Source organism: Sminthopsis crassicaudata, chromosome 5 (assembly GCF_048593235.1).
Source record: "Sminthopsis crassicaudata isolate SCR6 chromosome 5, ASM4859323v1, whole genome shotgun sequence".
Classification (NCBI taxonomy): domain Eukaryota; kingdom Metazoa; phylum Chordata; class Mammalia; order Dasyuromorphia; family Dasyuridae; genus Sminthopsis; species Sminthopsis crassicaudata.
The window spans coordinates 280,733,208-280,947,558 of record NC_133621.1 but is presented as its reverse complement, the minus strand read 5'-3'; the positions used below and the strand labels follow the sequence as shown (position 1 = coordinate 280,947,558).

General features: G+C 35.0%; 1 protein-coding gene across 12 annotated transcripts; it reads right to left on the bottom strand.

The window, feature by feature from the left end:
* Positions 1 to 42,655: 42,655 nt before the first annotated feature.
* LOC141544742 (uncharacterized) lies at positions 42,656 to 189,177 on the bottom strand. Of its 12 annotated transcripts, none has more exons than XM_074271243.1 (17): positions 121,503 to 123,047; positions 119,408 to 119,522; positions 119,050 to 119,223; positions 117,741 to 117,847; positions 95,053 to 95,190; positions 93,926 to 94,053; positions 79,016 to 79,049; positions 75,051 to 75,120; positions 66,250 to 66,346; positions 63,373 to 63,449; positions 57,433 to 58,341; positions 52,697 to 54,895; positions 51,228 to 51,371; positions 49,350 to 49,449; positions 47,912 to 48,122; positions 47,704 to 47,741; positions 42,656 to 45,969 (listed from the first exon to the last, which is right to left on the bottom strand). In XM_074271243.1, the coding sequence occupies exons 1-11, from the start codon at positions 121,727 to 121,729 to the stop codon at positions 57,619 to 57,621; spliced, it is 1,890 nt and encodes a 629-aa protein (XP_074127344.1). In that variant the 5' UTR covers positions 121,730 to 123,047; the 3' UTR covers positions 42,656 to 45,969; positions 47,704 to 47,741; positions 47,912 to 48,122; positions 49,350 to 49,449; positions 51,228 to 51,371; positions 52,697 to 54,895; positions 57,433 to 57,618. The 12 variants fall into 12 exon arrangements, with proteins under 12 accessions (XP_074127344.1, XP_074127346.1, XP_074127347.1 ...); XM_074271245.1 differs by having other exon boundaries at positions 42,656 to 44,465; XM_074271246.1 differs by having other exon boundaries at positions 48,031 to 48,122.
* Between the last annotated feature and the right edge of the window lie 25,174 nt (positions 189,178 to 214,351).

Below are 214,351 nucleotides of genomic sequence, written 5' to 3'. Positions count from 1 at the left end.
GCACTAAAACTATGGCTGTAGTTCTTTACCGAAGTGGTCAATTGTGGTGGTGGTAGTAGCAGTCTAAACAAGATGAAGAGTTGGCATTTGAGAAAGAGGAGCCATTGGAAATATCTGCCTTGTAAACACACACACACACACACACACACACACACACACACACACACACACACAGTGTTTGAATGAAACTTGGTCATGAAAAATGTAAAATCATGAATTTGAACACTGTCAAACTGAATCATTGTTTTAGCCTCTTGGAAGATAATTACAAATTACAACTTGGCTACAAGTTGCATTTACAAGTCCTATTTAAGTTTTTTTTTTTTTTTTTTTTTTTTTTTTTTTTTTTTTAATGCACACTCTAATTCTTTTTATGCTAATCATTGTTTTATTTGGGGGAAGAACGTAAACTGTCCTTTCATCTAAGATATGTGATAATATTTTGAATTTCTCTCCTTTGGGAAAAACCTAGATTCCCCAAAACAACACTAGCATAAATAGGCATTTTTCCTTGGAAGAAGGGTGGGAGTGAGTAGAAAGGAAGGGAAGGAGGTAATGGAAGTTCTAATTTCATTGCAATTTCATTGATTTCTTCTGCTATTTGAATGTCAGACTTCTCCCAAATGTGAACCTTGGGAAAAGGGTGAAGGTAGAGGAAGGGAAAAAGGTAGTGAAGGTTAAGATTCTTTTTGGCTTGTGCCAAGGGGTTAACCATTGCCCCTGTTGTGGGGACTGGTGTAATTTTGGATCCCTTTACTTTGGAGGGCAACTAGGGGGCTCAGTGCATTTAGAATAAGACATCGAGTGAGAAAGACTTTTATTCAAGCCCAGGCTCAGATGTTTCCTATGTATATGATCCTGGACAAGATGTTTACCTTCTAAATGCTTCACTTTTCTCAGCTATGAGATGGAGAGAATAATAGCACCCACATTCCAGAACTGTTATGAGGATCAAGTGAGATAACATTCACAAAGGGCTTAGCACAGGTCTTGCATGTAGTAAGCACTATATAAATGTTACCCATGATGATGATAATTATTAGAGAGATTCTCTACAGAGGACTCCTGTAAAGTGAGTGGGTGTCTTCCCATATAAAATCTAACATAAGCACAACTAGCTAGATTTCATCAAGGTCCACAAAATTTCCTTTGATTTTCTTGTATATTTCTTTCCTCTAGCTCTGACTTTGAGGATATTGTATGGTGCTAGAGATAATGGAGGTTGCCCTTCATTTTCAAAGAGGACTAAAATGACATTACTATGTTAGTATCAAGTCATAATATCTGATTGTGACTGATCAGATCAATAAGACCTTGGAATCCTGTGCCACAGGTCAGACACAAATTGTCCTAATGCATATTTGAGATGGTTTCTCTAACTTTGTTTATGTCTTGCTTCCTCTAAGTGAATTCAATTCTGCTTTGCTTATAGAGCACAGCACACACTCTGATGATGGCGTGCTGTACTTGCTGTTCTATGCCAGTGTCTTCCATATAGCCATATAGAAAACTTGAAAGTTCTTAAGAGAAACATTAAGAGTGTCTCTGTATTGCTTTTTTTGGACCATCTTGTGAGTACTTGCTCTGCGTGAGTTCCCCATAAAAGAATCTTTTTGGCAAATATATGTAAGGCATTCAGAACAGTGTGTTCAATGCAATAGATTTATATGCTCTACATTAAAGTTTGAATGCTTGGCAGTTTAGTTCAAGAAAGGACCTCAGTGTCTTGTATTTTATCCCACCAGGTAAGAGTTTCAGAATCTTCCTAAGACAATGCAAATGGCAGTGATTCAGTTTCCTGAATTCTTGGAATGCTGGCCAAGTTACACAGACATAACAACAATGAGGCCACTGCAATACCTCTGTAGTCCTTCAGTTTGTCAGTCGGTCAAATAGTTCTCAAATCCCAAGCTTTCCCACAGAGCCTCTCAAGCATTGAGCTAGCTCTCATAAAGACTATGTCAACCTCATAATCAATGTGTACATCCCTGGAGAATGTAGTGCCAAGATAAGTGAATTTATCCACACTATTAAAAACTTCTCTTTTTATTGTCAGTGTTTCCACATATAGATGGTCTGGTGCTGCCTAATGAAGAAACTGTGATTTCTTGCTATTAATTGTTAGGCCAAAATTTAGTAGAAGGAACAGAGAATTGATCCATACTTTGTTGCATCTTGGCTTCAAACTCTACATTGAGTGCACAATCATCTGCAAATAAAATGAAAGCAAATGCTTGTGCCAGTGTGATTGTAATTATAGCAGCAGTTGTGAGCTAGTGCCAAAGGAATAGTTTTTATGGGAAGAGGAGGAGAGATGGAAACTCTATGGGACAGCAACCTTTACTCAAATTAAAATCAGAGACTCTCAAAGCAAAAGCCAAAAAAGGATTTATTGCTATCTCACAAGAAAAGGCAAGGGCCAACAGATGAGGTATCAGTAGAAGAATTCAAAGCACAAACATCAAACAAAGGATTATATAGACTCTAATGCAAAAGTTCCCACTCCCTTCTAACCTTTTCTCCCATTGACTAGGGGCAGTCCAGACTTATACCCTAATGCAAAAATCTACACAGAGATTAAAAATCTATCCCAGGAACAAAGAATACTAGCAGATGACATACTCTTCCTGTTTATGAAAACGTTAGGATATGGGTAGACTGGAGGGGAATGTAAGTTTATCTAAGAAAATCAAACAGCTGCAGCTTTTTGCTATAGTTCAACTTGTTATTGCATACTGAAGACAGAAGTAGGGCATACATTGAAGCCACATTCTTATGCGAGGTCTTCACTCATTTTATCACACTCAATCCCTTTTTTTTTTTTTTAATTTTATATAGTATTCGCAGTATACATGCATGAGTAATTTTTTATAACATTATCCCTTGTATTCATTTTTCCAGATTTTCCCCTCTACTCCCTCCCCTAGATGACAGGCAATCTCATATATTTTACATATGTTACAGTATAACCTAGATATAATATATGTGTGTAAATCCAATTTTCTTCTTGCACATTAAGTATTGGATTCTGAGGTATAAGTAACCTGGGTAGATAGACCGTAGTGCTAATATTTACATTCAATTCCCAGTGTTCCTTCTCTGCGTGTAGTTCTTTCTGTGCATCATTGATCAGCTGGAAGTGAGTTGGATCTTCTTTATGTTGAAGATATCCACTTCCATCAGAATACATCTTCATACAGTATGGTTGTTGAAGTGTATAGTGATCTTCTGGTTCTGCTCATTTCACTCAGAATCAGTTCATGCTAGTCTCTCCAAGCCTTTCTGAATTCATCCTGCTGGTCATTTCTTACAGAACAATAATATTCCATAGCCTTCCTATACCATAATTTACCCAACCATTCTCCAATTAATGGACATCCATTCATCTTCCAGTTTCTAGCCACTATGAAAAGAGCTGCTACAAACATTTTGGCACATACAGGTCCCTTTCCCCTCTTTATTATTTCTTTGGGATATAAGCCCAGTAGGAGCACTGCTGGATTAAAGGGTATGCACATTTTGATAACTTTTGGGGCATAGTTCCAGATTGCTCTCCAAAATGGTCGGATCTTTCACAACTCCACCAACAATGTATTAGTGTCCCAGTTTTCCCACATCACCTCCAACATTCATCATTATTTGTTGCTGTCATCTTAGCCAATCTGAGAGGTGTGCAGTGATATCTCAGAGTTGTCTTAATTTGCATTTCTCTGATCAGTAGTGATTTGGAACACTCTTTCATATGACTGGATATACTTTCAATTTCATTATCTGAGAATTGTCTGTTCATATGCTTTGACCATGTATCAATTGGAGAATGGTTTGATTCCTTATACATTAGGATCAATTCTCTATATATTTTGGAAATGAGACCTTTATCAGAACCTTTAACTATAAAAATATTTTCCCTATTTGTTACTTCCCTTCTAATCTTATTTGAATTAGTATTGTTTGTACAAAAAAATTTTTACTTTGATGTAATCAAAATCTTCTATTTTGTGATCAAGAATGATCTCTAGTTCTTCTCTAGTCATAAATTCCTTCCTTCTCTACAGGTCTGAGAGGTAGACTATCCTCTGTTCCTCTAATCTATTTATGATCTCATTCTTTATGCCTAAATCATGGACCCATTTTGATCTTATCTTGGAATATGGTGTTAATTGTGGATCCATATCTATTTACTGGTATACTAATTTCTGGTTTTCCCAACATGCATTTTTATCCCTAATGTTGGTATCTTTGGGTTTATCAAACACTAGATTGCTATAGTTGTACCCTTTTTGGTACTTTGTACCTAATCTGTTCCACTGATCAAGCGGTCTATTTCTTAGCCAATGCCAAATGGTTTTTGTGACTGCTGGTATATAATATAGTTTTACAACAGGTATACCTAGACTACCTTCATCTGACTTTTTTTTTCATTAATTCCCTTGAAATTCTCGACCATTTATTTTTCCATATGTACTTTGTTATTTTTTTCTAGGTCATTAAAATAGTGTCTTGGGAATCTGATTGGTATAGCACTAAATAAATACATTTGTTTGGGGAATATTGTTATCATTATTATATTTGTTCGGCCTATCCATGAGCACTGGATGTCTTTCCAATCATTTAAATCTGACTTTATTTTTGTGCCAAGTGTTTTGTAATTTTGCTCATATAATTCCTGACTGTTCTTTGGTAAATGGATTCCCAAATATTTTATACCTTCGACTATTGTTTTGAATGAAATTTCTCATTGTATCTCTTGCTGCTGCATTTCGTTGGTGATGTACAAAAATGCTGAGGATTTATGTGGATTTATTTGGTATCCAGCAACTTTGCTAAAGTTCTGAATTATTTCTTACAACTTTTTCTTAGAATCTCTAGCATCTGCAAAGAGTGACAGTTTGATTTCTTCATTACCTACTCTTGTTCATTTATTCTCTTTCTCCACTCTTATTGCCGAGACTAGCATTTCTAATACAATAATGAATAGTAATGATGATAGTGGGTAACCTTGTTTTCACTCCTGATCTTACTGGGAAAGATTCCAGTTTATCTCCCATTACATATTATGCTTACTGACAGTCTTAAATATATGCTCCTGACTATTTTAAGGAATAGTCCATTTATTCCTATACTCTCAAGAGTTTTTAGTAGGAATGGATGTTGTATTTTACCAAATGCTTTTTCTGCATCTATTGAGATGTTCATATGGTTTTTAATAAATTGATGATTAATATGGTCAATTATTACTAATAGTTTTCCTAATATTAAACCAGCCCTGAATTCCTGGTATAAATAACAGCAGCTGATGTGAAAAGCCCCTGCACTCAAACTGGAAGTGTCTGCCCAGAAACCACAGTCCCTACTTCAAAGGTTCCACTTCTCTGGGAATTCCGAGGCTGCTTGCCTGGCCCTATGTGGATTAGATGTTTCCTCGGGCTGTGTCCCCGCTGTTCAGGCTCTAAGTACCCCATGGTGAAGCCCCGGACAGCAGAAGGGGGCTTCACAGCCGTGCTGAGATCTGTTAGATCACTTCTGGATTGGGGTGGTTCTAGATCTAGCTTTATATTTTAAAGTGGCTTGATTTCTCTTGTGAACTGCTGTTTTATAAGCAGAGAAGAGCTACCAACCTGTGCCAGATTCCTCTATCTCAGTGGCTTCTCTGATCCCAGTGTTCTCCCCAGCCCGATCGGCACAGTACGCTAACACCTAACCCTCTGTGCTGGCCTTTTTTCTTCCTCCCCTTGGAACTGACCTTTTCTGTAGAGACTCCAGATTCTCTTCAGCTGGTATGTTGTGCTTCTAATCCTTGTGGTTTCTATCAGTGCAGCATTATTTTTGAGGCTGATTTAACTATTTGGTAATGAGGGAAGAAGGGAGCTTACAGATTTGTGTCTATCTTCCCCTGCCATCTTGGCTCCACCCCTGGCTGTAGCTTCTTCTGTTCATTATTGAACAAATGGAATTTATTTGATTCATCTCATTCTTGAAGAGAGCCATGTTCATCCGAATTGATCATCTTATACTATTGTTGTTGAAGTATATAATGATCTTCTGGTTTTGCTCTTTTCACTCAGCATCAGTTCATCTAAGTTTCTCCAGGGCTTTCTAAAATCATCATGTTGGTCATTTCTTATAGAACAAAATTTTTCCGTAAATTCATATACCACAATTTATTGAGCCATTCTTCAATTGATGGGCATCCACTCAGTTTCCAGTTTCTAGCCATTACAAAGATGGCTGCCACAAACATTTTTGCACATAAAGGTCCCTTTCCCTTCTTTACCATTTCCTTGGTATATAAGCCCAATAGTAACATGCTGGATCAAAGGATATGCAGAGTTTGATAACTTTTTGAGCATAGTTCCAAATCACTCTCCAGAATGGCTGGATGTATTCAGAATTACAGCAACAAAGTATCATTGTCCCAGTTTTCCCACATCCCCTCCAACATTCACCATTATCTGTTTCTGTCATCCTAGCCAATCTGAGAGGTGTTCTACCAAACATTTAAAGGACAATTAGTTTCAATTCTGTGCAAAATATTTGAAAAAATACGGAAAGAAGGAACCCTACCAAGTTTCTTTTACACCAGATATAGTGCTGATATGTAAATAAGGTAGGGTCAAAACAGAGAAAGAAAATTTTACATCCATTTCCCTAATGAATATTGATGCAAACTTCTTAAATAAAACATTAGCAAAGAGATTATAGAAAATTATCACCAGGATAATACACTACGACCAAGTAGGATTTATACTAAGAATGCAAGGCTGGTTCAATATTAGGGAAATATTAGTATAATTTACTATATCAATAACTAAGCTAACAGAAATCATATAATTCTCTTATATAACAGATGCAGAAAAAGTATTTGACAATATCCAGCACCCATTCCTTTTAAAAACACTAGACCACAAAGGAATACATGGAGGTTTCCTTAGCATGATCAGTAGCATCTGTCTAAAACCAACACAAACATCATATGTAATGGGGATAAACTGGAAGTATTCCCAATAAGATTGAGGTGAAGCAAGGTTGTACACACTATTACCATTGCCATTCAATATTGTATTAGAATTGGTAGCTTTAGCAATAAGAGAAGAAAAAGAAATTAAAGGAATTAGACTAAGTAATGAGAAAATAAAATTATCCCTTTTAGCAAATGATGATTCTATCCTTAAAAGAATCCTAGAGAATTCATTTTCAAAGTACTAGAAACAATTAACTTCAGCAATGTTTCAGGATATATGATAAATCTATATACATCATCCACATTTCCACATGTTACCAACAAAGTCCATCAGCAAGCGATACAAAGAGAAATTGCATTTAAAATAACTTAGATAATATAAAATATTTGGGACTCTTCCTGCCAAGGCAAAGCCAGGAACTCTATGAGCACAACTCTATGAACAGTTTCCACACAAATAAATTTAGATCTTAAAAACTGGAAGAACATCAAGTGTTCATGGATAGCCCAAACTAATATAATAAAAATGACAATATTACCTAAATTAATCTATTTATTCAGTGCCATATCAATCATACTGCCAAGAAACTACTTTACAGAGCTAGAAACAACAATAACAAAATTCATCTGAAACAACCAAAGATAAAGCATTTCAAGGAAACTAATGAAAAAAAAATGCAGATGAATGTGATCCAAAACTATATTATAAACCAGAAGTCATCAAAATCATTTGGTACTGGCTAAGAAATAGACTAATTGATCAGTGGAATAAGTTAAGCTAACAAGACACAATAGTCAATAAATATCTAGTCTTTGATAAACCCAAAGACTCTAGCTTCTGGGGTAAGAACTATTTGACAAAAATTGCTGGGAAAATTGGAAAATAGTATGGCATAAACTAAACAATGACCAATACCTAGCACCCTACATATCACAACAAGATCAAAATGAGTTCATGATTTGGACAAAAAGAGTGATACTCTAATGAATTTAGGAGAACAAGGAATAGTCTACCTTGCAGATCTGTGGAGAAAAGGAATTTGTGGCCAAAGAAGAACTAGAGGAGATTATGAAATGCAAAATGGATAATTTTCATTACATTAAATAAAAAGTTTTTGTACAAACAAAATCAATGCCGACATGATTAGAAGGGAAGCAGAAAACTGGAGATAAATTTTACATCTAAGTCTTCTTATAATGAACTCCTTTCTTAGAGAATTGACTCAAATTTATAAGAATGCAAGGCATTCTCCAACTGATAAATGGTCAAAAGATATGAACAAATAATTTTTAGATAAAGAAATTAAAACTACTTCTAGTCATATGAAAAGCTGCTCTAAATCACTATTGATCAAAGGAATACAAATTAAGACAACTCTGAGATACCACTACATGTCTCTCAGATTGGCAGAAAAAGATAACAGGAAAAGATGAGAAAAGTTGGAAAAGTGATAGGAAAAGTGGGATACTAATATTGTTTATGGAGTTATGATCTGATCCAACCATTCTGGAGAGCAACTTGGAACTATGCCCAAAGGTCTATCTAATTGTACATACCCTTTGATCCACAGTGTCTTTACTTCATCTGTATCCCAAGGACATCTTGAAAAAAAGAAAAGAACCCACATGTGCAAAAATGTGTGTAGCAAGGAACTGGAAATTGAGTACAGGACCATCCGTTGTGGAATGGTTGAATAAGCTTGGTATATGAATGTAATGGAATATTATTGTTATGTAAGAAAAGATCAGCAGGATGATTTCAGAGAGGCCTGGACAGATTACATGAAATGATGCTAAGTGAAGTAAGAGAGAACACTATATACAGTAACAACAGGATTATACAATGATCAATTTTGATGTACATGGCTTTTTTTCAATAATAAGGTGATTCAGGCCAGTTCCAATGGACTTAAGATGAAGAGAGCCTTCTGCATCATTGTCTAAGCTAACTTTTAGCAGGATATAGTTTCCTTCCTTATCTCTTTTAATTAGATCAATTTCTGCTTTTGCTTGATTTGAGATAAGGATGGCTTCCCCTAATTTTTTTGGCTTCACCTGAATCATAATATATTCTACTTCAACTGTTTACCTTTACTCTGTATGTATTTGCCTGCTTTAAGTGTGTTTCTTGTAAAAAAAACATATTGTAAAGTTCTTTTGATCCAGTCTGCTATCCGCCTCCATTTAATGGGAGAGTTCATCCCATTCACATTTATAGTTAAAATTACTAATTCTGTATTTCCTGCAATCAGATCCCCTAATTATGCTTTTTTCCCCCTTCTCCCCCCTGAACCCCTTCCTCAGTATTGAATTTATGGACCCCACATTTTAGTATCCCTCCCCCTCCTTTTAAATCACTTCCCCTTTCTTGTATCCTTCCCTTATTCCCCTTTTCCTTTTCCCTATTCCTCTCCCCCCTTATGAGGTGAGAGAGAATTCTCTGAAAAAAAAATTTGTCAATTATTTACTCTTTGAACCTACTCTGATGAGAGTAAGATTCACACAATGTTTCTTCCCCACTCTAAATTCCCTCAGATGTAGAAGATTTTTTTTAATGTCTCTTCCTGGGATGTAGTTTCCCTCTTTTTATCTCTCCTTTCCCTGTTTCTGATACTATCTCCTTCCCTTTACTACTTCCCTTTTTATTGTTATATCAGTAAAATCAAATTATCCATGTAGACTTTCTGTATATCCACAACAGAGATACAGTTCTCAATAGTTCTTTTTACCTTTTTCTGCTTCTCTTGAGTCTTGTGGATGTAGATCAAACTTTTCTGTTTAAGTCTTTTTTTTTTTTTTCTTAGAAAGAAAAGGAATTCCTTTATTTCATTAAATGACCATCTTCTTCCATGAAAGAAAATGCTAAATTTAGCTGGGTAGTTTATTCTTGGTTGCAATTCTTGTTCTTTTGCCTTTCGGAATATCTGGTTCCAGGCCCTTTGATCCTTTAATGTAGAGGCAGCCAGACCTTGAGTGATCCTTATTGTGTCACCTTGATATTTGAATTGTTTTTTCCTACCTGTTTGCAATATATTTTCCTTAGTTTGGTAGTTCTTCAATTTAGCCACTATCTTCTGTGGAGTTCTTTTTTAGGGTCTTTTTCAGAAGGTGTTCAATGAATTCTTTCAATGACTATTTTCCCTTCTGTTTCTATTATCATTGGACAGTTCTCTTTGATGATTTCTTAGAATCTAAGCTTTTTTTCAATCATAATTTTCGGGAAGTCTAATGATCCTGAGATGATCTCTCCTAGATCTATTTTCCAGTTCTATAGATTTTCCCAGTAAATATTTGACGTTATTCTCCAGCTTTTCATTTTTGCTTTTGTTTTTGTTTTGTTTGACTGATTCTTGGTTTCTCAATGAATCATTCATTTGTATTCAGTCCTGATTTTTAATGAGTTATTTTCTTCATTCACATTTTTTAGTTCTTTTTTTATATGTCCAATTGAGTTTTTAAATGAATTATTTTGGTCTGTTAATTTTTTTTTTTCCATTTCACTATTTTTGTTTAAATTGAGTTATTTTATTTTTCCAAATCACAAATCCTACTTTCTTGGGAATTTTTTCATGTTTTCCAATTCAGAAATCCTACTTTCCTGTGATATTTTAACCTTTTCCAATTCACAAATTTTGTCTCCCTGAACGTCCTGTGAATTCTTTATTTTTTCCAAATCAAATTTCAGGACAATTTTATCCTCTATCATAGGTTCTCTTTCCTTTCCCAATTTTTTTAATAGTCTCTTCTAGGAGAGATTTATGTGATGGGGGGCAGGTATCATTACCCTTTAAGATGTTATCTGGAGATTCTCTGCTGTTAGCCGCCTCAGGGTTGGATACCCGCTCTTTCTCTGTATAGAAGGTGTCAATAGTTCTCTTCAGCTTCTCACTAATTGTTAACACTCTGTGGGAAGTCTGCCTTTGGATAAGAAATGTATCACCTTCCTCCCAGCAAAGATGGATGCATCAATCCTGTGACTGGCCTAAGAGAGTGCTCTGGGAGAGAGTTCCCCTCGTCCCTCCCCAGAAATGCCTCAGAGGTGGTTAGCATAGCTGCGCTGTGAGGAGTGCCTAGTGAAGGACCCCTGCTGTGTGGCCTAGCAACTGTCTTGAGGTTTAAGGCTGAACAGTGAAAGCATCACAAACCCAGGCCAAGGCGTCCTATGAGGCCGTGGATATTAGCAGCTGACTTGAAAAGCCCCTGTGCTGAAACCGGAAGTGTCTGACGGGAAACCACGGTCCCTTCTGCAGAGATTCCATTTCTTTGGGAGTTCTGCTGTTGTTGGAGTTTCAATACTGCTAGAATTCCACTGCCTCAGACTGAGCCTTGTACTATGTGGATTAGAGCTGCCCCAAGCTGTGTCCCATGCTGTTCAGGTTCTTAACTGCCCCAAGGAGAAGCCCTGGACAGCAGAAGGCGGCTATGCTGAGATTGGTATTAGATCACTTCCGGATTGAGGTGGTTCTAGGATCTGGCTTTATATTTTAAAATGGCTTTGATTTCTCTTCTGATCTGCTGTTTTATAAGCAGAGTAGAGCTCTCAGTTTATGCTAGATTCCTCTATTTCACATCTTCTCTGATGCTAGAGTTTTCCCCAACCTGTTTGGCACAGTGTGCTAGCACCTAACCCTTCCTGTGCTGATCTTTCTTTCCTCCCATCAGAACCGACCTTTTCTATTGAAATTTCAGATTTTCTTCAGGTGGTAAGTTGTACTTCTAATCCTTTTGGTTTTTATCAGTCCACGAGGCTGATTTAACTAGTTGGTATTGAGGGAAGAAGGGAGCTTACACATTTGCATGTATCTTCTCTGCCTTCTTAGCTCTGCCCCCAATCCTATACTTTCAAGCCCAGAATTAATACTGAAACTAGACTTCAAATTTCTTTGTCCCTTCATTCATCCTTAACTTACTGGCTATTCCTTCTGGGAAGTTTTTTAGTTGCAGATATTGGACACCAACTCCCTTGAATATGATAACTAGGAAGGCAATTTCTTAACCTCTGGAAACCTGTCCACATGGACATCTTTCCTATATCTAACACTCTGATCTTCAGGGATTTGTTTTGAAAAATTCTCCAATATTTCCACTTCTTAACTAGGCTCCCAAGACTAGTCAACTAGAGTTGATTTTTTTTTCCTATAAGGAAACATTCAACAATTTTTATGCCTACTCCCCTTTAAAACTTCTTGAAAATTTAACTCTAGTTGTTGGTAACAAACAGTCCAAAGTAAATAAAAATGAGAATAACTTTCTGCTTTCCTTCTCTTTGGAAGAGTTTTCTTCTTTCAAAAGAGGGTGTGATTGTTCCCAGGATGGTCATATGTCTGAACAGCAGGTGGTGAGGAATCTCTCTCCCTAAGCCTGGTGGTTCTATAACAAATTATACCTTTTTGAAGGTGTTGGAACAGAACAATGGAGTGGAGAATCTCACTTCTCATCCATACCCATCAAGGGATTCATCCTAGGATGAACCTTAACATAATATGAGCAGGTGAAAGTTCCTTCTCAAGCATTTTAAGAAATTTCTCTACTGATGAGAAGAATGATGACTTCTTGTTGAATGAATTTAAAGGCAAAAAAAAAAAATAGATTTTAACCCTACCAACAGGAAGTTGTAAAATTACATAGGTGGCTAGCTGGCTGAAATTAAGGAATTAGCAATTCTACAGCTGAATCTCTTCCCAGACTTCAGAAAACAAAAATAAGAAAAGTAGAGAAAAATAACCCATAGTATACCCTTAAAATTTTAAAAGGAGGGCCATATAATACATATAAATATAGATTTTGATTGGTACAAAACTTAAAAATTGAGATAAATTAGGGCCCTTCTGAAAAGAAAAAGAATTTAGTGTTAATGAAGGCAAACTTTAATTCTGAAGAGGCTTACCTAAACTCAAGAGAATTTGTGTGCAGATAGGGAGGCACTTATATTTATGGGCGATCCCTCCATGAAATTGCCACTTTGTGAGCACTTTCTTTTTGGGTCTTGGCAGGGACTGGTCAAAAGAGCATCAGTATTCCACCAAAGAAGCTATCATTTTGGAAATTAAAATTATCCCGCCTAAATGAGAAGAGCCTGAGGCTGAACTCAAAGCCTATGTCACTGTTTTAAAGGGTCCACAGTTCTCTGAAATGAAGTGAACCTCAGCTCTTCCTCACAATCTGGGATACTTCCTCATTCTAGGTCCCAATTTTTATAGGGTTAAATGTCTGGACATTCAAGAACAGCTATAAGAGATTAATTATTAATTATTATTATTAATTAAGCAAACTCATGTCAGCAGGGTGGCAAGGTGAGTGAGGTAAGGAATATCCCACAGATGGACGGGATTCTCCTTAGTTTGGGTATGAGAAAATGGTACAAATCATCTTGAATTGAGTGATCTAAGTAATCTTAAGATGGTCACCTGGTCCTATTAGACCAGTGATTGATTCAGAAGTACAAGAATATTTGGAGGGACTTTGCATATAATTATTATGACTGCCACAATGGACTTGGTCTCCATGAGAAGGGGAATACAAGGATGGAGTTAACTTTCTATATGATTAAGCAACTGAACTTAGGATTCTGTAGATCCTAGCTCTCAGGTCTTACATACAGAACTTTGATAGTATTCCATCAAATTGATAAATACTGATTAGAATGAAGTAAGGATTCAAATGAATTATTTCTCAAATTTCAACTCACAAATGTATATTATTTCTTCCTTTATTTAAAACATGTAAATTTTCTTGACACATCCTAAGTATTCCTGAGTTGGGCTGGAAACTGGATCCCAATTCAAATTTGGCTTTCTAGGGCATCCCATTGGAGAAGGCCAGTAAGATGTAGATGGAAGCTCAGCTATAGCTAGGGGAAAAAAGAAAGAAGAAAAAATAATTGATACATTTAAGTATATGCTTCTGTGTGTGTGTGTGTGTGTGTGTGTGTGTGTGTGTGTGTGTGGGTGCGTGTGTGTGTGTTTTTCTCCTGGCACTAAGGATTCATTATATCAAGGAATCATGGAAATGGTCACTGGTAAAACTGAGTCTTAAAGAGTTTTCTGAACATTTTGAAGGTAAGTGACTTGCCTATGTTTTCATGTTCTATATATTTCATAGGAAGGACTTCAATTCAAGTTTTCCTAGAAATCATCTAGTTGTTTTGAAATTCAAATCAGATAAAATATGAAATGCATATGTATATTTCAGATCTATGTTGATTTTGGAGCAACTCATCAAATTGTTTACATAATAGTATTCTTTTACCTTTGTAGTAAAAGTCAATATATGAGTTGCAATTATAGTTATATTCATGGTAGTCTATTTACTTAAGCTCCTGCTGAGTTGTATTTCTTATTTAATTATGTATATTGTTGCCTCTGGACTCACAATGAAACCAACCATGCCAATTATTTTATTTGACTATTTGAAGAAATGTAAATCATTCTTTGATTTAGCTATGACTTCTTTTTTTGTTGTTGTTATATCTATAACAGGAGTTGTATTCACCTGATAGCGTGAGAGTTGGACCTTTGTTCTGAATTTGGAGCTATGCCCCTAAAGAGTGTGTAAAAATGCTCACTGATATTGTCATTAATCTTGGATTATCGCTCACATCTGGAAAGTAAGGAATGCTTTCATAAAAGAATCAATGGTCACTTTACATTGGTGAAGAGGAGGGAGGTGGCACTGGACAAGCATCATAATGGAATTTTTTAAAGTATATTTACAAATCAGGCATAGCATAAAATTATGATAGTTTATTTATGAATCATTTGGACATACCATCATCAATTGTAGTTACAGGGTTTTCCAACTCCTGCTGCATCTGAAATAACATTAAAATTATATTTCAGAAAAATGAAGAAAATGAGGAATAAGATAATACAAAGGACTCAAGAAATCTTTTTTAAAAATTGCAGACATCCAAAGAAATTCTCCATCAGCTTTTGCAAAGTGATATAAAGTAGAGTATATTATGTGTCTAAAGTATTAGCAATGTTCTCAGCAATACAATGATTCAAGATTATTGTGAAGGACTTATGTTGAAAAATACTATCCACATCTGGATAGAGAAGGAACTGATTGTGTCAGAATACAGATTGAAGCAAATATATTTTTTACTTAATGTTTCTTCAGATAGGTGGGAGAAAATCTGTTTTTTTTGGTAGCAACATGACTTAGATGGAAGTGTTTTTGCATATCTTTACATGTAGCTTTTCAGTGGGAGGATAAAGTGTAGTTATGGTGGGGAGAGAGGAAGGAAGAGAATCTGGAACTCCAAGTTCTAAAAATAAATATAAAAATGATTGTCATGTAATTGGTTAAAGGAAAATATTAAATTTAAAATGGGAAAAATAAAATAAGAATTCCATTTAGAAAAACCCTAAAATTGTGGATGAAAATATTTCACCCAGCAAAGTTAAGTACACTATTGAATAAAAACAAAAGGACATTCAATAAAATGTCACATTTTCAGGATTTTCTCTCAAACAAACCTGGATTTAATAGAGAATTTTACATATAAGGGCCAATATAAAAAAAGAATTTCTCTCTTTCTCTTACACATGCGTTCATTTCAGTATGTTATCCCTTCTTGGCATAGACACACCAAGAAGGGTATAGTAATGCAACAAAAATCTTTAAAGAATTAAGAGGGGAAGGAAGAGGATAAGGTGGGGTACAGAAATGTATTTAACTGAATAGCATTGGGATAAGAGGTGTAGATTAATATGTATAGGATTAAGAGGAAGGTATAAGGCTAGAGGAGAAGATAAAAATGATATCCATGGTGTTTGGGCAGGGGTCAGGGGCAGCTTGGAGATAAAGTAATAACAAGGCCAGTCAACAGATAGAAGTCAAGTAGAACAGTTAGAAAGGATGGTGAAAAGAAGATACAAACACCAATATAATACCAATGATCAGGAGCAAAATTTATTTTTAAAAATATATAAAAAGTAATCATTGAACTCTGACAAAATCAAAGTTGAAAAAAGATTATAGTAAGAATGAAATCTACATTATGTCAACCATATTAATATTTTAGAAAAATATATGTGTAGGTACATATAAGTATATGTGAGTATATATTATATATATTTGGCTTAACTGAAGCTTTCTTTGGAAAGGTCGAGAAAAGAAGGAAAGGTACATAAAAATAAAAAAAATACACAGTAGAGAGCAAAAGAAAACCTAGAAGGAAGCAAAACTAGAAGAAAACTGGACATTTATGAATATAATGCCTTTTATATTATATACATGTAGGGGAGTGAAACTGTGTTTCCTTTAACATTATCACTGTGAAACTGTTCCCTTTGATCTATACAAAAAGAGAGTTGGGAGTCTCAGGCATTCCTGGGAACACAAGTTAAGCATCATTATTCTATCAGAAATCTTGGTCAAAAAGCACTCCATTAATCTTTTGGGGATGCCAGAACCTTTCTGGAAATTCCAATGGGAGATCTGGGTCAGATACTGATAAGCATTTAGACCTGGGGACTTTGGCTTCTTTTTTCAACCTGAAACTTGAGCATCAAGATTCCTATTTAAAGGGCAAATTCTGAACTCATTCATTGCAGAATGTCCAAAGGATTCTGCCTGCTGAGAAGGCATTCTCATCTCAGTGCCAGCCTCAATTTCCCTATTAGGACTTTGCCACTAAAGAAGTCAGTGTCTTAGAAAACTAGCTTCCAATCCAACAATAAACTTCCATGTTTGCCAATTAATAGTTCAGGTTCTTGAATTCTATCACAAAGAACTTGCACCTCTGAACAAAAGGGGATTTCCACAACTCTCTGACTGCTACTAACCTCATCATATGTTTCCTTGAATTAAAATTTGTTGCTAAATATTTTGAATGCTTCCCAGTGTTCTATCCAGCACATGACAAGGTTGTTGTTTTTTTTTTATCTGTTTTTTTTTCTTATTTTATGTTTAAGTTTTAAGTCAATAAATACATACAAAAGAAAGGAAATGATTTTAACATGCTAAATTATTGAACCCCATTTAATAAGAAAAAATATATTAAATTGGTTTTCTCAAATCCCATCTTCCTAATCCTTTAAAATATAGTGTAAACTACAGGATTTTTCTTCCCATCAGGTTTGTATCATTGGAGTAAACAATGATTACAAAAAAAAAAAAAAAAAAAAAAAAAAAGAATAAAAAAAAGCATTAATATGGAGGATATTTTTTTAATAGTTTTAGACCAATGTGCTTCAAGTCACAAAGAGAGATTCAAAAAGAACATTAATGAATGTAGACTACATACCTTTTCATGATTAAATCATCATTAGATTAAAGGACTGACAGTTGTGGATTTTTAAAAAAATATTTAAAATATAACCTTTAAACTTAAAAAAAAAAAAACCCTAAAAACTTTAAAACATTATCAAGAATTTTAAATTATTATTATGTAAATGTGTGTGGAATAGAGAGCAATAAGGTGAAGATTTTTACAGGATTATATGTATTATTTTTCTATATTTTGTTTTCATTTTTTCTGTGTTTCTTCTATTGATGGTGGTTGAGATCCCTTTAAGATTCCTTTCTGATTCCCCAACCCCCATGGCTGACCTTTGATTCACAAATGCTAGCCAAAAAGCATCCTTTTAAATTCCAATGATAATCGGGCCCAACCCCCACTGGATCTGAATTAACTTGAGTTTTTCCCAACCCCCACAGTTTAAACCCATTGAATTCTACTCAACACTGACCCTGGCTGAAAGCTTGCCAGGAGCTTGGGACTCCACCAACAAGCCCCCTTTAAGTATAAAAAGAGCCAAACTGGAGCTATCTATTTGCAGGAGCCCTTCCCCACAAAACATGCTATTCTTCTGGCCATGTAAGGGTTCCTGCCCACCCAGCAACTACCTTTGGCCCTGGCATCTTTCTACATTTAACTTTATTTCCAAATTTCTACAATAAACCGTTTTATCAATCTAGTTTTCATGACTGTCAATTCATTTCCAGGGGACACTGCACTGTATTGGGACTATCTTTGCACAGACCACAACAGGGTTCCCCCTTTCCTATCTCTCATCACTATGACCTCTATATTATGTGTAGGCTCATATTTACTTGAACATTGGCCAGCTATAACCATATTTACTTAACCTGAGCTGATGACATTTATCAGTATTTGACATTTATGGATATTTAATCTATTAGCTGGACCACTATCTGCTTCATTAAGCCTGAAGGGCTGATTTTCTGTTTCCTAGAAATCAGGAGATTATGGGGAAACAGAAACCTTCCATTGCAATCTCTCCAAATAGCAACAACCCATTAGATGCCTTTCCTCCCCTTCTCAATGCCATCTTACTTGTGATGTAATCTCTTGTGTAAAAGTTATGTATTTTTACTACTTCTTTAGCCCTCCAACTGGGAGCTTTCTTTCTCTTTCTTATCTGGAGATGGGAGGGCTCATCTTTGGAAGGTTTTCAATAAACAAATTTTCTGCCTTCTACTGAATGGTCTCTGAGTAGTCATTTTGGGTAAGGGTCTTCTATATCCCTCACAAAGTGATCATTTTTTTTATCACAAAAATACATAGGCATGGAAATCAACTAAACAGAATATTTTATATTAAATCTTTAGCATCAAAGAGGAGAAAATAAGATCTAAATGACTACCTTTGCAAAGCAGGCTTCCCTGCCATTTATTGAAGTCTGTGTTTCTCCAAAAAAATATTTTGAATTTCTTCCAGAAAGGTCCAGATAATTATCAAGAACATGGTCCTGAAGTGGCTCCACAAAGGAACTTGTAGTAAATCTGTTGATTAAAGTTATACTCTTTAGTATTTCATTCTAAAATGTCTGCATTTTAGTATGCAATAACTAGTCTCTCATTAGTTCTGTGAACATTTCAAAGCATATAAAGGGCTAACATTTTTTTTTAATGGTTGTAGTTTTTCGTTAATACTATCACAATTGTGACTTGTCCCTGAATAGTTTCTTCACTCTGAAAACAATTACAGTATATAAAGTTATAAAAGTTTTTTACTCAATTGAATTATTTCCATTAAGATCCTATAATGGTACAAAGAAAATTAGTGAAGAAAAAGTTGTTGTTGTTTTCCAGAATGGTCCAGGGAAAGACACACACACACACACACACACGACACACACACACACACAAATAACAAAAAAAATACTTGCAAATCCTGGATTCCTTATTAATCTGATTTTAAAGAAGCCACTAAAAGCACTTTATTACATAAATTCATATGGAAATTACTAAAGTAGTTTTAAGGGACCAGTTAGCAACCAAATCAAGGTTAAAACAAAGACTATGCTGAAGCTAAAAAAAAAAAAAAATTGTTTTGAGGCTCTCAAATGGATGCAGACCACAAAATCGCCATTGTCATTGTGCAAAGGAGACTCACCTATTCTGCTTTTTTAAAAAATAAATATTACCTTGGTTATACAATACTTTAATTTAAATTCCAATGGGGGCTAAGTCCTACAGTCCTGGTTGTCACTATTAGGACAAGAGTAGTTACAATGTCTAATATATTTCTATGACTGATACTGTTAATACATATCCCAAAACACTTTAAAACTTTTAGTCTTGTAATTTCGTGAAATCATAATAATGTTATTCTAATTTTCAACTTTCTCATTCCATCCTCGAAGGGCTAATCTGTTTCACATAGTGAAAAGAAATAATAGGGCATATAAATGTGACATGATTAAAAATTAGTAACTTTTATTGGATCCTTATCATTGCATTAAGCACTAACCAGGCTTCCTAAAAGTTCCTTAATCAAACATCCTGATTTTAAAGATGAAGCAAGGTAAAGTGATTTGTCTTAGTGAAGAAGATACCCTGAAATGCTAAAAATCCTTGAAGGAGAAAATCTCCTTCAATTCTGCCTCAGTTTGGAATCCTGCCCCTGGGAAACAAGACAAGCAATGTCATTCTATTATCTAGGTGGGGCTGATTTAGGCCTGAGCAAAAGAATTCCAACCCTATTCAATTATTTCCTATTCAATTCAAATTTCAGCTGAAGCTGAAACCCAGCTTGTAGATGAGCCAACTTGGAACTCCACCCTCTAGCCCCCATCAGCTTGTAGCCAAAGTTCCTATTATAAAAGAGCCAATCTAAAACCCTCTCTTTGCAGAAGTTCTAAACATGACAAGCTATGCCATGCTAGACTACACCATGCTATGCCAAGGAAGCCTCTGCCCACTGGAATAATATTCTTTTCCAGTGTTACCCTCTCTTTACCCTCACTTATTTCCCTAAAGAGACTTTATGCCTTTCTGTCAGGATTTCTAACCTTAATTCCCAATCCCTATAAAAAACCTCTTTTGTCAATCTAAGTTTTTGGGTTTTTAAATTCCTTTACATAGAATCTCTGCATTGCCAGAAGAAGGTTCCCCAAAACTCCCTACCCTTGTGCTGAATCCCAAGAGGGTGCAGGGGAGCCAAACCTCTCCATTCGGTTTCCTGAACCACAAACCTACCACTAGACCTTTTCATTTAAGTCCCTGATCACCAGAAAATCTCATTTTGGTTCCCTAAATCTAGAACTTGTCATTTGATTCTCTACTAAATGGAACCCCAAAACCTAAACTTCATCATATTTTTGGTTCCCATATTGGGAGCCCCAAAATTAGACCTCACCTCATCACCAGGGCATACAGGTACAAGCACCAGAGGAAGATTTGAAGCAAAGTCCTCTGACTCTGTAGCCAGGGTACCATCTTCCCACTGCATTCCTTTGTACCTAGTTAACATTTTAAAATATATTTTACTAATATTTATACAAGTATAATCTCTACAGTTAACCCCCCCCCAATTCCTGTTGAGGTCACAGATATGGTCATTAATGATTTGTTACATTCCAAATGGAAAAATTACTAATATTTTTTCAGGTCCCAATTATATATTCATTTTTATTTTATACTTTTTATTTTGTTTTATTTTTTTAACATTGACCCTTGAAAAAACCCTTGTGTTCCAATTTCTGGCTCCTTTCTCACCCCATTCCCCAGATATCAAGAAATCCAATATAAATTAAACATGATAAAAATATAAATTAAATATGATATAGGCATACATATTAAATACAATTATCTTGTTGCACACACACAGATAAGATCTAAAAGTTAAAAAAGAGAGAGAAAGAGAAAGAGAGAGAGAGAGAGAGAGAGAGAGAGAGAGAGAGAGAGAGAGAGAGAGAGAGAGAGAGAGAAAAGAAAATTCAATCAAAACACAGCAAAAAGAGTGAAAATGCTGTTATACACCATCAGTTTCCACAGTCCTCTCTCTGGGTGTAGATGGCTCCCATCATCCCAAGATCATCAATAGACCTGAATCATCTCACTGGAGAAAAGGGTCACATTCATGAAAATTGATTATCGTATAACTTTGCCATATATAATAATTGCCTGGTTCTGCTCATTTCACTTAGCATCAGTTTATGTATGTCTCCCCTGGTCTCTCTGAAATCATTGTGTTGATTTTTTCTTACAGAACAATAATATTCCATGACATTCATATACCATAACTTATTCAGCCATATTCCAACTGATGGACATCCACAAAGGTTCCAGTTTCTTGCCACTACAAAAGGAGCTGCCACATTTTTGCATATGTGGGTCCCTTTCCCTCCTTTAAGATATTTTCAGGACATAACACCATAGAAACATTGCTGGATCAAAGGGTATGCAGTTTGATAATTTTTTGAGTAGACCTCTGTCCAGAATGGGTGGTTCCATTCACAGTTCCATCAAAAATGTATCAATGTCCCAGTTTTCCCACATCCCCTCCAACATTGTTCATTATTGTTTCCTGTCATCTTAGCCAATCTGACAGGTATGCAGTGGTATCTCAGAATCGTCTTAATTTGCATTTCTCTGATCAATAGTGATTTGGAACTCCTTTTCACATGACTAGAAATGGTTTCAGCTTGGGTCCTTTGACCCAAATGGAAAAATTTAAAAGCAATTAAAAGTTTAAGTATTTTTTCTTCCTTTCTGTGTTTAGGTGTACCTGTATTCTTGAAAATAATCCTTTTTGCATCTCTCTAGTTTTGCTTTAGTCTCTTGATGTGATATTTGCATTTTTAAGAATTCAGCTTCCAGTTCTTGAATCTAAACAAAATGTAAAACAAGAAGAAACTTAACAAAAATGCCTAATTCTATCTTAAAAATTATAAATTTTTTGTTACCATATTCTGCTAGTTTTCCTTCTATTTTCAGTCAGTGATTCAGAGAGCAATTCTGAATTCCTAAAAATAGATTCTAACTTTGAAGGAACTCATGATCAAGGTCAACTAAATTACATTTGAATATTTTAAGAAAAGATTATTTCTATTGGATGATAGTTCACTAGTTCTTTTCCTAGAGCTAATATGTTAGATCATTATAAAATCAATGGTTATTTTGAAAAAAAATATCTCCAGAATTTTTCAAAATGTTTTCTTCCAATTTAAATATTAACCAAACAAAAATAAAAAAAAAACTCATGCTTAATTTTTTTTATATTATGTCAATTATTTTTTTTTAAACTTAATAGTATATATGGTTATTTTTACTTAAGATTTCAAAGGTATAAAAAAGAACCTGGATGGATAAATAAAAATAGATTTGGAGGGGAAAGAATTATACACTAAATTATGTGAAAACTTCAAAATAAAGATTTGGTTCATGACATGGAACCATGACTAGATATCCATCAGAGTTTCCAAAAGTATGCTATTTATTATATGAATTAACAACGGGAAAGATTACGTCCCTATGGGGACTTACAATTTAGCAAGAAGAAAGAGAGAAGATGTTGTGAGCTAGAAAGTACCAAGAAAGGATTCAGCAAAAATCTTCAATATAAGAACATCTTTTATATGGAAAATATAATATTAGGGGGTTCACATCATCTCAGGGGAGGAGGGAAAATAAAGACAGGAACAAGGATATATATTGAGGTGTAGAGATTGCCTTGAACACAGTAATAAAGACAGTCTGGGAAAGCTTATGTTTCTGTCATAGGCATCTTAAAGATGCTAATTCAAGGTAATCTGAGCTCATAATGATTGCCTTAACTATGGTTATAAGACTATCTGGGAAACAAAGTATCCAGGATATGTAACTTCATATTTCTTGACAAGGGAAGAGAATCATCTTTTTTCAGAATTTACAACAGAAGGCAATAGTTTCTTTATCTTTTTTATATTGATATCAATAGAATAAAATAAATACGTATGTTTTAATAATAAAGGGTAAAAGGCAGAGGGAAATTTTTTTAAAAGATTCTGGATTTAGACTATGGGAAAAATCATAAATCTGTATTTACATGGAAATAGTTTAAAAAGATAAAAATGATAAATAAAATAACCTGTAAGAATAGATTGCCTCTATTTGTTTTTCAGACTCCGGCTTCACTTGTACTTTAATCTTTGGTCTATATTGTTCCACTTGATTGTATTTTAATTTAGGTCCTTGTAAATGATGATCAAGATCCAGCCTGTCACATTTCATACTTTCTTCTTTAAGCTTTGTATTCATATGTTCCAAGTATCTATTTTGTGAAATTATTTCTTCCAATTGTTTCTTAAGGTATTCAACCTGTTTCCACAAAGTATCAGTTTAAGAAATTACAGAATTAAAAGAAATTTCTTTCAACTTAAATACTAATATTGAAAACGATGAAGATTCAATTATTTGTAATTCAGTTGTAAGGAAATATGTTATTATCCTTATCTAACAGCTATAAAATGTTTTTCCTAAAATGATTATTAAAACAAATTAATATATCCAAGATAGAAGATAGAAAGAAGAAATCATTACTACGTGACTAGCTTTTATATAAAGTGAAGAATACGCATTTAGTACTTCCTTCCATATTGTCTTCTGGATTCTCTCATTTTTTTCATGTGTCTTTTCTCTCCAGCTCTTAGTACAATGAGCAAATAACCAAGGAAATTCGGATGAATTGTTGATGAATATCAACAAATCCTTCTTAAGTTGTGTTAAGCCTAAAGAAATAATAGATCTTAAAAGGAATTTGCAAAGAAATAATTCCTTTTTATCATTCTAACAAGAACAATTATTCTAAGAGCAATAGACTTTACTAAAAAGAAAATAAATTTAGGCTAATTAGAAGGTCACTAAGGTGTAAAGTGCAATTGTAGTACCAGAGAAAATAATATGTCTCTCATCTACAAAACTCTGGTAATAGTATCCAGGGATTATGCTACATTTAACAGAGGTTTTATTGTGTAGGTGCTCTCTTCATGCTTCCCAAATGGCCCAACAACTGTAAGACACCAAATTTAATGACAGAAGAATAAATTTGTTTCTAGCCACTTGTCATTGGTAAAAAAAAAAAAAAAAAAAAAAAAAAAAAAAAAAAAAAACAGATGGGGTGAGAGTAGTAATTACTAATCTGAAATACAAAATCCTAGGTCCATGTGAATAATTCTTAAGGACATTCTCTTTTCCAAAAGGTACCTTTATTTATCAGTAAAATTTATAGACAAAATGATGAGGTAAAACAGGTACCCAGGAGGGGTAGATAGAAATAGATTTGGGAAATCTCAAATCTATTTTGGGAGACCAATAGAATTAGTAAAGAAAGGAATTTCGAAGAAACCATTAAAGAAATATGCTGCAAGATACCATTGAATGGGGGGGAGGGGACACTTATACATTGTTGGTGGAATTGTGAATACATCCAGCCATTCTAGAGAATGATTTGCAACTATGCTTAAAAAGTTATCAAACTGTGCATACCCTTTGACCCAGCAGTATTGCTACTGGGTTTGTATCCCAAAGAGATGTTAAAGAAGGGAAAGGGACCTGTATGTGCAAAAATGTTTGTGGCAGCCCTCTTTGTGGTGGCCAGAAATTGGAAACTACGTGGATGCCCCTCAAGTGGAGAATGGCTGAGTAAATGGTGGTATATGAATATTATGGAATATTATTGTTATGTCAGAAGTGACCAACAGGATGATTTCAGAAAGACCTGGAGAGAATTACATGAACTTAGGCTGAGTGAAATGAGCAGGACCAGAAAATCAACAACTATACTATATGATGATCAATTCTGATGGATGTGGCCGTCTTCAACAATGAGATGAGCCAAATCAGTTCCAATAGAGCAGTAATGAACTGAACCAGCTACACCCAGTGAAAGAACTCTGGGAAATGACTATGAACCACTACATAGAACTCTCAATCCCTCTATTTTTGTCTGGCTGCATTTTTAATTTCCTTCACAGGCTAATTGTACACTATTTCAAAGCCTGAGTCTTTTTGTACAGCAAAATAACTGTTTGGATATTTAACTTATACTTTAACATATTTAACATATATTGGTCAACCTGCCATCTGGGGGAAGAGGTGGGGGGAAGGAGGGGAAAAGTTGGAACAAAAGGTTTTGCAATTGTCAATGCTGAAAAATTCCCTATGCATATATCTTGTAATAAAAAGCTATAATAAAAATATTGTACTATAAATGCTAGCTTTAGCAATAAGAGAAGAAAAATAAATTGAAGGAATTGGAGTAGGTTACAAGAAAACAAAACTGTCAATCTTTGCACATAATATCATGGTATATTTAGAGAATCCTAGAAAATCAACTCCAAAAAAAAAAAAAAAAAAAAACCTAATAGCAACAATTATCAATTTAAGCAAATTTGCAACATATAAAATAATACCTCATAAATCATCATTTCTATACGTCACCAATAAAGCCCTGCTAGTAGCAAGAGATGGACAGTCAAATTCCACATAAAATTACAATAGCCAATATAAAATATTCAGGAGTCCATCTGCCAAAACTAAGCCAGGAACTATATGGACATAATTACAAAACACATTAGACACAAATAAATTTAGATTTAAACCATTGAAGAATATTAAGTGCTCATGTATACTCCAAGCAAATACAATAAAAATGACAATTCTACATAAATTAATCTTCTTATTCAGTGTCATGCCAATCAAAATGCCTAGAAATCATAGTGCTAGAAAAATAATAAAATGTATCTGGTAGAACAAAACATGAAGAATTTCAAAGAATTTAATGAAAAAAAATGCAAAGAAAGTTGGCCTTGCTGGATCAGATCTAAAACTATATTTGAAGCAGTGACCTTCTTAACCAACCAATATTGGATAAGAAATAGAGTAGTAGATCAGTGCAATAGGTTAGGTTCACAAAACAAAATAGTGACTAAGAATGCACTATTTGACAAAAATTGCTAGGGAAACTGGAAAATAGTATGGAAGAAACTAGCTATTGACCAATATCAAACACCCTAAAGCAAGAAAACAAATATATTCATGATTTAGACAAAAAGGGTGATATTATAAGCAAATGAGGAAAAAAAGGACTGTCAGATCGGTGAAGAAAGATAAAATTTATGGCCAAAGAAGAAATAGAGAACATAATGTGAAATGCAAAATTGATCATTTTGATTATACTAAATTAAAATTTTCTTGATTTCTAGGGGAGAGGATCAGGGAAGGGAGGGAGAAAAATTTGGAATGCAAGGTTTTTCAAGGGTGAATGTTGAAAACCATCTTTGAATGTATTTTATTTATTTATTTATTTATTTAGTATTTTCCCCAGTTACATTTAATAGTTTTTTTTTTTTTAAATTAACATTTCTTTTTAAAATTTTTGGATTCTAGGTTCTCTCCATTATTCCAAGCCGCAATTAAGAAACCACTTGTGAAGATATGCAAATAAGATAAGGCTTCATCTACTTTAGAATTGGAATAGGCCTGAAGGTCCTTGAGTACTGACTCAAGGACTAACCAAAGTTCCCTTTCTGCTTTCTTCCCATGATAACATTTTCTCCCTACTTCAATCAAATATGGCAACTATGTACTTATTGGACAAGTTCAATTTCCTGGGTAGTTCTTTTGTTAAGAATGTAAGACTTTCATCCAATGAGTATGATGGTCAGTGGTAGGAGGGGTGTTTGCATTAGAGACTGTTTTATACTTGAAATAGTATATTCCAAAAGTGACTCCTCCTTTCGATTGCTTATTTGTTGAGAGGGATGCCCAATTCTCAAGAGAACATACAGTGAACTTTTGATTTGCACCTAGAGATCTTTCCAGCTATTTATTAAATGGTGACCATCACCATTCTGAGCCACACAATTTTGGGGGCTCATCTGGGATCACATGACTTGGTGAGTAGGCAAACACTTGGGTGCTAGCAGGGCAGCACCCTGCCCTGATTTTGGCAGCCCGCCAACATCTGGCTTCTCCTTGCTCTCCAAAGTAATGTATGCCTGAAATGGGAGAGACTCAAGGCAAAGCAAAATTGAGAAACTTCACAATAAAATTCCAACCAGCTAAATGTAAGGATTGATCAGTCAAGCAATTTGCTGCCCAGCAACCCAGAGGGAAGACCCTTTTGCACCCCTTTATTCAAGTTACAGACTCTGGAGGGCTGCTCTGGACAAGATAGGATAGGCCTTCTTGGGTGACTGGAGTGAATTGGGGACAATGGGCATATTTGGGCATTTTGGAATTAAGATTCCATCCAAATTCAATGGATGTGGCCCAGTCACAGCCACCCCTTGTGGAGAAAAATTTAGAAAAATGATCAGAAAATACAGGGAAAAATAATCCTTTGGGAGATAAGCATTTGGAACAAACTGCCAAATTATAAAAGAAAGAGCAAGAAAAAGATGATAAGGTATGGTTTTGACTGGGATAACTATAATATTGGCCTATGTATGGTTCCCTTCAATACTAGGTGTGTCAAAAACTAAATTTGTTTGTTAATAGTAAAAAAATCTACTAATCCAGAAGAGGAAGTATATGCTCCCTGGGGCCAGATAATGTTGAGTAAGAATCAAAGGGAAAGAATGTATTGGAGAAGACTTTAAAAACACAGCAATGAGAACCATTATTATCTCTCCATCCTCCATACTTAGCCCCACCTCAGGAAGCCATGGCCTCCAGAATTAAACTGGAAAGAGACAACTTAATTCAATCAGTTCCTCCTGGGGACAGTGGGACAGGGGGGAGGAGGTGAAGAGAACCTGAGGCTACAGGAGGATTTCATTCAATTAACCCCACTCAGCCCCTCAAGGGGCCATTTGCTTCATTCACCCTTACATTAGGGAAGTAAGAGGGTTCTTAGAGAACTGATAATTATGAGAAATTGAAATGCCGTGCCAAAGGAACAGAACATGAAAAGGCCTTTGGAGTGATTTAAGGGACCCTTTTCCAGAGCCCAAAACACCAAGTCCTAAATTGTCTCCCTTAAGAGAAGTTCCCTTCCCTTGGTTTAGGGAGGTATAGGATATGTGAATGCTCCCCTGAGTACCACAGAAGTCAGGTCCATTAAGAAAGAAATGAGGCCCTTAATAGAAGATCCCATCTGGCTAGCAGAATAATTTTACCAAATTCTGAGTCCTAATATTTTTAATTGGGGAGAACTTATTTTGAATAAGACTCCCACCCAGAATCCTTGATATGGTGGGATCCCACCAGGAGACACTTGTTCTTAGGAGGCATTGGGGGCCATAGAGATCTTTAATGACCTGTTTGCCTGAGGAGGTTAAATTATCTAAGGAGACCCTGGTGATTTACTTGCATTCATATGGGAAAAAGGGAAACATTGTGCCGATTTGTGATCATTTCAGAAGTAGGAGTGGACTTGCTGAGGAATGAATTTATTCCCCATGGACTCAGCATATACCCCAGTAGGGACTGTTTTATACTTGAAATAGTATATTGTAGAATGGTACTAATGAATGAAGAAGACCAGACTAGGATACAGTCTGAGGTTTGAGCAGGACCTGATATACAAGGAGAGCAGAGCTTCCCACCCTGTGGTTCTGAACCAATATGCCATTCTGGGCTGTGTTCCTAGTTCTGCTAAGTGATTCGGTTTATTGGATCTAAAGGATGCATTCTGCGGCTGCCCTTTAGAGGAGAGTAGTAGAAACGTCTTTGCTTTCCAAAGGGAATATCCAGAGACTGAAAGGAAGCAGCCTCTTGCCCCAAAGTTATATTGAGTCCCTGCATTTATTTGGTGGAATCCTTGAAAATTGCATGGGAGACTTCCAACCAGTAATGGGAACTTGGGTGCTACAGTATGTCAATGATCTACTAGTAGTGGGGGATGCAAGGGAACATACCAGTAGTTGTACCATTAATCTATTAAATTTCCTGGGAGGATTGCAGTTTAGAGTATCAAAAGAGAAATTGCAGTTTGTGGAGAGGGAGGTGGAATATTTAGGGCATTTGATGAGTGATGGTAGCAAGAGATTGGACCCTTCCAGAATTGAGGGAATATTACACATACACAAATGTAAGACAAAAATAAGATCTACACAAATTTCTGGGGTTGTTTGGATATTGTCAGGTATGGATAGATTCTTATTTGGCTATCACTAAACCCTTGCATAAGGTCCTGCTGGAGGAGAGTCCAAATTCTATCATGTGGGATCAAGAGAGTGATCAGAAGTTTGAGTACTTAAAGTATTTGTTAATGTCACCGCCTGAATTGGCTCTCCTCAGCTTGGAAAAACCTTTCCACTTGTTTGTCAATGTTAAGGGAAGGGTGGCTCTGGGAGTTCCTTCTCAAATAAGAGGGGGGGCAGAGAAGACCAGTGGCTTTCCTTTCTAAAGTATTAGATCCTATGGATGGCTGACCTGTGTACAAGCAATAGCTGCTACCCCTCTATTAGTGGAAGAGAGTAGGAAGCTCACCTTCAGATGCACTCTTATAGTAAGTGTCCCACAGCAAGTAAGGACAATACTAAATCAGAGGACTGGGATATGGCTCACAGATTCCACAGTTTTGAAATATGAGGCAATACTATTATGAAAAAATGATCTAGTAATTACCCAAGATCATAATCTTAATCCTGCCTCCTTTATGTTCCCTGGAACAGAACCATCCCCTGGAGAGGAACATTGTTGCTTAAAGTTAATTGATTTTCAAACAAAAGTAAGAGAGGATTTTCAAGAATCGCCAATCCCTGGGTGAGTGAATTGGTTTGTAGATGGCTTTTCTAGGATGGTAGATGGAATAAGAAACAATGGATTTGCTATTGTGGATGGAGAGAAAGATTTTGAGATAATAAAGGATTTGGACTTTAATTCCTGACTGCATTTGGGGTGATTATTACACTGAACTGAAATGACGGCTGCCTCTAGAAGCCCCCCAAGAAATCTGCTGTCAGAGAAGATTACATTTTTTAGAGAAGAATATTATACTCTGGCTGGACAACTGGTGCAGCGCAACCTCTTTTGTTGAAAGACTAGCAAGACTGCTCAACACCAGATCCTGAAAGGGGGATGACCTCTGGCTTTCAGACCATTTCAGATCATTCCAAAACATACAGGTGGATGTCACTTGGGCTGCCACCAGTGGAGCTTCCTCGAATATTTGCTGGTCATAGTGGACCATCTGACGTCACGGGTGGAGGCATTCCTTCAGCCCGAACAACTGTCTCAACTGTAAATAAGGTCTTACTCGAACAAATTATTCTCCGATATATAATAGTGGAGACGATAGACTTAGATCAGGGAACACATTTTTTGGGCCAAGTATTGCAGAATCTGATTAGGGACTTAGAAATTACTTAGGATGTCCACACCCCTTGGCCTCCTCCCTCTTCTGGGAAAGTAGAAAGGATGAATCAAGAAATAAAACAGCAACTGACTAAATTATCTTTAGAGACCTTGGACTAAATTGCCTTCTCCTCACTCTGGTCACAATTATAACCAAGCCAGGTAGAGATATTGAGCTTTCACCTTATGAATTATTGTACGGTCATCCTTGCCAGGCTTATCATATGGGAGACTGGGACCCTCTTTTAGAGATAAAGGATTTGTTTCTTAAGAGAGATGCTAAATCATTGGTATAACATTTACAAGAACTACAATGAAAAAGTTAATAGCTCAGATTCCTCCTCTAGGTTTCCCTGTTCATGGAACTCAGGTGTGAGGTTGGGTGAAGGATGAAAAGTTGACTCCATGCTGGGACGGACCCTACCAGGTGATACTGACCTCAGACACTGCAATTCTGACCCAGGAACGAGGCTAGACACACCACACCAGAACAAAAGGACTTGTGGCACCACCTTTATTGGAGTGGACAGTTGAAGATAAGGGAGGCCTGAGATTACATTTGAGGAAGGGCCCTCTACTGAATGGGAACACAGTCTCTGAACCCAGTGCATTGTAATTGTCTATATATCACTCTTCTTATTACTTTTAAAATTTGCTTTGGGCCTTTTTGCCTGTTTGTTTGCAGATATATTTTCCCCTAGGAATTTCCCCTTAGCCTCACAGTAAACTCACCTACCTCTTAATTGGGCAGGGATCTGTTATATTGGATTAATAAGGTCATTTTTTTTTCTTTCTTCCTGAACAAGCAGACAAATATTTAGAAATTCAGTTGTATGATGGTTTGAGAAGAGAGAAATGGAGTTTAGATACCTCCATTATCCAGACTGGTGATGCAAATGGTTGGGATGACACCTAACCCCCAGAAAGAATAGTTAGAATATGGGCCAGCCACCTGGGTTCAAGATGAAAATTGGAGATATAGAAGCCCAAAATATATGTAGAACAGGATAATTAGACTTCAAGCAGTTGCAGAGATTATGTTTTGGCTGACCCAGCTATTCACCCAAAGAGGCCATTTTACAGCATAGACTTGTAGGCTGAAGAAAGGGGGGTTTGTGAGAAACTAAATTTATCAACATGTTGTATAAGGAACATTGGAAAACTTGCTCCTATTTCTGTATAGACCTGGACCTCACCTTTCAATACTTCCTGGTGGTCCTGGGTTGGGGGGAAGCTGGTGGGTGGAAGTAGCTTCTTTGGTTTGGCCTTATGGCACTTAATGGTGCTATATTATTCCCTACCTGCATACCTTGTTTGATCTGATTGGTAACTGGAATAGTCCAAAACTCATTACCCAGAATGATCAGATTGGAAGGGAAAGTTGAAGGGTCTGTTAGATTGATGGAGTTCAAAGAACAAGGGTTCCCACCCTTGGGCCAGTGGCCCAAGACCACCAACAGGAGCCAGAAGGGGATTAGATAGGGAATGTGAAATTATGTTACAAAATTTGAAGAGATTTCAGTGTACAAATAAGAGGGGGAACTGAACAAGATGAGGTGAAATCTCTTAAGACAGTTGTGAAAATAGAGTAAAGAAGCTGCATGTGCTTCAGAGTTGGAATGGGCCTGAAGGTCCTTGAGCATTAACTCAAGGGCACACCTAAATTCCCTTTCTGCTATCCTCCCATGACATCATTTTCTCTCTACTTTGACCAAATATGGGCAACTATGTACTTATTGGCCAAGTTCAATTTCTCGGGTAGTTTCCTCAATTAGAATGTAAGATCCTCAGCCAATGAGAATGGTGGTCAATGTTTGTGTTAGGAACGATTTAAAGTATAAAACCTTTCCCAAAAGGTGTCTCTTCTTTTTGATTGCTTGCTTGTCAAGAAGGACACCTACTTCTCGTGAGAAGGTAAAATAAACTTTTCCTTTGCTCCTAGAGATCTCTCCAGCTTTTTAATCAATGGTGACCACTCACCATCCTGAGCCACACATAAATATCATCCTATCTTGTAGTAATGTAAACAGGTTAAATCCTTAATTAAGTCCCTTGGGCTATGACTTTCTTGATTACTTCCTTATGCTTCTCCACAGTCCTCTAAATTTTCTATTCACCTCATCCTGTTTCATTGGATGACCATCTTTTCCTCTGAAGAATTATATACAAGTTTTGTTGACAACGTGATTCTTGGTTGCATTATACTTGAATTGCTTCTGGATTCTTGAAATATTTTCTCCTTGATCTGGGAATTTCAGAATTTGACTAAGACATTCTTTGGAGTTTTATTTTAGGATCTCTTTCAGGAGGTGGTCAGTGGATCCTTTCATTTTCTATTTTAACCTCTGCTTCTAGAATACCAAAAAAGATTTCCTTCATTAATTTCTTGAAAATTGAAGTATAGGCATTTTTTTTCCTGACTATTTCTTTCAGGGAGTCCAATAACTTTTAAATCATCTCTCCTGAATCTATTTTCCAGGTCAGTTGTTTTTACAGTGAGATATTTCACATTTTTATTCTATTTTAAATTTTTTTTTTGCTTTTTTATAATTTTCCTCAATGAATTTTTGTTAATCCTTTCCTTAATGGCTAATTAGGCATTCTTCTCCTCATTAGTTTTTTTGGTATTTCCTTTTGCATCTCTAATCAATTCTTTTCCTAATTTTTCCTTTATTTTCTTAGTTGATTTTCAAAGTCCCTTTTAAGTTCTTTCATGGCCTGAGCCCAATTCCTATTTTTCTTAGTGGCTTTGGATGTAGGAGCTTCGACTTTGTTACCGTCTTTGTGTGTTCTGATAAACCTAGTCACATAATTATATTCAAAAGTCAGAATTTTTTTTCTGCTTTTTTTTTTTTTTAAATATTACTTCCATGCAGACTGTTCTTCAAAGTAACTGCTGATGCTGGAAGCCCGTCCCCCTGACCTTTACTCAGCTGCTGTGGCTTTCAGGTATCTAGGTGATGAGCTTTTGCTACATGACGGTATTTAGACATGTGGCCCAACAGTTTCTCATTTGAAGATTACAGTAAATGATTCTATTTGTAATTTCTAACCAAAAAAAACTGTACATTACAAACATATTAACATATAAATAATGAGAGGCTTCCTGCTTGAAGCCTCCACAGTAGTCTGTGCTTGAGAATACCACTGGAAGGGAAGCTTTGTCCCCCTTATAGAAAGCCCTGAAGTGGCTTGGTCTATACAGTGGCTGTTGTATGCAAGCATCATTGGATTCTTCAGTGCTTCCGGCTTCAATAACCAGTCTGTTGTTACTGTGCAAAAACAAGAGTCCACAGATGCCCATGGGAACAGGAATCTGACTGCTGAGATGTCACTGATCAGTCATTGCTCTGGCTCAAGCTCTTGCCGGAAGGTTCGTTTCTTCTCCCAACAGTGGTTCTTGTCAGCAGGCCGGTCCTTTTGCTGGCACTGGGAACCACAGTAGCTGGCTACCTGACACCGGCCACAGATGTTGAATTCATGTAACTGCTTTTCAATCAGAGTGCATGGGGGATAATGACATTCATAGTATGTGCAGGAATTCTCTTCTTCTTCTACCACATCTCCAACGAGTAACATTCAAGACAGGGAATTGTTCTTCAATAGGATCAGTGGGAAGCTGCTGAATTGCCAGCCAGTACAAGCTCTGCTCCCTTTGTTTACTAGAGATTTCTTCTGCTTTAGGTCTTCCCGGCCACTTGGCCGAGCCCCACGATGCCCAGCTTGAAGTCGGTAGTGGCCAGGCCTCCCCCTTGTAGCAGCCACCACCCGCGATGCCTCCCTCCCTCCTTCCCTCAGGCCGGGGCCGAGTCCGAGGCTAAGGCCCTGGCGGCCTCCACCACCACCGCTGCCGCCGCCGCCGCCACCGCCGCCGCCACCATCACAGCCTCTTCCCACCTGCCTGCCGGGCCTGCCACACACCGCCCTTGTCTGCTCATTTTCTTAGCCTATTGCTGGACTTTTTAAAAGTAGGACTCTGTTGCCAGTGTGGAAGGTGCATTGTCCCAAGCTTCAGGGCTTCATGCAGCTGCTTTCAGAAATCCTTCTAGAAGTCTGAATTTTGTTCATCACTCTTTTCTGCCCTCAAACTATTAGATGTATCCCTGCCACACAGTAGTTGTAAAATCTAGTGTGCTTTCTAGAGTGGGGACTCAGCTTGATCAGGACTTCCCTGGGACTTTACTCCAGACCCCCACCCCGTAATCACCGACTATCTCCATTGACCAGGAATCCTCCCTGGTGTACCTGCCGGAGAGCTTCAGAAGCCTGCAGTGCTGCTGCTGATTCAGAGGTCCCACCTTGCTGATGCTGGGATTTGGACTGGAACTGGGACCTGACCTGCACTGGGATTGCACGCTGAGTTCTGGTTCCACAGATCATTTTTGCTGACTTTCTAAGTCCTCCTTGGGCTGTCTGGGCTGAGACGTCTGGAAACAGCTAATACTGCCACTGGTTTAGAGATCAGGCCATCTGGGCTGGAGCTTGATCCAGAGCTGCACGTGTGTCCTGACCTGGTGTGTTCTGTGCCAGGACTCCGACCCTGGTATTACAGACCTTTGCTATTGAGGTTCTAAGCAGTCTTCAGCAGAAAAATGTTCTACTCCCTTTTGGGGGGGGGGGTGTTCTCATCCTCTAAAATTTGTCTAGAGTCATTGTTTAAAGGAATTTGGAGCAGTCTGGGGGAGAGGTTGGTAAATCCCTGCCTTTGTTCCACTATCTTGGCTCTGTCTTTTGTATATATTTTGTAAATAAAAAGCTATCATTAAAAAAAGAAAAAAAAGTAAAAATGTTTTTGTACAAACACAGCCAATGCAGCCAAGACTAGGAAGCAGCAGAAAGCTGGGAAGCAATATTTCCATCCAGTGTTTCTGAGAAAGGCTTCATTTCTAAAATATATAGAAATTAACTCAAATTTATAAGAACACAGACCATCACCCAATAGACAAATGATCAAAGGATTATGAACAATTTTCAGATGAATAAATAAAAGCCATTCCTAAGCATATTAAAAATTACTATACATCACTATTGATCAGAGAAATGCGAACTAAGACAATGCTGATGTATTACTTTACACTTCTGAGATTGATTAAGATGACAGGAAAAGTTGATACACAATGAAGAGGATGTGGGAAAACTGGGATAATAACGCATTACTCATGATGTTGCAAAATGATCAGACCATTCTTTAGAGCGATTTGGAACTATGCACAAAGAATTATCAAATTCTGAATTCCCTTTTATCCAGCAGTATCTCTGCTGGGATCTATAGCCCAAAAAGGGCATAAAAGAAGAAAAAGCTCACCCTTGTGCAAAATATTTGGTAGAAGCCCTTTTTTGTAGTGGGAAGAAAGTATAAATTGAGGAGATGCCCATCAGTTAGGGAATGGAACTGGTTGATTTTAGAACCAAATTTGCATGAACAGATGCTGACTAAAGCAAGCGGAACTAAGACAAAATAGTACACAGTAACAAGATTTTGTAATGATCAATTGTGATGACCTTGGCTCTTTTCATCAGTGAGGTGATTCAAGACAATTCCAATAGACTTGTGATGGAAAGTGACCTATACATCCAGAAAGAAAACTGTGGACACCGAATGTGGATCAAAGCATATTATTTTCACCTTTTTTTGGTTGTTGTTTTTTGTTGTGGTTGTTGTTTCTCATTATTTTCCTATTTTCATTCAACTTTTCTTGTTTAACGTGAAGAATATAGAAATATGTTTGGAAGAATTGCACGTGTTTAACTTACATTGCATTACTTGATATATTGGAGGAGGGGAGGGAGAACAATTTGTCATACAAGGATTTGTAAAGGTGAAAATGATGAAATCTATATTTACATGTATTTAGAAAACTAAAATGCTATTTAAAAAAAATATGGAACTGGACTTCTCTCGACTTAGAACTGTAGACTTTGGGAGTAAAAAGGGAACCTATTGTTAGGTTTTATATGTGAGGAAATTGAGTACTGAAGACAAAAAGGCATTTGTCAAAAGTCATATTGACTGCAAGGGACTTAGCCAAGACTCAAATTCTTAATACTGTGGTAATAGTATCATAGAATTTTAGAATTAAATTTAAGCCCTTTATGAGTTCAATGTATGAAAAAAAGAACACCAAATATAATTTTCTTCATGACTATGGAAAATAATTTGCCACTTCATAATTAGAAAGGGCTTTTATGTAAGGAAAAGAAGCCTAATAATAGTAGCTTGTGAATTATCAAGAAATGGTTACACTTTCTAGGTCTTCTATGAAAGCTTAAATAGAAAAGATGGGAGAAGAGAAACTAATCCCAAAAAGTAAAACCCACCTCTTGCAAATTAATGTTAGGTCACAGACATATCTATATCTATATCTATATCTCTATATCTATATCTATATCTATATCTATATCTATATCTATCTATCTATATATATTCTAATTTACCCTTACATGTGGCTCTAAAGAGTTGCCATTTTTGAGCACTTAGAATATTTTAATTTGATATATTTTAATTAGTTTAAATATATGCTCAATTAAAAAACAAACCTCATTTATTAATAATTTAGATTTCATTTAGTAAAAAATTCAAATTATTACAACTTCATGTCAAAACTTCAGCCAAAGGCTTTAGGGTAATAAGAATTGAACTATAACCATGATTAACAGTAGATATTTCCTTTTTTAATTCTTTCCATAACATGCACACTTTTTTGTAACTTCATTATGACTTTTTAATCTGATGTGATATTATTAATTTTATATAGAAAATAGTTCACCTCTTCCTTAACATAATGATTAACACTACCGGCACCCGAAATGAATATGAATTACATTAATAATTGGATTTTTTACAATTAAAATTCTTATCATGTTCTACCATTTAAAGAAAAGTTGTTTTGTTTTTTAATGAAGAAAACTAAATCCTAGAGCTGACTTACTAAAGGAGAACACAAAGTATTTTCCTGAATTTTTTCACTTTAGCCCGTTTGCTGTTTTACAGATTCTTCAAATGTGGCCCGTTTCATTTTAAGCCTGTAAAAATAAATATATTGTCAACACTTCAAAGCTTCTTAGAACTTTTTATAGTTAATTTAATTTAACAATTTCTTATAAGATTCAGCACCTCAATTGCAAACCTGAAAGATAGGTTTAAAGGAGAAAAGTTTTAAAAATGCCTCTAAATCCAGAGATTTCATTTGATTCGAATGAAAACAACATGCACAGCTGGAAATGAATGCAGGATATTGAGAGTCAATATAATGTAATTGAAGAAAGGGAGGAACACAGAAAGTCTTATGTAAAAGGCAATGCTTTTTTTGGGTAAGCTTTGATAGGAGTTAGAGATTACAAGAGGTGGAGGTAAATTCCATATTATAGAATATGCAAAGGCACAGACATCAAAGACATCAAAGAATTTGAAATTGAAGAAACTCATATTTGCATATAAATGTTCCTGTCTTTATATACATTGACATTTTTAGACAAATATATCTATCTATTATAAGACACTCTGATACATAGATGACCATGATCTAAAATCACTGTGATTAGGAGTTGTGATTTCCTTGGTGTAGGAAGATACTGTCCACCTATTGAAACCTGCAAGCTCATGTCTTCCAATGTTTCCTGCCAGCATTGAAAAGGTTCAGACTGTGACTGAGGGTCACAGTCAGTATATGTCATCATTAAGATTTGAATTCTCCCCATTAAACTCAGTTCTCTTATCATTGTTTCTGGACATCAAAAAGCCAGTCAATTTTCTTTTTCTTTAATAAAACCTGTGTTTTGATAATTTTTCAAAAATACTTTTTAAAATGTATAATTATAAGCTACACTAACACTTGGATAATAAAAAAAACATTCTATAATGCTTGGGGGAAAATTTTGAAAAGGTACAGTTAATCAAGATGTTTTTTGAAGGGACAGTTTTTTGGAGAGTAAGTATAATAAGACATGAACTTTTTATTGGAATAGGGAATTCTTCATGAGGAAACTCCTAGCAGCATGTATCTGTGGCAGCTCTTCAATATACATTTTTAGAAAACTTTATGTGGAACAAAATGACTGGTTCAGAATAAACATCAAGTAACAAGTCAGATGTACAAACTGAACACAAATTTCCATGATTTGGAGACAGGCTGTCTATACGATGGATTACACTGCTTCTAGCGTAGTTCTAGAGGGGGTAAAATAATTTTCTAGCAGTACTTTATATGGCTTATCCTTTGAAACTCTGCTGATGAAACTGACAATATGAAAACCAATAATTTTTGGAACATGCCATTCAATCTACTTCCCTATAGCTCCATTTCTCATCCCTGAAACTTTGAGGACCAAAGTATCCCTCCTTTTGTGGGAGATAAATTCTACTTAAAGTCCACTTTTGACATTGACATTCCCAATATTGAATACAATTCATTGATTCATCTAAAAATAAATTATATGTAAACAGATTATTCCTCTTACCCATTGGAAAAAAGTAGTTAAAAAAAACTGCATTGTTATGTCATGAATTCATTTTGATTTACACTAAATCTAATCACAGCATTAAATAAAAAAATGCTTTTAACTCTTACATTTGTGCATAATCTTCAAATTCCTTAAAATACTGCCGTTTCTTCTGATTCCCTTCTTGAGATTCTTGCAGCTATAAAAATTCCAAACAATATATTTCCAATTTTTAACTTTAAAAATCAAATCAGAATGTGATCCTTAACTAATTGATGGATTAATTAGTGATGCCTGTACATTAGACATTTTTAATTTGACATTTTTACTTGTCCATCAAGTAGTATTCCATTGCATTGACAAAAACTATGCATTGTAATCTTTCAAATGGCACTATATTCAATTCACTTTCATTTTACATGGGCTCACACCCCATATTACATATGTAAAATCATGTATGATTTCAGTACAGGACACTTCATCAGTGTTTATCACAACCATCCAGAACTAGAAACTCTAAAAGAGTTACCACAAGTAAATAGTCTTAAGAAAATTTCATAGGGTCTTCTGGCTAGTAAATCGCAGAGAATTCATTGAACTTGATTTTCCTAATTCCAAACCAACACACTACATCAAAGATGTCTTGTGTAAAATAATCAAGATTAAGCTTGTTCATTATAAAGCTACATCATGAAATTCATACTCTAATGGACAAATACATGTTTTCAAGAAAAAGCAGTCTTTGGAAAAGTAACGTTCTGATGTAGGTTACTGACAAATTATATTCATGCAATTATCTAAAATACATGTTATAAAGTTTAGATATTTGGCAATTGCTCTTCTAACAGAGCTGCTAACTCAGAAATTTTGAAGTGGGTATGTTTTCATGTTGAGAAGAAGAGAACTAGATTACGAATCATCTAATCTTTTCTCCAACCATAGTGATCTTTCTCTCTCTCTCCCTCCTTTTCTCCCTCCCCTCCTCTCTTGCTCTGTCTCCTTGGCTCTCTCTTGCTCTCTTAAACAAATGCTTATATTGCTCATGTGGTGCTGGCTTCTACTATAATTTGTATTATAAATGCACTTTCCCTATTATGCATTGGCTTCCCAGTGAGGGTGCAAATTCTCAAGAGACAAGAGAGACAAGAGAGTATGGCTTTCCTATATTCTTGATAACCTAGTCGGAACTTGTCATAGTATAAGTCACAGAACTGACATTCATTACTTAATGGACTAATTGTTGAACAAAGAAGAAACAGAACTTTCACCCAATTCTCATGTAGCTTAGTTACTCTCCTAATTAGGGAAAGAAGAAAGGGAAGAAATGGTGCCAGTTTGCCTTGAATGCCACTTAACTGAGCTAATTCATATGGACAAAGATTGATTGCTTCTTTGCTATTCCTTACAAAGTTCATTCCACACCACACTTCAATCTACAAAAGCTTTTTTGAAAGGCAGTATTTTAATCAGTGTGGGTTAAAAGGCATGGGAGGAAAATGAGAATGAGTGATAAAGGAAACGAAATGATTTGGGAAATAAAATTTATTCCATTTCCAATATTGATTTCTGAAAACTAGAAATGTTTCCTAAGCTTAGCAATATGGAAGAATAAGTTTTGAAAAGACTAAAACTAGTAATAATATATTACTTCATAAAAGTCATTATTAAAAGTTAAACAGGTAACAGAACAGTTGTTGTTGTTGTTGTTTTTTTTTTTTTTTTTCCCACATTAGGAGGTGATTGTCCAAGTATGACAAACAATGATTACTTTTAGAGATAACTAAAACTATTGACTTTTGTGTTTCTGGAGCAGAGAAACAAGCATTCCTTAAGTGCTAAGAACTGTGTTAAGAGCTTTACAAATTAGTTTTTCATTTGTTTCTTAAAGTAGCTCTGGGAGGTAGGTGCTATTATTATCTTTATTTTATAATTGAAGGAGCTGAGTAAAATTACTTGACTTCCCCTGGATAACCCCAATAGTGTCTGAGGCCACATTCGAACCAAGAACTTTCTAACTCCAGATATAAAATTCTATTCATATTTCCACCAAGCAGCTTATGCTGAATATATATTTGGTTACACAAAGTATGATATACCTGATTTATTCATTATTATTACTTACCAAAAAAAAAAATCCAATCCTTTTGTAAGGATTGATAAACAATATTATGAGTGAAAATATTTATCCCAATAGACAAATGTTATAAATAGCTACAAATTGTAGATGTTCCAGTACTTGTCCATATAAAGGGCAGGCACAGTTATCAGAAAATACATCATAATATTGGTTTAAAAAAGTGTTATGATGAAAACACTTTGCATTAATCAATGACAAATTACTGAATTTTTAAACACGTACCTTCCTTTTGCTTTCATCTAATTTCTTCTATAGTTGCTTCTGTCTTAAAATCTCTTCATAAATCATGGATTTTGAAGTCATGAATAGTTCTTTTTGGAAATCCACAAGGTTTTGTTGAAGTTTTCTTATTGCATCCTGATTAAAAATATGAATGTATAATTTCTACCGCTGATTTCAGTATTAGATTACATGAAATAAATATAACTTTATTGATATTATTTTAATTTTTGTTAATTGATTTGATATGTTGATTGATATTAATTGATATGAATATTTTTACATTATGTTAATTGCATGAACATATTCAGGGTTATCATAGATTTAGAACTAGTAAAATTCTTAAAGACTATTTAATGCAAGCACCTCATTTTGCAGTTGAGGAAAATGAGATCCAAAGAGATTAAATCAGTTAAATCATAAAAGTAGTCACTGAGAAAAGGATCAGACTTAGTTCTTAAGACTACAAAGTTCTTTTGATTGTACCACATACCTACTATTCAGCATGGAGAAAATGCTTGTTTCTCTTTCCTTCATCATGAAACATTGTTTTAAATCAGATTTTCCACAGGCCATCTTCTAGAGAATTATAACACCTCCAAAGCCACATAAGGAATAAAGCTTTTTTATGTGCAATTTTACATGGAAGGTAGCGGGTGGGGGAGGATAGAATAGATACATTTTTAGAACTGATAGAAACATTTGCGGTTTTTATCTTCTTATTTTTCAGAAAAAGTCTGTATAAAAATGACGCTTTTCTTTCCTCTCATAGCTTACCCCTGGAGAATGATCATTATGCACTTATGCTTGTGCAAGCCTTATAAAATTACTTGAAGGGATTGATACTGATTTGAAGAAAGCAAAAAAGGGGGTGGGGAGCAGACTGGAGGGGTTGCCAGCTACTATTCATATCTTCAACTGTCCTTGCCAGATTTTTAAAGCAGTTCCTTTTTATGCAAGCAGATGAATTATACTCCTGGTTGTAGTCAAAGGGCAGAAAGTGGAGGAAACTATAGAAAATGTGGTAGCTCTTCCATATATCTATATCTATATCTATATCTATATCTATATCTATATGTCTCTATATATACATATATATATGTATACATAGTATGTATGCATGTATGTATATATATATATATATATATATGTATATATATATATATATATATATGTATATATATATATATATATATATATATATATATATGTATATATATATATATATATATACTTATACAATATGGTGAAAGGTCATTGGTAAAAGGAAATAATTTCATTTCATTCTCTAACCCAGCAGAAAGACCAAAGACACCCATACATACATAAATGTACATATACAAACAAACTACAAACGTATGTGTATTAATATACATACTTTATTAAAAATCCTGTGCATTATCAATATAAAGAAAATTATTGCATATGTGACTAATAGTAAATGAGGCTAAAAATAAAAGAAATTAAAAAATTATATATCATTGTATAAGATTAATTATTTTGTAAAAGAAAAAATTCAACCAATATCTAGCAACCTTTTGAAAGGAAACAGGCTAAAAGAAACCAATGTAAAATTATGTAAAGAAAATTGGCAAAATTGAATTATTATCCAAAATGCCACAATATACCATTGTGAAATGAATAGACTCAAACATATGATTATGAATACTAAAAATAAAATCTAATTTTTTTTACTGAAATTGTTAACAGTCTTTCCACTCAGTGTATAAAAGCATCATAGATAACAAAAACTGGTAGTAGATTGTAAAAAGCTATGTATTTTCAATAAATGAAGGGTGGTAATCTCCAAAACTACAATTCTGGACATTATGCAAGAAGTATTAGTGAAAATATACTGACATAAATGAAAAAAAAGATGTAGTAGGGAAGCAAAAGCACATGTTGAAAGAGGGATTTTATTATCACATACCAAAAGTTATTCTTAATGCATAATCACAATATCTTTGAACAAAATTATTTTAAACAAAAATGGTTAATCTTTATAATTTCATTAAAATATGATCAACTGTTTAATATTTCTAAAATCAATTCACAGTAGTCTGAATTAAAACTAGTCAGAATGAGCAACATGTTTTAATGGTTATGAAAAGGGTATCTATCTAATGCCCTACAGTATGGATGACTACTTGGAATTGTTACATTACTACTAGCATATTTTTTAAGCATTAACTTGTTCCAGTATTTCTAACAATTTATTCCATTGCAACATTAAATGGAATACTGGGCAAATTATTAGAACTACAAATGTATCAGTATTTACTTACTCCATTTATATTCATTAATCAATACTATGCATTTAAAATTTCATGGGCTAGCTAGACAATATTTTTAATCAAAAAATCAAAATCAAAAATCTAAAAAATGGATATTGGGTTGATTTTGATCATGAATGGTTCCTCATTCTTTTTGCATGTCTGAGTTTTTACACAAAAAATGACTAATATTAGAAACCTGCTGAAAATACAAATAACTAATTTATCTTGATCAAAATAACATTGAACTTCATTTTAAAATGTTAAATGCTTGTGAAACCATATTATTTAAAGTCCCACCACTCTTTTTGTCTTCTCCTTTTCAAGTTTTTGTAGTTTATTTCTTAAATGGATATTTTCATCAACTAGTCTTCATTTTGTTCTTCTATCACATCTAGTTTTCCAGTGTCAGTATTGAGGGTCATAAAGCTATTCTTCTGGAGCATCAGGACACAATTTGATGCTCCTACTTTGAAGACCCCTTTGTTTTGGGCATCTTTAAATCGTTTTGGAAGGAACTTATTTTCCCTCTGCATGTGGGTTGATCCTTCTGTTATGGACTCTTCTCTGAGAAATGATCTGTTCAATTTTTCATTTTCTGTATGAATTTGGTCTTCATATTTCTTTATTTTTATCTTTCACCTGGTTTAATTTTCTCTGTGTAATTTCTAACATTAATGTCTTTTCTCTGAGGGAATGACATAGTTGGTATCTCTCATTTTCATCTTTAGATATATGAATTAACAGCTAGTCCTTTAAAGGAAGGAACTCATCTTGTAGTTGCTGAAGATTTAGTTTTGGTGTTGGATGTTCCTGATCACGTATAGCAGAACTTACACAGGAAGGATGATCCATTTTTGTCTGTAGTCTTTCTCTATTTGGTTTTTCACCTTCCAATCTAGAGTTCAATATTGCATATTGAAAAAAATTATAAGTAATTGTCTTATGTGTCTTGAAAGATTATTAAAAATGGATGAAACTTTAAAATAGTTGAAAGGAAATGTTACAGTGAAGTTTGTGAGGGAAATTTGAATTCTAATTTTCAGGATTCTTTTTTAAAATTTAATATTTTTCCTATTGTATTTTAAATAAGTTTTTATTTTCAAAATACATGCAAAGATAGTCTACTTACCCTTACTTACCCTTGCAAAACCTTGTTTCTGAAAATTTTTCTCCCTTCATTCTCCCCACCCTTTCCCCTAGACAGCAAGTTAACCAATATATATTAAACATGTGCAGTTATTCTGTACATATTTCCATTTATATCATGCTCCATAAGAAAAATCAGATCAAAAAGGGAAAAAAATGGGAAGGAAAAAAATCAAGCAAACAACAACAGAAAAGGTAATACTATGTTGACAACTACATTCAGTCCCCACAGTTCTCCTTTTTGCTACAGATGGCTCTCTCCATCACAAGTCTACTAGAATTGATCTGAATCACTTCATATTGTTGAAAAGATCCAAATATATTAAGATCCTTTTGAATCTTTTAAGATATCCATCAGTATTTTAAGTCTTATACTAGTCAAAGGGTCTGCTTACAGTCTGTTTTTACCACTATTTTAATGTTTGAAGATGCAGACTGCATGTTAAATGAAGGCATCTAAACCCCCGAGTCAAGAATTCTGCCTATGCTATTCTTACTGAAGAAAAGAATTTTCTGGAATGGGAAACAGAATTGGAAATGATTTTCAGGAAAAATTAAGGAGATCAACTTGGATTAGAGACATGTTATGTTGTTCCTATTTTTCTTATAATTTTCAGTATTTCCCAACCCTTCATGATTGAGGTATTGAAGACAATGTCTTCATAAAGTTTAACGATAAATGAGAAAATAATTATAATGAACAAACAAGGAATATAACTTGTTGGATTAGAATCATATAGAATGATTGTCTTACTGAAAATATAAAGGACAGGGTCTATTGTGAGGGAGAAATCAATCTCAAATACTCCCATAGGAAAGTCAAAAGAGATTCTGCATGCTGACTTATGCTATTATTGTATATAATAGAACTCCCAGTAAGTCAACCATTATTAGAAAACTAGCATTCATTTAATGTTTCCTATGTACCAAGTACTGTGAGAAGCACTGGGGATATAAACAGAGTCAAAAATACCAATCCCTGCCCTCCAGGTGCTTATGTTCTATATGAGTAAAACAACAATTAAATAAAGGATATGAAAGCAAGTTACATATCAAATATCTTGGAGATAATATCAGAAAAGAAGGCACTTAATTACTAAAGGGACTGAAAATTGACAGTCAAATTTCAGAAAAACCAGGATAGAGTTACATGAAGTGATACATACTTAAGTGAGCAGAATGAGCACATTGTACTTCAATATTGGCTGATGATCCTCTATCAATAACTTAGCTCTTTTCAGCAACACAATGATCTAAAATAATATCAAAAGACCCAGGAGAAGAAATGTTATCTACATCCAGAGAAACAACTGATGGGAGCCTGAATGCAGGTCAAAGTATACTATTTTCATGTTTTTTTGTTTATTGTTTTTTTTTTTTTGTTTTGTTTTTGTTTTGTTTTGTTTTGTTTTGTTTTGTTTTTTGGTTTTGGTTTTGTTTTTTTTCCCATTTAGGTTGTTTCTTTTATGATGCCATGATTAATATAGAAATATGATTTACATGATAACATCTATATAATCTATATTAAATTGTTTATAGTTTTAGGAAGGAGGAAAGAGAAGAAGGAAGAGAGAAAATTTAGAAATCAAAATGTTTTAAAAATCAATGTTAAAACAAGTCTTTACATACCATCGGGGAAAAAAGAAAAAAGAACGAAAAAAGAAAGAAAAAACAAAAGCAGGTAGGCCAGTTTAGTTGGATCTCTGAGTTAGGGAGAGCAGTAAAGTGTGAGAAAACTTAAAAAATAGGAAGGGATCAAGGTATAAAAGCTTTTAAGTGCCAAAAAAAAGAAGTTTATATTTACTCCTGGAGGTGATAAGCAACCAATACTACTAAAGGAGGAGGAGAAAAGACATGGCAAGATTTATGCTTGAAGAAAATCACTTTGGTAGCTTTGAAGAATCGATTAGTGTGTGGAAGGCTTCATTCAGAGAAAGAAAGAGGAAGTATATAATAAAATAAGCAAGAAGCAATGAATGCCTGCATTATACTGATGATTGTAATTCAATAGAAACGGACCATTATGAGAGATGCTAGAAAGGCAGAAAATTTGTCATTATAAAAAGAAGGAGTTAAGGATGTTCTTAAGGTTGCAATCCTGGGTGAATCAGAAGAAGGTGCTCTCACTGATAATAGATATATTTAGAAGAGGGAGGGCTTAGGAAGAAAGATATTTCTATTAAGGGCAACATCCCATTTGAGATTTCCAAAAAGAAAAAAAAATTGCGAAGTATAGAAGGAGCTCAAGAGAGAAACTAGGGCTGAGTGTATATAATTGTGGAAATCATCCCTCCATAAGGGTGCTAAGGGAACTCATGAGGAGCCGATGAGACCATCAAGAGAAACACTACCATTTCCGAGGTTGTAAGCTCCATTACAGCTCAGGCCATGTTATATTCTTCTCTTATCTGCTCTAAAGTTTCACAAATTGTTTTGTATATAACAGGGGACTAGGACATTTACTGAGGAATTTGAATAAGCAGATATTTATGGCATATCAGAAATAGAAACTACCTTTCTAACCTTATTATACATTACTGCCCTCTTTGCAGTCTACAACCCAGTCAGTGTCCTTCTTGTGGTTCTATACAGGACAACACAGAACTCCATTTCCCAAAGCCACACCCTTGTGCAGGGTGTCTTCTCAGCCTGGAGTACACTGCTGCTTTCCTAACCTCCCTCTCCATTAGAATTTCTTTTAAAACTCTTGTTTAGTTACCTTCTTTACTTGAAGTTGCTGCTATTACTTTCCCCTGAAAATCATGCCCTCCTTCCTGCTCCAAATTTTGTGACTTTGTGTTTACATTTATATTTATATGCCATATTCTTGGATTGAATGTGAACTTCCTGATGGCACTTCAGTTTTGCTTTTCACCCTCAGTGCCCACAACAGAGCTTGGTACACACAAGGCACCTGATAAATATATGTTGATTAAAGAAATCTGTGCTTCAGAAAATAAGATGATGAAATAAAAATGGGCACCTACCGGAAATTGTTCCAAACAGGAAGATGGACCACATGCCACTGAATAAAAAAGATTAATTATAGGGTTCATTATACTATTATGTTAAAGATTTTTCATTTTTCATTTCCTAACCTCAATTTTTCTTGATTTTACATTAAATTTTGTAATACAATGCTTCATTGTAAGAGAAATGCTTTCAAGTCTTTACTTAAACTTATGAGTACCATACCTGCCTGCATAGAGTTCTCTATCACATTCTACTTTGTAATGCCTTAATTGGGATTTAGTTTTACTTCTTTCTGAGAATTTTTCCTGGATTGCACTAATGATCTTTTCTATACGCTTAACTTTTTTTTGTTGTGTCCATTGCGATTTTTAAAGTGTTACTGACGATTCGTACATAAAAACTTCTTCCTGATATTCACCAAGGTAAACTGAATCTGCATAAAGAAAAATACAAGTAAATAAACATAGTAGGATTTTAAATTCTGCAGGACAACAGCAATATATTTAGAATTCAGATCCTTTGCTACTGATAAAATAGTCTCCACATATGAATCTTAAGATTATACCAAAATATTATTTTGTCAGTAGATTTAAAGTGAATTTAAAATAACTTATTATGCATTATTGTTGATTGCTAAAGAGAATCTCGAAGTTGCACATTTATTAAGAACATTTTGGAGATTATTAATATTTTGGTCACTTAGAGAAAGATTCTACAATTTTACTTATCATGTCAATTGCTTCTATGCTTTTCTATTATCAACCAAGGAAAATTCATAGATCTTATGCTGGCATTCAAAATGTATAATGCACATATAATATAGCACATATAGAATTGAAATACAACTTCCCCAAACTTATTCTACAAACTTTTATTGATTGAGAAAATGAATCTCCAAAATTAAGTGATTTGTCTATACGCACAAAGCTACTCCTTGTACACTTTTAATAATTTACCTTTTCATATTTATTTCTTTTTGTTATATATTGTCCAGTAAAATTGGACTTTTCACTGTCATTTTTCTGCCTCTTTGCTCACAATTTCCATGTAAGAAATCTTTACTCCAATCCCCTAGACTCCTATGACTTACGGAATTCCTACATATCTTTTAAAATTTTACAAAACAAATGATACTTCCAATTTTTAATTTTTTTATACTTGATAGCTGATGTTCTTTCCCACTTTATACCTCACATAGCAATATGACTATACTCTTTATTTACTTGTTATTTTATCATTTAACTGTTAATTATTTGGGTATTTTAAAATTAGGTTTATCTGTATAAGCTCTATCCCCCTCATAGACTATACATTCACTAAGGACAAAGACTTTGTCTTATCTAAAATTTGCGTATTTGGCACACAGTATGCTTTTTGCACTGGAACACATAGTGAGCCCTCTTTGACTACTTCTATAGCTGAAAAATCATCACCCGGAAGTTGAAATAATAATCATTTTTAGCTTGGCAAAGTCTGCCAGAGATTAGATGCCAATACTAGAGCCTCCAAGAACACAAAGTCATCTCTATTCTACTATGGGTCAATGCAATAGAACCTGTGTTTTCTTCTTGGATATAAACTTTGGTTTTGTTGGTTATTTGGTTACTGTTGGTTACTGTTAAACACTGCTATCCACTGGAAAATTTAAAATGATTCTTACCCTTAATATGATTTGAGGGAGAAAAATTACAATCCACTGTATCTGTCTCAAGTGACTGAGTGAGGTCATCAAGTGTTTTTGCAGCCATCTCTCCTTTATCCTATAAAATACATAAAGGCAAAGTAATAAGTCGATGTAAAATTATTGTAAAATAAACAGAAATGATAACAATGACTAATATTTAGGTAGCAAGTTAAGCTTTTCACAGCAGTTATTTATTATGCATTATCTCACAGCATCCAAACAAAAATTTCATGACAAAATCACTACTCATAATTATTTTACAAAGGAGTAAACAGGCTATAAGAGATGTTAGGTTACTTGTCCAAAATCATACAATCAGCCAAGAGCCCAAGAACAGCTTCAAATTCAGGTCTTCTTGACTATTCACTAGGCCCCATACCTACCCAGAACCTGATTTAGCAACCTTATATAAATTAACGTAAATAGTTACAACATCTCTTATACTTAGCCAATAGTCTTTATCTTACTTATGAAGGAAATGAAGGAAACTCCAGCAATATAATTAATCTTCTGGCATTAACAAAGGACACATTTCATATGAAGACTATTTCTAATGCTATCTTTTTTCAGAATAAATATTCCTGTTTCATAATGCAGAAAAAGATTCTTTTCTGTTGACTGAAAATTGCATTATTTTCTAAATTAATTTATATTTTAGCAGGATTTATAATACCTTATTATTTTTTATTTAATGTATTCTTTACAAGCCTAAAAGACAAATAATTTATTTCCACATAAATATAAACGGGAAATGTATTGTTGTTGTAAATATTTGATTTTAATATAGATTACTTCAAAATCATGTTTTCATGTTTCTAGTCAATCACATAAACCACAGACTATGACATTATTTTATCTCAGAGCCATAATTTATAATAAATACTGATCTTTTCCTCTTTTAAAAGTATTTTTCAATGTGATTTGGAAATTTTGTTTTTAAAAATGTTTGTTTTTAAGTTTCCCAAATCTTTTTTTTAACCTTCTACAATTGGGCATTAAGAAATCCATTATAATTATGTATAGTAAAATAACAAATTTCTGCCTTCCCTATGTCCAAAAAAAAAAAAGTCCAGAAAGATGATCTCTTTTAGTGAAAACTATTGTAATAAAAGCAATAAAGCAGAACACTCTGCTGCATGCACAAGGAACTTAATATAGTTATTGGATGAATAACGACAGTTCATGTTCCCATAGCACAAGAACTTTGCTTACAACAATCCTGCTGATAACCCAGGTATTATCATCCCTATTTTACAAATGTGTGTGTGATATGTCCTAGATTCTACTGCTAACATTGGCCTTGTGGTGCAGTGGCAAGTGAAGTGAATCTGGAGTTCAAACCCCAGCTCTTCTTCTTTTTCACTGGTATCACTGAAAATAAACCACTTAGGAGCCCGGACTACATGATCCCGGCACTGCCTTCCAGTTCTCAACCCACTCTAGAACAGTGGGAGACAGGAGACTTGAGTCTTAAATCTTCTCACTCCGAGACTGGGATTATTACTAATGCTTGGGTATGTATGGTGAAAACTACTTTTTACAGACAAATGTCAATCCTGCTGTGTTCTGTTACCCCAAAGAGTAAATTGGAGTGTATATCACTGGGGCAGGTTCCCCATATCTGAGAAAAGGAGAATTTCAACCATCAAACAGTGGGAAGTAATGTGGCATGTATAAAAAAGGGGAGTTTGGGCCCACTAGCTTTCCTGGAATGCATAAGTCTCACGCACCAGAATACTCAGAAAGAACACAAACAGAAAAAAAAAAAAAAAAAATCAGGAAAACAGTTTTCTAGAAAGAGAAAAAGCACACATTGCTAATATTTTTCTATGAACTAGTCCAATAGTAGTTTACCTTAATTCATCAGAATCTGTCTCACTTAAGGTGCTGTCATCATGACTACAGAGTAGGATATCAGATGAGGAATTCATGTTTTCACAAGTCATACTAGAATCTTTGGAAATCCACTTCTCCTTTTCAGGCTTTTTTACATTTTTCCTATGCATGTCAGAGTCATTGCAGGAAAAAAAAAATCCATCAGGGTATCTTTAAATTATTCTTTATAGAAAAATTTTCATAAAACAGTGAGGGAAATTTATTTTTGCTCTTTTAACACATACAACATTTTACTTCTAGAATAAACTTCCTTAACTAAGGTACTGATCATATCATTCCCCAGATCATAAACTTTTAATAGTCCCTCTCTGTTTGTAGTGCATTAAACTGCACTGTCTGCCTGTGAAGCTTCTTCATCTAAATCCAACAAAGATTCCCACATTCCTTCCCAGAAAACAAGGTTGTTTCCAATCACAGCTGTCTTCTCTAGTCTAGGAATAGATTCTGCTTATTTCTCATCCAACTTATTTTTTAACAGACAATGTTTTCCATTTGTTGCCTGTACTTGGACTAAAAAAGATCAGTCATGTAAATGCAGGTTGTTGTGATTAAACAATTTGTGTGCAAAATATCAGGAATTTATCAAGACAGGCTTTCCTATAGAGACAAGGCCAGGAGAAAGTCTTAATTGATGATTGTAGGTTGAATTCTAAGAATTCATAGAATCCAGGAGGAGGGAAGTGACACTTTCCTTATACTATGCCCTGATCACAACTTGTTTGAAGAATATGTTCATTCCTGGGAGATATATTTTAGAAAAGACAATTAGCACTTAGAATAATTCCAGAGAAGAGAAATCAGGATGGTGAAGGAAAAAGACCTTGTTAAATAAAGGGCAACTGATGATGTTTACCATAAAGAAGAGAAGAGAAAGAACTGGGATGAAAGGAAGTAGTATATGTGCTCAAATATAAAATAAAACAATGTTTAATTGACCCTCCAAAGGCTTTCAATACTAGGCACAGGAAACACATTTGGGATCAATGTATGAAAAACAAAGAACACAAAAGCAACCCACTTCCAAACAACTAAAACTTATTTAAAAAGGAATGGACTGCCTATGGAATTAACACATTCCTTTCTCTCTCTCTCTCTCTCTCTCTCTCTCTCTCTCTCTCTCTCTCTCTCTCTCTCTCTCTCTCTCCTCTCTCTCTCTCCCTCCCTCCCTCCCTCCCTCTCTCTCCCTCCCTCCCTCCCTCCCTCCCTCCCTCCCTCCCTCTCTCTCTCTCTCTCTCTCTCTCTCTCTCTCTCTCTCTCTCTCTCTCTCTCTCTGTGTGTATGTGTGTGTAGGTGTGTGTGACAGAGACAGAGAGACAGGGACAGAGAGACAAAGAGAGGGACAGAGAGATTGTACATGCTAGTTATAACTTTGAGCAAAGGTAGTAAGATTGTTCTTTATTTACCTCAAATGGACTTCACAAACCTACCTGTTGCTCTGTTCATGTAGCTTTTAGATAACTTCATCTTCCTACTCTGATAAAGTTTCAAAGAAGAAATTTAGTGGGAAAAAGCACATTTTGTAATCATTCTTGATATCCATTTTATTCCATCATGTAATTTTATTCTCAGATTTAACAACATTTAAAAAGAATGCTTGCTAGCAACTTACCCTCTTTTGATGCCCTTTTTGTCAAACTTTCCCAAAGAATAGTAATTTCTCTGGTGCTTTAGCAGCATTTCCTCTCTCCAACTGCTAAACACACACCCCAATGAGTTATTTTTACCCAATGGCAAGAAAAATTTTAAAAACAAAAATATTCACAGCAACCACTTTTTGTAGCAGCAAATAACTGGGAATGGCTAAGCAAATTGTGTTTTGTTGATGGATGCATGGTCATTGTGTATGGTTAGAAATCATACTTATATAAAAGCATAAGAATATTTATATGAATTAATGCAAAATGAAATAAGGACAACAGGACAACAATATAAATTTTGACTATAATAATGTTATTATTGAGGACAATAAAATAACTGCAATTTAATACTGTGAAATTATAATGTCAAAGCTTAGTCCAGATGAAAGGGTATCACCTCCTATTTATGCAGGGTGGAAGACTTTCAATATGGAACACTGCATGTAATAGTGATGTATTAATTAGGGATGTTTCACTAGAAGGCTAAGGAAAGAGATCTTGAAAAATGAAGCTGATATAAAAGTAATACAAGATGATTTTTAAGAAAGGAAACTTTCTCTCAATTGTCCATTGCTTTCCTGTGTCTTACTAATAAGTCTAATATGGTTTCACTAATCAAAGGAATAAAGTAGATAACTTTCTGTCTGCATGCAACTATGGTCACAATGTATGAATACTGGCATTGAAGCAGGGAAAGATGCCCTTTTTCAGTGTCTCCCAAATAAGTTATATATTGTTGTTTTCCTAATGTATCTAATTTGTTTTTATCTTAAACTTAATTGTTCAAGGAAAAGTTTTTTAAGGCTATTAAATTACTTTTCAATTTTATTTTCAATAAAAGTAAATCCAGGCTTAATTTTTCAAACACTCTCTACTTTCTAAATGTTAGTCCAGATCACTTCCACATTTCAGCTCTCCTAAGTTGGAATTTTAGATGTCTTCAAGTATGTACAGTCCCAAAATGAATTGTGAACCCTCTTTACTGTATTCCTGTGTCTCATCTTGTGGTGCTAAGACTTTTTTAGATGGGGCAGCAGGTAGTTGTTATTTGTTTTTTTCCTCTTCCTCAACCTGTCCAGTAGCCACATGAGCACTAGAAGGCCTTAAATGCTAGGTGAGCACTGCTCTCTACAACTCTGTCAATTCCCCCTTTTGATTCTTCCATCCTGAAAGGATATTAGCCTTTTTTCTCCTCAGGCCTGTCTTACAGAGTGATGTGTTGGTAAATAGATCTTTTTAATGAGTTGCATGTCTGCAATTAAAAGTGTGAGGTTCTTGAGATTCTAGGTTTTCTGAGTTTTTTGGTGGTATCCGCAGTGCTTGGCTCATGATAAGCACTTAAACGGGTTCATTCTTAGACATTTCTCTATTGATGGGAAACTTTTTAACATCTAAAAGAACCCAACTAATTTTTGGAGTAGCTGTAAGCCTATTCTCATATCTCATTAGCACTTATTATTTATACATTTGCAAACATTTGAAAATTCCCTTGCTTTGCTCCTTGCTATCCATATCTTTTTTTTCATCCTATTCTTTTGGAACCCCTCAAAGGTTATCTAACTCTTTTAATATACACTGATATAACAATTCCAAAATAAAAGAACATACTTACAGTAAGGAACAATATACATTCATGGGACCTTCATTCCTTTCTCAGCAAAAAACAAGTGGATGCAGAGTGAATCAGAATCTAGATTTTTAGAGCAAACTAAACATACCATGAATGTTAATATTTGATAATAAACATATTTTGAATATTTTGACAAACTTACCCCTTAAAAATTGGTGCCCAAGTGCTAAATTTTCCCTGGAGGAAATGCCCATTATTGGAATTTCTTCCCCAGGAAGTGTGTTTTCTTCATCTTTACCAAGCTGATGATTCTCCATTGAAAATATCTCATTAACGTTGCCATCTCTTCTGTTTTTAGTTAATTGATCATCTTTTCTCTCGAATGACTCCATTTCGTTGTGTTGATGCTTTTGCTCCACCTAAAAGGAAAGCTTAGTATCATTGCCACTTTATTCCTTATCTGCCTCTGTGAGAGAGATGTGTGTGTGTGTGTGTGTGTATGTACATATATATGTACATATACACATATCTATTCTTTAATACATAATATTTCATATACGTATTTATATGCTAACTTAGGTACAAATACTAGATTTGTGATTTCTCTAGTACAAGGCTCTACTTGAAGAGAAAATTCCCTCTACCAATTCCACCAATAACTAGAACATGGAGATGTTTATTGACTTGCCTATCTATGTCAGAAGTTGGACTTGAAAAAGGTCTTCTTGGCTCACTATCAAATATGCTATGCTAACTTTAATTTTTCTATTTTATTTTGAAATACACATTATCCTCAATAGATATTACCTTCATTTTTATATCATAGTCAAAAATGATGATAGTTTTATAAGTTTTGTTAGAAAGCAGAAAAATTGGTTCATTTTTCAAAATGATAGCTTAATTATCACCTCATTTTGTTTTCTCATCCTATTTTCACATGCTTCTCTCATTTCTCTCCTTTAACAAGCAGACAGGGATAAAGAGATAAAATAGCTGACTTATTTTTGGCCTTTTTTACCATGTCCCTATGACGAACAAATAGACCCAGTTCATTTTTAACTATAGGATGATTGTTTCCAATCCCATTTCTCATTTCTTTTTCCTTATTGTCAAGTTCAAAAAAGTACTACAAAAAACAAAAACAAAAAATACCCTAAAATTAGTCATTGAAATATTGGGTTAAAAACACAGGAAATTGAGGAGAGTGAGATTTAGGCAATGTGACTGCTACATTATGGAATATCAGTGCTATTCCCTGTGCAGGTGCACTGAATCACAATCTTTTTAGGAAAGAAAAAAAAATTAGGAAAAAACAAAACAAAACAAAAAAACAACCTTAGTCTATTGCTCTCATTTTGTTGATGAGGAATCTGAAGCACAGATACATTAAGTAATTTGGTCAAAGTCATGATAATAAACTAATAGCAGAATCTAGTATTTCTGGGTATAGGCCCCACATTTGATTCAGAATGAATTTGCATTATTTCGTACTTTGTAGAGAGATAGACAGTTGTAGATTGATAGATTTCAGAGTTAGCATTGAGTTTCTCATCAGAAGTTTTAAGCTTAAATACCAAATTGAGATTCTATTTCCTTGTTTGTAAAGATGTCCCAGCACTTTATAGGAATAGAAATGAAGATCAAATGGGAATACTTTGTAATGAGAGTTATACTCTCATGATGTTTGGACAGGACCTTTAAGATCATCAATGGGAGTGACTCCAAGTGAGGAAACTCCCTCCATAAAGTCAGGTCAGCCTCTGCTTCTAGTAGCAGTTGCCTGGTAAAATCAATAGACTTGCCCAAGATAACATAACACATTAGAAGCAGCACTTGAATCTAAGTCTAACTGAATGAGTTTGGCTCTCTCTCCACTATCCTCTCTTTTATCTTCAGTTATTATTGTGAAAGGATAATGATAATTATAAGATAGACACATAACAGTACATATGAACCAAGAGACTCTGGCCATGTAGTCTAACTTCTCTAAGCCTAACTCTTCCTCAGTGATAAGATAAGGGGATTTGACTCCATGACTGTCAATGTTCCAAAAAATAAAACTCAATGAATGAACTATACTAATTTAATAGTATCTAAAGCCAGTCTCTTGCACAACCATATCACAAGTCAGTGTTTTGCTATTGTTTTGCTATCTTTTCTTCTAGTTTACATTATTTCTAAGTGCTAAAATGACAGGTACCTATAGCAAATTAAAATATATTTTGAAAAAGCAAGTCAATGCAAGAAGAGGAGCACTAAACTTGAAGAGAGAAAATCTAGGTTTAAGTTTCAATTCTGTAATTTATTAGTGGTGGAATAGAGAAATAGTAAATTGATGACTGATATTAAATGATTAATTAGCAAAATTGTGTTTCATTTTGTTTTGAAACACAAAAAGTCATGATTTTAGTTATATGAGTAAAGGTAAATAAGCAGATTGTCATAAATGTATTAATTTAGTCAGATGAATTTTTTAGAAATTTCCAAAGTTTGGCTTATGTTTTCAGTATTTTAAGTCACAACACATTACATTTGGTTAAGAAAATAAAAATGACCATAGAAAGCAAAATTCTTTCAAATGTCATATATTACAAGGATTTGCATAAAAGAAAATCTGAGTTCTTTATATGTCTTTTAGTTTGTGTTCTAATTATCTTTAGGCTTATCCTAGTTCTTTTGGTTACCTAGTCTAATATTTCAATTTGTATGTCTGATTTAGAAAATTCATTGGTTACATGCCAAATATTTTGGAAATTGATGGAGTAATTTAGATGACCAAAATAAAAACTGTAAAAAAGATTTTCTGGATAATTTTCTTAATGCAACTTTCAATGTAAATTGTACAAATAGCAAGCATGTGAACATAGCATTTTCATCATATGAAAAATCAATTGCACGGGAGGATTGATGAAGATGAAAAATAAATAGAATATAGAGTGTCAAAAGGTGAATCTACCTCTTTTTCTGATGGTATTTTTTCTTTATCCAATGTCAGGGACTCTGCTTGCAACATTCCTAAATCATTTGTTAATCTTTGTGAATCTTGCTTTAATTTTTTATCCAGGTGCATTTTTGAGATTTTGTCCCCATCTGGAAGGGAGTATCTCCAATGCCTTAGCTCACTGGTAGAGTTACTGGCATTTTAATCACTATCCTCAAATGATATTTCTATATGTTTGGTTTTCTTCTTACATTTTCTTGCAATATAAAGTTCAGGCTTTTTTTCTTGGCTGATTGCATCTTCCTTCATTTCATTTGAGCCCGCTCTTTTTATATTTTCTTCATTATAAGCAAAATCTTCTTCATATATATTAGAAGTACATTCAACTTCTGTGTGAATATCATTCTTAGGCTTTGGGGTGCCAAGAATGTTTTCTTGCAAAGTGCTCTGTAAATTCTGGAAAACAACATTTTCCAAATCATGCTCTCTTCCTTCAGGAAATGACGGATGAAGTCCTGCAGGGAGAGGGCCTTGATATGTCTCCTTTTCCTCAGAGTCACTTAAGGTATTTGCCAAAGTAGATGTAGCTACCTCTCCAAACTCATCTTTTTGGAGTTTCTCTTGAGTGTCATCAGCAATTTGGAACTTTTTCTCAATTTCACCATGCACCTGTGTTAACTTAGTTTTCTTGATTCTAAATTTATTTTTAAATTTCATTTTTTTCTCTTTGTCCCTCATTTTTTCAGGATTTTCTGTGCAATTTGTATCTGCATCTAAATGTATGTCCTTAACATTAGATTTCTTATTGAATTTTGCTTGTGGAGATCTTCTTTTCCAATTCAAAAATGGGAAACAAAGACACTGAAATCGTTTCCTAGATGCTGTTTGTTCTGGTATGCTGGTTGTTTCCAAAGTAACTTTATCCTGGGGTAATGAAATAAGGACAAAGAACAATTAGAACTCAAACAAATAATAGTTAAACTTAATCTTTTAATCTTAGTGTTTTACATAATCCCAAATCATCTATGTTTCAAAAGAATGTTAGAAAAAATTAAATTTTCTCTAAATGAAAGAAAAAAAATGAAATTTTAAAGTAAGTTTTAGCTAGGATATTTTGTATTAGGTTAATATTATACTTGTATTGCATACTATGCATACTATATTCCCAAAAAAACAAATAGAAAAATTTCTCATTTCTTATTTTAATAGTTTTTCCTGCTCTAAAAGGACAATTTTTTAATCAAAAATAGATTGTAAAGAGATTTTGTTTTTAACTGATAAATTTAAATGATAAATTTTGAAATAATAATACAGATCTGCTTAGCCAAAAAAAAAAGTAAAATATAAGGTTGAAATGGGATAAAAAATTAGAGAGATATTTTTAACTAGTAAATTTTTTCACCACATTTATGTGTTTCTCTATTATTCATTTTGTAATTTCTTTGAATTAAAGTTCAAATAAAAGTGTAAAAATAGCAAATGTAAATTATGACGTAAGTGTGAGGAAAACTAGAATGTGATTTAAAGGAAACTTATTTTCAAAAATATATACCTATATAGATTGTCCCCTTCTGAGTTCAGTTCGAGTCCATATAATCTCTCTTTTTTAAAAATTAGAGGATAAGACTGGGCAAGAGAAAACAAATGCTTTTTGCATATAATTAAAGAATAAGAGATAAGAAATGATTACAAAATGATAACTTAGGGACATTAATAGAATTATTCAGCCATGGAGTATTAAGTAACTCTTTCAAAATAGTCAAAATGTGATTCCCTGACCCAGTATAATCATTCAAATGTTCAAATGAGTTGGGATTATAATTCTATAATTAAATGGGACAAACCACAATATCGATGCCTACCTACAGATATTTTGGAATAAATTGTTTTTAGAATCACATCATTTACAAATAACAGTCAAATTTTTTTTTTTCTTGTTCAGTCATGTCTGACTTTTTTCAAGACCTACAAACAGCTTCTTCCGTATCTAAAGACCCACTGAATTCTATTAATTGCTAACCCTGGCCAAAACAATCCAGGAGCCTGGGACTCCACACACCTTCAAGATCATAAAAAGGAAATCCTGGAGTCCACTCTTGGCAGGAGCCCTAAAACATGGTGTCCTTACACTGGCCATGTAAGAGTTCCTGTCTACCCAGGGACCAGCTCTGGCCCTGGCATCTTTCTACCTTTACCCTTACTTCCAAACCCCTACAATACACCTTTTTTTTTTTTTTTTTTTTTTTTTTTATCAATCTAGGTTTTCGGGTCTGTAAATTCCTTTACAGGGACTCTGCGCCATCACTAGACTGCTTTGAACTATGTATCCTTGCACCAAACCCAAAGGGGTTCCCCTTCCCTAACTCTCATCAAATCTTCCTGACTCCAGATCTGAATCTCTATCTCCTATGCCACTTAGTTGTTGACAAATATGTAGAATATATTTATACTTTAAATTGCATTGAATGTCATTTCTCCAAAATTAGACATTTATTAACTCCTACTTGAATTGAGATGGCAAAATCTTATTGGGCTGATTTTCATTATATCCCAAACAAACAGATTCAGCAAGAAAACAAAAGCACTACAACTGCATAAGAATATCATCCACAATATCCCTAAAAAGTTGACAGTGAGCTTCCAGCTAGAGACATTAATTGTTGGGGTCCATATTGCCTTCTAAAGCAGTTATGTTTTTTGTTGCTCTATCCATGATGGAGAATCTGTTATTTCCTTTAATGAACACAGATCAAGCAATAGAATCTTTTCATGTAAAACTAAGGGCTGAAGTATAGACCTCAATGATAACTATTTTCTGTTCTATATCATGGCTATTCCTGTAGCTGAAACCTATGGATTTTAAGAAGATATTCAATTCACTGATTTGTTGATGAGTGTGCTAGTATTTGGGCAATACTCAGATTAAAATTCAATAATTAATTCACGAGGATGTTATCCGATCTGAATTGTTGATTTTTAAGAAATCACATTGGAACAGTCATTTCAATTCTTGTTTCTAGGCAGAGAAATAATGATTCAAAAATATGATTGAAATGTATTGTCTAGAAAAGATTGTGAAAAGGTTGTGAACTGGAATCTCGTTGTAGAAAGATGGTGTTGGGAAGGTAAAGCTGTGTGACCTGCTTTGTTTTTCAAGCCTCTCTTGTCTCTTGATTGTGCAGGTTGTTCTAACAAAATGAACATGATAAAAAGACTATTGAGAGCAGATTCTATCTTGCAAAAAGCATCTGAAACCTGGACTTTAGAACTCTTCTGATTTCAGTTAAAGAAGATATTACTAGTTAGTGAGACTAAAGCATGACACATCCTGAGTCTATTCCCCACTGAGCTCAAGTAATGTGGTTAGGGTTAGCACCAAAAAAAACCCTTCAGCTAATTTGCACATTGAACTGAAAAATCTTTGCCTAAAATCTTTGAGTAATTACAGTTTACCAGGGAGTTGTCATGGTATTAGGAAAGGTTAACGTTGTTATGAATTCCTTGGAAGTTCCATCATGAGTAATAAATAGTTCCTGCATATTTCCCATAAGAAAATCCAAAGATGAATCATTAAGAATTCATATGTGTTCAATAGAACAAAATATACTAGATATCTCAGAAGTTTCACTTTAAAAAAAATTCTCATCATTCTAAAGATAGAAGACTAGATCCAAGGAATGTCAAAACCCAGTGTGCCTGGATTTCAACAAGTATTTCAAAAAGTTTCTCACAAGATCTTTGTGGCCTAGGAGAAAAATGTGGACTGTATTAAAGAAAAATTTGGTAGATTAGGAGTAGTTTCACTGGGTGGATTTTAACAACACCAATTTTCCTGGAGGGCAAAGGGTAGCTTTACCTCCAGGGCTTTCTCTATCCAACACTTTACACTGATAATCAGGATGAAGTAATAGATCTAATGCTTATTAGCAGAATTGTCAATGGAATGGGATTGATAGAGGATACAGAAGAAATAAATCAAAGAACTGAGATTCCAATGGATCTTTATAGATTAGAACAAGGAGGTAGTGCTAACAAGGAATATCTCAAAGGGGACAAATTAAAATACTGGAATTATATTTTTAAAAAGCAGCTGCATATGTATACAATGGGGCAAAACAGTTTTTCATAAAAATTCTCCAAGACCAAGAAATGTTTGTTAGTGGGACATAAGTTTAATATGATGAGGGTATCAAAAGGGATTATATGATCTTTGCAGCAAAAGTGACGGGCCTTATTCTATCTTCATAATTCCACATGATTATGTTTAGGTAGGACACTGGAAAAGTGCAGTCCAGAGGAACTAAAAGAGTCATTAGAAATCAACCACGATTTATATCATAGGACAGTCCGGTAATTAAGTAGAGGTGTCTAGTTTTCAAAAAAGACAATTTAAAAGATGCCAGGAATCGAGAAAGAGCTATCAATTTGTCAATCCTTTCCGTGTCCTGGGCCAGGTGAGGTTTCCCGTGATGTCGTCAAAAAACTAGGGAATTTCTTCAACTTCATTCTTTAACTCAGAACCATTAGCCCTGGCTGCACATTATAGAAAGCTATAATTTAGCTCACTATAAGAAAACATCCCAAACTATCAGAGCTGTTCAATATACAGTGGGCTGATTTACTTGGGGAGTAACTTTTCAATCACATCAAATTTTCTACTTTTTTGGGGGGATTCTGCAGACAGGATTTGTTAATTCTGACAAAGATAAACTAGATTCACTTTGATCATCAATGCTAAGATATTATTATGATGGCATCTTCAATGCCATACATTGACATTTTTATATATTGATGGAATTTAGTATATTTTTTCGAACGTGACATACATTTCCAGATATTGATATTCCAGGTTATCCTGCCATCAGTGACAAAAATGTTAGCTTGCCTAACAAAAAAATCAGAACATATTTTTAAAAATGTGCTCTTTCACATGCTTCCAGATCTATGGTATTTCTGTTATCATAATTATTTTGCTGAATAAAGGGAAAACAATGAAATAATCAAGTAGTTTAACTAACTTCTTTATCATTTAAGAAATGTTCAAAATTGCAGTATCCTTGGATTACTCTTTTTCTTCTATTATTACCTAGCTAGGGTTGGAGTTTTGCTGTTGGTCCCTATACCCACAAAGAACATTTCAACTCCTAAAAAAAGACAAAAATACATTTTAAAGTACACTAAGTTCTGAAAATCACTTCCAGTAAAATTTGTATGAAAGACACTTTTAAATCTGAATAGAAGTAAGTGCAAGGGATAATGTTGTAAAAAATTACCCATGCATATGTACTGTCAAAAAATGTTATAATTATAAAATAAAATAAAAAATTAAAAAAAAAATGAAAGACACTTTTACTAAAATAAAATATCAGAAATTACAGTATCTATTGTTGTATAACAAATGGTCAGTAGAATGATTTTACAGAGGCCTGAGGAGAATTACATGATGATGCTCAGAGAAATAAACAGAATTAGGAAATCATCATGCATGGCAACAAGAAGAATATACGATGATCAATTCTGATAGATGTGCCTATTTCCAACCATGAGATGATTCAGATCCATTCCAATAATCTTGTGATGAAGAGAGCCATCTACACCCAGAAAGAGGACTGTGTAAACTGAGAATGGACCACAACATATCATTTTCACTCTTTCTGTTGTTTGCTTGTATTTTGTTTCCTTTGTCAATTATGTTTTTCCTTTTTCAATTGATTTTTCTTGTGCAGCAAGATATTTATATAAATATGTATACATATATTGGAATTAACACATATTTTAACATATTTAACATGTATTGGATTACCATGGAAAATGATGAAGAGAAGAAAGGGAAAATTTGGAACACAAGATTTTGCAAGGATCAATGTTGAAAAATTACTCATGCATATGGTCTATAAATAAGAAGCTTTAATAAAAATCTGTAAAAAAGGAAAATTTAACATCACTTTTCCATACCTGTTCCTGGTCACTTTTATCAAAAATGTCCTGGCTTCCATCTGGTGGTCCTTTACATTTCAATTCTTGTTTCAAGTCTAAGTAATATTTAAGTGAAAATTTATTTTATTTAGAATTATTTTTCTTATATGAATGAAATCCTCTCCTTATTAACAGTAATGGCAGTTGTGACAGATAATGATTTTATCTATTGTAATCTATGTTCAGATAAGTCATAAAATATCAGAAATTTCTACCTTATTAATTAATTAATTTGATTATTTTGCTATTTCAATCTACTGCTAGATTTTAAGCTTTTTGTGAGATGCTCATTTTAAAACCTTTCAGTTTTGTAAGTAATTTTTAAAAAAGCATCACTGGTCTAATTCTGCAATTATTAATTCAATGTTATTACCATGTAAAATTCCCCTCAACTTATATAAATTAACATTCATGAAAAACCAAGCTATTTACAGAGATATTGATAATACATCTCAGAAAATAAAATTTAAAACTTTGAATATCATTTATTTTATGATAAAAATTAGTTTATCATACATCAGTCCAAAACATCTTAACAAATTTTGTACTACCATAAACTATATAAAGTTAGGCTTAGTATATATCGGTCTACTCGGCACTAAGAAACTGAAGGAGGGTTAGAACGTTGACAATGGAAACAAATGCTTCCATAACAGCATGAAACAGATTTAATTAGTAATATAACCATTTTAACTAACTTGCTTATTAATATTTTTGCTCATAAAACTAGGCTAAAAAAGTCATTAATTTTCCTCTTTCTAAATACATAATAGACAAATTGCCTGATACATTTCTACCCTTATTGTTTTGTTTTGTTTCCTTCATTCATGGATGCACCATTTTCTGATTGGGGAAGACAGTGTTTCAGTGACTATGGACAGGTGGACAGGAGAGACTGATAGCATATGTGCTGCTAGAAGTGACCCATATTTCTTCCTATGTGTATACTCTGTGTGGGCGCCATTGCAAGTCTGACAGTTCAGTGATGATGTTATTTTTTTTTTACCTCAGAAATTAATGAAGTAGACAATATATAACTCATACTCATTGGATAGGAGAAGTCACCTTCTGTCCATCAGTTTCTAGAATATCTGGAACAATGAACTCATTTGATCCATAGTTCCCTTTATGAAAAGTTCGGAAAAACAAAAGGGTATTGTATCTAATTTGAATAAGCCTTACAATGGATGACAGTGTCATGTACATAATAGTAGGTACTTTGTAACTTTAGTCTATTGTGTTTTTGTTTTTGTTTTTTGCTGAGGCAATGGAGGTGACTTGCCCAGGGTTGCACAGCTAGGAAGTTGAAGTGTCTGAGACAGATTTGAACTCAGGTCCTCCTGGCTTCAGAGCTAGTGCTCTATCCACTATACCAACAAGCTGCCCCAGTTGATCATGTGTATAATGAATATGCCTTTAAAAGAAACCAACAAATTGAGATATTGGGAAATAATTATCAAGAAGACTAGTAAACTCCAGAAAAACTTTATGGAGTTTGCACATGACAAAGTTTCTGAAAAGGGAGATTTCACCAGATGGCCTGAAAGGACACAGGGCAGGACAATATGTAGGAAAATGATGAAAATAGTTTGGATGAAAAAGAGGGAACACAAACAGGACGAAGTAGGGCTGAAAAGGTGAGAGTCTTCCTGTCCAGGGCTTTAGGGGCCCCCATTTCTGCATCTGCTAAATTATTAGTGGCAAATGATTTCCCTCTCCCCTTCCCCAGTTATGTGAAAACTTTTCTTTTTCAGTTTGTATTTTCCGTTCACCTCATTTTAACATTCTTAAACTATTGTTACTAGACTCTAAGGTTCAGCAAAGTAGGCCAACAAAGAACTCTCAAGGACATCTGGAGCTCCTCCTATTCAGTGTGAAAGGAAAGGAGTCTTTGGTTGCTCTCTCCCCACCCTGGTTCCAAAACAGCATCTTCCCCTATCTATTTCTCACTTCCTATTGCCTGCTCTTTTTTTCACCCTTTCTCACTTACTAACATTTATTGACATTATGCTAGAGTACAAAAGTCTGAACAGAAACAGAATAATCTAGCAACTTCTGAAGGTTTTTAAAAATGAATTTTTATGACAAGTATCTTCAGGTTACACTTTACAGGAAGTAAATAAATTAAAGACTTCAGCATCTGGGGGTGAGAGACATCAATGAAGTTAGAGAGGCAGGCCTGCAATGAGGAAGGTTTCAGCCCAAGTTCCACCTCTGAAACACACTGGTTGTGTGACTATGAACAAACTTTCAGTGCTCTAGGCAATTCTCTGAGGCTTTGTTTCAATGAAGTTTAAGGTCTAGTCTCTATCACCAAAAAACAAATAAAGAAAGAAATAAATGATGTGACATGACCTCATATCATAGAAGTTGTCATCTGTATAACTAACCAATTCAGCTGAAAAGTAACTCATTCAGTTTGCTAAAACTAAGCACATTGCAAAGGCTGGAGGAATATTAGCAGAGACACTTCCTAGAGCCAATTAGTCACTCCACATCATGTATAGCTTATTTCTTTGTCCATTAACCTCTTGCCTTCAACAATATTGATTATAGTACTGTGAGTAGCAGTGGGACAACATGCAATTTCTTATCTTCTATCTATTTGATGATACTTTACTCCAGCCCCAACATTCTATCCCCTATTTTTCCAGCTCTCACATACATTATATTTTTGGTTGCTGAGGCAATTGGGGTTAAGTGATACTCAACTAGGAAGTGTTAAGTGCATGAAAATAGATTTGAACTCAGGTCATCCTGAATTCAGGGCTGGTGCTCTATCCACTGCCTAACCTATCTGCCCCTTCTTTTTCCTTTTTTAATTGAAACCCCACTTTCTACACAATATAAACTTACCTTCATGTTGTCCCAAAGAAATAACGTCTTGTATATTTTGACTTGTAGATGCAAATATATGTTCTGAAGATCTTTCCAAGACACTTTCAAAGGAACACTGATAAAATAAAAACATCAACAAAATTGTTAACAAGTCCACTGATTAAAGTACTCCTAAATGTTTTCTACAATTAAATTGTGAAGAATTTCCACCTAGAGAGAAGGATCTATAGAAAACACAATATTTTTACAACATTTTCTTCAAAAGAACCGTTTCATGCTTACACTTTTCATGATTATTTTCTATCTTTTTTTTTTCTTTAGAGGAGATAACTCTGAGTTTTCATACAGAAATGGTTGAACTTGTAAGGAAGGATAAAATTCTAACTCAGGATATCATTATGATTGTCATTACATAATACATAAAATAATATTTTTCACATGCTAAATATATGTGAGAAGAAAATGTTTTTGTACATAATCCCTCTTAAATAGTGGCCTATTTAATAGAGGCCTAAGCTTGGAATCAGGAAGATTGCTCTTTATGAATTAAATTCTGGCCTCAGACACTAGCTGTATGCCCCTGGACAATTCATTGAATCTCATTTGTCTCAATTCCTTACTAAGAAGGAAATGACAAACTATTTCTATTCCTTTGACAAGAAAATACTAAATGTGCTCTTGAAGAGCCAGACACAAATAAAATGATTAAATGACAACAAAGCCTTGGCCAGTCCAATTTGATCTATGTTTGACCTATCTATCCATCTATCCATTCATTTATCGATCTATCTATCTATATATGTATGTATGTCTGAAATGTGTATATGTATCTAAAACATATACACACTGATATATATTATACACTTATTCCAATATATATACATGTCTACTATAAATATATATATATATATATATATATAGAATTATATATATATACATTAATACAAAAATACATACAAAGAAAAACAAACAAAAGACAAAATGTTTTAAAAAGTATATAAAAAAGATGAGAATATGTCTTATATAAATTTGCCAGTGGCATTTCTCTAATCATCACAGAAACAGAAAATTTAACTTAACCACAATGCAGATCTATTATACTATATAATTCATTGTTACTAGTTGGGTATTCAATATCCAACTCTACCCCTCTCTCATACTTAGATTAGGAGTTTTTCTCTTGGTTTAATTTCTTGTTCTCATGCTTGATGTTTTTTTTTTTTTTCCTTGTTTTTGCTGATGCAATTGGGGTTAAGTGACTTGCCCAGGGTCACACAGCTAAAATGTGTTAAATGTCTGAGATCACATTTGACTTCAGGGCTGGTGCTCTATCCACTGTTCCACCTAGCTGCCCCTCTGCTTGCTTGCTTTAATTCACTTAAGGACCCTCCAAATCATGAGGTTGTTTTTTATTTTTTTTTAATTTCTCAAGTGGTATCTGATACAAAAAACTGTCTCCTTTCTTCATTTTACATACATTCGTAAGCACAGGCATATTTGTTTTCTTGTTTTCATATTTTATGCTTCTATCTTTGGTTATTTCCAACATAAAGCTGAGAGCTAATCCATTTAACTGTTCTTGTTGCAAAAGAGACTGTGCTGTAATTCAGATTTCTGACACTCATTTGCCAGAAGAAATGGAAACCATCTGACTTTTCTCAAATTCCTAAAATTTAAGCAATCTATGAGATAATTCCATTGAAATGTTTCCCGACAACACATTAAAAAGTTGTCAGCTTGTAATCATATAAGCCCCCCAAAACTTTGCAACTTCTTCATTTCTATTTATGATACTTATATTTTACAGGTACTTAGCCTTTAAAAAACTCAGTTATGGCCTTTTCTCTCTGCAACCCAATAATGGGTACATACTGCTGAATCTTTCTCTAAAATGAACAAGTTATTGTTTAACATTTCATATTTCCACAACCACTCCATTTTGTTTTATTTTATCATCTTGCATCCTACTGAAATGACTTTTTGGCCTATAATGTATATCTGTTCCAGGTAATCTTTCAGTCTGATTTCAATGTTTTTTAAAAATATGTTTCAATATGTTATTATACTCTATATGAAAAGACAGTGACTCCCAAGACTCTCTCTTTTATAGAAAATAATTTATGTTCCCATTACAGGTCCTCTATTATAGCTAAATGTCAAGACTTACATTACTTGGAAACATCCCTATCTTTTGCCTATCCTCTCTCCTAGAAGTTTTCCTCCTTCTTTTAAGCCAATCAAGTTTTGACCTTATTATTAAGGCCTAAGTATTACCTCTTGTCTTTCCTGATTAAGCACAATTAATTATGTCATTTCTTTTGTATTGGACTCAGCAGTAGTATGTACAATTTGAAAAGAAAAAATATAGCTATATATAATATGTACACACTGGGGCAAAATTGTTTTTCTTAGAATGTCTTGTGACAAAGACCTACATGTATTAGTTATTGTGCTATAAGTTTAAAACGATGTGACTTTCAAAAAGGCAAAAGTAGGACAGCATTCTTACTGAGACAAGATAGGCTTATACCCTGTCTTGGTAAAATCACATATTTATTACGGTACTTAGGACAATGGAAATTTGCAAGTTAGAGGACCCTTAAAGACTTTAGAAGTCATCCATGACTTCTACTCGATAGAAAAAATACATATTTAAAACAGAAGTCTTGTACTATGTGTGTGTGTGTGTGTGTGTGTGTGTGTGTGTGTGTGAGGTGTGTGTGTTATAGGTCTCTTTTAGTTTTGTAAACTTATGGAACACTATTCAAAGAAATATTTTTAGGTTTATAAAATAAAAAACACAAGTTTATATAGGAAATGGATTAAAAATTAGAAAATCATTCATCCATTCCAATTGCTACCACCACAAATTTATGATATATAACTGGACCCTTAAGGGAACCCTATGATACCTTCCTTATCAAGTGACTATCCCAATCCCCACAGCAGCTCTTCCACAACTTTTCATCCTCTCTCAAATTTTCCATGGTTTCTTTCTTGCCCACACTTTGAAATGAGAAATTTGCTTCAAATTTTACTAAAAAAAATGAGGCTGTTTGAAATGAGCTCCCTCACCTCTTCTCTTCCACATCTCCTATCTCTCAGATGCCTTCTGCCAATATCTCCTTCATTCCTACCTTGCATGATGAAGTAGGCTTACTCCTTACCAAGCTTGAGCTTTAAAACTTATTCAGGTGACCCTGTGCCATCCCATCTCCTCCAACAGATTTCCCCCCTCACTCATGCCAACTCTATTATTTATTTTTAATTTCTGTAATCTATTCCATATCCCTTACAAACATGTCCATTTTGCCAACATGCTGAAAATCCTCTCTAGACATTTTAATCCCTGTTATCATCCTTTCTTTTTTTTTTTTTTTTTGTAGTGCCCTAAGCCACAACCGTATTGTACTGCCTTTTTACTGCAAGCAGCCAGAAATGTAAGCAAGTAACAGACAGAATGGAAGTAGACTTTTCAAAATGTCTTAAAACAAGGGACCATGAAATTGGAACCCAATGTTTACAAAATAAAGAAATATGGGTCACAAACCCCAAAATACCTACCAAAAATATGGACATGTGAACAAAAATCGTGGTTAGAGCACTGAAGCTGCATTCACAAAGATCTGAGTTCAATTTCAATTTCTCTCTCAAACATTTACTAGCTGTGTGACCCTGCAGTAATCCTAATTAACAGCTATTTGTTTCAGTTTCCTCATTTGTCAAATGGTAATGATAATAGTATTTACATCTGAGGATTGTTGTGTGAATCAAATGTAATGTGCTGAGTATAATATCTACCATGGGAAAAGTACTATATAAATATTTATTATTTATCAATGATATATAACCCATTACTAATCCAACAAATTTACTAAGGAAAAAAAAAACATCATTAAGTCATATTTTTATATGTAAGTTACTCTACTAGATTCAATGGGAGAGTCTAAAAAAAACCCAGATTTTTTTTGCCCAAGGAAAAATGTGGTATCAATAGACCTCAAAAGAGGGGGAGAGCTTGCTTCCATAGAGGAAGAGATAAAATAGTATAAAGGAAGATAAAACTACAGTTTACAAAGGCAACAGGTAAATGGTGGAGAAATACATTTTGAGAAGAAACTCTAAAGTCTTGAAGATTAGAAAATACAAGGCATAGGCAGAGAACAAAATTTCTATAGTACTTAGAATTTCTTTAGGCAAGTAGTGAAAGGTAAGGTCAATAAGTACACTACAATAAACTCTACTAATAATAATGACTTATTTTTTGGTGAGGCAATTGGGTTTAAGTGACTTGCCCAAGGTTACACAGCTATTACATGATAAGTGTCTGATATTACATTTGAATCAGGTCCTCCTTGTTGCAAAACCACTGCCCTTACCACTTATCCAACTAGTTGATCCTATTAACTTAAATATTTAAAATTAAAACCTATAATAAAACAATAAGATTTTTGATCCACCATGCAGGATCCATGTTATCAAACATAATAAGTACTGCAGACAAAAATCAATAAGTCTGATTATATAGAGATCTGTGTAACAAACAAACAAATAAACAAACAAACAAAAACGTGCTTTTGAAACTAAAAGAATAGAAAAAGGTTGGAAAATATTTCAAATCTCTATATAAACTAAGTTAGATAATAACAATATGTAAGATATACATTCAACTCTCAATATGCATATATTTTAACTTTTGCAAATTCAAGTATTTGTGAGATTAAGTCAGTAACCTCATGTTCACTTTCATGATAACAACCTGCATGCAAAGTAGAGATGAAAAATGAAAGCCACAATGCTGCAAATTTGTGGAGCAGCTGATATGTATTATTCCCTTCATTAGTCTTATTCATCTTATTTTTATAGATTAAAGAAGTCTGTGCATTCCATTGCCTATGAAAATTTACATGTCTGGACTTAAAACTCAAAGATCTATTATAATTATGCTCCCAAAATCTAATGCAACACTCAAGGGGTCCTCTAAATAAGAACATTACAGAAATATATCTCATTACAACAAAGAATATTGAAGAAAGTAGATTAGGACACATTGAAATGAGATTTCTTTTTTTTTTTTAAGACAAATTCTAAACACAGACTGTATAAACAATACCTTAATAAAACTGTAATCAATCTTAGTGTCACAAGATTACATAACTTAGAAAAAAATCCTTTTTAAGCAGTTATTATATAAATATATGCCTATACATGTGTATGTATATATATATATATATATATATGTGTGTGTGCGTGTGTTTGTGTGTGTGTCAGACACAGTGTACAATGGTGTGAATATGAATACAAGTAAAAGGAAAGGCAGCCTTCCCCTCAAGGAGCTTAAATTCTAATGAGTAAAAGGAAGCTGGAAAAAGGTCAAAGACAAAGGATTCATCTGGGAACATGTCAGAAAATTACTTCAACAGTATTTCTAGGTTAGAAATAATATGGTCAATCATTCCTAGGTAAAGATGAACTTTGGTTTGGTGGTCATTGGAATTGAATGCCCTCTTTCCCATTTCCCATATATTCTATGTATAGTTTGACTTTAAAATCATTTTCTAACAATGTGACTTCCATGACAGCTGAAGATTGACTGTATCTGACACATATCTTTTAATCTCTAAATCTAGCAAAATAGCTCAAAATGAAGAAATGACAATAAAAATATCATTAACTTCATGAAAAAATGTTCCAGTTTCCCACCACTGAAAGAAACTTAAAAATCAACATGTTTATTTGATCACCTTAAGAAGGTGAAAAATTAAAAAGAATAGAGAATTCTGGGAAGATGGAGGAGCAAGTTGGTAAATTTGAAGCTCTCCAGATTTTCCCCACAAATAGAACAAATTTGTGCCTCAGGGCCAACACTGGTGATAGATCAAGATAACTTGGGGCAGGACAGGGCTTCTGATACAATCCAAAAAGCCCCAAGATTGAGGAGTAACTTGTCTGATGTGCAAACACCTCCAGGCAAACTACACAGAAACATCAAGTGGGGAGCCTCTCAGCTAGCTGGATATGGCTGGAGTCTCGGCAGAAACTTTCACTCCACCCCACTCTTTGTCAAATTCGGGTTTGAGTCTAGGAAGACAGAGTGAATCCTGGATGACTGGGAATTCCAGGCTCCACTGTGCTGCAGAGAGAAGGCCCTGGGTAGGAAGAAATCAGCACTTGGTGAAGGTGGAGCTCTTGATTTGGAATTCCTGATCAGAGTGGAGATCTCAAGGGAAGCTTGAGGCACCATCCTCCAATCCTATGATTAGAGATGTTTATACTTCTTATTAAAAAAAAATGAGCCAGCAAAGTAGACTCCCACCATTAAATCATATTATGGGAATAGAGAAAACCAGAATTCATCTTCAGAGGAGGACATTTTAGTAACAAAAAGCTTCTTCTACCTCAAAGAGTAATGTGAAATGGCCCCCTGCCCAGAGAGAATTTATGGAGGAATTAAAAAAAGAATTCAAACATCAAATGAGAGACATAGAGGAAAAAACTTTAAAAAATAAAAATAAAAAGCCAAACAATGAAAAAAAGACGATTATGAAAAAAAAGTTAGCCAACTAGCAAAGGAGGGACAGAGTCTCAAAGATGAAATCTGAAAATGAGAATTGGATAAAGGGAAGCCAGTGAAGCTATGAGAAACCAAGAAATAACAAAATAGACTATAAAGAATGAGAAAATAGAAGAAGGTAAAACATCCTATATGAAAACTGAAAGATGTGAAGAGCAGATCAAGAAAAGAAAATATAGGAATAAGCTCACTGTTATAACTTTTTGACAAAAAAATGGACCTTGACACAATAATGCACGAATACAGTCCTGGAGTGATAGGACATGAAGGGAAAAATAGAAATAGAAAAAATCCCCTGATCACCACCACAAAAGATTCTTTTTGGAAAATAAACAGGAATATTCTAGTCAAATAGTGAAATCCCCAGATCAAAAAGAAAATTTTGCAAAAAGCAAAAAAAAAAAATCAAAACATTGGAGCTGTTACAATTAGAATTGTGCAAGACTTATCAGCACCTACAATAGAAGACTACAGGTCTACAGGTCCTGGAATCAATCTATCCACAACAGGAAAAAAATAAAAAGCTATTCCTATGGCCAAAAATATCACATCCAACAAAATTATCTATAATTTTGAATGATAAAAAATGAATATTAAATGAACTTGCAAATTTTCAGGACTTTCTTTCAACCAAACCTGAACTTAACAGAAAATTTAACATATAAGGGACAATATTAAAGAGCAATTTTGAAGAATTCCGCATAGAGAAACTGTTTAAACATCAAAATATTGTTTGGTTTTCCCTGGAAATGTATACTATGCTTTTAAGATTTACATCAACAGTAAGGTAGCTCAAAGGAAAGACTGGTAGAGTTAAGATAAAAATAGTAATTATGTAATAGAAAGAAAGCATAGAAGAAGAATACAAGCAAGCATTAGAGAGAGGGAAGACACAGTTCTGAAAACCTACTCACATCAGGAATGGGTTCAACACTACATATATAATATGAAAAGTATAGCACTCTCCAAAAATCTATAAAGAAGTAAGGGTAGTGGGGTGGGCAGATGGGGAAGCAAAGGGTAAGGAAAGAAGACAAGGGAGGGATCCTGGAGTGGGGAGAGGTTAAGTAATAACAAGACAAGTTATAAAACAGAATTTAATTAGAATCAGTAGGGATAGGAAAGTCGTGTGTGTGTGTGTGTGTGTGTGTGTGTGTGTGTGTGTGTGTGTGTGTGTCTATATATGTCTACATAAATATATATTTTCTTAATGGTAGCTTTCTTGAGGGTGAGAGGGTAGATGAAAGGAAAGAGTATAGTAAATAAGTTATACGGCAGAGAAAACAATTTACAAAGAAGTAAAGAAAAAATGGATATTCATGAAATTAATTTCTTCTAATAAATATATAATTTCTTTATCTGGTAATTTGTTGATGTATATTTTTAATTCTCCTTGAATTTTTGAAGGGCACATGACAATGTTATCTTTTGCTTTGTTTTATTTTGTTTTGTATTCCTTTTCTGTTTTTATTTTTTTTACTGTTTTTTTCAAATAAAATAAATTTTACAAATAAACAAAATGTCATAGAAAAACAAAAAAAAAAATTTACAAATCGTGGGAAATTCTAATATACCACTAGGAGAACTATAATTGGTCCAGGTGTTTTAGAAAACAATATGTAAGAATCAAAATACTATTTTTTTATTCCATTGCTAAGAATTCATCCTAAAAAGAGCAAGGACAGGAAAAATAAGAACTATGTGTACAGAAATATTCATAGGTGCTCTATTTGTAATAAAAAATCAGGAGCAACCGGTGCAACCAACTTTTAGAGAAAATTAGTATTATTATGGAATGAATCACAGATATGGAGCAAGAAGAGACCTCTAGGAACATCATAATATTATTTATTTTAGAGTGTAAGTCATGGGATTTGAAGCCTGGTTCTCCACTCCAAATCTAAGACTCTTTTCAGTGCATAGTTAAATACAAAGGTAACAAGAAAATATGGAGACTGATAGAGAAATATTAGCAGAATGTAAATTGCATAAAAGTTGGTTTCAGTTAGTTATTCAGAAGAAAAAAAAAACACAACAAAACTTAGAGGTGGGGAAACTTGAAAGTCTGATGCAGAAAAAAAGCTTCTTTGCTTTAAAATAATTTGGGTCCTTTTAACTCCATTTGGATCTTTGGTATTAAATAACTAAAGAGATTGTATAGTATGTTTACAATATCTTTTAACAAAACAAAGCACTGTCTAAACTGAAATATGAGTAGAAAAAAAAATCAATAAAGAAACTTTACCTCCATATCAAAACTGAATTCGTTATCTGTGATTAGCTGGAGAATTTTCCATTCTGGTATGTCAGAGTATCTTTCAAAAAGAAACCAAAAATTAGTTCTTTTATTTCCAGAAGTCAATCATGAACAAGAAAACTTTTTAGTTGTTGCAAGGTTCTTTGTTACCCAATGATATGTTACAAAGGATGATTGAATAGAAGATATAATCAACTATTCCTATTCCAAGATTCATTTTGGTAGAGAAGAAAATATTAGTTTAGAAGCTATCAGGGGCTCTTTCCTCCAGAATAATCTCACTTAATTTTTACACTTTTCTAAAGTTGATAAACAAACACAATGGGACATTATAAATTCCCAAATTATTAAAACCTTGGAAATCTATTTGTAATAGCATGTCACTGTTCTCTGTACCTTCCCTTCTAAATTGTGACAATTACCCTCAACAGGTTTCAGCTCTAGATATGAGTTGTATTTGTTGTTCAATCATTTCAGTAGTGTCTTATTCTTTGATCCCATTTGGCATTTGATTGGCATAGGTACTAAAGTGGTTTGCCATTTCTTTCCTCAATTCTTTCACAGATGGGGAAACTCAGGAAAACAGGATTAAGTGAGACTTGCCTGGAATCATAACCAAATAAGTATCTGATCTAGATTAGAACTCAGATGACCCTTCTTGATTCCAAACCCAGGACACAGTGCCCACTGCTTTGCCTAGTTGTCCTTTAGATATGTGAATATATCATGCGTTCCAGTCTCAGTAAGTCTTTATTGTAAAAGTAAATGTTTATCTTCCTTGCTAGAAAAAGTTTTTACGATCCCTGTGGTAATCTACTTTCAAGGAGTTTCAACTCCAGATTTTTCAATTCACTTGCGCTGGAGGGAGAGAGTGGTTGAGTTCAGAATTCAAGTTGGGGTACATTATTTGTCTTTGATTAATGTAGGGAAATTTCAGAGAGAAAATAATGCAGATGAGCAACTGTTATGGGAAAAATTTCTGGGGCACACTTGCTCAATATAACAAAGGGGGGACTTGAATCCAATTTATCTTTATTCCCTGTTCACTAGCACAAAACCATTCTCTTCTCAGCTCCTTAGGATGTGTTAGCACATCTTTCTTTCTCTTTCCTTCTTCCTTTCCTTCTTCCTTTCCTTTCCTTTCCTTTCCTTTTTCCTTTCCTTTTTCCTTTCCTTTCCTTTTTCCTTTCCTTTCCTTTTTCCTTTCCTTTCCTTTCCTTTCCTTTCCTTTCCTTTCCTTTCCTTTCCTTTCCTTTCCTTTCCTTTCCCTTCCCTTTCCCTTTCCCTTTCCCTTTCCCTTTCCCTTTCCCTTTCCCTTTCCCTTTCCCTTTCCCTTTCCCTTTCCCTTTCCCTTTCCCTTTCCCTTTCCCTTTCCCTTTCCCTTTCCCTTTCCCTTTCCCTTTCCCTTTCCCTTTCCCTTTCCCTTTCCCTTTCCCTTTCCCTTTCCCTTTCCCTTTCCCTTTCCCTTTCCCTTTCCCTTTCCCTTTCCCTTTCCCTTTCCCTTTCCCTTTCCCTTTCCCTTTCCCTTTCCTTTCCTTTCCTTTCCTTTCCTTTCCTTTCCTTTCCTTTCCTTTCCTTTCCTTTCCTTTCCTTTCCTTTCCTTTCCTTTCCTTTCCTTTCCTTTCCTTTCCTTTCCTTCCTTCCTTCCTTCCTTCCTTCCTTCCTTCCTTCCTTCCTTCCTTCCTTCATTCCTTTTGCTCTGATACTTTGATACACATGAGCAATCTCCCTTCCTTTCTTCTTAAACTTGAGAACTGACTGCTTATTTGGTCCTGTTTTTTAACATTCTTCTTCCCTTTCTCATTTTTCAGTTGTATTTCATCTCCTTTTCCTCCTCTTTATAGCCTTCACCTTGTCTTCTTTCTTATGTCTTTTCCATCTCCTCAAATCCTCTTTGGGCTCACTTTCTTTTCTTCCTTTAGTTGGAATCTATCTTCTTCAACTCAGCTTCTCAATTTTCACTTCAACTAACTCTACTTTTTACTTAAACTTCTCAAGGCCTCCTGAATTTTTTTATTAACTTCCAAATTTTTATTTTTCTTTCCAGATTCTTAGGGCTTCAAAATCATGTTCCTATTTGCTTCCCCTTAAATTCACATCTAAAAGAGGAATAATATAATACCATTAACAGGAATAATGTAAATGCTGCAACATGTCCATCAACCATAATCCCATAGAAAAAGAGATCAATTTCCTGGGACTATCTTGTTAGCATATCTAAAAGACTGACTCAATTATCTCTTTAGGTATCCTGCAACAACTTCCATAGATACAATGTACATGAGAGTTTGTTCTTACCTAGGCTCCCCCCCCTTGTTCCCTTCCTAACTCTGTTCTAATGGGCTCTTTTCTCTACATCAAGGACTTACTTCCCTCTGACTTTAAAAAGCCATGTCACTTGAAACATCTTGCTTAATCATATTTGATTTAGCCCCTAAGCTATTTCACATTAATCAATGCCATCCTATGGGGCTGTGAAAATATGTCAGTTGAATTTGTCATATTAGGAACTGCTCTGGGTGCTTTATAGTTCTAATACTTCATTTTTTAAATAAATATAGGAAGAAAGGTTCCAAATGTTCAGCTTCTTGGGATCAGGGGACTCTTCCCACCAATCTCCCGAGACAATCACTCCCAACTTTGCCTCTTTTCTCTTCACCTTCCTCCTTATTTAAGAGAAAAAAATTATCATTTCTTGGAATACTTCATTCTACTTGATCATCTAGAAAGTGGAAAGGCGTTTTTCCAGAATTTTCACCTTCTTTTATATTAAGAGTAACTCTTAACACTGACAGCAACAAAGAGCACAGAATCTGTAGGACACTGCAAAATAACATTCTGTGCTGTGGGAAAATGAGCTCACTAAAAGTGAGATACTTAGCAATCTCTGTTTTAGTCATTCCTGTTAATGACCTTTACAACTAATCCTTTGCCATATCTGTTTGCCTTTGTAGGAGCTCCAGAGAAGTGCGTTTTCAAAAGGTTTACTACTTCTCAAGATACAATGCCAACTTGCCCACATCTCTCTAATTGGAAAGAAGAATATTCCTGCCAAAGTCTCAAAGTAAAAATTAGCTCTCTACCATAGTTGTCTACAAGAGTTCCAAGCAGAAACTACTCACCAGACGCTTCCCTCTTCTCTACCATTGCTTCTCTCCTTGCTGAGAAATCTCCAATACCATCTCTTGTCTTAATTTAGGATCCTGGTCCCAGTGACTAACCCCCAGCCCCTGTTGATAACTCCTTGATCTGAGCACTTAGGTAAAACTTCTGCAAGTAGAAGATGATACATATTTGCATTGCAGATGTGATTTAAAAGCCCCCTTCCAGGTGGCTAACATGTGGTGTGGCCATATGGAACATAGCTGGTTCATTCTTCATTCATCAAATACTATTTATTAATAGTTCTATTAGGGTTTTGTGGATAGGAAGTAGGAAGGGGGTAAAAATACAGTGGATTCAACTTCTTCCTTTGTCACATAATGATTTCATGAACCCAAACTAGTCACTTAATCCTTCAGCTTCCTCAGTCAACTATCTATACACAAAACAGTTAATAATCTGATAAATAAGCTTGAATAAACACATGCACACACATACACATAGTGTACATATATGTGTGTGTATATATACACACACATATGCAATATATGCATAAACATATATACACACATAATAATGTACATATATATATATATATATATATATATATATATATATATATATGTGCAAATGCACATGTACCTAGTAGGTGTCCAGTAAACCTAATTTGTTGAAAGTTAATTAAGCAAAAACATGAATTAATATGATAGTATAAAAATTCTATAGCATAGTATAGCATAGTATACTATAGTAGTATAAAAATTTTGGATTCATGACAGTCTGCTTTGTCTGAATTGAAAAACCTATTGAAGACTGGACCAAGAAGATTAATCAAAAGCTACAAAGCCTACCTGCTTGTAGAATCTTCTGAAGAACTTTCTTCTGCTATTGTAGAAAAAAGTAAAATACAATTAAAACTTAATATATAAAAATTAATATAAAAGGCATAATTTTAAAGCTATTCTACAATGTATTTTTGAGCAACGCCAATATGATTCAAAGGGAATTGTGATATAGATAAATGTCTTTAAGTTGAATGAGGTGGGTAGAAAGAGGTGGTCTTAAAATATGAGTTATCTGTGAGTGATCTGGTTACATTAATTGCTTCGCACTTTCAGAGCACCATATCTCTAAGCAAATACCATAAATAAAAAGAACAATCTGCTCTAACATGATTAATTTGGGCTTTTTTATGTAAGTAGATTGCAAAGACGATATTGGGAAAGATCGACTTTCTTACCACAGTCCTCACAGATAAAATGTTTGGAAATATAGTACTGCCACATTCAGCATGACATGGCAGAATATTCCCTTTTATAAATCAGAGAAATCCACAGACATTCAGTTTAGCATAACATAACATATTTCTATCTCTTCTCCATGGGCAAGAGATCCAAAACAATGTAACCTGTCTAAAGCTCTATAATCCCTGGAAGAAAGGGATTAATAAGTAGAAAACCAATGTATTTTTTCTATTCAAGTCTTCTTGGGAAGGGAAACTAAAAATAAAAACAAAAGTAATGATTTACAATGCACATCTATTATTTCTTCTGATCTTTGACTGCAAAATATAGTTTAAAAATATTGTACTGGGCAATAAAATAAGAAATTCTTTTTTTTTACTACGAACCATGACATGAGTCTAAGGGAAAGAACTAAGAGATAACTATTTCTCCATTTCACTAGGTATATTATTTTGTTATTTAATTCATAAATCATTCTCCAAAATTGAGTTTCTCCAAAACATTGAAAATGATGCTGCCAGATTGCTTTTGAACTAATTATGTCCAAAGGAATATGAGATTTCATTTGTATGGAAATCACAGTGATAAAAATTACCTTCACTGATAAACAGGGAATTTCTCTGCAAATGATATTCTTTTAATTTAATAGTTTTTATTTACCAGATATATGCATGGGGAATTTCACAACATTGACAATTGCGAAACCGTTTTTTCTAATTTTTCCCCTCGTTCCCCCCCACCCCAAAGATGGCAGGTTGGTCAATACATGTTCGATATCTTAAAGTAGAAATTTATACATACACACACACACACACACACACACACACACACACACACACGACCAAAAGGTTGTTTTGCAGTCCAAAAAGAATCGGACTTTGAAACAGTGTACAATTAGCCTGTGAAGGAAATATAAAATGCAGGCGGACAAAATTAGAGGGATTGGGAATTCTATGTAGTGGTTCTTATGCTGGGTGTAGCTGGTTCAGTTCATTATTGCTCTATTGGAAGTGATTTGGTTCATCTTATTGTTGAAAATGACCATATCCATCAGAATTGATCATCATATAGTATTGTTGTGCAAGTATACAACGATCTTCTGGTCCTACTCATTTCACTCAGCATCAGGTCATGTAAATCTATCCAGGCTTTTCTGAAATCATCCTGCTAGTCATTTCTTACACAGCAATCATATTCCATAATATTCATATACCACAATTTATTCAGCCCTTCTCTAATCAATGGGCATCCGCATCCCTTTCCCTTCTTTAAGATCTCTTTGGGATATAAGACCAGAAGTAAAACTGCTGGGTGAAAGGGGATGCACAGTTTGATAACTTTTTGAGCAAAGTTGAAAATTGCTCTCCAGAATGGCTGGATGCATTCACAATTCCAGCAACAATGTGTCAGTGTCCCTGTTTTCCCACATCCCCTTCAACATTCTGCATTATCTTTCCCTGTCATTCTAGCCAATTAGAGATGTGTAGTGGTATCTCAGAGTTGTTTTAATTTGCATTTCTCTGATTAATAATGACATGGAGCATCTTTTCATATAGCTAGAAATAGTTTCAATTTCTTCTTCTGAGAATTGTCTGTTCATATCCTTTGACCATTTATCAATAGGAGAATGGCTTGATTTCTTATAAATTAGAGTCAATTCTCTTTATATTTTGGAAATGAAGCCTTTATTGCAAATGATATTCTTAGTGAATTATTAAGTTGAGGCGCTGTGAGGTTAAGCAACTTGTGTAGAGTCAACCAGCTAGGATGTATCAGAAGTGAGTTTTAAACCTATGTCTTCTGACAGTAAAGGACAGCTCTTTAGCCAGTTTACCCAACTGGTTAGGACCTGCAAAAATGTTCACTGTGTCTCCTCAGACTGAGAATTTAGAGTTCCCGCTACTCTCTGATATATTTTAAGTGAAATTTCATTATATAACATAATACATATTGAGTTATCTAATAATGATTTATTTCCATTTAAACATAAGTAAGCTAAAAATGTCATTCTATACTGTGCAGCCAAAAATGGTATTTCTAGATACTTTCCTGAAGAGTGGAGGGCCTGAAGATATCAACTATGTTCATAAATATCAAAGTAGCTAATGCTTCTCCCTAGGCAGATATTTTAGTATGGTAGTTTTTTAAAACATAAAATCAAGGAGACAAAAAATGCACAAATCTTTGAGCTCTTCCTTCCTTTTGTCACATAAAGCCTCTGAATTGGTTTTCGAGTGACAGAATCCACATATATTTTCAGCAGAAGATACTTTGGAAGAACCTCAGGAAAAGTCGGTCTGAAGAACAGGGGTAGGGTGGAGGTGGCCCAGCAAAGGTACAATACAGGGACTGAGGTCAGAGTGGATTCTGTCCCCTGGAGAAATTTACTGGGAATCTTTTAACTATAATACAAGCTATTCTGTCTTGGTTCAGAAACCACTGGATCAGCAAACAGACTTTTCCTGAAGTTCTTCCAAAATATCTTCTGCTGAAAGACTTTCAACTCAACTTCAGAAGACAAATAATGAGACCCCAAACCCCAGGAAAACAAATGGGTTTAGCCATGCTTACACAGCACTAGATGGAAGACAGCAACCCTGGCCCCAGGGAAGCATGAAACTACTGTTGCCTGTAGAGGAAATTTGAGATAGAGGAAATTTGGGACAATTTCCCTATTGTCCTAAGAGCAGACCAGAACATTTAAAAATGAAAAGCAAAAGAACTCTGACCATAGATAGATTCTATGGAGATAGGGAAGTGCAGACCTCAAACCCTGATGACACTTGAGGCAAAAAGCCATCAGGTCAAGCCTCAAAATGTAAGATAACTTGGTCTGCAACTCTGAAGATTCTCTTAGTAAGAATTATAAATAGATCTTAAAAGAGTTAAAAGGAAAGTGGAGAAAGGAAATGAAAGCTTTAGAAAAAGAACCAGAGATCTTGTTTTAAAAAAAATACTACTTCCCGGGGGGGTGGGGGCGGGGCAGAGCCAAGATGGTGGAGAGGATAGATGCTTCATTCTGAACTCCCTTCTACCCTCACTTACTATATACCTAATTCAGCCTCAGAAATCATGCTTGACTGGTAGGATTCCCAAATATTGGGAGTACAACACTTTGCCAGCCAAAGATTACTTGGAACTTCGCCAGATAAAGTCTGTCTTGATCGGGTAGGAGGAGTCCAGAGCAGCCAGGGAGTCAGAACACGGAGGCTTGCCCATGCTGAGTGGACCCGGAGCACAGTGTGATCCCTGTGGGTGGAGAATTTGCAGGGAGGACTCTACCACACGTTGTCTGCTCTGCTTTAATTGAAAAGCAGTAGATCAACAGAGAAGTTACACAAACACCAAAGGTAGCATATACACCAAAACACCAGAGTTTAACAGGACCTGACCATACCCACCCAGCACCAGGAGTGACCCAGCACAACCCCAGTACAGCTGTTCAGCCATAGTCTACCAGAACAGAGACACTTCTGCTGCTCAACCGCTTGTCCCAAGGCAGCCACTAGTGGGGCTCTGCCCAGGGCACACTTCCTGCCCAGTGGGGTACTTCCAAAGAAAATCACACTACTGCATAGCAGGGTTCTGCCCAAGACACTCATAATTTCTGCACAGTGGGGGCTCTGCCCAGGGCAGTAAGACTTTGCAGCAGAATGTCCACTCTTCAAGCCTGTTTTTGCAGGACAGTTACTGTCTATCTGTCCCTGTTTTGCAGAGGAAGCTGAGAACCTCCTTCCCCTGAAGCCAGACACTAAGGGCTTTAAAAAAAATGAATAAAAAAGCCAAGCTAGCTTTAACTATAGATAGCTTCTATACAGAAATAGAGCAGATTTCTAACCCTAAGGAGACTAATAGAAGAAAATTTCCAGAAAAAAAAAAAACAAAAACAAAAACAAAGGGGGATATAACCTGATCCCCATCAGACAAGTTCAACTGGAAGAAATCAGAAAATATCCTAAAACAGAGCTAGAAGAAAAATGGATAAAAAAAAAAGAGAAGCTCTGCAAAAGAGCATGAGAAATGCATATAACTCATTAAAAGAAAGATTTGATAAAGTGGAAAAAGAAAACAACTTCCTGAAATGTGAAATGGAAAAGGTAAGGGACTCCCAGGTAAACAGAATTTGTGAATTGGAAAAGGTAAAGAAGTCCCAGGAAAGTAAGATTTGTTCATTGGAAAAATGAAAATAACTCATTAAAAACAAAACAAAACAAAACAAAACAAAACAAAACAAAACAAAACAAACAAACAAAAAAAAAAAATGAGTGAAATGGAAAAAATTCCATAGAGCAAAACAAGTCATTTAAAAACTCAATTGGACATATAGAAAAAGAAGGGAAAAAAGTTAATGAAGCTAATAACTTATTAAAAATAAGAACTGATTTGATTAAAAATCAGAACTGATCAGAATTGAATGTAAACTGCTTGCATTATTATCTTTCTACCCAGGTTACTTATACCTTTGGAATCCAATTATTACCATGCGACAAGAAAATTGGATTTACACACATATATTATATCTAGGTTATGCTGTAGTACATTTAATATTCATGGAATTGCCTGTCATCTAGGGGAGGGAGTAGAGGCAGGGAGGGAGGGAGGGGAAAATTTGGAAAAATGAATACAGGGATAATGTAAAAAAATATATATATTCATGCATATGTACTATGAAAAAATTATATTTATAAAATTAATTTAAAAACTCAGAATTGAAAAAACAGAAATGAATGATTATTTGAGACATCAAGAATCAGTCAAGAAAAAACAAAAAAATGAAAAAAATAGAAAAAAATGTTAAATATCTACGTGGAAAAATAAGAGACCTGGAAAATAGATCTAGGACACATAATCTAAGGATAATTGGAATCTCTGAAAAGCATGATGAGCAAAAAGAGCCTAGACACTATTTTTCAGAAAATCCTCCAAGAGAACTGCCTCACATGTAAGAGAATCAGAAGGTAAAATAGGCATTGAACCCCCAAATAAAACGTCAAGTAATAACGTGGCTAAATTTCAGAACTGTCAGACTTAGGAAAAAATGTTACAAGCAGCCAGAAAAAAAAAAAAAAAAAAAAAAAAACAATACCAAGGAGCGACAATATAGGATAACTCAGAATCTAGCAGCTTCCACATTAAAGGATCAAAGGGCCTGGAATCTCAGCTTCTGAAAGTCAAAAAGACTTGGAATGCAGCCAAGAATAAACTACCCAGCTAAGCTGCACATTTTCTTCCAGGGAAGAAGATAGACATTCAATGAAACAAGTGAATTCCATTTATTCCTAATGAAAAAATAAATAAATAAATAGAGCTAAACAAAAAATTTAACCTCCCAATAGGAGAACCATAAAAGATAAAAAGAACTCTTGTTTTTTGTTATAGGCATAAATAAAGAGCATTTGTATAATTTGGTTTTACTGTTATAATATTTAAAAAATTGGAAAATAAAAGTGGAAAGGGGATTTTATCAGAAAAGGGAAAAGGGGAGATAAAAGAGGGAAATTACATCACACAAAGAGGCAAAGGAAACCTATTATATCTGAGGGAATTAAGGGAGAGGGAGGTACATCGTACTCTCATCAGATTTGGCTCAAAGAGAAAATATTAGACATATTTGGTTTACAGAGAAACTTCTCTCACCTCATTGAAAAGTGGGAGATGAAAAGGGAGAAGGAAAGGAGTAAACTAAATAGAAGGGAATACAGAAAAAAAAAATAAGACAAAGTTAAAGGAAAGGAGGAGGGACTGAAAGGGGATGGGAGGGATTCTAAAAAGGGAGAGCGGCATGAGGCAAGTGGTGCCCTAAGTTTAATACTGGGGACATGGGTAAAGAGGGAAAGGAAAAGGAAAGTATAATCTGGGGATAATAAGATGGCAGAAAATACAGAATTAGTACTTTTAACTGTAAATGTGAATGTGATGAATTCTCCCATAAAGTGGAGTCTGATGCACACTGCATCAAAAGCCAGAATCCTTCAATATATGGTTTGCAGGAAACACATTTAAAGCAGGGTAATACATACAGAGTCAAGGTAAAAGGCTGTAGGAGGATCTATTCATTATGCTTCAGGTGAATTCAGAATAGCAGGGCTAGCCATTTTCAGATCAAGAAAAGCAAAATATTATCTAATTAAAAGAAATAAGGAAGGAAAGTACATCTTGCAAAAGAGTAGCATAGACAATGAAGCAGTATCAATACTAAACATATATGCACCAAGTAGTGAATATATATTGTGCATATATGGTGCGCCAAGATCTCCTAAAGGAGAAGTTGAAAGAGTTGGAAGAAAAAATACACAGCAAACTATAATAGTTGGAGAACTCAACCTTGCACTTTCAGAATTAGATAAATCAAACCACAAAACAAATAAGAAAGAAGTTAAAGAGGTAAATATTGGTAATATTGGAAAAGTTAGATATGACAGATCTTTTGAGAAAACTGAATAGAGACAGGAAGGAGTATACTTTCTTCTCAGCAGTTCATGGAACTTCTACAAAAATTGACCATATATTGGGACATAAAGACCTCAAAATTAAATGCAGAAAGTTAGAAATAGTAAATTCATTCTTTTTAGATCACAATGAAAAAACTACATTCAACAAAAAGCTAGGGCTAAACAAAAAAGTAATTGGAAACTAAATAATCTCATCCTAAGGAATGAATGGGTCAAATCATAGACACAATAATTTCACTCAAGAGAATGACGACAATGAGACAACATACCAAAATTTGTGGGATGCAGCCACAGTGGTAATAAGGGAAAATTTTATATCTCTAGAGGCTTACTTGAATAAAATAGAGAAAGAAGATCAATGAATTGGGTTTACTACTTAAAAAGTTAGAAAAAGAGCAAATTAACCCTCCCATCAAATATTAACTTGGAATACTAAAATGAAAATGAAAATAAAATTGAATATAAAAAAACTTTTAAATTAATAAATAAAACTTGAGAGTTTGTTTTATGAAAAAAAAACGATAAAATTGATAAACCTTTGGTAAATTTGATTAGAAAAAGGAAAGAAAGTGGGGCAGAGCCAAGATGGCACAGAAGATACACATGCATTTCTAAGCTCCCTTTTACCATCAATACCAACTAGTGAAATCAGCTTCAAAAATAATGCTGGACTGATAAAAACCACAAGGATTAGAAGCACAACTTACCAGAAAAAGAGAATCTGGAATTTTAACAGAAAAGGTCGGTTCTAAGAGGAGGAAAAAAAGCACCGGCACAGACAGGGTTGGACTAAGGGCTAGCACATTGAGTCAAATGGGCTGGGGAGAACTCTGGGATCAGAGAAGCCACTGAGATAGAGGAATCTGGCATAGGCTGATAGCTCCACTCTGCTTGTAAAATGGCACATAAGAAGAGAAATCAAAGCCACTTTAAAGTAAAAATCCAGAAAATATAATCACCCCAAACCAGAAGTTACCTAACACTAATCTCATTATGGTGTGCAGCCCCCTTCTGCTGTCCGGGGCTTTTCCTTAGGGCAGTTAAGAATGTGAACAGCAGGGGACACAGCCTGGGGCAGGCTGTGATCCTCATAGTGTGGGGCTCAGCCTGAGGTAGTGGAATTCTCACAGTAGTGAAACTTCAGCAGCAGTGGAACTCCCACAGCAGCAGAACCCCTGCAACAGCAAGTGTGCTTTCTGAGCAGAGATGTCCAGTTTAAGAGCAGGGGCTTTTTGTGTCAGCTGGTAATATTTACGGCCCTATGGGAGGCTTTGCCTGGGGTTTGTGACGCTTTTACTGTTCAGCCTCTAGTCTCAGGGCAGTTGCTAGGTGACATAGTGTGGGTCCTTCAATGGGCACTCCTTGCTGCAGCCCTGCTAACCACCTCTGAGTCATTTCTGTTGGGAGGAAGAGAACTCTCTCCCAGAGTTCTCTCTTAGCCCAGTCAAAGGATTGCTGCATCCTATCAACTGTCTGGGAGAAAGCTGGTAAATTTCATACAAAAGAGCAGACCCCCACAGAGTTTTAAGAATGAGTAAGAAACTGAAGAGAATGATTGACACATTCTATACTGAGAAAGAGCTGGTATCCAACCCCAAGGAAGCTAACAGCAAACACTCTCCAGATAACAGCCTAAAAGGGAATGATACATGCCCGTCAACACATAATCCTCTCCTAGAAGAGACTGTTCAAAAGTTAAGAGATTTTGAAGAAAAATGGGGAAAGGAAAGAGAAGCTATGATAGAGAATAACAACGTCCTGAAATTTGAGTTGGAAAAAAATACAGAATTCACAGGAGGTGCAGGGAAACAAAATTTTGTGAATTAGAAAAGATTAACAAAAAACAGGAAAGTAAGATTTCTAAATTGGAGAAGATAAAAAAAATCCTTAAAAAGTAGTGTTTGTGATGTGGAAAAAGAAAATAACTCACTAAAAAAATAGTGAAATGGAAAAAAATTCAACTGAGCAAAATAATTCATTTAAAAGCTCAATTGGACCCATACAAAAAGAACTAAAAATTTGAAGAAAATGACTCATTAAAAATCAGAACTGAACAAATAGAAATGAATGATTCATTGAGAAATCAAGAATCAGTCAAACAAAACAAAACAAAACAAAAAAATAAATAAATGAAAAGCTGGAGAATAACATCAAATATTTACTGGGAAAATCTATAGACTTGGAAAATAGATCTAGGAGAGATAATCTGAGGATCATTGGACTTACTGAAAATTATGATGAAAAAAAGAGCCCAGATTCTATTTTACAGGAAATCATCAACGAGAATTGTCCAGAGATAATAGGAACAGAAGGGAAAATAGGCGATGAAAGGATTCCTCGAACATCTTCTGAAAAAGACCCTAAAAAAAGAACATTGTGGCTAAGCTGCCAAACTACCAAACTAAGGAAAAAATATTGCAAGTAGCAAGGAAAAAAAAATTCATATCAAGATTCCACAATAAGGATCACTCAAGACCTGGGTGCCTCCACATTAAAGGATCGTAGGGCCTAGAACCTGATATTCTGAAAGTCAAAAGAACTAGTATTGCAACCAATAATAAACTATCCAACTAAGTTTAGCATTTTCTTCCATGGAAGAAGATGGACATTTAATGAAACAGAGGAATTCCATTTGTTTCTAAGGAAAAAAAAAAAAAAAAAAAAAAAAAAAAAAAACAGATTTAAACAAAAAATTTGATCTACATCCACAAGTCTCAAGAGAAGCAAAAAAAAAAGGTAAAAAGCACTCTTGAGAACTGTATCTCTGTTGTGGATACAAAGTCCACATGGATAATTTAATTTTACTGATATAACATGAAAAAGAAGTAGTAAAGGGAAGGAGATAGTATCATAAAATGGGAAAGGAAAGATAAAAAGAAGGAATCTAAATCCCAGGAGGAGGCATAGAAAATTTACCACATCTGAGGGAACTTAGAGAGGGGGAGAAATATTGTATAAATCTTACTCTCATCAGAGTAGGCTCAAAGAGTAAATAATTGACATATTTGTTTTTCACAAAATTCTCTCTCACCTCATTAAAAGTGCGGAGAGGAAAAAGGAAAAGAAAAAGAGGAATAAGGGAAGGGTACAAGAAAGGAGAAGGGACTTAAAAAGAGGGGGGAGGGATACTTAAAAGGGAGGGCTATGCATCACAAGTGGGGTCCATAAATTCAATACTGGGTAAAGGTTTCAGGGGGACAAGGGGGAAAAAAAAGCATAATCAGGGAATAATATGATGGCAGGAAATACAGAATTAGTAATTTTAACTCTAAATGTGAATGGCATGAACTCTCCCATTAAACTGAGGCAGATAGCAGACTGGATCAAATGTCAGAACCCTACAATATGTTGTTTACAGGAAACACATTTAAAGGAGGGAGATACATACAGAGTAAAGGTAAAAGGTTGGAAAAGAATCTATTATGTTTCAGGTGAAGCCAAAAAAGCAGGGCTAGCCATCCTTATCTCAGATCAAGCAAAAGCAGAAATTGATCCAATTAAAAGAGATAAGGAAGGAAACCATATCCTGCTAAAAGGTAGCATAGATAATGAAACCATATCAATACTAAACATATATGCACCAAATGGTATGCCATCTGACTTCCTAAAGGAGAAGTTAAGAGAGTTGCAAAAAAAATTAAACAGCAAATCTATAATAGTGAGAGACCTTAACCTTGCACTCTCAGAATTAGATAAATCAAACCATAAAAAAAATAAGAAAGGAATTAAAGAGGTAAATGGAACATTAGAAAAACTAGGTATGATAGATCTTTGGAGAAAACTGAATGGTGATAGAAAGGAGTATACTTTTTTCTCAGCAGTTCATGGAACCAATACAAATATTGACCATATATTGGGACGTAAAAATCTCAAAATTTAATGCAGGAAGGTAGAAATAGTAAATGCCTTCATCTCAGATCACAATGCAATAAAAACTACATTCAACAAGAAGTTAGGGGCAAATAGACCAAAAAGTAATTTGAAACTAAATAATCTCATCTTAAAAATGACTAGGTAAAACAGCAAATTATAGAAAAAAATAATAATTTCACACAAGATAATGACAATGATGAGACATCATACCAAAATTTGTGGGATGCAGCAAAAGAGGTGATAAGGGGAAATGCCATGTCTTTAGAGGCTTACTTGAATAAAAGAGAGAAAGAGAAGATCAATAAATTGGGCCTGCAACTTGAAAAGCTAGAAAAGGACCAAAATAAACCCCCCAACCAAACACTAAACTTGAAATTCTAAAATTAAAAGGAGAAATCAATAATATTGAAAGTAGTGGGCAGGTAGGTGGCCCAGTGGATAGAGCACCAGCCTTGAATTCAGGAGGACCTGAGTTTAAATCTGGCCTCAGACATTTAACATTTCCTAGCTGTGTGACCCTGGGCCAGTCACTTAACCCCAGCCTCAGGAAAAAAAATAAGAAAAAAAACAAAAAAATGAAAAAAAAATCTATTGAATTAATAAATAAAACTAAGAGTTGGTTTTATGAAAAAGCTAATAAAATAGATAGACCTTTGGTAAATCTGATTAGAAAAAGGAAAGGGAAAACTTAAATTGTTAGTCTTACAAATGAAAAGAGGGATCTTTCCACCAATGAAGAGGAAATTAGAGAAATAATAAGGAGTTACTTTCCCCAACTTTAAATGGATGACTACCTCCAAAAATATAGGCTTCCTAGATTAAGAGAAGGAGGAGGTAAACTGCTTAAATAGTCCCAACCAAAAACTAAACTTGAAATTCTAAAATTAAAAGGAGAAATCAATAATATTGAAAATAGTGGGCAGCTAGGTGGCCCAGTGGATAGAGCACCAGCCTTGAGTTCAAATCTGGCCTCAGACATTTGACACTTCCTAGCTGTGTGACCCTGGATAAGTCACTGAACCCCAGCCTCAGTAAAAAAATAAAGAAAGAAAAAAAAAAAAGAAAGAAAAAAACCCCTTTTAATTGATAAATAAAACTAAGAGTTGGTTTTATGAAAAAGCTAATAAAATAGATAAAACTTTGTTAAATCTGATTAGAAAAAGGAAAGGGAAAACAAATTGTTCGTCTTAAAAATGAAAAGGGGGATTTTTCCACCAACGAAGAGGAAATTAGAGAAATAATAAGGAGTTACTTTGCCCAATTTTAAATGGATGACTACCTCCAATAATATAGGCTTCCTAGATTAACAGAGGAGGAGGTAAACTGCTTAAATAGTCCCATTTAAGAAAAAAAGAAATAGAACAAGCTATTACTCAACTCCCCAAGAAAAAATCCCCAGGACCACATGGGTTTACATGTGAATTCTACCAAACATTTAAAAAACAAGTAGCCCCAATGTTATATAAATTATTTGAAAAAATAGAGGATGAAGGAGTCCTACCAAACTCTTTATATGACACAGACATGTCACTGATGATACTAAACGAGGTAGGTTGAAAACTGAGAAAGAAAACTATAGACCAATCTCCTTAATGAATATTGATGCTAAAATCTTAAATAAGATATTAGCAAAAAGACTTCAGAAAATCATCCCCAGAATAATACACTATGATCAAGTAGGATTTATACAAGGAATGGAATGCAGGGCTGGTTTAATATTAGGAAAACTATTAGGAAAACTATTAGTATAATTGACCATATTAATAATCAAATTTTAAAAAAGCTTATGATCATCTCAATAGATGCAAAAAAAAGCATTTGATAAAATATAACATCCATTCCTACTACAAACACTTGAGAGAATAGGAATAAATGGACTATTCCTTAAAATAGCCATGAGCCTATACTTAAGACCATCAGTAAGCATACTAGGTAATGGAGATAAACTGGAACCTTTCCTAGTAAGATCAGGAGTGAAAAAGGTTGCCCACTATCACCATTACTATTCAATATTGTATTAGAAATGCTAGCCACGGCAATAAGATTCAAGAAAGAGATTAAAGGAATAAGAGTAGGTAATGAAGAAATCAAACTATCACTCTTTGCAGATGGTTTGATGGTATAGTTAGAGAACCCAAGAGATTCTAATAAAAAGTTATTGGAATTCACAACTTTAGCAAATTTGCTGAATACAAAATAAATCCACATAATTTTCCAGCATTTTTATACACCACCAACAAAATGCAACAGCAAGAGATACAAAGAGAAATTCCATTCCAAACAACTGTCAAGACTATAAAATATTTGGGAATCCATCTACCAAAGAAAAGTCAGGAATTATATGAGCAAAATTACGAAACACTTGCCACAAAAATAAAGTCAGATTTAAATAATTGGAAAGACATTAAGTGCTCTTGGATAGACCGAGCGAATGTAATAAAGATGACAATGCTCCCCAAACTAATCTATTTATTTAGTGCTATACCAATCAGACTCCCAAGAAACTATTTTAATGACCTAGAAAAAATAACAACAGAAATTATATGGAACAATAAGAGGTCGAGAATTTCAAGGGAAGTAATGAAAAAAAAATTAAATGAAGTTGGTCTAGCTGTACCTGATCTAGAACTATATTATAAAACAACAGTCATTAAAACCATTTGGTATTGGCTAAGAAATAGACTAGTCGATCAGGGGAAAAGATTGGGTACACAGGACAAAATAGGGTACAACTATAGAAATCTAGATTTTGACAAACCCAAAGACACCAACATTTGGGATAAGAATTCATTATTTGAAAAAAAAAAAAAAAAACTGTTGGGAATACTGGAAATTAGTATGGCAAAAATTAGATATGGACCCACACTTAACACCATATACCAAGATAAGACCAAAATGGGTCCATGATTTAGGCATAAAGAATGAGATCATAAACAGATTAGAGGAACTGGGGATAGTCTACCTTTCAGACCTGTGGAGGACAAAGAAATTTATGACCAAAGGAGAACTAGAGATCATTATTGATCACAAAATAGAAGATTTTGATTACATCAAATTAAAAAGCATTTGTACAAACAAAACTAATGCAAACAAGATTAGAAGGGAAGTAACAAATTGGGAAAATATATGGAGGGCTGTGAAAAGCAAGTGGTGTTCACAAGTTTAATACTGGGTAGGGGGGTAAGAGGGAAGGAAAGGTTAAAAACATAAGCAGAGGTTAACAGGATGGCAAGCAATATAGAATTAGTCATTCTAACCATAAATGTGAATGGGGTAAACTCCCTTGTAAAGAGGAATCAGTGAGTAGACTAGATTAAAAGTCAGAATCCTACTATAAGTTGTTTACAGGAAATACACCTGAAACAGGGTAATGCATTCAAACTAAAAGTAAAGGAATCTACTATACTTCAGGTAAAGCCAAAAAAGCAGGGGTAGCCATCATCATCTCAGATCAAGTAAAAACAAAAATTGATCGAATTAAAAGAGATAAGGAAGGGCATTATATCCTGCTAAAGGGCAGCATCAATAATGAAGCAGTATCAATATTAAACATATACTCACCCAGTGGTGCAGCATCTAAATTCTTAAAAGAGAAAATAAGGGAGCTGAAAGAAGAAATAGACAGCAAAACTATAATAGTGGGAGATCTCAACCTTGCACTCTCAGAATTAGATAAACCAAACCATAAAATAAATAAGAAAGAAGCCAAACAGGTAAATAGAATACTAGAAAAGTTTGATATGATAGATCTTTGGCGAATTTCATTCAATTTATATTAAATCATAAGAAATGGTATCATTTATTTACCCCACATTTAAGCGTAAAAACATTATATTATCAAATGTAATATTTAATGTTTTAAGTGTTAAAGAGTTTTCACTTTTGGTTAAGTTATTTGGTTATTTTGGTTTAACATATGTAGAATAATTTGGTTAAACATTTATAAAATAATTTGGAAGTCAGAAAATTGATAGTGTAGCCTAACATTTATTGGGGAGATAAAGCAGATAAAAGTGACACAAACATTGCTTTGTAGTTTCAGGGTAGTAGACCTACAATTTGGTAATTAATTCATTAACCAAAGATAAAAAAGTTTCTATTATTTTAAAATAGAAAAATAGAGAATGTATGAAGTTTAAGATAGCGCTTATTTTTTAATTAACTATTTATTTGGGTTTATCAGTAGTTCTACCTTTTTTGTACAGGAATGGTACACTGAAAGCAAATCCAAAACCAGAAGGTTGCTCTGAACAGCTGATTTGGGATGTAGAGGGCTTATTACAGTCTTTCTGATTTTCAATTTGTTGATAATAAGTAAGTCTAAAAAAAAAGTAAACAAAATAAGTCTGCATCACCCAAATAAAATAATATATGCAACAAATCTTTATGTATCTCAAATATTAGACACTTTTAATATTTTTATTGTTTTAATAAAGTCTTTAATAAAGCAATACTAATCATTCAACTGAGATGTAATACATTTGTCTTCAGAGTCACAGTACTATAGAATTGTAGGCTTAAAACTGAAAAGGCTTATTAAGGGCATTAAGGGTAATCTTTTTATCAGTTAAATAACTAAATCCCAGAAAGGATACAGTTGTCCAGACAAGTTGTCCACACACAGTGAGAGGGATGATCTTTCCCCAGGACTTCTGACACCAAATTGAGCATATTTACCCCTACAAACTGCCTGTGAATTCTTAATGTTGGCCATTAACATATAGGATTCTTTTTCATTAGCACTCACATGAAGATATCCAAGATATAATGTGATTTTCCCTAAACCTTAACTTTAGGTCTCTTACAAGTGAGAGATGTCTGCAAGACATTAAAAAAGAAATAAACAACAACAAAACCCACTGCCTCTATCAATGTACACAATTATTATTATATTATATAATTTGTGAAGATCAAATACGAAAATGTATGTAAAACATTGGAAAATCTTAAAAACACTATTAAAATGGCAGTTATTATCATTATTACTTCTGAAAATTCTGATATCAGACTTGTGTGGTTCTAGCTCATATCTTTTTTGCCCGTGTTGTACTCAACTTCGATAATTTGAGTTGGTCATTTGCTCAATTTCTTCTTAGGATCCTTAAGTATGAAACAGAGGTCTATCCTCAAGAGGTTGCCTGTTTGCCCAGGGCTATTCTGAACATGTGGCAGTTGGAAGAGCTGGAATTTTCCAGGGACTTTGCCAGACAGTTGTTACATTATGCAAGTATAAAAACCATATTCACTTTCGATTTTATGGAGGAAAAATTCTTTTAGATGCAGTTACATAAAGACATTTAGAATTATGTTAGCACTTACAGAGGATAATCATATTGCTGAGCATACTGCTCAGCTGTCCATCCATACACATCTTGGATAGTGGGATCAGCATTATGGTGGAGAAGCAGAGTGACCAAATCTGATGATTCCTGAGTGACAGCAATCATAAGGGCCGTTCTAGAATAACAAAGAAACAATTCATTTTTAAAACTTTAAACTAATCACATTTAATCATGTTTCTAGATATACTTCAATAAGAAGATATCTCATATCATTTAGTCTTAATACACATATGCAACATGAACATATAGTGATGGAGAGGAGTATTTTGATTACTCAAGTGCAGCATTAGAAATGACAATGAAAACCAGACAGAAAGATGGAAAAGAGAACTTTTTTGTCCCCTTCCAATTTTAGTAGGGATTGTGAAATTAATCATAATTTAAAAAAATAGAGATTGTGTCAATGTTCCTTGGGTGACAAAATTAAGGCAATTCAGTTTGTTTACTGGCCTGAAAAGTAAAGTGGAAGCTCTTTGAAAGGGGTAGCTAGATGGCACAATGGATAGAAACCCAGCCCTGAAGTTAGGAGGACCTGAGTTCAAATTTGGGCTCAGACACTTAACATTTCCTAGCTGTGACACCCTGGGCAAGTCAGTAGCCCCAGTTGCCTCAGACAAAAAAACAAATAAACAAACAAACAAACAAAAACAATTAGAAACAATCTTATCAATTCCATTAAATTCTTACTCCAGTGCCCTATCATAATGTAGAAGTGACAATTGGTTGTCTAAAGCAAAATCAGATGAAGCTCTTTTATGTCTTAACTTTCTGAAAGTCTTTGAACATGAATACAGCAATGAACTTTCTTGTTTAGGGGAACACTTATGTAAATTTAGAAGAATTAATTGCCAGAAAGAGAGCACCAATTGATTTGGAGAAAGATCATTAACTCACAAAGTCAACTTATTAAAATTCTTAAGGAGCTGAACAAGTGGAAAGAATATCTATGTTGATGAAAACACAAATGTTTTCTGAAATACTTCTGAAGTACTGAGCTAATTGTATGCTGGATGATATATGGGTTTTTGATAAGCTAGTACTGATGAAAGATAGTACTATCCCTTGACTACTTAGTCATAAATGACAAAACAGCTTGATTCTGTTAAAGGTTCAGTTAGTGCAAGAAAAATCCTCACTGATGAAATCATAGATTTAAAAAGAAAAACTATTTATTTTGAAATATTAATAAGCTCTTTCTAGCAGATAGAAATATTAATTCTCTTTTTTCTCTGATCCTAACTCTCTAATATCAGATCTAAGAAAGGAGGAAAAAGTATGTTTGGATGGGAATTAAAAGATAATGAGAGATATTGAAACTGATGGAATCATAAACTTTAGTATTAGTAGTTAATATTATCATATGTCTAAAAAGGTGTGTTTTGTTTTGTTTTTTATTTTTATTAACATTGTGTTCAGCAGTCAAGATCGGGAAGTAAATAATAAATCATTTTGAGTCTTCCACATTAATCTCCAAACAACATAAAATTGCTCCCCAATGAAACTTCTATAATAGCAGAACCATCAAAAGGATGGAGTGAAACTATCTGTGAGTTTAAGAATCTTGGAAGATTGGCAGGAAAGATCTCCCTAGAATAAATGGGAAATGCAGTCCAGAACAAGAAGCATCTCAGGAAACTTACATCAGGTTCCACCTCAGCAAACCAGCAGTAGATTCTGAGTGTCAGCTCAGAGAATTAGGCAAAAGCTAACACCAGCACCTCCCATGTACCTCCATGTTGGCATGGCCAGGGGAACAGGCAAACTTCAGCTCCGAGTTTTTAGGATAGCTCCCTGGTAAACAAGAAACCCCCAGGGGCCAGAACTCATGTGTTTCAGTGTAGCCCTAGGAAAAGAGGTCAATTTCAAACCTAGAGGTACTTAAGCACACAGGCAGCCACAAGTGGTTAAACTGCTACTTGCTTCAGTGTATCTCTGGAAAAGTGCAGAAAAAGCCTTAGAAGAAGGCAGGCACAAACACTCGGACATTGGCTCAGTATAAGCCTCCAGCAGTGTCAGCTACTCTACCCCACCCCATCCCTAAAGAAAAAGAGAAAGTGGTTTCAGGCCCAGAAAGGACTTTTAGGAGAGCTCAAAAAATAGCTTAAAAATCATATAATTCAAGGGCAAAAAAATAAGAACTTTTCATTGGCATTTTGCCCATAGATATTTTCACATAGTTGCCCTCATCTATTCTGTCACCATAATAACTTTCTATGGTCAGATCTCTTTTTCTCATCCTTTAGCACTGCTGGAGGCCCTCAGGGTCTTACAGCCTGCTTGGTACTAAATTGAGCTGTTAGTGATAGTGTTTGGCATGTATTGAGGCCCTTGAGGAGCTTCTGCATTCACCCCCAATACGACAAAGGACAGGGTAATCCAATCACTGGCAGGTACCTGTTTGCTTAGGTGCCTGAAGGTTAGAGTTTACTTCTTTATCTGGGGCTACACTGAAAGGAGGTCTGGCCTCTGGAGCTTGCCTGTTTTCAAGGACCTAGACTGAAGCATGTGACCCTTGTCAGAGGTAGTCTCCCTGTTCCCCTGACTATACTGGGATATTTTGGGGATCCAATGTTGGCATTTGCTTACTCCACCATACTGGTTCTCAGTTTCTACATATGGTTCCTGAGGTGGGGCTTCCTACTGGCTTGCTTCCTGACTTGCATTGTGCTCCCCTTTTGCCTCACACATTTCCTGCTAATTTTTCAAGATTTTTGGGCTCACAATTTATTTCTCCCAGTATTTTTGATGATTCTTCTCTGCCCCGATTTGGTGTGGAAACTATTTTATGTTTGTTTTTTGGTGAATATGAGAGTGCTACACTGATTTCCTGCTTAGTTTTCTAGCTTTACTCCCAGAAGTCATTCAAAAATATTAAATGCATTCTTTTCAGATCTTAATGCAATAAGATAAAATTCATCAAAGGGCAGTGGGAAAAACAGTTAAATCATTAATAAAAAACTAAATAATCTAATCCTAAATTTAAAAACAAATTTTCAGAATCAATGCTAAATCAAGCCTCTTAATAGAATCTGGAGTGACAGAATCCACAAACTTTCATAGTATAATCATTTTCCAACTTAAGATACTTTGCAAGGATTTCAGGAAAGGTCTGGCTCAATTGGATGGGGAGATGTATATGTATACATATACATGTATATATGTATATATGTATATATAGATAGATAGATAGATAGATAGATAGATAGATAGATATAGATATAGATAGATAGACAGATAGATAGATAAATAGATAGATAGATAGATAGATATATAGATAGATAGATAGATAGATAGATATGTATACACACACATACATGCAAATTAATAGCAATGATCTGCAATGACCAGCTGTAAATGCCTTTCTTATTCTGAGTAGTACAATGATCCATATCTACTCTGAAGGACTTAGGATAAGAAATTGACCTCTCTTTTTCTCTCTCTCTCTTTCCCTCCAATCCTGCTTTTCTTTCTCTCCCTTTAAGTTTTATTTTTCTTTGAAGAAAAAACAAAAAGGATTTCATTATGATCTTATGCAAAAAGGCATGTTCATCAGTAGGAGTACTAACTTTACTTTTCTTAAAGATTGTTCTTGTTATTGTTGCTGTTGTTTGGGTGTTTTTGTTTGTTTTTACAATAAGAGAGTTCTATGTTTTCTTTCTCATCTATGGAAATGTTTTGCATAACTTCACATATAGTTTCTTAATAGGAACTGTGTGTAGGGACAAAGGAGAGAATGTGGAACTCACATTTTTGTTTTGTTTTACTTTTTATTTAATTTTATTTATTTTTAATTTTTTTAAATACATGTATATTTTCAATATTCAACATGCAAAATATTGTGTTCCAAATTTTTTCTCCTTCCATTTCCCTCACCCATCCCCAGTTAGCAAGTAATTCAATGTATTAAACATGTGCAATTCTTCAATACACATTTTCACAATTATTATGCTGCATAAGAAAACCAGGTCAAAAGGGGGGAAAAAAGAAAGAAAGAAAACAAAAAGGAAGCAAAGAGAAACAACATCAAAAGTGAAATACTATGTTGTGATTCCCACTGAGATCCCATAGTCCTCTCTCTGGGGTGCAAATGGCTCTCTTCATCATGAGACCACTGGAACTGGCCTGAATCACCTTGCTGTTGAAAAGAGCCATTTCTGTCAGAAATGATCATTGTATAATCTTATTGTTGCTGCATACAATGTTCTTAGTTTTCCTCACTTCACTTAGCATCAGTTTATGTAAGTCTCTCAAGACCACTCTGAAATCATCCTGCTGATTATTCCTGATAGAATAATATTATTCCAAAAATGTAATATGCCATAACTTGTTCAGCCACTCTCCAACTGATGGACATCCACTCAGTATCCACTTCATTGCCACTACAAAAAGGGCTGCTACAAATATTTTTGCCAACATAAGTCCTTTTTCCTTTTTTATGATATCTTGGGGATACAGGCCCAATAGGGACATTGCTTGTTTAAAGGGACATTGTTTCAACATTGTTTCATATTGCTCTTCAGAATGGTTGGATCAGTTTACTTCACCAACATACCCTCCAATATTTATCATTATCTTTTCCTGTCATCCTAGTCAATCTGGGAGGTATGTAGTTGTATCTCAGAGTTGTTTTAATTTGCATTCCTCTGACCAATAATGAATTAAAGTATCTTTTAAAGTGACTAGAAATAGTTTGGATTTCTTCATCTGAAATTGTTCATATCCTTTAACCATTTGTCAATTGGATAATGGTTTGTATTCTTATTAATTTTTATTTGAATTAATTCTCTCTATATATTTAGAAATTAGGCCTTTATCAGAGCCCTTGGAAGTAATTTTTCTCAGGTTACTGCTTTCCTTCTTATCTTTATTGGTTTTGCTTGTACAGATTTTTTTTGTGTGTGCAGAAAATTTTTAAATCACATTAATTTAAAATTAAATTATCCATTTTGTATTCCAGAATGTACTCTAGTTCTTCTTTGGCAACAAATTCTTTCCTTCCTCACTGAACTGAGATTATTCTTCTAATTTGCTTATAGTAACACTCTTTATGTCTAAATCATTATTCCATTCAACTTTTTCTTGGTATAAGGTATTAGGTTAGGATCAATCATTTTTCATTTTTTTTACGATTTCTTTGGAATGCAGGTAAGTAGAGACACTGCTGGTTCAAAGGGTATGCACAGTTTGATAACCCTTTGGGCATAGTTCCATATTGCTCTCCAGAATGGTTGGGTCAGTTCACAACTCCATCAGTAATATAATATTGTCTCAGTTTTCCCACATTCCATCTAACATTCATCATTATCTTTTCTTGTCATTTTAACCAATCTGAGAATTCTGTAATGGTACCTCAGAGTTGTCCTAATTTGCATTTCTCAGACCAATAATGATTTAGAACATTTTTTCACATGACTAGAAATGATTTTAATTTCATCATCTGAAAATTGTCTGTTTATATGCTTTAGCTACTAATCATTTGGCGAATGGCATGTCTTTTCTATAAATTTGGAACTCAAAACTTGTAAAAAGAAATGAAAAGGTTTAAATGTAACTGACAATAAGAATAAATAAATTTTCAAAAAGCGATTATAGGAACTTATTACCAGAATTATACAAAATGGTTACATAGCATTTATACCAGGAATAGAGAGCTGTCTGAATATCAGAAAAAACTAACAGCATAATTGACTATATCAATAACAAAACTAACAGAAATCATATAATTATCTCAATATATTCAGACAAAAGCATTCAACAAAATATAATATTAATTCATATTAAACAACAACAACAAGAGGATGTAGTAATAAATCAAATTTTCCTAAAAATGATAAATACCATCTATCTAAAACCATATTCAAGCATTATATGCAATGGGAATAATATGGTAGAAACATTTCCAGTAAACTCAGGAGTGAAATGAGGTTGTCTCTTATCCCCACTACTATTTAATATTGTATTAGAAATGTTAGCTTTAACAATAAGAGGGGGAAAAAGAAATGACAGGAATAGAGTTGGTAATGAGAAAACAAAACTATCATTATTTGCAGATGATATGGCATGTTTAGTTAATCAACTAAAAATACTAAAAAAGAATTAACTTTAGTAAAGCTGGATACAAAATAAATGCCCGTAAAAGAGAATGATATAAATGGGATGACATACCAAAATTTATGAAATGTAACCAAAACAGCATTAAATAAAGGTAAAATTTACTTCTCTAAATTCTTATATCAGTGAAATAGAAATAGAACAGATCAATGAATTGGGCCAGAAACTAAAAAAAAAAAAAAAAAAAAAAAAAAAAAACCTAGTAAGAGAGCAAATTTAAAAATCACTAATTCAGTGCCAAATGGAAATCCTCAAAATCAAATCTGAGATTCAAGAGATTTAACTTATTAAAAAAATGTAGTGGAAGTATTAAGCTAATAAATCCAATAGCTGCTTTTATGAAAAATCATTGAGATACATCATTAATTAATTAGATTTTTTTAAAGAGTGTTGAAAACCAAATTCCAGTATCAAAAAATATGAAATTATCACTAATGAAGAAATTAAAGCAATTATTGGCAAATATTTTGCCCAATTATGTGCTAATAAATATGAGGAAATCAATGAATATTTAGGAAATCATAAATTACCCAAGTTAAGTGAACCGGAAATAGAATGCCTAATTAAATAACTGCATCTTAGAAAAAGAAATTGAGCAAGCCATTATTGAACTCCTTAAGGAAAAAAAATCCCCAGTGCCCGATGGGTTCACTTGGGAATTCTAATAAACATTCAAAGAAAACTTCATTCTATGAGCATATACATTGCTAGGGAAAATAGGTGAAGGAGTCCTGCTAAATTCCTTTTATGCAACAAATATGGTGCTATACCTAAATAAGGAAGTGCTAGATAGAGAAATAAAATTATACTCTAATAAAATAAAATGATAAAAGTTGAAGAAAAGATAGGAAAATTGGGACATTTATGCATTGTTGGTGGAGTTGTGAACTGATCCAACCTTTCTGAAGAACAATTTGGAATTATAGCCAAAGGAGGAGAAAACTGTGAATACCAGCAATGCTATGTTTGTACCCCTATGAGATGATAAGAAAGGGGGAAACCCCGGAAAGCCAGCGTCTCTCAGAACCCGGCCACCCCCAACCCCCACCTGGACTGATTCAGCGCGTTCTCAGAGCCTCAGAGTGCAGACTCAGTACAGTCATCGTTGTTCTGTTAGTGGCTCTCTGCTGCCCTACCCCCAGTCTGTAGAGGAAGCCCATTAATACCATCCATCCCCATCCCCCGCAAAACAGATCAATTGTTTCTCTTGTCAATTTTTTTTTCTTCGATTCCTACTCTGACAAAATGAACAAAAATTTCAAAAGGGTTCTAACCATTGACAGCTTTTGTATAGAGAGAGAGCAGACTTCAAACACTGAGGAGACTAAAAACAGACTGTCCCTAGAGGAATCCCCTAAGGGGGATATGAGCTGCTCCTCAATACAAAAGAATCTCATAGAGGAAATCAAAAAGGCTCTCACTCTCACAAGAGAGCTGGAAGACAAATGGGAAAAGGAAAGGGAAGCTTGGCAAGAGAGCCTGGAGAAGTCATCCCATGCATTTAAAGACAGGGTGGATAAAGAAATCAAATCATTGAGAAACAAGATTAGTGAGCTGGAAAAGGTAAACAGCTCCAAGGAAAACAGGATTAGTGAGCTGGCAAAAGAAAACAGCTCTCTAAAGAATAAAATGGATAAAATGGAAAAAAAATTCCATAGAAGAAAAAAACTCAATTGGACAATTACAAAGAGATATAAAAAAAGTGAGTGAAGAAAATACATCATTGAAAATTAGACTCGAATAAGTAGAAATGAATGACTCAAGGAGAAACCAAGGGGTAGTCAAGCAAAACCAGAGAAATGAAACAATTGAAAAGAATGTCAAGTACCTTATTAGAAAGACAACAGACCTGGAAAACAGATCCAAGAGAGACGATTTGAGAATAATCGGTCTCCCTGAAAAATGGGAGGAAAAAAAGAGATTGGACACCATTTTCGATGAAATTATCAAAGAGAACTGCCCAGATGTTCTGGAAACAGAGGGTAAAATAGACATTGAAAACATTCATCGATCACCTACTGAAAGGGAACCTAAAAGCAAAACGCCAAGAAATATAGTGGCCAAGTTCAAGAACCATCAGACAAAGCAAAAGATATTGGAAGCTGCTAGAACAAAGCAATTCAGATATGGAGGATCTACAATAAGAATAACCCAGGATCTAGCAGCGTCCGCATTAAAAGAACAAAGGGCCTGGAACATGATATTCCAAAAGGCTAAGGGACTTGGTATGCAGCCAAGAATAACTTACCCAGCAAGAATGAGCATCGTTTTCCAGGGAAGAAGATGGACATTTAACGAAATAAATGAATTCCATCTATTTTTGATGAAAAAAACAGATTTACATCAAAGGTTTGATCTTCAAATACAGAACTCAAGAGATTTCTAAAAAGGTAAAAAGAAATCTTGAGAACTATACTTCTGCCAAAAAAATATGTAAAGAACATATATACAATTTGTCTTAGAAACTAGAGGTGGAAAGGAAATTATATCATAAAAAAGGGTAAAGTGGTGGGACTACATCTCATGAAGAGGCAAAGGTAACCTATTATATCTGAGAGAAAGAAAGGAGGGAGATGAACATAGTGTGTCTCAATCGACATATTCAATTAATGGTGAAACTTCTTCCACTTCATTGAAAAGTGAAAGGGAAGGAGTAAGCTAAGGGGAAGGGAATACAGAAATTTTGAGGAAAAGGGGTAAAATAAGGGGAGGAACTTTAAGGTGGGGGAGGGATCCTAAAAATGGAGGGCTGTGAAAAGCAAGTGGTGTTCACCACTTTAATACTGGGTAGGGGGGGATGGCGGAGAAGAAACACACGTCTCTGTGAACGTCCTCACTCCCTCACAACCAATTAGATAAATTAAGTCTCAGAATTAGCTCAGGACTGATAGATACCATAAGGACTGGAAGCACGACTTACCAGCTGAAGAGAATCTGGAGTTTCAACAGGAAAGGTCAGTTCCCGGGGGAGGAATAAGAGAGACCAGCACAGACGGTGGGGTAGTGGCACACTGCGCCCATTGCGCTGGGAAGGGCTCTGGGATCAGATAAGCCACTGAGGTAAAGGAATCTGGCACAGGCTGTTAGCTCTTCTCTGCTAATTATTTAGCAGTTCAGAAGAGAAAGCCAAAATATTTTAAAACTCAGATTAGATTTTCCCTGGACCCTGAAGGTGACTCAGCAGATCTCGGCACCAGGGGGTGTGGCGTCAGCTACCTCCTGAGAATAGTTAAGAGATTGACAAGTGGGTGGATACGGCCCAAGGCAACACACACTGCCTAGCTTAGCTGGAGGGAGTGGAACTCAGCTCCAGGAAGTCCCAGAGAAGCGAAACCTTTGAACTAGGGACCAAGGTTTCTGGCAGACACTTCCAGTTTGAGCACAGGGGCTTTTCACATGACCTGCTGCAGACATCCACTCCCCACCCGGACACATAGGCTGGGCTTTGTGCTGTCTTTACTATTCTACGCCCTCGAAGCACAGTAGCGCTAATCACCTCTGAGGCACTTCCAGGGAGGGGGTGGGGAACTCTCTCCCAGAGCTCCATCTTAGCTCAGGCGCAGGAGCCTCTGCATCCATCTGGTCTGGGAGGAAGCTGGTAAAGAAGTAAATAAATAATTTCCTACCCCAGGGACAGACCCCAAAAGATTTTTTTAAATATGAGCAAAAAAGCTAGAAAAACCATAGATTCCTTCTATACAGAGAAAGAGCGGGTATCCAACCCCGAGGAAGGTAACAGCAGAGAGTCAGCAGATAACAACCTAAAGGGGAACGATTCCTGCCCCGCATTACATAACTCTCTCCTAGAAGAAACTCGTAAAAAATTGAGGGAGATTGAAGAAAAATGGGGAAAGGAAAGGGAAGCTATGATAGAGAATAACAACGTCCTGCAATTGGAGTTGGAAAAAATAAAGAATTCACAGGAGATGCAGGGAAACGAAATTTACGAATTAGAAAAGGTTAAAAAAACACAGGAAAGTAGGATTTCTGAATTGGAAAAGATAAAAAAGTCTCAAGAAAATAGAATTTCTGAATTGGAAAAAGAAAATAATTCTCAAAAAAAAAAATTAGGGAAATGGAAAAAAATTCAATAGAGCAAAATAATTCATTTAAAAACGAAATTGGGCATTTACAAAAAGAACTAAAAACTGTGAAAGAAGAAAATAACTCCTTAAAAGTCAGGATGGAACAAATAGAAATGAATGATTCACAGAGAACCCAAGAATCAGTCAAACAAAACAAAAAAAATGAGAAGCTGGAGAACAACGTCAAATACTTACTGGGAAAATCTATAGACCTGGAAAATAGATCTAGGAGAGATAATCTGCGGATTATTGGACTTCCCGAAAACTATGATCAAAAAAAGAGCCTAGATTCTATTTTACAGGAAATTATCAAAGAGAACTGTCCAGAGATAATAGAAACAGAAGGGAAAGTAGATGTGGAAAGAATTCATCGAACTCCTTCTGAAATAGACCCTAAAAAAAGAACACCACGGAATATAGTGGCTAAGCTGCAGAATTACCACACAAAGGAGAAAATCCTGCAAGCAGCTAGAAAAAAAACAATTTAAATACCAAGGTGCCACAATAAGGGTCACCCAAGATCTGGCTGCCTCCACATTAAAAGATAGAAGGGCCTGGAACCTGATATTCCGTAAGGCAAAAGATCAAGGACTGCAACCAAGAATGAACTACCCAGCTAAGTTTAGCATCTTTTTCCATGGAAGAAGATGGTCATTCAATGAAACAGAGGAATTCTATATGTTTCTAAGAAAAAAACCAGACTTAAACAAAAAATTTGATCTACATACACAAGACTGAAGAGAAACAGAAAAAGGTACACAGAACCCTTGAGAACTGTAACTCTGTGGTGGGTATATAAAAAATACTCAAGGATAATTTGATTTTACTGATATAAAAGAAAAAAAGGGGGGTGTAATAAAGGGAAGGAGGTCGGTTCAGAAAAAGGGGAAGGAGTGATAAAAAGAGGGAAACTACATCCCAGGAAGAGGCATAGAAAATACACCATATCTGAGGGAAATTAGTGAGGGGGAGAATCATTGTGTGAATCTTACTCTCATCAGGAGAGGCTCAAAAAGTAAATAATTAACATATTTGTTTTTCAGAGAATTTTTCTCTCACCTCATTAAAAGGGGGGAGAGGAAAAGGGAAAAGGGAAAGGAGAATAAGTGAAGGGACTTGGAGGGAGGGGGGAGGGATCCTAAAAAAAAAAAAAAAAGAGGGAGGGTTGCGCGTCACAAGGGGGGTCTGTAAATTAAATATCGGGGAGGGGGATCAGGGTGGTCAAGGGAAAAAAGCATAATCTGGGGATAATACGATGGCAGGAAATACAGAATTAGTAATTTTAACTGTAAATGTAAATGGGATGAACGATCCCATCAAACGGAGACGGATAGCAGATTGGATCAAAAAGCAGAACCCTACAATATGTTGCCTACAGGAAACACACTTAAAGCAGGGAGATACATACAGAATAAAGGTAAAAGGTTGGAACAGAGCCTATTATGCTTCAGGTAAAGCCAAAAAAGCAGGGGTAGCTATCCTTATCTCAGATCAAGCAAAAGCAGAAGTAGATCTCGTTAAAAAAGATAAGGAAGGAAACTATATCCTGCTGAAAGGTAGCATAAATAATGAAGCCATATCAATACTAAACATATATGCACCAAGTGGTATAGCATCTAACTTTCTAAAGGAAAAGTTAAGAGAACTACAAGAAGAAATAGACAGTAAAACTATAATAGTGGGAGATCTCAACCTTGCACTCTCAGATTTAGACAAATCAAACCACAAAACAAATAAGAAAGAAATTAAAAAAGTAAATAGAATATTAGAAAAACTAGGTATGATAGACCTTTGGAGAAAACTGAATGGCAATAGGAAGGAATATACTTTCTTCTCAGCAGTTCATGGATCCTATACAAAAATTGACCATATATTAGGACATAAAGATCTCAAAATTAAATGTAGGAAGGCAGAAATAATAAATGCCTTCTTCTCAGATCACAATGCAATAAAAGCTACATTCAGTAAAAAGTTAGGGGTAAATAGACCAAAAAGTAATTGGAAACTGAATAATCTCATCTCAAAGAATGACTGGGTGAAAGAGCAAATTATAGAAACAATTAACAATTTCACCCAAGATAATGACAATGATGAGACATCATATCAAAATCTTTGGGATGCAGCTAAAGCAGTAATAAGGGGAAATTTTATATCTTTAGAGGCTTATTTGAAGAAAATTGAGAAAGAGAAGATTAACGAATTGGGCTTACCACTTAAAAGGCTAGAAAAAGACCAAATTATAAACCCCCAACTAAAAATTAAACTTGAAATACAAAAATTAAAAGGAGAAATCAATAAAATTGAAAGTAAAAAAACTATTGAATTAATAAATAAAACCAAGAGTTGGTTTTATGAAAAAGCCAATAAAATAGATAAACCTTTGGTAAATTTGATCAAAAAAAAGAAAGAGGAAAATCAAATTGATAGTCTTACAAATGAAAAGGGGGATCTTTCCACCAATGAAGAGGAAATTAGAGAAATAATAAGGAGTTACTTTGCCCAACTTTATGCCAATAAATTTGATAATTTAAGTGAAATGGATGACTTCCTCCAAAAATATAGGCTCCCTAGATTAACAGAGGAGGAGATAAATTGCTTAAATAGTCCCATTTCAGAAAAAGAAATAGAACAAGCTATTAATAAACTCCCCAGGAAAAAATCCCCAGGGCCAGATGGATTCACATGTGAATTCTACCAAACATTTAAAGAACAATTAGCCCCAATGTTATATAAATTATTTGAAAAAATAGGGGATGAAGGAGTCCTACCAAACTCCTTTTATGACACAGACATGGTACTGATACCTAAACCAGGTAGATCGAAAACTGAGAAAGAAAATTATAGACCAATCTCCTTAATGAATATTGATGCTAAAATCTTAAATAAGATATTAGCAAAAAGACTTCAGAAAATCATCTCCAAGATAATACACTATGATCAAGTAGGATTTATTCCAGGAATGCAGGGCTGGTTTAATATTAGGAAAACTATTAATATAATTGACCATATTAATAATCAAATTAATAAGAACCATATGATCATCTCAATAGATGCAGAAAAAGCATTTGACAAAATCCAACATCCATTCCTACTAAAAACTCTTGAGAGTATAGGAATAAATGGACTATTCCTTGAAATAATAAGGAGCATATATTTAAGACCTTCAGTAAGCATAATATGCAATAGAAATAAACTGCAACCTTTCCCAGTAAGATCAGGAGTGAAACAAGGTTGCCCACTATCACCATTACTATTCAATATAGTACTAGAAACGCTAGCCTCGGCAATAAGAGCCGAGAAAGAGATTCAAGGAATTAGAGTAGGAAATGAGGAAATTAAACTATCACTTTTTGCAGATGACATGATGGTATACTTCGAGAACCCCAAAGACTCTGCTAAAAAGCTACTAGAAATAATTCAAAATTTCAGCAAAGTGGCAGGATACAAAATAAATCCACATAAATCCTCGGCATTTTTATATATCACTAACAAAATGCAACAGCAAGAGATACAAAGAGAAATTCCATTCTAAACAAATGTTGAGAGTATAAAATATTTGGGAATCCATCTACCAAAGAAAAGTCAGGAATTATATGAGAAAAATTACAAAACACTTGCCACAAAAATAAAATCAGATTTAAATAATTGGAAAGACATTCAGTGCTCTTGGATAGGCCGAGCGAATATAATAAAGATGACAATACTCCCCAAACTAATCTATTTATTTAGTGCTATACCAATCAGACTCCCAAGAAACTATTTCAATGACCTAGAAAAAATAACAACAAAATTCATATGGAAGAATAAAAGGTCGAGAATTGCAAGGGAACTAATGAAAAAAAAACTCAGAGGAAGGTGGTCTAAGTGTACCTGATCTAAAGCTATATTATATAGCAGCAGTCACCAAAACCATTTGGTATTGGCTAAGAAATAGACCGGTAGATCAGTGGAACAGATTAGATACAAAGGACAAAAAAGGGTACATCTATAGCAATCTAATCTTTGACAAACCCAAAGATTCCAACATTAGGGATAAAAATTCATTATTCGGAAAAAACTGTTGGGAAAACTGGAAATTAGTATGGCAGAAATTAGATATGGATCCACACTTAACACCATATACCAAGATAAGATCAAAATGGGTCCATGATTTAGGCATAAAGAGGGAGATAATAAATAGATTAGAGGAACAGAGGATAATCTACCTCTCAGACTTGTGGAGGAGGAAGGAATTTATGACCAGAGGAGAACTAGAGATCATTATTGATCACAAAATAGAAGATTTTGATTACATCAAACTAAAAAGTTTCTGTACAAATAATACTAATGCAAACAACATTAGAAGGGAAGTAACAAATTGGGAAAATATTTTTAAAAACAAAGGTTCTGACAAAGGTCTCATTTCCAAAATATATAGAGAACTAACCATAATTTATAAGAAACCGAACCATTCTCCAATTGATAAATGGTCAAAGGATATGAACAGACAATTCACAGAGGAAGAAATTGAAACTATATCCACTCACATGAAAGAGTGTTCCAAATCACTACTGATCAGAGAAATGCAAATTAAGACCACTCTGAGATACTACTACACACCTGTCATATTGGCTAAGATGACAGGAACAAATAATGATAAATGTTGGAGGGGATGTGGGGAAATTGGGACACTAATACATTGCTGGTGGAGTTGCGAAAGAATCCAGCCATAGTGGAGAGCAATCTGGAATTATGCCCAAAAAGTTATCAAACTGTGCATACCCTTTGACCCAGCAGAGCTACTACTGGAATTATATCCCAAAGAAATACTAAAGAGCGGAAAGAGACATATATGTGCCAAAATGTTTGTGGCAGCTCTTTTTGTTGTAGCTAGAAACTGGAAGATGAATGGATGCCCATCAGTTGGAGAATGGTTGGGTAAATTGTGGTATATGAAGGTTATGGAATATTATTGCTCTGTAAGAAATGACCAGCAGGAGGAATACAGAGAGGCCTGGAGAGACTTAAATCAACTGATGCTGAGTGAAATGAGCAGAACCAGAAGATCACTGTACACTTCAACAACAATACTGTATGAGGATGTATTCTGATGGAGGTGGAAATCTTCAACATAAAGAAGATCCAACTCACTTCCAGTTGATCAATGATGGACAGAGGTAGCTACACCCAGAGAAGAAACACTGGGAAGTGAATGTAAATTGTTAGCACTAATATCTGTCTGCCCAGGTTGCATGTACCTTCGGATTCTAATGTTTATTGTGCAACAAGAAAATGATATTCACACACATGTATTGTACCTAGACTATATTGTAACACATGTAAATTGTATGGGATTGCCTGTCATTGGGGGGAGGGAATAGAGGGAGGGGGGGTAATTTGGAAAAATGAATACAAGGGATAATATTATAAAAAAAGTATATATATATAATTTAAAAAATTAAAAAAAAAAAAGAATTTGGCCCCATATCATTTGGTGCATATATGTTTAGTATTGATATTATTTCAGTGTCTATGACAAAGCTTCTTAAATTGAGTCACGAAAAATTTAGCATCAATAAAACTATAAAATATCCCACTAAGATTTAATTCATTATATAAAAATAAACAAGTGTATCCATGTAATTAGTATGGAAATTTGCTTTTGTCTTTAATGAATGGTAATATACATAATATACATACACATACATATACACCAAAAACTGTTTTAAAATAAATTTGTTCATGATTAGAAATTAAAAAAAAAAAAATACTGGGTAGGGGTGTAAGAGGCAAGGAAAGGGGAAAAGCATAAGCAGGGGTTAATAGGATGCTAAGCAATATAGAATTAGTCCTTCTAACCATAAATGTGAACAGGGCAAACTGCCTCATTAAGAGGAAGCTGTTAGCAGACTGGATTAAAAGTCAGAATCCTACTATATGTTGTTTACAGGAAACACACCTGAAACAGGGTGATGCATTCAAACTAAAAGTAAAAGGGTGGAGCAGAATCTATTATGCTTCAGGCAAAACCAAAAAAGCAGGGGTAGCCATCCACATGTCAGATCAAGCAAAAACAAAAATTGATCAAATTAAAAGAGATAAGGAATGGCATTATATCCTGCTAAAGGGCAGCATCAATAATGAAGCAGTATCAATATTAAACGTATATGCACCAAGTGGTGCAGCATCTAAATTCTTAAAAGAGAAATTAAGAGAGCTGCAAGAGGAAATAGATAGCAAAATTAAAATAGTGGGACATCTCAACTTTGCACTCTCAGAATTAGATAAATCAAACCACAAAATAAATAAGAAAGAAGTCAAACAGGTAAATAGAATACTAGAAAAGTTTGATATGTTAGGTCTCTGGCGAAAGCTAAATGGAGACAGAAAGGAGTATACTTCCTTCTCAGCAGTTCATGGAACCTATACAAAAATTGATCATATACTAGGGCATAAAAACCTCAAAAGCAAATGCAGTAAGGCAGAAATAGTAAATGCATCCTTTTCAGACCACAATGCAATCAAAATTACATTTAATAAAATGCCAGGGGAAAATAGACCAAAAAATAATTGGAAACTAAATAATCTTAAAGAATGACTGGGTAAAACAGCAAATCATAGACATAATTAATAACTTCACCCAAGAAAATGACAATAATGAGACATCATACCAAAATGTGTAGGATACAGCCAAAGCAGTAATAAGGGGAAGTTTTATATCTCTAGAGGCCTACTTGCATAAAATAGAGAAAGAGAGGGTCAACGAATTGGGCTTACAACTAAAATTGCTAGAAAAGGAACAAATTAAAACCCCCCAGAAAAACACAAAACTTGAAATTCAAAAAATAAAAGGTGAGATTAATAAAATTGAAAGTAAAAAAAACTATTGAATTAATTAATAAAACTAAGAGTTGGTTCTATGAAAAAAGCAACAAAATAGACAAACCCTTAGTAAACCTGATTAAAAAAAGGAAAGAGAAAAAGCAAACTGTTAGTCTTGAAAGTGAAAAGGGTGAACTCACCACTAATGAAGAGTTAATTAGAACAATAGTTAGGAGCTACTTTGCTCAACTTTATGCCAATAAATTCGATAACTTCAATGAAATGGAAGAATACCTTCAAAAATACAGCTTGCCCAGATTAACAGAGGAAGAAGTAAGTAGTCTAAATAGTCCCATCTCAGAAAAATAAATAGACCAAGCTATTAACCAACTTCCTAAGAAAAGTCCCCAGGACCAGATGGATTTACATCTGAATTCTACCAAACACTTAAAGAACAACTAACTCCAATGCTATGTAAACTATTTGAAGAAATAGGGATTGAAGGAGTCCTACCAAATTCCTTCTATGACACAGACATGGTACTGATACCTAAACCAGGTAGATTGAAAACTGAGAAAGAAAACTATACACCAATTTCCTTAGTGAATATTGATGCTAAAATCTTAAATAAGATATTAGCAAATAGACTTCAGAAAATCATCCCCAGGATAATACACTATGACCAAGTGGGATTTATACCAGGAATGCAGGGCTGGTATAATATTAGGAAAACTATTAGTATAATTGACCATATTAATAATCACATTAATAACAACCATATGATCATCTCAATAGATGCAGAAAAAGCATTTGATAAAATCCAACATCCATTCCTATTAAAAACGCTTGAGAGTATAGGAATAAATGGACTATTCCTTGAAATAATAAGGAGCATATATTTAAAACCTTCAGTAAACATCATATGTAATGGCGATAAACTAGAACCTTTCCCTATAAGATCAGGAGTGAAACAAGGTTGCCCAGTATCACCATTATTTTTCAATATAGTACTAGAAACTCTAGCCTCGGCAATAAGAGCCGAGAAAGAGATTCAAGGAATTAGAGTAGGAAATGTGGAAATCAAATTATCACTTTTCGCAGATGACGTGATGGTATACTTAGAGAACCCCAAAGACTCTGCTAAAAAGCTATTAGAAATAAGTCAGAATTTTAGCAAAGTGGCAGAATACAAAATAAATCCACATAAATCCTCGGCATTTTTATATATCACTGACAAAATGCAACAGCAAGAGATACAAAGAGAAATTCCATTCAAAATAACGGTCGATAGTATGAAATATTTGGGAATATATCTACCAAAGGAGAGTCAGGAATTATATGAGCAAAATTACAAAACACTTGCCACAAAAATAAAGTCAGATTTAAATAATTGGAAAGACATTCGGTGCTCTTGGATAGGCCGAGCGAATATAATTAAAATGACAATACTCCCTAAACTAATCTATTTATTTAGTGCTATACCAATCAGACTTCCAAGAAACTATTTCAATAACCTAGAAAAAATAACAACAGAATTTATATGGAACAACAAAAGGTCGAGAATTTCAAGGGAAGTAATGAAAAAAAAATTAAGTGAAGGTGGTCTAGCTGTACCTGATCTAGAACTGTATTATATAGCAACAGTCACCAAAACCATTTGGTATTGGCTAAGAAATAGACTAGTTGATCAGTGGCATAGGTTAGGTTCACAGGGCAAGATAGTGAATAAAAATAGCAATCTAGTGTTTGACAAACACTAGGATCCCAAATTTTGGTATAAGAATTCATTATTTGACAAAAACTGCAGGGAAAACTGGAAATTAGTATGGCAGAAACTAGGCATGGACCCACATTTAACACCACATACTACGATTAGATCAAAATGGGTCCAAGATTTAGGCATAACGAACAAAATCATAAATAAATTGGAGGATCATAGGATGGTTTACCTCTCAGACTTGTGGAGGAGGAAGGAGTTTGTGTCCAAGGGAGAACTAGAGACCATTATTGATCACAAAATAGAAAATTTTGATTACACCAAATTAAAAAGTTTCTGCACAAACAAAACTAATGCAAACAAGATTAGAAGGGAAGTAACAAATTGGGAAAACATTTTTATAGTTAAAGGTTCTGATAAAGGCCTCATCTCCAAAATATACAGAGAATTGACTTTAATTTATAAGAAATCAAGCCATTCTCCAATTGAAAAATGGTCAAAGGATATGAACAGGCAAATTTCAGATGATGAGATTGAAACTATTTCTACTTATATGAAAGAGTGTTCCAAATCACTATTGATCAGAGAAATGCAAATTAAGACAACTATGAGATATCATTACACACCTGTCAGATTGGCTCAGATGACAGCAACAAATAATGATGAATGTTGGAGGGGCTGTGGGAAAACTGGGACACTGATGCATTGTTGGTGGAGTTGTGAAAGAAGCCAACCATTCTGGAGAGCAATCTGCAATTATGCCCAAAAAGTTATCAAAATGTACATACCCTTTGACCCAGCCATACTACTACTGGGCTTATATCCCAAGGAAATACTAACGAAGGGAAAGGGACCTGTATGTGCCAAAATGTTTGTGGCAGCCCTTTTCAGAGTGGCTAGAAGCTGGAAAATGAATGGATGTCCATCAATTGGAGAATGGTTGGGTAAATTTTGGTATATGAATGTTATGGAATATTATTGTTCTGTAAGAAATGACCAAGAGGAGAAATACAGAGAGGCTTGGAGAGACTTACATCAACTGATGCTAAGTGAAACACGCAGAACCAGGAGATCATTATACACTTCAACAACAATACTGTATGAGGATGTATTCTGATGGAAGTGGATATCTTCAACATAGAGAAGAGCTAATCCAATTCCAATTGATCAATGATGGACAGATTCAGCTACATCCAGAAAAGGAACACTTTGAAATGAGTGTAAACTGTTATTTCTACCTTCTGAATCCATTTCTTCCTGTGTAACAAGAAATTTGGTTCTACACACATATATTGTATCTAGAATATATTGTAATATATTTAACATGTATAAGACTGCCTGCCATCTGGGGGAGGAGGATGGGAAGAAATCTGAACAGTAGTAAGTGCAAGGGATAATGTTGTAAAAAATTACCTAAAAAAAACCTAAAACCTAAAAAAAAAAAACTAATGTGATTAATGTGAAAATGAGTTTTCCAAGATAAAAGCACTTCTCTCCCCTACATCAAATTGAAAGGATGGAAGAGATTTAGAAACTCAAAATCTCAGAAAAGTGAATGCTCAAATTATCTTGACATGTAATTGGTAAAACATCAAATGTTATTAAAAATAAAATTAATACATTCAGAGTAAAAGTTCAGAAAGAAATTATCAACATTTTTTTCAATTTCAGCTCAATGAAAATCCAATCTATTACTATTCAATATTTGTAATATTTCTTTCACTGGGAAGTGATCTTTTTTACTCTTTTAGAATTTTTCTTTCTTTCAAATGCTTTAAAAATTATTCTGAAATATCTCTTGCACTTTTGGGAGGGGGCTTTTTCTCTCATGGACTTTTTTTTTATAGGCATCTAGTTCAGGTCTTGCCACTCTTCCTGCAGAATTTTGAATTTATCTTGCCTCACAGAGAATTTTAGATACTGAACTGAATGGGTTCAAATGTCCCACTATTGGTCATAATGAAAATAGAAATATTGATGATTCTGTTCAATTTCATATTTATTCATTGTCATTCTTCCAGGTTTGTAGACAAATTCTTTCAGAATGATCTGGCTAGTCTTCATGCAAAACAGCCTACAGGCTTATTCTCTCCTTAATGGCTTTTCATTTTTTTGCAAAGCAATACCTGTCTTCATCTTCTAACTTCAATTTTTTTTTTTAATAAATTGTGTTGTTCTAAGCTTGAGCTAATTTTAGTGCTAACATCTCTCTTTATTGCAGAGATGATATATCCCAACTGATGCAGGTTCTGGGCTATTTTGGCTTCCTCTTTGAGATAATGGTTTAGTATTGACTGAAGTTCCCATTTTGGAGGGTTTGATAGCTTGTTTAAAAACAGCAGGTTATAGCTATTATATCCCTTTCATATTTAGGCTTTCTCCTCATTTGCATTAATTTTTATCTTAACACTGGCCAGTCTATGATCTGAATGTCCATAACCATCTAATTCTGAAATTATTCCAACAATGGTAACCAATCATTTTTGTTTGTTAGGATGATATCAGTTTTGTGTTTGGGAGTGGGTGGTTGTAGTTGGGTTTTGCTTTGTTTTTGGTGATATCAAAAATTTTTCTTTCATGCATATGCTAAGATCAAACAAGATCCCATGACACATTCCACCAAAGAGATACTTTTTTCCAATAAGCTAGATGTAAATAATGAAGTATATGCTCACCTAAGGTGTTTGCCAGTGCTGTTTAGGATGCTCTGGACAGAGTCCAAATAGAATAGGTTGTATATGATGGAAATGATTTCCAAATACTCCTAGTTGGAGATGACATTTTGCTGACTGCATCAAGTCTTGGAACATGAAAAAGTCCCACATTCAGTAAAAAGAGATTGGTTAAAGTAGATAAAAGTAAGTATTTCCAGATTCTGTGTAGTTTAATGGGCAGCCCCATCTAGTTGGTTTGTCTATAGGTTTGTAGATGTGTTTCTATGTACAGATATACATGCACACATCAAAGCCTGCATGGGCACTGAACAACAACAATGCACTGGTCTCAAAATTGTTGGGGAAGGGAGAGACAATTGGATGTCATTTGAGAAACTTCACAGCACTTCTAATAATCACATTGCCACATTTCATAAGCACTACTATTCTTTCAGGAATTATATTTGGCTATAGTAAAGTTTTTAAAATCCCAGACCCAAACACATGATCTCAAAAGAATGAAAATTATAGATAATTCCAAGGATCCATGGACATATATGTGGTGAATATAAATAGATGTAGGCAATAATGACTTTGATGTAGTAAGTGATGTCAAAGACATGAATGAACAGAAAGAGAGGTGGACTAATCTTGCATTGAAAATAAAAATTTGCACTGGTCCTCAAGTATTAAAAAAACCAAGAGAATAATTCACTATGTTTCCTGGATTCTTTATGAAGAACAATAAAAGTTCTGTAGGAGCAGATCGGATAGAAGGATTAAAAGAAGAAAGTGTCATAAGAATTCACATTCTTGATTAAAGATCAAGGGTCCATTCAAAGGATTTCATAGAATTATCATGCTTTTATTTATTTGCATTTGTCAATGTGCATATTCCTAAGGGAAAGTGAAACAAGTAATAACATGAAATATATGTTATGATCCTCATGAGTGACATTAAGATTATTTCATAAAGAAAATCAATTGAATGAGAGTACAAAACTTTTGTGGGACAATCTTAAATAATTACAAATCAATAAAGAAAACTGCAAATAGTAATCACCAATAAACAAATGCTTAGTATGCCTATAGGAAGTGTTTTCTCTCTTGCAGAATCATAAATAAGAGTTTTTTTCTTTTCATAGGCAGTGTTTGTTGACATTTTTCACCTCTTTGCAATGATATTCAATTTCAATCACTATTGTTTACTAAGCATTCCATGATGTAAATTCCATGACTTAATCTTATTCTTTTAGAGATGTTAATTTTTTTCAATTTTAAGTTTTAGTTACTGTACCTTTTAGCATTATCTAAGGCATTTGCATTTGCTCCATTCTCTAAGAGCAAGTCTGCCATGTTGATGTTATTTCTTGAAATTGCCAGCAAAAGTGGTGTGAGGCCTTCCTGCAAAGTCAAAATAAAGATATCTTTATATTAAGCAAGAATTCTATATTTAATTCAATTCAGCTTATAACATTTTGTAAACATCTTGTGAATTTGCTAATGACACGTTAATGGAACACCAGCGTCAGAAGACCAGAGCACAAATCCTTTATTAATTAATTCCTATGTGACCATAAAGCAAATGATTTCACCTCTCTGGGTCCTAAGTTTCTTTACCTGTAAAATGAAACTAGAGATCACTGGGATTCCTTCTAGTTTATAATATGTAACAATATTTTAAAAGACAGAAATTCAGAATTTGTTGAGACCATTTCATATTATGCCATGAGTGTCTCCCATTCTTGTCACTTTCATTTCTTTTTTTTAAATTAATTTTGTAATTATTATATTTTTGACAGTACATATGCATAGGTAATTTTTTTTACAACATTATCCCTTGTATTCCCTTCTGTTCTGAATTTTGCCTATCTTCCCTCCACCCCTCCCCTAGATTGCAGGCATTCCCATACATATTAAATATGTTACAGTATAACTGAGATACAATATATATGTGCAGAACTGAATTTTTGTTGTTGTTGTTGTTGTTGCAAAGGAAGAATTGGATTCTGAAGGTAAAAATAACCTGGGAAAAACAAAACATGCAAACAGTTTCCCCTCATTTCCCAGTGTTCTTCTCTGGGTGTAGCTGATTCTGTCCATCATTGATCAATTGGAATTGGATTAGATCTTCTCTATGTCACTTTCATTTCATAATCAATTATTGTCCAAATGAAGCCAAACTTATTTCCACAGACCTCTACTAAAAGAAAGCTATATCCTGGTTGGGTTTAAAGTTGACTAGTTATCTTTACCATTCCTCCTGAATTTATAAATTCAAAACAATCACAACCACAACAACAACAAACAAAACAAATGTTTTAAAATTTTGCCTTAAGAGGGTTAAATCTGGAAGAAAGCCATTTGCCTAGTATTTTCCCTCTCTTACCAACTTTCCTGGAAAGAAAATGACTTTAAATGTGTAGTCCTTAGGATCAAAAGAACAAAACAAAACAAAACAAAAAAACAAAACACAACAAAACAAACAAACAAAACAACATGTACTTAAGAATTTGTTCCTGTGAAAATTTTGTCTCTGTGTAGTGATACCTAGTAGGAACAAATCGTTTAAAATCTGCTTTGTTATACAAGAGGTTAGCTTCTACCTTATTTTTTGCTTCAATATCAGTCGGGTATTGAAGTAGTTTTTTTGCTATGAATTCATTATGACCTAGGACAACATAGTGAAGTGCAGTGTTGTTGTTGCCATCCCCAAGATTAGGGTCTGCACCATGTTCAAGCAAGATTGTTGCACACTCCTTCTGCTGACATTCTATTGCCTGTAGATATAATATACACAAAGAAATAACAAAGCAATATAAAATTTAGTATATTCAAGCATCATTAGGGATATTTAAAGAAGTTAGCAAAAGCTACTAACTTATTTACTAACTTTTAATTTTCTTAATCACAGAAAGAAATCAACATGCATTTCATTGACCATCACGGTTAACTAATACATACCTTTATTAACGGTGTTCGACTGTCATTGTCCAACAAATTTAGTTTGCAATTTTTCTCTACTAGGAGAGATACAACATCTGGATGTCCATTGGCACAAGCCAGGTGAAGAGGTGTTCTACAAAAATGAGGGAGTAATATGATTGTTTGATAATGTACTACAACAATCAAAATTTTACCATTTTTAGGATAGTTTTAATGTAATATGTATTATTATTCTTATGCCTAAATTATAATTTCCAAAAATAAATGGGTACTACTGTCCCCTAAAGAAATACAAAATATGCATTAACTCTCATTGCTGGTATGGTAGACAAAATTGCCAGGGATGGATGGGGTGGGGTGGAATATATTCAGGAGGTAGATTTACATTTCATTACAGATTGCATTAGAAATTTGCTCCGTTTCTGACCTGTGCTAAATCACCTTTCCTCAGGCAATTTGCTGACCCCTTGCACCTTGGCACTTACCATATTGGTTACCAAAACCAATGGTAACCAATTGGTTACCATAACCAAAAAATAAGAAAACAGATTTTTAAAAATAAGAAAATAGAACAGATTGTGAAACAACTCATAAAAAAGCAATAGATCTATAGAGAAAATAAAGAAGAGAAAATATAAGAACTGGACTGCCAGAAAATTATGACAAAAAAGCAGCTCTTCCAAATCTTTTCATCCCTTTTCAAACCTCCCATAGTATACTCTGTTCACCTTTTCAGCTAATTAAAAAAAAAAAACCTACTCATATTTTACTGGGGAAAAAAATTGAGACCATTTCCTGAGATCTCCCTCTTTCACCCTCTTTCTCACCTAACTCATCTAAATATCTTCTACCATTATTTTTCATTTACCTATCTCATATGAAGAGGTAGTCTTTTTCCTTGCCAATAAAAATGCCTCTTTGTATACAAGCGATACCATTCTATAATACTTACCATTCCTCTTGTCACTTATCTTCAATCTTTCATTGCATCCTGGATATTTCCCTGCTTGCCTACAAAAATCCCCTTGTCTTCTCCCCCCTTCCCCAAAGTAACTACACTTGATCAACTGATGCCTACTATCATCCCCCATTTCTCCTGTCTTTTGTAATTGAATGTCAGAAAATTAAGGGTTTTTTTCTAAATTCTTCACTGAATCTAATGAATCTATCTCTTAATTAACAAATCTTTTTCTTTATTCTCATTTTAGTAACCTCTGGTGTCTTTGAAAGTGCATTCATTTTCTCCTTAATATTCCCTTCTAAATTGTGTAACACTGCTTTCTCCTGGTTCTCTTCCCAAGTATCAGATTCTTAGGCTTCTTTGCTTAAGTCCCTTTCTTGATTAACCTCTTAGCATAAGGTCAATCCCTACTGCACTATTCCTTTGTATCTATATCTATATATATATCTATATCTATCTATCTATCTATCTATCTATCTATATATTTATATCTATATCTATAGATCTATATCTATAGATCTATAGATCTATATAAAACACAGGTCTTAATAAAAGCACAATTAATTTTCTGCCTTGAATCTTTCATTCTTCATAGATCGTGTCCATATTTCACCAGCCCAGGGCAGCTAAGTGGCACAATGAACAAGAGTTCTGGACTTGGTGTCAGGAAAACTCTTCTTGAGGTCAAATGTGATGTTAGATAAGTAAAGTTTTGTGACCCTGAGGTTATTTGACCTTGTTTGCCTCAATTTCCTATCCCTCAAAAGGGGGTTGAAGGAAATGGCAAAACATTCCATTAAGTTTCCCAAGAAAATCCCCCAATATTCTTAAGTATAGCCTGACAAAATCGTTTTAGACCTGTAAACAATTCAGCAGATGGGAATAGTATTTGCTTCCACGTTGCTACTGATCAAGAATATGTTGGCCTGACGAAATGACAAATGGAGTTTCCAATTCATTAAAAGTGGCTAGGTAGGAAGGGGAAGTGAAGCCCGCTTTTGGGACTTGCTATCCTGACCCTGTCCTAGGTGCTGAAGTGGTTTGATTTCCCGATGGTTAATTGGGATGCACTTCATCTACTCCTGTGCAGGGATGTCTTACCTAGGGTTTGGGCTTTCCCTTCTCTCCTTCTAACCCAACCTTTGCTCTTACCGCTTCACTTTATCCAGATCATTCACATCGTTTTTTCCCAGCAGCAGTAGCTGCTGCACCTTCGCCACATCTCCACGCAAGGCAGCTTTGTGGATCTTCCTGAGGTCCTTGCTCCGGATCAGGTATCCTTCGGTGGGGTAGGGTGTTTGGACCCCAAAGGAACTCGAAAGCTTGAAGGGGCGAGATGGAAATTGCCCCTTCTTCTTGCAGAAATTGAAAATCTTCATTGCGGAGACAGGCTTTAGGCTGAGGAGTCCTCGTTCGAGCCCCTCAGCCTACTCAGAAGGGGAATTAAAAGGGGGTATTAAAGGGGGAATTCAATGGGGGTATTTAAGGGAAAATTAAAATGGAAACAAAGGGGAATTAAAAGGGGAAATAAAGGGAAAATGAAAGTGGAAACAAAGGGAGAATTAAAAGGGGAAATGTCAATAACTCGAGACTCGAGATTTGGGGATCTGTGAACTCGCAACAGTTAATAACCGATTCAGCACTAGAGCTGATAGCAATCCTGGCAATGGCCGGAGGGAAAGTGATGCCTTTATCAGGTCCGAGGTTCACGAGGATGCAATAAAGGGTCAAGGCACGCACTGGTGAGCGCACGGATGCCAAATCCGTTAGCTCTCAGCTCGAGGAGTCCAAAGCTCGAGGGCACGAGGATGGGTGAGACCTGGAGCTCTTGCGTTCAAATCTCGAGACCTGTTTTATTTACTTTTGTAATGAGCAAAGCACTTCCTCTAGGAGCCTGGTTTCTTCTGTAAAATGATCTTCTACTCGATAATCTCCCAAGGTTCTTGCAGTCCTTTTAACAATTCTGTGAAACTGAAGGAAGCGACCCTCGGGGCCCAGATGGACAAATACAGTCCAGTGCCTCTTCTGATTCTTCCTACCCCGTAAGTGTGTCTGGGAAGCATTTGTACCGGACAGACAGCCACACATCTGGTGTCAACCATGTAGCCCTCGGTTCAAGACCATCCCTACAGAATTTAATTTTCCTTATTGGTGCTCTTATTAAAGGAGGGAGAAGGGAAGGATTTCAACACTTTCTATGCAATGGAAAGAGATACCCCTTCTAGTTTAAATATAAACATAAAGATTTAAACATACCCTAAGGCTATATAGACGATAAAAGCCCCATTCAGGTGTGGGCTAATGAGATTGCCTCCGAGTATTGTGTTTTTATGGAAGTTTAAGTCACTTGGAGGGATTTTGATGAGGTCTGCTATAATGTGGGTAGAAGGTCCCAGTATTTTGTTTTACTGACTTGGGTTCAACGTCCCAAACGTAAGAAAATTTCTTCAAAAGGAAACAATGCAGGTCATGCTCTTGCTAGTCTTGTTTTTTTGCCCTCTCCTGCTTTTCCCTGTGCCTATGTTCCATTAATGATGTGAAATGTATCCTGTGCACATCGGCTCATACTGATTTCTTTCAGCTCCAGATTAACTGAACCTAAAAATACAGAAATGATACATGCTGCTCCTGCTGCTGCTGCTGATAGTTCTCCTTGTCATCTTGTCTTCTCTTCCTCCCTCTTCATCTCCATTCCCTTGTCTCCCCTTTCCCCCCTCCCTTCTTCGTTTTTCTCTTTCCCTTTTCTTCTTCCCCTTCCCTTCCCCCTCCTCCTTTCTTCTCTTTTCCTTCTCCTAGTCCCTCTTTCCCTCCCTCTAGTCCTGCATTCCCTCCCCTCCCCTCCCTTGCTTTTCCTTCTAGTCGTTCTTTCCAACAAACCAAAATATCAATTCTGCCTGTAGGTCTTTTGGTCTCCGTAGGGATTACTTGTGATCCAGTTTGTAAATCCTGTGGTCAACATCTAGGTTATACTTGTGAGATGGCTCCAACAATATCTATTTAAGGCATAGTCTCCATTGTTTGTGCCTTACCTGATATCCTGTAGAACTTCAATACTGTCTCTAAATTGCATGTGATGGATAAAATGCCTAACATTTAGCACTACGATATACTTTCAACAGATTTGGACAATGGTTTGGCTTGTTTAAAGGCCCCTGAACAAGTAACAGACTCCATTATCATATACATATTATACTATCTATACATTGTGGACAGAAAAGTGGTCATGAATTATATAATTATTTGAAAATACAGATACTACTTATTGGGGAGAAGATCAATGTATATGATCTGATAAACAGGTAAATCTAGTATATGGATATTCAAATATAGAGGCAAATCATTAATTAAAATGTCATGACTTACAGGTCATGTTCTTTGTGGCACAGTTCTTTTTTGATGTCCTGACCCAGTTTCCCTACTTGTCTTATTTAGTTACTCTGCTCAGGTTATAAGCATTTCAACTTAATGTTTGATGGGATGAATGTACCCATCCAGGGACCTCCCCCATTATGTCACAGGTCTTGTAACCCTATAAAACCATCTTATATCCCACATTCAGGGACACATTCTTTGAGAAGAGAGTCTCAGTCAGCCCTGGGACCAACCATGATCCATTTGGTCCCAGGAAATCTCTCTATTAAATAAATTGTTAAATTGTTCTGTAATCTCTATCTTGCTCAGTTTTTCAAGCATTACAATGACATACTAGGCTGAAACCTAGTATGAAATTTGTGGAATTTGAAAAACATTTTCATAAACTTTTAATGAATGCAGATGTAAATGGACAAATAATTTCTCTTGGTGACACTAATAGCTCTCACATACTTCATACCTTAAGGTTTACACAGTACTTTATATGCTTTATCAGCTGAGTACAAACCATCATTTTATCACTAGGAAACCATTACTTGTTGCAGGATTAAATCAATGTTAAATTAGATTTGACCATTGTCTCCTTAATTCCACTTAGTACCTTGTTTCAAGTTCTGGCCCATAACATCTCCCATTTTCTTTTGTTTTTAGAACATAGGTGGTCATGAGCTCCCTGACTTCTCAAGGTGGTGTTCAAGGAGAACCAAAAAAGGAGGTGATCACACCTTCCCTGACTGCTTTTAGTTCTTCTCCGTTGTTTTGAGATTTTTTTCCCCTTTTTCTGTCTCTGTCTGATGGACAAGGAGGATATGGCTCATTGGCACCCATCTGATTCTTTCTCCATCTGTAGAAATACAAGCAAACTTTCTTCCCCAAGCAGTTAACCTATCTAGTCCCTTCTATTTACCACTTGCTAAATTTCTCCTCAACACCTGGCAATGACATTGGAGCTGATCGCACTGGACACTGCCCTTCTTTTGGGTTAAAAAAAAGCCTGTATTCTCTCCAATTATAATCCCTTTCTCCCATCTGATTTTTTTTCTGATTCATCACATCAGAATCCTGAACTTCTAAAGGTGTAACCTTGGCTGCCATCATGTCCCATCTGTTTTTTATTTGATGTCTTGGAGCTGGGCCCTGCCTCTCATTTCCCTGTGTCAATCTACATTCTGAGTCCCAGTGGAAACCTCATTTGCATTTTGGACATAGTATTTTAGGTTTTGTGTCACTCTATCTTCTCACTCTATCTCTATACCTACATTGAGCTCTCAGATGTCCAACTTTCCCACATTGAAAACATCAGAGAGTATCTCTGGAAGTCCCTTGTCAAGAGGGATCCCGTCTTCCCATGTTCATCATAGTCTGAGTACAATAAGCATTTTGTGCCTACTGTGGCACAGTGTCTTATGATATCCTCTAAAGGAGCATCTTTGTGTAGTTCCCATATAAACCTTCTGCAATCCTCATTAGCATTTTACTTAGCCAGCTGTCTTCTCATCATTCCTGTAGCTGCATTTTCTCCAATGGTTCTTGTGACAGCTGTTTGCAAACGTCCCACAAAATCAGCAAAAAAATCATTGGAACCTTGCTCTATTTTTATGAAGGCTTCCCCTCGATCTTTTCTTGGGAGGGTGCCCCAAGCTTTTATTACAGCAGTAGCAATTTGTTCATAAGCTGCTATGAGATAGTTAGTCTGTGTTGAATTGTCTGCATAATGACCTTCACCTGCTAGTTGGTCAAAGGTGATCTGTACATTAACTTCAGTTTTCTGTTTGTGGTGGGTTTGTGTCCTGCATAATTCATTATATTCAGAAAGCCACAAGTTTTGTCCAGCTTCTAAAGATGTCCTTGTTATGGATTTCCAATCACTAGGGGTTAAGATTTCATAAGCCAGATTGTCTAGTAACATCTTAATATAAGATGATATAGCCCCATGAAGTGTGCAATCCTTTTTCAAATCTTTTTTTTTTCCCAGGTCAAAAGCAGTGTATCTTCGCCACTGTTGACCTAAGAGTCAAGCACTTCAATCACAGGTATCCATTTATTAAATCAGATAGATATATCCTGTCCTTTGTTTGCCTTAACCAGTCCCTTTTGTAATCTTGTCATAGGCTGCTTCATAGGTGATGCTGAATGTGTTACTGCCCCTTTCCCTTCTTCTTCTCCCTCTACCCATAAAATGTTGAGGGAAGTAGGTCAGGGGTTGGGAAATACCCTAATTTCTCTTGTTGTGAACTACCACACTAAGAATTGAACTTAACTCCATTCTTATCTAATTCTTCATGCTTTTCACCTAGTTTTTCTTGATCCTCCCTCCCTTGCTCTTTACTCTTTTTTCTTACCCTAATACTTATTTCTTAAAGCCAATTGTATTAAATGCTATGTATCAATTGTTTCTTTGGATATTGAGTCAATTCCATTATCATTGTAGTATTCAGATAATTGCTCTCCTGCTAATTTCAACTCATTTGGATTCAATTTTTTTTTCCTTCGAGAACCAAGGATATGTGTACTGTACTGTTTCTAAAACTTCATTGATCTGCTCCCAAGTTACTCTCAAACATTGGCTTTTCATAAATCTGACAATGCTCACTACACATTTTACCTTTATTGCAAAAGAAGGCTGTTTTCTAAGCATCTGTCCCATTTCAGCTGAAGTACTAGTTTAGCCCTTAATAAAGTTTCCTTCTTGTACTCACTCTAATTTCGGGTTCAAAGATGAACGTCCTTGGTCCCACGTTTAGGTGCCAAAATGTAATATGGTCTCTAAAATATAATGTTTTCTGTTGAGGTTTCCTTGGGGTCTCTGGGAGCAGCCTTGGTTTCAGTTCAGTAATCACCACATGAGTAGCAGGGCTTAAAATCCAAATCCTTTATTGTCTCTTTCAAAATTTTGTCTCCTTCACTTGGGGCTCAGCTAGATTTCTGGAGGCCTAGCTCTCTCTTTGGTTCCTAGAACTTGAGCTCCCGCTTGCCTTCTCTGGCTTCTGAATCTCCCCAAATCCAAAGATTTGTGCTTTAGCCATGATAAAGGTGGACAATGAATGAATCTGTCTCAGCCTCCTACCTCTTCTAGTGTGCTTGTCTCTTCTGGCCCTGAGAGCTTCTGCATATACATTCCACACTGAGTAAAAACCAATCATGATATCACTAGGAGAACATTATTTGTTGTAGGATTAAATCAATGCTAAACTAGATTGAACCATTGTCTTCTCCATTCTACCTTGTAATTCCACTTAGTACCTTGTTTCAAGCTCTGGCCCATAACAGGGGACTGAGTCAAAACCACAAGATGAATGAGCCCAGGTGATCTTGTAAATTTCAAAAGATAATGAGGCTATAAAAGGCCACTGAAATTGTGACTATAGGGTTTACTGAAGTGGTCAGTTGTAGTGGTAGCAGCAGGTTGCAGCAAAAGAAAGAGTTGGCATATGAGAAAGAGAAGCCACTGGAAAAGATCTGCCTTGGAAACCTCCCCCCCACACACACAAACACCGTTTGATTGAACCTTCTTCATGAAAATGTGAAATTGTTAATTTAAACAATTGTCAAACAGAATTATGTGTGCAGACTTACTTTAAGCTTCCTACAGCTTGGCTTCCAGTTGAATTTTCAAGTCCTATTTAAATTGTTCATTTAATGTACACTCTAATTCACCTCTGCTCATCATTGTTTTCTATGGGAAAGGAAAAAAAAAGTCCTATTATCTGAATTATGGGATGATATTTTACATTTCTTTCCATTGGAGAAAACCTAGCTACTCAAAAGCAACACTCAGGTAGACTCTAGCCATTTTCCCTTTGAAGTAGGGTTGAAGTAAGGAAAAGGGAGAGGAGGAGCCAATGGATGCTCTAACAGATTCCAATTTAATTGCTTTTTTTCTGCTATTTGAATGTCAGACTTCTCTCAAAATTGAATATTGGGGAAAGGGGAAAGGCAGGTGAAGGGCAAAAATTAGTGGAGGTTGCGGTTCTTTGTGGCTTTTCCCAAGGAACATGTAGCTAGTCATTGCATTTGATATGGGGATGTTAGCATAATTTTGGAGCCCTTTCCATTTGTAGAGCTCAGTGGATTGAATGCAATACAGGGAGTGACAAAGACCTTAACTCAAGTCCAGCCTCACATGCTTTCTATTTAGGTGATCCTGGACAAGACACTTACCTTCTGTTTGCCTCAGTTTCCTCATCTGTAAAATGGGGAGAATAATAGAACCCAATTCTCAGCACTGTAATAAGGATCAAGTGAGATAACATTCACAAAATGCTTAGCACAGGACTTGCATGTAGTAAGCACTATATAAATGTTACTCATGATGACAATGATGATGTTAATTATTGGAGAGATTCTCCACAGAGAACTCTTGTAAAGTGAGTGGGTGCCTTCCCATATAGAATCTAGCATAAGCACATTTAGCTAGATTTCTCCAAGGCCCACAAGCTTTCCTTTGATTTTCTTTCCCCTAGCCCTGACTTTGCAAATATTCTATGGTGCTAGAGGTAATGGTTGTTTTCCTCCATTTTCAAAGAGGACCAAAATGACATTACTATGTTAGTGTCAAATTAATGCATCTGACTGGCGGATCAGATCAATGTGACCTTGGAATCTTGTCCCACAGGTCAGACACTGTTAGGATTCTTACAAGGTGCTAAGACATGGAATGGATAAAGATAACAATTATCTAATTTAGCATGGTTCAGTATGACTGATCTGATCCTACAAGGAGATGTTATGGGCCAGAACTTGAAACAAGGTACTGAGTAGAATTGAGGAGACGATGATTAAATGTAATTTAGCATTGATTTAATCATACAATAAATAATGGTTTCCTAGTGATGAAATGATTGGTGTGTGCTCAATGTGCAGCATATAAGAAAGAAGCTCTCAGGGCCAAGGAGGACTTTGGGAGATTCAGAGTCAGGATTTGGTCAAGGAGATTCACAAGACGGGCAGAACGAAGGAAGACAGAGAAGTGGTGGTAGGCTGTCCTCGGGAGAACACTGAAACCAAGATCTGGAAGGCCTTCAGACAACTAGCCAAGCCCCAAATGAAGGAGATAAGATTTGGAAAGAGACAGTAAAGGCTTTGGACTCCTGGCTGCATTTGGGATTATTGAAATGAACTAAAACTAAGGCTGCCTCCAAAAGCTCCCCAAGAAACATACTCCAAGAATGATTACAATTTAGAGAAAAAAAAAAAAAAACATTACAAGACACAAATAGTTCTTATGAATATTTGAGGTGATTTCTCTAACCTTGTGCATCTCCCACTTCTTTTGCACTAATTCAGTCCTATTTTGCTCATACAGCACATTTGTCTAAGGAGAGCATGCCATGAAGAGCAGTTCTAAGTCTCTCAAGTCATGTAATCAGTTCTCAAGTTGAAACCTTGAGAGTGTCTCTGTACTGCTTTTTCTGAGCACCTTGTGAGTTCTTGTCTGTGTGATTTCTCCATAAAGGGCTTTTTGGCAAGTGTCCATAAGGCACTTAGAACAGTGTGATCAGCCCACAGATTTGCACTCTGTGCAGTTTGGACACTTGACAGATTAGTTTAAGAAAGGACTTGGGAACTTTACAGAAAAATTGGGGAGAATCAGAGTGCTGCAACTGCCTCTGCCCATGCTGGACAAACAAAGTGCCCCCAACTCCTAATCTTCTCTTTCTCCCACTTGATCCCCCAACATCCCCACCAGTTCCTAGAGGTCCTCTTTTAACCCACCCCAGACGTAGACATTTTGAACCTGGCATACTGTGAGTGTTACTCCCTGGCTCTCAAAAAACAAACAAACAAACAAACAAACAAACAAACAAAAAAAAAAAAAAAAAAAAAAAAAAAAAAAAAAAACTAGCCTTGAAACCTCACCCAGGTAAGAATCCAAATGAAGGAGAAAAGTTCAAACAGATTTCTCAAGTTTATGACGTGATTTCTGATGCAAAGAAAAGAGACTTTATGACAAAAGTACAAAACAAGCTATCAAAGAGGATGGTTCTGGTGTTGGCTTTGGTTCTCTAGTGGATATCTTTGACATGATTTTGGAGGAGGTGGAAGAATACAAAGGGAACAGAAAGGTAAAAATGTTGTTAATCAGTTGTTTGAGAAACTGAAAGATTTATATAATGGTGCAACAAGAAAACTGGCTTTGCAAAAGAATGTAATTTTTTGTTTGTTTATTTATTTATTTATTTATTTATTTGTTTGTTTGTTTATTTATTTTGCTCAAGGAAAGGAACTATTTTCCTTTTTATTATTTCAAATTACATTTAGTTTACAAGTTAGAGACATAGCAAATAAATAGGTGACTTCACTTTACATCCTGCTCCTAATATATATAGCTAGGTGACCCTGGTTTCCCTAGTCAAGTCACTTAACCTTTTTTTTTATTATTAATTTTATAATTATAACATTTTTGACAGCAAATATGCATATGTATTTCTTTTTTACAACATTATCCCTTGTAGTCCCTTCTGTTCTGAGTTTTTTTTTTCTTTCCTTCCCTCCATCCCTTCCCCTAGATGGCAGGTATTCACATACATATTAAATATCTTATTGTATATCTTAGGTAGAATATATATGTGCAGTACCGAATTTTGCTGTTGTTGTTGTTGCAAATGAAGAATTGTATTCAGAAGGTAAAAATAATCTGGGAAGAAAAACAAACAACAACAACAACAACAACAAAAATGCTCACAGTTTACACTCATATCCCAGTGTTCCTTTTCTAGATGTAGCTGATTCTGTCCATCATTGATCAATTGGAATTGGATTAGCTCTTCTCTATGTTGAAGATATCCACTTCCATCAGAATACATCCTCATACAATATCACTGTTGAAGTATATAATGATCTCCTATTTCTGCTCGTTTCACTCAACATCTCTCCAAGCCTCTCTGTATTCCTCCTGTTGGTCATTTCTTACAGAACAATAATATTCCATAACATTCATGTACCATAATTTATCCAACCATCCTCCAATTGATGGACATCCATTCATTTTCCAGTTTCTAGCCAATACAAAAAGGGCTGGCACAAACATTTTGGCACATACAAGTCCCTTTCCCTTCTTTAGTATTTGCTTGGGATAGAAGCCCAGTAGTAGCACTCCTGGGTCAAAGGGTATGCACATTTTGATAACTTTTGGGGCATAATTGCAGATTGCTTTCTAGAATGGTTGGATTCTTTCACAACTCCACAAACAATGCATCAGTGTCCCAGTTTTTCCGCATCCCCTCCAACATTCATCATTATTTATTCCTGTCATCTTAACAAATCTGACAGGTGTGTAGTGATAACTCAGAGTTGCCTTAATTTGCATTTCTCTGATCAATAGTGATTTGGAACACTTTCATATAAATGGAAATAGTTTAAATTTCATCATCTGAAAATTGTCTGTTCATATCTTTTGAGCATTTATCAATTGGAGAATGGCTTGATTTCGTATAAATTAAAGTCAATTCTCTGTATATTTTGGAGATGAGGCCTTTATCAGAATCTTAACTATTACTTCCCTTCTAATCTTGTTTGCATTAGTTTTGTTTGTGCAAAAACTTTTTATTTTGATGTAATCAAAATTTTCTGTTTTGTGATCAATATGGTCTCTAGTTCTCCTTTGGACACCAATTCCTCCCTCCTCCACAAGTCTGAGAGGTAAACTATCCTATATTCCTCTAATTTATTTAGATCTCGTTCTTTATGCCTAAATCTTGGAAGCATTTTGATTTTATCTTTGTATGTGGTGTTAAATGTGGGTCCATAACTAGTTTCTGCCATACTAATTTCCAGTTTTCTCAGTAGTTTTTGTCAAATAATGAATTCTTATCCCAAAAGTTGCAATCTTTCGGTTTGTCAAACACTAGATGCCTATTTTTATTCACTATCTTGCCCTGTGAATCTAACCTATTCTACTGATCAATTAGTCGATTTCTTAGCCAATACCAAATGGTTTTGGTGACTGTTGCTTTATAATACAGTTCTAGATCAGGTACAGCTAGACCACCTTCACTTAATTTTTTTTTTTCATTACTTCCCTTGAAATTCTCGACCTTTTCTTGTTCATATAAATTCTGTTGTTAGTTTTTCTAGGTTATTGAAATAGTTTTATGGAAGTCTGATTGGTATAGCACTAAATAAATAGATTAGTTTAGGGAGTATTGTCATTTTAATTATATTCGCTCGGCCTATCCAAGAGCACCGAATGTCTTTCCAATTATTTAAATCTGACTTTATTTTTGTGTCAAGTGTTTTGTAATTTTGCTCATATAATTCCTGACTCTCCTTTGGTAGATATATTCCCAAATATTTTATACTATCAACAGTTATTTTGAAGGGAATTTCTCTTTGTATCTCATGTTGTTGGATTGTCTTGGTAATGTATAAAAATGCTGAGGATTTATGTGGATTTATTTTGTATTCTGCCACTTTGCTAAAGTTCTGACTTATTTCTAATAGCTTTTTAGCAGAGTCTCTGGGGTTCTCTTAAGTATACCATCGTGTCATTTGCAAAGAGTGATAGTTTTTTTTCCTCATTTCCTACTCTAATTCCTTGAATCTCTTTCTTGGCTCTTATTGTTAAGGCTAGCTTTTCTAGTACTATATCAAATAGTAATGGTGATGGTGGGCAACCTTGTTTCACTCCTGATCTTATGGGGAAAGATTCCAGTTTATCGCCATTACATATGATGTTTACTGACAGTTTTTAATATATGCTCAAGTGTTTTTAGTAGGAATGGATGTTAGATATCATCAAATTATTTTTCTGCATCTATTGAGATGATCATATGTTTTTTTTATTAATTTGATTATTAATATGGTCAATTATACTAATAGTTTTCCTAATATTAAACCAGCCCTGCATTCCTGGTATAAATCCGACTTGATCATAGTGTATTATCCAGGGGATGATTTTCTGAAGTCGTTTTGCTAATATCTTATTTAAGATTTTAGCATCAATATTAATTAAGGAGATTGGTCTATAGTTTTCTTTCTCAGTTTTCAATCTACCTGGTTTAGGTATCAGTACCATGGCTGTGTCATAAAAAAAAAAAAAAAAAAAATTGGTAGAACTCCTTCAATCCCTATTTTTTCAAATAGTTTATATAGCATTGGAGTTAGTGGTTCTTTAAATGTTTGGTAGAATTCACATGTAAATCCATCAGGTCCTGGGGATATTTTCTCAGGGAGTTGGTTAATAGCTTGTTCTATTTCTTTTTCTGAGATGGGACTATTTAGACTACTTCCTTCTTCCTCTGTTAATCTGGGCAAACTATATTCCATTTCATTAAAGTTATCGAATTTATTGTCATAAAGTTGAGCAAAGTACCTCCTTGCTATTGTTCTAATTTCCTCTTCAATAGTGGTGAGTTCTCCCTTTTCATTTTCAAGACTAACAGTTTGCTTTTTCTCTTTCCTTTTTTTAATCAGGTTTACTAAGGGTTTGTCTATTTTGTTGCTTTTTTCATAGGACCCACTCAGTTTTATTAATTAATTCAATAGGTTTTTAATTTCAATTTTATTAATATCACCTTTTAGTTTTAGAATTTCAAATTTCGTGTTTGTCTGGGGGTTTTAATTTGTTTCTTTTCTAGCAATTTTGGTTGTAAGCCCAATTCGTTGACCCTCTTTCTCTATTTTATGCTAGTAGGCCTCTAGAGATATAAAACTTCCCCTTATTACTGCTTTGGCTGTATCCCACACATTTTGGTATAATATCTCATTATTGTCATTTTCTTGGGTGAAGTTATTAATGATGTCTATGATTTGCTGTTTTACGCAATCATTCTTTAGTTTATGATTATTAAGTTTCCAATTATTTTTTGGTCTATTTTACCCTGGCTTTTTATTAAATGTAATTTTAATTGCACTGTGGTCTGAAAAGGATGCATTCATTATTTCTGCCTTACTGCACTTGATTTTGAGGTTTTTATGTTCTAGCATATGATCAATTTTTGTATAGGTTCCATGAACTGCTGAGAAGGAAGTATACTCCTTTCTGTCTCCATTTAGCTTTCACCAAAGATCTATCATATCACACTTTTCTAGTATTCTATTTACCTTTTTGACTTCTTTCTTATTTATTTTGTGGTTTGATTTATCTAATTCTGAGAGTGCAAAGTTGAGATCTCCCACTATTATAGTTTTGCTGTATATTTCTTTTTGCAGCTCTCTTAATTTCTCTTTTAAGAATTTAGAGGCTCTACCACTTGGTGCATATATGTTTAATATTGATACTGCTTCATTATTTATGCTACCCTTTAGCAGGATATAATGCCATTCCTTATCTCTTTTAATTAGATCAATTTTTTTGTTTTATTTGAGATGAGGCTGGCTACTCCTGCTTTTTTGGCTTCACCTGAAGCATAGTAGATTGTGCTTCACCCTTTTACTTTTAGTTTGAATGTATCACCCTGTTTCAGGTGTTTTTCCTATAAACAACATATAGTAGGATTCTGACTTTTAATCCAGTCTGCTAACTGCTTCCTCTTTATGAGAGAGTTTACCCCATTCACCTTTATGGTTAGAATGACTAATTCCATATTGCTTGCCATCCTGTTAACCCCTCCTTATGCTTTTCTCCTTTCCTTCCATATTACCCCTCTACCCAGTATTAAATTGGTGAACACCACTTGCTTTTCACAGCCCTCCCCTTTTTAGTATCTCTCCCCCACTTTAAAGTTCCTTTTCCTATTTTACCCCTTTTTTCTTACAATATCTGTATTGCCTTCCCCTTAGTTTACTGCTTCCCTCTCACTTTTCCATGCAGTGGAAGAAGTTTCACCATAAATTGAATAGGTCTATTGACACACACTATCATCTCCCTCCTTTCTTTCTCTCAGATAGAATAGGTTACCTTTGCCTCTTCATGAGTTATAGTACCACCACTCTACCCTTTTTTATGATATTATTCCCTTTCCACCTCTAGTTTCTAGGACAAATTATACATGTGTTCTTTACATATCTTTATGGCAGAAATATAGTTCTCAAGATTTCTTTTTATGTTTTTAGAAATCTCTTGAGTTCTGTAACATTTGGTGTAGGTCTGGTTTTTTCATCAAGAATAGATGGAATTCATTTATTTCGTTAAATATCCATCTTCTTCCCTGGAAAACGATGCTCATTTTTGCTGGGTAAATTATTCTTGGCTTCATAGCACTTTCTGAATATCATGTTCAAGGCCCTTTGTCTTTTAATGTGGACGCTGCTAGATCCTGCGTTATCCTTATTGTGGCTCCTCCATATCTGAATTGCTTGTTTCTAGCAGCTTCCAATAGTTTTTTTCCTTCATTTGATGGTTCTTAAACTTGGCCAATATATTTCTTGGTGTTTTGATTTCAGAGTCCCTTCTGTAGGTGAAGGATGAATTTTTTCAATGTCTATTTTACCCTCTGTTTCCAAAATGTCTGGGCAGTTCTCTTTGATAATTTCCTGAAAATAGTGTACAGGCTCTTTTTTTCCTCACATATTTCAGGGAGTCTGATTATTCTCAAATTGTCTGTCCTGGATCTGTTTTCCAGGACTGTTGTCTTTCCAATAAGGTACTTGACATTCTTTTCAATTGTTTCATTTTTCTTGTTTTGCTTGAATACTTCTCGGTTTCTTTCTGAGTCATTCATTTCTACTAGCTCAAGTCTAATTTTCAATGATGTATTTTCTTCACTCACTTTTTTATATCTTTTTGTAATTGTCCAAATGAGTTTTTAAGTGAGCTTTTTTCTTCTATGGATTTTTTTTTTCCATTTCATCCATTTTAGTTTTAGAGAGAGCTGTAATCTTTTCCCAGCTCACTAATCCCGTTTTCCTTGGAGTTGTTCCACTCTGGATAACTTCTCCAGACATTCTTTCCAAGCTTCCCTTTCCTTTTCCCATTTCTCTTCTAGGTCTCTTGTGAGAGCCTTTTTGATTTCCTCTATGAGATTCTTTTGTATTGAGGAGCAGCTCATATCCCCCTTAGGGGATTCCTCTGGAGACAATCGGCTTTTAGTGTCCTCAGAAAGAAAAAAAAGAAAGAAAGAAAGAAAGAAAGAAAGAAAGAAAGAAAGAAAGAAAGAAAGAAAGAAAGAAAGAAAGAAAGAGAGAGAGAAAGGACCTCACTGTCTAATATTTTATCCTACTTGATGGAAGCTTCAGAATCTTCCTAAGACAATTCAAATGGAAGTGATTCCATTTCCTGGCATGGTGTTGGTATACTGTCCAAGTTTCACAGACATACAATAATGAAGCATGCACAACAGCTCTATAGCCCTTCAGTTTGGTAATTAGTCTAATAAGTCTCATCTCCCAAGCTTGTCCTCAGAGCCTCCCCAACACTGAGCTACCTCTGGCAAAGGGTGTATTAACCTCAGAATTAATGGCAAGATACGAGAATTTATCCACAGCATTCAAAGCTTCTCCATGTGCTGGAATGGTGTTTCCATATATGAGTGGTGTGCTGCTGACTGATGGACAAACTATGTTTTCTTCTTGGTGAAAGGCCAAAAATTATCAGAAGCAGCAGAGAATCGAGCCATAGTTAGTTGCATGTCAGCTTCACAAGCTACATTGAGTGCACAATCATATGCAAACAAAATAAAAACAAATATTTATGCTGGGGCAAGCAGGTGGCCCAGTAGATAGAGCATCAGCCCTGAAACCAGGAGGACCTGAGTTCAAATTTGATCTCAGAAACTTAATGCTTCTTAGCTGTGTCGTCCTAGACAAGTCACTTTACCCCAATTGCCTCAGAAAAAAAGAAAACAAAAAAACAAAAAACAAAAAGAACCCAATACTTATGCCAATATAATTGTAATTGCAGCAACAGCTACAAGTGAGCACAAAGGAAATCATTTTCATAGGAAGAGGAGGAGAGATGGAAACTGTGGAAGAGCACTGACACTTTCCCAAATGAAAATCAGAGACTCTCAAGGTTAAAAGCAAAATGGATTTATTATGATCTCACAAGAAAGGGCAACTCCCAATAGAGAAGGTATCGTCAGTAAAGTAGTGCAAAGCACAAGCTGAAAATACAATATTGTATAGAGCCTAATGTAGAAGCTTCCACAACTTTTTTTTCCCTTTTCTCCCATTGGCTGCTGGAGTCCAGGCTTACATCCTAATGAGATAATCTATTCAGAGCCTAAAAATCTATCCCAGAAACAAAGAATACTAGCTGATGACACATTCTTAATGATAATGAAAAGGAGGAGGAAAGACAGGAAGGAAATATAATCACTAATCAAACCCCTGCAACTTTTGCCTCAATCTGTTACTGAAAAGTCTCAAGTCACAATTAGGGCATAAGTCAATGCCCAATTCTTGTGAGAGGTCTTCACTCAGTTCATCCCCTTCAGAAACTCAAAAAGAAAAATAGGCAGAGAAAAAAAGACAGACATTAAAAAATCACAAAGAAAATTCTGCTGAATGATGAATTTTGTCTTGGACTGGTGAAGACCAGCACAGCAAAAACTGAATATTACTTTCCTAAAATATCTAATAGCGATTCCTTACTGGATTCCAGCCTAATCCTTCTATAATTCTTTATGGTTTAACACTTTCTTTCTGCTTGGTGACAAAGCTCCTTGGTCCATCTTTGAGTTGTTTTTATAAGATATTTTTCTTCTTTGCCTAGGAAACCAAAGGCTACAGTAAAATATAGACTAGTCCCTGGAATTGGAGAGAGAGGGCTATTATATAGATTAACCAAGAACCTCTTTTGAAAGATAATCTTCCAAACACAGGGTGGATACTTGTACAAATAACTATAGCAAGTGAAAGCTTGTCATTGGCTCAAGTTCTTATGCCTCAGTAGTTGCTAGGATAATATCTATCTTGAGTGGATGGAAAGAATGACTGACTGGGCATCAGCTGATCCAGGAGAAGTTAAAAAAGTTCATTTTCTCCTAGGCAAAATTGTACCAAACTTGGGGAAATCAGCTTTTAAATTCAACATCACTCTCAGAGAAGATCTTGCTGAGAATATTCTTCTAATAATTAGCATTTACATAGGTTCAAAAGTACTTTTTATATGTAAACCCCATTTAATCCTCACAACATTCTGGTGGTGAGGGAGCTACTATTATTATTCCCATTTTACAGATCAAATAACTGATACTAAAAAGGATTGATGATTTGTCTTGGGTCACACATTTGGAGAATATTTGAGGTTGGATTTAAACTCAGATCTTTTTTATTGTCCAATCCTATATACCTTGTGCCACTTCTACAATTATCAACAACAACTACTAAGTATTCCTTAAAATGATGATTATTGCTGCTTATATCATATTAGTTAAAATCATAATAATGAGTGTACAGTCCTTTTGTTAACAAACTTAATTGCAGGTGCATTATTAGGAAAGAGTATTATGCTTCCCACATTATACAAAGTCCAATTTACATAACTGAATGATGAATGCCTAGGCAGAAGACCTATAAACACAACCAGGTTTAGAATATTTTCATAAATTCTGCTTTGTAGATTTTCAATTTTGGTTTTAAGTATGTCCATAAAAATCTGTCACTGACTTCATTGGCTTTTAATGGGACAAGAAACAAACAAATTAATTTCATTTGTTAAAACCTAAAATTTAATGATTTCTGCAAGCAATAGCTGATGTGAGCTGAGTTCTTTAGTTTGCATTTTTAGTTATCACTCTGAACCCTCATCTACAAACCTTGTCCCAACTCTTGTGACTGTATGGTAGCATCTAGGATAGTAACCTGAAACACAGTAGGTACCTGAGAAATGCTTGTCAATTGACTCAATTGTTATAATTTTCGACCAACACCTTCATTCTGTTTCAAGTAAGCTATGCCTCACTAGCTGTTGTGCTAAATATTATCCTGAATAGATAGAATTACTGATTGGGCTTCTGTGGAGCCGGGAGAAATGGGGAAAGTTCATTTTCTCCTAGGCAAAATATTACCAAATTTGGGGATATTTCTCATGGACTTGAATTCTTGCTCCTGTTTCCTTCTCTCCACACAGTGCGAGGTTTGTCTTCTGGGGATATTTAACATAATAAGGCTCTTGCCTTTTTAAAGCTATTATCCATGCTTTTTCTATTAGGAACAAAAAGTACACTGAATGAATGGGCTTCAAGACAAGTTATATTCTGCTGAGTTTTGCCTTTTACAAGTTAATTTTCAGGGAGAAGAAAGTCTTAGAAATAAAATCTGTTATAAAAATTTTAAACAGCAGGGGCTGAACCAAGATGGCAGAAAAGATACATATCTTTTTTTCTGACTTCTCCCCGTGTCACTCAAATTAACAACAAATTCACCCTCTGAACTAATTTTGGAGTGACAGAACTCACAAATATTTGGAGTGTAACAAATTTCCAGCAGAAGATAATTTGGAATATCTCCAGAAAAGATCTGTTTCAATCAAGCAAAGAGGGAGCGAGGCCAAGTGCGAGCTGGTGCAATGAGGACAGGCCAAGTAAAAAGGCAGTGCAAGACCCAGGGTGGTGGCACCTCCACAGCACCACACAATCAACTAGAGGAATCTATAGCAGTGCTGGCAACTCTGACCTGATGGTAAGCCAATAGATCAGCAGATTAGCTGTAAGCCATCTAATGCAAACACAAAAGACAAATAGTGAGTCCCTATACCTTAGAATAGTCACGGGACATGGCCAGGCCCACTCAGCACCGGAAGTTAGTCACTACTGATCCAGTGAGGCCATTGTTGCCTATAGATGAAGCTTGGATAATCTCCCCTTTACCCTAAAGGCAGATCTCAAACTTTTTTTTAAAACATGAGCAAAAAGGTAAAAAAGAATTCTGACCATAGATACTTTTTTATGGAGAAAGAGAAGAGTCAAAGCCTGAAGAAACTAAAAGCACATCATCTTGAGATGAAGCCCCAAAAAGTGATATGAATTGGTTCACATTTTACAGGGTTCTCTTGGAAGAATTCAAAATGTTAAAAGAGAGAAGAAAAATGGGGAAATGAAATGAGAACATTGCAAGAAGGTTTGGAAAACAAACAAAAAAACAAACAACAACAACAACAACAACAACAAAACCATAACATTTTCTAAAGAAAAAACCCTTATAAAACAGATTTGAAAACATGGATAAAGGACTCCTTGAATAACAAAATGTGTAAAATGGAAAAAGAATACAACTCCTTAAAAAACAGAATTAGTGAAATGAAAATGAAATCATAGAAGAAAGCAACTCATTTAAAATTTCAATTGTCCAAATACAAAAGAAAATTTAAAAAGTAACTGAAGAAAATAATTCACTAAACATTTCCATTTGGAAATCACTCAATGAGACATCAAAAATCAGTCAAGCAAAAACAAAAATAAGTGAAAAAACATATGAGAATATCATTGGAAAAAAAACTGACTTGGAAAACAGATCTAGAAGAGACAATCTAAGAAAATGAAAACCATGATTAAAAAAGAGCCTCGACATTATCTTTCAGGAAATCATCAAGGAAAACTGCTGTGATGTCCTTGAACTAGAGAATAAAATAGCCACTGAAACAATTCATCCACCACCTCCTGAAAGAGTACCCAAATTGAAAACTCCAAGGGATAAAAGAGCTAAATTTCAGAACTATCAGACCAAGGAAAAAATATTGCGAGCAGCCTCAAATACCAAGAAGCCACAAGTAGGATTACCCCTGACCTTGCAGCTTTTAGCTTAAAAGCTCAAAGGACCCAGAATCTGATACTCTCAAAGACAAAGGAAATTGGAATGCAACCAAGAATCAATTATCAGGCAAAATTGATCATCATCTCTCCGGGGTGAGCTTTCAGTGAAACAGGTAAAGTTCAGTTATTTATGAGGAAAAGACCAGAGTTTACCCCCAAATTTGAACTGCAAATACAGAACTCAAAAGAAGCATAAAAAGGTAAAAATAAATGCACTCTTGAGAACTATATCTCCATTATGGGTATACTTAAGAGAATGCACGTATAATTTGGTTTTACTGTGAAAATATAAAAAATAAACTACAGATAGGAAGGGGGTTATACCGGAAAAAAGGAAAATGGAAGTTAAATGAGGGGAACATCTCATGAAGAGGCAAAGATGACCTATTATAATTGAGGGAGAAGAGGCAAAGATGACCTATTATAATTGAGGGAAAGAAAGGAAGGGGATGAACATTGTATGAATATTATTCTCATTGGATGTGGCTCAAAGAGAGAATATCAGACTATTTGGTTTCACAGAGAAACTTCCCTCACCTTGTAGAGAAGTGAGAAGTGAGAAGGGAAACATGACATGAAAAGGGAAAACATAAGTAGTGGGGGGAAAGTATAAGAAAGGGAAAGGGACTATAAAAGGGGAGGTCCATTTAAGGGAAGTGGTGGTCAGAAGCAAAATTCTAGGGAAGAGGGAATGAGGGAAAGGAAAGAGAAAAATACAATTTGGGGTAATAAGATGGCAGGAAATATAGAATTAGGCATTTTAACTGTGAATGGGAATGGGATGAACTCTTCCATAAAATGGAATCGAATAGCAAACTGTTTTAAAATCCAGAATCCTACAATATGTTGTTTACAAGATTTAAAGTACATTTAAAGCAGTGTGACACATTTCCGGTAAAGGCAAAAGGCTAGAGAAAGAATCTATTATGCTTAAAAAAGATAGCTATCCTGACCTCAGATCAAGGAAAAACAAAAAGTGATCTAATTAAAAGAGATAAGAAAATTATATCTTGTTAAAAAAAGATACCATTGATACCATTGATAATGAAGTAATATCAATACTAAACATGTATAAACCAACAGTTGTAGCATCTAAATTCCTAAAGGAGAAGTTAAGAGAGCTGCAAAAAGAAATCGATAGCAAAAGTATAATATTGAGGGATCTCAAACCACATAAATCAAACCACAAAATAAATAAGAAAGAAGTTAAGGAGATAAATAGAATTTTAGAAAAGTGAAGTATGACAGACTTTTGAAGAAAATTGAATGGATATTTTTTTTTCTTGGCAGTTTATGGAAACTATATAAAACTTGACCATGTATTAGGGCATAAAAACCACAAAATCAAATGAATAAAGGCAGAAACAGTAAATGGATTTTTTTTTTGAATCATGATGTAATAAAAATCACATGCAATAAAATGCCAGAGGAAAATAGAACAAAAATTAATTGGAAACTAAATAATCTAATCATGAAAATGAATGGGTGAAACAACAAATTACAGAAAGGAAAGAAAGAGAAAGAATGAAAGAAAGAAAGAAAGAAAGAAAGAAAGAAAGAAAGAAAGAAAGAAAGAAAGAAAGAAAGAAAGAAAGAAAGAAAGAAAGAAAGAAAGAAAGAAAGAAAGAAAGAAAGAAAGAAAGAAAGAAAGAAAGGAAAGAAAGAAAGAAAGAAAGGAAAGAAAGAAAGAAAGAAAGGAAAGAAAGGAAAGAAAGAAAGAAAGAAAATGAAATAGAACAGGGTACTAATTAACTCCCCAAGAAAACATCTCTAGGGCCACATGGATTTACATATGAATTCTACCAAACATTTAAAGAACAGTTAATCCCAATACTATGCAAACTACTTGAAAAATAGGGAAAGAAGGACTCCTATCAAACTCCTTTTGTGACACAGATATGGTATTGATATCTAAACCAGGTAGTGTGAAAATGTTGTTATTGTGTAAAATGTTTTCTTGATCCTGTTTTCTTCACTCTACATAAATTGGTATCACTCTTCTCAAGTTTCTCTGAAATTATCTTTTATCACTTCTTAGAGCAGATTAGTATTATGCTTTATTTTTATACCATTGTTTGTTCAGCTGTTTTCCAAATAATAAAAATGTCAATTTCTTTGACACCTTATCCCCCAAAAAGTTTTTCTGGGGTTTTTTATATTCATAGGTCCTCTAACTCATTATTTGATCTCTTTCACCTATAGGCTTTAAAAAAGTATTTTGTTAGATTTGTTTTTTATTCTAGATTTTGGTCAGTTACAACTGAATTGACTAGCTTCAAGGAACTAAATCAATCATTGCACACTTCAATGAATTCCAGCTTATCACCCCCCTTCATAAAAATATGGGACTTTGTCGATGATTTAGCTCTATGTCCATTCTCAGCAGAAAGTAGTTTTAGAAGATAGGATCATCACTCCTACTTCCAGGGGACTTTGGGCTCCATTGGTTTGTGGAGGAACTGGAATTGATTGATGAATGGACCCCAAATTATCCAGTATCTGGATGAGTCTCCTGTTACAATGTATTTAAGATGACCCAAATTTTTACATCTCAGATATGGGATTCCATGATATGTTCAGGCTGCCCAGTAATATACTCTACAGCATGGTTAAAAAATACAAAGATGTTTCTAACTACATATGCTGTTTTAAGGAATGGCATTGGAATCTAAATCATGAATGTGCTAGGAAGATATATTATATTGTAAAATGCTACAATTGTGTTTTATCCCAGTTAGCTATTAGAAATGTCTTCTAATTTATTACCTATGGTTGTTATTATTGAACACACATCCTGTGTGATGGTGCCTACTAAGGTTAATCACCACTGCTACAGGTCATGGAGATAACATCAAAGGAAAATTAGGAAACAAAAGCAGGAAAAGGAGAATTGTTGGATTACTCATTGCTGGAGTTCTGGCAACTATAGCAGTTATTACAACACTTACTATTTCAGCTTCAGCTCCTAACAATCTATTCAGATTGTCCAATTTGCAAATCAATTAGCAAAAAAAGTATCATTAGCTCTTAATAAAAAGAACAAATTAATATAGATACTGAATTAAAAGAAGGACCAAAGTTAATGGAACAATCATTAATATAGTTAGGGGATCATGTAAACAATTTGGAAACTCAATCCCAACTAACTTGTGATTATAAATTCACTCATATATATTTAATTCTTCAGATGGGATAATGATACCACCAAAGTGACATGGTTTCAAATAAGGAAGAAAATAAAGGGAGCTATATTTAATTCCAACCACACTTGAGATATATCTGAATTAACTGTCTTGGCAGAAAACATAGCAAAAAGCAGTGTCCCTGGAATTGATGCCGATAGCATAGCAAACTATGGCTAAAAAGTTTTGTGTTATTCTTATATTCATTGGCTTAGCGCCTTGTGCTTTCCCATATGTCTTAAAAAGGGGGGAGATGTAGAAGTCCATGAACAGAAGGAGTCTATTCCAGGTGTTGCTTAAGACCTACTCTCTGTTAGGGCGAGCCCATGTAGGCTCATCATCTCTTCAATCTTTGAACAATCTTTGAAAGAAATTCTTGGGGTAAATTTAGGAGAATGTATACAACAGCAACAAGGCATTTCAACTACACTATTTATCCCTTAACAATGATTTAAGGAAATACTTGAGGTAGATACATTAGTCTGATCATTTCTACTACTTACTACACTGTTTTGAAAAGTACTTTGGTACTGATAAAGCATCACAACTATTTACAATTCTGTTGATGTTTATGAACATGACAACTAGGTTATTTACAATTCTGTGTTGATAATCATCTTGGTATTGATAGGTAAGATACATACTGAAATCTCAAAGTATTCATTGAGCATTAACTCTGGAATGTATAAGATGTCACCTGAAGATGTATTGTAACTCTAGCCAAAAGGGTATATTAAGCCTGGCACTCATGATTAATAAACGAAGACTGCAAAGCATATCTTCCACCTGACTTCAGAGATTCATTCACACTCTCAGTTATTCACTGAAGTTGGACGCCAACAATCTGTCTTTCAAAAACACTATTAACACAGCAAGAAGCAAGATTATCTTCCCAGGATTGGAGGCTCAGACTCCAGGAATGTGGAACACCCCAGGGTTGAGGATTGGGGTTCAGAGAAATGATTTATTTTCCCTATCCAACCTCTTACTACAAAGATGCTCATGTTTGGAATAAACACTAGAGGGTCTAGATAATAGATAATAGATAATAATAAATAGATAATAGAGAGTATTTCGATAAAGATTTTTGGCTCTTCTTTGGAAGTAACAGGACTGGAAGAAACAAAACTTGAGCTGAATCCATTCATTGGTAGTGATGGTGGTGCTTATTCTGCTGTACAGAAATATTCCTTATAGCCTCCAAAGGGGCCTAGCCATCTTCTCTCCTTCCCCTCAAGCACCACACCTCATCAACTACTGGTCCTTTATTTTTATAATGGTGGCTTTTTGTTTTTCAGGATCTGTGCAGGGATCGATTTTGGCAGAATTCATATGTTTCTCCCTCCTTACCTTCCTTCTCATTACCTTGGATGACATCAGGTGGTCCAATGTAGACTGAACATAGGCAGTTCTTCTGGACATATTTCTGCATTTGTCATGCTGCACAGGAGAGGTTGGATCAAAAGAAGAAGAAAATCAGAGGGCAGAAAACAGGCAAGCAGGCAACAACAGTGAAAGGTGAGAACACCGTGTCCACATTCAGCACCCTTAGTCCTTTCTCTTAAGTTAGACTCCTCTATCACAGGTTCGTTGGGGTTGCTCTGAATCACCTCAATCAATAAGAAGAAAAATTGTCCTGACCAGAAACATGGATAAACAAAGATAACCTGCATTGGTCCTTTCTGTCCTATGAAAAGAGCACTAGATTTGGAGTTAGGCAAAGAGCACTGGATTTGGAGTGGGGGAAGGGAAACTTAAGACACATGAGTTTCACTTTCTTTTCCTAGTAAAATGGGAATAATGATATTTGCATCTCCTTCACAAGGTTTTTAGAATTAAATGAAATAATGTAAATAACATACTCTGTAAACTCAAGTTTAATATTAAATAAAGGTGACTTGTAATTTTTTTAAAAAGTTAATTGTGTCAACAATAACTTGAAGATGCCACAAAGGTGTTTTTTTAAAGTGATTGTATCAAATGGTACCCTAGTACATTCCCAAGTAAGTTTTGCTATTCTTGATCCTGAACAAAGTCAGACATTCAAAATGACATCTTGCACATACCTTTCAGCAAGAACAAGGTGAAGAACAAGGTAAGTGGGCAAACCAGAATATAAGATTGGCATCCTTTCTGAAAAGCTTTTTAAAGCTGAAAATAAGTTATGTTTACCTGAGGGAAAAGACACTAATTTTAAAAGACACATAGAATTAAATCAGATTTGTTATAAAGGAACTTGAATGCACATATCAAATGGAAAAGGAAAAACGTAAGAGATCTATTCTCAAAAAGAGTCCATGTGATGAGATTTAGGTTTTGGGGTTCCCTTTAGTAGGCCTAGATTTGGGAATGATAAGGTCTAGATTTAGGGAACCAAAATAAGCTTAGGGTTTCTGGTGGTCAGAGAGTTAAATGATAAGGTCCAGTGGCAGGTTTGGGATTCAGGGAACTAAATGGAGAGGTTTGGATCCCCTCTTGGGATTTGGTGCAAAGATAGGGAATTTGGGGGAACTCCCTTCTGGCAACACAGGGATTCTCTATAAAGGAATTTACAGGCCTGAAAACTGAGATTTGTAAAAGATTTATTATAGGGATTGGGAAGTAATGTTAGAAATCCTGACAGAGAGGCCTAAGGTCTCATTAGGGAGATAGGTGAGGATAAAGAGAGGATAATACTGGAAGAGAATAGTATTCCAATAGGCAGAGGTTTCCTAGATATGGCATGGCATGGCATGGCATAGCATGGCATGTTTAGAACCTCTGCAAAGAGAGGATTCTAGTTTAGCTCTTTTATAATAGGAGCTTTGGCTACAAGCTGAAGGGGGCTAGTGGGTGGAATCTCAAGTTAGCTCATCTCCTAGCTGGGTTTCAGCTTGAGCTGGAATTTGAATAGAATGAGTTTCTTTAATTCAATAGGATCGGAATTCTTTTGCTATATAACATATTAAAACTGCCTGTTTCCCTTGGGCAGGGTCCCTCACTGAGGCAGAGTTAAAGATTTTCTCTTTCAAGGAGTTTTAGAGTTTCTGGGTTCCTTCTTCACATGCCAGAGATTTTAACCCAAAGGCAGAGTGAAATTAGTTTACTCTGACAACAGCTTGAAGATGCCCAAAGCAGAGGTGTCTTTAAATTAATGGTATCAAATGGTGTCCTGGTATAGTTTAGGGATCTCTCAATGAATCTTTATGCTAAAACTGAAAAACAAGGTTTTGTGGTAGAAGAACAAGATTGACTTTTTAATTCTCTCTTCTATCACAAAATCTTGCTTTTCAAATCAATGAACATACCATTTTAAGAGAGCAAATACATAATTAAGAAAGTGAGAAGATAGAAAGAGCTTTAGATTTTTAAATGATGTCATCTCAAAACATTTTACATTTTGAAATGAAATGTTAAATTTATTTTCAACAAAATAAATTAGGAATTTGAATTTTCAGCAGCCTGAAGATAAAACTTTTCAATGTAAAATTGTGACATGCAAGAAAGGGGAATGATAAAAATCAAACTGATATTCATTTTTAGATAAGATCCTTTATTTTGATTAAAACTGTTGTGCAACTTATGACATTTTAAAGGCAGAGTACTATTTAACCACTTGTAAGTAAACTTGATAAATTTATATTTCTAATAATTTGTCTCATATTCCATTTAAATGATTCAATGGAATATATTATGAGAAATGCTAAAACAAAATTCTGAAAAAAATATTCTAGGTGTAGGTAATATAACAAATAAAATTAGACATCTGAATTGAGATTGGAACATTATAGTCCGACAATTGATATGAGACATTATAGTTACCCTTTCAATAATCTTTGAAATAGGTTTATCAATATTACTAGATTTAATTCAAACTATTTTGAACTACTTTTAGAAATATGAATCATATTTTTTTTAGTGACATGACTAAGATAAGACATTACTTTAACCAGAAGAAAGGGAATAAACTATTGACTGCCAGGCTACATCCATAGAGGAGAAGACCAACACAAATAGAGGTTGGCAAGGAAAGAGGATAACACAATTGATTGGCAGTGTGGGTTCCTGCAATTGCTCTCAATAAAAGAAGCAAAATGCTCCAAGAGAATCAAGGTTCCCAGATGGGAGTATAAGTTTCTCAGGTCATTTCCCTGGAGGATACAGCTCTTCTCTGAAGTAAGAGAACTTCTTATAATGCAAATTAACAGTGGCATTTATATTAGTTAGGTTATCTCAATGTATGTGCAGATTTATTACATATTACATACATACATTACCTAACTACTTTTTCAGGCGTGTGCTCTAAATGCTGTGTGTATTGGCAATTCACCACTTTTGTGTGATATTAATAAAAAGGTGCCAACAGCCTAAGGTGGGAAGGAAGAAGGCAATGAGAAGAAGGCAGAATTGAAAGTCAGTAGAGATGTCACAAGACAAAAAAGACAAATAGAATACAAGTTAAGGACAGAGAATTGTCATTGAATACAATCAGTGTCTCACAGTACAGGCAGTGAGATATAGGACAATAAATCAGATAGCTCCTATATAGAAGCACTTAGCTGAAAGCTGAGATTAGTAAGCAGCAGCTAAGGCACAAGACTTGGGATTCCAGTTATTTTTAAGGAAGTTTAGTTAGGAGACCTGTCTTCTGGGACCTTAGTGCTATTTGGTGATGAAAAGACTAAACTTGTCTCTTTGTAAATTCTTAGGTTGATGTGAAACGAAACTATTCTTAGGTTGATATGACATGAACCTGAGGGAGGAAAAGATAATATTTCCTAGGACACACACAGACCTAAAAAGGTCTAACCTGTAAACTTAACCTAACCTGAAAGGAATATAGCATCTTAAGAAAGTGAGCTATTGCAAGGGAAAGGAGGGAGTGAGAAGCCAGCATGAGGCTGAGCATGGTGAGCTAATAAGTAACTTAAGGGAACATCTACACTTTGAGGACATTGTTTATAAGGGAAGAAAGGGGGCATGGTATTACAATTTGGATTTCTGATTGGATACAGGGTTTTCAAAGACCTCCATCAAGGGTGGGACTGGAAGACTGACATTCCCTGGTTGCCTCAGGGAGTATTACAATTTTATCTCCAGGCTTTCACTGTTACCTCACCTACCTACCCAGGACCTCATCACTAGAGGATTTTATCTTGGGTTTCAGTGATTTTTCGTCTCTTCCCATTGTAGAGTTTATATCAACTAGAATGTATATACTTATACATTGTATTAATAGAAAGCATTGTCAAATGGGAGAAATATTAGACTTGTTTTATTCATGAATGGAAGGTATAAATCTGCAAATTGAGTTTTGATGTAGAGAAAAAAACTTTCTAACAGTAAGAAGGATCCCAAAGGGAAATAGGCTATTTTAAGAAAGACTGTTTTGAAGGTGAAACCAGTCTTTTAAGGGGAATATTTGTAGGGCCTCTTAGGAAATAATACCTTTTTAAAAAGATTTTAAAGCACAAATAAAGCACCAATTTGATTGCACAAATTTGATAGCAAGGTGATCCCTATGAATATTAAGAAACCTCACACTTAAAAGTTAAGGACTTAAAAACAAGTTAAATTGATTTAAGACAGTGAAGGACTCACACTTAGAATTTCTATTTTCATTTCAGCAATTTTCTGTTTCTCTAAATTGTAATCATTCTTTAGGAGCAGGTTTCTTGGGGAGCTTGTAGAGGCAGCCTTCCTTTCAGTTCAGTTCAATAAAAACAAAATGCAGCCAGGAGTTGAAGTTCAGATCCTTTATTGTGTCCTTCAAAATCCTGAATCTTTTCCTGGGCCCAGTTAGCTTTCTTAGAGGCCTATCCCTCTCTTTGTTTCCCGCAAGCTCATGTGCAAATGGCTCCAGCCAGCACGAAGGTTGAAGTGGGATTGAGTCTGACTCTGAATACCCCAAGAAGTTTTCCCAAAGTCCTCCTTGGCCCTGAGAGCCTCTTGCTTATATGCTGCCCACTGAGCACACACCAATCATTTCATCACCAGGAAACCATTATTTGCTGTAGGATTAATTCAATGCTAAATTAGATTTAATCATTGTCTCCTCAATTCCACTCAGTACTTCAAGTTCTGGCCCATAACATCTCCTTGTAGGGTTAGATCAATCATACTGAATTAGGTAATTATATCCATTCCAGTGACTTAGCACCTTATAAGAATCCTAACACATTTCTATTGTCACTACCTTCCACCAATTAGTGATGAAAGCCATCTCATTCCACTATGCTTTATACAATGCTTTTTTTTTTATTTTAGAGAAGCAAAGATTTTCCCCTCCTGCAGCAAGAATAATAAATGATTACTCCACCTAAACTACATTTTAATTTAATACTCTAGTATTTGATATTAAGACATTTCTTCAACTCTGAAACTATATACCACTAAAAGGGAAAAATCCTAAAGATGTTTTTAAAAAGTAGTAAAGTAATAAAACTAAAAATTATTTTGGAGACAAGTAAAAAAGTACCACTTGAGAAATCATAAAAGTTTTAACTATTTGTGATGACTAGAGAGAACCTAAAAGCAGTTACTAAAATGAAAAACCAAATAAAATACCATTTCAAAATAAACTTCAAATAAAATTCAAAGTCAAAATGAAAAGATAAGTAGATTTCCTGGGAAGAAGAAAGAAATGACAGATGATTGACTAAATCTAAGAGGCAAAAAAAAAAAACAAAAAAAAAAAACCAAAAAAAAATAATCTGCTTACAAGACTTATCTGAGGCATATAGCAGCTTAGAAATTTTCGTCCCAAGTGAGGATGATTATGATTTGACATAGTCATAATCCAATAATCTTGCCTAGGACTGCAAAGATTGGGGCTAAACCTAGAGTCAAGTTCTCTTTCTAGAATCTCATTAGATAAAAACAATACATAAGGCCTAGAAATACTGATAATAATCCTGTACTAGGGATTGGGAGTAAATAGGGAAGTAAAATACATCTGAAATTGACCTACCAGAAGTGTAAAATGGTAGGTGAATTTCAAGTGCATTGTACTTCCATGTTTGGCTGCAAAGCTGCAAGAGGATGCCTCTTTAAAAAACAATACTCAAAAAGGATGGAGATCATACACACTTGATCCACCTGTGGGCACTAAAAGGTGAAGGGAAAACCCCTTTTTCTTTCCTTTTACCTTGTGGCTCAGAGAAATGGGCTGTGGTATTTGTTTCTCTTCTGTTTTTATTTGGCCTTATCGGTTTCTAGGCAGAAGTGATAGAATCCCCATCAGAGCTAGGAGTTTAAGCCATGACAATATAGGATTCAGCAGCCAGCCAATTCAGTAGAAAAGCGTAAAGAATTCACATGCCTGGCTGTAACGTTCAGCCTACCTTTCTGGAGATCCTCTGGAAGGGCCATATATGAAAAGACTCAACTTGTCTCTTTGTAAATTCTTATATATGCTTCTTTAAAAGAATGCAATTTGGAAATTAACTTCCCTGTGTATAATTTCTATGATTCATTGTATCTATCTGTATTGGACAACTAAGTGAGGTATTCTGAGAGAGCAACGAAGCTGATACTATAAAGTATACATGCAAAACCAGTTGCCTTCAGTTATAATCATTAATTACAAGCCTGCTTTTTGCCTGTCTTTATATGAAAATCATATTGTAAATCTTTATTTTAAATTGAAAATATGGATAAATAAAGTTTTCCAAGCACTTAGGATTTGCTTGGGACAGGAAAGTTCTTATTGAAATCATCTAAAGAAAAAAAATAGCATATATGTACATAAGGCTGTAGATATGCAACTGAACAAAATGTATATTGAGTTGCATTTTCTATGATTACTAGAAGCTTCTTTTGCTCTATATTGTGTACAATAGGTTGACCTGTTGTTTCTAGTAGTTTGGTTGGAGGCATGAAGCATGGAGTAGACACTATTTGCCCATCCTGGTACAAGGTAGTATCCCTATCTTCTGACATTTTCATTTGATTTCTCTCAACTCATTGAGTTCTCTCATCTCTCCTCTCATCTCTCTCTTGCCTTGCCTTGCTTACTCAAATCCCAGCTAAAATCTTCCTTTCTACAAGACGATTTCCCCAATCCTCCTTAATACTGATGTCTTCCTCTGGTGATTTTCTAGTTTGTCTTGTATGTAATATCATGTTTGTACTTAGCTATTTTCACATTGTTGCTTCCGTAGGAATATGAGTATGCTGACAGTGAGGACTTTCTTGTATCATTCTTTGTATACTCAGCTTTTAGTGCAATGTAAGTTACATAGTAGACAATAGATTTATTGAATGACTGTTACTCACACATAGCGCTCCATCACCTGTCATAAAGTATCTTCACTGGCTGTTCCCATACCTGGAATGCTCCTCACTTCCATCTCCTGGCTTCCTTCAAGTCTCAGCTAAAGTCTTGCCTTCTATACATGCTTTATCACCCTTAAAACTAGAGCGTTCCATCTGAGACTACTCCCACTTCAGTTTATAAGTATCTGATTTACACTTAGTTGTTTTGACCCATGTAATCTGACAATCTCTCTCTCTCCTTTCCAATGCATCATACTTCTTCAACATACATTTTGTGCTCCCAGAAATACCCTCATTTTCTATTTCCTCAACTTTCTCATTTCATACAGTATACTTCATCATACCTTGACCTGATACAAAGATAATTAGACCTCTGATCACCAACTAATACAGCACTGCTGCCCTTATAAATTCTCAATTTCTTATTTGATCACACTCTATTCTCATCCCACCTCTTGGCAAATTTAAACCCTGTTCTTCATCCAGACCTGACCTCTAATCCCAGTTTAGACCATCCCTTCTGGACTAGCTTTTCTTCTTTCCCCATTTTGATTCCCTGGCGAAGCATTCAATTTGTCTGTTCAACTCTACATACCCACTTATCAAATTGCCAACTGTATCTTTCTCAGACTCAGTCTTGAATCATTCCTGCCCTTGAATCACTCCTGCCCTGCACTGCCTTTGCCCTTATATACATGCTACAGAAAAGAATGCAACTGTGGGCTACTACTACATAACCTCAGCCGGGTTCTGAAAGACTATTTATCTCATTTAATCAATCAAATACTTTCAGCCACTGTCTTCTCCTTCACCTCTCTCACATGAAGAGGTGGCGCTTCTCCTTGCCAATGAAAATGCCTCTACACATACAAGCAATACCATTCTATCTCACCTATCATTTCTCTTTAAACATTCCTCTTCTCACTTAACTTCAATCATTCCCTGCATCCTGGCTATTCCCCTGCTTGCCTACAAACATCCCCAAAGAACCTTTACGTATTCAATCCATACCCTCTATCATCCCAAATCCCTACTGTCTTTTGTAGCTAAATGCCTTAAGAAGCCCGTTGACAACTGGTATCTCCACTTCCTCTCCTGTCATTTTCTTCTAATACTCTGTGTTCTATCTTCCAAATTCTTCAAAATTATTAGTGATCTCTTAATTGCCAAATCCAATGGTCTTTTTTCAGTTCTCATCTCTACCTCTCTGCAGTCTCCCTTGGTGATGAACTCCTCTGACTGACCTCATCCAATGCAGGGGTAATCCCTGCTCCTTCATTTCTCTGTACCTATTGCTGACACAAATAGTAATGGTTTAATAGAAGCAACAACTTTTGGCCTTGGCACCTTTATTCTTCACATATTTCACCAGATGGGGTAGTTAGGTGGCATAATGAATAAGAGATCTGGGTCTAGAGTCAGGAAGAGTCATCTTGAGGGGCACCTAGATGGCAAAAAGGAAAAAGCACTTGCGCTGGAATTAGGAGGATTTGAATTCAAATCTGTCTTTAGACACTTAACACTTCCTTGTTGTGTGACTAGGCAGACGAGTCACTTAACAAGGTTTGCTTCATTTGTCAAAATGAACTTAAGGAAACAGCAAACCATTCCAGCAACTTTGCCAAGAAAATTCCCTTCATTTTAGACATGACAGAATTTCAGCATAAGAGAATAGTATTTCCTCCCACATCATCACTAATGAAGAATAAGTTAGTTTTTGTTTTAAAATAAAAAGCAATTTTTCATTCATTAAAAATGAACAGGCACTTTCCAACAATGAGATGATTGATGCCAGTTCCAATGATCTTGTGGTGAAGAAAGCCATCTGCATCCAAAGAGAGAACTGTGGGAACTGAATATGGATCACAACTTAAACATTCTCACTCTTTTATTTTTTATTCACTTGCATTTTGTTTTCTTGCTCATTTACTTTCCTTTTTTTAATCTGATTTTTCTTGTGCAGCAAGAAAAGTATCTGTTTATACATATTAGATTTAACATATATTTTAACATGTTTAACTATACTAGATTGCTTGCCATCTAGGGGAAAGAGTGGGGGCAAGGAGGAGCAATCTGAAACATAAGGCTATGCAAGGGTCAGTGTCAGATTATCGATGCATATGTTTTGAAAATAAAAAGTTTTATTAAAATAGTTTTAAAAAATTAATAGGCAGCAAAACCATTTTGCTGACAAATAGAGTAGCTGATCACTGGAATAGGTTAATTTCATGGTCAAAACAGTCAATAACTATAGCAATCTGTAACCCTGGCCCTCAGTTTCCCTTCTCATCCATGGGGTAAATATAGTACAACAAACTATTATTCACCCTTGTTATACAACTGTGGGATAGCCCTGGGAACAAATATCGCTGTTGGATAGCCCTGGGAACAAATATCGCTTTCAGAACATCATCCTGGGTGGATTTTGGCCAAATCCAACAGAGCAGAGTTATCTATATACTAGGGCAAGTTACTCCAGTAACAATTTTCTCACCCTTGACAAGCTCCAGAAGGTCTGGCTCCCCTTCTATATTTGCTGGAGAAAGTGAAGTTAGCGTCGTTGGCATGTAACCTTCTTTGCTCCTTGGGTTATTTAAGTCACATTTATGCTTATGCATAAATTGTCATCTCACACCAATCTGATCAATTGAATCAAATGATCTTGGGCGACATCTAGTGGTTCTGTCCAAGATTGCCCTTAAATTCTCAGTTAAAGCTCTTCACCCCTATTCTCTCACTCCAGCAGCCAAAGCTGCTCTGGCACAAGTTATAGACTCTCTTCACTCAGGGTCTCATCATTATGACCCAGAACTTCCAGTTACCTTGTCTCTTTCTCCTGCTCCCGAATACCTTACAGCCTTACTCCACCAAGGTGATTCTATTTTAGAATGTTTTTTCCCTTCTATTCAGCCTTACCATGTGATTTTACCTTATGCTGCTTTGGCAGGACACCTCCTGCAAAGAGCAATTAAAAGAACTCTAAAGCTTCCTTGTTTCTCTGTTTGTCTCAATCCTTTGGTCTACCACATCCTTTATGTCTATCCAAGCTAATGAACACTTTGCAGTTTTTCAGGTGGCAATCTTCCACAGAGGGTCTAATTTGTTTCAATTATTTACAGATCTTCAAGCCTTAGTATACTCTCAGTCCTCTCTGTCTTATATTGGCCACCTTCATTTGCACACTCACACATCTCTCAGCTAAATCACTCTGCTATTGGGTTTCCTCTTACAGGAGAGCAATCTCCACAGATCTTAAAAAGCTGTCCTGTCTTCTCTTCTCCCCATCCCCTTTCCCTCCCTCTTTTAACCCCTGAGGTCGTTTTCACTAAGGATCCCTGGCAGAGTGACTCAATGTTCAGTGTTTGGCCACCTCCATTATTTTCACATCTCTGGAGACACTTTATTCCTCTTTCATTTTTGCCTCAGCACACAGTTCTGAACTGCAGCAGTCAAAGCTCATTTTCTCCTCGATTTTGTGATCTTGGGTGCCCAGGCCTCTCTTAAAACAGGCCTTATCTAAAACAGATAAGGGTCTCACAAATGCTCCTTCAACCTTTTACACCTTTTATGCCTCCTTCCACATTCATCATCTCACAGGTATCCCTCACAACTCCCAGGGTCAGGTTATTGTGGATTACTCCCACCTGGAGTTAATGGCTGTGTGCAATCAGTGTGTAATCACTCTCCCCTACAGCACAATTAGCACAGGTGATATTCACTTTGAATTTCTTGACTCTTTGACTCAGCTTCCCTGATCAAGAAGTGTTTTTTTTTCTCCACCCACTCCAACAGTACCCAAGCTCTCCACTGGCTGGCACGACTGGCCCCTTCCATTGACTTCACAAGTTTTGTGGAAAGATCCGGCTACAGGGCAGTGGGGCTCCAGCCATAGTGAGAAAACGGAAGGAAGCATCTTTTTTCTGGGGACAAGATAACCAGGCTCTGGAGAGCAGTATGGACCATTGACAGTAAAGCAATGGCTGAGAAACCATTAAGAACATTTAACTGTGCCTGCTTGTTCTTTTATCACCCTTCCATGTATCCATGGAACTCCACTGAGCCTTGTGGGATGTTCCACCATGTTTTTTGCTGGTGACCTGGGAAGATCCACCTAGTCCCCTCAGAGGGATGGTGGTCCCTAAGACCACTCATGATATGGACATACTAATACCCTCCAATGTAAAACAGCTGCTTCATGAGAATGTCATGCTATCACCTATACCCCTTTTGCTTTTCTCCCTGTTGTTGCCCCACAATGGTATGATTCCCCAACCCAAGAAACGCCAAAGATAATACAGAGTATTTCATGTGTCATTGCAAATGTTATGCTTCTAGCAGCTCTTATTGCTTCCACAACATCCATTGCTGTTGCTATGTTGGTGAAAATGAGCAAACAGCTCAATTTGTAACTGCTCAACAGCATATAATTCTTGCTTTGCAAAAAAAAAAAAAAAAGAAGCTATTAACCAACATTTATTACAACTTATAATTGAAGTAAGAGATATTTTGTTAGCTTTAGGAGATCATGTAGATTACTCAGAACCAGTTTATGTTGAAATGTGATTATAGGGGGAGCTAGGTGGGGCTGTGAATAGGGCACCAGCCCTGAACTTCAGAGGACCTGAGAGCAAATCTGATCTCAAAAACCTAATACTTTCTAGCTGTGACCCTGGGCAAGGCACTTAACCCCAATTGTCTAAGGAAAAAAAAAAGGAATGTGATTTTAGATTTCACCCTCTTTGTATTACTGTTGTAACAGTTAATGCCCACTTATTTGGTGTGTTCCATTCAATGGTGTTAATATAGCAATCTTTGAAAAAATCATTCAGGATATGAACTGGCCTTCTTTAAATCAATCTGACCCCAAAGGCATTGATGAATTCAGGAATTTGTTCCAGCAAGCCTTGATTTCTTGGCACTTTGCCTTCTCCTGCCATGGTTTTATTATCACTGCTCCCTTGTTGATATTTACATTCTGTTGCCTGATCTCTTGGCTTTGTCACGTTGCAGGGGGTGTGTACAAAACAGATGGTGGTTATTGATCACCTGGTACTTCTTCAACAAATTGCCTGCTTCCCAGTCAATCAGACCTGCTTAGTCTGTGATTAGTTTGCAGAATTCCAGGTCTTTCTGATCTGGCACTGAAACCCTCCTACAAGCCAGACAGCAGACTGGCAAAGGATGAAAAGGACTGGGAACAGATATGCTGGAATGGAATGGTAAATAGGCTGGATAGAAGGTGATACTTTATCTGAAAACATTAAAGTTTCTCTTTGAACCCTAAATTGACAGTCGCTTCATACTCCGATTAATTTATCTACCTTTTTTTTTTTTTTCCTTAGCAACTTTGTGATTTTGGAGCTTAAGAGAAGGATCAAAAACTACAAAACACTTTCCACACAAATAAAGTCAGATCTAACCAAATAGAAAAATATTAAATGCTCTTGGATAGGTAGAACAAATTTAATAAAGATGAGAATATTACCTAAAATAATTTATTAGTTAAAAAGTTAAAATTATTTTTAAAATAAGTTATTTAGTAGTGAAAACTATTTTAACGACCTAGAAAAAAATAACAACAAAATGCATCTGGTAAAACAAAAGGTCAAGGTCAAGATTTTCAAGGGAAGTAATGAAAAAAAAAAATCAAATGAAGGTGGCCTAGCTGTACCAGATCTAAACTGTATTATAAAGCAGGGGTCACCAAAACCATTTGGTATTGGCTAAAAAACAGACTAGTTGATCAGTGGAATAGGTTAGGTTCATAGGACAAAATAGTCAGTAATTTTAATATCTAGTGTTTGATATACCCAAAGACTCCAGCTTCTGGGATAAGAATTCACAGTTTGACAAAAACTGCTGGGAAAATTGGAAACTAGTATGGCAGAAAGTAGGCATTGACCCACACATAACACAGTACACCAAGAAAAGATCAAAATGGGTTCATGTCCTAGGCATAAAGAATGAAATTATTAATAAATTAGAAGAACATAGGATAAGAACTTCTCAGATCTGTGGAGGAGGACCAAAATGTGTGACTAAAGAAGGACTAGAATCTGTATTGATCACAAAGTAGAAAATTTTGATATCAAATTAAAAAGCTTTTGTACAAACAAAACTAATGCAGACAAGATTAGAAGGGAAACAAACTGGGAAAATAGTTTTACAATCAAAGGTTCTGATAAATGCCTCATTTCCAAAATATATAGAGAATAGACTCTAATTTATAAGAAATCAAGCCAATCTCCAATTGATAAATGGTCAAAGGATATGAACAGACAACTCTCAGATGAAGAAATTGAAACTATTTCTAGTCATATGAAAAGATGCTCCCAGTCATTATTAATCAGAGAAATGCAAATTAAGACAACTCTGAGATACCACTACACACTTGTCAGATTGGATAGAATGACAGGGAAAGGTAATGCTGAATTGTTGGAGGGGATGTGGGAAAACAGGGACACTGGTACATTGTTGGTGGAATTGTGAATACATCCAGCCATTCTGGAGAGCAATTGGGAACTATACTCAAAAAGTTATCAAACTGTGCATACCCTTTGACCCAGCAGTGTTGCTACTGGCCTTGTATCTCAAAGAGATCTTAAAGAAGGGAAAGGGGCCTGTATATGCAAGAATGTTTGTGGCAGCTCTCTTTGTGGTGGCCAGAAATTGGAAAGTACATGGATGCCCCTCAATTGGAGAATGGTTGAATAAATTGTGGGATATGATATTATAGAATATTATTGTTCTGTCAGAAGTGACCAACAGTCTGATTTCAGAAAGACCTAGAGAAACTTACATGAACTGATGCTGAGTGAAATGAGCAGGACCAGGAGATACTTGTATACTTCAACAACAATACTACATGAAGATCAATTCTGATGGATGTGGCCATTTTCAGAATGAGATGAACCAAATCAATTCCAATAGAGCAGTAATGAACTGAACCAGCTACATCCAGCAAAAGAACTCTAGGAGATGATTATGAACCACTACATAGAATTCCCAGTCCCTCTAATTTTGTCCGCCTATATTTTGGATTTCCCTCACAGGCTAAATGTACAGTATTTCAAAATCCGTACAAATCTTTTTGAACAGCAAAACAACTGTTTGTCCATGTATACATATATTTTATTTAATTTATACTCTAACATAGTTAACATGTATTGCCATCTAGGGGGGGGAGAGAGGAGGGGAAAAATTAGAACAAAAGGTTTGGCAATTGTCAATGTTGTAAAATTGCCCATGCCTGTATCTGGTAAGTAAAAACTATTAAAATATTAAAAAAAAATTTGACTGCTGGTATGAGGAGACAGAAAATAAACTGGGCCTGAAAATTCAGCATCTAGAGACTGAGTTCTAAGCTTCCAGAATCCTTACAATGTAAATCCTGGGGAAATTGACAGAATTGGAGACTGCATAAGTGAAGGGATATCCCTTACTGGAGTAAGCTCTCCACCAGAAATTCACTCTAAGGTCTCTGACTTCCTGATTTTAGTTCCTACTGATAGTGAAGCCATAAAGGGAGAAAGAAAGAGACATAGGCAGAAACAGAGACAGAGGGAGAGAAAGGAAGGAGATAGAAAGAAACGACATGGATAAAAATTTGGAAACTACCACTAGTCATAGGAAAACTCCAGATTTGTTTTATCACTGCTCTCAGGGAACAAGGGACTCCCTGTGAACTGATCCAACCATTTTGGAGAGCAATTTGGAACTATGCCCAAAGGGCTATCCAGCGGTGTTTCTACTGGGTCTATAGCCCAAAAAGATCATAAAATGGGAAAAGGATCTACATGTGCAAAAATATTTGTAGCAGTCTTTTTTGTCGTGGTGAGCAATTAGAAATTGAGTGAATGTTCATTAATTGAGGAATGACTGAATAAGTTATGCTATATGAATGTTATAGAATATTATTTTTCTATAAGAAATGATCAGCAGGATGATTTTAGAAAGACCTGGAGAGACTTACACTAACTAATGCTGAGTGAAGTAAGCCGAACTAAGAGAACATTGTACACAGCAAGATGGTAATTCAGACCAATTCTCATAAATTTGTGATGGAGAAAGACATCTATATCTAAAAAGAGGAATGGGGAGACAATGCGAATCACAATCTGGTATTTTCACCATTTTTGTTCTTTGCTTTTTGTTTTCTTCTTTTCCTCCACTTGTTGATGTGATTTTTCTTGTGCCTCAAGATAAATGTAGAAATATGCATAGAAGAAAAAAAAAAAGAGAGAAACCTCAGCAAAAAATAAAATGTCTTGACCATAAACACCGGTGTTTCTCCTTTTCTTGCTTTCATGGTCTCTATGAGAGCTAGCAGGTCTGTCATTGGCATTTCACAATAAAGAGTGATATTAGAAGCAAACTAGAAGAACATAGGATAGTTTATCATTCAGATCTGTTGAGAAGGAAGAAATTTGTGACCAAAGAAGAACTGGAACTCATAACTGAACAGCAAATACATAATTCTGATTATATTAAGTTTAAAAGTTTTTGTACAAACAAAACTAATGCAGACAAGATTAGAAGGGAAGCAATAAATTGGGAAAACATTTTTACATTTAAGAATTCTGATAAAGGGCTCATTTCTAAAATATAGAGAATATTGCCTCAAATTTATAAGAATTCAAGACATTCTCCAATTGATCAATGGTCAAAGGATATGAACAATTTTCAGATGAAGCAATTAAAACCATTTCTAGTCATAAGAAAAGGTACTCTAAATCACTATTGATCAGAGAAATGCAAATTAAGACAACTATGAGATACCACTACATACCTCTCAGATTGACCAAGATGATAGGAAAAGATAATGATAAATGTTGGAGTGGATGTGGGAAAATTGGGACACACACACACAATGTTAGTGGCATTGTGAACCGAATCAGCCATTCTGGAGAGCAATTTGGAACTGTGCTCAAAAACTTATCAAACTGTGCATACCCTTTGATCCAACATTGTTTTTGCTGGGCTTGTATCCCAAAGATCTTAAAAGAGAGAAAGGGACCTACAGGTGCAAAAATGTTTGTGGCAGCCTTTTTCAAGAAACTGGAATCTGAGTGGATATCCCTCAGTTGGAGAATGGCTGAATAAGTTCTGGTATATGAATGTTAGGGGATATTATTGTTTCATAAGAAACAATTAGCAGGATGGCATTAGAGAGATCTGGAGAGACTTACATGAACTGATGCTAAGTAAAATGAACAGAACCAGGAGATCACTGTACACAGCAACATGCTGATCAGTTCTGGACATGACACTTTCCAACAATGGGAATGCAGAGGCCAGTTCCAATGATCTTGTGATGAAACGGACCATCTACATCAAGAAGGTATTGTGGGAATTGAGTATGGATCATAACATAACAATCTCTTTTTGTTGTTGTTTGCTTGCATTTTGTTTCCTTACTCATTTTCTTTATCTGATTTTTTTGTGCTGCAAGATAACCGTATAAATATGTTTACATAGATTGGATTTAACATATATTTTAACATAAATAACATATATTGGATCGATTGCCATCTAAGGGAGGGAGTGGGGGAAAGAATGAGAAAATTTGGAACACAAGGCAATGCAAGGGTCAATGTTGAAAAATTATCATATGTTTTGAAAATAAAAAGTTTTAATTTAAAAAACAAACAAAAACACCTTTAGACCTCTCCCAATCCTATTTTATATAAGGAGAAAATCACATCCAGAGAGGCTGAAAGTCTTCCCAGGTCATGCAAGCAATAAGTGGCTTTGATTTCATGTTCTGTTCCTTTCACTATTCTCTTAGTATTGGTATATTATACCCATACTCTGGCTATAGTAAATGTCCAAATAAAGCAGTACTGTCACTACCAAAAAAATTAATAAAAAAAAATAAGCAGGAAAGACAGGTGGCTCCAATTTTCAGTACTTGTTATCTAATCCCTAGGAGGAAAGTCTGACCTTGATCCTGTCCAGGTACTGAGAGGGATTTCTTTTCGGAGGGTTAATGGTGGTGGGGGGCAAGGACTCACATGGAAGGATGGGGAGTGTCTTTGGCTACTCTGTTGTGGGTCTTCCCTTCTCCACCCCTCTCCAAACATTTGCTCTTACCCCTTCACCTTATTCAGATCATTCACGTTGTGCTTTCTGAGCAGGGTACTGCTGCACCTTCGCCACATCCCCGAGCAATGCAGCTTTGTGGATGTTCCCGAGGTCCTTGCTCCAGACCAGGTATCCTTCTGTGATACATACCTAGTATCTTGTGGTTCGTTCATACAGCACTTTTCATACTTTATCTTTATTTTTTATTGCACTTTTAGTTTGGACCCCAAGTAACAAGGCAGTTTGATGAAGGGGCGAAACTGCTTCTTCTTGCTGAGGTGGAAAATCTTCTTCATCCTGGACACAAGTTGAATGAAGCCAGGGAGAGGGCTGGTTGAGAGAACTGGCAGGTAAGTCCCCTCTTGGATCCCTCAGCCTGCTCGGAAGGAGAATTAAAGGGGGAATAAACAGGTAAATCACAAGTAACTGGAGGCCTGAGGTTTAGAGACTTATGAGCCCACAGCAGTTTTAACCGATTTAGCCCTAGAGAGCCGCCTGCAATCCTAGCAATGGCAGGAGGGAAACTGAACTGCGGCTGTGTTTGTCAGGTCCGTGGTTCATATGGATGCGAAAAGGGGGAAAATCACTGACAGGTGGGTGCGTCCGTTAGCTCTCAGCTCGAGGAGTCCAAAGTTCTAGGTCTTGCGTTCGAATCTTGGGAACTGCTCTGTTGCTTACTTTGATGGATTCACCATTTCCTTTGAGCGTCTCGGTTTCTTCTGCTGTAAAATGAAAACATTCTACTAGATAATTTCTCAAATATCTTGCAACCCCTAACAGTTCTGTGAAGTTGAAGAAGGCGCCCAGATTGAAAAGGAGTCCTGGAATAGACAAATGTAGTGTAGATTCCTTTTTTGATCCTTCCTTCCTTGTTATTGACTTCATGAGTGTCGGGGAAAGATTTGTACGGGACAGAGAGCCTGTCCCATGGAGAGGAGAGCTGTTCTCAATCAGGCAGTCCTGGGTTCAAGCCCATCCTATACAGGACTGAGTCAAAACTTCAAGAAAGATGAGCCCAGAAGACTTTGCAAATTTCAGAAAGTCATGAGGCTTTGGAAAGGCACTAAAACTATGGCTGTAGTTCTTTACCGAAGTGGTCAATTGTGGTGGTGGTAGTAGCAGTCTAAACAAGATGAAGAGTTGGCATTTGAGAAAGAGGAGCCATTGGAAATATCTGCCTTGTAAACACACACACACACACACACACACACACACACACACACACACAGTGTTTGAATGAAACTTGATCATGAAAAATGTGAAATCATGAATTTGAACAATGTCAAACTGAATTATTGTGAAGACTTACTTTCAGCCTCTTGGAAGATAATTACAAATTACAATTTGGCTACAAGTTGAATTTACAAGTCCTATTTAAGTTTTTCTTTTAATGCACACTCTCTAATTCCTTTATGCTAATCATTGTTTTCTTTGGGGGAAGAAAATAAACTGCCCTAATATCCAAGGCATGTGATAGCATTTTTAGTTTATTTCCTTTGGGAAAAACCTAGATTCCCCAAAACAAAACTGGCATAAATAGCCTTTTTTTCTTTTGAAGAAGGGTGGGCATATGTAGAAAGGAGGGGAAGGAGCCAATGGATGTTCTAATTTCATTGCAATTTCATTCTGCTATTTGAATGTAAGACTTCTCCCAAAATTTAACCTTGGGAAAAGGGTGAAGGTAGGTGAAGGGCAAAAAGTAGTGAAGGTTAAGGTTCTTTGTGGCTTCTTCGAAGGGGATATATAGCTAGCCACTGCACCTGATGTGGGGACTTTGATGTAATTTTGGAACCTTTTGCTTTTGTAGGGCAATTAGGGGGTTCAGAGGATTTAGTGTAACACATCGAATGAGAAAGACTTTAATTTAAGCCCAGCTTGATGTTTACTATGTATATGATCCTGGACAAGATATTTTCCTTCTATTTGCTTTACTTTCCTCATCTGTGAGATGGGGAGAATAATAGCCCCCACTTCCCAGCACTATTATGAGGATCAAGTGAGATAACATCCACAAAGTGCTTAATAAAGGACTTGCATGTAGTAAGCACTATATAAATGTCATGATGACAATAATGATGATAATTATTGAAGAGATTCTCCACAGAAGACTCTGTAAAGTGAGTGGGTGCCTTCCCATATTAAATCTAACATAAGCAGAACTAGCTAGATTTCCTCAAGGTCCACAAAATTTCCTTTGATTTTCTTGTGTATTTCTTTCCTCTAGCCCTGACTTTGAGAATATTGTATGGTGCTAGAGGTAATGGTGGTTGTCCTTCAAATCCGATCTCAGGTACTTAACACTTCCTAACTGGGTGACCCTGGGCAAATCATTTAACCCCAATTGCCTCAGCAAAAAAATAAAATAAAATAAAAAGTAGTATACTACTTTGATCTGCATCCAGGCTCCATCAGTTTTTTTTTGTTTTGTTTTGTTTTGTTTTTTTGTTTTTTGTTTTTTTTTTTTCTAGATGCAGATAGCATTTTTCATTGAGTCCTTTGAGATTATCTTAGATCAATGTTTCTGAAAAGAGCTAAGCTATTGATACAAGATCATCACACAGTATGGAGGTACAATGTGCTCATTCTGCTCACTTAACTTTCTATCACTTCATGTAAGCCTATCCTGTTTTTCTGAAATTTGACTGCTTGTCAATTTTCAGTCCCCTTAGTTTAACTGCCTTCTTTTTTGATATTACCTCTCAGATATTCAATATGTAACTTGTTCTCATGTATTTTATTTACATGTTGTTTTACCCATTTAGAACCTAAACACCTTGAGGTCAGGGATTGTTGTTTTACCCTTTTTATATATTCCCAATGCTTAGTACAGTACTTGGTACATAGGAAGCACTTAATGAATGCTTGTTTACTAATATTGGCTCCATTTCCCAAAGCCATACCCTTGTGCTGGGTGTCTTCTCAGCCTGGATTGCACTGCTGCTTTCTTAACCTCCCCATCCATTAGAATTTGTTTCTTTTTAAATTCTGCTTAGGTATCTTCTTCTACATGAAGTTGCTACTTTCCCCTGCTCCCTGCTCCCTGCTCCAAATTTCCATGACTTTATTGTGTTTACATTTGTATTTATGTCTTATATTCTTGGATTGAATGTGAATTTCTCCATGGTACTTCATTTTTGTTTTTGAGCCTCAGTGCCCACAACAGTGCTTGGTACACACAAGGTACTTGACAAATATATGTTGATTAAAGATAATCTGTGCTTCAAAAAATAACATAATAAAGTAATAGTTGGCACTCATTGGAAATTATTGCAAACAGGAAGATGGATTATACCTCATAGAGTAAAAGGGATTATACTATTATTTTAAAGATTTTTCATTTTTCATTTCTTAACCTCAAATTTTCTGTTACATTGTAAGAGAAATGTCTTCAAGTCTTTATTTAAACATGAATTCCATACCTGCCTCAATAGAGCTCTCTATCACATTCTATTTTTTGATGCTTTAACTGGGATTTAGTTTTCCTTCTTTCTGAGAATTTTTCTTGTAGTCCACTAATTATCTTTTTTTTAATTTTTCTTGTGAGTTGTGTCCATTGTGATTTTTAAAATTTACTGATAGTTTATATGTGAAGTGATTCCTGATTTTCCCAAAGCTAAATTGAATCTGTACAGAGAAATACACAAATAAATAAAAATATTAGGATTTTAAAATCTGTGGGACAGTAACAGTATATTTAGAATTCAGATTCTTTACAGTGGTCCTCAAACTTTTTAAATAGGGGGCCAGTTCACTGTCCCTCAGACTGTTGGAGGCCCAAATATAGTAAAAACAAAAACTCACACTTTGTCTCCACCCCTCAGCCCATTTGCTATAACCCAGCTGGCCGAATCTGGCTGTAGTTTGAGAACTGCTTAGCACAATATAAATCTTAAGATTATACCAAAATATTATTTTGTCAAAAGATTTAAATTGAATTTAAAATATTCTGCTTTGGGTTATTGTAGGCTAAACAGATTCTCTAAGTTACACATTACATTATTAAAAAAAAACTATTTGAAACCTCAGAATTCCTCACAATATAAGAAAAATATATGTGAAAAGTAAGCATACTGATGTATATATACTGTGAGTGGGATCAATAAGATTAATAAAATAGATTATATATTTAATTTGTAATTCATGTCCATAAATTACAAATATGCTAAATTATTTTAAAAGTATCATAAATGTGTTTTACCCCAAATAATTATATGTAAACACTGCTTGTTCTTTAGAGATTTATACTATAAATCATTCATACAAAGCAACATCCTTCCTCATTTATTCATTAGCCAGACTTCTAGTAATTAACCAAAATATAACAGATACCAGAATAAAGTTTAAAAAAGAATCTCAGCATTAGAGAAAATGACTGCCACAAAACCTAGACATTTTATTCTATAGAAAGATCCATAGCTAAATTTAGACCTAACCTAGAATTAGAAAAGTACATTATAACATGTGACAGTTTTAACAAACGTGGTTATCTGGTTTTCCTTGGCAACTTTCAGTGTTCAGCAGAATTGAAGAATCAAGAATATGGGAGAGAACAGGGATGTTATAGTACTGCTTGTAATGGATAGTAAAGCTGATAGTAAGGGAAATCTAAGATTCAAGATTCAAAGCAAAAAAAGAAATAGGCACAGAGAAATTAGAGGACTTTGTAAGATTCATAGTTAATAGTAGATGAGGCAGAATTTATCACTAAGTATTCGTGACATCACGCCCAGTACAGTATCCTATATGCCATGCTTACAGAAGAATTATAAAAAAATAGGCAGAAAATTTGTGAGCTTGTTAATATTTTTGATCACTTAAAGAAAAATGCTATGATTTTACCCTTTCTTTCCATGAAAGAGATCACACTAATTTTCTAATCATGTCAATTTCTTCAATGCTTTTCTATTTCTATCAACCAAGTAAAATTCATGCATCTTATGTGGCATTCAGTACAGATAATGAACATTAAATAATATATCACAGATAGGTTTGAAATGTAACTTCTCCAAAATTATCCTGTGAAGGTATTTTATAGATTAAGAAGATGAAGCTCCAAGATTAAAAGATTTGTTTATACATACAAAGCTAGTCCTCCTACAATTTTAATAGCCTACCTTTACATATTTGCTTCTTTTTGCTATATATTGTCCAAGAAAACTGGATTGTTCACTGTCATTTTCCTGCCTCTTTGCTCCCAATTCCCATGTTTGAAATGTTTCTTTCAGTCCTCCTGAACTCCCATGACCTACTGAATTCATACTTATCCTTTAAAACAACACATAGCTTTTTTTAATTATTCTTGATAGCTGATGTTCTTTCTCACTTTATACCTCACATAGCAATATGACTGTACTCTTTACCTATTATTATATTATTTAACTGTTAAGTATTTGTGTATTTTTTCCTATTAGAATTATCTGTATAGGCTCTATCCTCCTTGTAGATTGCACACTCACTGAGGACAAAGACAGTGCCTTTATCTAAAATTTGTGTATTTGGCACACAATAGGTACTTAATTCTTTTTGCACTGAAACACATAGTAAGCAATCTTTGAGTATTTCTGTAGCTGAAAAATCATCACCCTGAAATCAAAATAATCCTTTTTAGCTTGGCAAAGTCTGCCAAAGATCCCAGAACACAAAGTCACCAGTGTTCTAGTATGGGTCAATGGAATATAGAATTTTATTAAGTTTAAAACAAGTAAATTATGGTAAAATATAAGTGAAGAAAATGGATTATCTTGTTTCCCTATTATGTTATGTTAACAACAATGTTAAGTTAAATAAGAGTATATACTATTACCCAGCCATATCCCTCATTTTAGTCTCTGTATCTACTGTTAAGTGGTTTCAGACATCCAAAAGGATGATCTTTCAGTGAAGACAATTGTAATAAAAGCGATCATTGGCAAAATATTCTGTTGCATGCAAGAGAAATATATTTATTGGATGAATGACAGCTCATGTTTCTATAGCACTTTACAAAGAACTTTCCTTACAACAATCCTGCTGATAATCCAGGTGTTATCATCCCCATCTACAAATGTATGTGATATGTCCTTGATTCCACTGATAACAAGGCCAATGCCTTGTGGTGCAGTGGAAAGTGACCTGAATCTGGAGTTCAAAACCTGACTCTTCTTTTTCATTGGTATGACAGAGTAATTTATTTTAATAAGCTTATTTCCTCATCTTTAAAATAAAGAGGCTGGACTACATGTCCCCTGCAGTGCCTTCCAATTCTCAATCTATAGGAAACTGGAAACTTGAGCTTAATCTTCTGACTCCAAGACTGGGATTATTACTAATGCTTAGGTATGTATGGTGAGAATTACTTTTCATAGACCAATGTCAATCCTGCTGTATCTTGTCAGGAGTGTAAATGGAGTGTATTATCACTGGGGCTGGTTCCCTATACCTGAGAAAAGGAGAATTTCAACCATGTGGCAGGTAATGTGGTATGCATAAAAAGGGGAGTCTGGCCCCCCTAGCTTTACCAGTAATAACTAGCTTTCCTGGCATTTCTGCAATTCACATGTTTCACACATGTGAGAATACTCAGATCAAGAAAATCACAACAGTTTTCTACAATGAGGAAAAATCACATATTGTTAGTGTTTTTCTATGAGCCAATCCAGTAGTAATTTTCTTTATTTCATAAGGATCTGTCTCACTTAAGGTGCTGTCATCACAACTATGAAGTAAGATATCACATGAATTCACCTTTTCACAAGTCATACTAGCATCCTTGTAAATCCATTTCTTATTTTCAGGGGTTTTTTTTTACATTTTTCCTATGCATGGCAAAATCATTGCCCAAAAAATCCATGAGGGGACCTTTAAATAATTCTTTATTGAAAACTTTTCAGAAAACAGTGGGTGCATTTTTCTTTCTCACATGCAACATTTTACTTGCAGACTAAGCTTCCTTAAACCAAGATGCTGATCATATCATTCCCCAGATAATAAACTTTTAATGGTCCTCCTCTTTAGTAGTTCATCAAATAGGCACTGCCTGGCTGTGAAGCTCCTTCGTATTCAGACCTACAGTCTTCAACAAAGGTTCTCACACTACTCAGAATTTTTGAGTTGTTGGTGGAGGGGAATATGGTAAGTCTGGATGCATAGATAATTCATATATAGAAGAATAGGTTTAGCAGGACTGAAAGAGCTATTATGGTAGCTATTGTGATGTTACCATTGCTAATAAGAATACAAGGTCCAGTCCAGTCAGATCTGTGTCTTTTCTAATCTAGACTATTGTTCACCCAATCTTTTATTCACCTACAGTGTTTCCTATTTCCTGCCTATATCTGGGCAAAAAATATACCAGCCATATAAAACCGAATTGTTGTGATTAAAGCAGGCTTGATATATAGCAGCAATGCCAGAAGAAAATCTTAATATGATTGTAGGTTGAATTCTAAATTTAATAGAATCCAGGAGGAGGGAGATGATAGTTTCCTTATATTATACCCTGATCAGAACATGTTTGAAGAATGCATTCATTCCTGGGAGATATATTTTAGGAAAGACATTTAGCATTTAAGAGGGGAAAAAATCAGGATAATGAAGAAGAGAGAGGGATGGAGGGAGGAAAGGAAGGAGGGAAGGAGAAGGAAGGAATGAGGCTAACAAAAACAGTGAGCAATTAACAATCACAAAAGTAGGAAGATTTTTTTCTTTCATTTAGCTCCAATGGACTAAATGGATATTTTGTAATCATTCTTGATATCAATTTATTCCAGCACCTAATTTTATTCACAGAATTTAAATACAATGTTCTCTTGCAGTAACTTACCCTCTTTTGATTCCCTTTTTGTCAAACTTTCCCAAAGAATAATAATTTCTCTGGTGCTTTAGCATTATTCTCTCTCCAACTGCTAAACATATATCCCAATGAGTTATTTTTACCCAATGGCAAGAAAAAAAATTTAACAAAAGCAATGACTTTTTGTAGTAGCATATAACTGGGAATAGAATAGGTGTTCATTGACTGAGGAAAAACTAAACAAATAGTGGTTTTTTGATATAATGGAACATCATGTATGGTTAGAAATGATTATATAGGAGGATGAGAATATTTATATGAATTAATGCAAAATTGTAACTTCAATAGTATAATTATTAAAGAAAACAAAATAACTGCAACTGAACACTCTGAAGTTATAATGTCCAAGTTTGGTTCAAATGACAGGGTACTACCTCCTATTTATGCAGGGTGGAGGACTATCAATATGGAACACTGCATATGATATTGCTCTAGTGATTAGGAATGTTTCATTAGAAGATTGAGAAGAGAGATCTTGGGAGGTGAGGCTGATAGAAAAGTAAAAGATGACAATCTTTAAAAAAGGAAATTTTCTCTCAATTATCCATGGTTTTACTGTCTCTCACAGATAAGTCTAATATTGTTACTTCCCACCAATCAAAGGAACAATAGATTACTTTCTGTCTGCATGCAGCTGAGGTCACAATGTATGACTACTGACATTGAGCTAGGGAAAGATGCCCTTTTTAGTATCTCTCAAAGAGGTTATGTTGTCTTCCTGAAGTTATCTAATTTATGATCTTAAAATTAATTATTCTATGAAAGGTTTTTTTAAGGCTGTTAAATTAGTTTTCATGTTAATAAAAGTAAATCTGGGCTTGTTTTTTAAACATTCTCTACTTTCTAGATGTCAATCCAGAACACTTTCACATTCCAGCTCTCATGAGTTGAAATTTTAGAAGTCTTCTAGTAAGTACAGTCCCAACATGAACTGTGAATCCTCCTCGCCCTATTCCTGCCTGGCTATCATCTATCACCTTATGATTCTAAGATTTTTTAAAGTGAGGCAGCAGGTAGTTGTTATCTGCTTTTTGCTCTTTTACAGCCTGTCCAGAAGCCATATGAGCACTAGAAGACCTTATAGAATGAGTGCTACATGAGCACTTCTCTCTATATTTCTGCCAATTCCCCTTTTTTATTCTGCCACCCTGAAAGGACATTATCTTTTCTCTCCTCAGGTCCATCTTACATGGTGGTAGGTTTGTGACTGGATCTTTTGAATGATCTGCATGTCTACAAGTGTGAGTTTCTTGAGAATCTAGTTTGACCGATTTTTGTGGGGGAGTATATTCTCAATAATACATGATAAGCCCATGATAAGCATGTAAATTGATTCATTCTTGAACATTTCTACTGATGGGAAACTTTTTAATGACTAAGAGAACCCATCAAATTTTTGGAGTAGCTATAAGCCTATTTTCATATCTCATTAGCACTTATTATTTATACATTTGTAAAATTTTATAAACTATCTTGCTTTGCTCCTTCCTATATCTCATATTATATGCTGTTATTTTGGATCTCACCAAAAAATACCTACCTTCTTTCAATAGATACTGATTAACAATTCCAAAATAAAAGATCATACTTACAGCAATAGCATGATATATATTATTTGGATCTTTATTTCTTTCTTAGTAAAAAACAAGTGAATGAAGAATAAATCTGAATCTAGATTTTTAGAGCAAATTGAACATACCATGAATGATAATATTTGATAATAATATTCCACTTAAATATTTTGACAAATTTACCCCTTTAAAACATGGTGCACAGATGCTAAATTTTCCTTGGAGGCAATGCTCATTATTAGAATTTCTTTCCCAGGAATTTTATTTTCCTCATCTTTATCATGTTGATAGCTCTCCACAGAAAATAGTTCATTAACATTGCCAGCTATTCTGTTTTCAGTTCATTTATCCTTCCAATTTTTCCATTTCACTGTGTTGATGCTTTTGCTTTTCCTTTCCCACCTAAAAGAAAAGTTAAGTATCACTGTCACTTTATGGCTATGCCTATAAATGTGTATATAGATATATAGATATAGATATACATTTTATACATACATTTGTACACTTACTTAGGTACAAGTACTAGACTTGTTATTCAGCTAGTACAAGGAGCTACCTGAAGAGAAAATTCTCTGTACCAGTGCTACCAATGTCTAGAACACTGACATGTTAAATGACTTCCCTATATATGTCAGAGGTGGGAACTAAGTATTCTTGGCTCACTAATAAATATGCCATGCTGCCTTTACTTTTTCTACTTTTGTTTTGAAATACACTTTATCTTCAACATTTATTATCTTCATTGTCTATTCTAGATGTAAAAATGGTCATAGTTTTTTTTTAATTCATTTTTCCAAATTATCCCCTCCCTCCCTCCACTCCCTCCCCCCGATGGCAGGTAATCCCATACATTTTTCATGTGTTACAATATAACCTAGATACAATATATGTGTGTAAATACCATTTTCTTGTTGCACATTAATTATTAGCTTCCGAAGGTATAAGTAACCTGGATACATAGACAGTAGTGCTAACAATTTACATTCGCTTCCCAGTGTTCCTTCTCTGGGTATAGTTATTTCTGTCCATCATTGATCAACTGGAAGTGAGTTGGATTTTCTTTATGTTGAAGATTTCCACTTCCATCAGAATACATCCTCATACAGTATTGTTGTTGAAGTGTATAGTGATCTTCTGGTTCTGCTCATTTCACTCAGCAACAGTTGATTTAAGTCTCTCCAAGCCTCTCTGTATTCCTCCTGCTGGTCATTTCTTACAGAGCAATAGTATTCCATAACCTTCATATACCACAATTTACCCAACCATTCTCCAACTGATGGACATCCATTCAACTTCCAGTTTCTAGCTACAACAAAAAGAGCTGCCACAAACATTTTGGCACATACAGGTCCCTTTCCACTCTTTAGTATTTCTTTGGGATATAATCCCAATAACAGCAATGCTGGGTCAAAGGGTATGCACAGTTTGACAACTTTTTGGGCATAGTTCCAAATTGCTCTCCAGAATGGCTGGATTCTTTCATAACTCCACCAACAATGTATCAGTGTCCCAGTTTTCCCACATCCCCTCCAACATTCATCATTATTTGTTCCTGTCATCTTAGCCAATCTGACAGGTGTGTAGTGGTATCTCAGAGTTGTCTTAATTTGCATTTCTCTGATCGGTAGTGATTTGGAACACTCTTTCATATGAGTGGAAATAGTTTCAATTTCATCATCTGAGAATTGTCTGTTCATATCCCTTGACCAAAAAATGGTCATAGTTTTATACATTTTGTTTGAAAGCAGAAAAATTGACTCAAGTTTCATAATGATAGCTCAATTACTATCTCATTTTGTTTTCTCATCATTTCTCTCCTTAAACAAGCAGACAGAGACAAAGACATACAATATCTGATTTATTTCTGGCCTTTTCTATCATGTCTCCACAAGGAAGAGACAGACTAAGTTTATCTCCTACCACATTATGGGTGTTTCCCACACCATTTCTCAGTTCTTATTCCTTATTGTCATATTCAAAAACTAAAACAAAAAACAAAAGAAAAAAAAACCTTGAAGGCAGTCACTGAAATATTAGATTAACAACATAAGAAATTGAGAAGAGTAAGATTTAGGCATTGTGACTGCTACATTATGGAAAATCAATGCTGTTCCTTGTGCACATTCACAGAAGCACAATCTTTTTAGGAAAAAAATTAGAAAAATTATCTTAGTCTAATGCTATAATTTTGTAGATGAAGAACCTGAAGCACAGATACATTTAGTAACATGATCAAAATTATATTAATAAACTAGTAGCAGAATCCAGCACACTGGGTGGAGGTCCCCATATTTGATTCAGAATGAAGTTGCATTATTTAGTGTTTTTATATACACACACACACACACACACACACACACACACACACACACACATATATATATATATATATATATATATATATATATATATATATACACATATACCTGGATGAGAACACTCTTTCATATGACTGGATATAGTTTCAATTTCATCATCTGAGAATTGTCTGTTCATATCCCTTGACCATTTATCAATTGGAGAATGGTTTTGGTTTTCTTATAAATTAGGGTCAGTTCTCTATATATTTTGGAAATGAGACCTTTGTCAGAACCTTTCCTTTTAAAAATATTTTCCCAATTTGTTACTTCCCTTCTAATCTTGTTTGCATTAGTATTGTGTTTGTACAGAAACTTTTTAGTTTGATGTAATCAAAATCTTCTATTTTGTGATCAATAATGATCTCTAATTCTCCTCTGGTCATAAATTCCTTCCTCCTCCACAGGTCTGATAGGTAGACTATTCTCTGTTCCTCTAATCTATTTATGATCTCATTCTTTATGCCTAAATCATGGACCCATTTTGATCTTATCTTGGTATATGGTGTTAAGTATGGGTCCATATCTAATTTCTGCCATACTAATTTCCAGTTTTTCCCAACAGTTTTCTTCCAAATAATGAATTTTTGTCCCTAATGTTGGTATCTTTGGGTTTGTCAAAGATTAGATTGCTATAGATGTATCCTTTTTTGTCCTTTGTATCTAATCTGTTCCACTGATCTACCGTTCTATTTCTTAGCCAGTACCAAATGGTTTTGGTGACTGCTGCTATATAATATAGCTTTAGATCAGGTACACTTAGACCACCTTCCTCTGACTTTTTTTTCATTAGTTCTCTTACTTTGCCCAACTTTATGCCAATAAATTCAACAACTTAAATGAAATGGAAGAATACCTTCAAAAATATAACTTGCCCAGAATAACAGAGGAAGAAGTAAATTGGTTTAAACAGTCCCATCTTATAAAAAGAAATAGAACAAGCTATTAACCAACTCCCTAAGAAAAAATCCCCAGGATCAGATGGATTTACATGTGAATCCTACCAAACATTTAAAGAACAATTAACTCCAATGCTATATAAACTATTTTTAAAAATAGGGATTGAAGGAGTCCTACCAAATTCCTTTTATGACACAGACATGTAGGTTGAAAACAGAGAAAGAAAATTATAGAACTCTTTAATGAATATTGATATATTGATTATATCTTAAATATAATATTAGCAAAAACATTACAGAAAATCATCCCCAGGATAATACATTATGACCAAGTAGGATTTATACCAGGAATGCAAGGCTGGTTCAATATTAGGAAAACTATTAGCATAATCAACTATATCAATAACCAAATTAACAAAAACTATATAATCATCTCAATAGATGCAGAAAAAGCATTTGACAAAATCCAACATCCATTCCTAATAAAAACATTTGCTTATATAGGAATAAATGTTGTATTCCTTAAAAATAATCAGGAGCATATATTTAAAACCATCAGTAAGCATCATATGTAATGGGGATAAGCTGGAACCTTTCCCAGTAAGATCAGGGGTGAAACAAGGAAGATTAAGATATAATCACTATTACTATTCAATATTGTATTAGAAATGCTAGCCTAGGCAATAGGAGTTGAGGGAGACATTAAAGGTATTAGAGTAGGTAATGAGGAAACCAAACTATCACTCTTTGCAGATAATATGATGGTATACTTAGAGAACCCCAGAGATTCTACTAAAAAGCTATTAGAAATAATTCAGAACTTTGGCAAAGTTACAGATTACAAAATAAATCCACATAAATCCTCAACATTTTTATACATCACCAACAAAATCCAACAGCAAGAGATACAAAGAGACATTCCATTCAAAATAACTGTCAAAATAGTATAAAATATTTGGGAATCTATCTACCAAGGAAAGTCAGATATTATATGAGCAAAATTACAAAACACTTGCCACAAAAATGAAGTCAGATTTAAATAATTGGAAAAACATTAAGTGTTCTTGGATAGACCGAGCGAATATAATAAAGATGACAATATTCCCTATTTATTTAGTGCTATACCAATCAGACTCCCAAGAAATTATTTTGATGACCTAGAAAAAAAATAACAACAAAATTCATATGGAAAGAACAAAAGGTCGAGAATTTCAAGGGAATTAATAAAAAAAAAATCAAATGAAGGTGGCCTAGCTGTACCTGATCTAAAACTATATTATAAAGCAACAGTCACCAAAACCATTTGGTATTGGCTAAGAAATAGATTAGTTGATCAGTGGAATAGGTTAGGTTCACAAGACAAAATAACTATAGCAATCTAGTGTTTGACAAATGCAGAGATCCTAACTTTTGGAATAAGAATTCACTATTTAACAAAAACTGCTGGGGAAACTGGAAATTAGTATGACAGAAATTAGGCATGGACCCACACTTAACACCATATACCAAGATAAGATCAAGATGGGTCTATGATTTAGGCATAAAGAACGAGATCATAAATAAATTAGAGGAACATGGGATAATTTATCTCTCAAACTTGTGGAAGAGGAAGGAATTTGTGACCAAAGAAGAACTAGAGATCATTATTGATCACAAAATAGAACATTTTGGTTACATCAAATTAAAAAGCCTTTGTACAAACAAAACTAATGCAAACAAGATTAGAAGGGAAGTAACAAACTGAGAAAACATTTTTACAACTAAAGGTTCTGATAAAGGCCTCATTTCCAAAATATATAAGAGAACTGACTCTAATTTATAAGAAATCAAGCCATTCTCCAATTGATCAATGGTCAAAGGATATGAACAGACAATTTTTCAGATAATGAAATTGAAACTATTTCTACCCATATGAAAAGGTGTTCCATATCACTATTGTTCAGGGAAATGCAAATTAAGACAACTCTGAGATACCACTACACACCTCTCAGATTGGCTAGGATGATAGGAAAAGATAATGCTGAATGTTGGAGGGGATGTGGGAAAACCAGGACACTGATGCATTGTTGGTGGAGTTGTGAATGGATCCAAGCATTCTGGAAAGCAATTTGGAACAATGCTCAAAAAGTTGTCAAACTGTTCATACCCTTTGATCCAGCAGTATTATAATGGGGATTATATCCCAAAAAGATCTTGAAAAAGGGAAAGGGACCTCTATATGCAAAAATGTTTGTGCCAGCCCTTTTTGTATTTGCTAAAAACTAGAAACGGAGTGGATGCCCACTAGTTAGAGAATGGTTGGGTAAATTGTGGCATATGAGTGTTATGGAATATTATTGACTTCAGGTTGAATACAGAGAGGCTTGGAGAGACTAACATGAACTGATGCTAAGTGAAATGAATAGAACCAGGAAATCATTATACACTTCAACAACAATATTATATGAGGATCAATTCTGATGGAAGTGGCTATCTTCAACAATGAGAGAATCCAAAGCAAATCCAATTGAACAGAACCAGCTATACCCAATGAAAGACCACTGGGAAATAAGTGTGGACCACAACATAGCATTTACACTCATTCTGTTATTGTTTGCTTGCATTTTTGTTTTTCTTCCCAGGTTATTTTACCTTCTTTCTAAATCTGATTTTTCTTGTGTAGCAAGACAACTGCATAAATATGTATATGTATATTGTATTTAAGATATACTTTAACATATGGGACTACCTGCCATCTGGGGAGTAGGGGGAGGGAAGGAGAGGAAAAGTTGGAACAGAAGTTTTTGCAAGGGTCAATGTTGAAAAATTACCCATGCATATGTTTTGTCAATTAAAAAGCTATAATAAAAAAATGTAAAAAACTTTTTTGTAATGCAGCTGGGGGAAAAAAATAAAACAGAAAAAAATGATGAAATTATGTTGTGAGAGAGGAATGTACTGGACGGAAATGAAATGGAAAAGTGGAATGGTGTAAATTATATACCATAAAAAAGAGGCAAGAAAATGTTTTTATTCTAGCGAGAAAAGGGGGAGAAGAGGTAGAATGAGTGAGCCTTACTCTCATTAGAATTGGCTGAAAATGTAAATAATGTACACATTATATATGGGTATAGAAATGTACCTTAATTTGCAGGAAAATAATAGGGAATGGAATATGGGAAGAGAGCATATTGGGAAAAGAGTTGGTCAATAGCAAAACATTTTTGTGGAGTTATTAGGGTGAAGGAAAAGAGAATAGAATGAGAGGGGAATATGGTTAACATACTAATTGTAAATAGAATTTTGAAGCAAGATTTAGGTATAATGCCTCATTTCTCAGACATAGAGGGAACTGAGTAAAATTTTTATAAAATAAGAACTATTCCCCAAATGATAAATGATCAGAAGATATGATCTGTGCCCAAAGAGCTATAAATTCATGCATATCCTTTTTCCTAACAATACTACTAGGTTTTTTTTTAAGTAAAGGGACCTATAAGTACAAAAATTTTTGTAGGAGCTCTCTTGTCAGGTCAAAAAAAAAAAAAAAAAGAAAGAAAGAAAATCAAGGTGAAGTCCACCAATTAGGGAATGGCTGAATAAATTATAGTATATGATTGTCATATTATTCTTCATGAAATGTTGAACTCAGAAAAAAATTGGGAAATTGTTAAGAGACAGGTTAATTCTCAGAGAGCCTCCACAACTGTGAATCAACATCTGAAGGAGTTGCAAGGCAGCTTTTTTCTGACACAGGTGTTTCAGACTGGGAATGAGAAAAATTGGAGACAGAGGGAAGAAAAGAGAGGTCAGAGCACAGCAATTGCCTCTCAGTCTCCGTGTATCATCCTTTCACAAGACTAGATCCATTTTGCAGGTCTGAGTTAGATCTCCAGCATCCACTGTTAGGTGGGTCCCATGTGTTTCAACAGGAAGTCCTCCGTGAATTCAAGCAAAGTGACATGCATTATACACAAATTAATAGCAATGTTCTGAGATGACAACTTTAAATGACTTTGCTATTCTCAGTAGTACAATGTTCTACGACTACTTTGAACGACTGATTTAAGAAACTGATTGTGTCTGAATACAGAAAGAAGCATTCTTTCTTTCCCTCTTCTTCTCTCTCTTCCTATCCATTTCTCTGCCTTCCTCCCTTCCTGTCCAACCCTTCTTCTTTCTATATCTCCCTATCTTTTTGTCTCTTTAATTTTATTTTTCTTGAAGGTTTTTTTTCTTTTTTATGATGGAAGATATATGTTTTCTTTCTTAAGAAAATATATTGCATAACTTCACATGTGGTTTCTTAATGGGTCCTGTAGGTAGGCACAAAGGAGAGAATCTGGATCTCAAAATTTATTAAAACAAATGTAAAAAAAATGTTTTAAATTTAACTGGGGAATAATAATAGATAAATAAATAAATTTAAAAAAGAGATTATAGGAACTTATCACCAGGATATTACAAAATGGCCAAGTAGCATTTATACTAGTAATACAGAGCTGGCTCAATATCAGAAAAACTATCAGCATAATTGACTATATCAATAACTAAACTAACGGAAATCATATTAGCTCAAAAGAGGCAGAAAAAGTCATTTGGCAAAATATAACACCCATTCCTATTAAAAACAACAACAATTGAGTTTTCCTTAAAATGATGAATACCATCTATCTAAAACCATCATCAAGCATTACATACAATGAGAATAAGGTAGAAACATTCCCAATAAGATTAGGGGTGAAGAGAGGCTGCCCCTTATCACCACTACTATTTAATATTGTGCTAGAAATGTTAGCTTTAGCAATAAGAGAAAAAAATTGAAGGAATTAAAGTAGGTAACAAAAACTATCAGTCTTCGCAGGTGATATAGCATATTTAGAGAATCAATTAAAAAAATACTAGAAAGAATTAACAACTTTAGCAAAGGTGTAGGATATAAAATAAAACCACATAAAAGAGAATTATAACAATTATATAACATAACCAAAATTTATGAGATGTGGCCAAAAGAGTATTTAGGATAAAATTTGCTTCCCTAAGTTCTTATAGCAGTGAAATAGAAAAAGAATAGATCAATGAATTGGGCATGAAGCTAAAAACAAATACAAAATAAAACAAAGCAAAACAAAACAAAACAAAAAACCTAGTAAGATAATACATTTTTAAATTCCTGAGTACCAAATTTGAAACTCTCACAATCAAATGTGAGTTTCAAAATATAAGTCTAATAGCTGCTTTAACAACAAAAAAAAAATCAATGAGGTAAGCCATTGGTTAATTTGATTTTAAAAAAATGAGGAAAATCAAATATCCACTATCAAAAAAAGAAAAGAGTGAAATTATCATCAATGAATAAATTAAATCATTAGGAAATATTTTGCCCAACAATTCTCTATCAATAAATCTCATCATATAAAGAAAATCAATAAATATTTAGGAAAATATAAATTACTCCGATTAATAGCTCAGGAAATGGATGCCTAATTAAATAACTACATCTAAAAAAAAAAAAAAAAAAAAGAAATTGAACAAGCCATTATTGAACTCCTGAAGGAAAAAAATCCCCAATGTCAAATGGGTTCACTTGTGAATTCTAATAAACATTGAAAGAAAACTTATTTATAATACTATATAAATTATATGAGGAAATAAGCAAACAAAAGAGTCTCACTATTCTTTTTATAGCACAAATATGGTAACTATGCCTAAATCAGAAAAATCTAGACAGAGAAAGAAAATTATAGACTAATTTCCCAAAGGAATATCGATGCACTTATCTAATAATCACCCTACCACAAAAGCTCATTTTATAAATACAATATTCTTTCAAAAATGATATTTGGCCACAGTAAATTTTTTAAAACACAAACACATGATCTCAAAAGAATCAAAATTGTAGATAATCCCAAAAATCCATGGACATATGTATGATGAGTGATTTTGATGACTCTGATATAGTGATGTCAAGGACATGCTTGAATAGAAAAAGGGATGGGCTAATCTTTTATTAAAAATAAAAGCTTGCACTAGTCTTCAAGTATTAAAAGAACCAAGGGAACAATTCAGTATGTTTCCTGGATCCTTTATAACAAAAGTACTGTAGAATGAGATTGGATGGAAGGATTAAAATTTGAATTAGTGGCATGAGTATTCACAATAATAAGATCAAGGGTTCATTAAAGTATTTCATTATATCATTCTTTTATTTGCATTTATCAATGTGCATATTCTTAAGGGAAAATTAAACAAAGAGAAGAAAATACATGCTATAATCCTCATGGGTGACATTAAGATTATTTCATAAAGCATATCAACTGAATTATAAGAGTTCAAAACTTGTATGGAATAATTTTAACTAATTTAAAATCAATAAAGAAAACTGCAAATAGTAATCACTAATAAACAGTGGTTAGTATGACCACGTGAACTGTTTTTTTTTTCTTGCCAAGTTATAAATAAGGCATAGCTGATTTTTCACCTCTTTGCAGTGATATTCATTTTCAATTATTGGTATTCACTAAGTGATTCATGATTTAAATTGTTTTTGTTCCTCTAGAAACATTGCTCTTTTTTGTAATTTAAGCTTTAATTACTGTACCTCTTATAGCCATCCAAGGTATTCACATTTTCTCTATTCTCTATTCTTTTTTTTTTCCTGAGGCAATTGGGATTAAGTGACTTGCCCAGCGTCACACAGCTGGGAAGTGTTAAATGTCTGAGGTCACATTTTAACTCAGGTCCTCCTTACTTCAGGGCTCTATCCACTTCGCCACCTAGCTGCCCTTGCTCCATTCTTTAAGAGAATCACTATACACACTTCAACAACGATACTGTATGAAGATGTATTCTGATTGAAGTGGATATCTTCAACATAAAGAAGATCTAATTCACTTCCAGTTGATCAATGATGGACAGAAACAGCTACAACCAGAGAAGGAACACTGGGAATTGAATGTAAACTGTCTTTCTACCCAGGTTACTCATACCTTCCAATTCTTGCACACATGTATTGTATCTAGGTTATACTGTAGCATATTTGATATGTATGGGATTGCCTGTCATCTGGGGGAGGGGGTGGAAGGAGGGAGGGGAAAATTTGGAAAAATGAATACCAGGGATAATGTTGTAAAAAAAAAAAATTACTCATACATATGTACTGTCAAAAAGGATTGTAATTATAAAATTAATTTTAAAATTGTATAACACAAAAAATAAAAAATAAAAAAGAGAAAATCTGCCATATCATAGTTCTTTGCTTTAGTTTAAAAAAAAAAAAGTGGTGTAAGGCCTTCCTGAAAAGTCAAAATATATTGTTATATTAAGTAAGCCTTCTATATTTACTTCAGTTCAACTTAAGATATTTTGTGAACATCTTGTGAATTTGCTAATGACATGTTAAGAAATATGGCACAATGGAACATTGGAGTGATAAGACCAGAGCATAAATCTTTCTTCTGTTAATTCCTATGTGACCATAAAGCAAATTACTTCAGCTCTCTGGACTACAAGTTTCCTTATATATAAAATGGATAGAATGAAATTAGATAATCTTTGGGATTTCTTCTAGCTATTAATATGTAACCAGAAGATAGAAATTCAGAAATTGTAAGAGAGAATTTCCTATAATTTCATGAGTATCTTCCTTTCTTGCCATATTATTGTCCAAACAGAACCAAACTTATTTCCTCAGAACTCTACTAAGGTAAAGCTATAATCTACCTGGGTTGAAAGTTGACTAGTTATCTTTACCCATTCTTCTCAGGTACAAATTCATCATCAACAACGACAATAACAACTAAATTAAATTAAATTCTTCATCTGAGAAGGTTAAACCTGGAAGAGTCATTCACCTCGAATTTTCCTTCTCTTAACAACCCTCCTAATATATTCTGGGTTTTTTTTTTCTCTTTCAAGTGGCAATGACTACGAATTAAGCCTTTATCTAAAAAATCAGGAATTATTCAGCAGTTCTAGGAAGGAAAATGTATAGTCATTAGAATAAAGAAAACATGTACTTAAGAAGTTTTCCTCTGAAAATTCTGTGTGTAGTTATACCTAGTAGGAACAAATTTCAAAAAGTTTTTCCTAAAAAATTATAGCATTTCTTCATGATAAATTCACATTGCAAAGTTCTAGATGTAGCAAAACATTTTAGCTAATATCTGGTAGAATTATTGCATTCTGGGAAGCCATGCAAAGAAGATTCTGGAGAGAGGAATGTGATGAATAATTAACTAACAACAAAGTCAATAAGACCTAGATTCAGAGCTTGCAGCTGACACACATATGCTTACTGGGTGACCCTGCAGTACTCCAGGACTCTTCCAAAAACAGGGTTTTTTAACTTTTTCTGTATCATATACCCCCTTTTAAAATAAAAGTTTTTATATGCTTAAAATACACACAAAGCCAAACCAATTACAATGAATTAACTGTAAACTTAGTGTAGTCTTTTTAAAGTTAATGGATACCAGTTGAAGAATCCATGCTCTTAAGATTATAATATAGAACAAGGTCTGGTCTAAATCAGTAGAGGGAATTTCCTTCTTAGGAGTTCCACTGTAAATGAAATCTCTTCCAGTATTATATCTATTTTCTCTGCCTTCCTCACCCCTCCATCCTACATTAGAAAATTAAGAGGGCAGCTAGGTGGTGCAATGGATAGAGCACCAGCCATAAAGTCAAGAGTACCTGAGTTCAAATCTGGCCTTAGACACTTAACACTTCCTAGCTGTGTGACTCTGGGCAAGTCACTTAATCCTAATTGTCTCAGAAAAAAAAAAAACATTCTGAAAATTACTGAAGTTTGATTTTAAATTATTTTCATTAAAGAAATATTTCCATAAATAAATTAATTATTGAATATGTGCACTGGACACTATGATTTTTTAATGGTAATCTACTTTATTATACAAGAGGTTAGCTCCTACCTTATTTTTGCTTCAATATCAACTTTATATTGAAGCAGTTTTACCGCCATGTTTATGCTCTGAAAAAAGGTAACAGTGAAATGCATTGTTGCTGCCATCCCCAAGATTAGGTTCTTCCCCATGTTCAAGCAAAATCATTGACATTACCTCCTGCTAACACTGTACTGCCTGTCAGTATAGTATATACAAAGAAATAATACTGTAATATATTATTTAGTATGTTCAAGCATCATTTAAATAAGTTAGTTATTAATTTTTGATTTTCTTAATCAAAGACAGAAATCCAAATCCATTTCATTGAACAGCATGGTTAACTAATATGTATCTTCATTAAAGGTGTTCGACTGTCTCTGTCCAACAAATCCAGTTTGCATCTTTCTCTCTACAATACAGCATTGTACTATTGAATTGGCTCTAGGTTGCCACAGGCTATTCCAGCACCGTAAACATTTGGTAGTTCTGCCATGGTGGAAAGAGTTTGTAATAAGAGCCTGGTTATGTCTGCTGTCTATGGACCAACCTAACTATCGTCATAAAGATATTACCAGATGGGTCAAAGGAGGATGAATTTTTTATTGATGGTGTATTTCAAAGTCCGTCTTTGTCCTGTTCGACTCTGTCTCCTCACCTTGAGTTTTCTTGGTAAAGATACTGGGGTGGTTTGCCATTTCCTTCTCCAGCTCATTTTACAGATGAGAAAACTGAGGCAAACAAGACTGAGCCCAGAGCCACATGAATCTTCCTGACTCCAAGCCTAGCATTCTATCCATTGAAAACCTTCAGCTCCTAGCTGACCATCTACAAGTTGTAAGGAGGTTGTGTTAGGTATTGGTGTGAGGAAATATCCATAACAACAAAATGTATTACTGACATAATGAACATTCATATAAACATTCATATAAGTATTTTAATTTTTTTTCTTGTTTTTCAGAACTACCCTTTTTCATTTTCCTTCATGCCTTCTTCCAGTGTGTCTAAGTTAGTTAGAAGGCAAGATAATTCTTCCTCCCCCATTCTCCTAGCTGCAATGGTGACATGTATATTGATACATGTATGTATCTTGTATGAATGTATCTTGATAAAGAGGAAAACTAGAGTCTATTATGTCCCAGAGACTGTATTCAGCATTTTACAAATATTGCCTCATTTGATCTTTGGGAAGTAGGTGTTATCATCATCCTCATACTTCAGGAAACTGAAGAAACTGAGAAACAAATGTGTTCAGGGTCACACAACTAGAAAGTAAAAAAGATTCAATATGAATTCTGATCTTCCTGAATAATTAGCATTTAGTAAGAATACAAATTAGTCATTAAATTAGTAATCAACAAAACAGAAAAGCAACACATAAGATTTTTGCAATCTTAAAAAGTTAGCTGCTAATGATTAGGGGAGATGAAATTAAGCCTTTTATTATTGAGATAATGAAGGGAACTTAGAAAAGGGATAAGCAAAATAAAAGGAAGATAGGATAAAAGATGATATTCCTGGGAAGGAGTGAGCAGAGAGGGGAAAGGAATTTTAAAAGATGTGTAGTTATATTTGGGAATTGCTTAAGCAGGAAACTGAGTTATGAGTAGTGAAAAGAAGGAAGCAAAGCAGCATACAATTATCAGAGGAGAAGAGGATGAAAAAGTAAATCATCATGCTGACTGAATGGCACCAGAATGGGAGGGCAACTTGGTTGCAGTGCAAGATAACTGTAAAAGTAGAGGGAAAAGGGCTGCGCAGATCTGATACCATTTTCAATGAGTAAAAAGTAGCTGCTGCTTACAAATTCGATGTTCATCATTTTGAGTATGTCTCTATCAAGAATAATCAAACTTAAAACTGGTGGATAATTAAATAGTGACTTTCTGTTTAGATTCAACACATTTAAAAGTATCTCAACCTTGAAAAGAGGACTAACATTTTCTTTGAACTGTCACACTGCATGGTTATAGGATTTTCATTTTTCTTTAATTTTAGAAAAAATATTTTAAATTGAAGAGTTACTTATAATCATTTCCATGATCATTACTATATTTAAATAAATTTTAATAACCATATCAAAAAAAACACTATGCATACACACAGATTTATTTTATTTATCTATTTATTTATTTATATAGTTTGAACCTAATTAAACTACAAATCAGCATATTCATCAGAAGATTATATCCCATGAGAAATTCTAACATGCACTTTTCATTGGACAGTTATATGAGATATGCTGAGAGAGTAATGAAGCTGATTCTATAAACTGCATGTGAAAAAGGTCTTCTTACATTAATCATAACTTCATCCTTGTTTTTTTTTCACATGTCTTTATATGGAAATCATGTTTGAAATCTAACTTGAAAATATGGATAAAAAACGTATTTTGAAAAAATTAGGATTGTTGGATTATAGGGGAAAATACTTATGGAAATGATTTAAAGAAAAATAAATTGAAGAAATGATAAGCTTTTGAATGTATGTCATAGATATAAAATACTTTGAGCAAGTTGCAGGTTGACTTGCAGTTTCTATGGTTAGTAGAGTGTCTCCTTCTGCTCTATACTGTATACAATCAATTGGCTTGTTGTGTCCAGTAGTTTGGTTGAGAGAGTATACATGGAGTGTGCAGACATTGCCCATCCTAGCACAAGACACTTCTAGTTCCAGACTCCAGGTATTTTTATCTGTCCTCCCACTGATGAAATTCTCTTCTCTTACCTTCATTTTTTGCCCTATCCAGGCTAAAATGCTAACTTCTACAAGAAGTTTTTCCCAATCCCCCTTAATATTGATGTCTTCCTCTGTCAATTATTCCTAGTTTATCCTTTATGGAGTATCATGTTTGTACTTAGCTGTTTTAATGTTATCTCCTCCAATGAAAAGTGAGTGCTCTGACAGCAGGGTCTATATTTTACCATTCTTTGTATTCTAAGATCTTAGCAGTGTCAGTTACATAACAGACATTTACTAAATGTCCACTGACTATTCTTCACACATCTTTTGACACTAAGTAACTTTACTTGCTGTCTCCATGCCTGGAATGCTCCACATTTCGACCTCCTGATGTCAGCAAAAGTCTTGCCTTCTATCAGAAGCCTTTAGTCATCTCCTTTAAACTCCTCAGTGTGGCAAACCACGCTGAGACTACTCCCACTTCAGCTTGTATGTATCTAGTTTATACATAGATATTTGCACCCATATGTTAACTTACAATCTCTCCTTTCCAAATAACTATACTTCTTGAACATACATGTTATCACTCCCTCAAACCTCACTTCACAGTTTCTCAACTTCCTCGTTTCATATGATCTACTTCTTCATCCTATCTCAGCCAGATACAAAGGCAGACCTCTGACCACCCACAAATGCAGCACTGCCATTCTTTCAAACCCTCAGTTTCTCTTATCTGATCACACTCTATTGTCATCCCACCTCTTCCTTTGCCTTGCAAACTTAAATTCCATTTTTCATCCAGATCATGATTTCTAATCCAAGGTCATCATCACTCCTGCACTAGCTACACTCTTTTCCTTTCTGCATCTTGACTCCTTGGTGAACCATTCAATATAATTGTTCAACTCTCCATTGCCTTCCCTTGAATCTATTGCTAACATATCATATTGCCAACAGTGTCCTTCTAAGCCTCAGACTTCCTATGTACATGCTTTCAAATAAGGCTAGAGAAAATCATGCAACTGTGCTTATTAGGGCCACTGCAAATTTATGTCACATAACTTCAATTGGGCTCTCATTGATCCAAGGCAATCCTTTCATATTATACTTCCCAAAACAATCCATTATTCCACTTACCACAGCAGCTCTTCTAAACCTTTTTAGCCCTTCTCAAACCTTCCATGGTACATTCTTTGAATCTTTTCAGCTAAAAATCTCAGCTCATATTTTACTGGGGGAAAGGAAAAAAAAAAAAAAAAAAAAACTAAGACCATTCCTGAGATCTCCCTCTTTCACCCTCCTCACCTAACTCATCTAAATGTCTTCTGCCACTATTTTTTCCTTCACCTATCTCATGGAAAGTAGCCCTTTTTCTTGCCAATAAAAATATCTCTATATATACAAGTGATACCATTCAATCTTACTTATTCATCTTCTCACTTATCTTCACTCTTTTACAACATCCTGAGTATTTCCCTGCTTGCCTACTTTTCCCCCATTCTCCAAAGAAACTTCACTTAATCAATCTATCCCCACTCTCATCCCACATCTCTCCTGTCTTTTGTAGCTAGATGCCATGAGAGGGATGTAGACAAGAGGTGTCTCAATTTCCTCTCTTGTCATTTTCTTTCAACACATGTCCTTTCTTCTAAATTCTTCACAGATACTAATGGATCTCTTAATTGCCAAATCTAAAAAAAAAAAGTCTTTTCTTAATTCTCATTATTCTTTTTACCTCTCAAGCCTTTGAAACTGCAACTTTCTTCTTGATATTCCCTTCTCTCTAGGTTTTGTAACACTTCTTTCTCCTGGTTCCCTTCCCAAGTGTTGGATCCTCTGCTTCTCAGGCTGCCTTGTGGATTAAGTCCCTTACTGACTGATTCTTAGAGTGCAAAGACCATCCCTGCTCCCCCATTCTTTTGTATCTGTTGCTGTCAGCCCTGTGCCTGATATATAGAGTAGATCTTAATAAAAGCAATTTTCTACTTTGAAACTTTTACTCCACATATCGTGTCCATATATATGGGGGCAGCTAAGTGACACAATGAATGAGTTCTGAGCTTGGAGTCAGGAAGACTTACTGTCCTGAGTTCAAATCTCATGTCAGATACTTACAGTTGTGTGATCCTGGGCAGATTATTTAACCCTATTTGCCTCAACTTCCTCATCTGTCAAAATGATCTGAAGAAGGAAATGGCAAATCATTCCAGTAACTTTGCCAAGAAAATTCCTCAGATATCCTCACGGATACTCTAGAAACACTATTTTTAGATATGTCAACATTTCAGCAAAAAAGAATTGTATTTGCTCCCGTGCTGCTACTGATTAAGAATATGTCAGGTGGACCTTGGCTAAAAGTTAAATAAAGGAGTTTCCAATTCTAAATGGACAGATAGGAGGGAGGTAGTGACGCCAGCTTTTGGGACTTGCTGTCTAATGTCTAAGAGGCAAAGCCTGACCCTGACCCTGTCCCAGGTGCTGAGGGGGTTTGATTTCTCGAGGGTTAATGGGGATTGGGGACAAGGACCCAAGTGGAGGGATGGGGAGGATGTCTTAGGCTCCTCCGGTGGGGGCTTTCCCTTCTCTCCATCTCCCCCAACCTTTGCTCTTACCGCTTCTCTTTATCCACATCATTGACTTCGTGTTTTCCGCACTGCAGCAAATCTTGCATCTTCGCCACATCCCCGAACAATGCAACTTTGTGGATTATCCGGAGGTCCTTGCTCTGGAACACGTATCTTGGGATGTAGTTGGATGTTGCGACCCCTAAAGAAATTCGGCGGCTTGAAACTGCTGTTTCTTCTTGCCGAAATAAAAAATCTTCATCCCAGAAACAGGCTTCTGGGCGGGGAGGGAGAACTCACTGGTCTCTCTCGGGCCCCACAGCCTGCTAGGAGAGGGAATTAAAAGGGGAAATGTCGATTACCCGAGGCCGGAGATTTAGAGATTTTGTGAGCCCGCAGCAGTTATAACCGATTTAGCCCTAGAGCCGCCTACTACCCTGGCAATGGCAGGAGAAAACTGAATTGCGCGTGCGTTTGTCAGGTGCGCGGCTCACGCGGATGAGATAGTCAAGTCACGTACTGGTGAATGCTCTGGTACAGAATTCATCAGGCGAGGAGTCCAAAGCTCTAGATCACGAGTGTGGGTGAGCTCCAAGGTCTTGCGTAGAAATAAGTCATAACAAATATAGAACTGCAAGGAAGAACTGGAGCAAAGAAAGGAAAAAAGGAAGGAAAAGAAAAATGAGAGAAGAAAGAAGAAAGAAAGGGGAAAAAGCTGCTCCTCTTGCTTATTTTGGGGGGCACAGCATTTCCTCTCTGAGCCTCGGTTTCTTCTGTAAAATAAAATTCTACTCGATAAGTCTCTTGCCGATCTTTAAAAATTCGGTGACTCTAAAGGAGGCGCCCAGCTGAAAATTAGGACCCTGGGGGCCCGAATGGACAAAAGGAGTCTAGATACCTCTCCTGATTCTTCCTGCCTTCAAGTGTGTCAGGGAAGGATTTGTACAGGACAGGCAGCCTTACAGCAGCTGGTCTCATCCAGGCAGCTCTGGGTTCAAGCCCATCCTCTATAGCATTTAAATTGACTTAGTGATGCTGCTATTAAAAGAGGAGGTAAAGGGAGGAGGGATTCCAGCCGTTCAAAGGAAAAAGATATATCACTTTTAGTTGAAAGATTTCAACATACCCTTAGGCTATAAAAGGGTATGTAGACGATAATAGTCCCACTTAACTCTGGGCTGATGAGATTCTGTGCAGAGTACTGTGTTTTTTAAGGATGCTACATTTTAAGAGGGGCATTGATGAATTCAAAGACAAGAGATACGAATAAGAGAGAGAGAGAAGACTAGGGGAAGATATGACCATTTTCAAATATCTGACACGGATATTTTGATTCTCTATATTTATATCATATTGTTACAGACTTCTTTTAGGAGAGATCTTTGTTTTTAAATCACATAATGCGAAGTAAAAGGTAGAAGTATTTTTTTTATTTTTATTTTTTTTTTTTTTACTGTCTTGGGTTCAACCCCCCAACCTTAAGGAAATTTCTTCAAAGGGAAACAATGTTGGTTATTATCTAACTAGTCTTGGCCTTTCCCCACTCCTGCTTTTTTTTTTTTTCCCTGCCGCCTCCGAACTACCAGTTCGTATAGCTCAAGATTCTCTGAACCTGAGAATACAGAAATGGTACATACCATTTCTGATGACCCTCCCATCCAATCCCTGCAGCTCTCCTGGTTCTCCTTCGTCTTCCTTGTCTTCCTCCTTCCTCATCTCCATTCCCTTGTCCCCCTCTCCCTTCCTCCTCCTCTTTCTTTTTCATTTTCCTCTTTCCCTTTTCCTTTTACCCTTCCCTTTTCCTCTCCTTTCTCCTTCTCCTCCTTTTCCTTCTCTTAGTCTCTCTTTCCCTCCCCCTAGTCCTCCTTTCCCTCTCCTTCCTTGCTTTTCCCTCTCCTTCTTTTTTCCAACAAACTAAAATATCAGTTCATCCCTGTAGGTCTTTTGGTTTCAGTAGGGATTATCTGTGATCCAGTTTGTAAATTCAGTGGTCAGCGTATACTTTGACATGGCTCCTCAAAATCTATTCAAGGGATAGACTCTCTCCATTGTTTGTGCTTTACCTGATGATATCCTGTAGAATTTCAATATTTTTGCTAAATTGCATATATGATGTTCTATAACATTTTCTAACATTTAGCACCACGATATACTTTGAATAGATTTGGACAATGATTTGGTTAGTTCAAAGCCCCATTGAGCAAATAACAGACTTCATTATCATATAGATATTATACTGTGTATACACTCTGGACAGAAAATTGGTCATTAATTATATAACAATTTCAAAATATATAAATATATATATACATATATATATATATATATATATATATTTCTTATTGGGGAGAAGACCAATGTATATTAAGAATAAACAAGTAAATCTGGTTTATTAGTACTCAAATATAGAGACAAATCATTAATTAAAATTTAATGACTCAGATATTTGGCTGAAACCTAGGATGAAATTTGTGGAAGTTGAAAAACATTTTCGTGAACTTTTAATGAATACAGATAAAAATAGAGTAGATGAAAATGAGCAAATAATTCCTCTTACACTTATTGGTGATGCTAAAAGCTTCCATATACCTAGTATCTTATGGTTCATATACCACTTTATATACTTTATCTCTATTTTTACTAAAAATTTAGAACTTTAAGTAAATTTGTCATTCATGGCTAGGGACACAGTTGATAAATGAAATGGGCTAAATTTGAATCCAGTTCTTTGGATGGCAAATTTAATAAAGCCATTCTTTTGAAGTTTCTCCTTGTTTTTTCTACTTATAGGACATGTGTTGCATGCCCTTTTCTCCAGCTGTTTTTGAGATGATATAGATTATGTCTATATTTGATTTAGTTTCTATATATTAAGTCTTCCAGTTGCTTCTTGAGGCAGAACCTAGTTTGGTTCCAATTAATGAAAATACTGAATCTTGTGAATTGGTCACATACATCACTTGAATTTACACTACATGGTTGAATTAGACAAGAATTAATGGCCATAGTGTGAATAGTGGGCCAACTTCAGAGAAGTCATTATTTGTTCTAATCAAGAGTTACCTGTATACCCACAGTACTGGCTGAAGAACCAATGGGAAGGTTCAATCCCCTGTCCCTCTCCCCAAATGTTATTTTTTCTTATGGTTTCCAATCTAAGGACTTTTCAAAAAAGATTCATGGGAAAGTAGAGTAAGGGAGATTTATCTTTTCAAAGTTACTAGGTTACTGAGTCAAAATTGAGTTGTCTGATGAGAGCACACCCTGCTGGGTGGTCCTATGCCAGTGTCTCCCAAGTCATGAAATTAATTCTAAAGTTATTTATTATTAATAATTATTATAGCTTTTTATTTACAAAACATATGCATGAGTAATTTTTTCAACACTGACACTTGCAAAATCTTCTCTATCAGATTTTCCCTTCCTTCCCCCCACCCCCTCCCCTAGATGGCAGATAGTCTAAAACATGTTAAATATGTTAAAATATATGTTAAATCCAATATAAGAATACATATTTATACAGTTATCTTGCTCACAAGAAAAATCGGGTTAGCCACTCTTTCTGAATCAGATCTGTGAAGTACCATCATTTTTGAGAGAATACCAGATACTGAGCTGAATGAATCCAAGTGTTCCACTACTGATCTTAATGAAAACAGAAATATTAGTAGTTCTGTTCTATTTCATATCTACTCATTGTTACACTTCCAATTTCATAGACAAATACTTTCAAGATGATCTGGCTTAGGCTTCATGTCAAACAACCTACAGACTAATTATTTCCTCAACTTCTATCTTTTCCTCAAATTTTTGACAAATTGCAATGTATTCTCGGCTTTAATTAATCTTAACCATAATAACTATATTTTTGGAAGAGATCATGTTTCCCAACTAATTCAATTTTGGGGCTATTTTGGCCTCTTTGGAACAGTGGATTTGTATTAGACTTCTGAAAATTATATATGTACACTGCCTAAGACAGTGCATAGCATATAGCAATGCTTATTAATACATGGATGATTAATATTTCCACTTCTCATTTTAGGGCATGGATAGATTTTTACACAACAGGCTATGGCTGTTATAACCTTTCTGTGCTTTTGATCTTTATGCTTTTTTCTCATTTGTGTTAATTTTAGTCTTTACTCTCCGAATACAATTCTTCCTTTGCAACAACAACAACAACAAAATTCGGTTCTGCACATATATATTGTACCAAGCATAAACTAGAGGATATTTAATATGTATGGGAATGCCTGCCATCTAGGGGAGGGAGTGGAGGGAAGGAGGGGGAAAATTCAGAACAGAAAGGAGTATAAGGGATAATGTTGTTAAAAAAAAAAAATTACTTATGCATATGTACTTTCAAAAAAAATGTTATAATTATAAAATTAATTTTAAAAAATAATTTTTAAAATTTAGTCTTTACTCTGGTCAGTCCATGATCTGAATGAAATAAACAAATTCTGAAATGATTCCAACATTTGTAACTGGTCATTTTTCTCTGTTAGGATTATGTAAACTCCATGTTTGGGATTGGGTGAATTTTAATTTCAATTTTTTTGTTTTTTTGGTGATATCAAATAAGTTTCTCCCATGCAAATGTTAAAATCATACAAGATTCTATGACATATTTCAGCCAAAGGGATAACTTTGTTCAATAAGTATCAGCATTATGATAGATGTAAAAAGTGAGACATTTGCTCACTTCATGTGTTTTCCAATATTATGTAGGATGTCCTTCACAGAGTCCAAATAGAATAGCTATTGTATATGATTACAAAGATTTCCAAATTTGTAATAGAAAATACATGCTACAGAACTGATGGGTGACATTAAGATTATTTCATAAAGAGAAGCAACTGAATCATGAGTGTATAAAACTTCTATGGAATAATCTTAAATAATTTAAAATCAAAAAAAGAAAACTATAAATAATAATCACCAATAAATAGTGGTTGATATTCCCACACAAATTGCTTTCTTTGTTACAGTCATACATAAGAATTGTTCTTTTCATAATTAATATTTGTGGATATTCACTCTTTTGCAATAATAATCAATTTCCATTTTTGTTGTTCAGTAAGTGTTCCATATTTAAGTTGTTCTTATTCCTCTAGAAACGTTGCTATTCTAAATTTAAGCTTTAATTACTATTCTTTTAGTCTTATCTGTAGCATTCATGTTTGCTCCATTTCTTTAAGGAATAATTTGCAATATAATAGTTACTTTCTGTAAGTGTTGTATAGCAAGAATACTACATATACTTCAATTCAAGTTGTAATGTTTTGTGAATACCTTGTGAATTTGCCAATGACATCTTAAGGAAGTATAGTTCAATGGAACACTGGCGTGAGAAGATCAGGACATAAATCCTGCTTCTTTAAGTTAATTCATAATGCATATTATTTCACCTCTCTAGACCCTAAGATTCCTTATACACAAAATAAGAGAATTAAAGTAGATATCTCTGGGATTTCTTCTAGTTATTCATGTGTAATCAGAAGATAGAAATGCAGGATTTGTAAGAAGCCATTTCATATTATTTCATGAGTATCTTTTGTTGCCATCTTCATTCATGCTCAATTATTGTCTACATGTAGCCAGCCTTCAACAGAACTCTGCTAAGCTAAAGCTACATTCTAGTCTGTTTTAAAGATGCCCGTTTCTCTTTACCCATTCCCCTCAAGTGTATACAACTACCCTCGAGGCAGTTAAACCTGGAAGAAAGTCATTCACCATCTCTTCCCAATTCTCCTAATAGGCACTTTCTTGTTCTCTTTCAAGTGGCAGTGACTAAGAATAAAGCCTTTCTTTAAAAAAAAAAAAAAAAAAAAAAAAAAAAAAAAAATTAAGCTTTTTCTTAAAATTAAAAAAAAAAAAGTCAGAAGTTATTCAGAGTTCTAGAAAGGAAATGGTGTAGTCATTAGAAAAAAGAAAAATTTCCATCTCTATACCTCCGTCCTCACATATATATTTTAAAATTTGTTCTTGTAAAAATTCTGTGTAGTTATACTTAGTAGGAACAAATTTTTAAAAGTTTTTTTCTTAAATTTTCTTAAATTATGGCACTTCTTATGACAGGGTTTCTCAACTTTTTTGTGTCAAGAACCCCTTTCCCAAAAAAAAAAAAAAATGTTTTTAAATGCCTAAAATGAAGTCAATTACATTGAAATACCTATAAAGTTACTGACTTTTTAAAGTTAATAGATCCCAGTTTAAGAATTCCTAATCTAAGATTAAATCATTAAGCAGACCCTATTCTAATTCACTTGAGGGTGTTTCCTCATTAGGAGTTCCAATATGAATGAAATCTCCAATGTCATAGCCTCTGCCCCTCTTTCTTACCTTTTTATCTGGCAACAGAAAATTCCAAATGTCAATGAACTTTCACTACAGAATGATTTTGAGTTATTTTTATTAAAGAAATACTTCCATGAATAAATGAATTTTAAAATATATAAATTGGACACTATCTGATTACACATTTTAGTTGATACACTACTTTGTTACAAAGAGGTGGCCTTCTACCTTATTTTTTGCTTCAACTCCAGTTTTATGTTTAAGAAGCTGTGCATGCTATGGCTTTGTCCCAACCAAAGGCAGCAGAGTGAAATGCAGTATTGTTGTTGGATTCCATAAGATTAGTATCTGCACCATATTCAAGCAGGATTATTGCATACTCCTCTTAAAATTTAGTATATTCAAGCATCATTAATTATATTTAAATAACTTAATAAAGCATATTTTCTTAATCAAAGAAAGAAATCAAAATGCATTTCACTGACAATGAATATGTGCATTATGATTAACTAATGTGTACCTTAATTAAGGGTGTTTGAATTTTATTGTCACAAAAGTTTAGCTTGCATTTTTTCTCTACTAAGAGAGATAGAATATCTGGATATCCTTTAGCACAGGCAAGATGGAAAAGTGTTCTATGGAAAAGAGAGAGCAATGTGATTGTTTGATAATATACTACAACAATCAAAGCTGTACATTTTAATATAACACATATTATTATTATTATATATATAATATAAAACATAACATGTATTATTATTCTTATGCCTAAACTGTAAATCATTATCAAAAAATAATGTGGCCACTATGTCACCTAAAGAAACACAAAATATGGATATGATGGACAAATTTGCCACCTGGGGAAAATATCCAGCAGGTAGATTTAGATTTCAATAAGGATTGGCTTTGCTCATTTTTTTTTACCTTTGCTGATTAATCTTTCCTGAGGCAACTTGCTGGCCCCTAGTACTTTGGGACTTACCATATTGATAGGAGACTTAGTGCAGAGACCCTAATGGCCTAATGGGATAACTCACTGCAACTCAGAACTCATGAATTCAAGAGATTTCCATCCTCAGATTCTTTGGAAAGGAGTCTTACTCTGCCTGGCTGCTAAGAGTACCCATCCACAATGACACAATATTTAGTAAAGCAGTAGCCTCAGAAAAACCTTTACACATTTGCATTTGCATATTTGCATAAATACATGTGCATATATGTACATTCTCCACCAACACTGAAAAGCAGCATTGTGCAATTGAAGTGGCTCTGTGTTGCTACAAGCTGTTCCTGCAGGGTACACTTTTAGGTAGTTCTAACATACTGGAATGGTTTTTAGTATGAGCCTGGTATTTCTGCTGTCCAAGTACCAACCTAACAAAGTCATAAAGATATCACCAGGTTGGTCAAAGGTGGCTTAATTTTTTAATGACAGCAAATCTCAAAGATCATCTTTATTATTTAGTCATTGCGGTTCTCTTCATGACCCAATAGGTTGGGTTTTCTTTGCAAAGATATTGGAAGGGTTGACATTTCCTCTCTAGTTCGTTTTATAGATTTAAACAAGATTGAATTATTTGCCCAGAGTCATACAGCTAGTATCTAAGGCCAGATTTGAACTCACAAAGACCAATCTTACTGATTCCAAGTCCACATTCTATCTACTATACCACCTCCCTGCCCCTAACTGACCATCTACCAAGTTGTCAAGTGGTTCTGTTTTATAATGGTGAAGGAAATATCCATAATGACAAATCATGCTTTCCTGAAGTAATATGTATATAAATAATCATATTTATTTCCTGTTTTTCAAGATTCCTCTTTGTCTTTTCCCTCATGCTTTCTTCCTGAATGTCTAAGCTAAATTGAAGGGAAGAGGTTTCTTTTCCCCCCATTCTCCCAGCTGCAATAGTGACAAGATTGGATATAGCCTAAGGAAGAAAACTAGCACCTATTAATTCTCTGCTATATCCTAGACCAGGGGTTCTCAAACTACAGCCCTCGAGCCAGATGCACCTGAGGACATTTATATGGCCCACCAGATTATGGCAAATGGGCTGAGGGGCTCAGACAGAGGGTGAGCTTTTGTTTTTATTATAGTCGGGCCCTCCAACAGTCTGATGGACAGTGAACTGGCCCCTATTTAAAAAGTTTGAGGACCACTATCTAGACCCTGTGTTCAGCTATTAGCAAATATTATCTCACTTGGTCTAATATCCCATTTCATAGAAGAGGAAACAGAAATAAATTTGTTCAGGGTCACGCAACTAGAAAATGTGTGAAGTTTAACATGAATTTAGGGTTTTTGTGTAATTAGTACTTAGTAATTAAAACAGAACACTGCCACAAAAAGATTCTTGCTTCTATTAAAAATTAACCGCTAACTCAAGTTTTTACTTCATTTGTAAATCCTCTCCGTTTATTAAATGGCCTGTATCCCAAAGAGATTACCAAAAAAGGGAAAATAAAAACAAAAATATTTAGTTTATTCCTTTTGCCAGAGATAGCCCAGTAATTAGGGAGTCTTTTCCCTGATGTAGAATTTCAATTGTCATTTCTAATGCTCTTTCTCTTTTAAAAGTATCCTATCTATAATTTATTCTGCAGGTACCAGGTGCCTCAGTGGACAAAGTACTAGACCTGGAGTCAGAAAAACTCAAAATCTGGTTTCAAACACTTTTTAGCTCTGTGATCCTGGGCACATTTAATCTTGTTTGTCTCAATTTCTACATCTGCTAAACGAGCTGGAGAAGGAAATAATAAACCACTGCAGTAATTTTGCCAAGAAAACTCCAAATGGGGTCCAAAGAGTTGGACACAGACTTGTCCCAAAAGAATGTAAATCTCAGGCCAGGGCCCATCTTTTTCTTTGTGCATCCCGCTTGTGCAGTGCTGAGCCAGTATTTGATGCTCATTGAAAGCAGGGCCTTTTCCCTCTCCTTATGCCTCCTGTTTGTACAGTAACTGAGTACTTCATGCTTCCTCATAGAACATAAGCTCCTTGAGGGCAAGGCCTAACTTCATTTTTGCCTTTTTAAACCTCAGTGCTAGTAGGCCTGGAGCAGTCAGAATTAATGCATTGATTGATACAATGTAAACTCTCAGATTGCTACAAAATAGCGAATGCTCAAGGACAGAATGTAAACTCCTCGAGGGCAGAATGTAAGATCTCAGATTGCTACAAAATAGCGAATGCTCAAGGACCTTCCCACGAAGGCAGACCTTCTCTCTTCTCTGCTCGCCCCCCTCCTCCCAACCCCTTTAAATCCCTAACTTGTACATTGCCTGGCACACTAGTACATAATGAACTGACTGGTAGAATGGTTAAAATTCCCTACTTGTACAGTGCTTGGCACACAATTGGGCCTGAACTATTGCTCAGTTATTGAAGGAGCTTAGAACAACAGAGTTCTGCCTTGCAAAACATAGGCGCTCTCCCACAACCTCCAACTCAGTCTGAGCCCAACCTTCTGCTCCTCCAGCTGCAGTTCCCCTCCAATCCCACAGAGGGCGAGGCGAGATTCTACGCAAGAACGTTACTTCTCCCTCCTTTCGCCCGCTTTTCTCGCCAGCCAACGCGCAGGCGCAAGCGGGGACTCGACTGTAGAGTGAAGGGAGGGGTCACGAACTCTGACCTCCACACCCAGACTCTATCATCTTCTTGACCCCCTATCCGCAACTCTCTTCCGGGAGTCGCCCTCCTCCCTCCCCGCCCGCAGCTGCCGTCTCAGGGAGAAGAGTCTAAGCTACTCTGGGAGATTGTGGAGCGGGCGGGTGGGAGCGGCCGCAAGCCGGGAGCAGCCCGCGGCTTCCCGATGGTCGTTCCTTGCACACTTCTCTGCCACTCCGGGTGCGGGGATGGCAACGGGAGCCAGGAGGAGCCCCAGAGCCAGGCCAGAGGGAGATGGCGGGGAAGAGACAGTGGCTCGTGTGCGCGTGCGCCGAAACTGACACGGAAACCAAAGCCGGCCTGGAGCGGAGCATTATCCTTCCGGGGATAAGGAGGCCAAAAACAGAGCCAAGGATGGGATGGGAGAGGGCTTATCTCCGAACCAGGATGGCCTGGCTCCCGGGAAAGCATAGTAATGGCAAATAAATGTCGCCGAACCCTCAGTGACAGTGAACGAAAAAGCATTTTAGTAACTTTTACTTAATGGTAAATGACAAATCATTTGTTCACAAGCCTCACTGGGTGAATGAATGAATTGTATGTGTCTTGGACAACTATAATAGTAAATGAAAAAGTATTAATAAGCCTTACTGTCTGCCAAACATTATAAAGCATTTATTAATAGGCTTACCGTGAGTCAGACACTTAATAACAATGAATGAAAAAGGATTTTTTTTATTAAGTCTTACTATGCTAGGCATTTATTAATGGTAAATGAAAAAAATATTTATTAATGTGTGCCAGACACTCGATGATGATGAATTTAATATCATTTTGTTAGATCTCATTATGTGCCGAACACAAAAAATGAGTGAAAAAAAAATTGTATTAATCCAAATATTTAAGGAACAAAAATGTTTCTTTAAGCCTCACTGTGTATTAAATACTTGGTAACAAGGAATGAAAATGCATTTATTAAGCATCATAGGAGGTGAAAAAAAATTTTATCATGTGTCAGAAATTTAATAATAATGAAGGAAAAAGCATTTCTTATTTTAATAGCTTTTTATTTGTACAGTTTTAATCATTTGCCTTTGCAAAATCTTGTGTTCCAAATTTTTCTCTCTCCTTTGCCTTTTTCCTCCCCCTTCTTCTCCTAGACAGCAGGCCATCCAATACTAGTTAAACGTGTAATTCTTGTAAAAATATTTCCATATTTGTCTTGCTAAACAAGAAAAATCTGATCAAAAGGGGGGAAAACAGGAAAAAGAAAAAAAAAAAAAAAGGCAAACGAAACAACCAAAAAAGGTGACAATAATATACTTTGATCCTTAGTTCTTTCTCTAGATGCAGATGGTACTTTTCTGTCACAAGTCTCTTGGAATTGACTTGAATCACCTCCTTGTTGGAAAGTCAAGTCCATTAGATGATCGTCACAAAGTCTTGCTGTTACTTTGTACAGTGTTCTAGTTCTGCTCACTTCACTTAGCATCACTTCATGTAAGTCTTTCCAGGCTTTTCTAAAATCATCTTGCTCATCATTTCTTATAGAACAATAATATTCCATAACGTTCATATACCATAACTTATTCAGCCATTCTCCAACTGATGGGCATCCATTCAGTTTCCAGTTCCTTGCCACCACAAAAAGGACTGCCACAAACATTTTTGCACATGTGAGTTCTTTTCCCTTTTTCATGATCTTTTTGGGATACAGACCCAGTAGAGACATTGCTAGATCAAAGCATTTTGATACCTGTTTTGAAATAGTTCCAAATTGCTCTTCAAAATGATTGGATCAGTTCACAACTCCATCTACAATGTGTTAGTGTCCCAGTTTTCCCACATCCCTTCCAAAATTATCTTTTCCTATAATCTTAGCCAATTTGAGAGGTATAAAGTGGTATCTCAGAGTTGTCTTAATTTGCATTTCTCTAATAGTGATTTAGAGCATTTGTAAGAAGAATTTCTTATTTTACTATGTACTAAGCACCTGCTAATAGTAAATGAAAAAACATTAAATCTGCTAGATTCCAAATACTTAATAATAAGACTAACTGGTAAGCACATTTAAGTAGCAAAGAAAAGGAAGAAAATGCCTAGAAGATCTGGATTCAAGCCCCACCTCTGACTCTTAACTGACTTTGGGATCCTGGGTTAGTCATTTAAAGTCTCAGAAAAGGTGTACTTCCTATGTTAATGGAATGTAGCTCTAGGACCAGAATGGAAATAGGAAACTGCTTAATCTGTTTTTCAGAGAAGGAAGCAGGAGCCCAGAAAGTCAAAGGGAAAACAATTGTCATTCTCTCTTCTCCAAGTGCAGTGAGACATCATGTGAGCATGCCATGCCATGCTATAACCTAGGGGAGGCCAAGTTCGGAGAATTTTGGAGCCAGCTGAGGCTTAAAATGGAAGGTGGCAGCGAAAGAGACATGATGGGGTCCCCCTCCATCAGTCCCAGCTGCCATTCCTCTAAAACCTAATCAAGTGCTCTGACTTTTATCCAAGGTGACTGGAGAAAAGGGAGAGGAAAGAATTGTGGAGGAGTGACCAGATATAAAGGAAAAAAGAAAAAAGGCAACTTCTGAGTCTTTGATTTCATCACAGAAATGAAAGAGAATTCCTCACCTCTCAGCCTTCATTACAAAGTAGGGCTTCATCTCAAAAAAAACCAACAGAAAAGTCATCAGATCTGCAATAGGTTCTAATAGCTCCATGCTCTAAGGTCAATTCCATACCTGGATATACCTGTGTTAATAAAATGACAAATCTGAAACCCATCCTGCCCCAAAAAAACAATTCTGTAATGCTTGGCATACCTTTTTTGCATTTGATCTTCACAACAGTCCTGTGAAGTAGGCTCCTTAGGTACTTGTTTTCCCCATTTTACAAAAGAGACTGAGACTGAAAAGTGGGTGACTTGTTCATGGTCATACAACTCAACTATCAGAAGCAGACCTTCTGACTTCCAAGTCAAGTAATGTATTTCCCACTAGCATAGGTTTGAAATAATCTGAATTGTCCTTTAATTTAAGGGTTTAGGTCAACACTCAGCAATCCAATCTTGATTTTATTGTTGCCTTTTGTTTTTATATCCTGTTCATTTCTAAATTGGTCCCTTCTTTTCTCTTACAATCAGTTGTTCTTCTAATTGTGAAGTTATATAAGATTTTGTGTAATGCTAGAATATGTTTGCTTCTTTGAGATAGATTATATGCAAAGTGTTTTGAAAACCTTCAAGTGTTTCAGAAATGTCTAATTTTTATTATTTCATCTATATGTTAGATTGTATATACCATGAATAGATTTTCCCCCCATATTCACTAAACTAATGTTTCACATAGAATTTCTAAAGCTGTTAAGAATCTATGAGACCATAGATTCAACCTCTTTATCTTCCAAATGAAGAAGTGGGGCACAAATGCTGAGTGACTTAGTAGTAAATGGTAGAACTAGGGTTCAAATCTGGGTCCTCTGAATTTACATCCAGCAAATGAAATAGTACAAATTATTTCATGCTAACTTACTTAAGACTCTTATTTGAAAATGTTTCTTTAAAGACACAGTTAATTATAGCCTTCAAATTATTATTTGATGCAGGTGAGTTTGAGAAATTGCCTTTCCCTATCACAGCTTCTAAAATGAGGAGGTTTTCCTCTCAACTTGTACATAATCTGCTGCTGCTACCACTACTGCTAATACTGCTATTATCACCACCGTGACCATCATCACCATTAGCATTACTTTTTGTGGAACAATGACAAAAAATACTACTACTTCTGGCACTTAACATATTTATCTTTTGCTTTAAAGCCTCCAAAGTGCTTTACAAATATTATCTCACTTGAGATTTGGGTCTTCTATAGAGCTGTGTGGCAGTTTTGATACATTTTTGTCTAGCACCTATCATGTTGACCGTTGATATTGTTAACAAGAGCTCCCTCTATCAATGTAGCTTAGTACCTACTCTGCAACTGATTATCCTGGAGGGATAGTCCCTCCCAGTGCCCAGAGAGGGCTAGTAATTTGTTTGGTAGTCCTGGGACCTGAACTCAAGATTCCTGATTCTAAAGCCATCACTATCCATTATTCCACATTGCCTTTTGTGAGATCTCTGGTTTTCACAAATTAGGAACCTGGTGATCAAAGAGAATAAAGGATTTGTTCAGAGCCATGTGGTTAGAAATTGTCAGTCTTATTTTGAATTGAGGTCTTCTTCCATTTTCCATGCTTCATGACCCTTGGCCACCAGGATTCCTTTGAATAACTATAGCATAACTGGTACTTTCTTATATCATTTCCTGGATAACTAGTCCTTAAAGTTCAGATTAACTTCCATATTATTCCTTTATCTTATTCTTTGGGGTTCATCTCATTCTTCTTGAATCCTGGGGGGAAAATGGCTTTCCTTATATCACTCTCCTATTCAATAAACTTCAATAGCTTTTTATTATCTCTGAGGTCGAATATTTGTTTGATATGTAACAACCCAACTCCATTCAGCCTTACCTATTGCTGTCTTTTCCCTACCCTTCTCAGATTGCTTTCAGATGCTGCTTGGAACTTTTCTACCTCTCCCTGTCCTTGCTGGACACTGGTTTACCCTTTCCTTCCCTTAAACCCTACCCCCTACCAGAAGGAACTCATAATTCCTTGTGACTAATAAGCCTACCCTCTTTCCCCCAATTGCACTGAACTGGTTCCCTCTAGCTTAGCACATCAAACTGCTGGCCTTTGCATCAGCCCTGCAGCTGAACTTTCCTCTAAGTGATATTTTCCTCAATTAGAGTGTCTTCCTTTTTGTTTGCATCCTCAGCAATTAGCTTAGTGCTTTATAAATGTGTTTGGTTTTTTTTGTTTGTTTGTTTTTGTTTTTTTTTTTCCCTTCAGTCATTCATTCTTATGTACAACTACATCTTCTGTTTCTGTGCTTTTTCAGGAACTGTCTGGAATATGTTCCTTCCTTAGCTACCTTTTAGAATGCTTGCTTCTTTCAAAGTTCAGTTTCAGCACTCTCTTCTCAATTCCCGATCCCCCTTTGATTGCTATCTCTCCCTTACTGAAGTTACCTTATGTTTATTTTATGTCTACTTATATATGTATATGTGTGTGTGTGTGTATATATATATATATATCCCCTCCCCCCCTAGAATGTAAATTCCTTGAGAGTAGGAATTATCTCACTTTTCTCTTTGTATACCCAGTATAGTGCCTGGATATATAATATACCATATATGTAAGTGTATATTTGTATGTGTTTATTGTCTTTATTGCTTTAATAAATGCATATTCATTGCTGTATTAGGAAATAAATATTTAAATGATAGTTTCACCTCTCATAATATAGCACACTGAGTTTGAACATCCCACTGTACCACACTACCTCTGTAATACATTTTACTAAAATTCTTTTGCTGTACATCCCTTCCTGCCCTTCTTACTCTCCAGATACCTCTACATATCAAGAATATTCTATACATACATATTCATCTTTCTGTTTCAGTCAATGATTATAATGTAATGCCAGAGAAGATAGAAATTAGAAATTATTTAATAATTTATTTAAAAGGGAGAGATATACTGGGACCTTATGGTTTAGTACCAGGGCTGAATGAGACTATCGTCTCCAAGAATCCAGCAAACAATGTGAGTTCTCAATGACATATATACACGTGGCTCAGACTCGGGGTAGACTGAGGCAGGGGTGGAGTCAGAGTGCTGAGAGTGGGAATGGGACTCTGCAGGGTGGGTTGAGCCACTGGAGAGGGAGATGACATAATAGGAGGAGGCACACAGGAGATGGGGAGAGGTATCTTGATATTCTAAAATAAGATATTTTATCCTTATCAAATATTCTGGTTAAGAGGGAGGGGTAGTTTTGAAGGACAATTATAACCTGAGGCAGAACACTAAGGAAAACAGGTTAGGATAAAAAATCCTGGGTTAGGATAATTAAGGAAACTGAGTCAGGACAAAAAAAAAAACCCAAAACTGTGGCATAACATTCCACACTCTCTTCTGAATATTCAAGTCCTTGAATTACCTTCTTCTAGAAGATCTTAGCACCATAATTTTGACCAATCCTATGTAAAGCAAATAAACCAAACTATTACTAGAAAAATGCAAGGACTTATGGGAAGGACGAGTCTCTCCCTATTAACATAAAAACAACATTCCTCACTTAGGGAGATACACAGGCTGCCCTGTTGCAGAAATAGCAGGTCCTCTGCAATTGGGGAGCATTTTAACCAGAGAATCCAGTCTGAGATGGACAGTTCACTGTGAGTTAGATCTGTGGTCATTTGAGCATTTAACTCAGCCTCTGTTTATGCAGGGAGTAGCAGTGCTCAAGACAGTCCTGCCCATCCTAAAAGGGGCACCCCAAGTCTGTCAGGGACTCCTGTCCCCTGCTGGAACTCTGTCTTCCCAGAAATCAGCTGAGTCAGGATCACGAACCGTCTTTATTCTTGATCTTTTACGGTCAAGGTCAGGGGATTAAATCTAGCAATCTCCCTTCTTCCCTCAAACGCTGGGAGAGACTTGACTCAGCATCCGGGTCTCAATTTCCCCTTCCTCCTCCTCCTCCTCCCACCCCCGAGTCACTTCCCCCTCTTTGTCCTACCAATCAAGTCAGCACAGAACAGCTGGGGAGGGTCAACCTTAAAACAAGTTAATAGGGAACTGTCCAATTGCCAATTAGTCTCACGTGCTTCATTATCCAAGTGCATTGCTCAGTTCTAGCCCTTTACAATCCCCTCTCCATAGAACAGGAGTTGCTATTAGGAAACAGATTTCTGAGCAGATTATGCAATTAGACCAAGGCAGGCAACCCCTAACTATTAGAGGCCTAATACTGTAAGGTCTTTTGAGAATGCTGAAATACTAATTAAGGAACTGGGTAACAGGAGTGGAGAAGCAGATCAGAAAGACTGCCAGTCCCAAGACTGATTCCTGGTTGTTTCTAAAAAGTAATTCCCCCCCCCCCCCCCAAAAAAAAAAAAAAACCAACCTTAGTCTGCCAGGGCAATTACAGCAGAATAAATGGTTTCAAAGTTAAAACATAACCAGCAAATCATAGTCCAGTAAATTTTAAGCAAGGAATAAAAACAAAAAGGAATGTTTAAATACTTTCCAATTCAATTTGAACTAATGAGATAGGGGTAGGGCAGAAGTGCCTAAGAAAAATACATCAGTCTTCTCAATTTCCTAACCAGTTTCTTCCTTTTTTTCCTCAGGGAAAGGAATTATCAGATAACCATTTCACATATAAATCCCAAGAGTGAATCAAAATTGCTATACATGACAGACTAGTACAGTAAGTTTCCTAAAAATCCCTCAAATATATAGCAATAGTTAAAGTTTTAACAAATCCCAGTTTTAACAAATCTTAAATACAGTAACACAGTTAAAATTTTAACAATAATTCACTTTTCTACTCCCAATACTTTACTGTATGCTTCCTGGGTCTGGGCAGCTTTCTGGAGAGCCTTTCAAACCATCTTTGGTCTCAGTGGGGAAATGCAGGAGGCTAGGCCAGCCACTAGGAAGATCGAAGATGGAATTTAATCTCTCCCATTAGTTCTGAGAACTTAAGCTCCTGCTGCCAGTCCTTTGTCTTCTCTGCCTCTAAATCTCTCTGAATGAATCCTGGCTGAGGCTTCTAGCTTATATGCTCTACACTGAGTATAAACCAATCATATCACTAGGAAACCATTATTAACTCAATCATACTGAACTGAGAGAACATCATGCTCAGCTAGATAACCATTGTATCTATCAATTCCACTGTCTTAGCAATTTGTAAGAATCCTTTGTTTCAAAAGTCCTGGCCCATAACAATAATGATTACATATAACCAGGTTGGAACCAGCAGGGTATAACATATAATCAGATTGTAAATAGCAAGGTATGACATGATTAAATTGCATTAACAGTTTCTATTGACCATTGCTCTGATTATAGAAACTAGTTACAGGAGAAAAAAATGCAGGGACATAACTATAAAATAAGTAGTTAAAACTTAGCTTTCAGCAAAACAGGATAAAATTAATTCATTTTTACTCCAATTAATTGTTCAACTAACTGTCAGAGGGTGGAACTTTAAAACTCCCAAATAGCATTAACTATAAACCCAAGAAAATTTACTTCCAATAACAAATTATATTAGATAAAGTTTCAGATAAATCCTAAATATTTACTATAACCTTATATTTATAACAGTAAGAATTTGTCTCAGTAAGTTCACTTCTTTCATATCTATGTAGATGTTTCCATAAGTGAACATTATATATACAAATCAGTTTGCTTTTAAAAATACCCAATACATTAGACAAATATTTCAAATTACATATTGTCCATAACAGAAACATTTTCAAAAGGCCAAAAAAAATATTTTCAGATCCTCTTTAAATGACCTCAGGATGACACAATACAATTAATTAAAACTTAGAATATCCTACACAGAATATCCTAATACCACATAAAAGAATCCAGGAGGTTCTTAAAACTGTTAAACTTTTAGAAATAACATAACCTCATATTGATAACAGTAATAAATTTGTTTCAGTAAGTTCATAAGTTATTTTTCATATTTAACAAACATTTTCAAAAGGACAAGGAAAAACTATTATTTTTAGAAGCCCTTTAAATGATGGGCATAACCTTAGGATACAATTAATTAAACTTATACAGAATTCCCAATTCCACATATAAGAATCTTTCAGATTCTTTAAAATATCCTTTAAATTTTTAGAAATAGCCCTACCAAATTATAAATCAGTTAATTAATTTAAAAGCAGGCCTAGCTCTTGAAATCTTTTGCCAAAGCCAAGCCTCTGCAGAAAAAGGCTGGAACACACTTAGTGTGTGTGTGTGTGTGTGGGGGGAATTCCACGTGGTCATCCTTCCCCCCCACTCCATTTAAACTATTAATTGCTTTTGCAAATCAATCCCTCTTGCCCCTGGTCTTTAAGTAACATTTTAAAAAACTTTAAACTTCAAGATTCACAAATAACTTTGAACAAAATTTCATAAAACTTAATGTATATACCCAACAGAGCATAGTTTACAAATTACCCAATACTTCTAGAAAGCAACATACCATCTAAGTAGGGAGATACAATTACAACCTACCAAGGTAAGCTACTGGCATTTTGTTTTAATAACCTATATTCTAACTTAAAATCCAATCAAATCCAGCTTTAAATTCCTGAAAGGGGTCACATGCCTCTCATTAGGTAAAGAAAGGTCTGATTTTTAAATGCCCAATAATATAAAACTGCTTTTCCTGTCATATTTCAAATAATGAATTTCTCTCTGGCCCCAAGTGGCCATTATTCCCAATGGACTTTTCCTTTGCTCCAACTTTGGCCAGAGTTGGAGCCTTTAGAAAAATCAGACCTTTCTTTACCTAATTAGAGGCACATGACCAACAGGACAAACAGGTCACACAGAACACACAGACATAGACTGTGCAGTCAAAATATTTAACACACAGACCAGGGGCTATCTGGGAAGAATAGCCCTAAGGGAAGTTGTCAGCTCGAATTTCTTCTCTCCTAGTTTGGTACATTTCTCTGCCTTTACAGAGAATGCGTAGATTAAAACCAGGTAGCACCAAAGGTACTCAGAACCAAGTAATGCCACGTAATGTTCCCAGAGTTGTATGGCTCATCAGCCCAACTTTCCTGGGGACCAGATTTGCTAGCAATCAGACCAGACAGAAAACTTAACCCTGCAGGGGTTGAAGACCAGATTCTCCCATGGCCAAATGGAGATGTCCACCATCAGGCATCAGGCACAGTTGTGGCTGGAAACTGCTCTTTCCTGGAGGTTCTGGAAAAAAAAATCCAGAGGGCCAGCCTCTCCAAGCAAAGAACCCAGAGATTGAGGCGTAAGGCAGAGACCCAAGTGTCTCTATTCTCTAATCCTGCTCTCATTTTCTAACATCTCGGTGGGACCTCCAAAATGTAATGCTGGAGAAACTGAGGCAAGATAGAGATTAGAGAATTATTATAATTTAATTTATTGAGAGTAAATCAATTGACTGGATCGAACTCTCATCTGCAAGCATCCAGTATCGAATTGGGGTATAGAGATTCCTTATAGGGTGACAGAAACAATGACATTATGAGGAGCAAATGGGGACCAGAGATGGGAAAGTTATCTGATATTCTAATGGGGTAAAATATCTGATCTGTTATTCTAATAAATTGAAATGGGGAACAGCATCTGATATTCTAAAATATAAGATCTTTTATCCTTATCAATTATTGTGATGATCAAGAGGGAAGGGTGGTATGATAGCCTGAGGTTTAGGACAGAATTACTGAGGTAGGGCAGTTCAAGGAGACTGTGGAATTACAGCTTGGAGTTACAAAGTACTTTATTAAAAAAAATACTAGGAAGCAGATAATCGAGTAGTGTTAGCCCCATTCTGTGGATGAGGGAAAGAAGAAAAACAAAACAAAACATTTCACTAGGAAAGCTTTCCAGAGAAGTCATATTTTATCATCTCAGGAGGTCTGCAGAGGCAAGATGATCATTTGTCAGAAAAGTCATGGAGGAAATTCTCCCTTTAGATGTACTTCAGATTAGGTGATCCTCAAATTGTCAGCCTACCCTAAGCCCCTGATCCCTTGTGACTTCCAAGTTCTGGTGTCTGAGAAAAATGTGAGGGAGTTCTGGGCTGTCATTCCCTACAATTCTTCTAAGCCTTTTCTTCTCTCACAAAGAGAATCCAATGTTTATAAAGCAGATGATGTAGCTTCTATTCAATTGAGAATTTAGGTCACTCAGTCTATAAGCATTTATTATATGCCTAATATGTACTAGGTACTACTCCTCACTGACAGAGCTGGGAAGCAGGGAGGAGGATTCTGCCAATAGGCATCTTTGTGCGTCTTGATTTTTATGTAATTTACACAAGCATTTTGATATTAGAAGTATTTCTGTTGTTAATTTTGTTCACCTTGTAAGAGTGTATATGAGTTTAGAAAAATCCCTGTTGCAGCTAAAACCAAATCCCTCTTGCATATAGGGGGATTCTTGTTGCAATGGGGCAGCATCTCTTACAAATATATAACAGCAATTAAAGACAAGATTTGTGGCTGCTAAGTTTCCAGGTTCCAGCATGCTTTTACAAATAGTAAAACAGTTTGATAAAATTTTAACTCATAATAATAGATAATAAAACTTTAGTAAAGTCACTTTAAATTTATAAAACTGGGATCCCAGAACAGCATATTAATAGGAATCCTTTTGTAAAAATTAAATATATTTTGGGAGCAGAGAAAACTCAGTTCAACTGGAAATGATAAGAAAGAACATTATTAAATTATGTGCTTATTGATGTGATTTAGGAGCACAGAATGGAAAATAAAATTCTTTCAGAATTCATCAGTGAGTTACTGAACTTCTTGGTAAGATATCTTATGATATCTACCTTAGTGCATTTGTTTTCTGTAAAACAAGTTCATTTTTTTCTTAATAGTATTTTATTTTTCCAATTATATGTAAAGATGTTTTTCAACATTCTTTTTTGTCAGATTTTGAGTTCTAATTATTTTCTCCCTCTCTTCCTCCCTTCCTCTTACCCATCTCTTCCCCAAGATAGCAAGTAATCTGATATATATTATACATGCATAATATTTTAAAACACATTTCCATAAAATTAATTTTTTCTGTATCTTTCTCAGTATAAGGAAAAGAATGTTATTTAAGTAAATCACTGCTAGAAATACATTATAAAAATAAAAAGAATTCAGGAGTGTATAAAGTAAGTTGGTTTATTTACAGTTCTTGCAACAAAGGAGTGATCCACCTAGGGGCAGTACCTGGGCAGATATGTGTTTATAGACACCAGAATGAGCCTCTTTATTTCCTAACATGAAGTAGAAAGTCCCTCCTTCAGTCACCCCATTAGCTGGGGATGACAAAGTTAAATCGACTTTCTGATCCTCCCATTGATTATTCCTCCTTAACATGTTTGCCCTCTCCTTTATCACTCAATCCATGTTCAAAAATGACAGAAAACTCCTCCTTTGAAGAGGATGAATTAATATTAATTCATTAAGCATGCTCATTCAGTGATTGCAATTTCCTTTCACCCACTTTTTGTTTTTGGGTGGTTTTTATCAGTTAATCGGTGCAGGTCCAATATCTTGTTGTTTTGTACAACTAAATATGGGTCAGCTCACATGAACTTTCTCTAAGTTTTTGTTCCTAAATGGAAATACAATTCTATAAGTTTCTCACAATTGCCACTATATAAAAATTGAGGTTAAAAAATAGGAACTCTTTAGAATACTTCTCTCTCTCTTCTGTCTGTCTCTCTGTCTCTTTTCATCTCTCTCTCTCTCTCTTTCTCTCTCTCTCTCTCTCTCTCTCTCTCTCTCTCTCTCTCTCTCTCTCTCTCTTTCTCTCTCTCTCTTCTCTGCCTCTTTTAGAATATTTCTCTTAACCATAAATAGAAATTTATAAATCAGAAAGAAAAAATTGTAAATTTAAAAATCTTTGTGAAGTAAGATTTCTATTATAAATATATATGACCAAAAATATATATATATATATATATATATATATATATATATATATATATATATATATATATATATATATATATATATATATATATATATGACAGCAAAGGAAACTGAGTTGCCAAGCAATAATAGAAAAACTCCCTTAGCTCTTCTTATTTGATTCCTGGACCTTAATGCTCAAGAAAAAATAAGCCAGCTTGCCATCTACTTGCTAGGGTCACTTTGGAACCTTTCTCAGTAAAGAACTCTTCTTTTCATGCTGAAATCTCCTGTTATTTTAACCACTATTTCAAGCTTCCATGATGACTTTGTCCTTGAATATTCCTGAGAACCCCTTCTGCCTTGTCTACATTGCTTCTAGTCTCCTTCAACTAACTCCCTCCTTCCTGGGCTTTCTGTTACAAGTAACACATATTAGATATTTAACTAAAATGACTTCAAAACTATCATGTTTAATAGTTGCTCTTTAGCTTATGCTTCTCTAATTGACACTGTATTTATCCACTGTTTTTGATAATACAGGGATAATTTCCTTCTAAGAGAAATTAAGACTCCTTGTCCTTAAAATTAGCCAGTTGGGGTAAATTTTTATTGTTACACTAAAACATCTGAGTTACTCTAGGCTCATATTAAAAACATTGTGATGACAAGTAGGTAATATCAATTCCATATCTTAACCAATTAAATTAAGAGGATTTTTAAAAAACTTGTTACTCCTTAAGAATGCATTTTTGAAATATCTCATTCTTTCAAAATGATGTAGTGCTTTTAGTCTCCTAAGATTTAGATGAAAGATGTAAGATAAAGATGTAATGTAAATTTTCAAAATTGAATGAAGTAGATTTATTCTTATTATTGTTTCTTTTAATTGGAGCAGAACTCCCTTTGTGTGTCTCCAATGTAGATTGTTCAGCATTTTTCAGTTTTATTCACCAGATTGCTACTATTTATGCAACCCGATGACTACCTTCCATTTTTTTAGTGAAAGGCCTATAAATAAATAAAAAAAGACCAGGATGCAAAGGCATTAAGTTGCATTTTTCAGTTTCAGTCATGTGTAATTTCTCTCTCATTTTTAGGAAAAAGATAAATTAGAACTAATTAAATACTTATGATGGTGACCTCCTGAGACATAGACTACTATATTAGTAATTTATGGAAAATGTTATTAATAGCATCTAAAAGTTGTGTGTCTGTTAATTAGTGTTAGAATAGAAAGTATGTTAGAGTCCTTTAGTGTAAAATCCCTTCATCTAAAAGCCCAGTAAGTCATGGCCTCAAACTCTGTAAAGTGTCAGAACTGGAAATTGAAGTGGACTTTTGGGCTCAAATCAATCAACAAGTATTAAGTGTTTACTATGCTTGCTGCTGGGATTTACAAGTACAATTAATGATATAATTCTTAATCCTAAAGAGGACACATTTTGATGGGGGAGATAATAAGGATATTAATATACAGAAAAAAAATATATATAAAGCTAATAATTAGAAAGTAGTCAAATACTAGGCAGTTTGGGAAGGAGGAAGGCTGGGTTCTTGCTATTGAGATCAGGAAAAGCTTTGTGTAGGTGTTACCTGAGCTGCATCTCAAGGGAAGAAAAGATTCTAAGAGGTGTATTCCATGTATTTGGAATAGCCAGTGCGAAAGCAAAAATCTAGAAATGGAGTGTCCTCTGTGGGGAAGGCTGATCTGGCTGATTGCAGAATGTTGAAGCTGTGGAAAAGAATATCCACTGAATATGGAAAGATAGTTTTGGGGGCATAATTGTGAATGTCTTTAAAAGCTAAATAGGAGTTGTTTGAGAAGTTTCTCTTAGGGACAGAATGGCATTGGGAAGAGTGGACTGAAATAGGGAGAGACTTGAGGGAAGGAGGCCAAATACAAGATTATTGGGAATGACCTACATTGCTAATAATGTCAAATGGTGGCATTTCCCCCTGAGCTTGCTGAAGTGACATTGGTGGGCTTAGATGGATTTTTGCCAGTTTCTGTGTGGCAATATTACCTTTTCATTTTAGCATTAAAATTTTACACTTTGTAAATTGTGGCCCTTAAACCCCCAAAACTATACATTTTAAATATAATTTTTATTGTCTGTAATTTATAATCATGAATATTATAATCCTATCTGAATTAATTAGGATGTCTATACTTTTTCATTTAATGTATATGGCTTTTCATTTCACCAATTTAAAAAGCAGTACTTATTATGATTTGAGTTCATTACAATTCTTTTCTTCCTTTTTGATAATTCTAAAGATTTAAGTTGTTTGGTGATATTTCAGTTCAGATTTTCCTAAAGCCTTTGACAAACATTAATTGTATTATCTTTTTCATTTATTTACATGTGTCACTGAGTAATTAATTCCCCCATTAATAATCAGTCTCTCCATCAGATTCTGCTATCAGCTTCTTTCGAAAATTGCCATTTACAATGTGTGGTTAAGTAGAAAAGTTAGCAATAATCTGTCATTAAATATTACTGCCTTGATGATTATTTTTTCTTGACAAAAAACAAAACAAACAAACAAACAAAAAACCTTGGAACAGTATTCATACGAATTAATCCCACAGGGAATGGAAGGCAAATGGTACCTAGTAAAACTTACCTTAGCTCTTTGCATTTGTCTGGTTCTTCATAGATCAGAGGACTTCTGACCTCCAGGACAGAGGCTTCTTGACTCTTCAGTACAAGAATCCTTCTTCAATACAGTGAACTACTATTCTTAAAATTAATCCCTGACCTAATGAAGCTCATGAACTGCTAAGAGAATATGGCATGTTGAAAAAAAATTACAATTCAACATAATATATAGTGCATAATAATAGCCAGTATTTACAATGTTAATATTGACCTGCCAAGATTGTTGTGAGGATCAAATATTTGTAAAGCACCTGATAGACAGAATGTGTATATGTGCCATACTCTTCAAACAGCCATTTTACAGTTGAGGGAACCGAGGCAATTTGAGGTTAAATGACCTGTCCAAAGAAGAGTCACAAGCAAAATAAACTTCTTGATTCTGAGGGGTATGTTAAAAGGGGTTGGAGGGAAAAAACTAAAAGCTGAGGAAGTGCCATAGATGGCCTTCAAGGCCATTAATAAATGGTGTGGGACAAAATCTGGCATATTAACAGAATGGATTATTATAGGCTTACAAGAAATAATAAAAGAGAGAATGTCAGAGAATTCTAGTACAGAGTAAGATGAGCAGAGCTAAGAGAACAATTT

Coding starts and splice junctions, on each gene's coding strand:
- LOC141544742 (XM_074271238.1), bottom strand. CDS start 121,729: ATGAAGATTTTCAATTTCTGCAAGAAGAAGGGGCAATTTCCATCTCGC. Junction 119,523..121,502: donor GATCTGGATAAAGTGAAGCG/GTAAGAGCAAAG, acceptor TCATTTTTGTAG/AACACCTCTTCACCTGGCTT. Junction 79,050..93,925: donor ACCATTCCTGTACAAAAAAG/GTAGAACTACTG, acceptor TTTCTACAATAG/CAGAAGAAAGTTCTTCAGAA.